Source organism: Delphinus delphis, chromosome 15 (genome assembly GCF_949987515.2).
Source record: "Delphinus delphis chromosome 15, mDelDel1.2, whole genome shotgun sequence".
NCBI lineage: Eukaryota > Metazoa > Chordata > Mammalia > Artiodactyla > Delphinidae > Delphinus > Delphinus delphis.
This window is the reverse complement of record NC_082697.1, coordinates 31628330-31916687: the sequence shown is the minus strand read 5'-3', so window position 1 is coordinate 31916687 and position 288358 is coordinate 31628330. Positions and strand designations below refer to the sequence as shown.

The 288358-nt window shown below is 41.9% G+C and overlaps 2 protein-coding genes and 1 pseudogene across 3 annotated transcripts; 2 read left to right on the top strand and 1 right to left on the bottom strand.

The window, feature by feature from the left end:
- Positions 1-51817: 51817 nt before the first annotated feature.
- SLC23A2 (solute carrier family 23 member 2) lies at positions 51818-199731 on the top strand. Its single transcript, XM_060031194.1, has 17 exons — positions 51818-51907; positions 70094-70548; positions 103082-103335; positions 140338-140436; positions 155542-155658; positions 157717-157874; positions 169510-169598; positions 170620-170690; positions 171639-171820; positions 180586-180706; positions 181233-181389; positions 184937-185084; positions 186208-186313; positions 191692-191821; positions 192510-192647; positions 193502-193597; positions 195171-199731. The coding sequence occupies exons 3-17, from the start codon at positions 103228-103230 to the stop codon at positions 195401-195403; spliced, it is 1953 nt and encodes a 650-aa protein (XP_059887177.1). The 5' UTR covers positions 51818-51907; positions 70094-70548; positions 103082-103227; the 3' UTR covers positions 195404-199731.
- A 17270-nt stretch (positions 199732-217001) lies between these two features.
- On the bottom strand, positions 217002-242959 carry LOC132437629 (protein S100-A11 pseudogene; annotated as a pseudogene).
- RASSF2 (Ras association domain family member 2) lies at positions 242267-287808 on the top strand. Of its 2 annotated transcripts, XM_060031191.1 has the most exons (12): positions 242267-242304; positions 243167-243241; positions 263048-263137; positions 265578-265653; positions 268275-268426; positions 271513-271601; positions 281071-281231; positions 282483-282584; positions 284045-284096; positions 284583-284704; positions 285914-286011; positions 287171-287808. In XM_060031191.1, the coding sequence occupies exons 3-12, from the start codon at positions 263079-263081 to the stop codon at positions 287238-287240; spliced, it is 981 nt and encodes a 326-aa protein (XP_059887174.1). In that variant the 5' UTR covers positions 242267-242304; positions 243167-243241; positions 263048-263078; the 3' UTR covers positions 287241-287808. The 2 variants fall into 2 exon arrangements, with proteins under 2 accessions (XP_059887174.1, XP_059887176.1); XM_060031193.1 differs by lacking the exons at positions 242267-242304; positions 243167-243241 and having other exon boundaries at positions 263040-263137.
- Positions 287809-288358: the final 550 nt, after the last annotated feature.

Below are 288358 nucleotides of genomic sequence, written 5' to 3'. Positions count from 1 at the left end.
AAACACATGAAAGAATGCTCAACATCACTAATTATTAGAGAAATGCAAATGAAAACTACAATGAGGTATCACCTCACACCAGTCAGAATGGTCATCATCAAAAAATCTACAAACAATAAATGTTGGAGAGGGTGTGGAGCAAAGGGAACCCTCTTGCACTGTTAGTGGGAATGTAAATTTATACAGCCACTATGGAGAACAGTATGGAGGTTTCTTAAAAATCTAAAAATAGAACTACCATACAACCCAGCAATCCCACTACTGGCCATATACCCTGAGAAAACCATAATTCAAAAAAAGTCATGCACCACAATGTTCATTGCAGCTGTATTTACAATAGCCAGGACATGGAAATAACCTAAGTGTCCATTAACAGATGAAAGGATAAAGAAGTCGTGGCACATATATACAATGGAATATTACTCAACCATAAAAAGAAACGAAATTGAGTTATTTGTAGTGAAGTGGATGGACATAAAGTCTGTCACACAGAGTGAAGTAAGTCAGAAAGAGAAAAACAAATACCATATGCTAACATATATGGAATCTAAAAAACAAACAAACAAAAAACGGTTATGAAGAACCTAGGGGCAGGACAGGAATAAAGACACAGACGTAGAGAATGGACTTGAGGACACAGGGAGGGTGAAGAGTAAGCTGGACAAAGTGTGAGAGTGGTATGGACTCTCTCCATGACAGTATATATGTACAGACTTATATATACTACTAAATGTAAAATACATAGCTAGTGGGAAGCAGCCGCATAGCACAGAGAGATCAGCTCTGTTCTTTGTGACCACCTAGAGGGGTGGAAAGGGAGGGTGGGAGGGAGACGCAAGAGGGAGGAGATATGGGGATATATGTATATGTGTAGCTGATTCACTTTGTTATAAAGCAGAAACTAACACACCATTGTAAAGCAATTATACTCCAATAAAGATGTTAAAAAAAAAAAAAAGAATCCACCTGCCAATGCAGGGGACACGGTTGGAGCCCTGGTCCAGGAAGATCCCACATGCTGCAGAACAACTAAGCCCATGCACCAGAACTACTGAGCCTGCACTCTAGAGCCTGCGAGCCACAGCTACTGAGCTCGTGTACCACAACTACTGAAGACTGTGCAGTTAGAGCCCGTGCTCCCCAACCAGAAAAGCCACCACAATGAGAAGCCCGTGCACCACAACAAAGAGAAGCTCCCACTCGCTGCAACTAGAGAAAGCCCACACACAGCAACAAAAACCCAGTGCAGCCAAAATAAATAAATTTTAAAAATTAAATTATACAAATTAAAAATACATACATTTGGCCTTCCCTGGTGGTGCAGTGGTTGAGAGTCCACCTGCCAATGCAGGGGACTCGGGTTCATGCCCCTGTCCAGGAAGATCCCACATAATGCGGAGCGGCTGGGCCCGTGAGCCATGGCCGCTGAGCCTGCGTGTCCGGAGCCTGTGCTCCGCAACGGGAGAGGCCACAACAGTGAAAGGCCCAAGTATCACAAACAAACAAAGAAACAAAACAAACAAACAAAAAACAAGCATACATTTTATTAAAACTGAAAGTAATAAATACTTGAAAGCCATCAATTCCTAATTATGTATTTTACTACATTTTCTATTGTCTATGCTCTGGAGGCTATTTGTATCTATTTTATCTGTATGTTGGAAATATGATATAATGGTATAGCATTGTGCATCTATTTCCAAGTCTGCATTTGGTTTATCTTCATGTCTGTAGCTTGAAATTGGCCATGATAGGAATATTTACACCACAGAAACTGGCAAAAATTATCATCAAGACTTGATTCATTGTTTTGTTGATTGTCAAAACTTAAGAAAGTAATAGTAAAATGTTAATAATGCAGAGTAGACCACGTGAAAGTATTACCCATTCAAAAATTAAACTTAATGGGACTTCCGTGGTGATCCAGTGGTCCAACTGTCTCGCAATGCAAGGTACATAGGTTTGATCCCTGGTCGGGGAACTAAGATTCCACATGCTGCTGGGCAACTAAGCCCACACACCACAACTACAGAGCCCACGTGCTCTGGAACCTGCGTGCCACAACTAGAGTGAAGCCCACACACCACAACAAAGAGCGTGTGTGCTGCAACAAAAGATCCCGCATGCTGCAACTAAGACCTGATGCAGCCAAAAAATAAATAAATAATATTAAAAAAATTAAACTTAAAATAGTGTATTTTGAATTCCAAAATAGTATACAATTTACATTTTTTATATATGTAGGCTTTGCATTGGGAATAGCACAAAAATTTGAGGAAATATTCTTACCATCATATTTTTCAGCAAAGAAGTCCTCATGTCACTGATAAATATATAAAGATTTTTTTGTAAAGTTTTTTTTTTTTTTTTGTGGTACGTGGACCTCTCACTGTTGTGGCCTCTCCCGTTGCAGAGCACAGGCTCCGGACGCGCAGGCTTAGCGGCCATGGCTCACGGGCCTAGCTGCTCCATGGCACGTGGGATATTCCCGGACCAGGGCAAGAACCCATGTCCCCTGCATTGGCAGGCGGACTCTCAACTACTGTGCCACCAGAGAAGCCCCCTTTTGTAAAGTTTTGAAATATGTTTTTGTTGTTTTACTTTTACCTTCCTTGGTAACATAAATGAAAATTCATGTTCATAAACATTCATGTTGAAGCTATACTCACTCATCAATTGCAACTATAATTTTGCTACAGATACAAGGGTTCAGCAAAAATCAATGAAAGTTTTCTGTTAGAATCAATTGGCTAAGTGGAATTTGCAATAAACAGTATTGTATATTTTATTATCTATAAATTTTAAGCCATACATCCTTTATTTTATTTTACTTTTTTTTTTTTTTTTGGTTGCATTGGCTCTTCTTTGCTATGTACAGGCTTTCTCTAGTTGTGGCGAGCGGGGCTACTCTTTGTTGTGGTGCAAGGGCTTCTCCTTGTGGTGGCTTCCCTTGTTGCAGAGCACGGCTCTAGGCATGCGGGCTTCAGTAGTTGTGGCTCGTGGGCTCTAGAGTGCAGGCGCAGTAGTTGTGGCACAGGGGCTTTGTTCCTCCTCAGCATGTGCAATCTCCCCAGACCAGGGCTCAAACCCGTGTCTCCTGCATTGGCAGGCAGATTCTTAACCACTACGCCACCAGGGGAGTCCCAAGTTATATTATTAAAAACAATGCTTTGCAGATTGGGACACAAAATCATAACCATATGCTGGTTTACAAGCCACATCTATAATGAAGTACCAAAAAAGTATAAAATGGAAGACAAGTAAAAATTCTATCAGGGAGGAGGGAAGATGGCAGTGTAAAAGGACATGCATTCACTCCCTCTTGTGAGAGCACTGGAATCACACCTAACTGCTGAACAATCATCGACAGGAAGACACAGGAACTCACCAAAAAAGATACCCCACATCCAAAGACAAAGGAGAAGCCATGATGAGATGGCACGAGGGGCGCAATCACAAAAAACTCAAATCCCATAACTGCTGGGTGGGTAACTCACACAATGGAGAACACTTATACCACAGAAGTCCACCCACTGGAATGAAGGTTCTGAGCCCCATGTCAGGTTTCCCAACCTGGGGGTCCAGCAATGGGGGGAGGAATTCCTAGAGAATCAGACTTTGAAGCCTAGAGGGATTTGATTGTAGGACTTTGACAGGACTGGAGGAAACAGAGACTTCACTCTTGGACGGCACACACAAATTAGTGTGTGCATCAGGACCCAGGGGAAGGAGCAGTGACCCCATAGGAGACTGAACCAGAACTACCTGCTAGTATTGGAGGGTCTCCTGCAGAGGCGGGGGGTGGATGTGGCTCACCGTGGGGACAAGGACAGTGGAAGCAGAAGTTCTGTGAAGTACTCCTTGGCATGAGCCCTCCCAGAGCCCACCATTAGCCCCACCAAAGAGCGGGGTAGGCTCCAGTGTTGGGTCACTTCAGGCCAAACAACCATCAGCAGACAAGTGGATTAAAGTTTTACTGAGCTCTGCCCACCAGAGCAACACACAGCCCTACCAACCACCAGTCCCTCCCATCAGGAAACTTGAACAAACCTCTTAGATATCTTCATCTACCAGAGGGCAGACAGCAGAGGCAAGAAGAACTACAATTCTGCAGCTGTGGAAGGAAAACCACATTCACAGAAAGATACACAAAATGAAAAGGCAGAGGACTTTGTACCAGATAAAGGAACAAGATAAAACCCCAGAAAAAAAACTAAATGTGGAGATAGGCAACCTTCCAGAAAAAGAATTCAGAATAATGATAGTGAAGATGATCCAGGACCTTGGAAAAAGAATGGAGGCAAAGATTGAGAGGATGCAAGAAATTTTTAACAAGAACCTAGAAGAGTTAAAGAACAAACATCTAGAAAAATTAAAGAATAAACAAAGAGAGATAAACAATACAATAACTGAAATGAAAACTACACTAGAAGGAATCAATAGCAGAATAACTGAGGCAGAAGAACGGATAAGTGACCTGGAAGACAGAATGGTGGAATTCACTGCTGCAGAACAGAATAAAGAAAAAAGAATGAAAAGAAATGAAGACAGCCTAAGAGACCTCTGGGACAACAGTAAATGCAACAACATTTGCATTATAGGGGTCCCAGAAGGGGAAGAGAGAGAGAAAGGACCCAAGGAAATATTTGAAGAGATTATAGTCGAAAAAATCTCTAACATGGGAAAGGAAATAACCATCCAAGTCCAGGAAGCACAGAGAGTCCCAGGCAAGATAAACCCAAGGAGAAACAGCCGAGACACATAGTAATCAAATTGACAAAAATTAAAGACAAAGAAAAACTATTGAGAGCAACAAGGGAAAAACAAAAAATAACATACAAGGGAACTCCCATAAGGTTAACAGCTGATTTCTCAGCAGAAACTCTACAAGCCAGAAGGGAGTGACACCATATATTTAAAGTGATGAAAGGGAAGAACCTACAAACAAGATTACTCTACCCAGCAAGGATTTCATTCAGATTCGAAGGAGAAATCAAAAGTTTACAGACAAGCGAAAGCTAAGAGAATTCAGCACCACCAAACCAACTCTACAACAAATACTAAAGGAACTCCTCTAAGTGGGAAATGCAAGAGAAGAAAAGGACCTACAAAAAACAAAACCATAACAATTAAGAAAATGGTAATAGGAACATACATATCGATAATTACCTTAAACATGAATGGATTAAATGCTCCAACCAAAAGAACAAGCTTGCTGAATTAATACAAAAACAGAATCCATCTATATGCTGTCTACAAGAGACCCACTTCAGATCTGGGGACACATAGAGACTGAAAGTGAGGGGATGGAAAAAGATATTCCATGCAAATGGAAATCAAAAGAAAGCTGGAGTAGGAATACTCATATCACATAAAATAGACTCTAAAATAAAGAATGTTACAAGAGACAAGGAAGGACAGAACATAATGATCAAGGGATCAATCCAAAAAGAGGATATAACAATTATAAATATATATGCACCCAACATAGGAGCACCTCAATACATAAGGCAACAGCTAACAGCTATAAAAGGGGAAATCATCAGTAACACAGTAATAGTGTGGGACTTTAACACCTCACTTAAACCAATGGAAAGATCATGAAAACAGAAAATTAGTAAGGAAACACAAGCTTTAAATGACAAAATAGACCAGAAAGATTTAATTGATATTTATAGGACATTCCATCCAAAAACAGCAGATTGCACTTTCTTCTCAAGTGCACATAGAACATTCTACAGGTTAGATCACATCTTGGGTCACAAATCAAGCCTCAGTAAATTTATGAAAAATGAAGTCATATCAGGCATCTTTTCTGACCACAAGGCTATGAGATTAGAAATCAATTACAGGGGAAAAAAATGTAAAAAACACAAACACATGGAGGCTAAATGATACATTACTAAATAGCCAAGAGGTCACTGAAGAAATCAAAGAGGAAATCAAAAAATACCTAGAAAGAAATTACAACAAAAGCACAACAATCCAAAACCTATGGGATGCACCAAAGCAGTTCTAAGAGGGAAGTTTATAGCAATACAAGCCTACCTCAGGAAACAAGAAAAATCTCAAATAAGCAATGTAACATTACACTTAAAGAAACTAGAGAAAGAAGAACAAACACAACTGAAAGTTAGTAGAAGGAAAGAAAGCATAAAGATCAGAGCAGAAATAAATGAAACAGAAACAAAGAAAACAATAGCAAAGATCAATAAAACTAAAACCGGGTTCTTTGAGAAGATAAACGAAAGACTCATCAAGAAAAAGAGAGGACTGAAATTAATAAAATTAGTAATGAAAAAGGAGAAGTTACAACAGACACCACAGAAATACAAAGTATCCTAAGAGACTACTACAAGCAAGTCTATGCCAATAAAATGGACAACCTGGAAGAAATGGACAAATTCTTAGAAAGGTATAACCTTCCAAGACTGAACCAGGAAGACATAGAAAATATGAACAGACCAATCACAAGTAATGAAATTGAAACTGTGATTAAAAATCTTCCAACAAATAAAAGTCCAGGACCAGATGGCTTCATAGGTGAATTCTATCAAACATTTATAGAAGAGCTAACACCCATTCTTCTAAAACTCTTCCAAAAACTTGCAGAGGAAGGAATACTTCCAAATTCATTCTACAAGGCCACCACCACCCTGATAAAGCAGACAGAGATACTACAAAAAAAGAAAATTACAAGCCAATATCACTGAACATAGATGCAAAAATCCTCAACAGAATACTAGCAAACAGAATCCAACAACACATTAAAAGGATCATAACCATGATCAAGTGGGATTTACCACAGGGATGCAAGGATTCTTCAATATACACAAATCAATCAATGTGATACACCATATTAACAAACTGAAGAAGAAAAACCATACAATCATCACAATAGATGCAGACAAGGTTTTGACAAAATTCAACACCCATTTATGATAAAAACTCTCCAGAAAGTGGGCATAGAGGGAACTTACCTCAATATAATAAAGGCCATATATGACAAACCCACAGCAAACATCATTCTCAAAGGTGAAAAACTGAAAGCATTTCCTCTAAGATCAGGAAAAAGACAAGTACGTCCACTCTCACCACTATTCTTCAACATAGTTTGGGAAGTCCTAGCCACAGCAATCAGAGAAGAAAAGGAAATAAAGGGAATACAAATTGGAAAAGAAGAAGTAAAACTGTCACAGTTTGCAGATGACATGATATTATACATAGAGAATCCTAAAGATGCCACCAGAAAACTACTAGAGCTAATCAATGAATTTGGTAAGGTTGCAGGATACAAAATTAATGCACAGAAATTTCTTGCATTCCTATACACGAGTGATGAAAAATGTGAAAAAGAAATGAAGGAAACACTCCCATTTACTACTGCAATGAAAAGAATAAATACCTAGGAATAGAGCTTCCCTGGTGGTGCAGTGGTTGAGAGTCCGCCTGCTGATGCAGGGGACACGGGTTCATGCCCTGGTCCAGGAAGATCCCACATGCCATGGAGCGGCTGTGCCCTGAGCCATGACCGCTGAGCCTGCACGTCCAGAGCCTGTGCTCCACAACGGGAGAGGCCACAACAGTGAGAGGCCCACGTACCACAAAAAACAAAACAAACAAAAAAATCCCCAAAAAATCTAGGAATAAACCTACCTAGGGAGACAAAAGACCTGTATGCAGAAAACTGTAAGACTGATGAAAGAAATTAAAGATGATACCAAGAGATGTAAAGATATACCATGTTCTTGGATTGGATGAATCAATATTGTGAAAATGACTATACTACCCAAAGAAATCTACGGATTGCGTTCCCTATGAAATTACCAATGGCATTTTTTACAGAACTAGAACAAAAAATCTTAAAACTTGTATGGAGTCAGAAAAGACCCCGAATAGCCAAAGCAGTCTTGAGGGAAAAAAACGGAGCTGAAGGAATCAGGCTCCCTGACTTCAGACTATACTACAAAGCTACAGTAATCAAGACAGTATGGTACTGGCACAAAAACAGAAATAGGGATCAACGGAACAGGATAGAAAGCCCAGAGACAGTCCCTCACACCTATGGTCAACTAATCTATGTCAAAGGAGGCAAGGATATACAGTGGAGAAAAGACAGCCTCTTCAATAAGTGATTCTGGGAAAACTAGACAGCTACATGTAAAAGAATGAAATTAGCACACTCTCTAACACCATACACAAAAACAAAATGGATTAGAGACCTAAATGTAAGACTGGACACTATAAAACTCTTAGAGGAAAACATAGGAAGAACACTCTTTGACATAAATCACAGAAAGATCTTTTTTGATCCACCTCCTAGAATAATGGGAATAAAAACAAAAATAAACAAGTGTGACCTAATGAAACTTAACAGCTTTTGCAAAGCAAAGGAAACTACACACAGGACAAAAAGACAACCTTCAGAATGGGAGAATATATTTGCAAACGAATCAACAGACAAAGGATTAAACTCCAAAATATACAAACAGCTCATGCAGCTCAATATTAAAAAAACAAACAAGCCAATGAAAAAATGGGCAGAAGATCTAAATAGACATTTCTCCAAAGAAGACATACAGATGGCCAAGAAGCACATGAAAAGCTGCTCAACATCACTAACTTTTAGAGAAATGCAAATAAAAACTACAATGAGGTATCACCTCACACCAGTCAGAATGGCCATCATCTACAAAATCTACAAACAACAAATGTTGGAGAGAGTGTGGAGACAAGGGAACACTCTTTTACTGTTGGTGGGAATGTAAATTGATACAGCCACTATGGAGAACAGTATGGAGGTTCCTTAAAGAACTAAAAATAGAATTACCATAAAACCCAGCAATCCCACTACTGGGCATATAGCAAGAGAAAACCATAATTCAAAAAGACACATGCACCCCAATGTTCATTGCAGCACTATTTAAAATAGTTAGGTCATGGATGCAACCTAAATACCCATCGATAGATGAATAGATAAAGAAGATGTGGTACATATATTCAATGGAATATTACTCAGCCTTAAAAAGGACTGTAATTGGGTCATTTGTAGAGACGTGGATGAATCTAGAGACTGTTATACAGAGTGAACTATGTCAGAAAGAGAAAAATATCGTATATTAATGCACATATGTGGAGCCTAGAAAAATGGTACAGATGAACCAGTTTGCAGGGCAGAAATTGAGACACAGATGTAGCGAACAAACATATGGACACCAAGGGGGAAAGCGGCAGGGGCAAGGGGATGGTGTGATGAATTGGGAGATTGGGATTAACATATATACACTAATAAGTATAAAATGGATAACTAATAAGAACCTACTGTATAAAAAAATAAATTAAATAAAATTCAAAAATTCAAAAACAAATTCTATCAGGGAAATACCAAAAAAGAAAACAAGGTAGTAAATTGACATCAACAGGTAAGATTCAATGTGGTCTTGTTACATTGATAAAATTCACAATTTTACTATTATGCATTAAAATGTTTGAAATAAAAATTGTTTGCAATCTTAAGAGGAAGTAAATAAAAGGTAATAATTATAGAGATTTACCTCACTCTCAGTATTAACCTATCAAGGAAGATTAGCAATAAATAACACTCTAGAGGATCTGAACACCATACTTAATAAAAATGATTTATGAATTAAAAATCAACACCTATCCTTTAGAAGCATAGAATATGTGATTATAATCAGCATCCAAGGGAAACTGGAAACATGCACTATTTACTAGACTAAAAAACAAAATCAAAACCCAAAAAAACCACAGTATGGGGCTTCCCTGGTGGCTCAGTGGTTAAGAATCCATCTGCCAATGCAGGGAACATGGGTTCGAGCCCTGGTCCAGGAAGATCCCACATGCCGCGGAGCAATAAGCCCGTGCACCACAACTACTGAGCCCACATGCCACAACTACTGAAGCCTGTGCATCTAGAGCCTGTGCTCTACAACAAGAGAAGTCACCACAATGAGAAGCCCATGCACCACAATGAAGAGCAGCTCCCTGCTTACCACAACTAGAGAAAACCCACGTGCATCAACGAAAACCCAACGCAGCCAAAAAATAAATAAATAAAATAAAGTAACATAAATAAATTAAAAAAAAACCCCACAGTATGTTTGCAGAAGCAGAAAACATCCAGGCCACTTTCTCTGAGCATATTGCAGTAAAAGCTATAGGCGAAAATAAAAGTTTAAATTAAAAAAATAAAAATTAGCTACTTGGAAAAAAATTTTAAATCACCCTCCTAAATAACATTTAAGGGAAAGAAGAAAGAAAAATCAAACCACAACTGTTTAGAAAATAAAAGTATACATCAAAATTTGTGCAATAGTACCAAAACTGTATTCAGAGGAAACTTCATGTCTTTTAAAGTTTTCAAAGTTAGTAAGACATAATGAAAATACATTAACTAATATAACTCAAGAAGTTGAGAAAATAGCAATGAGGTAAAACTAGGGAACATAAATAAAAGAAATCAATCAGTTAAAGGTATCAACTAATAAATTAGGATACTAAATATACTTTTAATTTTTATTTATATTAATTTTTAAAGAAAGATCAAACTTTGCCACTATTGAATAATATTTATCAAGACAGTATCATAACTTCTCAGGGATTCTGTCAGGAATGATACAACACAAACTCACCTAGATTATCTGATTGTCATACTTGTGACTTTGTTGAAGCCATAGAAACTTTTTATTAAAAAAATTAATAAATCATGAACATTTATTAAGCAAACTTTTAAAAAAATTATTTATTTGTTTATTTATTTATTTAGGGCTGTATGGGTCTTCATTGCTGCACGCAGGCTTTCTCTAGCTGCAGCGAGTGAGGGCTACTCTTTAATGTGGTGCTCTGGCTTCTCATTGCTGTGGCTTCTCTTGCGGAGCATGGACTCTAGGCACGTGGGCTTCAGTAGTTGTGGCACGTGGGCTCAGTAGTTGTGGCGTACAGGCTTAGTTGCTCCGCGGCATGTGGGATCTTCCTGGACCAGGGATCGAACCCATGTCCCCTGCATTGGCAGGCAGATTCTTAACCACTGTGCCACTAGGGAAGTCCAACAAACTTAAAAAACAAATTATTTGGAAAGATTGATACAATGGACAAGTGTCTAGCAAGTGTATCATTAGGAGTGATCATATCCAAGATTTTAGAGATTAAAGGGTTTAAAGAACTTTGGAGAATTAGAAAAGAATTCACAGATTGAGAGAAGAATTAAGAAAAGTTTGATGGGAATAGCATGTTCAACAAATCACACAAAAGAACAGGGAGGGATCATTCAATAAATCATATTAGGATAACTGATTAGTAATTGGGAAGGAAGATACTCAATGTCTTCTTTCACATAATTTACCAAAAATCAATTTACAGTATATTATATGCTTTCTCTAAGGCTGATTTTTTCAGCTTTTTTAACGAAAATTTTTAATTGTGGAAAAATACACATAATATAAAATTAACCATCTTTACCATTTTAAAGTGTATAGTTTATTAGTACTAAATACATTCACATTTTTGTGTATCTAATCTCCAAGACTCTTTCATTTTGGAAAACCTATACTCATTTAACAACATGTCCCCATTCCCTCCTCCCCTCCACCCCTGGCAACCAGCATTCTACTTTTTCTCTTGATGAATTTGATGACTGTAAGTACCTCAAATAAGTGTAAGTATATGGTATCTGCCTTTTTGCGATTGGATTACTTCACTTAGCATAATATCCTCAAGATTTATGTATGGTGTAGCATGGGCCAGAATTATCTTGCTTTTTAAGGCTGAATAATATTCCATTGTATGTATATAACATATTTTCCTTATTCATTCATCCATCCATGGATATTCAAGTTGCTTCTATATTTTGGCGATTACAAACAATGCTGCCATGGGAATTCCCTGGCAGTCCAGTGGTTAGGACTCCATGCTTTCACTGCTGTGGGCCTCGGTTCTATCCCTGGTTGGCGAACTAAGATCCTACAAGCCACTCAGTGCAGCAAAAAAAAAAAAACCCCAAAAAACAAAAAAAAACAAACCAAACAAATAATGCTGCCTTGAACATGGGTGTAATATCTCTTCAAGATCCTGCTTTCAATTCTTTTGGTTATATACCCAGAAGTGGAATTGCTGGATCCCATGGTAATTCTATTTTTAATTTTTGAGGGGAACTGCCATAATATTTTTCATTGTGGCTGCACCATTTTACATTTCCACCAGCAATACACAAGGGTTCAAATTTCTCCACATCCTCACCAACACTTGTTATTATCTGTTTTTTTGTTTAAATTATAGCCATCCTAACAGATGTGAAGTAGTACCTTATCATGTTTTGATTTTCATTTCTGTAATGACTAGTGATGTTAAGCATCTTTTCATGTGCTTTAATAGCTGTTTGGAGAAATGTCTATTCAAGTCCTTTGCGCATTTTCAAACAGGATTTTTTGTTGTTGAGTTGTATGAGTTCCCTATATATTCTGGATATTAATCCTTATCAGATATGTGATTTGCAAACATTTTTCCCATTCTGTGGGTTGCCTTTTCCTTCTGTTGATTGTGTCCTTTGATGCACAAAAATGTTTAACTTTGATGGAGTCCAAATTTTCTATTTTTTCTTGTGTTGCCTGTGCCTTTGGTGTCATATCCAAGAAATCATTGTTGAATCCAATGTCATGAAGCTTTTGCCCTATGTTTTCTATAGGTCTTTCATCCATTTTGAGCTGATTTTTGTATATAGTGTGTGGATTTAAAAAATTATTCACACTAAAAGTTGAGAGTTTTGCTTAAATCAGTGGGAATTTTTAGGACTTCAAGCCTGGGAGGCAGCATCTCAAGTAACCCTGAGAAAAATACTCCGAGGAGGCTGGGAGGGAGCCAGGTTATATAGATGTTTTGCAACAAAGGGCAAGTAGTCAGGAACATCAAAAGATTATTGTTAATTAAAGAAAACCAGATATCCCAAGTTAAGGAATTTAGCTCTTTTCTATGTATGGGAATACACTCTACGACATAAATCACAGCAAGATCCTTTTTGACCCACCTCCTAGAGAAATGGAAATAAAAACAAAAATAAACAAATGGGACCTAATGAAACTTAAAAGCTTTTGCACAGCAAAGGAAACCATAAACAAGACCAAAAGACAACCCTCAGAATGGAGAAAATATTTGCAAATGAAGCAACTGACAAAGGATTAATCTCCAAGATTTACAAGCAGCTCATGACACTCAATAACAAAAAAACAAACAACCCAATCCAAAAATGGGCAGAAGACCTAATAGACATTTCTCCAAAGAAGATATACAGACTGCCAACAAACACATGAAAGAATGCTCAACATCATTAATCATTAGAGAAATGCAAATCAAAACTACAATGAGATATCATCTCACACCAGTCAGAATGGCCATCACCAAAAAATCTAGAAACAATAACTGCTGGAGAGAGTGTGGAGAAAAGGGAACACTCTTCCACTGTTGGTGGGAATGTAAATTGATACAGCCACTATGGAGAACAGTATGGAGGTTCCTTAAAAACCTACAAATAGAACTACCATACGACCCAGCAATCCCACTACTGGGCATATACCCTGAGAAAACCATAATTCAAAAAGAGTCATGTACCAAAATGTTCATTGCAGCTCTATTTACAATAGCCAAGACATGGAAGCAACCTAAGTGTCCATCATCGGATGAATGGATAAAGAAGATGTGGCACACATATACAATGGAATATTACTCAGCCATAAAAAGAAACGAAATTGAGATATTTGTAGTGAGGTGGATGGACTTAGAGTCTGTCATACACAGTGAAGTAAGTCAGAAAGAGAAAAACAAATACCATATGCTAATATATATATATGGAATCTAAGAAAAAAAAATGTCATGAAGAACCTAGGGGTAAGACAGGAATAAAGACACAGCCCTACTAGAGAATGGACTTGAGGATATGGGGAGGGGGAAGGGTAAGCTGTGACAAAGTGAAAGAGAGGCATGGATATATATACACTACCAAATGTAAGGTAGATAGCTAGTGGGAAGCAGCTGCTTAGCACAGGGAGATCAACCTGGTGCTTTGTGACCGCCTGGAGGGGTGGGATAGGGAGGGTGGGAGGGAGGGAGACGCAAGAGGGAAGAGATATGGGAACATATGTATATGTATAACTGATTCACTTTGTTATAAAGCAGAAACTAGCAGACCATTGTAAAGCAATTATGCTCCAATAAAGATGTTAAAATAAATAAATAAATAAAAATAAAATTTAATTGTCTTTTTAAAAAAAACAAGAGTCTTGGCTCACTGAACTCATTCTTTTGATATGCACCTCAGCTATCTGGGACCAGTATCCTGAGTTTTCACATCCTGAGTTTCCTCAGGGCTCACATTGGAGGGTTGCAACTACTGATGACCGTGACATCCTTTGTTTACTGATACATCAGTAAATATTCCACTTCTCAGGGGTTAGGTAAGGGTCCAACTTCATTGTTTTTTTTTTTTTTGCATTTGGATATCCAGGTTTCCCAACAACCACTTACTGAAAAGACTGTCATTTCCCCCATTGAACAGTCTTGGCACCCTTGTCAAAAATCACTTGACCATATATGGGTGGCTATTGGCACAAGACCTCAGTTTCCTCAGACATTGCAGCTGACTTCCTCCAGGGTGAATGATCCAAGGTGACACAGCCAAGCTGAAGAAGCCATCCGCCATCATTTCTGCAATGTCTTCTTCATTACACAGGTCACCACTGCAGCCCCACAACCCCGTTCAAGGTGGGAGGGGATTGCACAGGGGCTGGAGGTGGGGATCACTGGGGACCACCTTGGAGACTGAATACCATACCACATAGATAAAAATATGAGCTAACATGACTGTAGTGCTTATTTTGAGCAAGGCACTGTCCTAACACATTAATACATTTAATTCTCCCTATAGCCCTATTAGGTAAATATTGTTATTTTACATATGAGAAAACTGAGGCACAGAGAAGTTCAGTTAATGGCCCAAGATTCCACAGCTAGCAGGGATGGAGGCAGAACTTGAACTCAGATGACCTGGTGCCAGAGTACTCCTGTCACACAGGATACACCACTGCCTCAGTGGGCACTGAATTGGTGAGCAGTAAAACAATGAAGATTAAATCAAAAGGGTGAGAAAGAAGGTAAGGGAAACAAAAATAGAGCAGGGGGGAAAAAAGCAGGGGCTCGGGGACAGAAAACCAGTGAAAAGAAAGGGAGAAAGTAGATCAGTAAAATGGTGATGGTTCAAAATGGAAGCTATAGAAGGCAAGAAGAAAAAGCAAAATAAGACTATAGCTTAAAATTCTGCAAAGAAAGATTAAGAGTTTTGGAAAGAACAATCAAGGGAGAAGCACAAAGCTGAAACATATGGAAAGAAGGTTTACAAAACTATCAAACAAACTGAAACAAAACACATGCATAAAAGGATAATCAGTGAGAAGGTTAAAAAGGATATAGTAGAGGGTAGGAACATCTTGCTTGAGGCAGCTAAGAGGCTGGAATAGGGTTTTTAGGACACTTGAAGCTCCTCCCCTGTCTGAAAACAGACAGGAAAGCCTCAGGCACCCTCCGCATCTGCAGCCTCCCTCTCTGTGGCTCGCAGTCCACTAGGCTGGGCCCCTCACTGCCACCTCAGGAGGCCTAGGGCAGAGTTTTCTAGAACACTACTTCTCAAAGTGGGGTCTTTGAACCAGCAATATCTCATCACCAGAGCTTGATTGGAATGCAGAGTCTTATGCCCTCTGACTCAGCAATTTACAACTGAGATACAGCAAAAGTTAACATTTTAACATATTTCCTTCAGATCTACCTTTTTTCCTTAATAAAATATTAGAGATATCCATTCCTCTGTTGATGGACATTTAGGCTACTTCTATGTCCTGGCTATTGTAAATAGTGCTGCAATGGACATTGGGGTGCATGTATCTTTTGGAATTATGGTTTTCTCCGGGTATATGCCCAGGATTGGGATTGCTGGGTCATATGGTAGTTCTATTTTTAGTGTTTTTTTATTTTTGTGGTTCGCAGTCCTCTCACTGTTGTGGCCTCTCCCGTTGCAGAGCACAGGCTCCGGACACGCAGGCTCGGTGGCCATGGCTCACGGGCCCAGCCGTTCCGCGGCATGTGGGATCTTCCCAGACCGGGGCACGAACCTGTGTCCCCTGCATTGGCAGGCAAACTCTCAACCACTGAGCCACCAGGGAAGCCCTATTTTTAGTTTTTTAAGGAACCTCCATACTGTTCTCCATAGTGGCTGTATCAATTTACATTCCCACCAACAGTGTAAGAAGGTTCCCTTTTCTCTACACCCTCTCCAGTATTTATTGTTTGTAGATTTTCTGATGATGGCCATTTTGACCAGTGTGGGGTGGTACCTCACTATAGTTTTGATCTGCATTTCTCTAATAATTAGTGATGTTGAGCATCTTTTTGTGTGCCTCTTGGCCATCTGTATGTCTTCTTTGGAGAAAAGTCTATTTCAGTCTTCTGCCCATTTTTGGATTGGGTTGTTTGTTTTTTTGATATTGAGCTGTGTGAGCTGTTTGTATATTTTGGAGATTAATCCCTTGTCAGTTGCTTCATTTTCAAATATTTTCTCCCACTCAGAGGATTGGCAAAGCAGAAAGAGAGACACAGACGTAGAGAACAAATGTATGGACACCAAGGGGGGTATGGGGTGGATTGGGAGATTGGGATTGACATATGTATACTACTATGTATGAAGTAGATGGCTGGTGAGTGCCAACTGTATAGCACAGGGAACAAAAAAAAGAGGGTACAGTCTGTTTGCAAGACTTAAGTTAACCTTAAAAATGCATTCCAATATATCAATACATTAGGTGCAGACAAATACTGTTCGATTCCACTTATAGGAGGTACCTAGAATAGTCAAATTCATAGAGTCAGAAAGTACATTGGTAGATGCCACGGGCCAAAAGGGGGCAGTGGGGGGAGTGGGGAGGTGGAACAGGGAGTTAGTGCTTAAAGGGGACAGAGTTTCAACTTAGGAAGGTGAAAAATTTGGGAGATGGATGATGGTTAGAGTTGCACAACAATGTGAATGTACTTAGTGCCACTGAACAGTACAGTTAAATATAGTTAAAATAGTATGTTTTATATTATGTGACCTTTACCACAATAAAAAATATTTTTTAAAAATTAGAGGTATAGTGTCTTCCCACATCCACTCCCTCTCTCCCCTCAGTTCTCTTTCCTTCCCTTGAGATAGCTGCTAATATGAAGTTGGTATGTTTCCTTTCCTGAAGTTTATTTACACCTTTATTGTAAATGATAGAATAAACACAAAATTTTGTGTGCATTTCATTTTACATAAATATTATCATACCCTATGTACCTTTCTGCAACTTGCCTCTTTAACTCAGCGCTGAGTCTTTTTGTTTTTTACCCATACCCCCTACTGCGGAAGCACAGACTCTTAACCATTGGACCACAAGGGAAGTCCAGCATTGAGTCTTAAATGTTTGTTTATGTTAACATATAGAGGCTGAGTTCACTCATTTTAATAGCTGTATAGTATTCCTTTGGTTTAATATTGTGAAATGTATTTATTAGTTCTCTTGAGTAACAGTTGGGCTGTTTCCAATTTTTTGCTATTACAAAAAAAAACAGAAAAGAAATGCTGAAATGAACATTTGCATATCTATGTGCACACGTGAGAGTTTCACAAATGCAAACACCTAGAAGAGGGTTTTCTGGGTTGCCCCGTATTTATATCTTTATATTTACTGGATATTGCCAAATTGCTTTCCAAAGTGATTGAGCCAACTTACTCCTGCCAACCAAGTGCAATTTTTTCTACGTTCAAACCTTCACCCTCACTTTATTGTCTTGGTGTTTTAGACACTGTGGGCTGGCTAACCAAATACACTGGTCTAATCCTTTTTGCCTGGCATACCTCTGTTACAGATATTGGAAAACTAAATATATTCCTTTCTCCCTTTCCTCTGGGGAGGCCATGAAACATAGTTCTGGACACTGTATCCCTCATGTTTTATTAAAGAAAAAAATAAGAAGTAAAATTTGCAAAATATCAACATTTGTTAAGAATTTATTGTAGGCACGTAAGTCTTACGTTATATCATTCTCTGTTTTTTTCTGATGTGTGAAGAATTTAAAAGTTTTTCCTTTTCTGACAAAGAGGATGGGTTCATTAGCTTTGCTCTCTCTTCCCTGATTCTGTCTTTAAAACTGGGTGAAATCCCTGAAGGCACACCAGCTACCTTGAAATCAGGTAGCTGAGCTACTGAACTGATGTCCACAGTTGCTTACCTCCAGACTTCTTGTTATGTGAGAAAAAGAATCTCCCATTTGTCAGTCACTGCTACAGTCTCCTTCCATATCTGCAGGAGGAATTGGTTCCAAGATCTCCCTGGATAACAAAATCTGCGGATTTCAAGTCCCTTGTCTATAGTGGTGTGGTGCTCACGGCCCTCTGCATCAGCTGGTTCTGCATTCTCAGATTCAACCAACCATTCCATCTGCAGCCTAGTGTCCTTAGGTCTTCTTTTATTTGCAGCCTAATGCATTCCTGATAAATATAGCCAGGCTTGCTAATTTTTGCCAGTCTGAAGGATGTAAATAGCATCTCATCATGTTTTAAGATGCATTTCCCTGCTTATGGAAGAAGTTGAGCTTCTTTCTATATGTTTCATGTGTTTATTGGTCATAGAAATCATCATTTGTCCATTTTCCTTTTGGGTTGTTTGTCCTTTCCTCATTAATTGTAGGTTAAAAAAATATTTTGGATACCAATCCTTTCTCAATTATATGCATTACATATATCATCTTCCAATCTGTAGCTTTTCTTTTATTTCCCCCAGTTTTATTGAGAAATAATTGACATTCATCACTGTATAAGTTTAAAGGGTACAGCATGATGGCTTGATTTACATATATTGTGAAATGATTATCACAATAAGCTCAGCTAGCATCCATCATTGTAGCTTTTCTTTTTCACTTTGTTCATGGCTTTCCATGACATGTGTCTGTAAAAAAGTCTTAAATTTCAATGTAGTGTAATTTGACAGTATTGAATCTTATTAAGAATTCTTGGGACTTCCCTGGTGGTCCAGTGGCTAAGACTCCATGCTCCCAATGTAGGGGGCCCGGGTTCAATCCCTGCTCAGGGAAATAGATCCCACTTGCCGCAACTAAAGGATCTCACATGCTGCACTAAAGATCCTGTATGCCACAACCTCACAGGCCGCAATGAAGATTCTGCATGCTACAGCTCAGACCTGGCTCAGACAAATAAATAAATAGATTAAAAAAAAAAAAAGGACTTCCCCAGTGACACAGTGGTTAAGAATCCACCTGCTAGTGCAGGTGACACAGGTTCGAACTCTGGTCTGGGAAGATCCCACATGCTGCAGAGCAACTAAGCCCCGGCACCACAACTACTGAACCCGTGTGCCACAACTATTGAAGCCCGCACACCTAGAGCCTGTGCTCCTCAACAAGAGAAGCCACTGCAATGAGAAGCCCTCGCACCGCAACAAAGAGTAGCCCTCACTCGCCACAAGTAGAGAAAGCCTGCACACAGCAATGAAGACTCAACGCAGCCAAAAATAAAAATAAATTAAAAAAAAAATTCTTCCCTATCCAGAAGGCATAAACATACTCTTCCAATATATTCTTCTGAATGTTTTACTTTTAATATTTAATTTTAATTAATTAAATAATTAAATTTAATATTTAAGCCTTTAACCCACTTGGAATTTATTTTGAGTGTGGAATAAGCTAGGGATCAGGTTGGTGCTTTTTTCTATCTGCATAACCAATTGTCCCAGTCACATTTATTGCAAAGTCCACTCCTTTTCCTGCACATTTGTAACTACACCACTCTTATGTATTATGGTGGGTAAACCCTAATATGATCCCCAATGATCCTGCCTCTCAGTACTCAGGTTCTTATGTAGTCCTCTCCCCTTGAGTGTGAGCTGGACATAGTGATTCACTTTGAAAAAATGGAATACACATCAGTGAGGGTATGTCACTTATGAGATTAGATTATTATAAGGTGTGGCTTCCATCTTGAGTTTTCTTTCTCCACTCATTCTGGGGGAAGTCAACTGCCATGTTGTGTGAGAAGCCCTCTCTATGGATTGACCCGTATAGTGAAGAAGAGGAGCCTCTTGTGTTAATGAGCTTGGAAGTGGATTTTCTTCCCTTCATAAAACTGCAACTCTGGCCAAAAACTTGCCTACAACCACATGAGAGACCCTGAGCCAGAACTACTGTGCCACTCTTGGACGCCTAATCCTCAGAAAGTGTGTGGTAATAAATGTTTGTTGTTTTAAGCTGCTAAAATATGGGATAACTTGTTATACCGCATTACTTAACTGACACAAATACCAATTCCATATATGTGAAATTCTTCAGGATTTTCCCTAAAGACAATTATATTATCTGCAGATAATGACAGGTTTTTTTTTTGTTTGTTATTTGTTTTCTTTCCAATACTTTCACTTTTCATCTTTTTCTTTTTCAATCTTTCTTTATTGTGAACAAATGTACTGACAGAGGCCATCCTTGTTTCTATCTTTAAAGGTAATACTTCTAACATTTCACCACTGAGAATGAGGTGTTTTGTTTTAGTTTTTTTGTTTGTTTTGTTTCTGTTTTTGTTTTTTTCAGTAAAATTCTTAACAACAAAAGACAGGTTAAAGTAATTAAGTAATTCTCTTCTGTTTCTAGTGTGCTGAGTGTGGCCCCTTCCATATCTTAGAGCTTCAGGGTGCCTAGGCCCACATTCAAATACCAGAATCAGCCTCTCTCAGCCTGAGGCCTCCGCTGATCCCCCCCAAAACTTAGGAAGGCTGCTCTGCCTCAGTGAAGAGAAGCCTAGACTTGCTGTGGAATCACAGCTCCAGGAGCAGTACTCAAGCAATGACTTTCTCTTAGGAATTGAACTTCAAATCCCCTAGCTCCCTCACCCCTCTGGTGGGATCATTGTAAGGGTCTGCTTCTGGGGAATCCAAAAGAAGACTGTTTTCATAAAATGGTTGTTGAATTTATCATTTGGGTTTTTTTTTTTCTGAATCTATTGAGATGACTTTTGTTTCTTGATCTGTAGCTGGGAAATTATATTGCTATTCTCTACTGGCTAAATGACATCCTTTTCTTCCTGGGATATTTCCTACATTGCTGCATTTGGATAGCTAGTGGTTTATTTATAATTGTTATATGTGTAAAGTGAAACTGAACTGTCAATTTCACTGTCCTTTCTGATTTGGTGTCAGGGTTACACTAGCAGTGGTCAGTGACTAGCCTCATACAAATTGTTCAATCTTGCTTCTGAGTTTGGGTAAGATGGAGGTTTTCTGTTCCTTGAAGGTGACAAAAGTGCCTATGAGGACATCTAGGCTTAGTGAAGTATTTTTGTGCCTAGAATTTTTATTTGGATTCAATTTCTTTAATGTATAAATCTATTCAAGTTTTCTATTTCTTGAATAATTTTTGGTAAGTGATATTTTTCCAGGTAATTGTCCACTATATCTCATTTTTCAAATGCATAGTTTAACATACAGAGCTCAGAGTTTTAGGAGAGCTGCTCATCTCTCCTCCCTTGCAGGGCTGGGCAGACACAGAAAGGTGGCAAAGAAAAAAGATATTTTTGTTCATCTCTGAGATAAGCCTCAAAAAGACATGGAGGAGGAGCTGTTAATTTCTCAGACACTCCTAGTTATATTCGTTAAAGACTTTTCATTGTAATTTTTAAAAAACTCACTAACACATTCTGAGTGTGTAGGGGATAGGGTGAACCAGGGCCCATAGGCTAGGCAGAGGCACCAAAGGTGACTTTAGGTGAAGGTGAGCACCAACTGGGCAGAGAGGAGGTTTTCTTGGCAGGATGATAAGGCAAGATGCTTACTTGGCACAGAGGCCACAGCCACATGATGGAGACCTAGAGGCCAAATCAGGAGGTAGAACTTTATCCCATAGTTACCTGGTTCCCCACATTTTGCCAAATACACCATTTTGGAGAGAACTGCAGGGTAAGAGAGGGGTGAAAGACACAGACTTTTTCTTAGTACTTTTTTTTTGGCTGCATTGGGTCTTCGTTGCTGCACATGGGCTTTCTCTAGTTGTGGCAAGCAGGGGTTACTCTTCATTGCAGTGCACGGGCCTCTCATTGCGGTGGCCTCTCCTGTTGCGGTGCACAGGCTCCAGGCATGCGGGCTTCAGCAGTTGCAGCACGTGGGCTCCAGAGCTCAGGCTCAGTAGTTGTGGTGCATGGGCCCAGTTGCTCCGTGGCATGTGGGATCTTCCCCGACGAGGGATCGAACCCGTGTCCCCTGCATTAGCAGGTGGATTCTTTTTTTTTGTGGTACGCGGGCCTCTCACCGCTGCAGCCCCTCCCGCCGCGGAGCACAGGCTCTGGATGCGCAGGCCCAGCGGCCGCGGCCCACGGGCCCAGCCACTCCATGGCATGCGGGATCCTCCCGGACCAGGGCACGAACCCATGTCCCCTGCGTTGGCAGGCGGACTCCCAACCACTGCACCACCAGGGAAGCCCAGCAGGTGGATTCTTAACCACTGCGCCACCAGGGAAGCCCTACATATGTGTTTCTGTAGAGTTGCAGTCAAGAGGTCCTTCTTAGTACTTTTAAGCCCTATTTTAACATAACTTGGTGGGGAAAGGGAGATAAGGTTAAAGAGATAAGGGAGAGGCTGGATCAGTAGAGGTAGTGCCCCTAGAGCAGCTAAGTCTTAGGTGTGACCAGGGTGGGAAAAGCCTATAATCAAGTGGGAGAATTTGACCTGGGTGTTGGGAGGAAAGGGTGTGAATGTAGCCTTGGGACAAGAATGCACAAGGGGTTTGGGAAATCCAGTGCTTTGCAGCTGTGTGACCTCGGGCAAGTTACTTAACTCCCAAAGCCTTGGAATACCAGAATAAGGTCTCTGACTTTCAACTGAGTTCCATGCAATTTTAAATTCATGTGGCTTTGCCACAGGGATCTGAGGATCAGTGGGGTGGGTGGAAACTTTGGGACATATTTCCCAAGGCCCCGTCTTCAACCTTAGTAGCACCCGTATTCTATCTCATTTGTGCACTGGGGCTCAGAGCAATAGTGTTGTTCGGGAAAACAAAAGATTCTGTGGTTTAAAAATTAAAATACTAAAGAGAAACTGCCATGGATATTCAACAACCACTGGGATTTTTAAAATGATGAAGCATAGCGTTCTAGAAAAGTAAATGCACAATGATATGCAAAATGGATTAGAGAAGGGAGAAATTAGAATCTTGGTTCTCAAGGAGTGGTCTGTGGACCAGGAACATCAGCATCACCTGAAAGCTTGTAAGAAAGGCAGGATCTTGCGCCCTGACTCAGAACAACTGAATCAGAATTTACATTGACTTTAGATGATTTAGAAATACTTCAAGCCTCTGTTAATGCGGGCCCAAACCAGGGGCTTCATTTTTAGTGACCTGCTAGGACTGAAACCGTGTAACTCAGATTGGGACTTGAACCCACATGCCAGGACTCGAACCCAGCCAAAACCCACATTGGGACTTGAACCCATGGCCTTTTAACTGAGATCACACACCTGCTTTCAGGACTTAATGAAGCTCAGATTCTTGATGTCACAGAAAGGATTCAGTGAGAGATAAAGTGATAGGTAAGAAGTGGATTTATTTAGAGAGAAACATATTCCACAGAGTGTGGGCCATCTCAGAAGGTGAAAGGTCTTGGGAGAAACACACTCCACAGAAAGAGTGTGGGCCATCTGAGAAGGCAAGGCAGCCTTGCCTGATAACTGGGGTTATCAGTTTTTATAGGGGTGGGTAATTTCATAGGCTAATGAGAGGGAGGGGTATTCCAGCTATTTCGGGAAGGGGCGAGGATTTCCAGGAATTGAGGCACCACCCACTTTTTGACCTTTATGGTTGGCCTTGGAACTGTCATGGTACCTGTGGGTATATCATTTAGCTTGGTGATGTGTTACAATGAACATATACTGAGCCTCCAGGTGTAGTGGAAGTCAACTTGTCTGCCATCTTGGACTTATTTGGTTCTACTCAGTTTATGTCATGTCCTTGGGCTATGCCATTCTTTTAAAGCTTGTGCCCTGACCCCTTCCCTCTGTTTCAGGACCAGGGAGGTCCAATAAGTGAAGGAGGAGCCCACTGTGCGAGACTCATGAATGGCAAAGAGACCCCACTCCTCACCCCCAGGGGGGAAGGACCCTCAGATCCAGACTTGAAGACGGTGGTCATACCAGAACAGAGGTATTGCTAGGAATTTTGATTTTTCAAGAGAAGCATGAAATCCAGATTCCAATGTTTAATCTCCTGACTTTTTAATCTTGACAGCCAATTTTTTAAATTGTTCCTAATTTTGAGAAAAAAAAACTGAAAAGAGAACAATAAAACAAACTTGTTTTCTTTTAACCCAGGGTTGGGGGGTGGCAAACCAAGGAGGGTATGAAACAGTGTATATGGTATACTATGTGTCTTGGTTTGGGTTTCTCCCAAGGTAAACTCTGAGACCAAAATTTGAGTGCAAGTAGTTCATTTGGGAAGTGAGCTTGTGGGAAGTGAAGAAGTGAAACAAGGAAGGGAAAGCAGCCTATAATGAGTGGCTTATTCAACAAATTACTGCTATGGGAAACTGGAGCCCAATGCTGCTGAGAAGCTCTTGGAACCAGCATAGAACTTGCACTCCCAGTTATCCCACCAGAAGGATAGGTGGCGAGTTGGCATGTTAAGATACCACTTCCTGAGCTTCTTGGATGGAGCTGTTCCTGGGTAGGAGTAATTCCCCCCTACACACGGCCTGCTGTTAGTGCTTAAAATAGTCTTCCCAGCTTCCGTCAAGTCTTCAGGCACAAAACTACACTCTTGGTAAGTGAGTCTGTAGGAGCACACTGACAAGAGAAGGTCCAAAGGATACAGCAGAGTACTGACAGCAACTGCTATGCAGCTGTTTGCGTGAGGAAGTTCTTTTTACTTACCTGTGGCCCAAATGTGTATGGATATGAAAATACCAGAAAACAATAAGAATGGTTGCTGCTGGGGAGGATAATTGGAGAGAAGGGACAGGGATGTCAGGGAGGCTTTCATCATGGATCATTTTACCTTTTGAATTTTGAAACTGGTGAATGTATTACTTATTTTTAATCAGTACAATTAAAGCATAGAGTTTTAAAAGTGTCCTGCAAGAAGAGAAAAGAATAAAAATAGATTACAAAATGACTTGCATGTGACATCTGAATTCAGGAAAAAGGAGGTAGGTGGTGGGTGAGGAGAAGTAGAGCACACTTAAAGGAAAGACAGGTGTTCAGATGGGCTGAAGTGATGAGTGTGTACAGTGACTAGGCAGCTCAGATATCTGATTCCATGCTACTTTATATATTTTAGTATATTAAATTTTGTGTAACACTTAACTAAATGGGATTTAATACTTTTATCTTTACCAGGCTATGCATTCTACTTCTTGGTACAAACATTAGGGTCACCAAACCATGAGATGGGTTTTGAAGGCAGCCAAACACAGTCACCAACATTCTTCCTAAAGTGTGTAAACGTTGACTGTTATGGATCATCTCTTCCTTTTTTTTTTTTGGCCACACAGCCTGGCTTGTGGGATCTTAGTTCCCTGACTAGGGATTGAACCTGGGCCCAGCAGTGAAAGAGCTGAGTCCTTACCACTGGACTGCCAGGAAAATCCCAATCATCTCTTCCTTAATATCAAATGGAGTCTCCAGGAGTCCTGTTTAAAAAGTAACTGCCCTCCATGAATAGCCAACACAATGTTGAAAAAGAACAAAGTTGAAGGACTTATACTTCCTGATTTCAAAAATTACTACAAAGCTACAGTAATCAAAACAGTGTGATACTGGCATAAAGATAGATATATAGATCAACAGAATAGAATAGAAACCCCAGAAATAAATCCTTAAGTCTATGGTCAATTGATTTTTGTCACAGATCTCAAGACAATTTAATGGAGAAAGGACAGTGTTTTCAACAAATGGTGTTGAGAAAACTGGATTTCCACATGCAAAAGAATAAAAGTTGGACCCCTACCTTACAACCATATACAAAAAAATTACTCAGGGTGGCTCAAAGACCTAAACATGAGAGCTAGAACTATAAAACACTTAGAAGAAAACACAAGGAAAATCTTTATGAAATTGGTGTTTATAGCTGCGTTATTCACAATAGTCAAAAAATGGAAGTAACCCAAGGTGTCTGTTGATGGACATCATGGACAAAATGATGTTTTATCAAAAAAAAAGAAAAGAAAAGATTTCCCTACATCATCAATAATGGGACAAAACAACAATGCTTCCAGATGTCATGCACTGAGAAGGATACATCACATTTGTGATTCTTGCCAAAAATGTTTAACTCAAATCTAATCACGAGGGAACATCAGCAAATCCAAATTAAGGAACATTCTGCAAGATAAGTGACCCAAACTCTTCAAACACATCTACATCATGAAAGACAAAAAAAAAAAAAAAAAGCAAAGAGGAACTTCCCTGGTGCTCCAGTGATTAAGACTCTGCCTACCAATGCAAAGGACATGGGTTTGATCCCTGGTCTGGAAGATCCCACATGCTGCAGAGCAACTAAGCCCGCATGACGCAAATACTAAGCCAACGTGCCACAACTACTGAAGCCCATGTGCTGCAACTACTGAAGCCCATGCACCTACAGCGTGTGCTCTGCAAGAGACACCACTGCAATGAGAAGCCCACGCACCGCAATGAAGAGTAGCCCCTGCTCGCCGCAACTAGAGAAAGCCCACACACAGCAACGAAGACCCAGCACAGCCAAAAAAATAAAAAAACAAACAAATAAATAAATAAAAGCAAAGAAACTCCTGCAGATTAAAAGATTAAAGAGGCATGACAGCTAAATGCAACATGGGATCCTTAATTGGATTTAGGATCAAAAAGAAAAATATATACAAAGGACATTATTGGGACAATTAGGGAAATTTTAATATAGACTGAATATTAGAGATTGGTACAATAACAATGTTAAATTTCCAGAGAGTGATATTATGGTTGTGTAGAATGTTTTTGTTTGTAGGAAATTTATGGTGAAGTGTTTAGAGGTGAAATGCCATGATGTCTGCAGTAACTCCCAAATGTTTCAGCCAGGGGAAAAAATGAGAGAGAGTAGGTACAATTGGAGAATCTAGGTGAACGATTATGAGTGTTTATTATATCTTTCTTGGGACTTTTCCTGAGGGTTTGAAATTTTCAAAATACAAATTCGTGGATTAAAAACAAAATAAAAACAAAATTTGGGGTTAAAAAGGAACTGTGCCAATAGGTGCAAACTACTGTGGATTTACAAATGTGCCCAGATGTGGGCTCAAGGAGGGCAGATACCTCACCTCTGGGTTTTCTAGTAGAGGTGAACAGAAAAGCCAGATTTATCTGCTGCTGTGGTGGAGTCAACAGGTAGTGAGTCAGAAGCCAAAGATGGGGCGCTGAGATGGGCTGTGCCCTTGGAGCGATGGGCAAGGATGTAGAGTCAAGGAAAGAGGTACAAATGTATGATTTCCAGTCCTGATGCTTGGCTGGGCTTCCCTGCTCAAAAACATCTCTGCCACCCCTATTGCAGTGCCTAACAAGAGAGACATTACCTTACTCTCCCAATAAACTCATATTAATTCATTAAACAAGTAGGTGCTGAGCATCTACTACTGGGGTATAAAAACGGACAAGACTGATGTGGTCCCTCTACCTCACAGAGCCCAGAGTCCAGTCTTGAGGACAGATGGGGAAATGGTGTGACAAGTGATTTGGAAAGGCCCCATAACCTGAGCTGGTGAACTGGGCAGCGGAAAAGGCTCCCCAGGGGAAAGTAACCAGCAAGTTGGGGAGTAAGACAAGCTAGCTGAGGGTTACAGGAGATGAGGGTGTTAAAAATGAAGAGAGGGGGCTTCCCTGGTGGTGCAGTGGTTGAGAGTCCGCCTGCCGTTGCGGGGGACGCGGGTTCGTGCCCCGGTCCGGGAGGATCCCACATGCCGCGGAGCGGCTGGGCCCATGGGCCATGGCCACTGGGGCTGCACGTCCAGAGCCTGTGCTCTGCAATGGGAGAGGCCGCGGCAGTGAGAGGCCCGGGTACCGCAAAAAAAAAAAAAAAAAAATGAAGAGAGGGCTTCTCTGGTGGCGCAGCGGTTAAGAATCCTCCTGTCAGTGCAGGAGACACAGGTTTGAGCCCTGGTCCAGGAAGATCCCACATGTCGAGGCGCAACTAAGCCTGTGCGCCACAACTACAGAGCCTGTGTTCTAGAGCCCGTGAGCCACAACCACTGAAGCTCGCGTGCCTAGAGCCCGTGCTCCGCAACAGGAGAAGGCACGCAATGAGAAGCCTGCGCACCGCAACAAAGAGTAGCCCTCACTCACCGCAACTAGAGAAAGCCTGCGCACAGTAACAAAGACACAACACAGCCAAAAATAAATAAATAAATAAATTATTTTAAAAAATGAAGAGAGGGCTTCCCTGGTGGTGCAGTGGTTGGGAGTCCGCCTGCCGTTGCGGGGGACGCGGGTTCGTGCCCCGGTCCGGGAAGATCCCACATGCCGCGGAGCGGCTGGGCGCGTGAGCCATGGCCGCTGAGCCTGTGCGTCCGGAGCCTGTGCTCTGCAACGGGAGAGGCCACAACAGTGAGAGGCCCGCGTACTGCAAAAAAAAAAAAAAAAAAAAAAAAAAAAAAAAAAAAGAAGAGAAAGAGAAGTGGGAGGCATCAGTTTAAGTGTGCTTTCTTCAAGGGACAGAATTCACACAGATTTCTTTGAATCCTAGCTCTTCACCTTAAACACTGTGCAGCATTGAGCAAGTTGCTGAACATTTCTGGGCTCTGGTATCTCAGAATGAAAATAGAGAAAATAATGCCTCCCTGCAGTGTGAGGGTGAGAAAAATATGGTGCAAGGAGCACCTGGTACCTGGTAGATACACATAAATATTAATGTGGCACTCTCTTCTCTTCTCCACCATCTTATGTGCGGTTGAACTTGCTCCTCACCATGTCTTGTAACGAGACTTGCAGGATCAAGTGATTCCTGGCCAAGAAACAAAAGCAGTATTGTCCCATTCCCCAACGTATTAGAATGAAAACTGATAATACAACAGGTAAAATTCGGAGAGAAGACATTGGAGCAGAACCAAGCGGGGTCTATAAGCAGCCCCACACATGAGGAGGCAAACATATTTATGCTGTGTCAAAGTCACTTACATCTTACCATATCACCCTGAGAACATCACTATCTGAACAGCTGGATGTATTTTATTGGGAAAATGATTTTTCTCTTTGTGTCAGTGTTTCTGCACTAGTGCTTTGGCTTGGTAATAAATATGTAAGACCTTTTGTTGGAAGGAAAAAAATGTCAATGTGAACTTCAGTTTCACAATTTTGCCTGAGGCCAGCTCTTGCAATACATGTACATGTATGTGAAAAACTCAGATAACCAGTGTCCAGAATGTATGAAGAACTTTTTTTTAAACCATGATGAAATGCTATTTATTACCACTTAAAACCTCTTACTAATTGTCTATAGGCACAAAGCACAAATTTCCATATCTTAAGTTACCAGTTGGTCATTTTATTTATTTATTTAACATCTTTATTGGTGTATAATTGCTTTACAATATTGTGTTAGTTTCTGCTGTGTAACAAAGTGAATCAGCTATATTAATACATATATCCCCATATCCCCTCCCTCTTGTGTCTCCCTTCTACCCTCCCTCTTGTGTCTCCCTCCCACCCTCCCTATCCTACCCTCTAGGTGGTCACAAAGCACCTAGCTGACCTCCCTGTGCTATGCGGCTGCTTCCTACTAGCTCTGTATTTTACACTTGGTAGTATATATATGACAGTGCTACTCTCTCACTTCGTCCCAGCTCACCCCTGCCTGCCATGACCTCAAGTCCATTCTCTATATCTACATCTTTATTCCTGCCCTGCCACTAGGTTCATCAGTACCATTTTTTTTTTATTTTTCAGATTCCATGTATATGTGTTAGCACACAGTATTTGTTTTTTTCTTTTTGATTTACTTCACTCTGTATGACAGACTCTAGGTCCATCCACCTCACTACAAATAACTCAATTTCATTTCTTTTTATGCCTGAGTAATATTCCATTGTATATATGTACCACATCTTCTTTGTCCATTCATCTGTCAATGGACATTTAGGCAGCTTCCATGTCCTGGCTATGGTAAATAGAGCTGCAATGAACATTGTGGTGCATGACTCTTTTTGAATTATGGTTTTCTCAGGGTATATGCCCAGTAGTGGGATTGCTGGTCATATGGTAGTTCTAATTTAGTTTTTTAAGGAACTTCCGTACTGTTCTCCATAATGGCTGTATCAATTTACATTCCCACCAACAGTGCAAGAGGGTTCCCATTTTCTCCACACCCTCTCCAGCATTTATTGTTTGTAGATTTTTGATGATGGCCATTCTGACTGGTGTGAGGTGATACCTCATTGTAGTTTTGATTTGCATTTCTCTAATGATTTGTGATGTTGAGCATTCTTTCATGTATTTGTTGGCAATCTGTACATCTTCTTTGGAGAAATGTCTATTTAGATCTTCTGCCTATTTATGGATTGGGTTGTTTATTTTTTAATTTTATTTAAATAAATAAATTTATTTATTTATTTTTGGCTGCTTTGGGTCTTTGTTGCTGCACGCAGGCTTTCTCTAGTTATGGCGAGCAGGAGCTACTCTTTGTTGAGGTCGCGGTTTTCTCACTGTGGTGGCTTCTCTTGTTGTGGAACATGGGCTCTAGGTGCATGGGCTTCAGTAGTTGCGGCACGTGGACTCAGTGGTTGTGGCCCATGGTCTTAGTTGCTTAGTTGCTCTATGGCATGTGGGATCTTCCTGGAACATGGCTAGAACCCGTGTCCCCTACATTGGCAGGTGGATTCTTAACCATTGGGCCATCAGGGCAGTCCCTGTTTGTTTATTTAATATTGAGCTGTATGAGTTGTTTATAATATTTTGGAGATTAATCTTTGTCTGTTGATTCGTTTGCAAATATTTTTTCCCATTCTGAGTTGTATTTTCATCTTGTTTGTAGTTTCCTTTGCTTTGCAAAAGCTTTTAAGTTTCATTAGGTCCCATTTGTTTATTTTTATTTCCATTTCTCTAGGAGGTGGGTCAAAAAGAATCTTGCTGTGATTTATGTCATAGAGTGTTCTTCCTGTGTTTTCCTCTAAGAGTTTTATAGTGTCTGGCCTTACATTTAGGCCTTTAATTAATTTTGAGTTCATTTTTGTGTATGGTGTCAGGAAGTGTTCTAATTTCATTCTTTTACATGTAGCTGTTCAGTTTTCCCAGCACCACTTATTGAAGAGGCTGTCTTTTCTCCATTGTATATTCTTGCCTCCTTTATCTAAGGTAAGGTGACCATATGTGTGTGCATTTATCTCTGGGCTTTCTATCCTGTTCCATTGATCTATATTTCTGTTTTTGTGCCAGTATCATACTGTCTTGATTACTGTAGCTTTGTAGTCTGAAGTCAGGGTGTCTGATTCTTCCACCTCCGTTTTTTGTTCTCAAGATTGCTTTGGCTATTAGGGTATTTTGTGTTTCCACACAAATTGTGCAATTTTTCATTCCAGTTCTGTGAAAAATGCCATTGGTAGTTTGACAGGGATTGCATTGAATCTGTAGATTGCTTTGGGTAGTAGAGTCATTTTCACAATGTTGATTCTTCCAGTCCAAGAACATGGTATATCTCTCCATCTGTTTGTATCATCTTTAATTTCTTTCATCATTGTCTTATAGTTGTCTGCATACAGGTCATTTGTCTGCTTAGGCAGGTTTATTGCTAGGTATTTTATTCTTTTTGTTGCAGTGGTAAATGTGAGTGTTCCTTCAATTTCTCTTTCAGATTTTTCATCATTAGTGTATAGGAATGCAAAAGATTTCTGTGCATTAATTTTGTATCCTGCTACTTTACCAAATTCATTGATTAGCTCTAATAGTTTTCTGGCAGCATCCTTAGGATTCTCTATGTATATTATCATGTCATCTGCATACAGTGACCGCTTTACCTCTTCTTTTCTGATTTGGATTCCTTTTATTTCTTTTTCTTCTCTGATTGCTGTGGCTAAAACTTCCAAAACTATGTTGAATAACAGTAGTGAGAGTGGGCATTCTTGTCTTGTTCCTGATTTTAGAGGAAATGGTTTCAGTTTTTCACCATTGAGAACAATGTTGACTGTGGGTTTTTCATATATGGCCTTTATTATGTTGAGGTAAGTTCCCTCTATGCCTGCTTTCTGGAGAGTTTTTATCATAAATGGTGTTGAATTTTGTTGAAAGCTTTTTCTTCATCTATTGAGATGATCATATGTTTTTTATCCTTCAGTTTGTTAATATGGTGTATCACATTGATTGATTTGCGTATATTGAAGAGTCCTTGCATTCATGTAATAAACCCCACTTGATCATGGTGTATGATCCTTTTAATGTGCTGTTGGATTCTGTTTGCTAGTATTTTGTTGAGGATTTTTGCATCTATGTTCATCAGTGATATTGGTCTGTAATTTTCTTTTTTTGTGACATCTTTGTCTTGTTTTGGTATCAGGGTGATGGTGGCTTCATAGAACGAGTTTGGGAGTGTTCCTCCCCCTGCTATATTCTGGGCAAGTTTGAGAAGGATATGTGTTAACTCTTCTCTAAATGTTTGATAGAATTCGCCTGTGAAGCCATCTGGTCCTGGGCTTTTGTTTGTTGGAAATTTTTTGTTTCTTTTTTTTGGCTGTATTGTGCCGTCTTGCTGTTCGTGGGCTTTCTCTAGTTGCGGCGAGCGGGGGCTACTCTTCATTGCAGTGCTTGGGCTTCTCATTGCGGTGGCTTCACTTGTTGCATAGCACAGGCTGTAGGTACACAGCCTTCAGCAGTTGTGGCTCATGGGCTCAATAGTTGTGGCTCGCAATACAGGCTCAGTAGTTGTGACACATGGGCTTAGTTGCTTCATGGCATATGGCATCCTCCCAGACCAGGGATGAAACCCGTATCCCCTGCATTAGCAGGCAGGTTCTTAACCACTGCACTACCAGGGAAGTCCCTGTTGGAAGAATTTTTAATCACAGTTTCAATTTCAGTGCTTGTGATTGGTCTGTTTATATTTTCTGTTTCTTCCTGGTTCAGTCTTGGAAGGTTGTGCTTTAGTAAGAATTTGTCCATTTCTTCCAGATTGTCCACTTTATTGGCATATAGTTGCTTGCAGTAATCCCTCGTGAGTCTTTGCATTTCTGCAGGGTCAGTTGTTACTTCTCCTTTTTTTTTTTTTTGTGGTACACAGGCCTCTCACTGTTGTGGCCTCTCCCATTGTGGAGCACAGGCTCCGGACGCACAAGCTCAGCAGCCATAGCTCACGGGCCCAGCTGCTCTGTGGCATGTGGGATCTTCCCGGACTGGGGCACGGACCCGTGTCCCCTGCATTGGCAGGCGGACTCTCAACCACTGCGCCACCAGGGAAGCCCTACCTCTCCTTTTTCTTTTCTAATTCTGTTGAGTTGAGTCTTCTCTCTTTCTTTCTTGATGAGTCTGGCTAGTGGTTTATTGATTTTGTTTATCTTCTCAAAGAACCACCTTCTAGTTTTATTGATCTTTGCTATTCTTTCTTTCATTTCTTTTTCATTTATTTCTCATCTGATCTTTATGATTTCTTTCCTTCTGCTAACTTTGGGGCTTTTTTTTGTTCTTCTTTCTCTAATTGCTTTAGGTGTAAAGTTAGGGGTTTTTTTTTGAGATTTTTTTGGTTTTTTGAGGTAGGATTTTATTGCTGTAAACTTCCCTCTTAGAAGTGCTTTTTCTGCATCCCATAGGTTTTGGGTCCTCGTGTTTTCATTGTTATTTGTTTCTAGGTATTTTTAAATTTCCTCTTTGATTTCCTCAGTGATCTCTTGGTTATTTAGTAGTGTATTGTTGACCCTCCATGTGTTTGTATTTTTTACAGTTTTTTTCCTGTAATTGATATCTAGTCTCATAGTGTTGTGGTTGGAAAAGATACTGATATGATTTCAATTTTCTTAAATTTACCAAGGCTTGATTTGTGACCCAAGGTATGATCTATCCTGGAGAATGTTCCATGAGCACTTGAGACAAATTGTATTTTGTTGTTTTGGATGGAATGTTGTATAAATATCAATTAAATCTATGTGGTCTATTGTGCCATTTAAAGGTTGTGTTTCCTTATTTATTTTCATTTTGGATGATCTGTCCATTCATGAAAGTGGGGTGTTAAAGTCCCCTACTATTATTTTTTTTAATTAAAAAAATTATTAGTTTATTTATTTATTTTTGTCTGCATCGGGTCTCCGTTGCTGCATGCGGGCTTTCTCTAGTTGCCGCAAGCGGGGACTACTCTTTGTTGAGGTGTACGGGTTTCTCATTGTGGCTTTTCTTTGTTGTGGAGCATGGGTTCTAGGCATGTGGGTTTCAGTAGTGTGGCACGTGGGCTCAGTAGTTGTGGCTCGTGGGCTCTAGAGCGCAGGCTCAGTAGTTGTGGCACATGGGCTTAGTTGCTCCATGGTATGTGGGATCTTCCCAGACCAGGGCTCGAACCCGTGTCCCCTGAATTGGCAAGCTGATTCTTAACCACTGTGCCACCAGGGAAGTCTCCTCCTACTATTACTGTGTTACTGTTGATTTCCCCTTTTACGGCTGCTAGCATTTGCCTTATGTATTGAGGTTCTCCTATGTTGGGTGCATAAATATTTACAATTGTTATGTCTTCTTCAAGATCAAAGGATCATTATGTAGCATCCTTCTTTGTCTCTTGTAATGATCTTTATTTTAAAGTCTATTTTGTCTGATTTGAGAATTGCTACTCCAGCTTTCTTTTGATTTCCATTTGCATGGAATAGCTTTTTCCATCCCCTCACTTTCAGTCTGTAGTGGGTCTCTTGTAAACAGCATATATACAGGTCTTGTTTTTGTATCCATTCAGCCAGTCTATGTCTTTTGGTGGGAGCATTTATTCCATTTACATTTAAGGTAATTATCGATATGTATGTTCCTACTACCATTTTCTTAATTGTTTTGGGTTTGTTTTTGTAGGTCCTTTCCTTCTTTTGTGTTTCTTGCTTTGAGAAGTTCCTTTAGCATTTGTTGTAAAGGTGGTTTTGTGGTGCTGAATTCTCTTAGCTTTTGCTTGTCTGTAAAGGTTTTAATTTCTCCATCGAATCTGAATGAGATCCTTGCTGGGTAGAGTAATTTTGGTTGTAGGTTTTTCCTTTTCATCACTTTAAATATGTCCTGCCACTCCCTTCTGGCTTGCAGAGTTTCTACTGAAAGATCACTATTAACGTTATGGGGATTCCCTTGTATGTTATTTGTTGCTTTTCCCTTGCTGCTTTTAATATTTTTTCTTTGTATTTAATTTTTGATAGTTTGATTAATATGTGTCTTGGTGTTTCTCCTTGGATTTATCCTCTATAGGACTCTGCACTTCCTGGACTTGATTGACTATTTCCTTTCCCATGTTAGGGAAGTTTTCAAGTATAATCTCTTCAAATATTTTCTCAATCCCTTTCTTCTTCTCTTCTTCTTCGGGGACCCCTATAATTTGAATGTTAGTGTGTTTAATGTTGTCCCAGAGGTCTCTGAGACTGTCCTTAATTCTTTTCATTCTTTCTTCTTTATTCTGCTCTATGGTAGTTATTTCCACTATTTTATCTTCCAGGTCAGTTATTCGTTCTTCTGCCTCAGTTATTCTGCTATGGATTCCTTCTAGAGAATTTTTCATTTCATTTATTGTGTTGTTCATCATTGTTTGCTCTTTAGTTCTTCTAGGTCCTTTTTAAACATTTCTTGTATTTTCTCCATTCTATTTCTGAGCTTTTGGATCATCTTCACTATCATTACTCTGAATTCTTTTTCAGGTAGACTGCCTATTTCCTCTGTATTTGTTTGGTCTGGTGGGTTTTTACCTGGCTCCTTCATCAGCTGCATATTTCTGTGTCTTCTCAATTTGCTTAACTTACTGTGTTTGGGGTCTACTTTTCATAGGCTGCAGGCTCATAGTTCCTGTTGTTTTTAGTGTTTGCCCCCAGTGGGTAAGGTTGGCTCAGTGGGTTGTGTAGGCTTCCTGGTGGAGGGGACTGGTGCCTGTGTTCTGGTGGGTGAGGCTGGATCTTGTCTTTCTGGTGGGCAGGGTTGATTCATTGTCTATTCAGGTATTCCAGAGATGCAGCGTACCTCAAGTTGATTGTGAGGCTGCTGGGAGAAATTTCCCTTTCTCTTCTTTGTTCGCACACTTCCTGAGGTTCAGCTTTGGTTTTGGCCCCACCTCTGCGTGTAGATTGCCCTCAGGCTTCTGTTCTAGCCCAGACAGGAGAGGGTTAAAGCAGCAGCTGATTAGGGGGCTTTGGCTCACTCAGGCCAGGGGGAAGGAGGGGTACAGAATGCAGGGCTCGCCTGTGGTGGCAGAGGCTAGCATGATGTTGCAACAGCCTGAGGCACACCGTGTGTTCTCCTGGGGAAGTTGTTCCTGCATCATGGGACCCTGGCAGTGACGGGCTGCACAGGTGTCCAGGAGGGGAGGTGTGGATAGTGACCTGTGCTTGCACACAGGCTTCTTGGTGGCTGAAGCAGTAGCCTTAGCATTAAGCCTCAGCTCCCAGTCCCCACCCACCCTGGCGGGTGAGCAGACAAACCTCTCAGGCTGGTGAGTGCTGGTCAGCACCGATCCTCTGTGCAGGAATCTCTCCACTGTGCCCTCTGCAGCCCTGTTGCTGCTCTCTCTTCTGTGGCTCCAAACCTTCCTCGCCCCCACCCCCACACCCCCGCCCAGTCCCCATCTCCACCAGTGAGGGGGCTTCCTAGTGCGTGGAAACTTTTCCTTCTTCACAGCTCCCTCCCAGAGGTGCATGTCCTGTCCCTATTCTTTTGTCTCTGTTTTTTCTTTTTTCTTTTGCCCTACCCAAGTATGTGAGGGTTTTCTTGCCTTTTGGGAAGTCTGAGGCCTTCTGCCAGCGTTCAGTAGGTGTTCTGTAGGAGTTGTTCCACAAGTAGATGTATTTTTGATGTATTTGTGGAGAGGAAGGTGATCTCTTCTCCACATCTCACGCCTCGCCATCTTGAAGGTCCCCCCTCCTGTTGGTCATTTTATATTAAAAAAATACTTTATTGAGTGTGCAATTTAAAATTGAGTGTATTTTACAGAGTGTGTGCATTCATGAGCACAATCAAGTTTTGATCATTTTCATCACTCCCATTAGCAACCATTCTCCATTTCGCTCCAATTCCCCCAGCCCTAGGCCACCACTAATCTACTTCTGTCTTTATGGATTTGCCTATTTTGGACATTTTGTATAAATGGAATCATACAATGTGTGGTCTTTTGTGACTTGCTTCTTTCACTTAGCATGTTTACAACGTTCCTCAATATTGTGGAAGAACTCAGGAATTAGTAATAAGAGACAAATAATTTTTAAAAATGGGCAAAAGTCTTGAACATTTCCCAAAAGAATATATTACAATGGCCAATAAGCACATGACAATATGCTGTTTATCACTGTCATCAAGAAAACATAAGTTAAAATTACCTCAAGATACCTCTTTACACATACCAGAATAGTTAAAATTTTTAAAATTGACAATACCTAGTATTAGAGGGTACGTGCAGCAACTGAAACCCTCATACACTGCTGGCAGGAGTGTAAAATGGTGCAATCATTTTAGAAATCTGACTGGCAGTTTCTAGTATAGTAAAACATACATCTACCCCATAACCAGCAATTCCACTCTTGGTATTTATCCACATGAATGGAAGATATATTTATCTGTAAAACGGCTTGTACACGAGTATTCATAGTAGTCTTAGTCATAAGAGCCAAAAATTAGAAAAATAATTCCAAATATCCATTAACAGTATCTTCATACTGAAACAGGAGGGAAGAAGGCAGGGCACAACCTTTGAAAGAATGACATAGCCCAAGGACATGACATAGACTGAGTAGAGCAAAATAGGTCCAGGAAGGCAGACAAGTCAACTTCCACTAGACCTAGAGCCTCAATATACGCTTATCGTAACACATCAGCAAGCTAAATGACACACTCACAGGTGCCATGACAGTTTCAAGGCCAAACATAAGGATCAAAAAGATAGCGGTGGCCCAATTCCCAGAAATCCCCACCCCTTCTCGAAATAGTTGGAATACTCCTCCCACTCATTAGCCTATGAAATTACCCACCCCTATAAAAACTGACAACCCCATACCCTGGGGCCGCTCTTGCCTTCTGAGATGGTCCACGCTCTGTCTATGGAGTGTGTTTCTCTCTAAATAAATCCACTTGTTACCTATCACTTTGTTTCTCACTGAATTCTTTCTGCAATGAGATATCAAGAACCTGAGCTTCATTAAGTCCTGAAACCAGGTGTGTGACCTCAGTTGGAAGACTGTGGGTTTTGGCTGGGTTCAAGTCCTGGCTGCGTGGGTTTGAGTCCCAATCAGGATTTTGGCTGGGTTTGAATCCTGGCTGCATGGGTTTGAGTCCCAGTCTGATTTTTGGCCAGGTTGGAGTTCCATCCACGTGGGTTCAAGTCCCAAACTGGGGTGCATGGTTTCAGTACAATGGAATGAAACACCTCTCAGCAATAAGAAGGAATGAATGATTGCTATATGCAACAGTAAGGATAAACCTCAAAAACATCATGCTGAGTGAAAGAAACCAGACACAAAAAAAGTATATATACTGTGTGATTTCATTTATGTGGCAAAACTAATCGATGGTGAGAAAAGTCAGAAAATGGTTACCTCTTGGGAGGTTACTAACTGGGAAAAGGCATGGGGGAAATTCCTAGAGTGATGGAGACATTCTGAATCTTGAAGTGGATGGTGGTTACATGGACGTATACAAGGGTAGATAGTCATCCAGATGTCCACTTAAGAAGATCTGCACATGTTACTCCATATAAATTATACCTCAGGTAAAAATGTTAAAATTGTTCCTTGGCTTTGACCAGCAGGCAACTTATTCTTGTTTGGTTCAGCACTCCAGCAACACCCCCCACACCCCCTCCACTCGTGCTGTACCTTTAGTCATAGCAACACTAAAAGAAGATGGGTATTCTGCTTTTTGAGCAGGGCTAGGGCTGACCCTGGCTTGTGGGTGGGGCTGGCAGTGGTGGTGGGTGGCTCAGGGCAGCTACTCAGCAGTGCCCTACCAGGGGGAAAAAGAGAGTCAAGATTTATAGGGAGTTTTGACTCAGAAAGGAAGGAATTTGCTAGAATGAAAAGTTGTGTGTGAAGCACCTGGCACTGGGCTAGGAACCTTGTACTTTTGATCTCATGCTTCCTTCTGCTCCTTTTTGAGGTCTTTGCACACCTGCCTCCTCTTTTTGGCCCCAGGGCCAACATGCCTCTTCAGAGAGGCTGTCCTGGTTGCTGTATCAACATGGCACCTACCTCTTACTCACTCTCATCTTGCTCCATTTGAATAATAAGTCGTGATCTGGAATGATCCCCTGGTATCTGTTGATTTGTCCTTGACTCCATTTTAATTGTAAACTCCAAAAGAGCAAAGACCATGTCTGCCCTGTGTGCTGCAATAACTGCAGGCTTAGTGCAGTGCCCCACTCAGAGTAAGTCCTCTACAGATATTTATGGCATCAGTGAATAGTAGCTGTTATGAAGCTGGAGCTATTACTGATTTCACTGTTGTTGAATCAAAGAGGAAAAAGGTGGTTTTGAGAAAGAGCTTAGAGGAGGCTGAGGGGTGGCAAATAGTGGGGAAGTCCAAGGTTGGTGAGAATGACAAAAAAGTCAGTGAAATTGGAGATTGGCTGGTGATGATGGAGATGGGGGTTGATGGAAGATATAAAAACTCAGGGAAAATAGTTTCGTTCCAACAGAAACAAGAATCAGAAAGTTTTGAGGCCCATAAGCCCAGGCCAGGCCTTGGCTGACTCTCCCCTGTTCTGTCTCTCCAGAATGAGGTATCCCTGCTGCTCTGTGGCCCCCCAGTTTCCACTGGGTAGATTCGTGAAGATGAGGGCCAAGTCTTTATCTCCAGCCCTAAGCTGTCTCCCAAGCTCCTGACTCATGTTTCTAAATATCATCAGACATCCCTAGTTTGGTGTCCCACAAACATGCAAACCTTAACAAGCTCCAAACACAAAGTCCTTTTCCCCCTCTGGTTTCCAGCCTCTCGACTCTCTACTCACAATCCTGTGTTCCCAATAACACAGTGTCATCTGTGAAGTTGACCTCTAACCATCCACAAAATTGGGCTCTTAGATGATTTTCATCTTTGGTCTTTCTCTCCAAATCCTCTGTCTTTCAAATCCTGTCGTTCCTAATAACAACAATAAAAATAATGATAATTATTATTTTTATGGCTGCCATTTAACTGTTTCAACAATATTTTGAGAAAGGTACTAGCCATGGGACCTTAGGCAAGTTAACCTCTCTGAGCCTCGGTGTCTTTGTCTGTTGTGTGGAGACAAGAATTTTGTTACCTCATAGGGTGGCTGTGAGGGTTACACTAAGGATAACAATGGTAAAGTTTTTGGAACAATCAGTATCTTGATTGTAGCAAAGTGCTCGGTAAACATTATTGCCACTAATATTGTTTTTTCACTATTATTATAATTGACCCATTTTGCAGGTGATGCCCAGTTAGGTTAAGTAACTCTTCCAAGCTCACATAGATGGGTTTTACCAGTCTGGTTCTTCATGTCTATCCCTACTGCCATAGCATTAATTATCACTTCTCATCTAGACTTTTTCATCACCTTTTAAGTAGTCTTCTCTCCAGCCATCTCTTTGCCTACTCTCCATTTTCCACACTTAGTGCAGAGAGTTTAAGAAACATCTCAAATGCCTACATGCTTTCAGTGCTCCGCCCAGATGCTCAACCCACCCAGGGTTCCATTGACAATTTCCTTATGTCACTCACCTGGTTTCTCTGTGCTTTTGTTTCCAGTGGCCTACATCTATATTCTCTTTAGAGGACTGTCTTATATCTGTACTGGGCTACTGGAACTGCTCTGCCTAAAAGCACAGAGAGGACAGGAGCTTATGACTGAAAAGTGCTGACTGAAAAGTGCTGGGGTATGAGCAGCCAGCTCCCTTGCCTTGAGATATAATTTATGCTCCAGAACTACCCTATGAGATCAGGATGAGGCTGAGAACTTACCTAAAATTGCCTGTCTTAGCTTCTGATCTTTTCCTGTTCTGTTTTCCCCACTGTCTTAGCAATTTCTCCTGGCAGTCTTTCCTTCATAAATCACTTGCAAACAAACTCTTATCTGAAGTCTGCTTCTGGAAAATCTGATCAAAGACATTGGGTCTTAGGGTGATATACAAGGCTCTCAGAAATTTGGCCTGGCCTCTGTCTTTAGTTTTGTAGTGCTTGACCTCTGTGAATGAACTATGTAGTATTTGTCTTGTGGATCACCTGGAGAAGAGAGAATTTGACTCTTAGGTGAGGCATCACAGTGTAGGCCAGCCAAGAAACTCATGACATGGTGTAGGAGACTAACCTGAGTACTGTGGAAAAGCAGGTGGGAAGAATCATTGACTAGAGAGAGAAAGGTAATATGCAGATTCTAGTACACGTTTATTGCAGAAACTTCAGAACTTCAAATACAACAAAGAAACTGATAGTCACTTGTTTTTGTTTTGTTCTTTAAAATATTTAATTTATTTATTTGGTTGCTTTGGGTCTTAGTTGCAGCAGGCAGGCTCCTTAGTTGCGGCTCGCTGGCTCCTTAGTTGAGGCTCGCTGGCTCCTTAGTTGAGGCTTGCCAACTCCTTAGCTGTGCATATGAACTCTTAGTTGCGAGATGCATGTGGGATCTAGTTCCCTGACCAGAGATCGAACCTGGGCCCCCTGCATTGGGAGTGTGGAGTCTTAATCACTGTACTACCAGGGAAGTCCCCTGAGAGTCACTTGTAATCCTACCACCCATGGATAATTACTATTGATATTTTATTGTATCCCTGTTAGTTACCTGTTGCTGTACAATAAATTATCCTCAAATGTAGAGGCCTAAAACAAAAGTAAACATTTATTATCTCACTTTTGTGGTCAGGAATTCAGGACCAGCTTAGCTGGGGCTCAGGCTTAAGGTCTTGGGAGGTTTTAGTTTAAGATATCAGCTGGGCCTGCAGTCAGCTGAAGGTCTGACTGAGACTGGAGAATCCTCTTCCAAGATGACATGCTCACAAGGCCTTTGGCAGGGGGCCTCAGTTTCTTGTCATATGAACCTCTCCCAAGGGCTGCTTGAGCATCCTCATGACATGGCTGCTAGCTTCCCCTAAAGCAAGTGATCCAAGAGAGAGCAAGATGAAAGACACAAGGTTTTTTATAACCTAGCCTCAGAAGTCACACACTGTTCTTTCTGCTATATTCTTTGATTACACAGGTCAGCCCTATTCATTGTTGGAGGGATGTTTACCCTGTTTACCCATGTTTACCCTGTAAACCATTCACCTACCCATAAAACATTCACAAGTGTGTGAATAATAGGGGGCAAGGGTCACTGGGGGGTCATTTTGGAGGCTGGCTATCACAATCCCCCTCCACTCTTCTCTCTCATCTTCTATTTATCTCTTTTTTACTGTACACACTATCTTTTGTAGGAAATAATACAGGTTGCTCACCCAACTGCCATTCCCTTTTTCTTTCTTGTTAATGGAGCACCAACTCATTAAGGTTTTATTTTTAAGGATTCTTAGTAGCAGACAACATAATCTTCTCTAGCAGAAAGTGATATGTGTTGCTCAAAGAATCATTGGCAGGGCTGAAGAAACATGGTCTATGTTAGAGGTAGGTACATTATGGCCAGCAGGCTTGCTGCCAATTTTTATAAATAAAGTTTTACTAGAACACAGTCACACTCATTTGTTTACATATTGTCTCTAGTTGCTTTCACACTACAATGCAGAGTTGAGTAGTGAAGTTCTAATGATGGCCACTGGAAAAGAGTTCCTTGCTCTTAAAAAGCTGCATAGGCAAAATAGTCCCTCTTCTTCAGTTGGGCATTACTGTGAATGCATGCTACACCTGGAACCACGTTGCAACCATGAGGAGAGTTAAGTTGATATGTTAAAGAGATGGGATGGAAAGATGAAAAGAATTTGGGTCTGCGAAGATGTCATTAAGCTACTAATTAAACCTAAACCCATCCTTACCTCTGGGCTTCTTGTTAGCAGAGAGAATACATTTTCCTTACGCACTTATATTCTTTATTCCTTACACATAAATAGGACTCCGCATTCTTTGCTATTTTCAGGCAAAGGTAATCTAATTTATATGCATTTCAAACTGCTTTTGGCTTAGATTTCATGAACACTTTTTCCTGTCATTTGATATTTTTCTACATCATCAAACAAAATGGTTGCAAAATGGTTGCATAACTCTTGTGTTGAAATGTATTTAACAATCCCTCTTGAGAATTCCCTGGTGGTCCAGTGGTTAGGACTCCACTTTTCCACTGCAGGCACGGGTTTGATCCCTGGTAGGGGAACTAAGATCCGTCATGCTGTGTGGCTCAGCAAAAAAATAAATAAATAAATCCCTCTTATTAAATATTTACATTTCCCATTTTTATTATTACAAATCATGCTATGATAGACATCCATGTCTGTAAGTCTTTGCACACATTCATAATTATTTTCATAGGATAAACTTCTATGGGTAGACTTGTAAGATTAAAAGGTAAGCACTTTTTAAAGTCTTACAATATATATTACTAAGGTTTCCAGAAAGGTTGTACCAATTTAACTCCCACCAGGAGTGTGGGAAAGTTTTCATTTCCTCATATCTTCACCAACACTGGGTATTATACAGTCTCCTGTGCTGGAGGAGCCCCCTCAGGCTCATCTCTGGGGCTTCACTCCTCTCCAACTGCACGCTCTCCTCCTAGATGATCCTATTGGATCCATTGGCTTTATTTATTTTTTAAAATATTTATTTTATTTATTTATTTTATTTGGTTGCACCAGGTCTTAGTTGTGGCTGGCATGCTCTTAGTTATGGCAGGCGGGCTCCTTAGTTGAGGCTTGCCGGCTCCTTAGCTGTGGCATGTGATCTCTTACTTGCAGCATGCAGGTGGGATCTAGTTCCCTGACCAGGGATTGAACCCAGGCCCCCTGCATTGGGAGCGCAGAGTCTTAACCACTGCACCACCAGTGAAGTCCCTCCATTGGCTTTAAATATTACATAGCACTGATGACTCCCAAGTGTGTAACTCCAGCCCAGTCCTCCTCCCTGAGCCCATGTACATGAATCTGGATGAAGCTATCCAATTGTTCCCTCTTGAGATGTCACAGATAGAAGTCTCCCAGACTGTCCTCCATCCCAACCCTCCTCCATTCTTCCCATCTATGGAGTGGCCCCTCACCTACCTGGCTTCCCAAGCTCCAAACCCAAAAGCCTTCCTTGATTTCTCCCTTTCCTTTATGCTCCATATACAGCCTGTTAGCAATCCCTGTCATTTTATCTTCCAAGGATATTTTGAATTGGCCTCCTTATCTCCATTTCTACTGCTCTCACCCCAGGCCAAGCCACCATCTTCCATCTGAACTACTGTAACTCCTCTCTGTTCTGTTTGCTTTACCCTTGACTCCTCCAATACATTAACCACATGGCAACAGAGTGATCATCTTAAAACAGAAATGAGATCATGTTATTCCCCTGCTTGTACCCTCTAATGACTTCCTATTATACTTAGAAACCCTGTTCCATCTGAGCCCCTTATGACCTCTTCCTCAATCTCATTTCATCACATTCTCCCTCCTACCTTCCATGTCCCACTCACACCAACTGCTTTTCAATTTCTCAAACATGACATACTCTTTCCTGTCTCAGGACATTTATCCTTGCTATTCCTCTTTCTAGAATGGTCTTTTCACAGCTCTGCATAACTGGCTTCCTTGAGTCTTGGCAATAATGTCCCCTCTTTAGTCCTTCTTTACCACTTTACCTAAGATGGCCCCCCAACCTGGATTACAGTCAGCCCCTTTTATTGTTCCTTTTTAGCACTTACCACAGACACAAATATTATTTACTTGCTGGCTGCCATTTCATGTCTTAGAACACAAGTCTACTGGGTACCAGAAGCCCAGCCAGACGTTGGGTATACAATTATTTCTCTTCTGACCTCCCATACTTACCAGTATGTAGGCTCACTGGGGCAGGTGAGGTGAGTTTTGTCAATGATGTCTAGCCCAGTGCCTTCCAGGTAACATGTGACCAGTGAAGATTGGCTATACTAACTTATATCAGATGTAAGTGGTGCAGTCAACAATCTGGGCACAAAGGACCTGAATTCCAAGTGACCTTATATAACTGGAGACGTTATCGAAAAAAAAGAGAAGGAAATTTAATATGGATGGAGTGTAAACATAGCCCATGGAAAGAATGAGTGTGTGATATTACGACTCAAAACAAATTGTGGGCTCAGTTCTACAGCTAGATTAGGCCTCTTATACTAATAGGTATTTTGTATTTTTAAAGGGCTATGAAAAACATTTGCAGAAAACATGTTCACAGTAATTATATCATTTAATCCTTATACCCACCTAGGTGGTAGATAGAGTAGACAGAATTGTCTTGAGTTTGCATAATAGGACACCTACGTGTAGCTTGGTTAAATGGTTGCCCCAAGGTCACTCAGCAAGGCAGAGATGGGGCAGGGACCCTGTGCCTTTTCTCTAAGGCTGCAGGAATAGTATGTCACATTTATCCTAGCACTAAAGAATATTCCAAATTAAACCTTCACATCCTACAGTATATATACACACATCCCTGTTTCCTAAAGTGCACATTCCTGGAGACAATAACTTGTATCAGTTCACCTTCTTGGGCCTGACCTTTTGCCCCAGAACCTACTCGAGACTGGGGCTTCATTGCCACTTTCTTTTGGAGATGGACCATGTTATTTAAAATGGGGAATACCCAATTTATTGGATATAAATCTGTTAACTGGATTTTTTTCTAAGTCTAGTTATTGCATTTACTTAATAAAGACTTTTTGTAGTATACATACAGAAAAATGCACATATCACAAGTGTGTGGCTTAATGAAATCTCACAAAGTGAATATGCTCGTGTGCCTATGGCACCCAGATCAAAGCAAAGAACGTGGCCAGCTCCTCGGAAGAACCTATGGTCTTCTCTTTAATCATTATCCCCCGACAGGGCAACAGCATCCTGAATTCCAACAGCCTGGATTAGTTCTGCTTCTTTTCTACTTTATATAATTACTGATGGATTTTTATTCTTTTTCCATTTTTTCCCCAAAGACTAAGTGTCTCCATGAGGGTCTAGGTTCAAATGAATCCCTTATTGAATAAAGTTTTATTTTATTTTTACCCTGCATTTGAGGCCTTTTGTGTTTTACCTCTAATTTGTGTTTCTCTCTTAGCTTCCAGTTCTCCAGGAACCTGGAAGTTAATCCTGAGTCTTTCTCTCCCTTCACATCTCACCTTCCATCAGTGGCCAGACCCCATTGGTTCAGTCCAACCTCTGAGATCATTAAGTACTTACTGAGAATCTACTGTGTGGCAGGCACTATTTTAGCTGCATGCAGAGTTATATAGATCAAGATCTCTGTCCTGGAGGAACTGACAGTTAGTGAGGGAGGGAAGTGAGACAGAAAAACAAATCATTTCAATATAAGTCCATTCTAAATACTAGGAAGTACCCCAGGCTACACTTACACCAGCTGAGGGGCTCAAGAGAGGTTTCTAGGAGAGGCCAAGGTGAGACTTAAAGGATGAGCAAGAATGATCCAGAAGAAAGAGTAAGATGTCCAAGCAGAAGAAACAGCTAAGCCCCTGAAGGGCTTTTGAGGGGAAAACAGAAACAGACACAACCACACTCCCCCCACCCCCACCCCTAGTGTTTGAAGCAAGCAGGAGGAAAAGGAATCTGAGAAGGAGACAGAAAAAAAAATGGTCAGAGATGTAGAAGAACCAGAAGGAAATGCAGCCACAAAGCCAAGGAAAGAGAACTTTTCCTGAGGGAACATAGCACTAGCTATGCCAAATGCCTCCAGAAAGTTCTAGTAACATGCGTACAGAAAAGATCCCTTGGATTGTGCAGTTTGGAGGAAATGGCTAATCTACCTGGGCAGTTTCAGAGGAAAATAGGGACAGAACCAGATTGCCAGACGGTGAAGAGAGGAGGGATGTCAGGATGAGGAGACAGGGACTGGAGGCAGCTCTTTCCAGAAGCTGAGCTGAGAAGGGGAGAGAGGTACATGAACTGGGAAGGAGGCAGGTTTTAGAAAGGAGTGGTCAGTGCCGGAATGCAGGGCAGGAGGACAGCTGAGGGAGGGAGGCCTCAGAGGGCTCTTTAGTCCAGAGGCTGGGAAGAGGGAACACACCGCTCATGAATGGTCTCCTGGGAGCAGGAAGCAAGTAGGGAGTATGGACAGATAGGGAATTTGAGGTTGATGGGGATGGGTAACAAAGTTCACCTGTGAGGGACTTATAAAGGGTGGTCTTTGTCCTTTTGTATCTGACTTCTTTCACTTAGCCTAATGTCTTCAAGAATCATCCTGGTTGTAGCACATATCAGAATTTCATTCCTTTTTAAGGTCAAAAAATATTCTATGTATAGATGTACCATAAGATGACATCTTCATCACCAGGCTGACCACCAAGAGAGACAGCTGTGGGTACCAGCAGTCAGGTAACAGTGTCCTCAAGGTACAAGGAGAGGCTGGGAGTGCAGGTGAGAAATCTGCAAGGAGTCAGCAGATAAGAGGCTAAGGCTGCCTCGGCAGGAGGGCTGGGCTTGGTGGAGAGAATACCAGCGTCTTTGTGGCTGACAGGGCTGGGCTTCAGCTGCGCTGGGTGTGGGGGTGAGAGGGGCTGAGGAGGGAGGGATCTGAGGTCAGGAGGGGCTGCTGAGCAAATGGGGACATGGAGGAGGCTGAAGGGGCAGGGGACATGTCTCCTTGAGCATCCTCAGTCATAAATCCCTGTGCTCTCCAGTGTGTGTTTGTGTCAGGTAAATTCCCTGAACTTGTATTCTGGGTTAAGGGTGCATGCATTTAAACAGATATTTTAACAGATATATGTGCATTTAAACAGACAGATATCTCTAAATCCTATTCCAGAAAGGGCAGACCAATTTAGACTTCCTCCCACAGATTTTGAGAGGATTCATTTCCCTTTGCCATAACCAACCTTGGATGTTATTAATCTTTGCCAATCTGATGGGTGGAAAATGATGTAATGATGACTAAATTTTTGTTCCTTTTTGGGGAATAGAGGCCCCAGTCCTCAGAGAGGGACTGGGTTGTGTTCTGTAGTGATCAACCACTAAGCACATGTCCCTCCAGGCCTCAGGCTAGCTCTTTCCTGCCTGCTCACCACCTGGATGCTGGTATTCTCGCTTTGCCGACCTCAGTTCCAGACTCCAGAGAGATATTGGAAATAAATATTGTAAAGATAGCCCCGAGCTACAATTACCTCTCAAAAATAAAACAGCCTGGAAATGACAGAAATTTCAATCAAATTATCCAGGACACAAGATGTTCTTGATAAATTCTGTTGATTTAGTTTAGAGAATGGAGTGGGGGAGGAAAAAACCCTGCTTGTACCAACTCTAATAGGAAAGGAAAATGAATAGGAAATAAAAGGAAATTAATAGGAAAATATTCATGTATTTTTTGAATTAATAATTGATGATAAAAATAATTATATATAAATACGGATGTATTCAAGCACTAAATAAGCATTTTAATCCTCACAAAAACCCTGGCAATGTTGAAGTCAGGGTCAGCCTCTGACATCAACTCCAGTCTGCCAGCAGTAAAAAGTAGTACTTTGTACAGAAAAAAAAGAAAAGCAGCTGGAGACGACAGAGATGGGTCTTGAATGCTGTCCTGTCTATACTGTTTCTTTTTACCCAGTTTTTCTGTAGACCAGGAGGCCCTGAAGAATTTCTAGGAGGGGTGTGAGGTGGTCAGTTCTGTGCTTTGAGATGATTACAATGATGGCTTTGGGAGATAACTCTTGAGGCCAAGAGGCGAGAGAGAAGTTTTTTCAACAGTCTGAGGAAGAACAAGTGAGGGTTTGGGATGGTGGACACAGAGAAGAGAATTCCAGACACACTTTCCCACTCCAGCTGACCATAGGTGACAGTCAAAGTCAAAGTTGATTTCAAAGTTTCTGGTGGCAAAATGAGAAACCTCAGATAGAAGCAAGTTTGTGAGAGGAGGATAAAGAGTTCAGCAGTGGAGGTGCCATATTTAAAATTCCTGGGGACTTCCCTGGTGAGAAAACTCCGCGGGCCTGGGTTAGATCCCTGGTCGGGGAACTAGATCCTGCATGCCACAACTAAGAGTTTGCATGCTGCTACTAAGAAGTCCGCATGTTACAATGAAGATCCCGCGTGCCTCAACGAAGACCCGGCGCAGCCAAAATAAATAAATAAATAAACAAATATTAAAAAGAAAAATTCTAAAAAAAAAAAATTCCTGGATAATATCAAGGAGAGGTTATCTGGAGGACAATTGGAAATGTGTGCCTAGAAGTTCAGAAAGATGTCTGTCTGGTCTGGAGAGAGATTTGGGAGTCATGAGGAGATGGCTGATCTTTGGAGGACAGGGCAGGGGAAAAGATGGAGAGAAAGGAGATATTAAGGAAAACAAACATTTTTAGAGGTGAGCATAGGTAACTCTTACATCTCTGAGAGGGAAGTGGGGGGGGGTGTAGGAAAAATTGTAAGACCCAGTGGTATTATTGCTAGAGAAGAGTTTTGAGAAAGAGGGAGAAGTCAATGGAATGTTACAGAGCCATCAAGGAAGAAAAGGACTGCAAACAGGCAACTGGATTTGGCAACTAGAAGGTCACTGGTGACATCGAAGAAAGCAGAGAGTGACATCACCTGAGGAGTGATGGGGAGGATAGGAAGGAAGACAGGCAGGAAGGTGGGAGAGGCCAGGCCAGAGGAAGTTTTTTAGGATAGAGAAAATCTGTAAGTGAGGGAGAGGGAGACCCTGAGGATGCAATAGTTAGCTCTCCCGTTTCTGCACTCGGGCTTTCTCTAGTTGCGGAGAGCAGGGTCTACTCTTCCTTGCGGTGCTCAGGTTTCTCACTGCGGTGGCTTCTCTTGTTGCAGAGCACGGGCTCTAGGCGCGCGGGCTTCTGTAGTTGCGGCTCGCGGGCTCTAGAGCGCACTCAGTAGTTGTGGCTCACCGGCTTGGCTGCTCCCTGGCATGTGGGATCTTCCCGGATCAGGGCTCCAACCCGTGTCCCCTGCATTGGCAGGTGGATTCTTAACCACTGCACCACCAGGGAAGTCCTGTTAACTCCCCTTCTTTTATCTGAGATATCTCATCCCTGGCTGAATAAAACACTTAGTACCTCCTTCGTGGCTCCACACTGATACCCCCACCCCCCCCGCCACCCCCTCCTCGCCAAAAAAAAAGGTTGGCTGGAAAAGGCTCTCTCTGGTATAGGAGGATGGTAGAGATGTTAGATGGACAGGGCAGTGTGAATTTTCTCACTGGTCACAGAATTTTTGTCCTTTATTTTCTCCATCTTCAATGTGGATCAAAACACCTGGTCTTCCAGGGTGTACTGAATTTTACAAGCCAACTCTTGTATTTTAAAAATACATGTTATTAGAGAAGTAAATAGGATGACATTATTGATTCTCAAAGACTTGGACCACATCTCTCTATTTTATAAAATTCCCACAGTTGATGGTCACTCCCCCGCCCCCCCCATCGATATCTGTGATATCTATAACATCCAGTCCCTCAAACTGTGTAAAACAGGCAGAAAACTCTGATGATAAAATCTGCTCCTCCCCATGTAAGGTCAGACACCGTTCACGGTTCTTTAGCTCTCTCGAGTTGCTTGGGGCACTAGTCGGTTATTACTCGGTTGTAATAGCAACTAGACTGCAGCCTCAAGATGGAAGGTGCTATGAGAGTGCTAATTATTAGGTTTTTGTTTGTTCGTTTGTTTAGCCATGTGTTCAGATAGTCTTCAGTAGTGGCTCGCAAAGGGTAAACCCCAGAGAACAGCATTATCATCACCTGGGAATTTGCCAGAAATGCAAAATCTGGAGCCTCACTCCACACCTCTGGCCTCAGAAGCCCTGGGGGTGGGGCCCAGCCACGTGCATCTTGAGGCAGTTAAGGTGAAGTCGCGCTAAAGATTGAGGGCCACGGATTTACCTGAGGCCTTTCCGCTCAGCCGCCCTTACCCAGCGGCATCTCGGGCTGCACCCTGACCCACGGAATCAAAACCTGCACTTAAACACGACCCTCAGGGGAGTCTGAGAAGCCTCGGTCTATATTACCGTGTTTGTATAAGGTAATGAGGACCTCTTCCCCAGTAAGTTAAAAAACCTGACAGCCTAACTGGAGAAACGGTGAAAGCGCCTTGACATCCAAACCATTGAGCCCAAGGCGCCGCAGATTGCTTATCTTCACTGAGAAATGACGGCTCGGTGTCAGGCTGAGTAAAAAGGGGGTACGAGGAGGGGGAGACTCCGGGCGAGCACTCCGTATTCCAGGTGGGTCCCCAGAAGCAGGTGTGACTGGAAGGCAGGAGAAGGGGGGCGCTTTCCACGCAGGGGGGCGGGAAATAAAATGAACTTGGAGGGCGGAGAGGACGACGAGGGGGGGGCGCCTGGGAGGCCAAGCGGCTCGCTTAGCTTGGCAGGCGCTGAGGGGGAGCCCCTCCCTCGGGGGAGGCCAGAGGGCGGGGGTCGGGCGCGGAGAGGGAGGTGGGTCCGGGCCGGCGCGGGGGCGGGCGGCTCTGCGGCTCCCCGCCCCTGGCCCGCCCCTCCGCGGCGCCATTTTGCAGGCGGCTGTTGCGGGGACCGTAGGCTGCGGCGGTTACTGCGGAGCCGAGGCGCGGCGGCAGGACGGGAGCCCGGCGATCTGCAGCCAGGTGAGAGCCGGGCCGCCGCGCCCCCCGCCCGGCCCAGGGGCCGCACCTGCCGGGCCTGGCAGCGAGGGGCCCGCCGCGCCCACGAGGCCGGCCAGGCACGGCCCCCGCGCGCTGTCAGCGGCGCGGCCTGCGCCCCCACACCCTGGCCTGTTTCCGGGGTCCCCCGGCCACCCTGACCGCGGGGCCCCGGGATGCCCGGCGACCCGCAGCCCCGCCGGGTCCCCGGGCGCTCAACCCTGTCTGCGGCCGGGGCCGCCGTGCGCTCGGGCCCTCAGGCCGCGCCGCGGGGAGGCGAGTGGGGTCCCCCCCAGGACCCGGTCGCCGCCGCCTCTTCCCCGGCCCTCGGCCCGCGCGGCCTGGGGTCGCTCTCCGGTCGGCCGTCCGCCCGCAGGCGGTGCGCGCGGGCATCTCCGTGCCCCCAGGAATGCAGGGCCATCAAGAGGGGCAGCGGAGGGGGGTGCCTTTTACATTTTTGCCTTTTTTCTCCCCTACAGTGGCTGCGCCGAGTAATTTTAGGAGCTCTCGCTCCGACCCCAGGGCCTTTCTGTCTGGCTAGTTCCCCGGGGGTCGCCGTCCCCCTTGTTGCCACCTTGCTGGAAAGAGAAATTGTCATTTTCGAGTGTGACTAGTTTATGGGCGCAGAAATTTCTCCTTCCTATGACTCTAGATGTCCCTTTGATGGGCAGCTGATAGGGATTCGGCCTACAGGCTGGGGGTTTTAAGCATGACTGATGGGAAATTCTTGATTGTCAATCCAAAGGGTAAGTGAGGGCAACTGCGGGTGGAAGAAAGTCACTTATAAGGGATTTCTGGGTCTGAGGCATTAGCAGTTGCTGACTACTTTTAGTCGTGCAGTGATGGGAGAGAGGAGGGGGAAGATGCTGTCCCTGCTGATATTTGGACGTCTGTGTGCAGAGAAGGCTGGGCAGTGTGAGGACGTGCACAGTCTGATTTGAGCTGTCGTTAATTGGCATGTGATCTCCCTCACCCAGTTTCTTCCTCTCTGAAGCCAGAGGTTAGAATCACGGATGGTTGGAACATTTTAATTTTTATATTTTTGCATTTGAATGCTGTTGGACTGGGGCCTCGCCCTTCCAAGTTGTCTAGACCTGCCTTTTCACCTTTGCATATGACTTGGCCCACTTGACCCCTGAAGGTGAGTCTGGTGAGATTTATAAAAAGGGCCTTTTGGCTCAGAAATTCTGAATTCTGTACAGGGTCATGGTTGACTCTATCAGGGTCACTTGTGAACCTATCACTACTGGTCTCTTTTCACTCATCCAAAATTTAATAGCTTTGGGTCTCCTGCCTTCTAGAGGCCCAGCAGTGGGTGTGCACAGTGTAAGCCCTCATGACACACCTGTTAGTTAAAAGGGGGTGAGTAGGTGTGTCCAGCTGACAACCTGTTTCACCTGACAGCCTGAACATGCGCTGTCTGCTTTCTAGACTATATTGTTGCCAAAATGGTGACCAGCTTCTTTCTTTGAATACCAGGGCATTTCTCTTTTGGTTTCTTTGCTTGGAGTGAGGAGTGATTTTTTTTTTTTTAAAGAAACTAGGTATTTCAATAACTTTTCGTAGTAGTTCCCTCCCGCTCCCAAAGATGGTTGTGTGGCAGTTGTGTTTTCTGACTGTGGCACAGCCAAGCCGAGTTTTAATGTCTGTTAGGATGTTTGAAAACTGCTTATGAAAGTACCTGTGTAGAATATTGGATAGGGTTTTGCTAGGTTTCATGCAACACTGCCTATCTGGTTTGTGTAGCAAAGGCTAGTGGATTTATAATAGCATTGCAGAAATGAGTTAGATGTACATCAGCTAATTTGGTGACAAGTGCTGTTAATCCAAATATTATTGACTAAAACCCAATCTTTTGCCTTCAAGTAGCCTAAGGTCTAGTGTGTTGGATACTGGAAATCCTGAGTTGGTTATTGCCACCATCTTCAGTGTCTCCAGAGACAAACTGGGGATCCATTTGGGTACTCATTTCTGGCATCACTGGTGACTTAAGGGTTTTTCCCATTATGGTTAAGGGAATTAAAAGTCAGCAGTCATAATTTGCAATTACATAGTGCTTTGTACTTGTAAATGAAAGCTTTTTAAAAACTTTATTTAATCCTCTTATGCTGTATTATTTATTTATTTTTGGTTGTGTTGGGTCTTAGTTGCTGCGTGTGGGCGGCGAGCGGGGGCTACTCTTTGTCGCCGTGCTCGTGCTTCTCTTTGGGGTGGCTTCTTTTGTGGAGCACAGGCTCTAGGTGCACGGGCTTCAGTAGTTGTGGCATGTGGGCTCAGTAGTTGTGGCTCACAGGCTCTCGAGTGCAGGCTCAGTAGTTGTGGCCCACGGGCTTAGTTGCTCCGCGGCATGTAGGATCTTCCTGGACCAGGGCTTGAACCCATGTCCCCTGCATTAGCAGGCGGATTCTTAACCACTGCGCCACCAGGGAAGTCCCTCATGGTATTCTAACTTAAACATTTTGCAGTCCTTCCCTGACCTGTTTCCAGGCCTTGCCTAAAAACCTCCCAACATGCTAGTCTGTTCCCAGTGCCAGGTAACCTCATTAATTCATTTTCATTCCCTGCTGTTTTTCCAGTTATTCTCTCCTCAGAGGGCCTGAGTCTGGGCTTTCTTTCTTTCTTTTGCTGGGGAGCATTCCTGCTTCAGGTTAAGCTGTGAGCTACTACTAAGCGGTTTAAACTGGTCCTTTGTGCTCCTTGTGGCACTCTCTTCATTTTCTCCCTGGCTTTGCTATTTCTGGCCTGTTGTTTTGTCACCGGTTCTAGATTGTTGTCTCTCTAAGAATTGAGGTCTGCTTGCAACTTATGCTTTTCACAGGCCTCCCCACATTTAATACATGTATTGACTGCCGACTGTGTGCCAGGTAACGATCTTGGTGCTCCAGTTGCTGCATAGAGATTTCTTCCCCACACAGAGCTCACACTCTAGTGTGGAGGCAGACAATGAGACTTTGTGCTCTGAAGAAGAATCTGGCAGAATTGGGGGTATTAAGTGTTGCCGTGGGAGCTGAAATTGTAGGAAATGTAGAACGGGAAGCTCTGAGTCATCTTTGAGTGAAGATGTGAAGGAAGTGAGTCATATGGATATCTGGGGGAAGAACATTCCCGGGGAGGAAACTGCAGATGCAAAGGCCCTGAGGCAGGAGAAAGAGAATAACAATGGGAGTTGAATCATTTAAGGCTGTGTGGCACCTAGGAAGGCCTGTAGATTTTACTTTGAGGTGGGGTAGGAGCCATTGGAGAGTTTTGAATAGAGGAGGGATAGAGACATGCTGGTTGTTGATGTGTGAGAATAGAATGAAGTCAGGGTGAGCAGGGTAGGGCTGCAGGGCAGGCAGTGAGTACAGGGCTGAAGATGGTGATTGAGTGGAAGTGGGTGCCAGTAAGGTGGTGGTGAGAAGTGTCGGATTGTCAGGTGGGGCTGAGGAGATTGCTGATGGACCATCTGTGGGGGGTGAGAGAGGGAGTTCAGGGCAACGGCAGGGTTTCTGGCCTAAGCACCTAGAAAGAAAGTGGCTGCCCCAGGAGCCACATGCCGCATGATGCCAGCCTGATGCAACTAAATGCAGTGGTAAGGAGAGGGTGGATGTTTTGGGGGAGGTCTTCTTCCATGGAAATGTAGCTCTTCTTGGGAGCTTCTCATTGTCCTTTGTCTTAATTCTCTCCTCTGAGCTCAGGCGGGTAAGTCCCTCACCTCAGGTCTAGGTGGCCTCTAAGATCCTCCTTACCCCATGAAGGAAAGTTCCATCTACTCGTTTTTTCATAACCATGTCTTGCATTACTTCATATTTTTGTTGTTGTTGTTGTTATGCAGGCCTAAAATCTAAAGGTAGCACAAAAAGCAAAAATTCGGATTCATGAAAAATGGCCTCTGACAAGTCCCTACATCTTAGAAAGTGTGGTAGACATGATTTGCATATACACTATATACAGAAATATCTAAGTATTCAAGTGTAATGGGTACAGTAGTGGATACTGCATAGGCTCATGGAGAATCATACTTAGGACTTCAATCAAGTAGTCTCACTGCCTGTGAACTTTTCAGCAACTTAAGGGTGCAGCTCTCAGCCTCTTCCTGTTGGCCATGGTCTTGACCCCAGTTCTTCCTTCATCATTGTTTCTCTGTAGCCTTGATGAGTTCTTCAGTTTCCTCCTTCAGTGAGGGGGTCAGGGTTGCACTGGGCCTCATGTTGCCTGGTTGCCACAAACCATGGCTTTTTATGGTCTGTGGTCCAGAAAGCCTTCTTTATTCACGGGTTCTTTCCACAGTTTTTCCCAAAGCAGCTGATCTTTAAGTCGCCTTGTGTCAGTTGCCCTGGGGCATCTCAATGAGTGCCTGGTGGCCACCTCTCTCTCATTTATGTGCATGTGACTCTTACTGAGTTGAATCTTCCTATCTTCTAAGTTGAACTGAAGAGCAGTTTAAAACTCTTCTCTCCAGGAGCCTCTCTAAGCAGTAGAGGGGACCCAAGAAAGACTAGACAGTGAGCCCCATGTGATAGGGCCAGTGCAATAATGATGGTGCCAGTGGTTATTGGCTATGTGCTGAACACTTGAGTTCACTATTGTTGGTTTCAACAGCTGGCAGCCAACATGGTTCTGGTCTGCATCTTATCAGTGAAGGAACTGGAGCTTGATAAACTTTTCTAACTTAACTCTTGGGTCTTGAATTCTGCTCTTAATGCGCCAGTAAACCTTGGGACCCTCAATGATAGAATGCTATTCCCAAGTCTTGCCTGAAGGTCTGTGTTTCTTAGCTCCTGTTGGCATAGAAGAGGGCAGGGAAACTAGTGTCAGTTGGTCAACGGGTGCCTAGCACTTCCTGTGTTTACTAATGGCATTTAATCACAACAGCCCTATGGTAATAGGTATTACTATTCCCATGTTACATCTGAGGATGCTGAAGTTGGTGGTGGGCAGCTCCTTGCCCAAGGTCATAGTAGCTGAGTCAGAATTTGACCGAGGGCTGGTCTGATTGCCATGCTCCATTGGGTGGGTGTGGGGGAGGGGGAGGTGGGAATGGCGTGAGTAAAAGTGGAGAGGCTTGTGAGAGGCTCTGAATGTGTCAGGATGGTTGGAGGGAGGCTGAGACTCAGGTAGGTGGAAAGGGTGTACAGAGCTTAAAGGTCCTTTTCATACTATATTATGGGGCTTGAATTTTGTCTGGGAGACCACTAAGAAATTCCCAGAAGGGGAGTGACTTGTAAAGATGTGCATTGTAGGAAACTCTGGGGCAGTGTGGAGGGTACATGCTGAGGCTGAAGGAGAACAGATCGTCCTCGCTTTCTCCTGCCTCCTCTTATCCATCCTGTTGTTCATAACAGGCTCAGTGTTTTCTTCTCTGCACCCCAGCTTGGGTCCTTTGTTCCTTCCTTTCCCTCATTTATTCCTGCAGGCTCCTCCCACAACCCCCTACCCCAACACATGCACATTTCCTTTATACAGGCTTCCTTTGAGGTGGCTTCGCTTTGTTCAAGTGAAGACATACATGACCCAGCGTTAATTAAACCTGCATTAACTTTTCTATTCTGGACCAAGGCTTCATTACAGAGGTCTTGGTATAATGACTCTGTGGATGGTCTTCTCCCCTGCTTCTGATGAGAAGCACTGCTTGAAACGCTGTTTCTCACAATTCAGCTGTATTGGGATTTCAGTCTCCAATTCGGTATGGCTTTCTTGTCCCCTCTGCAGTGCTGGCTTAAATTCTTTGCTGTCTCCGAAGACATATCACCTGGTTGGGGGTACAACCTCTTCCTTGTCTAACATGATAGATGTTAAACTTGAGAGTTTCTCATTCAGAAGGTCTGGGATGGGGCCTGGTCTGCATTTCTAACCAGTTCCCAGATGATGAGGATGCTGCTGATTGGGGAACCACCAGCACCTGTTTTTGTAAATCAGGTTTCACTGGGACATAGTCATGCCCATTCAAGAGACCATATAACCTGCAAGCCTAAAATATTTGCTATCTGGCTCTTGTAGAAAGTTTGCTTATCCCTGCTTCATAGTAATACTTATGTGGTCAGTGCTGAAAAGTTTGAGTTCAGGACTTCCCTGCCAGTGTAGTGGTTAAGAATTTACACTGCCAATACAGGGGGCGTGGGTTCCATTCCTGGTCGGGGAACTAAGATCCCACATGCCGTGTGGTGCAGCCAAAAGACACAAAAAGTTTGAGTTCATATTTTATTATCAAGAGCTCTTCCTTTTTCTTTCTTTTTTAAAAAAATATTTATTTATTTATTTAGGCTGCATGAGCTCTTGAGGCACGTGGACTCTTAGTTGCGGCATGCAGATTCCTTAGTTGTGGCACACGAACTCTTAGTTGCTGTATGCATGCAGGATCTAGTTCCCTGACCAGGGATCGAACCCCAGCCCCTCTTGCATTGGGAGTGTGGAGTCTTACCCACTGGACCACCAGGGAAGTCCCTCAGGAGCTCTTTCTATATTAAGACATTGCTTCACAAATTATTCCACAGAAGTATGGTATGGGGGAATATATGCATATTTTGAAGTGTTAGAGAGTATAAAAAGCATGACACTTTTAAGTCTTTTTATCTAAAATTAATGTAAAGTTTATATTCTATTCCAGAAACATCAGTGCTTGGTTTAACATGAAACACTTTTCCTCCCTAATCTTTGAGTAAAGTTGATGCTGCTAGACGTGTTACATTTGATCCTGCTTTCACTTTGTTTGAGAAATATGCTATTAAGATTTGCATTTTAAAAAAGTGCTAGAGAGGGTGTGGAGAAAAGGGAACCCTCCTACACTGTTGGTGGGAATGTAAGTTGGTGCAGCCACTATGGAATACAGTATGGAGGTTCCTCAGAAAACTAAAACTAGAATTACTATACGATCCAGCAATCCCACTCCTGGGCATATATCTTGACAAAACTATAATTCAAAAAGATACAGGGACTTCCCTGGTTAAGAATCTGCCTTCCAATGCAGGGGACACGGGTTCGATCCCTGGTCAGGGAACTAAGATCCATCTGCTGCGGGACAGCTATGCCCGCACTCCACAGCTATGCCTGTGCTCCGCACCTACTGAGCCCACGTGCTCTGGAGCCCATGTGCCACAACTAGAGAGCCCACATGCCACAACTAGAGAGCCTGTGCGCCACAACTAGAGAGCCCGTGTGCCGCAACTACTGAGCCTGCATGTTCTGGAGCCCCGGCGCCACAACTAGAAAGAAGCCCGTGCACTGCAACAAAAGACCCCACATGCTGCAGTGAAGATCCTGTGTGCTGCAACTAAGACCCAACATGGATAAACAAATAAGTAAATAATTTTAAAAATTAAAAAGAAAGATACATGTACTCCTATGTTCATAGCAGCACTGTTCACAGTAGCAAAGACATGGAAGCAACCTAAATGTCCATCGACAGATGAATGGATAAAGAAGATGTGGTACATATATATATAATGGAATACTACTTAGCCATAAAAAAGAGCAAAATAATGCCATTTGCATCAACATGGATGCACCTAGAGATTATCATGCTAAGTGAAGTAAGTCAGAAAGAGAAAGACAAATATCATATGATATCACTTATATGTGGAATCTAAAATATGGCACAAATGAACTTATCTATGAGACAGAAACAGTCTCATAGACATAGAGAACAGACTTATGGTTGCCAACGGGGGAGGAGGGGGTAGAGCAGGAATGGAGTGGGAGTTTGGGGTTAGTAAATGCAAACTATTACATGTAGAATGGATAAAGAACAAGGTTCTACTGTATAGCACAGGGAACTATATTCAATATCCTGGGATAAACCATAATGGAAAAGAATATAAAGAATGTGTATATGTGTATAACTGAGTCACTTTGCTGTACAGCAGAAATTAACACAACATTGTAAATCAACTATACTTCAATAAAAAATAAATTTAAAAATATTTGCATTTTTTGGTCATAAGTTGCGAATATATGCTCTATGCTTTGAATTCAAATCTGTCAGTTTATCTTTCCCATGCCTTCTCTAGCCCAAGATTTTATAAATATGCATGTATATTTTCTCTTAGTTCTTTTTTTAATATTCAGCTATAATTAGTATTTGTGTTAGAGTATGGCATGAAGTAAGGATGTTTTTCTCTACGTTAATTCCAACACCATTTATTCATTAATTCATTCTTATTAACTTATTAACCATAATAATATGCTGAATCCTTATATCTGTCATGGGACTTAATGTGTTATTCCATTTATCTGTGTATTCCTTAGCCATGACCTTGCTATTTTCATCATAATAATCACTTTATAGTAGGCTTTACTATGTAATAGTGCCTATGCTCAATTTTTTTCCCAGTATGTTTCAGTTTAGGGTTTCAAAATAACTTTTAATGGGCAGTTTCATTGAATGTATGTTAATTTGGGGAGACTTCTCATCTTTATAATGAATTGTTCTGTCCATAAACAAATCTTTTGATTCATACAGATCTTTAATAGGTCTCATTTTTTAGATTCTTCCTAATGTATGGTCTACAGATCACTTACTGATTGCTCTTTATTTTAAAATGCTTGCTATTTAGAATAAGGTGATTTTCCTCCTTCTCCCTTACATATATACTGTTTCCTAATTGGTATAAAGCAAGTATACTGCATGCAGTCTATATCTCTTCTAACTGACCTCTAATGTTGTTCAGCTTAGTTAATGCTAGCCGAAATCTGTACACTTAACAAAATAAAAAGTTATTTCTTGCTCACAGGTTCTCCCCTAACTGGTGAGTTGGGGATTTAGACTCCTTCCATCTTATAACACAATTGACTTCAAACTCTGGCCTCTAAGTTTGCCAGACTTTGGCAAATTTTGTGTATGGACGATTTTTTTTATGGGTCAAGCTTGGAGTTAGTAGTATTTTCTTCCACAGTCTCTTAGCCCTATCCTAGGTGCAAGGGAGCTGGGAAACAGTCATTTTGTGTGTCAACAAGGAAAATGAAATAGCTGGTGCTGGTGTACTACCTAACCAAACTCTGTTATTCTTACTTTTCAGTTGATTCTCTTTAGTTTCTTAGATAGGCAGTCATAATAGCTGCAAACCATCATTTGTTGTTTTTTTTTCTTCTTAAATACCTCTTTTTCTTAATATAAACTGCAGAGTACTTACAGAACAGGTTTAAATGTGGTAGTGGTCCTTCTTATTTTCAATATTTATTGGAATGCATTATTGTATATAATCTTTAATGATAGTAAAGTGTCCTATTTTCAATGTCTTTTTCACTAAATTACAATATACATAGTGTTTTGAATGAACAAAGTTTGTCACCTTGACATTGACCCTGGAATTTTATGTACCATAAAAAAAATTCTTTGTAGAGTCTGTTCCTGTTTTTGTGGTAATTCTCCAAATTCAGTTTCCATGCTGATTTAAGGATGACCTCAAATTTCTTGCTGGAAGGAATTATACAAGTTATATCTTTCCTTCAGGTTCAGATATTCTGTGCTGTTTGCATCTTTTGTGTCAGGGATTCTGACCCTCAGTCTTTGAAAATGTTCTCTCCCTCAGAGAAGTTTTGTGGGTTCTTGTTTCTCATTATTTTTTCATCCCTGTGAAGATAAACAATATACTAGCAATATCGATTTTTCCCTTTTCTGTTCTCCTTTTTGTACCTGCTTTTTGACACCTAGTGTAAGTTGGGGCCCTGCATTTCCGGCAGGGATCCTGAACATCCTAGGAGCAGGAGGCTCCTCTGAACCCACGCAGAAGTCCTGGGAGGTAAATGGGGTAGGGAATCTTTTATTACTTCACTAGATCAATAAAAACAGACATGGGGTCCAATTCACTTTTTCTTTTTTAAATTAATTTATATTTTGGCTGCGTTAGGTCTTTGCTGCTGCGCGCAGGCTTTCTCTAGTTGTGGAGAGCGGGGGCTACTGTTTGTTGTGGGGCGTGGGCTTCTCATTGTGGTGGCTTCTCTTGTTGCGGAGCCTGGGCTCTAAGTGCATGGGCTTCAGTAGTTATGGCACGTGGGCTTGGTAGTTGTGGCTCTTGGGCTCTAGAGTGCAGGCTCAGTAGTTGTGGCGCACGGGCTTAGTTGCTTCGCAGCATGTGGGATCTTCCCGGACAAGGCCTTGAACCCGTGTCCCCTGCATTGGCAGGTGGATTCTTAACCATTGTGCCACCAGGGAAGTCCCCAGTTCACTTTTTCTAATGTTTAGTTCATTGCCTAGGGTGATGCTCCAAAGTGGTTTCAATTTTCTTTCAATTTGTTTTTGACTCTGAGATCTTGTACTTATTGTTTTGTTTCTTTTTTTGGGGGGGGGGGGTCGGCACACTAAGCGGCTTGTGGGATCCTTGTTCGCCGACCAGGCATCGAACCTGAGCCCGCCTGCATTTGAAGCGCAGTCTTAACCGCTGGACCGCTAAGGAAGTCCTTTGTTTTGTTTCTTGAATAGGTGTCAGTCAACTTCTACAATATATTTTCTAGACTTTGTTTTGACTGACTCATTTTTCATCAACATATATATGTCTGTGTGTCTGTGTGTGTGTATCTCAAAAACAAGTGTCACAAAAACATTATATGCTGTGTATTCTGATATTTTCTATTTCTATTTCACTAACTAAAAAAATTAGTGTGTCACCCAAAGCGATTTTGTGATCTGGTCATGAAATATAAGGCTCAGAAGTAAGGCCTTTGAGTTACTACGAATAAATAACCTTTTTATTGTATGGTAAAGGAACCATATGAGGTTCTGTGGGAATGACAGGGAAGGGGCACTTGACCGGCTAGCCTTAAAAAAAAGCATTATTGAGATATAATTCACACACCATAAAGTCTACCCTTTGAAAGGTACGCTTCAGTTGTTTTTAGATTTGTGTAACCATCACCACTATCTAATTTCAGAACATTTTTTTTCACCCCAAAGAGAAACCATACCTATTAGCAGTCATTCCCCTTTCTTCCCTCCCCCTACCAGGCCTTGGCAACCACTAATCTGTACTCTATTTCTGTGAATTTGCCTTATCTGGACATTTCATATAAATGGAATCATGCAATATGTGGTCTTTTGTGATTGGCTTTTTACTTAGCATAATGCTTTTATGGTTCATCCACCTTGTTGCAAGAATCAGTGCCACATTTTGTTTATCCATTAATGAGTTGATGGACATTTGGAATGTTTCTAAATTTCAGCTATTATGAATAATGCTGCTGTGTACATGCATATACATTCATGTACATGTTTTTGTGTGATCATGTTTTTAATTTTCTTTGGTAAATATCAAGGAGTGGAATTACTGGATTATATAGTAATTCTGTGTTTAAAATTTTGAGGAACTGCCAAACTTTTGCAGAGTGGGTGCATCAGCAATTTATGATGGTTCCAGTTTCTCCACATGCATTATTGTCTGTCTTTGAGTATAGCCATCTCAGTGGGTGTGAAGTGTGTCTTGTGGTTTTTATTTGCATTTTCCTAATGGTGTGGAGCATCTTTTCATGTGCTTGTTGGCCCATTGTATGTCTTCTTTAGAGAAATGTCTATCAAATCCTTTGCCCATTTTTAAATTGGATTGTCTTTTTATTGTTGAGTTGTAAGGTTTCTTAATATATTTGACATATGAGTCCCTTATCTGATATATACTTTACAAATAACTTTTACCATTTTATGTGTTGTGTTTACTTTCTTGCTGGTGTCCTTTGAAACTTCGAGTTTTAAATTAAACTTTCTGAAATTTTAATTAAAAACTTATGGTTTTTAATTTTGTTAAAGTCCCATTTCTCTTTTTTTGTTGCTTGTACTTTTGTTGTCATATCTAAGAAGATTTACCCCTGTGTTTTCTTTGAAGAGTTTTATAGTTTATCTCATAGATTTGGGTCTTTGATCCTGTTTGTATATGGCGTGAGGTAGGGGTCCAACTTCATTCCTTTATGTGTGGATTTCCAGTCATCTCAGCAACATTTTTTGAAAAGGCTATTCTTTCCCCCATTGAATTGTCCTGGCACCCTTGTCAAAAATCACCTGACAAATGTTAAGATTTATTTCTGAATTCTCAATTTTATTCTGTTGATTTATATGTTTATCTGTATACTGGTACTATACTGTCTTAATTACCACAGCTTTGTATTAAGTTTTGAAATTGGAAAGCGTGAGTCCTCCATTTTGTTTTTTTCCAAGATTGTTTTGACTATTCTATGTCCTTTGCATTTCCATTTGAATTTTAGGATCAGTTTGCCAAATTTTTGCCAAAAAAGCAGATGGAATTTTTGATAGTGATTACACTGAATCTGTAGATCAATCTGGGTAGTATTGTCAAGAATTATATATATATTTTTTAACATCTTTATTGGAGTATAATTGCTTTACAATGGTGTGTTAGTTTCTGCTTTATAACAAAGTGAATCAGTTATACGTATACATATATCCCCATATCTCTTCCCTCTTGCATCTCCCTCCCTCCCAGCCTCCCTATCCCACCCCTCTAGGTGGTCACAAAGCACTGAGCTGATCTCCCTGTGCTATGCGGCTGGTTCCCACTAGCTGTGTATTTTACATTTGGTAGTGTATGTATGTCTGTGCCACTCTCTCACTTTGTCCCAGCTTACACTTCCCCCTCCCCATATCCTCAGGTCCATTCTCTAGTAGGTCTGCATCTTCATTCCCCTCTTGCCCCTAGGTTTTTCATGAACATTTTTTTTTTTTTAGATTCCATGTATATGTGTTAGCAAGAATTATATATTTTTAATTGAAAAATTTCTTGAGAATATATGTATCTGCACTAGGAGCAATACATTCTGATATTTTCTTCTAGTCTGTTCCATTCTTTTATTTATTTTTTAATTAAAAGTTGCTGGCCCCAGCCCGCTGCATTGATTTCTCTACTCTGGTGAGTCATTATCTGATGTTTGAAAAACATGCTTCAAGTCAGTGGTCCTTAACCTTGACAGCAAATTGGAATCAACTAGGGTGCAGTTGATCAGAATACAGCATAAGCATAGAGGTTTTAAAAAATCTCGCAGGTGATTCTGGTGTGCAGCCGGGTTTTGAGAACCCTTGCTATAAATGAACTAAAATGCAGATATTTACCGCTTTTAAAGACTTTGAATAGTTGACTATACATACTGTGAGATCCTCGTGTGGAGCATTAGATCACTTTGGTGAAGAATGTATTAGAGAGGTCTATGCACTTTCTCTTAATTTAATATAATCACTGATGTTATTCTCCCAAGAAATGATTTTGCTTTTGACTTCCTCCCGGGTATGTGTAGTTGTCCCTAATCTGTACAGAGAGCAAGGATAGAGTGGAGTCCCTGGAGAGTGTCTGTTATTTCTCAGGAATTTTAGTGTTCTTTTTCTTTTCGCTCTAGGAAATGGGGTGATCTGCGAAGAATATGCAGGAAATTCACAGTGATTTTAGGGATTATGATATGGAGAACACAGAAGCTGTTGGTTAGAATCACTCTTAAAGTATATGTAGCAATTGGTCAGAATTAAGATAAGAATTACTGGAAAAAGATCTGGAAGTGGGACTGGTATCCTGTCTTAGAGATATTAAGGAATATTAGGATTGTGGTGAAAACTCATACACAAAATAGTTTCGTTTACTCATTGATGATCCTTTTTTTTCTGATTTATTTGAAAGTAAAATGTGTGTATATATGCATGCATACATGTATGTTTATTTGTGTGTGTTTCAAAATAGAGATCATACAGGGCCTTTTTTTTTTCTTTTTTTTTTTGCTGTGGTGAACATAATACAGTGGTGAACAGCCTTGTACAGAAATCTATATGCATCTTTCTGATTTTTTTTTCTTCAGACTACATTTTTGGAGGGGATATCATTTGCATTTTTAAGGCTTTGATACATATGTAACATATATGCCAGATACTTCTGCATCCAGGTTAGGGAATTACTGTTATTATTTAAACTTAAAAAAATTTTTTTAAACAATTTGGGTGAAGGATAGAACCATGTTTCTTTTGCTTTTCTTTGATAACTAGTGAGTTTGAACACTTTTTAATGAGGTTTTTTTGCCATTTGTATTTTGTTTGGCTTACTCATTTCTTTCACCAATTTTTCTAGTCTTGTGTTCATCTTTTTCCTGGTGATTTATAGCAGTTCTCTTTTTTTAAAAAATTTATTTACTTTATTTTTGGCTGTGTTGGGTCTTCGTTGCTGCGTGCGGGCGTTCTCTAGTTGCAGCGAGTGGGGGCTACTCTTTGTTGCGGTGTGCAGGCTTCTCATTGCGGTGGCTTCTCTTGTTGCGGAGCACGGGCTCTAGGCACATGGACTTCAGTAGTTGTGGCTCGTGGGCTTAGTCGTTGTGGCTCATGAGCTCTAGAGTGCAGGCTCAGTAGCTGTGGCACACGAGCTTAGTTGCTCCGCGGCATGTGGGATCTTCCTGGACCAGGGCTCCAACCCGTGTCCCCTGCATTGGCAGGCGGATTCTTAACCACTGCACCACCAGGGAAGCCCAGCAGTTCTTTTTATATCCAGGATATTAGCACTTTAAAAAATGTTACAGATATTTTGCCCATTTTGCCTTATAATTTTATTTTATGATGTATTCAAGACATACATTTTTTATTTGTAGTTCATTTTTCTTGGGGTTTAGTTTTCAAAATAAAAATCTAATCTTTTTTCAAAGGAAATATTTTTCTTAAAGATGAATAATCAGAACATGATTTTGTTTAAAATATTTTTTAGATTTCAAGTTTGCTTGTCTGTTAAAATATGCTTGGGATAATCAGCTGAATTAAAAAATAAAATTTGAACTTGAAGAGTTTTCAACATCTTGGTCCCAGTAAATGGGAACTTTAAGTGGTATGGTCTGAAAGTTGGGTGCTCTTATTCTAAGCAGCCAGAAAGTGAGGCTAGGTGTCATTTATAAACTTTCCACTCAAGTTTTAAATTTTGGTACTTTTGGTGTTTAGTGCTTGACCCTTTGGGCACATATGTCTATTTTGAGTTGATGGAGCTCTTGTGCCTTAATTCCTTACTTTTGCTCCAGTACTATTAAAAAATAGAATTTGAGACTTCTGCATCATACTTTGATAATAGCCTTATGTGACTCTGATGATATCCTTTAGGCTTTTTTCAAAAAATGGGCTTCCCCTTGTATTCCAGGTCTCTAGAAACACTCATCCTAACTACATTTTAGGGCTAACTCCTCGAGGTTGTGGGCCGGGAACTTAGTGTAGCAGAGGCATGGAGTAGGCACTAAGAGCCCTCTGCCATCCTGGCACTGTTTTCCTCTCCATAGCTTCTCAGGAGAAATGAGTCTGGTCTGGGTTCTGGTTATCCTGCTGCCTCTACTGGGTGTGAGTCTCTGCTGCAGGATTTCTAAACTCTTTGTGTTCCTTCTCCCACCCTCCTTTGTTGAGCACCGTCTTTGGGCAGAGTGCTGGGTCAGGCACTGGGGCACAGTTTGGGAGAAGCAGCCTGTCTGGGACTCTGGCATGACCATCTCCAGGTCTTCACTAGTTTTGAGTTCAAAATTTTGACTCCCGGTATTTTAATCTGGTCAGTATCTAATTGTGATCACTCCTAGACATTTTGGAAAGGTTTTAGAGTTTTTTTTTTAATTGAGGTATAGTTGATTTACAGTGTTGTGCCAATCTCCGCTGTATAGCAAAGTAACTCAGTTTTACACATATAGACATTCTTTTTTTATATATTATTTTCCACTATGGTTTATCCCAGGAGATTGGATATAGTTCTCTGTGCCATACAGGGAACCTTGTTGATTATCCGTTCTAAATGTAATAGTTTGCATCTACCAACCCCAAATTCCCAATCTTTCCCTCTCCCCCTCCCCGTTGACAACCGCAAGTCTGATCTCTATGTCTGTGAGTCTGTTTCTGTTTTGTAGGTAGGTTCATTTGTGCCATATTTTAGATTCCACATGTAAGTGATATCATATGGTATTTGTCTTTCTCTTTCTGACTTACTTCACTTAGTATGATAATCTCTAGTTGCATCCAAGGAGGTTTTGGGTTAGTGTACATAAAACAGGCTTTTCAGCTTGATTGAGCTGGGCAGTGCTCATTCATACACTGAGGCACAGTCTACTAGGGAAAATGGAACCATTTGTGTTAGCTGAGTTTGAGTTACTATCACCACTGATCTTTGCCATTGGCTTGTGATATTAACTTGGTCATTTTGCCAAGAATATAAATCAGGCATTACTGCCTGATTTAGGTAATTAGGTAGATTGGCAAGACCCCCATTTTTCTTGAACTAAGTTTTTATTATCCCATTTGTAATATGGGATTAAATAAGTGAAGGAAAGGCATCTTATTTTTTTTGAAAGACAATTGCAACTTAAGCATGTGGACAAAAATTTTTAGTGACTCTTTTTGCATATGTATTTATGAATTTTAAACTTTTTTTCTAATCACAAATATAATACAAATTCATAAGTAATGTATAAAACAAAAAAACATAAAGAAATGACACCACTTGGAATCTGACACCCAGGGAGGATCACTGTTAATGTTTAGGTAAGTGTCTATACTGCCTGGCTTTTCAAATAAGTGTAGTTTTTATATAAAAATGGTATTCTGCCTTTTTTCCCCCCACTTAGTAGCAGTTCATGACTATTTCCCCATGTCATCAGATAGTGTACTATAGAATGGCTTTGTAGTATTTTATCATAAAGTACTTTACTGTCATAATTTACTTAGACTTGTTCTACAACTAAAGTTAATATAATTATACTCATCTAGTTATTTTCTTGAACAGTGATTTTATTAAATATGCATTTTTTAGAGATGGATGTTACATATATTAAAATGATTTTGAGCAAAAACATCTGGCTGAAAATAATGGTGACTGTTTCTCTGATCTTGGAATGGAGAGGGACTTTCTAAGCATGAAAGTGATAGAAGAAATTGCAAAAAGATACTAGATTTGACTTAAGAGAAATTAATTAAAAAAATCCTTCATTTCAGGTGGTACAAACAAAATGGAAAAAGCAGTCTTTTGCTCTTTCTGGGGATAATTTTGCAACCCAACAAAGAGTTAATGTGCTTAATTTATAAGGAGCTCTTACAGATGAACAAGAAAAAAAACAAACCTATTGAAAAAAATGGGCAAAAGTCACTTACAGTTCATAAGAGAACTGTAGACATATGGATCAAAGAAATCAGGATTAAAACCAGATGTCATTCTTTGCATGTCATATTTGCAAAAGTTAAAAAAAAAATCTAGGAATGGCAAGTGAGGTTAACATACAGTTTTCTTCTCTTGTGCTTTCTTTGTTAGCTTGTCAGTTTTTCCAGAAGAAATTGGGAAGGTTACCAATTTCCCATTTCTTACCAGGAAGATTAGGAAATAACTGGCCTGTGAATTTGTCTGAGTCTGGCACCTTTCTTTATTCTTTTTTAAAATAAATTTATTTATTTATTTATCGGCTGCATTGGGTCTTCATTGCTGTGTGCGGGCTTTCTCTAGTTGCGGCAAGCGGGGGCTACTCTTTGTAGTGGTGTGTGGGCTTCTCATTGCGGTGGCTTCTCTTTGTTGCCGAGCACAGGCTTTAGGCACGCGGGCTGCAGTAGTTGTGGCATGCGGGCTCAGTAGTTGTGGCACACGGGCTCTAGAGTGCAGGCCCAGTAGTTGTGGCACACGGTCTTAGTTGCTCCGGATCTTCCTGGACCAGGGCTTGAACCCGTGTCCCCTAAATTGACAGGTGGATTCCCAACCACTGCGCCACCAGGGAAGTCCCTGGCACCTTTCTTGTGAATAATTCTTTGCTTTCGTACTTTTCTCTATTTGTTTATTGTTACTTATTCAGGATTTCAAAAAACAGTTTTCCTAAAAAAATTGCTCATTTCATCTAGATTTTCAGGTACATACACATGTGCTTCTTTTATAAGTCCTTTAAAATATACAAACTAAATGAAGAGTATATAGTATTTTTGTGTTTGCCCTTGTTTTCAGAAGATATTTTTTGTTATATTCAGCAAGTATCGTTATAATTTTAATTGAAGAGCTTTTGTTTTTGTTTGTTAAATCAGGAGTAGGTGTTTTGTCAGCCTGTTTGGCATCTACTGAATTGATATAATGATTTGGCTGCTCATAGTTTCTGACTTGTGAATGGTATTGGCCCTGGGGTTCTCTCTTTCCTGCTTCTGAAGTGTTAACATCCCTTTTTAAGGAAATGGTAAAATGCAAAAATGACAATTCTGTATTATTCCTACCACATTTTTTTGGTGACTTTTTTTTCCTCTAGGAAATCAAAGTCTGGCAACCCCAGCATGTAGCACTTTTGCACACCCCAATTAAGAAACAAGAGAGGACTTCCCTGGTGGCTCAGTGGTTAAGAATCTGCCTGCCAATGCAGGGGACACGGGTTCGAGCCCTGGTCTGGGAAGATCCCACATGCCATGGAGCAGCTAAGCCTGTGCGCCACAACTACTGAGCCTGCGCTCTAGAGCCTGTGAGCCACAACTACTGAGCCCACGTTCCACAGCTACTGAAGCCCATGTGCCTAGAGCCCGTGCTCTGCAACAAAAGAAGCCACCGCAATGAGAAGCCCGCGCACCGCAACGAAGAGTAGCCCCCGCTCACCGCAACTAGAGAAAGGCCACTTGCAGCAACGAAGACCCAATGCAGCCAAAAAATAAATTAATTAATTAACTTATTTAAAAAAAAAAAGAAGAAGAGAAGCACTGTGAACAGTTTCCTGTGAGTGGGGAGTGGCCTTTGTTGGGGGAAAGTCGGGTGGCACGTCATTGTTCTCCCTCCACGTGACGTCTCCTCTGAAATGCTCTCAAGGGCCTGGGCTATGATGTCAGCTGGGTAGCCTTGTGTGCAAAGGGCAGGTTTTCATGTTTCCAGAGTACAGTGGAGCCTACGAAGGGGAGGGGTGTTACAGGGCCACTTGACAGAAGTTCAAGGATGCTCACTTGATAACTCAGTCTTGTTTTTGTTGAGTGGCTCCTCCTGCTTAATTCCTTTCTCAAGATTCCTTTCTTAAAAATATGTTTGCATTTCCCCAATATTACTGATAGAACCTCTGACCCAATTCTGTGTTTTGGTCTCTGATAGTTGTTCAGTAGCGTAGAAAGTGAGTTCTTCCAAACACTCATCTTACCAATCAGCTTAAAAAAATACTTTCCAAAAATAAGTATTCATAGAGTCATAGTACTTTCACTTTCAGAATTTTTCTGTGATTTGTCTAAATGATATTTTGTTAATTGCAACTTTGCCGTCATGGAACCTTTTTTTAAAACAATATTTTTTAGCTTTTTAAATGATTTATAAAAGAAGCATATGCATGTTGGAAAATAATTCTAACTTGTCAGAATTGGATAAAGCAAATTTTGAAAGTCATACAGACTCTTATGCCCCCTACACTCAAGGCAGCTTGATGTTTAGCCATCCCAACCCATTCCTGTGTCCACAAGTATGTTCTATGTAATTATACTTTTAATAAAAGTCAGATTATACTATACATGTTGTGCAACTTGCATTTTTCAAAGTACAAAGTATATAATTTGTTTCACTAAAAAAAGATATTCTTTTAACGCTTTTCTTGTTACTTTTTTCCATGTTCTTCCCACTATTCCTCTTCTTGACTAATCTTCACTGATGGATACCTCCCTTTTGACTCTGTAAATTTTTAATAAACATAACTTAAAATTGATTTATGGTTATGAAGATTTTATTTTGGGAAGTAAATTACCCCCCCGTTTTTTTTTTGGCAGGAAAAAACCATAATTTCTCTATTCATATTCTAATCATTTAAAATGACTAGTATTTTTTGTCCCAAACAGCAAAAGACCAATGTTTAGTTTCTGAAATTAAAAAAAAAATACAGGATCACTGGACACTCGTTGAAGCCTGGAACGGGTATAACTCTGATGGCATTTGTGTGCTTATTTACCTAGAGTCATCTGTGAGTGGCAATGCTAAGTTGCCCTAGAACAAACAGTGAAGTTGAAAGATTCACAGCCTAAATATTTTCCAGTGAAGAACTTGTTGGTGTCTGGCTAAACTATAGTCATCTCATACGTTTTTCTTTATAATGGAGGGTCAGGCTCATAACCGGTGTTGCATTGACTATTCCAGAGACGCTGCCTGAGTCAGGCTCTGGGTTTTTATTGTGAAATGCATGCATAGGTACAAGCATGTATAAAACACGTTCATTTAATAAACAGTAAGATGAATATCTGTCTACCAAGCTTAAAAAAACAGAACGTGACCCAGCTTTTTTGGAAGCACACCCCGCCCCCCAACGTATTGATACATTTTTAAGAGGCTTTAAAAGAAAGTGATTTTTGAGTAATTAAGTCTTCTGTTTTCCCACAAATACAGTACCTGCAGTTTATTCTAGTGGTAGCATTGAAGGCAATGTAGAGTCATAATGAAAAGTGAGGGTTCTGCTGTCACAGTCCTGATGGGCTCTGTCCCCTGTCTTGTCACGTCTCCTATAAGCTCCAGGACCTTGACCAGGAGGCCTCACCCCTTCTGGGTTTTCTTACTTATAAAGTGTGGGCCCAGTTTTTCCCAAGGGTTGTTGTGAAGATGGAATTTCACACATAGGATATATAGTACAATGCCTGGCACATAGTGAGAACTAAAATCTTTTAAAAGTTTTTAAAATTTGAGGCCCTGTGCTAGGGAATATGGAGTTAAAACAATTATCAAGAAAGCCCACTGGGTAACAAAATTTACTTCTTCTGGTGCTCTAAAATACTGTCTTTCAAAATATTTTGTGCAAATGGAGAGTTAATTTTTAAGGGACTGAAAAATTTGTAATCCTACCTAGGGATGCATTAGGGCCTTGGAGATATTCCTTTAGAGGGAAGAAGTAATAGAGCGAGTTCTAGGATTGAGCATGGCCCATTGAAAAGTAGACTGCATAAACCTCCTGCCAGGTTTATTATTACTTTTTATTTTGATTTACCATTTGTTTTTCTCTGGCTAGGTCTTAACTCCACTAACCAGGACTCCACATGCTGTTTTGAGCTTGGGCTTTGGCAGCACAAGGAAATGTAGCTCAGCAGCTTGTAATGGAAAGCATAAGGACAGGTCTGCATCTGAAACACGATCTTTCTTGTTCTGCATTTTGTGAGAGTTGTACTGACGGTCCTTTTGTGCTTGACTTTGCCCTTTGCACATGTCAGCAAAGGTCTAAATGCAATCCTGGGAATAATTATTAGGTTAATGCTAATGATAAGGTAATACTTCTTTAATAAAGGCCAAATTCCACATAAGTAGCTTAAACTAGAAAACAAACAGGCACGGTCTTGCCACTTACACTAATTACAAGGTAGGAGGTAAATATTTTCATTTTCATTTACATGCTTTTGACTTTTTTTTAATCCACTAACATTTGAGTGCCTGTTGCTGTTGGGGTTCTTGGTCAGGGTCACAGGTGTGAAGCCTGGGGGTAAAGAAATTGAAGACCTGTTCCCTCGCTCTTATTCAGGTATTCAGCAATTTAAGTAGTGAGACTAAGCACAAGTACATTACTAAGGAACATTACTTTTTTTCTCTCCTTTCCTTCTACCATCTCCCTCATCCTAAAGCTTGATGGGCGTTTTGGTTATTTAAAAATTTTTGCTATTATAAATAATAATGTAGTGAAATTTCTTGTACATACTTTGGAGAGACTACCCATAAGTAAATTTCTAGCCATAAAATTGTTGGGCACAGTGATAAGATTTTCCAGTTTTTAAAATTTTGATAGATACTGGCAAATTGAAGATTGAGAAGCTGCAAGAATTTATATTCCTACTGATAAACATTCTCTCATTTTGTCTTGTCAAGACGAAATTTATTCAGTATGGTGAATGTCAAACACTACATCAATGGTATTTTTGTCTATTTAATTTTAATTTACATACAGTGAAATAAATTCACTAGGTGTACAGTTATAAGAACTTTCAAAAATGCTTAGAGGGAATCATGCCTTTTTAAAACATATTTTTTATTTTCTAATAGAAGCTATGCTTGCTATTTTAAAAAATAAATAAAACTTGGGAAATTACAAAAATTAGGAAGAAGAAAATATCCTTGAATCCTCTACTTAATGACATCACTGTGAATATTTTTGTGTATTTCTTTCATTCCTTTTGTTTTCTGTGTGTAGTTTTTTTTCCTTAAGCCATCATCATTAAATTATATGTTTTGCATTCTTAAAAGAAATAATTGCTAAAGATAAGGGAGGTGAGGGGAAGGCAGCTGTGTTTGGGGATATCTGCAAAATAAATGGTCTCCCAATCCCAGAGTTTCAGTTACCATTTTTCTATTTCAATTCACAAATCTCTTTCTCTGCTCTGTTCTTTCATAGAGCTTCTCTCAATTTCTGGTGGTCTTTGTTGGACACTTGTCAGATGTACATGCCACCACCAGCTCAAATTCAACACGTCCAAACTTCATTCATTACTTGCCTGTCAAATCCATTTACTTATTTCTGAAGGGGGAACATTCTTGTTCTCCCAGAGGTCATCTTTGACACCAAGTCTTAGATTTTTCTTTTTTTTAGAAATCACTCCCACTATCCATCCCTTGTTGTTTCCATCGTCCCACTTGCCAAGATCCGTATAGTTGGATTAACGCAGTAGCTTCTTGATCTCTTATCTTGAGTATCCAGCGGTGGACTCTTGCTAACTCTTATCATCTGTCCAGAAGCTCATGTGTCATAAAGCTGTGTTGCATTCACATTGGACTTTGGAGACTCCGAAGATCCTGTGAGGCGATTTCTTCCTCCATCTAGTGTGCCCTGGTTAGCCTGTTTTCATGCCTACCTCTGGACTGACCCCATGGTGGCCTCCTGCTCAGGACTCTCCATCTTTCAAGGCTGGTGCCAAGTCCCAGTTCCCAAAAGTCATTTCTGACAGTTTCAAGCCCTGTTGAATTCCTGCTTTTCTGAGCTCTCATGCACTGTTTGATAATTAGGCAGTGTTTCTTTAGTTCACTAGTTGTTCCAGTCTGTCTAGGTATATTGCTTCACATGTACTCCCATTTCCATTTCAGTGCTTAGACAGTTGTGGCAGTTCAGGAAGCTAGCCAAACAGTTGGTTTATTCCATTTTCTTTGAGACTGTCAGTACAGATGCCAAAATATTGACCTCTTACTAAACTGGGAAAAAGAGAAGCCTTGATAGTACCTTTCATCATTGTTAACAGGAGCATATAGGCACTTCCCTGGTGGTCCAGTGGATAAGACTCCGCGCTCCCAGTGCAGGGGGCCTGAGTTTGATCCGTGGTCAGGGAACTAGATCCCTTATGCTGCAACAAGAACCCGTATGCCGCAACTAAAAGAGCCCACACGCGACAACGAAGAGGCCACACATGACAACAAAGATCCTGTGTGCTGCTACTAAGACCCTGCTCAGCCAAATAAATAAGTAAATAAATATTAAACAAAAAAAAAGAGCATACAGGTGAGAGTTCACTGCCTGGGCGTTCATAGCTGAGAGCAACAGCTCTGCCCAATACATGGAGCCTACAGACTGGGTGCTGATTCAGGCTCATTTTAGAAGTTGATTGAACTGCAACAGATATGGAGGGACTTAGATATAAACTGGATCAAAAACTGAGCAGGGAAGGGAAATTTCTATTTTATTGGAGGCTGATTTCTGAGAGGCCTCACTGTGTCTGGTAGTTCTGGTGTTTTTGGTTTACAGATTCTTCATGCCGTTGACGTCAGTGTCCTACTTTCTCGTTACTAAACATGTTATATGAAAATGCTGTGTTGTTTATAGTTTGATCAGTAGCAACAAGAGAAATATTTACCAGAGAAATTGAGTAGTTTTGCAAAACTATATAAACACTGATGATGATTACAGAGCTTGCATAAGAAGGTAAGGAAGGAAGATTGTAATGGTTATATAAAGAGATTCGAAGCATATTAGAACAACTCTGGCCTTTTCAGTTGGATATATTTTAAAATCAACATGTTAGTGTTGGCTTAAGACCAACTGTCTATAAATTGTCTAAGTTGTTTGCTGACTTTCTGTTTGGTATGGAAAAACCTCATCAATAAATTTGTCCCATTCCCTCTGATGATAATTTGTTTTAAATACAGGTATTTTGTTTTAGGTTTGCCATGTAAAACCAGAACCTGCAATTTAGTAATTATAAGGCCCTTTTGGATTTGAGTAGTGTTTACCCTTGGATGGACCCTGTGTTTCATTTAAATTTCTTATGCTGGTTCTGAGCTTCTCAAAAAGAGCCTCTGACTCCCCTTTTGGCCTTTCAGCTTGTGCTTGTTACCACGTGGATTTCTGCTTTGGCCTTTTTCACATCTGACTCCCTCCCTCCTCCCAGTGCTGTGAGTGAGAAATTAGGTTATGGCACTTGTTCACCTCCATCATAGTGCAGGCTGCAAAGTTGATTACGTAGGATATGATATAGGGTTTGCTTTGATATTTGGACTAAGATACATGGCCATGCCTCTGTTGTGTATATGTGTATTTGTAAAAAGGTGTCAGAACACACTCTTTGAATGGAGTCTGATTACCATGGTTATCTACTATGAAATAACATTTACTTTTTTTTCCTGATATCCATTTTCTTAGACTGGTGCTGTCCAATACAATTACAGTGGGAGTCACATATGTAATTTTCTAGTAGCTATGGTGAATAAAGTTAAAAACAGGTAAAATTTATTTTAGTAATACCTTTTATAACCTAATGTATAAAGAACATTATTCATGTAATCAATATAAAAATTAATGAGATTTTACTTTTTTTTTCATGGTAACTCTTTGAAGTCTGGTGTGTATTTTACATATCTCAGTTGGACTGACCACATTTCAAGTGCTCAGTAGTCATATGGGGCTGGTGACATTGGGTGGCACAGCTCAAGACCACATTGCTTTATCTACTGAGTTGTCAAGTTGTAAGCTTTTGGATTCTGGGGTATTTCATAATGTAAGACACTTCAATTTAAGGACTGCCTAATAAAATATACTCATAGTTGAGTGATGTTTCTATCACCCCTTTCTCATTTTTTTCCTGTTAAATGGAGAGGTTTCCCATTGCCTGAAAATTGTTTCTGAACCAATTTCACAATTAGATCGATTGATAGGCAGTATTTCTAGATGTTAATCCATTTATTCCCTCGCTTGAGAAGTAGAAAAAAAATTCTTAACATAGCATTTAAAATTTATATATATATGTAATTTTTCTTAAGTAAGAAGTACAGTACTATTGTTAGATAAAAATGGGCTTTGGAAGAGTTGAAATCAGAGAATAAAAGGATATGAGGAAATACAGGAAAATCAGGAACCCCTGAACCCGGTAGGTTTGCAGCACATTAAGAACGCCTACCTTCTTAACCACACCTTTGGTTCCCTTAGTTACTCAGGTGCTCTCAGCAAATCACAGAAATGAGGAACTTAGGCATTTCGTTACAGGGAGACCCATCTGTCAGCTGCTGTTTGGGGAGCGAGCACATTGACTACATCAGTTGGGTGTGTTTCTTCGGCACTGGTTTTGAGTGCCTTAGCTTCTTTTTTTCTAGTTTGTGTTGCCTTCATATTTATTTCAGTATTGACCTTATGCAGTGATTTAAGGTTTAAAAAATTTGAAAGTGATACATATACATTCTAGAAAAATAAGAGGAAAAAAATCAGTTTTAATCCTGTCATCTGGAGAATCTGTTTTTCTGTGTGTGTGTGTGCACGCGCGTGCGTGCGTGTGCGTGCTTAAGTGTGTGTGGCTACAACTTTAATAGGATTGTCATGTATGTTTTGTAACCTGCCTTTTCCTCTACTCAGTGACACAGTCAACACATTTCCATGTCAGTGAAATGTTATTACCAATTTTTTAATCCCCATAATATATTATTATAAGAATTAACCCACGATTTAACCAACCAGTTTTCTATTTTTAGACATTAATAATTTACCTTCCAGTTTTGGATTATTCTAAGCACTATTTAGTGAACATTCTCACTTTGAAAAATTTGAGCCTATTTTAATTATTTTGTTATGATAAATTCTTTAAGAATAGGATTGTTGGGTCAAAGGTTAGGTGTATTTTTAGAGCTTTTGATTAATGTTGTTAAACGGCCATCTAGAAATGTTAAAGCCAGTAATTACTCCCACTAGCAGTATATCCAAAGTGCTTTCCTGCTTAAGGGACGTTAAAAATTATTTAGTAATTTTATGATTTGCTGAGTGAATTATAAGTAATACATTTTATTTATGATCTTTTGGATTTCTCACATTTTTCAGAAGAAAGCTTACACATGATTATATTCCCATCAGCAATATAGTGAGAATCACATTAAAATTAAAAAGGAATCTTGATGTGTTAGGAATTCTTACAGCCAAGTGGACTACTTTTAAGTGTGTGTGGCTAAGGTGTCCTAAATCCAATTCATCAGAGAACCTGCCTTCCTGACCTGGTGGCTCTGGATAAATTTTGGGGTATACCCTTCTGAAATCTTTTATTTTGCTAGTCCAAACTTAGGAACCAGATAGATTCAGGAAAATGTGGATTCCTCACTGCATGAACTCAAAAAAGCATAAATTTGGATAAAGAAGGATACTTGGCATGAATTGCGTCATTGCTTTGGAGGGAACAGTGAAGGAAGGTGAACAGTTTGACTTGGATTTTGAGGGGTCTGGAAGGAATTTGCTGAGGAATTGATCATTTAAACAGAGATCTGAAGTATGAATAGGAATTCTCCAGATGTTATAGCATTCCAGGTAGTGAGAATAGCAGGCTGTGTTCTCCAGCCTTGATGCCTATCAGTTTTGAAGTTCACATCAGTCTGTGATACCATCCTCTCTTTACTTTGTGCCATCATCTACCAACTTCTTGGCCATTTATGTGCCTTGGATGTTGGCTCCTGGCTTGCTATGTTTCTTTCCACTGTGTCTTCTAACATCGTCTCTAAGTTGTTGGCTTATCCAGCCTTCAAACCTCACTCTCCCTTTACATTATCTTTTCCAGGGAGTTTTACATCCAGTTCACTTCAGCTTTCTTGGGCCTTGTTATCTCCCAGATGATACTTTGGGAACCTTGAGCTTGGAGAATCTCCCCTCTGCACACATCCTGTCCTTCCTAGCTCTCATTTATTCTCCTCCAGCAGTCCTTGTTCCTTGGGCACTTCGGTGTTCTCTGGCTTCCTCTTGCCTTCCCAACCCTTCTTACCTGCTGTGGACTTCAGGGAGTCTCGTTACTGTCATCTCACCAACACCTTGGTTTTCTCATTCTCTGAATTGGCCCCATAACTTGCCAACTTTCGTCAGTGGCACAGTCCTACTTGTTTAATTTTTCTATCTTTTTTTGTTAGTTGCACTCTGCTGGAGAGAAATTGGATAACAAGGTGACTTTCTCCTTTACGTATTTATAAGTTTTGGGCTCAGCTAGATCCTTGACTTTTTTTTTTTTCCTTTGTCAGTAATTTTACTCATTCCTTTCCCATATCTCATCCTTGGCCTCCTTCTTCTCCACCATGACCTCCACTTTTTAGTTCATTAAGAAAATAAGTCATCAGATAAGTGCTCCCTCAACTTCCTGTCTCATTGAGTGTTGAGTAATAGTGACTATCTCTATACATCTCTACCCACTTTATTCCACAGAGGACATGAGGCAATCACTACAGACAGTCTGTGTGGACCTGTTGTTACAGATTCTGAAAGTTTTCCACCCAGCATTACAGGAGAACTGCTTATTGCTCCTTATTGGTATACTTAGAATTTCAGATCTTCAATTTATGGAGAGATGTTTGTGTTTTCGCAGAAAATAGGATTTTAGAAGTGACACAGCCCTTGGAGAGGGGTGGATTAAATCACCTCCCAAGGTGACAGAGCTCATTTGTGGCACAGTCTGGGCTGGAATCTCCATTAGTAGCCTTTCTTTATCCAAAATAAAAATATTTTAGTTTTTTTCCCCCCTTGGAGAGGGGTCAGATTTGAGGTGAAGAGTACATCAGATTTATTTGTAATTTAAAATAAAAAAGGTAGTGGATATACATGGAAAAAAATTCAGAAAGTACATGAAGACAGATATGGAAAGTAAGTCTCCCTTCTGTCTGCTCCCAGTTTCCCTCTCTGGAGGCAACTACTTTTACCAGTTTTTGCATGTGTTTTGCATGTGTTTTGTGTGAAACTTCTGGAGTTTCTTTGTTAGAATTTTGTTTTTAATTGGGAAATTTCAAATATAAAGAAATTGAAAGAATGAACCCTCATATGTCAGATACCCAGATCTAATAAGTCTAACCACATTGTCTTTGCTTTAGGGTTTTTTTTTTTAAATAAGAAAATAAAACATTTTAAATATCCTTTTTGTATCCTTTGCTAATATCATCTTCTCTCTCTCTCCTAGAGGTAACTTTGCAGTCCACAGTTTTACTTTTGTATTATATGTTTCCATATCCATAAGTCAACATACAATATTGACTGATTTAAAACCCATAATAAAAGATCTCATGTGGTATGAGTTCTGCAGCCTACTTGCTCATTCAGGTATGTTTTCAAGCCATGTTGATCCAAGTGGCTAAAGTTCACTTGTTTTAACTGCTCTGTTTTATTCCACTGTTTAAACATACCAGAACTTATTTTTATATTCTCCTGTTGATGTGTTGGTTGTATACTGTTAAAATGGGGTGGAGTATGCTGAGAAGTGGCATTGCTGAATCATAGGGCACACACATCTTCAACCTGCTGGATGTTACCAAATTGTTCTCCCAAGTATTTGAACCAATTTACGTTTCTGGCAACAGTGGGAAAATTCCTGTTTATCCACAGCCTTTCCCACACTTGGTATTATTAAACTCTTTTATTCCTGCATTATCTGGTAGGTGTGAAATGATACCACATTTTAATAGGCATATTCCATGGTTTGTTTATCCATTCACTAGTTAAAGGTGAATGTTGTTTCCAGGTTTGGGCTATTGTAAACCACTGTAAACATTTATGTACAGATTTTTGTTTGAGCAAAAGTTGTCATTTCTCTGGGTAGATACCCAGGAGTATATTGCTGGATCTTAGAGTAAGTGTGTGTTTTAACTTTATAAGAAATGGCCAAACTGTTTTCTAAAGTGGTTTGCCATTTTAACAAACGCATCACGAGTGTATGAGAGTTCCATTTGCTCTGTGTCCTTATTAGCATTTGGTATTAGCAGTTTCTTTTTGTTTTAGCCATTCTAATAGGAATGTCTTTTTTTTAACCCAAAAAATTAAATTTTAAAATGGATTATATTTTTAAATGATTTAAAATAATTGATATTTGCCTTTCTTGGTCTTGCATGTTCTTTTTTCCCCCTTTAATTCAAAATCAGCATTGTGTTAGGGTAACCAAATAATGATAAAGATATGGTATAGTGCAGCCTAACATTGCAGGCTGCTGCTAGAAAGCTTGGTAAATGTATTTTTTTTGCTGCTCTCAGCAAAGTTCATATGGTTATGGAATCTTTGATTTACTGGTTGGGGATTTTTAAAATTTGGTTTTATTTCTGGAAAATGTGTATTAAAACTTTATAGTGAAGAGTATTGAGTCCCCATTTTAATGACATCATCCACCTACTTATGTAGACTGCCCCCCTCCCAGCTTTGAATAAGATTCAATTTGAGGGTGCTTGTTTCATTACTGAAAGCAAACATGCAAAAACCACAGATATGGGCCAACACCCTTATTTTACAGAGCAAGACACCTGAGGCCCACTGGATAATGTCTTTCCTGCACTTACACCATCGTGCATGGTCCGCACAACCATGGGCTTCTGGATTCTCAGTGAGTTCTGTTTTCCCACTACCCCTTGTATTCGACTTCAAGGTACTGACCAGAACACACTGTAATGTGAATCGTTAGTTTGAAGGATGTAGTCTTAACAGTGGATTTACTTTCAGAATTGAATACACTTACTTTTACTTTTATTGCTGAATTCTGGATGTGCTGTCAGCACATATTCCGAGTTGTGCTTTGAGATTATGAATGAAAGGCCAGCCTCTAAGTGTCTGCTGGAGAAGCCAACTTAATAAGTCTTTGATAGTCAAGGGGAACAGTGAATTTATTCACCTCACACAAATGTGTATCGTTTATTGTGATCCTTCCATTTGGTTCCTCTGAAGGAAAATAGAATTTAGCCAGGTTTGAAATATGTACTGATTTATTTTCTGTTGAAAATTTAGTGACTGGGTTTATTCCAAATGTGTTGTCTTGCCAGATTTTCTTTCTACGTGTGTGGGTTTTTTGTTTTTTTGGAGGGGGGTAATAGTTTTGGCTGTTCTATTATACCCAAATATGAAATAGCTTCTTTTTCACATAATCTGGGTCCTTTTTATTCTTATAGTTTCACCATTCCTAGAGTATTGATTCATTTACATGGCTCAAGATGTTTCCTTCAGCCAGTGGGAAGAGGGAAAGGAGAGAGCATGTTTACTCCAACTCACATCCCATTGGCCAAAACATAGTCACACGGCCACATCTAGCTGCAAGGGAGGCTGGGAAATGTTGCCTGAATTTAATTGGTTGTGTGCTGAACTTAAAATCAAGGCTTTTTATTAGTCTAGTTATTAATTGAATGACAGAGGACTCACACCTGGTGGTCTCTGACAATTAAGTAGAGAATTTGCCACGTGAATGAAAACAATACATAGAAATAAGTTGGATATGAAGTTAAAATGTATTTCAGTTCTGTCTACTTTTCTGTGTGAAATTTTACAAAATATTAAAAAAATTTTATATTTTATAATTTATCTTAATGAAGTGCCATTTAAATATTGTAACACTAGAGGGTGCTGTTAATATATTTGCTTTTAGTGTTTACAGAATTCCTTCCCCCCCTCCCCCCAGGTTATCTTATTACAGGATCAGAGTAGTTTTGTCCAGTTGCTAACTCTAAATCTCCTTTGTTGTTTTACTCAGTTTTACAACAGTAGGGACACTGAAATGTCAGTATGTAACATTTATTTGGAAAGGCAGAAATAGATAATCACCAAATGTGTAAGGTTTTAAAAAAATAGTTTAAATTTGTCCTTAAAGGGAAAAGATAAATCAGAGATTACATTAGTCAAATTAGATATTTTCAAATACATAATTATTTCTGAAGAATTAAACATTTTTTTCAGTATTTGGCCAAGTTTAGCCTTTTGGTTGTTTTGCCTAATTTTTGGTCCTAAATGTACTGACCTTATATGGGTGCCAAGAATTGAACTACTGCTAATTTTGCCTCCTAATACATTGGGAGGGACAAAATTAAGACTTAAAACTTTTCCACAAAGTAAAAACAATTATAATCCCACTTTACAGAGGTAACTGGTATAAGCAGCTTGGTGCATCACCTTTTGGTTTCTTAGCACACTTGCACGTGCATGTATACAGTACTTTAAGAGGGTCATCATATGAGTTAATGCTAGTGCATAGGATGGTTTTTTTTCTATGTTCATTTGTAAATGGCTACCGTTCTGAAGTATCTTATTCTAGTGCCCCCCCCCCCACCAATTCATTTTCTTTGTAGACAGATCCATTACCTGTGAATAATTCTTTTGTCTTCCCTTTTCTACTATTTGAACTTTAAAAATCTTTTTCTTACTGTATTATTTAGAACTTCCAGAACAGTTTTCTGTAACGGAGGCCATCACATTCCCTTCTGTTTTTGGCTTTAATATAACCTTTCTGGGTTTTTCAGAGTAAGTATCTCATTGGCTTTTGGCATGAGATAGGGATTCTTTTTGAGGACATTTTTCTTCTGTATTGGAATGCATGAAGAATTTCATTCAAAAATTGATTTTGAGTTTTATCAAATGCCTTTTTGGTTTCTGGTTTTCTTTTTGGATCTTAATGGTTTTTCTTCCTTCTGCCTGTTGATATGAGTTGTGATACTAGCTTTTTTCCTTTTTTTGTGCTTTGTCAAGTTTGGAATCAGGGTTATGCTTAGGTTTCTAAAATGATTGACAAGCTTTTCATCCTTTTCCGGTGCTTTGGAGCTAAGTGTAAGGAGTAACTTCCTTAATGCTTGGAGACGTTTGCCTAGGAAACCACCTGGGTCCAGTGTGTTTTTGAATGGAAAGTCTCTATCTGCCTTGGCCTTAAGAGCCCTCTTGGATGTATTTATCAAATTTATCAGTTCTGTTGCTTATTTCCTAGCTAATTTTTTCCTCTTCCTCTCTTTAATTTTTTTTTTAAGTTTCTTTAGAGTATTTTGTTGCTTATTCTTTTTTTGTAAGGGTATTTTTAACAGTCTCAGTTTCACCTTTGACCTAATGGTTACTTGGGAGAAAGGCTAAAAATTTTGAAGTTGTTAAACTTTCTTTGTTGATAATTATTTTTTATGTGTTTTGACATTATGATCGGGCACTGAGAAGTGTTCCTTTTTTGTGGGGGCTGAAATTTTCATTTGGCATGATGGTCAGTTTCCACTAATGCTCTTTAGCTGTTGAAAATAAAGCTCTACTTTCTATGTCATGGAAAGTTTGATACTTATTATGTTAGCCTGATTCATTATATTGGTCAGATTCTCTAATTGATGCAAAATAAAATTAACATAGAGATCAAGCCTGTGCTCATTACCCCTCCACCCTGTTGCCCCCTATCTTCTTGGAGGCAGATAGGTATGTTTATAGTGTTGGTCATTCTTCTGTATTGCTAACCATTATGGATCTTATTTCAATGAAATAATGTTCAGAACATAAAATTAACATATGAATTTTATAATATAGCATATAATTTTATATTTTATAATATAAAATTATATATATTATATATATAATATATATATAATATATATATTTTATATATTATATATAATATATATTTTATATTTTATAATATAATATAATATATATATAATTTTATAACATAAAATTAACATATGAATTTTATAATATTATAATATAATAATGTAAAATGACCCTCTTTTTCCCCTTTTAATACTTTCTGGCATGAATTCCATTGTGTCTGACATTTAAAAATAATGATAAAGCAGCATTAATGTTGCTTTATTTTTGTTTCATTTTTAAGGTTTATCTTAGGCATTTATTTATTTATTAATAAACTTATTTATTTTTGTCTGTGTTGGGTCTTTGTTACTATGCGTGGGCTTTCTCTAGTTGCGGCGAGTGGGGGGCTACTCTTCGTTGCGGTGCGCGGGCTTCTCATTGCAGTGGCTTCTCTTGTTGCAGAGCACGGGCTCTAGGTGTACAGGCTTCCATAGTTGTGGCACACGGGCTCAGTAGTTGTGCCTCACAGGCTCTAGAGTGCAGGCTCCGTAGTTGTGGCACACGGGTTTAGTGGATCCGCGGCATGTGAGATATTCCTGGACGAGGGCTTGAACCTGTGTCCCCTGCATTGGCAGGTGGATTCTTAACCACTGTGCTACCAAGGAAATCCAGGCATTTAGTTTTTGACAAACCTGGGAATATTTTTAATGGAATGAATTTAACTAATTTACAGGTTTAGTTTTAGTCTATAGTCTGTTTCAAATTCTAATAGTAGTTTCTCTAAAAAAAAAAAAAGACTTTCTTCAGTTGTCATAGCTAAAATCTAATGGTATTTTCCTATTCCCGTCTGTTTGGGAGAAGGGCTTTCAGCATCTTTTCATTTCCTGCATTCAGTCTTTAATGTACTCTTGTTCAATTTGCTTTGTTTTTAATTACGTTTTTAACATTGCATAGCACATTTTTAAAGAATAATTTGATATATGCAGTCAATTTTTTTTTTTTTTTTGTGGTACGCGGGCCTCTCACTGTTGTGGCCTCTCCCGTTGCGGAGCAGAGGCTCCGGATGTGCAGGCTCAGCAGCCATGGCTCACCGGCACAGCTGCTCCGCGGCATGTGGGATCTTCCTGGACGGGGGCATGAACCTGTGTCCCATGCATTGGCAGGTGGACTCTCAACCACTGCGCCACCAGGGAAGCCCATATGCAGTCAATTTTATAACTGGGTTTATGTCCTGATCTTGATGGGTTTGGCTGGTATACATTGTTAGCAACCCTGTTTATTAGTGACCACTCCAAATTTTACCTCTTATGTGGCTGGAATATAGCCTCAGGCTTTGCTTTTTTTCTTTCTCAGCCCATGCATATCTGAAATTGCAGTTTTGGGCTTTAACACATGAAGGGCAACTTGTTTGATTATAAAATTCTTTGGGAAACCCTTTTCTCCAGTTTTCTATAGATCTATATTTTCTATTGACTTCTGGTGTTTAATACTGCCTTGGAAAATCCTGGGGCTAATCTTAATTATTGCTACTGCTCAAGTAAACCAAACATTTTCTCCATCTCCCTGGGTGTTTCTATGACTTTTTCATCCTGTAGTTAAAATATTTTGCCAGGATATGTTCAAGTTAAGTTTCTTCTCTAATTTTGAATGACTCTGGTGTGCCCATTTCTATACTCAGATTTTTCTTAATCTCAGAATTAGTTGTGGTTTTTTCTATATCTGTTTTATCTTTAAGTCTCTTTCATTGTTCTTTTTTAAAAAAGTTTTATTGAGATGTAAATCACATACCTTAAAGTTCTCCCATTTAAAATGTACAGTTCAGTGGCTTCTAGTAAATCATACTTGTGCCACCATCACCACAATCAAATTTTAGAAATTTTCTTCATCCCATAAAGAAATCCCAAACCTATTAACGGTCACTCTCCATTCCCGTCCCCCCATTTCTACCCCAGCCCCAGGCAACCACTAATCTTTCTGTCTCTATAGATTTGCCTATTCTGGACATTTCATATAAAATGGAATCCTACAGCATGACTGGCTTCTTTGTTTTTTAAGTCCATTTAATAAGCACTGGATTATTCATGTCTTGGCTTTGCTCTTTGCTTTTTTCCCTCCATGGTACTCATCTGTGAACTGTTGTTGCCTTTCTGGACTTTTCCTTGTCTAGGGGTTTCTCAAGCTTGTCCTCCACCTTTCAGTTTTCTGCTGTTTTCTGCAGTTTCACTTCTCTTTAATGCTTCTAAGCTAATTTTGTGCTTTTTGTTTCCTCTCAGTTCTTCCCCACCCCAGTTGTTGTCTCTTGTTCTTAGTCCATTTTCTTCATATAATCATCCGATCCTGTTTCCTTTGTTGATACACAACTGTCTTTGTTTTTTATTCTTTTTTCCTTTTTTCCAAATTGAAATTTTCTTTTGGTTCCTACAGTAGAACCTTTTTGAAGTTTGAGTCTTCACAGAACATCCTGATTATAGTTCTTGTATTCAGGATACAGAAACTGGAGTATTTTTCCCATAGGCCACACACTGGGTTAGCTCACCTTGGAGCAAGGGACTACCTGGGTATGTTGACCTGATGGGTTGGGTGTGTCACGTGTGACCTGTGTTCTGGGCACTTGTGGTTGTGAATCTCTTGCCCCTGAACAGTTAAAGTGCTTGCCTTTCACCCATCTCCCCAGCTTCTGCTATAGCTTCTCCCCTAGTCAAGTGGCATCTTCCTCTTATGCTCACTGCTGATTTCCTTAAGATTATTCATGAATAAGTAACACTTAGAGCTACTTTTCTCTCCAGGAGTTGTCCTTGTTCTTCTGCCTTTATCTCAGGGATCCCACCTTCCAAGATGCATCTTCTGCCTAGCTGTTTCTCATCTGAGTTTCATGGTTTTCTGTCTGGATTTGGGAAGTGCAGTGGTGTTGGGGAGATGGGGGCAAGTATTTGCCCTCTCACAGCAGAGGCAAGGTGACCATTGCCTAGGTTTTGGTAGGCCCTTGCCTGGAGTCAGGACTGGAAGGGACAAAGTCTGACTGCAGCTGCGGCTTCTTCCTTCTCACTGGTACCAGATTGTCAGTGTATGTCTGCCTTTTTCTATGTCTTCATGGCACTTTCACTGTCCAGTGGGGCCTCTGCAGCTGGGAGTGTACACGAGGTGCCACATACAGCGGGGCTCCAGCAGTTAGAGCTCTCAATGTTATGGTTATTGTTGGCTCTGCCTGTAATCTAATGAAGAAATCATACCTTCAGATCTATTTTTTTTTTTTTTTTTTTTTTTTTTTTTGCGGTACACGGGCGTCTCACCGCTGCGGCCTCTACCGCTGCGGAGCACAGGCTCCGGAAGCGCAGGTTCAGCGGCCATGGCTCACGGGCCCAGCCGCTCCGCAGCATATGGGATCCTCCCGGACTGGGGCACGAACCTGTGTCCCCTGCATCGGCAGGCGGACTCTCAACCACTGCGCCACCAGGGAAGCCCCCAGATCTATTTTTAATCTCTGAAAGTCTTTGAGCTTTGAAAATAGTTGTCTTTGGGCCCCTGATTGGGGAAATGAAAAATTACCAGGGAGTAAAATTAATCTCCCTTTTCACTGAGCTGAAAGCAGTGTGGGTGGACTTGTTCATCTGAACGGAAGGGTTTGGAAAGATAGGTTTTTATTTGCCTTATTTGTGTGGGTTTGAGAAATGTAATCGCAGCAGCTGCTTGGTTTCCACAATAGAATATCCAGCCTGCCACATAGAAACCTGCTACAGATTGATGGTAAACAAACCATACTAGAGGTATGCAGTAACCGTTTGTAACCAGAGGGTGGCTATTGTGTAATACAAAGTAGATAGCATTTCTGACTAGGTGGTGATGTTATACAATTTTGGTGAGCCTGTGTGGGTTATAAAAGCCAAAATTCCTTCAGCACCTGAAGAGTCTTATGCTGAGCATCAGAAGGATCCCAGCCTCACACAGATCCCAGCACAGAATTGGTGGGTAGGGCACTGAATACAAAATATTGTGGGGGGATACAGTAAGATTTCACTCTTCAGGTAAGACCATTTCTTGGTACAGAAGCTTTGCTTTGGGGAATTAGTGTCTGCATCTGCCTATGTCTGTGCATCTGGGTTTATGGGTGTCTGTTTCCATGCACATGCATCTGTGACTATGTGTGCTCCTGTCTATGAGACTGTGTGTCTTGTTGTTGTTGTTTTTTTTTTCCTGCGAATATATGGCTATGTGTGTGTATGTCTGTGTAGGTGGGTGAGGAGCCTATGGCTCAAGTTTCCTAAGCTGGGTTACCAGAAAATCTCCACAGTCTTTCTTGGTGCTGTCAGACATTATTTGAATATTAATAACATTAAGATTTATGCAACCCTTAGAAGGCGATGCCCTTCATTAAATATGTGAGAGTGACAATAAAAACCTGATCTGCAGCAATTAAAATGTTAGATTCAGTGTTTTTCAGGTGCTCATTTACCTTATTTTCTGAGTGAGGTCCAGTCCTGGGACTTCCAAGGCCCTCTGTGCTCTTTTACGTTTTATTTTATACAAAATTTTAGGGATTTGAGGAAAAGTAAGTACACAGGCAACAAGGAACATAGATTAAACAAACCTCAGAGAGAGCTGGAGCCTCTTTTATAGCTGAATACATCTATTTATACTCCTTTTAAGGTTTTGGGGTTGTAAAAACGTCAGGTTTTGACACCAAAAAAACCAATACATCTGTGCCATAGGATTCTAAGTAATTGTAGTCTCTATATTGAATGGATGTGGGTTGTTTTTTTTTTTAATGGATTAGGAGGAACATGCTCCTCTGCAGAAAAAAAAATATATATATATAACAAACAGGCATGGGATGTTTATTAAAGGTCAGGAAAAAGGCTCCCATTTAATGAAGGTCAGGGAAAATTTATTTCAATCACTGTGTACTTGGTTTTAGTCTAGAGAAGAATTACAGTGTCCCAGCCCCAGGTAATTGCAGTGCAGTGTAGTCAAACCCACTGTTCAGCCATCAGTTAATCCATCAGGGTAGGTGAGATTTCAGAGTGCCCCTTTCCTTATCTTGGGAGAGTCTGTGGGGAGGAGGAGACAGAACTCTTAGTAAACTGGAATAGGGAGCAGGAGGGCTTGGAGGGGAGAAAAAAAATATTGCAGAAGAGATTTGCAAATAGGATTTCTTCCAGACTATAGGAAGAGAGCAGGTGGTTGAGAGAACTAAGTAACTGTGCCAAAGTCCAGCAAAACAGAGCAGGTGTAATGGGTAGTCAGGAAATTAAGGAAAGGTGGGGCTTGACCTCTCTCTGCAGGTGAGAGAAAGAAATTTGGTTTTGGCAGTTGGGGCACAGGAAAGGTGAGAACATTCCAAAGAGGAATGGTGTGGTCTGAAGGGTAATTCAGGGAGAGAGCTGATTAGTCCATTTGAGCTTGAGGCATGGAAATGCTTCTCCCAGCACATGAGCAGTGCCTTCTCTTCTCCAGCGGAGCTAGCAGTGGCAACAGTAGCTAGAGGTGAGAGATGAGTTACCTGTGTGCTAGAATGGAGGATGAAGCAGGAGCTGGGGTGGTACTGAGGGGGCACAGGGTTAGCAGGGCAGAGCCATGCCCTGGAGGTTACTTAAGCACCCAAGTCTGTTGTTGTACTGGAAAGGTGGGGGGAGACATCAAATGACAAAGGTTACTTGGAGGTGTGGAAGAGGAGAAAGTGTCTTTCTTTTTATTCCCTGACAGTAACTGGGGGCTTTCCTCAGCTTCCTCCAAAATGACCTTCAGACATAACATCTCAGGTCTTTTCTGGCTGTTCATCTTTAGAGCCTTGTTCTGTTAGTCTGTAAGGGAATAGGAGCAGTTTTCATGCTCTCAGTGATTGCTTTGTCTGTCACTTGCCCTTGGCATTTGTCCAAGGGTATATCACCCTCTCTGTGCCTCAGTTTTAAACTGTGGGGATAATAACAACTCCTCCTAGAATTTTTATACAGTTAAGTGATATCATGTTTGTATCTTGGATATAATAGTTTTGCATATGTTTTATCTTGTCATTAAAATTCCATATAAAATTAGCTTTTCAGTGGCCCCTGTACATTAAAAATAATATTAATACACTAAAAATAGTGTTTCCATAAAAATACATTATTTGTACAAAAAGTGGTATGTTAAATCACACAGTGGAAATAAATGCAATAAAATCCATCTTGATTCTGCTTGAGTTTTCTCAAATATCTGTTTATATTTTAATTCTGGCCCACAGACTATACCTTTTGCTCCACTACCTCTCCCTTACCCTCTCTCTTATCCCAGCCACACGGTTTCCTTGAGTGAAACTGGAGGGCAGGGATTAGGTTTTGTTTTGGTTGTATGGCTAACTGACCCATGGAAAAATTCTCTTTTCCTCATATATTTGAATGCTTTTTTATGTGATGAACACTGTGTCTCTGCCCCATCCCTGCCTGGTTGGGAAGCTGGACCAAGAAGCAGTGTGCTATTGAAACATGGAAGTAGAGGAACAACTAACCCAAGAATGCTTCCTATAGGAGGAGACTTTTTGGCGGTACGCGGGCCTCTCACTGCCGCGACCTCTCCCTCTGCGGAGCACAGGCTCCGGACGCGCAGGGCCAGCAGCCATGGCTCACGGGCCCAGCCGCTCCAAAGCACGTGGGATCCTCCGGGACCGGGGCACAAACCCGTGTTCCCTGCATCGGCAGATGGACTCTCAACCACTGCGCCACCAGGGAAGCACAGGAGGAGACTTTTTGAGCTAAGACCTGGGAGCTCTGCAGGTCAACATGGTTCATATGGATAGTACCTGGGGCAGGAGAGGCACAGTGAGGATGATGAGTGTTAAGGTCTTGTCATAATTTTGAATAAAGTTTGGGGAAGAGATTTCTGTTGTATGGTACTAGCCACAGCATCTGATACCTACGACCTATAACATTAGGTCAGAAAAACAGAGATCACTGATGACTTTGTATTTTAAAGCCACCAAACTAACAAAACATCAGCTGCTTTGACCTTTTACTGTAAACTTGACTCCATCTTTCCCCTAATTGAGCAGTCAATGAGTCATTGTTTTCTCCTCTAGACAGCACGACCACCGATTTTCATGGCTCAGGCTGTGTGTAAACTGACATCAGCAAAACAACCTGTCTTGGGCTGGATGTAAGCTTCTTTAGGATTTAGAGTCCATTTGGGACTAGAGCTTATTCTGTACCAAGGGCTTCCCAGGCCACGTCTCTGGAAGAGACTGAAGGTGTCTTCTGAAGGCAGAGCATATTCTTTAACATCTTCCATCATTTTATCAGTTAGGCATGTCATCTTATGCTCCAAAAATATTTGCTTTCAATTAGGAATGATCTTCCCTGCTCACCTCATCCTACAGATGTTCCAGGAATATTTGCCATGTCTATCCAGTGGCTTTGCATCCTCTCTGGCCCACTGTTGAGGACCCTGACTATATTTTTAGGTGATTCCTAAGTATTTGAGCAGCGTTCATCCGGGGGCCCTTTCCCTTCCACTTTGCCTGTAGGATTGTGCCATGGGCGCCTCATAGGCCCAGAGGCTCCTGAGGTTCTCAGCATGTGGTTTCTGAGATGAAACCTGACAACCAATCCTGATTCCCCTTCAGAAATCCGGTTTTATCTAACTTTTTAAAAGTCTCTTCTTTTTAAGGGAACAAATTGACAAACCAACACAGTGACAGAAGCTTACACAGCTCATTGGGGTGCAATAGAGCCTGTCTTGATTGCAGTCACTGAGGTGGTTTGGTTTAGGGCTCTGATAGATTTTAAAGAAAGGCCACTCTGAGGCCATGATTCTGGGTGCTCTCTCCATCCTTGTGGCAAGGGGATGTTATGATATTTTGTTAATCAGTGTCATCATCTTGTACCACTTCGGCAAATTATTTCTGTGAGTATGTTAAAGTTCAGCAAATAACCTGATTTAAATTGGGCACTTGAGATATGCCTTTTGTGTCACTGGACAGAACTTTAGTTTATATCAGTGACTTTTAGGCTCTTTTTGACTGACCCACAGTTTTTACCTTGAAACTCTGGGTTACCCTTATCTTGTGAGATGTGCTCTGAATTTTCTTTATTCTGTTAAATTTCATTGTTCTGCAAATTCTGGTTGAGATCCAGTTGGTTTCATGGCCCACTAGTGGGTGGTGACTTGCAGTTTGAAGAATAAGAGCAAGGGTTCTTAGAGTGTTTTGGAAAAGGCTGTAGGATGATTCCCCTCCCCCCCCCCAGTTACACCATAACTGTAATCACAAGGGCAAATGATAACCACTTCTTACAGGTTCATTTCATTACTGTTTAAATGGAATAATGATAGCTAGCCAGGGTCAATGTCAGAATTCTAAACCCCCTAAAGCAAGACTGTATGTTAGGCAACGATTTAAGTCATTATATTTAAAGGAAGTTTGATCACGTACAAGTTGAGGATATTTGTTCCAGTAATCTTTCTTTTGGCTTGAATTAAAAGCATTTAGGTCAAATGTTAGCATTTAACAGAATTTAATGGAGCAGCCACAGTTCAACTATAATCCCCTAATGATCGGATTTAAGCAGAGAGCTACAAATTGACTTTTTAAATGTGCTTTATCATTGAACCTGGCCAGCTCTGAAAGTTCTTGTTTGTATCTTGGGAAGGACCAGATTACCACTTGGCAAGTTGAGGTTTTGAGTTTCCTTATCCCAGAGTTTTCTTTCGTGATCATATAGTCTCACCTGTCTAGATAGATTTCTGCAAGTGGGGAAAATAGCTTTATCCCACCCCAGGTTGCCCATCCAGAGGTGTTGATCTGAGGACCACTAGCATCAGAACATTTGTGCATTTGTTAAAAATGTAAGTCCCAGGTTTTGATGCAGGTCTGTGGAATCAGAATTTGGGGGAGGGGACATTTTTTTAAAGTTGGTGGGATTATGGGAGTTAAAATTTTTTTTTCTTCTAAAATCAACTTTACTGAGCCATAGTTTACATACAGTAAATGGATATACATACAAATGGAGCCACCAGAATCATAGTTAAGTTATGGAACATTTCTGTCACTCCGTAGGTTCCTTCCTCTGCCTCTGGAGTCCCTCCTTCCCATCTTAGCTGTTGTAGATCACCACTAACTGTTTCCTGCCACCGAAGATTAGTTTTGTCTATAGGGATTCAGGCAGCACGTCTTGTGTCTGGCTTCTTTCACTCAACATTGTGTCTGTGCGATTTCTCCATGTTATTAGGTACATCAGTAGTTGCTTCCTTTTAATTGCTTAGTATCCCTTTGTGTGGACCCACCATGTTTTGTTTATCCATTTGCCTGTTGATGGACATTTCTGTGTCTTGAGTTTGGGACTGTTATAATAAAAACAGCTTTGAATATTTTTCTGCCACTATATGTGTGGAAGAAATCTGCATGTTGAATAAGATTCCCAATTAAGTCTTAGGTACATGAACCATTGATTCTTATTCTCTCTATTCCTTTTTAAATTTTTTAATTTACTCGGTTGTGCTGGGTCTTAGTTGTGGCTCATGGGCTCCTTGTTGTGGCATGCATGTGGGATCTAGTTCCCTGACCAGGGATTGAACCCAGGCCCCCTGCATTGGGAGTGTGGAGTCTTTAACCACTGTGCCACCAGGGAAGTCCTTCTCTATTCTTTTTTTTCTTATTCTTTATCATTTTGGAGAACTGTAGGTTTTTGTATCCAGATCAAGTGATGGATTTGCTTTGCAGTTATGTGTTCAATGTAGTATTCGTTCAGTGCCATCTATTTGGGGTAAATGTGGCTCTCATCAACATTTGTTGAGTACTATTTTATGAACTGGAATATAAAGATGAAGTGTACACAGGGGGATTCTATCCTTCAGAGGACTCTTAGTGATTAATTCATTCAGCCATAGAGTGTTTTGTATGTTGTGTACTAGGGACTACTAGGAGCTGGTGCTGGGAATACACATTTTCTTAGCATTTGATTGTGCTTCCAAGAAACACAAAAGATGTTGGTATTATGTTCCAGGAGCAGTTCGGCCCTTAAATCCGCTGTTTGGGTAGTACCATCATACTTTCAAGTCAGGTGGCCATGGTAAGCCACAGTTGAAAAAGTTGACACTGACAGGGGAAAAATGGTCAGATAAAAAAATTCAGTGCAAAAGAAATGATCACTGGGGCTTCCCTGGTGGTGCAGTGGTTAAGAATCTGCCTGCTAATGCACGGTACACGGATTCGATCCCTGGTCCGGGAAGATCCCACATGCCGCAGAGCAACTAAGCCCGTGTGCCACAACTACGGAGCCTGCAGCGCTCTGGAGCCTGCGAGCCACAACTACTGAAGCCTGTGTGCCACAACTGCTGAGGCCCGTGTGCCTGGAGCCCGTGCTCTGCAATGGGAGAAGCCACCACAATGGGAGGCCTGTGCACCACAACAAAGAGTAGCCCCTGCTCTTAGCAGCTAGAGAAAACCTGCATGCAGCAGCGAAGACCCAATGCAGACAAAAATTAAATAAATGAATAAATAAATACATTTATTTTTTAAAAAAAGAAAGAAATGATCTCTGGCTGAATAGCTGATGAAATAAACACTGATTAAGAATTGTTATTCTGCATTTGTGCATGATTATCGGTGGCTAGAGAGCTGGTGGCTCAATCTTTAGGGAATTGAAAGATTTGTTGAAGATCTAAATATTTTCCTTTTCTATTTGCTCATAGCAGAATTTCCCAAATTGCTATTTTCCCACCCGATGAGGCTTACATTTATTGAGGTTGATTTATTATTTTTTGAATCTTCAGTGATTTCTTGCTTGCTCTAAGGTAGGGATTTTTAACTCTGGCTGCAGGAGAGTTTTATAAAATCTAAATGCTCAGGCTATACAATCCTATTCAGTAGACTTTCTGGGTGGGTAGAGAGTATTTTTAAAGTTTTTAGGTGGTTCCAACATAGAGTCAAAGTTGAGGATCACTTCTTGGGGCAGCCTTGGCTATTGATACGCCTCTTTCATTGTTAGTTCCCTCCTTGCTAAGTATAATTTACAAAGCCTTGTCTTTTCTCCATTCTCTGATGACAAAAATTACAACTTTAAACATTAGAACTTTACTCCACACCACTTTGCAATTATAGAGTTGTGTTCTGATCTCTCAACAGAAAGGACTGAATGGCTTTGTATCCCCTTGTTAAGGGAAACTGATCACTTCTCTGGATTTGATATGGGTGCTGATGTGGCTCTTGGGGGAGAAAGAGAGCATAGCATTCATTGTTGAGTAAATAACTTCAGGAAAAATAGAGGAATAAAAGGAAAAAGATAAGTCCTTTGCTGTCCCACCAGTCAACATTTTGGTTAACATTTTGGTGTGTATATGCGTGTGGCACACTTATCCATACACAGTGGGTTATTTCTGTACATACTGCTTTTTTCATTGTATAAATTTCCTTTAATTCTTTTCACTGCATTATTTTAGAAAATTGATATCTTTTATTATTAATTATTACTGAGATCTACCCTCTTAACAAACTTTTTTTTTTTTTTTCTTTGTGGTAAGCGGGCCTCTCACTGTTGTGGCCTCTCCCGTTGCGGAGTATAGGCTCCGGACGCACAGGCTCAGTGGCCATGGCTCACGGGCCCAGCCGCTCCGCGGCATTTGGGATCTTCCCGGACCTGGGCACGAACCCGTGTCCCCTGCATCGGCAGGCAGACTCTCAACCACCGCGCCACCAGGGAAGCCCTTAACAAACTTTTAAGTGAACAATACAGTATTGTTAACTATAGGCATGATGTTGTACAGCAGATCTCTAGAACTTATTCATCTTGCTTAATAAACTTTATACCTGCTGAAAAGCAACTCCCCACTTCCCCCTCCCTGCCAGCCCCTGGCAACCACCATTCTACTCCGTGCTTCTATGAGTGACTGTTCCAGATACCTCACATAAGTGGAATCATGTCATGTTTGTCCTTCTGTGACTGGCTTTAGTATAATATTATACTTTAGAAAAAAAAACCCTGTTTCCTTATATAACATAAGGCAGACATTTTCCCACGTCAATAAATATTTCTGTGCCATCTTTTTTAAAAATTATTTATTTATTTGTTTGTTTATTTTGGGCTGCGCCGGGTCTTTGTTGCTGTGTGTGGGCTTTCTCTTGTTGCTGCGAGTGGGGGCTACTCTTTGTTACGGTGCACGGGCTTCTCCTTCTGGTGGCTTCTCTCGTTGTGGAGCACAGGCTCTAGGGTGCGCCGGCTCAGTAGTTGTGGCTCACGGGCTTAGTTGCTCCATGGCATGTGGGACCTTCCCGGACCAGGGCTCAAACCTGTGTCCCCTGCGTTGGCAGGCGGATTCTTAAACACTGCACCACCAGGGAAGTCCGTGTGCCATCTTTTTAATGGCTGCAGTGGCATTCGTTTGTATGAACATACCGTAGTTTTACCATTCAATTCCCTAGTGTTGGATATTAGATTTTTCTTGATTTTTGGTCTTATTAACAATGTTAACACGCACAATTTTGTAGCTAAATTTTTATATGTCCTAATTATTACCTTAAAATACATTCCTAGAAGTAGCATTTCCTCAGGACATATTAGAAGTGAATATGAATATTTATAATTCTTGATACATATAACCAAATTACCTTCTTATTAGCAAATTTGTATTTCATTAGGAGTGTTCGTCTATTTCTCTAACACTGTCCAATAAGGGTATTATAAATAACTGAGGTAGGTTAAAAAAAAAAGTATACCTCATTTCAATGTACTTTTGATTTCAAACAAGGATCGAACATTTATTTTTCTATTTGTTTTTGTGGGAGACTAAGGATTAGAAGCTCATATGTCTTGCCCATTTTTATAGTAAGGATTTTTGTTTTCTGTTTATTGGTTTGCAAGAGCTCTTCAGATAGTAAAGATATCAACACATTATCTTACCTATATTATATTTTGTTTTTTGATTTTGTTGGATTTTTGTCCATACAGAAATCTAAAAAAAATTTATATTGTAAAAATCTATCAGCCTCCATCTCTTTTTCATCTTTAATGATATACTAAAAATGGAGTCCCCTACCCTAACATTATATAGTCATTTAGTGGCTTTATTACTTTTCTGGATTTTATTAATAGTGAACCAGTTGTCTTGGCATGTTGTATTGAAAAATCCATACTTTGTTTTAAGATTTAAATGCTTCCCACATCATATATTTGTCACTTGGTGGGTTTTCTGTTGTGTGACCTATTTGTCTCTTTTTATACCTAAGTTGAACTCCTCTGTTTACTACAACTTTAGGGTCCCTTTCTGATAGAACATGTTCTTCCTATTCTTTTTTCAAATATTTATGGCTACTTTTGCTTATTCTTCCACAGGAATTTTAGCAAGCCCCCTTTTCTCCCCCTTTAAGGTATTAATTGATTTTTATTAAATTTATATACTTTATGTTTGTAGGAGAATGTATACTCTTATAGTAGCTCTCTTATCCAAGAATATTGTCTGTTTTTCTGGTTATTTTATGGCCCTTAATAATAGGTTATAGCTTTATTTGTAAAGATCATGCTCATTTTTGTTAAATTTATTAAGTATTTAATGTTGTTATTACCATTCTAAACAGGATTCCTTCATCCTCTTACCTTTGGAGTCAGCAGACTTTTCTGTAAATATCTTAGGTTTCATGGACCAGATGGCCTGTGTCATATGTTCTTCTTCCTTGGTGTTGTTTACAACCTTTTAAAAATGTAAAAATCATTCATAGCTGGGGACCACACCAAACCAGGCCACGCAGTGGTTTGCTAGCTTCTGATCTAGATGCTTATTGCTGGCAACTGGGAAATGTTAGAATCAGTCAGCACTGAAAGAGCCTTGCTCATGTGTTTGTATCTAGCCATCTATGCAAAGATTCTCTACAATTTTCATATCTCTTAATATGGCTATAATTCACTCTTTTCCTTTCAAATATTTCCCTCATCTTTCTCTGTCAGTTGAATGATAGCAGTGATGTCGACAACCTGGCTTGTCCTTGACATTAATGTATCTGTTGTATCACAGATAAGTTTGATATTGGCTGTTACTTTTCTTTTCCAAGATTAAGAAAGAGTATTAAGCAAGAATGTTACATTATATGAAGTACCTTTATTATTATATTTTTAAGCATCATTTATTCGTTCTACATATTTTGGGGAGCCTTTAATACAGGTGCCAAGTTAGGCACTGGGGATAATGCCTCTTGTTCTGCACCTGTCTGGCTGAGCAGGTAGACATTATCTTGTTGTATCGTAACCATCTTTATGGTTCCCAGACGCCATGATGAGGTGTGGTGATCAGAGGCAGCACTGATGGGAGTTACCCCAAGGGAAAGGGGCGAGATGAAGGGTGCCTATTTTGGAGGGACAGCATGTGCAAGGGCCTGAGGGCTAGAGGAGAACCCAACACCTTCAAGGAACTGAAAGATGGAAACTATAGCATAGCGAGGGCAAATTTCACCATAGGCTTCACAGTGGACCTGCAGCCTTGTTAAGGAATTTAGGTGTCATTCTCTGGCTAATTAGGACGCCATCAAAGGGTATGGTAGTTTCTGTAGCATGGCCGTGCCCGCTGCAGTAGAGCTATCAAGATGGAACAAGAAAATGAGACGAGGCTGTTGTGCTGTTGAGATGATGGCTCATGCCACACAGTGGCCAGAAGTGTGCAGATTTGGGGGTTCCTGGTCTAAGGGGAGCAGGCTTTAGCCCTGGAGAAGGAGCTTGGCCGTTTCTGCCCCTTGGACCTCCCTCAAAAATCACAAGGAGGACAGAAAGTACCTTGAAGACAATGTTTAAGGCCAGCTGGCCTGGACCTTATTCGCTCAGGGAGGTTGGCTGTAAACTGAGGATAGTTTTATGTCTTGTTTGTACAAACATTGTTAGGACAGGAATACTGATTTAAGTTTGAATCCTGCTGCTGCACTGCTTATAGCTGTGTGTCCTTTGGCAAGTTACTTAACTTCTGTGAAGCTCAGTTTCCACTTTTGTGGAGTTAGTGTGCCTATCAAGTAATACTATGCTTACTAGGGAGAAATAATTGCCATTTATATAATGAGATGTAAGACATGTGTCTGGCACACATCGGCGCTTAGCTGGAAAACTGCTGTCATTATTACTGTTTTCGTTATTTGTGAATCTGATCTTTTATCCCCCAGCATCTCCTTTCCCCTTGTCATGTGGTCAGGGGCAAGATAGCAGTGGCTTTGCTTATTCTCTTTCTTTTGCAAAGAGTAGGAAGTGGCGTCACTGGGCACTGTGGGAGGACAAACTTTCCCTGGTGTCAGGTTCCCTGGGAGATTTTGCCTTTTGTTTTACCACAAATTCTAACACAGGCCCTAAACTCCACATTTTTAAATCTTTTGCTGCGTTTGCCTTTGGGCCTTGGCATTTCCCCACACAAAAGTTCAGGTCTGTGCATAAAACACTCTGATCTCAGGTTGATGCGTGGTTTCTGGCCTTCAGGCTGTCTTCATCAGTCTTGAGTACTTGGCTGTTGAATACTCTGTCATTTTGGAACTTAAAAAGATGCGTTTTTGCTTTCAGTGTTCATTATCTTCTCCCTTTCTTCCTCTTCTTCTTCCCTCCATTTGTCCACCCTTCCCAGGCTTTGCAGCCCTCTGCCCCAAAGCCTTTCTCGAAGCTTCCTGCCCTGTGCTTTCTTTGGCCCCAAAACCTTTCATGCTCATTTGGGTCTATATCTTCAGGACTCTCTGAAGGCTGCTGTTGGGTAAGAGACAGGCAAAGGGAGTGGATGGGCCCCCTCAGTATAGCTTGTGAGGGTCGGTTAAACATTTGGTAGGGAAATGGAGTACAGAGTACTTGACGAAAAGTGGTCTTGTCAGGATGGAATTGGTCCCCCTCTGTTCCTGGTGATGGGGAGCAGTGGGGAGGGTTGGCTACTGCAGTGGATGTGCACATCTGAAACAAACATGAAGATAAAATTAACTTAGTAGAATAAATGTATTCTACATTAAAGTCCTGTCATTTTTCCCTAAAGTTAACATGGGTCTGCTGGCATCCTAATGGCAGTGGGGCTGGATGTAGAGCAAAGAACTTATTGGTCCCTCTGAATGTGACTGTAAGGCAGGTGGTCTTGTAAAATTCTAACAATTTCACCATCCTCTTTGCTTGTCCTGTCTTCTGGCAAACATAAGCTCTTGATCAAGGTAAAAATGTCAGGGCTACTTCAGGCAGATTTTATATTTAGGTATGTTTGCTGTCACACTGTATCTTTTTTTTTTTTTTCAGATCTTGGGAAACTGATGGATGGCAGTGGCTAAATCACAATGTAGAAGATTGATGGATTTGATTACATAAAAATAAAAACAGTTCTAAAAGATCATTCACAAAATTCATGAGCAAACAAAAAGCTGGGATAAGATATTTGCATCAAATATAACAAAAAATTACTGTCTGTCCTGTGCATGTTTAGCAGCACTCCTGGCCTCCACTTATTAGATACTAGTAGCTCTCCCCTAGTTGTGACGACCAAAAATGCCTCCAGACATTGCCAAATGTCCCCTGGAGGAAAAAAATCACTCATCGTTGAGAGCTGCTGCTTTAAAGAGACATGTATATAATGTGAACAAGAATGCAAAATGTGCATGAACATTTAAACCAAAAGAGCCACCTCAAAAAATTTTGGTGTGTGCACCTAGCTCGATTCTATAGAGGCAACTTGATATTCTGGCAACTATTTCTTTTATTTTTTCCTTTTTGCCCTCTAACTATTGAATTTTCAAATTTTGTTAATTCTTTCTCTTTTTTTATTTGTTTCTATTTCAGTTTTTCCCCTGGCTCATCTAAAGTATTTGTTGAATGAAGTGTGCGTAAGAGAATTCTTTGAACAGAAGTTTTCCTACTTGTCTTTCCAAACTTCTTGTAGGTTTGCCTTCACATTTGCAGGACAGCTTGTCTGGGTTATTCATTCCTTGTGGGAAATTAATTGGTGCTAAGGTCTATACGCATTGTTCTAATCTGAGTGCCAGTGAATGTTTTCTGTCCCTTCTCACCCCTACATGCTTGTGGTATTTTTTTCTTTATCTTAGGGAATTCCCTGGCAGTCCCATGGCTAAGACTCTGTGCTTTCACAGCCAAGGGTGCAGGTTAAATTCCTGGTCAGGGAACTAAGATCCCGCAAACTGTGCTGTGTGCCCCCCACCAAAAAAAAGTAGAAACACCTAGGCATGTTTGATTGTACGTGTGCCAATCCTGGAAGGGATCCCTTGTGCCCTCTCTCTTTTTTTTAAATAAATAAATTTATTTATTTATTTTTGGCTGTGTTGGGTCTTTGTTGCTGCGTGCAGGCTCTCTCCAGCTACGGCGATCAGGGGCTACTCCTCGCTGCAGTGCACGGGCTTCTCATTGTGGTGGCTTCTCCCATTGGAAGCACGGGCTCTAGGTGCATGGGCCTCAGCAGCTGTGGCACGCAGGCTTCAGTAGTTGTGGCTTATGGGCTCCAGAGTGCAGGCTGGGTAGCTGTGGCTCATGGGTTTAGTTGCTCCGTGGCATGTGGGATCTTCCCGGACCAGGGCTTGAACCTGTGTCCCCGGCATTGGCAGGTGGACTCCCAACCACTGCATCACCAGGGAAGTCCCTGTGCCCTCTCATTTTTTAAGCCAAATTCTCCAAATGCTTTTTAATCTTTTGGTGGATCTCTTTTATTATTCAAGTAATACTTCTGTTGTTTGAAATTGAGTTTTTAATATTTTCTGCTGCATGGGATTGTTTTAGTAGCTTCCTGCCTTTGACTTTTACTTGGATTTTCTCTTAGTTTGGAGCGTTGTCCAGATTCTCTAAGATTCTCCGAGCATGTCAGATCCACCTTGGGTCTTGATTCTCCTCGGACCCTTTCTTATCTCTTGCCACTTTACTTCCCCAACCCCCTTTTTTGGGGTTGGATTACTTTTTTAGGTTTATGTTGTCATTTGATTTGATATTGAATGTTTCGGTTCTGTTTTTTGTATGGCATTCTAGCCCATTTAAGCTCACCTTGCCACCTTCCTGGAATTCTGTATGGCCATTTAATCCTAGGTTGGTTTTGTCTCCTCTTTTTTGTGCTTTTCAGTGTCTTCCCAGCCTTTAATTGGGCACCTGTAGGAAATTCAGAATTATTTTAATATCCATACAATTGTAGTAAATTGGCTATAACTGAACTGTCTAGTATGATTGCCACCAGCCACAAGTGGCTATTTAAACTTAAATTTGATACAGTTTAAAGGTTCAGTTTCTCTATTGCACTAGTCACATTTCAGGTGCTCAGTAGCCAGTGACTAGTGATGACTGTATTGGACAAGGCAGATGTAGAACATTTCCATCATTGCAGAAAGTTCTATTGGATAGTGCTGGGCTCTAAGATAGATACCATAATGCATGTCAAAAAAAATCCCTCTGCTATTTTTTCTCCCTAGTATTCTAATATTTTTGGTGGTTCACTTTGGTGGTTCCCCACCCACCTCCCGCTCCAAAAGGTGATTCAGAATCTGAGTGACTATAAATGAAGGTGGATGGGGACTTGAAAAGTGTAATAAGTTTTTTTGGTGTTTGGATATAATTTGTACTTCGACTTTCCCATGCAGGAAACACAGTGTCTGTGTGTCCTGTACTGTTTGAGTGCTTGATGTAATTTGCTTGCTTTCTCTTTTTCTAGGTGTGCTGAGAGATGGCACTTGTGGGGCTCATCTCTGCCTGAGAATTGGCACTGGAAGAGCTGACTCTGATCCTGGGCTCCTTGAGTGAACAAGCCTTAACTTCCAGCCACTTCAGTCCAAAGGTCAAATTACTCGTTTTCTCTTAATGATGGGTATTGGTAAGAACACTACATCCAAATCCATGGAGGCTGGAAGTTCAACTGAAGGCAAATATGAAGATGAAGCGAAGCACCCGGCTTTCTTTACTCTTCCGGTAACAGCATTTCCTGTCTTTTTTCTTCTTAAGTCACTCTAAAGTAGTTTCTGCATTGACTAGGATTAGCTTTTTTTTTTTTTTTTAACCCAAAGAAAGTTTAGTATTAGTTTTCTTTTTTATTTTGTTTTGTTTTGTTTTATATAGCAGGTTCTTATTAGTCATCAGTTTTATACACATCAGTGTATACATGTCAATCCCAATCGCCCAATTCAGCACACCACCATCCCCACCCCACCGCGGTTTTCCCCCCTTGGTGTACATACGTTTGTTCTCTACATCTGTGTCTCAACTTCTGCCCTGCAAACTGGCTCATCTGTACCATTTTACTAGGTTCCACATACATGTGTTAATACACGATATTTGTTTTTCTCTTTCTGACTTACTTCACTCTGTATGACAGTCTCTAGATCCATCCACGTCTCAACAAATGACTCAATATCGTTCCTTTTTATGGCTGAGCAATATTCCATTGTATATATGTACCACAACTTCTTTATCCGTTCGATTGTTGATGGGCATTTAGTTGCTTCCATGACCTGGCTGTTGTAAATAGTGCTGCAATGAACATTGGGGTGCATGTGTCTTTTTGAATTATGGTTTTCTCTGGGTATATGCCCAGCAGTGGGATTGCTGGATCATATGCTAATTCTATTTTTAGTTTTTTAAGGACCCTCCATACTGTTCTCCATAGTGGCTGTATCAATTTACATTCCCACCAACAGTGCAAGAGGGTTCCCTTTGCTCCACACCCTCTCCAGCGTTTGTTGTTTGCAGATTTTCTGATGATGCCCATTCTAACTGGTGTGAGGTGATACCTCATTGTAGTTTTGATTTGCATTTCTCTAATAATTAGTGATGTTGAGCAGCTCTTCATGTGCTTCTTGGCCATCAGTGTGTCTTCTTGGGAGAAATGTCTATTTATGTCTTCTGCCCATTTTTGGATTAGGTTGTTTGTTTCTTTAATATTGAGCTGCATGAGCTGTTTATATATTTTGGAGATTAATCCTTTGTCCATTGATTCGTTTGCAAATATTTTCTCCCATTCTGAGGGTTGTCTTTTCGTCTTGTTTATGGTTTCCTTTGCTGTGCAAAAGCTTTGAAGTTTCATTAGGTGCCATTTGTTTATTTTTATTTCCATTTCTCTAGGAGGTGGATCAAAAAAGATCTTGCTGTGATTTATGTCAAAGAGTGTTCTTCCTATGTTTTCCTCTAAGAGTTTTATAGTGTCTGGTCTTACATTTAGGTCTTCAATCCATTTTGAGTTTATTTTTGTGTATGGTGTTAGGGAGTGTTCTAATTTCATTCTTTAACATGTAGCTGTCCAGTTTTCCCAGCACCAATTATTGAAGAGACTGTCTTTTCTCCATTGTTTATCTTTGCCTCCTTTGACATAGATTAGTTGACCGTAGGTGTGTGGGTTTATCTCTGGGCTTTCTATCTTGTTCCATTGATCTCTATTTCTGTTTTTGTGCCAGTACCATATTGTCTTGATTACTGTAGCTTTGTAGTATAGTCTGAAGTCAGGGAGTCTGATTCCTCCAGCTCCGTTTTATTCCCTCAGGACTGCTTTGGCTCTTCAGGGTCTTTTTTGTCTCCAAATTTTAAGATTATTTGTTCTAGTTCCGTAAAAAATGCCATTGGTAATTTGATAGGGATTGCTTTGAATCTGTAGATTGCTTTGGGTAGTATAGTCATTTTCACAATATTGATACTTCCAATCCAAGAACATGGTATATCTCTCCATCTGTTGGTATCATCTTTAATTTCTTTCATCAGTGTCTTATAGTTTTCTGCATACAGGTCTTTTGTCTCCCTTGGTAGGTTTATTCCTAGGTATTTTATTCTTTTTGTTGCAATGGTAAATGGGAGTGTTTCCTTAATTTCTCTTTCAGATTTTTCATTATTAGTGTATAGGAATCCAAGGGATTTCTGTGCATTAATTTTGTATCCTGCAACTTTACCAAATTCATTGGTTAGCTCTAGTAGTTTTCTGGTGGCTTTTTTAGGATTCCCTATATATAGTATCATGTCATCTGCAAACAGTGACAGTTTTACTTCTTCTTTTCCGATTTGTATTCCTTTTATTTCTTTTACTTTTCTGATTGCCATGGCTGGGACTTCCAAAACTATGTTGAATAATAGTGGTGAGAGTAGACATCCTTGTCTCGTTCCTGATCTTAGAGGAAATGCTTTCAGTTTTTCACCATTGAGAATGATGTTTGCTGTGGGTTTGTCATATATGGCCTTTATTATGTTGAGGTAGGTTCCCTCTATGCCCACTTTCTGGAGAGTTTTTATCATAAATGCAAGTTGAATTTTGTCAAAAGATTTTTCTGCCTCTATTGAGATGATCATATGGTTTTTGTTTTTTTTTTTTGCTGTATGTGGGCTTCTCACTGTTGTGGCTTCTCCCGTTGTGGAGCACAGGCTCCAGACGTGCAGGCTCAGCAGCCATGGCTCACGGGCCCAGCCGCTCCACGGCATGTGAGATCTTCCCGGACTGGAGCACGAACCCGTGTCCTCTGCATCGGCAGGCAGACTCTCAGCTACTGTGCCACCAGGGAAGCCCGATCATATGGTTTTTATTCTTCAATTTGTTAATATGGTGTATCACATTGATAGATTTACGTATATTGAAGAATCCTTGCATTCCTGGGATAAATCCCACTTGATCATGGTGTATGATCCTTTTAATGTGTTGTTGAATTCTGTTTGCTAGTATTTTGTTGAGGATTTTTGCTCTATATTCATCAGTGATATTGGTCTGTAATTTTTTTTTCTTGTAGTATCTTTGTCTGGTTTTGGTATCAGGGTGATGGTGGCCTCATAGAATGAGTCTGGGAGTGTTCCTTCCTCTGCACTTTTTTGGAAGAGTTTGAGAAGGATGTATGTTAGCTCTTCTCTAAATGTTTGATATAATTCACCTGTGAAGCCATCTGGTCCTGGACTTTTGTTTTTTGGAAGATTTTTAATCACAGTTTCAATTTCATTACTTGTGATTGGTCTGTTCGTATTTTCTGTTTCTTCCTGGTTCAGTCTTGGAAGGTTATACCTTTCTAAGAATTTGTCCATTTTTCCAGGGTGTCCATTTTATTGTCATAGAGTTGCTTGTAGTCGTCTCTTAGGATGCTTTGTATTTCTGCGGTGTCTGTTGTAACTTCTCCTTTTTCATTTCTAATTTTATTGATTTGAGTCCTCTCCCTCTTTTTCTTGATAAGCCTGGCTAATGGTTTATCAATTTTGTTGATCTTCTCAAAGAACCAGCTTTTAGTTTTATTGATCTTTGCTATTGTTTTCTTTGTTTCTATTTCATTATTTCTACTCTGATCTTTATAATTTCTTTCCTTCTGCTAACTTTGGATTTTGTTTGTTCTTCTTTCTCTAGTTCATTTAGGTATAAGGTAAGATTGTTTATTTGAGGTTTTTCTTGTTTCTTGAGGTAGGCTTGTATAGCTATAAACTTCCCTCTTAGAACTGCTTTTGGTGCATCCCATAGGTTTTGGATCGTCATGTTTTTATTGTCATTTGTTTCTAGGTATTTTTTGATTTCCTCTCTGATTCCTTCAGTGATCTCTTGGTTATTTAATAATGTATTGTTTAGCCTCCATGTGTTTGTGTTTTTTACGTTTTTTTCCCTGTAATTGATTTCTAATCTCATAGCCTTGTGGTCAGAAAAGATACTTGATATTATTTCAATTTTCTTAAATTTACTGAGGCTTGATTTGCGACCCAAGGCGTGATGTATCCTGGAGAATGTTCCATGCGCACTTGAGAAGAAAGTGTAATCTGCTGTTTTTGGATGGAATGTCCTATAAATATTAATTAATCTATCTGGTCTATTGTGTCATTTAAAGCTTGTGTTTCCTTATTAATTTTCTGTTTGGATGATCTGTCCATTGGTGGAAGTGAGGTGTTAAAGTTCCCCACTATTACTGTGTTACTGTTGATTTCTTCTTTTATAGCTGTTAGCAGTTGCCTTATGTATTGAGGTGCTCCTATGTTGGGTGCATATAAATTTATAATTGTTGTACCTTCTTCTTGGATTGATCCCTTGATCATTATATAGTGTCATTCCTTGTCTCTTGTAACATTCTTTATTTTAAAGTCTGCTTTATCTGATATAAGTATTGCTACTCCAGCTACCTTTGATTTCCATTTGCATGGAATATCTTTTTCCATCCCCTCACTTTCAGTCTCTATGTGTCCCTAGGTCTGAAGTGGGTCTCTTGTAGAGAGCATATAGATGGGTCTTGTTTTTGTATCCATTCAGCAAGCCTGTTTCTTTTGGTTGCAGCATTTAATCCATTCACGTTTAAGGTAATTATCAATATGTATGTTCCTATGACCATTTTCTTAATTGTTTTGGGTTTGGTTTTATAGGTCCTTTTCTCCTCTTGTGTTTCCCACTTAGAGAAGTTCCTTTAACATTTGTTGTAGAGCTGGTTTGGTGGTGCTGAGTTCTCTTAGCTTTTGCTTGTCTGTAAAGCTTTTGATTTCTCCATTGAATCTGAATGAGATCCTTGCAGGGTAGAGTAATCTTGGTTGTAGGTTCTTCCCTTTCATCACTTTAAGTATATCATGCCACTCCGTTCTGTCTTGCAGAGTTTCTGCTGAGAAATCAGCTGTTAACCTTATGGGAGTTCCCTTGTATGTTATTTGTCGTCTTCCCTTGCTGCTTTTAATAATTTTTCTTTGTCTTTAATTTTTGCCAATTTGATTACTATGTGTCTTGGTGTGTTTCTCCTTGGGTTTATCTTGTATGGGACTCGCTGCACTTCCTGGACTCTGGTGGCTATTTCCTTTCCCATGTTAGGGAAGTTTTCCTCTATAATCTCTTCAGATATTTTCTCTGGTTCTTTCCCTCTCTCTTCTCCTTCTGGGACCCCTACAATGCAAATGTTGTTGCATTTAATGTTGTCCCAGAGGTCTCTTAGGCTGTCTTCATTTCTTTTCATTCTTTTTTCTTTATTCTGTTCTGCAGCAGTGAATTCCACCATTCTGTCTTCCAGGTCACTTATCTGTTCTTCTGCCTCAGTTATTCTGCTATTGATTCCTTCTAGTGTAGTTTTCATTTCAGTTATTGTATTGTTCATCTCTGTGTGTTTGTTCTTTAATTCTTCTAGATCTCTGTTAAACATTTCTTGCATCTTCTCGATCTTTGCCTCCATTCTTTCCAAGGTCCTGGATCATCTTCACTATCATTATTCTGAATTCTTTTTCTGGAAGGTTGCCTATCTCCACTTCATTTAGTTTTTTTTCTGGGGTTTTATCTTGTTCCTTCATCTGGTACATAGCCCTCTGCCTTTTCATCTTGTCTATCTTTCTGTGAATGTGGTTTTTGTTCCACAGGCTGCAGGATTGTAGTTCTTCTTGCTTCTGCTCTCTGCCCTCTGGTGGATGAGGCTATCTAAGAGGCTTGTGTAAGTTTCCTGATGGGAGGGACTTAGTGGTGGGTAGAGCTGACTGTTGCTCTGGCAGGCAGAGCTCAGTGTAGGATTAGCTTTAATACTCCTGTTTTCAGCGAAGGTTAAGGCATTTGAAAACCAAATGCTTTTCACGAGAGAGAGGCTTTGGGAACCCTGTTGGCTGACAGTGGTTTTGGCTCTGCCTAGAGTCACCTGATGGGATTAACTCCAAGAAGGAAGCATGCCTTGCTGTGAATATTGTGAAACTGGCCCAGTGCTTACTGTGTACTGGAGGATGTTGAAGGCTTAATTTTATCTCCAAAAATGTGTTTTTGTGAAATAACCTGTCACCCAACTTCATACTTGTATTTCAAGGTGGAAGAATGAATGAATGACATTCATTGTTTGGAACCCAAGTGTCCATGACTTGTATTATGGCAGTAGCATCAAAGATAGAGGTATTTTGCCTGGACAAATTATATCAGTCAGAGAAGGTTGATTACACACCTTCATTATATTCAATGCTAATATTTTTTCAGATGTAGGATTATGACTTGATGTGTATAAAGTTACCTAAAGTGTTGGTTTAAGAAAGAAAAAAGCTCTTTAGTGGGAACTTGCTTCAGCTGTTTTTCCCTTAATATAGGAAATGAGGTTAATGTCAAGAATACCATTCTAGGATTCCTTAAAACATGGTCCTAGAATTTGCCTCACTGAAACATTACCCAGTAAGAAAGACGTGAACACGGCATCTTTAAGTATGTTGGTTGCCCTGATTTACTGTATTTTGAATTTTACTCTGTGAATTCAGAGAGATGTTCCACTGATTTTACAACTGGTGTTACTTGTTTTCCTTCTTTCTGTAAAGTGAAATTTTGAAACTAGATTTTCTGTTATACTGAAGACTTAAGGTCAACACAGATTATCTAGAGGAAGAGATGTCAGGTTTCCAAGTTTAAATTAGAGCATCTCTGAAAAGTGAAGAGGAAAGTTCATGCCTGAGTATTGACTTGTCTCTCCTGTGGCATTTGCCCAGCAGACCATTCACCCTCACTCTTCTCCACTTGAGAGACAAAAACTTGAGTACACCTTAGCCACCCACTTGCCTTGTCATTTTGGCTTAGAGTTTTAGGCTTATTTTAGCATTCAGATTGTGATATTGCACCGTTAGCAGTTAAATTCACCAGCATGTTATCAGTTTTCATGTTCACTGTTGTTTCTTGTAGCACTCTCCTTCCCTCTTTGTTCACTTTTCTTTTAAACTACACCAAGGGACTGTGAATGGTCACTGACTTTGTCTTTGCACATCTGAAAATAACTGTATTTTGCTCTCAATTCTTGAATGAACTTCTATTAATTATACACTCCCGTTCTGTCTCCATTTCTCTTTAACTGCTTTCTCATGGTTTGTATATCTTTTTCTAGTGCTTCCTTTTGGCTGGATTCCCTAGTGTTATTTTACAATTTATTAATTCTTTGTGTACAGTCATGTGTTTATGTTGAAGTTTTATTGCAGTGATTCTTTTCTTATTTCTAAAATTACTATTTGGTTTATATCTGCCTTTTTTTTTTTTTCTTTTTTTTTTGTGGTACACGGGCCTCTCACTGCCGTGGCCTCTCCCGTCGCGGAGCACAGGCTCCGGACGCGCAGGTCCAGCGGCCACAGCTCACGGGCCCAGCCGCTCCGCGGCATGCGGGATCCTCCCGGACCGGGGCACGAACCTGTGTCCCCTGCATCGGCAGGCAGACTCTCAACCACTGCGCCACCAGGGAAGCCCTATATCTGCCTATTTTTGTTCTTAATTTCTTGTATGTATGTATTTGTTTTAAAATGTTTGTACTTTTAAATTATTGAGGACCCTAATGTACTAAAGTATTTTTCCAATTGTTCTACTTTCTTCTGGTGTGAAATCCTTGTTTCTTTTGATATTTTCTTCTCTCTCTCTGCCACTCCCCAATTTTTTCCTATAGTTTTGCCTTTTCCTTTCCTGGATCCAGTCCAGAACCTGTTCTTACAGTGGAGGTCTTCCTGTCTTCCCCCAGTGGGTACAGACCATAACATGAAGGAGTGAGGAGACCCGCTGGCCCCTGAGCACTGAACCTGGTTCTGGTCCTCCCCTTGTGTGGGGACCCTTAAGTCCCTGTTTTTCCATGGGAGCTGCCTGACTGAGGTCTTCCAGGCTCAGAGTCTCGTGGGTCCCAGTGTCCACCCATTCATTGCTTTATGTTTCTTGTATTCTAAAAGGCTTGTCTGTTTTTAGCCTTGCCTATTTTGGGGCTTTCCCAACTCCATTGTTATTTAGGGGTGGGGTTGGGACGGAGTATTCCTCAAAGCATTAATTTCCAGATCCATCTTCAGCAGGATTACAAGTACATGGGAGCTGGGAATGTGGATATAATATGTAGTTAGACATAAATATAATGTGAATATAAAGTAATTTAACACTAGAGCAGTTTCATATAGGGATGTTATGGAATTTTTACTCTAGTCTTGGGCTATAAAAGTAGGCATTATAAAGGGAGAAGAAAAAGAGGAGTAATAGAGTTGGAATCATGGGATTGAGCTAGTGGGAGGAGAGCGAAATATCAAGGGGATAAGCTGTTAAGGTCAGCACATGAATCATCAGGATGACTTAGAACAGGGATGCCAAGAAGTGTGTTAACATGTGCTACCTCGAGCTTATGAGAAAATGGAAGGTGAAATAATAGAAGGAAAACAGATGAAAACAAAAGCCTATCCAAAAATTTTTATAAAGAAATAGTTCATTTGTTGGAATTTGGGGTTGTAGAAAGTTTTGTTAGAAAATATTTTGTAATACAATGAAAAGAGGAACAGTAGTGCCTATATTTAATCACTAGTGAAATTGCTACCCTAAGAAAACTTAGACAGTAAGATAGAAGACCATTTTGAATGATTTGCTTGTTGATAGGACAGAGGTAGGAGGCTAGGTTAGAGCTGGTCCCTTTTCGCTGCCCAACTGGTAGGATTATTTTGGTCCCTGCCTCTCTGCTCTTAGGAGGTGTGTCTGTCTCTCCCTGTTCCTCATTCAGGGACCACAGGTCTACACACTAATTTCATAGACTCTGATAGCCTTAGAGGTGAAAGTGGCTTTAGAACTTTCCAAGTGGTTCTTTGGGAAGGTGAAATGTAGGGATTTGCCCAAAGCATCTAGCTCACATGGTGTGTTAATTAAGTAAAGTTTATATCAGTTGGATCACATAGGCTCTTGTCCCCAAGGAGTTCACAGCCAGTGAGCAAGGCAGGAGCTGCACATTAGCAACACTAACAACAGGTACAGGGCATTTATCTTCTGAGTTTCACAGATGTTCTTGGGAACGGTCTTCGAAATACAGAGTTGGGAGTGGTGGTGATTAAACTGCTATTGCTGATGCTCCAGTGGGAACAGTGGTGAAAAATGAGGCTCAGTTTTGTTTCCTCCAGCTACTTGTCTGTGTGAGCATCTGACTGACTTCATGGTTCTGGTTGTGTTTTTCTTTTCTTTTCCCTATAATGTGGCCACTCAGTGCATTTGAGAATTGGTATTTCGGATTATAGGGTTAGTCCTCCTAAGAGAATCTCTAGGGTAGTTTCAAATATAGGTGATATTTTGGCTGACTTTAGAACACATCTCCCATGGAAAATATGATTGCATTAGACAAAGAGAGGTGTGGGTAAGAGGCAGGAGGTGTTGAGGTGGGGAGAGGACCCTGGCTGTGTTGGGCCCTGGACGCAGGGGCAGCTGAAATGGACCTTGAAGTGAAAGGAGGCAATGTTGGAACATGTTGGGATAGTGCAGAGGAAGGGATCAGCCTGAGCCAAGTCAGGGGTAGAAGAGGAAAGGTGTGGAGGAATGGTGTTAGAACCATTAGGCTGGAAGCCTAGATTCTGGGTGGTTCCTGAATGATTTGCTAAGGGATTTGGAAGTTTCTACTCTATCAATAAAAAGCTCTGCAAGAGTGTTGACCAGGGGAATAACCCAAAAGGTTGTGCTTTAGAACAAACTGGAGTAGGGCACGATTAGACGAAGAAAGAAAAGTGTTGTTTTAGTCACCTCTGGCTGCTATAACAATTTACAATAGACAGGGTGACTTAAGCCACAAACATTTATTTCTCACAGTTTTGGAGTCGGGGAAGAACAAGATCAAGGTACTAGCAGATTTGATTGTTGGTGAGGGCTCTCTTCTTGGCTTTTGATAGCTGCCTTCTCACTGGATCCTGACAAGGCTGACAGAAGCAGCTCTGGTGTCCCTTTTCCCTCTTATAAGAATACTGAGTCTATTATGAGGGTTCTACCCTTATGATCTTATTACCTTCCAAAGCCCCTTCTTTTTTTTTTTTTTTTTTACATCTTTATTGGAGTATAATTGCTTTACAATGGTATGTTAGTTTCTACTTTATAACAAAGTGAATCAGTTATACATATACATATGTTCCCAAATCTCTTCCGTCTTGCGTCTCCCTCCCTCCCACCCTCCCTATCCCACCGCTCCAGGTGGTCACAAAGCATGAAGCTGATCTCCCTGTGCTATGCAGCTGCTTCCCACTAGCTATCTACCCTGCATTTGGTAGTGTATATATATCCATGCCTCTCTTTCGCTTTCTCACAGCTTACCCTTCCCCCTCCCCATATCCTCAAGTCCATTCTCTAGTAGGTCTGTGTCTTTATTCCTGTCTTACCCCTAGGTTCTTCATGACATTTTTTTCCTTAAATTCCATATATATGTGTTAGCATATGGTATTTGTCTTTCTCTTTCTGACTTACTTCACCCTGTATGACAGACACTAGGTCTATCCATCTCATTACAAATAGCTCAGTTTTGTTTCTTTCTATGGCTGAGTAATATTCCATTGTATATATGTGCCACATCTTCTTTATCCATTCATCCGATGATTGACACATAGGTTGTTTCCATCTCTGGGCTATTGTAAATAGAGCTGCAATGAATATTTTGGTACATGACTCTTTTTGAATTATGGTTTTCTCACGGTATATGCCCAGTAGTAGGATTGCTGGGTCATATGGTAGTTCTATTTGTAGTTTTTTAAGGAACCTCCATACTATTTTCCATAGTGGCTGTATCAATTTACATTCCCACCAAGAGTGCAAGAGGGTTCCCTTTTCTCCACACCCTCTCCAGCATTTACTGTTTCTAGATTTTTTGATGATGGCCATTCTGACTGCTGTGAGATGATATCTCATTGTAGTTTTGATTTGCATTTCTCTAATGATTAATGATGTTGAGCATTCTTTCATGTGTTTGTTGGCAGTCTGTATATCTTCTTTGGAGAAATGTCTATTTAGGTCTTCTGCCCATTTTTGGATTGGGTTGTTTGTTTTTTTGTTATTGAGTTGCATGAGCTGCTTATAAATTTTGGAGATTAATCCTTTGTCAGTTGCTTCATTTGCAAATATTTTCTCCCATTCTGAATGTTGTCTTATCATCTTGTTTATGGTTTCCTTTGCTGTGCAAAAGCTTTTAAGTTTCATTAGGTCCCGTTTGTTTATTTTTGTTTTTATTTCCATTTCTCTAGGAGGTGGGTCAAAAACCTTTTTGCTGTGATTGCTGTGATTTATGTGATAGAGTGTTCTGCCTATGTTTTCCTCTAAGAGTTTGATAGTTTCTGGCCTTCATTTAGGTCTTTAATCCATTTTGAGCTTATTTTTGTGTATGGTGTTAGGGAGTGATCTAATCTCATACTTTTACATGTACCTGTCCAGTTTCCCCAGCACCACTTATTGAAGAGACTGTCCTTTCTCCACTGTACATTCCTGCCACCTTTATCAAAGATAAGGTGACCATATGTGCGTGGGTTTATCTCTGGGCTTTCTATCCTGTTCCATTGATCTAGCTTTCTGTTTTTGTGCCAGTACCATACTGTCTTGATTACTGTAGCTTTGTAATATAGTCTGAAGTCAGGGAGCCTGATTCCTCCAGCTCCACTTTTCATTTTCAAGATTGCTTTGGCTATTCTGGGTTTTTTGTGTTTCCATACAAATTGTGAAATTTTTTGTTCTACTTCTGTGAAAAATTCCAGTGGTAGTTTGATAGGGATTGCATTGAATCTGTAGATTGCTTTGGGTAGTATAATCATCTTCACAATGTTGATTCTTCCAATCCAAGAACATGGTATATCTCTCCATCTATTTGTATCATCTTTGATTTCTTTCACCAGTGTCTTATAATTTTCTGCATACAGGTCTTTTGTCTCCTTAGGTAGGTTTATTCCTAGATATTTTATTCTTTTTGTTGCAGTGGTAAATGGGAGTGTTTTCTTAATTTCACTTTAAGATTTTTCGTCAATAGTGTATAGGAATGCCAGAGATTTCTGTGCATTAATTTTGTATCCTGCTACTTTACCAAATTCATTGATTAGCTCTAGTAGTTTTCTGGTAGCATCTTTAGGACTCTCTATGTATAGTATCATGTCATCTGCAAAGAGTGACAGCTTTACTTCTTCTTTTCCGATTTGGATTCCTTTTATTTCCTTTTCTTCTGTGATTGCTGTGGCTAAAACTTCCAAAACTACGTTGAATAAGAGTGGTGAGAGAGGGCAACCTTGTCTTGTTCCTGATCTTAGTGGAAATGCTTTTAATTTTTCACCATTGAGGATGATGTTGGCTGTGGGTTTGTCATATATGGCCTTTACTATGCCTACTTTCTGCAGGGATTTTAGCATAAATGGATGTTGACTTTTGTCAAAAGCTTTCTCTGCATCTATTGAGATGATCATATGGTTTTTCTCCTTCAATTTGTTAATATGGTTTATCACATTGATTGATTTGCTTATATTAAAGAATCCTTGCATTCCTGGAATAAACCCCAGTTGATCATGATGTATGATCCTTTTTTTTTTTTTTTTTTTTTTTGCGATACATGGGCCTCTCACTGTTGTGGCCTCTCCTGTTGCAGAGCACAGGCTCTGGACGTGCAGGCTCAGCAGCCATGGCTCACGGGCCCAGCCGCTCCGCGGCATGTGGGATTTTCCCAGACTGGGGCATGAACCCGTGTCCCCTGCATCAGCAGGCGGACTCTCAACCGCTGCGCCACCAGGGAAGCCCTGTATCATCCTTTTAACATGCTGTTGGATTCTGTTTGCTAGTATTTTGTTGAGGATTTTTGCATCTATGTTCATCAGTAATATTGGCCTGTAGTTTTCTTTCTTTGTGACATCCTTGTCTGGTTTTGGTATCAAGGTGATGGTGGCCTCGTAGAATGAGTTTGGGAGTGTTCCTCCCTCTGCTATATTTTGGAAGAGTGTGAGAAGGATAGGTGTTAGCTCTTCTCTAAATGTTTGATAGAATTCGCCTGTGAAGCCATCTGGTCTTGGGCTTTTGTTTGTTGGAAGATTTTTAATCACAGTTTCAATTTCAGTGCTTGTGATTGGTCTGTTCGTATTTTCTGTTTCTTCCTGATTCAGTCTTGGCAGGTTGTACATTTCTAAGAATTTGTCCATTTCTTCCAGTTTGTCCATTTTGTTGGCATAGAGTTGCTTGCTAGTAGTAATCTCTCATGATCTTTTGTATTACTGCAGTGTCAGTTGTTACTTCTTTTTCATTTCTAATTCTATTGATTTGAGTCCTCTCCCTTTTTTTCTTGATGAGTGTGGCTAATGATTTATCAATTTTGTTTATCTTCTCAAAGAACCAGCTTTTAGTTTTATTTATCTTTGCTATCGTTTCCTTCATTTGTTTTTCATTTATTTCTGATCTGATTTTTATGATTTCTTTCCTTCTGCTAACTTTAGGGGTTTTTTGTTCTTCTTTCTCTAATTGCTTTAGGTGCAAGGTTAGGTTGTTCATTCGAGATGTTTCCTGTTTCTTAAGGTAGGATTGTATTGCTATAAACTTCCCTCTTAAACTGCTTTTGCTGCATCCCATAGATTTTGAGTCATCGTGTCTCCATTGTCATTTGTTTCTAGGTATTTTTTGATTTCCTCTTTGATTTCTTCAGTAATCACTTCGTTATTAAGTAGTGTATTGTTTAGCCTCCATGCATTTGTATGTTTTACAGATCTTTTCCTGTAATTGATATCTAGTCTCATAGCATTGTGGTCGGAAAGGATACTTGATACAATTTCAATTTTCTCAAATTTACCAAGGCTTGATTTATGACCCAAGATACGATCTATCCTGGAGAATGTTCCGTGACCACTTGAGAAAAATGTGTATTCTGTTGTTTTTGGATGGAATGTCCTATAAATATCAATTAAGTCCATCTTGTTTAATATATTATTTAAAGCTTGTGTTTCCTTATTTATTTTCATTTTGGATGATCTGTCCATTGGTGAAAGTTGGGTGTTAAAGTCCCCTACTATGAATATGTTACTGTCGATTTCCCCTTTTATGGCTGTTAGTATTTGCCTTATGTATTGAGGTGCTCCTATATTGGGTGCATAAATATTTACAATTGTTATATCTTCTTCTTGGATCGATCCCTTGATCATTATGTAGTGTCCTTCTTTGTCTCTTCTGATATTCTTATTTTAAAGTCTATTTTGTCTGATATGAGAATTGCTACTCCAGATTTCTTTTGGTTTCCATTTGCATGAAATACCTTTTTCCATCCCCTTACTTTCAGTCTGTATGTGTGTCTAGGTCTGAAGTGGGTCTCTTGTAGACAGCAGATATATGGGTCTTGTTTTTGTGTCCATTCAGCTAATCTGTGTCTTTTGGTGGGAGCATTTAGTCCATTTACATTTAAGGTAATTATCAATATGTATCTTCCTATTCCCATTTTCTTAATTGTTTTGGGTTCGTTATTGTAAGTCTTTTCCTTCTCTTGTGTTTCTTGCCTAGAGAATTTCCTTTATCAGTTGTTGTAAAGATGGTTTGGTGGTGCTGAACTCTCTCAGCTTTTGCTTGTCTGTAAAGATTTTAATTTCTCCATCAAATCTGAATGACATCCTTGCTGGGTACAGTAATCTTGGTTGTAGCTTTTTCTCCTTCATCACTTTAAATATGTCCTGCCAGTCCCCTCTGGCTTACAGAGTTTCTGCTGAAAGATCAGCTGTTAACCTTATGGGGATTCCCTTGTGTGTTATTTGTTGTTTTTCCCTTGCTGCTTTTAATATGTTTTCTTTGTATTTAATTTTTGACAGTTTGATTAATATGTGTCTTGACGTATTTCTCCTTGGATTTATCCTGTATTGGACTGTCTGTGCTTCCTGGACTTGATTAACTATTTCCTTTCCCATATTAGGGAAGTTTTCAACTATAATCTCTTTAAATATTTTCTCAGTCCCTTTCTTTTCTCTTCTTCTTCTGGAACCCCTATAATTCGAATGTTGGTGCATTTAATGTTGTCCCAGAGGTCTCTGAGACTGTCCTCAGTTCTTTTCATTCCTTTTTCTTTATTCTGCTCTGCAGTAGTTATTTCCACTATTTTATCTTCCAGGTCACTTATCCGTTCTTCTGCCTCAGTTATTCTGCTATTGATCCCATCTAGAGTATTTTTAATTTCATTTATTGTGTTGTTCATTGTTGTTTGTTTCATCTTTAGTTCTTCTAGGTCCTTGTTAAATGTTTCTTGCATTTTCTCTTTTCTGTTTCCAATATTTTGGATCATCTTTACTTTCATTATTTGAATTCTTTTTCAGGTAGACTGCCTATTTCCTCTTCATTTGTTAGGTCTGGTGGGTTTTTATCTTGCTCCTTCATCTGCTGTGTGTTTTTCTGTCTTCTCATTTTGCTTATCTTACTGTGTTTGGGGTCTCCTTTTTGCGGGCTGCAGGTTCGTAGTTTCCATTGTTTTTGGTGTCTGTCCCCAGTGGCTAAGGTTGGTTCAGTGGGTTGTGTAGGCTTCCTGGTGGAGGGGACTAGTGCCTGTGTTCTGGTGGATGAGGCTGGATCTTGTCTTTCTGGTGGGCAGGTCCACGTTTGGTGGTGTGTTTTGGGATGTCTGTGGAGTTATTATGATTTTTGGCAGCTTCTGTGCTAATGGGTGGGGTTATGTTTCTGTCTTGCTAGTTGTTTGGCATAGGGTGTCCAGCACTGTAGCTTGCTGGTCATTGAGTGAAGCTGGGTGTTGGTGTTGAGACAGAGAGCTCTGGGAGATTTTCGCCGTTTGATATTATGTGGAGCTGGGAGGTCTCTTGTGGACCAGTGTCCTGAAGTTGGCTCTCCCACGTCAGAGGCACAGCAGTGACTCCTGGCTGCAGCACCAAGAGCCTTTCGTCCACACGGCTCAGAATAAAAGGGAGAAGGGGTAGAAAGAAAGAATTAGTAGAAGGAAAGATTTAGTAGAAAAAAAGGAGGGAGGAAGGAGGGAAGGAAGGAAAAAAAGAAAGAAAGAAGATAAAGTAAAATAAAATAAAGTAAGGTAAAATATAATAAAGTTATTAAAACAAAAAAAATTAAGAAAATAATTTAAAAAAAAAACCAGAATGGACAGATAGAACCCTAGGACAAATGGCGGAAGCAAAGCTTCCACACAGAAGCATACACATACACTCTCACAAAAAGAGGAAAAGGGGAAAAAATCATAAATCTTGCTCTCAAAGTCCACCTCCTCAATTTGGGATGATTCGTTGTCTAAAGGAGTGAGGGAGGGAGGGAAGGAAGGAAGGAAAGAAGATAAAGTAAAATAAAATAAAGTTATTAAAATAAAAAATAATTATTAAGAAAAAAAATTAAAATAAAAAACGGACGGATAGAACCCTAGGACAAATGGTGGAAGCAAAGCTATACAGACAAAATCTCACACAGAAGCATACACATGCACACTCACATAAAGAGGAAAAGGGGAAAAAATAATAAATCTTGCTCTCAAAGTCCACTTGCTCAATTTGGGATGATTCGTTGTCTGTTCAGGTATTCCACAGATGCAGAGTACATCAAATTGATTGTGGAGCTTTAATCCGCTGCTTCTGAGGCTGCTGGGAGAGATTTCCCTTTCTCTTCTTTCTTCTCACAGCTCCCAATGGCTCAGCTTTGGATTTGGCCCCGCCTCTGCGTGTAGGTCGCCGGGAGGGCGTCTGTTCTTCGATCAGACAGGACGGGGTTAAAGGATCCGCTGATTCGGAGGCTCTGACTCACTCAGGCCGGGGGGCACGGAGGGGCACGGAGTGAGGGGCAGAGGCCGGCGGGATGTTGTACCAGCCTGAGGCGGGCCGTGTGTTCTCCTGGGGGAGTTGTCCCTGGATCCCGGGACCCTGGCAGTGGCTGGCTGCACAGGCTCCCCGGAACGGGGGTGGGGATAGTGACCTGTGCTCGCACACAGGCTTCTTGGTGGCGGCAGCAGCAGCCTTAGCGTCTCATGCCCGTCTCTGGGGTCCGCCTTTTAACTGCGGCTCGTGCCCGTCTCTGGAGCTCCTTTAAGCAGCGCTCTTAATCCCCTCTCCTCACGCACCAGGAAACAAAGAGGGAAGAAAAAGTCTCTTGCGTCTTTGGCAGGTCCAGACTTTTCCCCGCACTCCCTCCCGGCTAGCCGTGGCGCACTAACCCCCTGCAGGCTGTGTTCATGTTGCCAACCCCATTCCTCTCCCTGCACTCCGACCGAAGCCCGAGCCTCAGCTCCTTGCCCCGCCCGCCCCGGCGGGTGAGCAGACAAGCCTCTCTGGCTGGTGAGTGCTGATCGGCACCGATCCTCTGTGAGGGAATCTCTCCCCGCTTTGCCCTCCGCACCCCTGTTGCTGTGCTCTCTTCCGCGGCTCCGAAGCTTCCCCCTCCGCCACCCGCAGTCTCCACCCGTGAAGGGGCTTCCTAGTGTGTGGAAACTTTTCCTCCTTCACAGCTCCCTCCCACTGGTGCCGGTCCCGTCCCTATCCTTTTGTCTCTGTTTATTCTTTTTTCTTTTGCCCTGCCCAGGTACATGGGGAGTTTCTTGCCTTTTGGGAGGTCTGAGGTCTTCTGCCAGCGTTCTGTAGGGGTTCTGTAGGAGTTGTTCCACGGGTAGATGTATTTCTGGTGTATCTGTGGGGAGGAAGGTGATACCCGCGTCTTACTCTTCCGCCATCTTCCCGGAAGCTGGCCCTTCCTTCTAATCACGTTGGGAGTTAAGACTTCAACATATGAATCTGGGGAGGGGGGGCCAAAATGTTCAATCCATAACAGGTATCTGTTGCAATAATCATTTAGCAAATATTTATTGAACACATTGTGTATAAGAGGTGGCCCTTATCTATGCATAAAACCTTACAACTTACTCTTTTCCCTCAAGTAGTTTATGAGCCAGAGCAGTGAGTAGACAATTCCAGCACAGTAGAGTGAGCACTGCAGTAGGGATTCCTATAGCGTGCAACAGGAGCCCACTGGAAGGCCTCCAGACTCTTTTTGGGATGACTCGTTGGGGTGAAGACAGGTTAGGACAGGGAGAGTCAGGGAGACCTGAGAGATACCAAAGTCTTAAGCATGGGTAAGTGCAGTAGGAGTGGAGGTGAGGCTGACAGAAGAGATGCCAAGGAGATTTTGAGGGCTGAGAGAGAGGACTGAGAGTTAAGGGTGATATTAAGATTTATATAAAGGAAACTGGTTGTGTGATGGTACCTTTGCAGAAAATAAGGAGTCCAGGGAAAATCATAGGTTTGAAGGGTGGGGAAGATGGAAGGTAATGGGTTTCATTTGAACAATTGTGGATTTGAAATGCTGATGAAACTCCTAGATCCTCTAGGAATTGGGGGTGTGGAACCTGGAGCAGAGAGAGAGCAGGAGTGCAATAATAATAATAATAATAAATTTTTAAAAAGACTTGGGGCTAAGGTGGCTGGTGACTGAATCTGAAGAGGTGGATATTGCTGCCAGGGAGAGAGCTGAAATAGGAAGAAAGGAGAGTTGAGGACCTCACTGCTGGAGATGCCCACATGTGGGTGTCTCAGAGCATTGGCACCAGGGCATCACTGCCTGCTAGGGCCTTACTTCATCCTGGCTTTCCAAAACATAAACATTGAAGAGTGACCAATAGGGCAGCTCTGTATTCGTTTTTTTCTCTAGATCTGTGCCACCCCTAGGTTCTCTAGCTCTTGTGCTACCAGCTACTAGCCACATCTGGCTGTTTAAATGTAAGTTAATTAAAATTAAATAAAATCTAAAATCTAGTTCCTCAGTTGCACTAGTCAGCTTTTTTAAAAACTTGCTGGTAAGGGCCTTCCTAGACTCTAAAATGCAGGGTCTTATTTCCTTGTTTGCTTTGGAGTCTGAAGCTGGGCCTCAGGCTGGCTGTTAAGATATTTAGAGACTGGTGTGCTGGAGTGTAGGGAGGTGGGGCAGTGGGAATCAAAGCTGTCTGTTCCTCAGAACCAGGTTTGGGGAAGGTATCTCGAGTGGGTTGCTGGTGGGGTGTGTGTTCAGGGTCTCAGTTGGGCATCCTGTGTTAGATAACTGCTTCCTCAAATGTCACAAGTGCTGATTTTTAAAAAACTCCTATGGGAGGAAATCACAATGTCTTTAAACAAAATAAAAGAAAGACCCATGAAAATAAAGAGAAAAAGAATAAGTCCATAAATAGAGGAAGAATAATGAATGGATCACATTAAGAACAAGAGACATGCAAAGCCCCAAGGTTGATAGAAATTAGATCATATGATCAGTGTTGATATTAAATAGAAGGATAGCAAAAGGTCTTCTCCTTATCCCATGGGAATCTTGTTAGGCAAGTTTGTGTGCTTTTAAAGGCAGCTAGGAAATGTGTAAGGGGTGAATGCAGCCTGGCAAGAAATTGGAACCAGAAAAACAAAAAGAGTCTCGAAGAACTGCCATACCCTAAGGACACCGGCCGGGGAAGCACAGCCAGGACAAAGTCATGTGTTGCCTCTACAGTCCTCCTATGTTGGTAGCTCCTGTATCTTCTGAACCTGGAAGGGCATCCAGGGAAAACCAGGTAAATAGCTTAAACTTACTGTTGGCAAAGCCCCACCTATAATACAGTCTGATGTTTCCACCACCCAGTTCTGGGCTGGGTGAAGTGCTTAGGGTGCCTTAAGTTTTTATTTTCTCTCCTTCTATAGGCTCTGTGAGAATATTTGAGTCTCCTCTCTTGGGTACCAAGAGTGGATCATTCAGTCTGGAGATATTATGGACAGAGGAGTAGTAGTTGGTTCAGTTTTAACAAGGAATGGGAGAAATACTCATCAGTGTTCATACAAATCCGCTATTTGTTTCAGATTTCCCTAGTGTATTTTCTTCAGAGCCATATAATGTTAGGAACCCATAATGCCCCCAACATGGTGGGTACCACACAAACCTGGTAATAAGCTACTTATAGCCCACTTGAGGTGTGAAGTAATAGAAAATATATAAGTTGGTCTTTGCCCCTGGTCCCTGGCACAGAACCCCTGTGTAATTTCTGAACTCCTGAACTCCTTGTAATTTCCTAAGTGAAAAGAACACTAGGAGCATCATGTTCTAACAAGATGACTCTGCGTGGGCTTCTGGATGGTGACTGGTCACCAAAAAGACCAAGCCGTGATTTGAAGCTTGGCATTTTCAGCCTCATATCTCATCCTCTAGAGAGGGAGAGGGGCTATAAATGGAGTTAATGATTGATCATGCCTACTTGAGGAAGCCTCCATACAAGCCAATAGTAGAGAGTTTGGAGAACTCCTAGGTTGGTGAAAACATTCACACCAGGAGGGTGATGCACCACAGCTCCACAGGGACAGAAGCTCCTGTGCTCGGGCCCCTCCTAGACCTCACTCTCTGTATCTCTTCATCTGGCTGTTCATCTGTATCCTTTATCATATCCTTTAATAAACTGGTAAACATAAGTGTTTCCCTGAGTTCTGTGAGCTCTAGCAAATTAATCAAACCTGGGGAGGGGGTCGTGGGGACCTCCAATTTGTAGACAAATTGGACAGAAGTTGTGGGTAAAGCTGGGGTTACTACTTGAGATTGGTATCAGAAGTAGCAGGGGCAGTAGTCCTGTGGGACTGAGCCCTTAACCTGTGGGCTCTGACACTCTTATCTAGGTAGACAGTATCAGAGTTGAGTTAAATTGTATTGGGTTGGCCAAAAGGTTCGTTCGTTTTTTTCCATAAGATGGCTCTAGTAGCACTTAGTTGTCTTTAACTTCATTCCAAACAATTTTGTTAGATTGTATTGTGACAGCTGTCATATCAGCGTGCATTTAAAAAAGACATCAAAATTGGTGAATTTTTGTGTAGCCATTTTAATGTTGAAGATGGAAGAAAAACAACATTTTTGTCATATTATGCTTTATTATTTCAAGGAAGGTAAAAATGCAACAGAAATGCAAAAAAAAAGGATTTTTGCAGTATATGGAGAAGGTGCTGTGACTGATCGAATGTGTCAAAAGTGATTTGTGCAGTTTCATGCTGGAGATTTCTTGCTAGATGATACTCCATGGTTGGGTAGATTAGTTGAAGTTGATAGTGATCAAATCGAGACATTAATTGAGAAGAGTCAATGTTATATACCACACGGGAGATAGCCGACATACTCAAAATATCCAAATCAAGTGCTGAAAATCATTTGCACCAGCTTGGTTATGTGAATCGCTTTGATGTGTGGCTTCCACGTAAGTTAAGTGGAAAAAACCTTCTTGACCATATTTCCGCATGCAATTCTCTACTGAAATGTAATGAAAACGTTCCGTTTTAAAAACAAATTGTGATGGGCGATGAAAAGTGGATATTGTACAATAATGTGGAATGGAAGAGATCGTGGGGCAAGTGAAATGAACCACCACCAACCACACCAGAGGCCAGTCTTCATCCAAAGAAGGTGATGTGTATATGGTGGGATTGGAAGGGAGTCTTCTATTATGAGCTCCTTCTGGAAAACCAAACAATTAATTCCAACAAGTGCTGTTCCCAATTAGACCAACTGAAAGCAGCACTCGATGAAAAGCGTCCAGAATTAGTCAACAGAAAATGCATAATCTTCCATCAGGGTAACGCAAGACTGCATGTTTCTTTCACAACCAGGCAAAAACTATTACAGCTTGGCTGGAAAGTTCTGATTCATCCACCATATTCACCAGACATTGCACCTTTGGATTTCCATTTATTTAGATCTTTACAAAATTCTCTTAATGGAGAAAATTTCAATTCCCTGGAAGACTGTAAAAGGCACCTGGAAGAGTTCTTTGCTCAAAAAGATAAAAAGTTTTGGGAGAATGGAATTATGAAGTTGCCTGAAAAGTGGCAGAAGGTAGTGGAACAAAAGTTTGAATACATTGTTTAATAAAGTTCTTAGTGAAAATGAAAAATGTGTCTTTCATTTTTACTTAAAAACCAAAGGAACTTTTTGGCCAACCCAATAGAACACCTAGCTGGTGTCACCGAGAATTACTTGCTGTGGAGAAAAATCCCTACACATTTGGTAGCAGGAGTGTCAGAAGTTAAGTATTCTGTGTGAGTAGTAAAGGAGATACACAGGAAAGAAAGATGCAGGAGGTAGACCAAACTGGGTTTTTCTAATATAGCAGGAGGTATGGCAAGTTGACAAACAAACCATAGTGTTAGGGTTTGAATTCAGTAAGGGTGCTGTGAGAGTGCCCACAAGGGACCCCTGCCCAGCCACAGAGGAGATCACATCAGAGTCCTGAAAATGTCTGGGTGTAGCAGGTCCAGGGGAGGGAGAACGAGGGCCTTTCAGCTGGGGGAACAGTGGAACCATGTTCACTCTGGGCACAAGTTCAGTGTAAACAGTACACCAGAGTTGGGTTGGGCAATGGAGGTGCTCATGAACGGTTGTAGCAAAATCAATTGCATTCAAATTTTAGGGTAGAGAATTCCTGCTGTGGGCACTGGGAGTGGAAGGATCTGGGGATTGGAAGGAGAGTTAGGGTATTAGAGCAGTTCAGGTGGGAACTGATCGTGACCTGATCTGGAGTAGGAAGGAAAGGAATTCTTTCCTTCCCAGACGCTCCATGTGAGGCGCTGGGAACACAGGTTCCTACTGCCGTGAAATTGATCTCCTGGTGGTGGTGAGAGGAGACAAAAAATAAACAACTAAGCAGAAGCATCATGTAGTGGCTGGTGACAAATTCTGTGAAGAAAATAAATCAAGGAAGGGGGATAGTGAGGAATAGAATATAAAGTCAGATAGGGGTGATTCAGGACTTGCAGACTATTGATTAATTTATCCCTTAAAAAAATGCACTCGGTATTTCCCTCAGGTTCAGGGGTCTAGGAAACAGCAGTGAATTAAACAGCAAAAAACCCTGACCTCACAGAGCTTTCCTTCTGGCAGGGGAGACAGGTAATGTACACTAAAAATAAGTCAGTTGTGTAGGTGTTAGATATTGATAAGTACCAAGGAAAAAATAAAACCAGGAAGAGGGATAGAAACTGCTAGGGGTGGTGTGTTGACCTTTCAGGTGGCCAGGAAAGGCTGCACTAGAAGATGGCATTTGAGTAAAGGCCTGAAGGAGTTGAGGGAAGCCCGTCATGGTAGTGTGAGCAGCAAGTGCAAAGGCACTGAGGCAAGAGGCACTTGGTATATCTGAGGAACGCTGAGTAGGTGGTGCTGCTGGACAGAGGGTAGGGCAGGGTCAACAGACTGTGTAGGCCTCATTGGCTCTGGTAAAGATTTTGGCTTTTCTTGAGTTAGATGAAAAGCTGTTGGTGGCCTTTGAGCAGAGGTGTGACGTGCTCTGCCTAGTTTTAAAGGATCATTCTGGCTGCTGAGTGGGAAGCCAATTGAAGGAGGGGAGCAGAAGAGCATTCAGGAGGTGACTGCCATAGAGCAGGTGAGCTGACAGGGCTCCAGCCAGGGTGCCAGTGGTGTGGGGGTGGTGACCAGTGGTCAGGCACTGGAGGAGAGCTGACCTGGATGCTGATGGACTAGACGAGAATAGGGGCAAGAGAGAGAAGACAAGGATGGTTTCAGGTTTCCCCCAAGCATCTTGGAGAGGAACTGGCCAAGTACTGACATGGAGCAAGGCGGAGGGAGTCGTCATGAGTTTGGTGTTGGCCGTGGAGACACTGGATAGAAAGTTGGTAAGGGAAGCAGTGTGGGCTGGAGCTATTCACTGGAGGTTAGCAGTGTGGAGATGGTATTTAAAGCCAAGGAATTAGATGGCATTTCCTGGGGGTAGATGCCCCTAAGAGAGAAAGGGGGTCTGAGGGCCCTGCACTGAGGAGATGCAGTGTTTGGAGGTATGGAGGCTGAGGAGGGCCAGCAAGAGGGACAGGTAAGGAGTGGTGGCTGAGGTGGGAGAGAGACCTCAAGAGAGGTCATTGTTTGAGCAGGAGAATGGCATCCTTCTTGCGTGCGTTTGCAGTCAGTGAGGAAAGCACTGTGAAAGCCAGGTGGATGAGGAGTAAGGATGGATTGCTTGATTTAGCCAGGTGAGCACCAGAGAGGACAGTGAGGGCTTGTAGTGATGTGCCATGGTCCCTAGGTAGGGTGAAGAGGGAATTAAGGTTGATGCAGGGGCTCTGGGGCTCAAGATGTTGAAAAGGCATTTGGGTAAAGGGTTTGGCAGTCCTGCTGAGGTCAAGAAACTGGGAATTGGGGTCCTTGGGGGCATCTAAGAGGAAAGATAGGTGGATGAGGAAAAGGCAGCTTTGAGAGGTGCTGAAGAGGTAGATGTGACCAGATTTGGTGCTGGGTTGGATGTGGGTACAACAGGAAGTCAGGAATGACCTGAAGGGGTTGGGGTAGGGCACCTGGGTGTATGGTGACACCCGTCCATGAAAAAAGAGACACACAAACAGAACACAGGGTACTTTTTTTGTTTGTTTTTTAGTTGGTTTGGGGAAGTAATGAACTGATAGAGCAGAATCTTTAATTCTGTATCCTTCCATCATGCTTTGTATTCATTTACAGTCAGGAAAGTCATGATTCCTTTGCATCTGAGGTCTTTTCCCTTTTGTCTTCTAGCAGCCAGGAAGCAAGTCTTCCTTCTTTTGCTGAGAATGACCATCTGAAATCAGATCTGAACATGATTTATATTGTCATCATCTAGCACAGAAAACAGCTTTCTGATTCACAGTTAGGAAGAGGATTGTAAAGAGATTCTCTCTCTCTCTCTCTCTCTCTCTCTCTCTCTCTCTCTCTCTCTCTCACACACACACACACACACACACACACACACACACACACACACACACACAGAGGCATTATAACATTTGGGTTTGCTGGGCAGTCCTGGTTTATGCCTGTTGTCCATACTTCTTGTTACAGTTCCCCTTTATGCTCATAAGAGTCCTGGTTTGGCTGATATATGGTCAGCTTAATTACAAACAAATGTAAGCATATAAATAGCTGAAAACATTTTTGGCTCTTGAGAAACTTTTCAAAAAGTCATATGTTTTATTAGACTTACATAAAAAAGCCCTTCTCTGATTATAAAAGTAATCCATGCTCACATTAGGAAATTTAGAAAATACAGTAAAGTATTTAGAAGATAAAGGTTATTTTTGCATTGGATGGTTATGGAATTGATCAGAAAACAATTGGTTCCCCTCCCTCCCCCATTTTGTATTACTACAGGTGGGTTTTCTTCTTCCTGTAAATTTACACTTGTGCCAAATTGGAAGGAAGTCAGAGAAAGAGGCCTGGTCCAGGCATAAGAAAGTATATGAAGAACAAATAACCCAGGAGGGAGAGGTTTGGGTGGCACCAAGGTGGGGGAGGGGTGGCCAACAGCTTTATAAAGAAGAGGTGAGACGTCCTCCTGGAAGAGATCTAAGACCCCAGGGCAGTGGCTGGATGGGTGTGCTATAGGAGGTGGTGAGCATCTCAGAGCTGTGCCCACGTAAGGATGAAGCCAGGGAGACAGATGGTCCTCTCCTTCCTTTACTTTTTCCTGTCATGTCCCTCTACTTCCTCTCCTTTCCTTCCCTCTCCTTTCTTCCCTTTCTTTCCCTTCACTTCTCTTGTCTTTTCTTCTTGTAAGAGAAGTGACTTTGGCAGACATGGGGAGGGGTGGGTGAAGAAACCATATAATGGTGTTAGTTCAGAAACATGCAGGACAGGGAGAGACCAAAGAAAGAGGCAGACACTCCAGATTGGTAGGTGGCAGGTTTAACAAGCAAGGGAACTTACATGGAAGGCTTTTTTCTTGGGTGGCCTCAAGAGGAGTGGATCTCCACACCTCCCCTCCAGAATCTTAAAGTTTATACAGAGGCCTCAACAGGGTTCAGTCATGTATCCCATCCAGATGGCCCCTGTTGGATGTGCTCTCTCAAAGCTGTGTCCTTGGAACAGCTCGCACTCTGGGAAGTGGGCAGAATGTACATTCCAAGGATGGGGGTGGGGAGCCTCCAATTGCCCAGGTCCAGCTCTAGGGTCAGCTGGTGGTCACATCCTCTTGATGACCTCATCTTTGATTCCCCTGGGCCCCTGACTCTGTAATGGCAGATTTGAACATGCTCATTCTCAGCAGTGAAAAAAAGGCACAAGATTTTTTTTTTGGTGTAAATAGTCCTTTTAAAAAGAGTGAATAAGGAAGCCTGGAACATGTCCTTGTTCATATGACTTTAATACCAGGTGCTGTGGAGTTCCTTCTTGTACATTTCCTAAATAGAGAGTTCAGAGTTGTTAGATCTTAAAATTGAAAGTTTTAGTTGGATGATAATAATAGTTGTTTTAGAAAATGTTCTTTTTTTGTAATAATAATTAGAAATTGGGATTGAGATTGTGTCGTTCTAAGAAGAGGATGAAGAGAGAATATATTTCCTGGAGCCTGCCCAGAGAATTGGTTTAATTCCCCTCTTTCTGTAAGATAAGAGTTTGAATCTACTGCATAATGGCCATGATTTAGGGGAGGGAATGTTGATAGGTCAAAATTTAACAGCCAAAATGAGCAGGCTTTTCTATTTAAAAATGTATGTGTGGGAAAAATTTTTTATTTTAGAAAGGGGATATGCCAATATATGCTTTAAAATAAAAATACTGAAAAGATAGGATGCAAATGAAGGTTTTATGTATGTTAAGAGATTCTTTTCCTTACCTCTTCCTTCCTTCTAGAGTTTTTGATATTTTAAAAATTAATTTTTCTGCACTGGTTTTGAGTTTCAGATAGTTTCTTATATTGCAGCTTTTCATTTGAATGGAGTTTTGGTAGTTTTAAATGAAATCAGAGATGTTAGTAATACAAAATGCCCATCTATTAATTGGGACACATACAGTTTGGCATGAACTATCTTAAAATAAGAGTTGCTCTAGTCACCTCCTAGAGCAGGTTTACAAAGTTGATTGGCATTTTGGCTGATTATCTCTTACTTGTGTTGTGTGAGGCCAGATCCATAGAATTTGGGCCTTGAAGGACATCTTGTCCCATCTGCTCTTATTCAATGCTTGCTTTGTGCTCCAAGCTATACCAGACGTGAGGAGAATGCAACAGACATAAGTAGCCTAAGCTTCCTATCTTCCCTACCCTATAAGGCCACCATCAGCACCATCCCTGCTGCCACTGCTTTCTTTGGGTCCTCATTATTTCTTGCCAGGATCACCAGGACAGCCTCCCTGCCTCCTAGTCTGTTTCCTTTCCCACCCCTCATTGTCATTCCTGCCTGTCTTTTGCATTTCCTAGACTAGTTAAGAGTTCTTTTTCTTCTAGGTGTTTACACCTGCTGAACACCCCCAGCTTTGAATTCTCCATTCTTTCATTACCTGTATTCACCCAAGGTAGGTAGGCAGTCTCCTGAGCTTTAATGATTAGAGGTAAGATAGTTCAGATTGATTTCTTTACCACAATCTAAGCCCAAAATTCTGTTGGAGAAAAAGCTTATTTCCTGTTAGGATTTAATAAAGTAGTTGAGGAGGAAAATAGGTTGTGGGAAGTTGCATGGTAGTAATTACCTGGTCATTCCCCCTCCCCCTTTTACATTTTACATGTTTTAAAGTATCTGTATTTCTCACCAGGCTTGTTGTCAGAATGAAATGGAAGTAGTAAAAAAACCAACGTGTTCTTTCACTGTACCTTTTTTCTAGCTTGTATATGTTTATTTTCTGTCAGTTTTGTTATTTGTATAAATTAACTCATTTAGAAAAGAAATATGTTCACTGCAGAAAATTTTGAAAACATAAAACAGTGTAATGAGGAAGAAACCAAATCAGTTCAAGTCCCATCAGCCAGAAAAACAACATGCTAATATTTTGGTGTACTTCTTTCCAGAAACTTGAAACAAATATTTGGGTATTCTGTAAAATTCTCTCTCTCTCTCTCTCTCTCTCTCTCTCTCTCTCTCTCTCTCACACACACACACACACACACACACAAACACATAGATACAATCTGCTTTATAAAGCCCTTTAACTTCATATTATATCCTGGCTTATCAGTGTCATTGAAATACATAATTTGTAGTGGTGACATGATAGCAAATCGTGGACCTTACTTATAACTTCGTTGGGACCTTGGGTTGTTTCTAATTCTTTGCTATTATAAATGACAGACTAGTGTATGTTAACCTTATTGTAGCAGTTTATACTCTTAGCAGCTATGTGAGAGAACCCCACCCACCCCCCTACCCCACCACTGTGCACACAGGCCAATGCTAGATGTTAGATTTAAAAATCAACAAGTCGATAAGTGAAATCTAATTGTTTTAGTTTTGAATTTTAATAGGTGGAAAACTTTTCCCCCATGTTCCTGGCCATTTATATTTTTTGTGAATGTCTCTCTTCTTCACCCCTCCCCTTTTATCTCTGTTGAGCTATAGTGATGATCCGAAATAGCTCAGCTGTCAGAGTGGCACACAGGGCTATTAGAAGTTACAGTTGCAGAGAAAATGCCTGGATCACATAGCAGTTGGAGGGAGAAACTGTAGCACTGCTGGCCAGAGCTATGCCTGCCGTCAACCAATAGCCCCAGGGTAGGAGGGGGAGATCACATTTGGTTCCATCTATGGAGGAGCAGCTTGGTGTGTGGAAAGATGTGGCTTTGGGGCCTTAACTGTAAGTCTCAGTTTACCCCTTGATACCTGTGAGAAACCGTGCGTTCACTCATCCTTGAAGCCACAGCCACCTGGGATGTTTGAAAAGTAAATGAGATTACACATAGCAGCATCAGATCATATACACAGTATGCAGTGAATACATGTTTGTTCCACTCCTCTTCTCCACTTCTGCTGTGCCTCTTAAACCACAGAACCCAGGCAGATGGGAGGATCAGAAGGGGGACTCAAGCCATTGACTCTTTTACAAATGTTAACTGGCTTTGGGAAACAATCCTTCTCTGATAGGCTTCTTCAAAGGCCTGCACAAGTATGTGGACCAAGGGAGGGTGGGCACCTGTAGAGTGATTATCTAGATTTTATTTAAAGCCTCAGCCAGAATCCTGAAGGAAATAGCTTGAGGTCTGGAGTAAGGTCTGCATTGCAAATGTGACTCAGACCCCGAGGGAATTACTTAACTTCTCTAGGTATCTAGTTTTCTAAAATGGGAATGCAAATAGCATCTCAGAGTTGTCTCAGAGTTGTCACAGGGATAAAATGAGAAAATATATGTAAACTTATTAACATGGTACCTGGCATTTGTGAAATGTGCAATAAATAAGAGAATAAGGAGAAACTAGTGGTTAGTTTAGCTAAAATGTCAAAATACTTTGACAGAGTTTTTCGACCAAAACATTGGAAGTCGCACTAAGATGGGGGAGAATCTTCTTTGCTCCATTCCATCTCCTTTTGAAGGCTCATCCTTGTGGCCATATTCATAGAAACCAGGAAAGAAAGAAGTCCAGATGGAAGGAGTCCTGCTCTCATGTTGGAACCGGTGGTGAGGGTCAGGAAAAGTTTCCATATTAATACATGGTTGGGAAGCAGGGTGTGTAATTCTGTCATCGAGTGTGTATGCGCAAATGTGCTGGTACTTTCGCAGACTGTCTGTAACCAGCTTTACTGAGTTTATTAACAAGGTGCCCTGGACCTCTTTCCCAAAAAGTTCAAATGGATTTGCCTCGTCCTCATTAGCAACAACATGGTATTTATCTTAGAAGATGTACCATAATTTTAATTGGTCCTGAAAGGAAGTTCTAGTTTTAAATTAGTATTTATTTTTTAAACATTAGGTAATATATTTATATAATTCAAAATTTAAGAGTTCAAAGGGTATTGAGTGAAAAGCCCCTTGCTTGGTCTTGCATGCACCAATTCTCCCTACACACTACCTTTCAAGAAATAGTTTGTGAATATGTAAGCAGATCCCCTTTTACACACGTGTGTGCATCTAAATATCTATGTCTATAGCTCTGCTCTTGCTTTAGCCACTTATATATCATGGATGATGTTCTGTATGTACCTACATCAGAATATAAAGCGCACTCATTCTTTTGGTAACTCCAGAGCATTCTGTGGTATGGATGTATGGTAATTTATTTAACTTTCTAGATAGGCATCTAGATTGTTTCTAATATTTTGTTATTACAATTTGCACTTCAGTGAATAACCATGCACATGACAGTTCACTCAGATGTAATAGAAGGATAAATTTCTAAGAGTGGGATTGTTGAGGCAGAGGGTGTGTGCCTTGGTAATTTGAGGGGTACAGCTAAGTGACCTCTGTTGAGGTCATTTCATCTCCATTTGCAGGGTGAGTGCCTGTTTTCCTGTAGGCTTGCCAGTGGAATGTGGGTCAGACTGGGCCTTTGGCCAGTTTAATAGATGAAAAGTTTAGTTTTAATTTGCATCTCATGAGTGAAATTGAACATCTTTTCAAATATTCAGGAGCCATTTATATTTCCTTATTTTCCTGTTGGAATGTTCACCTTTTTCTTGCTGGTTTGTAGCCCTTACATATTTGCATGTCAGAGAATTTAGCTTTGTTATCTATAAAGTGTTAGTGCCTGGAAAGAATGGAAGACAATGTCCCTCTTTTGGGTGGTGTGCCGTAACCTGCTGGGTGCCCTTGGGATTTTTACTGGAGTCAGTCTGAGGATGGGGTGGGGGTGGGGGTGGTCCAAGGGACATACCTACTTAAGCTCTTGCAAACATTGCCTTGAAGGGAAGATATCTGGTGAAGTGCCCAGCCCAGTGCTCGGCATGAATCTATGCCCAGCAACATTAGCTTTCACCGTCACTGCGGCTGTGAGATGTGTGTGGGAGCAGGAGGAGCACAGACAATGTTCGCAGTACGAGCCAGTGATGGCACATCAACCCATCCAGCCCTTTGGGGTAGGGGCTGGCTTTAGAGAGAGGTGATGTACCTTCTGCTCCTCTTGAAGGACAAGTCATGCTGGGGGGGCAGGTGGGACACACCTGGAACCCTGAGGGATTCTCTGGCTGCTGTGGCCCCAGGAGCTTTCTGGAGAAGGCTGAAGAAATTCAGAGCTACCCTAAGACCTGGGCTGGGCTGGGGCAGTGCAAGGGAAGGAGGCTGTGCTTTGTAGGGTTAGCTGGGCTTTTGGCTGCAGTATTGGTTGCTTCTGATGGTTTTGCTTGCACGTAGCCACTGGGTGTGTCACAGGGAGCTGCTGTATTTGAAGAAGCAGTGGAAATAAGATTAGGGGCTTTGCTGCCTCTGCCAACTTTAGGGTCAGTAGCATTAAATTAGATCTACCAGCTAGATCTTTTGGGGTGTCATAACCTAAGATTGACAAGCTCTGGAGGTTTAGCATATGTTGTATTATACTCACTTTGATTTATTTTTCATGGCAGTTAATCTTGAAGTTTCAAATAATTTGAAGGTAGGTGGGAGATTTTTATGTTCATTCAAAGGAGGCTTGGGTTAAAGGCTGTGAAACAGTAGTCTTGATATCATCTTTATTTAAAACACATTTTAATTGTAGTATAGATACACATATCAGAGGAAATAATGGTGTGTGTAGGGGGGTAAGAATAAGGTGTGTTACCTCCATACCACATTGCTTGTGGGATCTTAGTTTCCCAACCAGGGATCGAACCCAAGGCCCAGGCAGTGAGACCGTCAAGTCTTAACCACTGCACTGCTAGGGAATTCCCACCTTTTTATTAAAAGAATAGAAAGCACTTACTTTGGGGACCTTTATTACTACTCTGAAAATGATTGTTTTAGTAGAAAATGGCTCACTTGACTACCAGACACATGACAGTCAGTGGTGGGTAAATTTTGCCAGATCTGCAATAGGTGATAAATTGAGCTCTGAACGTTCTGATCAGAGGTGCTGGGTTTCCCTGGTACCTACATCCTTTACCTTCTATATGAGTAACACAGGCTCATCCAGCTGTCAGCTTAAATTGGCATTGCTGTCATAATGATGCTCAGTGTGGGACTCCTGGGCTATCACTCCTGTCACTCCTGCTTCCTATACAATTTGACCGTCTCAGGATTACTGTTCAGAAACAAATACTTTAACGTTATTGTCTTAGTGGAAATAAAACACATAAGCAAGAAAGACATACTTACTGAGCAGTAGACACATACCCCCACCAAAGGCAGCATAGCCTTTTTTTGTTGGAGACAAAACCAACTGGAAAAATTTAGGCAGAGAGAACCTGCTTTCCTAAACTGATTGAGTGATTGTATAATATTAGTTTAGGCAAAAAAAATTTAAAGCCACAAGTTTGATTTCAAATAGTTCTGGGGGGAGAAAGGACATGGTTCCCGAAAAATGTTAAAATAATCTGCTGATATATATATATATATTTTAAAGAAAAACATGATCAGTTCCCTGAGATGAAAGATTTCCCTCTGTTATCTGTGATGCTATTAATAACACAAAAGAAAATCTATTTTTATTAAGTTTAGAAAGCTTTCTAAGACATGTTTTATTTCCCAGTTGAAATAATATTTAGAGGTTCAAAAATATGGAGCTTTCATAGTATCAGCAACATTTTAATCTTTTTCTCTTAAAGAAAACAAAACAAAACTCTATGCCTTTCCTGAAGAACTGATCTGATTTTTTAAATTAAATTTCATGTTTTTAAGAAAATGGACCATTAGAGTGGCTAATTTAATATGCCAAAGGGAAAATATCAGTGAAACAACTAGTGTTTTACTTTCAGTGATGTTTAGTCACTCCCTGCACATAGACACAGGAGACATAGCAGGTCAGTGGTCCCTTTCTTCTATAGCCTTGGCTTCCCCCTGGTGCTGAATTCCCCTTTCCCTTGAGTGAAAACCTGTTTCAACTCCCATTTGCTCCAGAATCTCCTACCTTCTAGGTTTGTTCCCATTCTCAGTTGGAGCGCTGATGGAGCAGGGGCCTGGGAAGAAGGGGCGCATTTTCCTCTCTTAGGGGTGAGGATGGCTTGGAGAGAGGCAGTGGCTCAGCTCTGGAGCATGAGACTTCCAGGGAAGGTGGGCTCTGAGGTCCCCAGGGATCGCTTTACCTATGGAAATATGTTAGAAATCGTAGGTCAATAATATTTACAGTTGAATAAACTTCGCACACTGGCCTGGGAACGTAAGCTTCTTTACGGGGTGATTTCTGTGGATCAAACATATTTTGAATTGACTTACAAACTTCTGTTGTACCAGTTTGTCACTCTGTCTCTCCCTACACAAATCTCTTTGGGACCAGCACCTCCATCCACCGGCCACCTGGGTGAGTGAACTGGACAGCAGCCCAGATGCTTTACCCCTCTGCCCACAAAATCCAGTCCAGGCCTGGGATGTTGCCTATCGTACTGTGGTGGTGTCTCCCCCTGCACTCGCCCTGCAAAGCTGCAGTGCTGTGGTGCTACGGCTCCTGTCTGGGCAGTCCCCAGGCAGTATTAAGGCCATGTCCTAGCTCTCTCTTGAACCAGACTACCTTTCCCAGAGCACTGTTAAAACCTTGGCTCAGGCCACTGTCCCTTCTTGTCTGGCAGTTGCCTCATAAAGGGTCTGCCCGCCTCTGTTCCCGTCATCATCCCCTTTACTTCACCCCACCCTTCCACTCTCCCGCTGCAGTCAGCATGTCATCCAAAGCCAGATGTGGCACACTGGATCATGGCACACCTGTCCTGGGCACCACGTCATGACTCCCTGCTGCATCCTTTGTTCAGTCACAATTCTGTAACCTGACACCCGTTCCTGGGGCGTGTCAGGACTGCATCCTCATTGCCTGGGCAGAGTAGATTCTCAAACAGTGTTTGTTGAATGAATATGTGAGCCTTTTCCTAGTCTGGGGACCATCTCATTTTATAGTACCTATTTATTTAATTGTGTGTGTGCGAGATTGCAGTAAGTCAGGGGAGGAGTGAGAGTTGCCTACTCCTGCCAGAATCTACTCTTTGGTGACACATATACAGATTAAAAAAAATATATTGAGGTGAAATTCACACAACAAAGTTAATAATTTAAAAGGGAACAATTCAGTGACGTTTAACACAATCACAGTATTGTGCAACCATCACCTCTGCCTAGTTCCAAAACATTTTCATCACCCCAAAAGAAAACCCCATACCCATGAAGCAATTTTGCTCTCTGCGGCAACCATTGATGAATGTAGATGGTTAGTTTTAGCTGGGATAGGACTTTAAATCAGGCCTGGGTTTTTCGGATGACTAAGTAATTAAATGTTGTTTGAAGACGGTTCATCCTGAGTGTGTGTACCTCTTGGCTTCTAAGTGGGTTGAGTGCTGCTGTGATATGACTTGGAGCATGGTTGTAATAGTGAGTTAGAGTTTTATGTTGTGGACTTGAACTTGGTTTGGAGCATGTATCCTGCTGGCAGCTAGTTTTATAGGCAAACAAATGCCACAAATTCAGTCGGCTGTGTAAAAAGCTATAGCATGACTTAGAGTTTTAAAAGCAACTCTTTATTTGAAATAAAAATATTTTATCCTGTAAGAATTATGTACTACTTAATTGAGATTTTTGGAATACTTTAAAACTAGCCTTAGACTTGGGTTATATAATCTATATGACCTTGAATAAGAAATTAAAATGTTCTCTGACCTGATTTCCTCAAGTGCAAAAATAGGTGGATTGAAATCTCTCTGGACTGCCTTAGTTAGTCCAAGCCATGCTGCTTGAATCTTTAGTCTTTTTAATTTCTTCCCTGTTATAAAAATAAATTGTCCTCATTAGAGAAAATTATCAAAATATATAAAGGGAATAAGAGGGTGAAAATGGCCCCACTGCTTAAAGGCAATCACTGTTACTGTTTTGGTATACTGGTGTACGTCTTTTTTTTTTTTTTTTTTTTTAATATCACTCTATCTATCTAATCTGTGCCAAGTCTTAGTTGTAGCACTCGGGATCTTAGTTGTGGCATGTGAACTCTTAGTTGTGACATGCATGCAGAATCTAGTTCCCTGACCAGGGATCGAACACGGGCCCACTGCATTGGGAGCATGGAGTCTTACCCATTGGACCGCCATGGAAGTCCCTGGTGTACATCTTTTTATTAGCCATTTTAAAAAGCAGTATCAAATAACACACGAATATACTGATTATAAAAGATCCAAATGCTAAAGAAGGGTTGGTAATGAAAAATGAAAGCTACCCATCATTACTCCTTGCACCTAGGGCAACCTACATAGTAGTTTGTGACTTTTCTGGATCCTTAACGAAACATTTGGACAGATAGAGAGGATATTAAAATTTTATTTTATTTAGCATAATTGGGATAATTCTAGGCTTACTGTTTTGTGGCTTTTTAAAAAAAAACAGTATTTCTTGGACTTGTTTCCTTGTCAGTACATCAGTTTTATTCCTTTATTTTTTTGCGGTACGTGGGCCTCTCACTGTTGTGGCCTCTCCCGTTGTGGAGCACAGGCTCCGGATGCGCAGGCTCAGCGGCCATGGCTCACGGGCCCAGCCGCTCCGCGGCATGTGGGATCTTCCTGGACCGGGGCACAAACCTGTGTCCCCTGCATCGGCAGGCCCAACCACTGCGCCACCAGGGAAGTCCAGTTTTATTCTTTTAAAAAAACTTTTTTCATTAAATGAGTCAATCTACGTAAAGTGCCCTTTTTTTAAAAAATTTATTTTTTTTTTGGCTGTGTTGGGTCTTCGTTGCTGCGCGCAGGCTTTCTCTAGTTGAGGAGAGTGGGGGCTACTCTTCATTGTGGTGCCCGGGCTTCTCATTGCGGTGCCTTCTCTCGTTGCAGAGCACGGGCTGTAGGCGCACGGGCTTCAGTAGTTGTGGCTCACGGGCTTAGTTGCTCTGCAACATGTGAGGGATTGAACCCGTGTCCCCTGCATTGGCAGGAGGATTCTTAACCACTGCGCCAACAGGGAAGCCCAGTTTTATTCTTTTAAATGGCTGAATATTGGGAATTCCCTGGTGGTCCAGTGGTTAGGAGTCGGCACTTTCACTGCCGTGGGTCCAGATTTGATCCCTGGTCAGGGAACCTGCAAGCCATGTGGCAGGGCCAAAAAATTAAAAACTTAAAAAAAAAATGACTGAATATTATTCTTGAAATGGATATATGATAATTTAACAACGTCTGTCTTTTTGATAAACATTTAAAGTTTTCTAAGTGTTCAGCATTGTAAATAATGCTGCAGTCATCAACCTTGAACATAGATATTGCATAGACATTTCTGGAGGATAAGTTTCCGTGAGTGTAATTGCTGGCTCCAAGAAAATGCCTGTTTCGAATCCCAGTGCTAAGTTCCCCACCACAAAGGTCATTCCACCAAGAACATAATCTCCCTACACCCTGGTCAACACCAGATTCGTCTTTTAAAATTTCCCCCTAATTTATGTTAAAAAATGAAATTATATTTTGTCACTTCTATAATTTTACGTAAGGTTGAACAGCTTTTTTTTGTGTCTCATTGGATATTTTATTTTTTTTTCCCCTGTGGATCATAGACTCCTATCCTTTGGGTTATTTGTATTACGGATTTGCAGGTGTTCTTTTTGAATTACTAATACCAATCATTGTTACGTGTTGCACCGTGTTTTCTCTTACACCATCACTCATCTTTTACTTCTCCTTAGTGTATTTTATAACACCAGAATTTAAACTTTTTGTGTGGTTTTTCTTTTTTCCTCTGTATTTAAAAAATGTGTTGTTATTCATACATATAATTATATTCAGTATTATTTTTTTCAAGATAGATTCTTAAAAATGGAATCATTAGGCTAAAGACTAAAAATATTTTAAGGTTCTTGCAGTCAGCCAGGACCTAAGGAGACTATGCGTTATCTCACCAAGGGTAGGCATGAAGACGGGTCGTGACCTGCTGGGTGCCCAGATTCTTAGGATAATTTCTAGTCCATACCTTTAGGGCCCAGAAACTCAATTTTGTTGGCGTAGACAGCCCCTGCCCATCCACATCCCTCCAATGCCACAAAGAAAGGCACACACCAGTGGGCTAGTTTATTTAACTGCAGTGAGAAATATAAGTTAGTAAGTTAGGGTAACAGCAGTGCGTGAATTGCTCTAACTGGCACATTTCTTCCCTGTAGGGACATAGAAGTAAGTTGTTATCAGGCGTTACCTGGGAAGGGATCTCAACCAAGGCAGCTCAGAATGCCTTTTACCTGCTCAGAAACTGCAGCTTTGTCCTCTCAGCCAAGCCTCCCTTGTCCCTGGAGGCTGTTGAGGGTCCTACTCCTTGTAGTTCCTTTGGGTGTTGCATTTCTGGTCTCCTTCAGCTGACCCCCATTCATGCAGCCTCACTCTGTAGAAAACATGGTACGTTTCTCCATCAAAAACACGTGTGATCACTGGTGCAGCGCACTTGTCAGGAGTTTCATTTAAGAAAACTTAAAACTTGGCTAACCTGATAAGTGAAAATGCAGTTTTTTTCTTTGGGGCAAAATGTTTTCATACAACAGAGCGTATAGGGTGAAAAAAGCCTCTAAATGAAGTGTTTCCCTTCAGGTGGTGATCAATGGAGGTGCCACATCCAGCGGTGAACAGGACAATGAAGACACCGAGCTCATGGCAATATACACGACAGAAAATGGCATCGCAGAAAAGGTACTCCTTGCATCAGCCCCAGCCACTCACCCACCACTGCTGTCCCAGATCCCCTACAAGGAGGCAGATATCCATCTGGAGTTTTGTCTCTACCCTTCTGAGTGTGTGTGTGTGGGTTCTCTTTACAATGGAAATAGAAGGAGTGATGAGGAATAGAAGTTACTAATTTTTAATTGTTTTAATGGCAACATTAAAGTGAGAACCATGTAGAGGTCTTTATCTAGATATTTTTAAAACCTCAGCCAGGATGCCAGAGGGAAGCGTTAGGTCTGGGTGCTAATATGACTCAGACCCTGAGGGGGTCTAAAGCTTTTCGGGCCTTAGTTGCCTCATCTCTAAAATGGGTATAAAAATATTAGCATCTGTCTTAAAATTGTTGTGAGTATTAAATGAAATAATATGTATAAAGTTATTAGCATTGTGCCTGGTACATACCATGTGTACAGTAAATAGGAGACACCAGTAGATAGGTTATGTAGACTGTGAAAGTGCCTTGGACAAAGATCTTTGAAAATCATGCTGAAGTGGGAGAATCTTTTTTTCCACCTCATCCCCTCTGCTTGACAGGTCAGTCTGTGTGACCGTAGAATGTGTGACCATGTTCATAGAGGCCAGGAGAGAGCTGCCTGGAGAGGGTCCACATGGCTTGATTTCTTTTTCTCTTTGTATCTGCCACTGTGCCTAACACATATGAAAAGTATGATAACATGGCATTTCCAGACTGCATTGCAGCCCTAAGACTTCTCAATTTCATTTGAGTTTCACTTGACAGACTTTTAAAACAGATTTTATTTTTACTATCATCAACTTATATAATGATGATTCTAGAACCACTGTACTGCACTGTAAACAGTATATACTGTGTATTCTAGTAACAGACCACTAGGAAGTTGATATATACAATTATAATACCCAGCTTGGGTATTAGTGCAGTAAGTTTACAGTGTAATCATGAAAATGATAAAGAACAAAAGAAATTATATTGAAATTCTTAAATAATCAAATTTTTTGTGTCTGTGATTTCTTTCTTTTTCTCTTTCTCCCTCTTTCTTTTTCTTTCTTTTCCAGTTTGGGAGATGGAAATTTCATTTTTGGCTGTCTTGACCAATATGGCTGTTATTTGGTCAAGCTATTCTAAGTTTTGTGGAAGCTAGATTCATGCTGAGATGTTGAAATTCCTGCAGTGTTGGTTTCCAAGTTGCTCCTCAGAGCACAGATTGGAGCAGCCATGGTTGTGGCTGTGGTCTGCAGCAGAGACTCATTCCACAGGGCAGGATCTGGGAGGGGCCCACTGCCTGTCTGGCTTGGGTCTCAACATCCAAGAGGTACATCTTATAGCAAAGTGCTTCTGTTTTTACAGACTTGTTGGGCTGCATCCAATCCTCAGTTATTTGGGCCTTAATCAGAGAGTCACCAGAATTTCCAGGCTGTAGGCTGTCATGAGTTTTGATGTTCATTATCCGGGAGTTGATGGCTGTCTTTTAATATATGATATTTGTTTTTCTCTTTCTGACTTGCTTCACTCTGTATGACAGTCTCTAGGTCCATCCATGTCTCTACAAATGACCCAATTTCATTCCTTTTTATGGCTGAGTAATATTCCTTTGTATATATGTAGTTTATACTGTGATGGCTGTCTTTTTTTTTTTTTAACATCTTTATTGGGGTATAATTGCTTTACAATGGTGTGTTAGTTTCTGCTTTATAACAAAGTGAATCAGTTATACATATATATATGTTCCCATATCTCTTCCCTCTTGCGTCTTCCTCCCTCCCACCCTCCCTATCCCACCCCTCCAGGCTGTCACAAAGCACTGAGCCAATATCCCTGTGCCATGCGGCTGCTTCCCACTAGCTATCTACCTTACTATGTTTGTTAGTGTGTATATGTCCCTGACTCTCTCTCGCCCTGTCACAGCTGACCCTTCCCCCTCCCCATATCTTCAAGTCCGTTCTCCAGTAGGTCTGCGTCTTTATTCCTGTCTTACCCCGAGGTTCTTCATGACATTTTTTTTTTCTTAAATTCCATGTATATGTGTTAGCATACGGTATTTGTCTTTGTCTTTCTGACTTACTTCACTCTCTATGACAGACTCTAGGTCTATCCACCTCATTACAAATAGCTCAGTTTCGTTTCTTTTTATGGCTGAGTAGTATTCCATTGTATATATGTGCCACATCTTCTTTATCCATTCATCCGATGATGGGCACTTAGGTTGTTTCCATCTCCGGGCTATTGTAAACAGAGCTGCAATGAACATTTTGGTACATGACTCTTTTTGAATTTTGGTTTTCTCAGGGTATGTGCCCAGTAGTGGGATTGCTGGGTCATATGGTAGTTCTATTTGTAGTTTTTTAAGGAACCTCCATACTGTTCTCCATAGTGGCTGAACCAATTCACATTCCCACCAGCAGTGCAAGAGTGTTCCTTTTTCTCCACACCCTCTCCAGCATTTATTGTTTCTAGATTTTTTGATGATGGCCATTCTGACTGGTGTGAGATGATATCTCATTGTAGTTTTGATTTGCATTTCTCTAGTGATTAATGATGTTGAGCATTCTTTCATGTGTTTGTTGGCAGTCTGTATATCTTCTTTGGAGAAATGTCTATTTAGGTCTTCTGCCCATTTTTGGACTGGGTTGTTTGTTTTTTTGTTATTGAGCTGCATGAGCTGCTTGTAAATTTTGGAGATTAATCCTTTGTCAGTTGCTTCATTTGCAAATATTTTCTCCCATTCTGAGGGTTGTCTTTTGGTCTTGTTTATGGTTTCCTTTGCTGTGCAAAAGCTTTGAAGTTTCATTAGGTCCCATTTGTTTATTTTTGTTTTTATTTTCATTACTCTAGGAGGTGGGTCAGAAAGGATCTTGCTGTGATTTATGTCATAGAGTGTTCTGCCTATGTTTTTCTCTAAGAGTTTGATAGTTTCTGGCCTTACATTTAGGTCTTTAATCCATTTTGAGCTTATTTTTGTGTATGGTGTTAGGGAGTGATCTAATCTCATACTTTTACATGTACCTGTCCAGTTTTCCCAGCACCACTTATTGAAGAGGCTGTCCTTTCTCCACTGTACATTCCTGCCACCTTTATCAAAGACAAGGTGTCCATATGTGTGTGGGTTTATCTCTGGGCTTTCTATCCTGTTCCATTGATCTATCTTTCTGCTTTTGTGCCAGTACCATACTGTCTTGATTACTGTAGCCTTGTAGTATAGTCTGAAGTCAGGAAGCCTGATTCCTCCAGCTCCTTTTTTCGTTCTCAAGATTGCTTTGGCTATTCAGGGTCTTTGGTGTTTCCAAACAAATTGTGAAATTTTTTGTTCTAGTTCTGTGAAAAATGCCAGTGGTAGTTTGATAGGGATTGCATTGAATCTATAGATTGCTTTGGGTAGTAGAGTCATTTTCACAATGTTGATTCTTCCAATCCAAGAACATGGTATATCTCTCCATCTATTTGTATCATGTTTAATTTCTTTCATCAGTGTCTTATAATTTTCTGCATACAGGTCTTTTGTCTCCTTAGGTAGGTTTATTCCTAGATATTTTATTCTTTTTGTTGCAATGGTAAATGGGAGTGTTTTCTTGATTTCACTTTCAGATTTTTCATCATTAGTATATAGGAATGCCAGAGATTTCTGTGCATTAATTTTGTATCCTGCTACTTTGCCAAATTCATTAATTAGCTCTAGTAGTTTTCTGGTAGCATCTTTAGCATTCTCTATGTATAGCATCATGTCATCTGCAAACAGTGACGGCTTTACTTCTTCTTTTCCGATTTGGATTCCTTTTATTTCCTTTTCTTCTGTGATTGCTGTGGCTAAAACTTCCAAAACTATATTGAATAAGAGTGGTGAGAGTGGGAAATCTTGTCTTGTTCCTGATCTTAGTGGAAATGCTTTCAGTTTTTCACCATTGAGGATGATGTTGGCTGTGGGCTTGTCATATATGGCCTTTATTATGTTGAGGAAAGTTCCCTCTATGCCTACTTTCTGCAGGGTTTTTATCATAAATGGGTGTTGAATTTTGTCAAAAGCTTTCTCTGCATCTATTGAGATGATCATATGGTTTTTCTCCTTCAATTTGTTAATATGGTTTGTCACATTGATAGATTTGCGTATATTGAAGAATCCTTGCATTCCTGGAATAAACCCCACTTGATCATGGTGTATAATCCTTTTAATGTGCTGTTGGATTCTGTTTGCTAGTATTTTGTTGAGGATTTTTGCATCTATGTTCATCAGTGATATTGGCCTGTAGTTTTCTTTCTTTGTGACATCCTTGTCTGGTTTTGGTATCAAGGTGATGGTGGCCTCATAGAAGGAATTTGGGAGTGTTCCTCCCTCTGCTATATTTTGGAAGAGTTTGAGAAGGATAGGTGTTAGCTCTTCTCTAAATGTTTGATAGAATTCGCCTGTGAAGCCATCTGGTCCTGGGCTTTTGTTTGTTGGAAGATTTTTAATCACAGTTTCAATTTCAGTGCTTGTGATTGGTCTGTTCATATTTTCTATTTCTTCCTGATTCAGTCTTGGCAGGTTGTGCATTTCTAAGAGTTTGTCCATTTCTTCCAGGTTGTCCATTTTATTGGCATAGAGTTGCTTGTAGTAATCTCTCATGATCTTTTTTATTTCTGCAGTGTCAGTTGTAACTTCTCCTTTTTCATTTCTAATTCTATTGATTTGAGTCTTCTCCCTTTTTTTTCTTGATGAGTCTGGCTAGTGGTTTATCTATTTTGTTTATCTTCTCAAAGAACCAGCTTTTAGTTTTATTGATCTTTGTTATTGTTTCCTTCATTTCTTTTTCATTTATTTCTGATCTGATTTTTATGATTTCTTTCCGTCTGGTAGCTTTGGGGTTTTTTTGTTCTTCTTTCTCTAATTGCTTGAGGTGCAAGGTTAGGTTGTTTATTCGAGATGTTTCCTGCTTCTTAAGGTGGACTTGTATTGCTATAAACTTCCCCCTTAGAACTGCTTTTGCTGCATCCCATAGGTTTTGGGTCGTTGTGTCTCCCTTGTCATTTGTTTGAAATGAATAGTAGAGAACATTAATTCTTCAGGTATTTAAACATCTGTAGCTGTACCTTTTACTGATCTGTTGGCAGGAAAAATATCTAGTACACTAAAGTTAGCACATTTCTGCTAGACATTTATTGTTTGTGTGAACATTTTTTTCATCATCTAAACTTTGATAGGTGTGTATTTCCTTGAATACTAGTGAAATAGAGTATCTTCCTATTTTCCTGGTCTTTTTTTCCCTTGTATTATGAAATGACAAGGATAGTGAGAGTTATCATGTGTTGAATAGTGCTAAGCATCCAGACCCTTGGCTGAATGCTTTAAGCAACCTGTCACATTTAGTCCTCATAGCAACCCTGTTAGAAAGGTGCTATCACTATCCCTGTTTTAAAGGTGAAGAAAATGAAACGTTTAGGTCCTTTGCTGTCTTAAATTTGTGTAAAGAAAACTTCATACCAGAAGATGCTGCCCTCTGGGATCTTGCTTTTCAGATGGCATTGAAAGGCTATCTGAACACCTGACTGTGAAATAAGAATGGACCATTCAAGAAGAGACAAGAGAACTGAGAGCAAGAGAGCCTGTCCTTTGCGTTCCCCATATTCACAGGTTTCTTAATTCATTGTAATGTATTCACTTATTTTATTAAAAACTTGACTTTTCTGATGTCCATTAAAACTCTTGAAGTTCTTATGATAAATGCTGGCTAATATGATACTAGCTATAAGATACTCATCTTGGAATTTGCTTAAAGGGATTTTTTTTTCCTGAAAGGATGAGAAGGATAATGCCTCAAATCATCAATCATGAGTCCATAGGATGGACCTCAGTATCATTGGGACTCTTAGATTAGGGATGTTGAAGGACTTGAACTTCATAATGAGGGTTTTTTTTTTAAGTGTTTTTTAGTTTTTACCTTTTTTGACTTACGATTCCTACAGATTCTCTTTAAGTTACCTTTTATCCCGGTACTAGCTGGTCTTGAAAAACAAAGTTCTCTTGAGCATACTTGTTTAACATAAACAGTTCAAAATTGTATTAAACAGTTTAAAATGTGCTGCCTCCATTCTTGGTCTACCCCACATAATTGGCAGCGGGCAGTCTGGTGTGTATATTCCACATTCTTTTCCACTCATGCCCGCACACATATCCGAGAGTGTTGTACCATGGACGGTGAGCCACTGCTAGTCCCCACCCCACCTACATAATGTATACCTCACCAGGTTAGTAAATGTATGTGGAATTTTTTTATTTTTAAAATTAATTTTAATATCTTTAATAATCTCATGGTTTTAAAAATCATTCTCTCTATATACACCTATTATTTCTACACTGTTTGAAAGTAAGTTACAGACATAATGCTCCTTTATTCCTAAATAACTTAAGTGTGTATTTCCTAAAAACAAAAACATTATGATATTCACATTGATACAATTATTATTGATAATTGGTTGATTTCATTAATTTCAATTTTAAAATAAACCTTAATAATTTTCATCTCCTCAGTTCCAGTAATGTCCCTTACAGCTAAATAATAAGGAGTTAAATAGATAAAGCTTAGTTACAGGATCCAAATCAATATCACTTAATGCATCTAATTGTTAATGTGTATCTTTTTTTATTAATTTATTTATTTTTGGCTGCGTTGGGTCTTCATTGCTGCATGTGGTCTTTCTCTAGTTGCGGCGAGCAGGGGCTACTCTTTGTTGTGGTGCGCGGGCTTCTCATTGCAGTGGTTTCTCTTTGCAGAGCACGGACTCTAGGTGCACGGGCTTCAGTAGTTGTGGCATGTGGGCTCAGTAGTTGTGGCACGCAGTTGTGTCTGTGTATGAAACATAAATATTACATGTAATATGTTGAGTGTGTGTGTATTTAAAAGTTTGTTAGCGTTCCCTATAAAATCATCTGAGTCTAGTATTTTTTTTTGACATACCTTTGAGAATTTCTATTTCTTCTTTGGGAATCAGTCAGTTTGGGACTTATTTTATTCTGGAGTCAGTTTTGGTAAAGTATTTTTTTCTAAAAATTTGACTCATTCTAATTTTCAAGTTATATACATAGAACTGAGCAAAATGGATTTTTATGTTTTTTAATTCCTTTATTCTGTGATTATTTCCACTTTTTTTCTGATTTTTTATGCTTGTCCTTTCTCCTTCCACATTGCTCCATTTTTATTTCCCTGGATTAGCTAGTTGGGTTTTTTTTAATTTAAAAGAACTAAATTTTAGATTTACTTAGTGCAAATGCTTTTCTATTTTCTAATGTATCCGTTTTTTATTCCTTTATTGGTTTTCCTGTTATTTTCTATTATTTTTTGAGGCATATGCTTAGTTTGTCTTTTTGTTTTAAGTGCAAAGACTATGAATTTTCCACTAAGCACTGCTTTAGCTATATCCAGTGGATTTTCATAGTTAATTCTAATAAATTTTCTATTTTCTAAATAGTTTTCTATTTTGGATCATATTTCTTCCCCTTTGCCCTTTAAGGGGACATTTAAAAATTTCCAGATAGAGGAGGGTTTTTCTTTTTCTTTTGGCTGAGTCAGGTCTTAGTTGTGGCACATGGGATCTTTTGTTGTGGCATGCAGGCTCCTCATGGTGGTGCGCAGGCTTCTCTCTAGTTGTGACGTACAGGCTCCAGAGCGCATGGGCTCAGTAGTTGCGGCATGTGGGCTTAGTTGCACTGTGCCATGTGGGATCTTAGTTCCTGCACCAGGGTCGAACTGGCATCCCCTGCATTGCAAGGCTGATTCTTAACCACTGGACCACCAGGGAAGTCCCTGGAGGAGGGTTTTTTTGTTTTGTTTTTGTTTTTGTTTCTTGCTGTACGCGGGCCTCTCACCGCTGTGGCCTCTCCCGTTGCGGAGCACAGGCTCCGGACGCACAGGCTCAGCAGCCATGGCTCACGGGCCCAGCCGCTCCGCGGCATGTGGGATCCCCCTGGACCGGGGCACGATCCCGTGTCCCCTGCATCGGCAGGCGGACTCTCAACCACTGTGCCACCAGGGAAGCCCCAGGAGGAGGGTTTTTGATTGTCTGTTTTTTTAATTTCCAGTTTTATTGTATTGTGATCAGAAAATGTTACTTGTATTATTTTTTGGAATGTATTGATGTGTTCCTTATGGTTAAATTTTTGCAAATATTTTTTTGTGAATTTTTGTGTTCTAGATAATTGAAAACAGTTAAATATTTAGGTTATATTTTATTAGTTATTACATCTTTTCTTTTGCCTGCCATTTGGTCTGCCATAAATTGAGAGATTAATTTCCCATTATTGGTATTTTTTAGATTTCTCATATTTCTGAGATATTTTGCTTTATAATTATCGACTCTCTCTTATTTGTACATAGACATTTATAACATGTTTATGGTGAATTGTACCTTTTATCATTTAAAACATACTCATATTTGTCTTGGTTATTGCTCTTTAGCTAGAATACTACCTTGTTTGAAGATAATTAAGACTTTATTTGCATTTTTCTTTAGCTTTGCTCATTCTTAGGTGTATCTCTTATATACAGCATAGAATTGAGTTTTGCTTTGAGAAGGTCTTAAAATCTTGTTCTTTCAATAGTTGAGTTTAGCCTGTTTACATTTAGTGATAATGACAAGTATCTATTTTATTTATTTGTGTGTGTAGTTGTGATATTTAAAAACTTCTGTACTTTATTCTAGTGGACACCTATATAATCATAACTATAGAACAATATACTTAACCCTTTATTTCATTGTCTTCTAGTTTCCTACCATGAACAGTAACAAAATTACTGTTTTTCCTTCCTTCCTTTTGCTCTTTCTCTCCTCTACTATCTGATTTTGGTCAGAAATATTACTTTTGCCCATCATTATAATTGATTTGTTAGCTTCAAGTATCATCCTTTGACTTCCAGCTATATTAGATGACAATTAATTTACTCTACCGCTTGCCTTTTTCCTTTTCACTCTCACATTTTGTTAATTGTAATGACTATCTTTTTGGTGCATTTATATATTCTGGCAATCTAATCCCTATTTTTAGTTTTTTTTTTTTTTTGGTATTTTGGAATTTTTGAATTTTATTTTTAATTTATTTTTTGTACAGCATGTTCTTATTAGTTGTCCATTTTATACATCTAATCCCTATTTTTAGTTTTATTTCTACAGTTAATTTGAGACAAGCCTTCTGCTGGTTTCCCTAATAATTTCTGGGTTGACCGAAGTTCACCCTCTAGGCCCTTGATATTCAAAGTGTAGTCCATGCACTAGCATCATTGACATCATTACCTACATGTTAGAAACGTAGAATCTCTGCCCCAACCAAGACCTGCTGAATCAGAATTTGCATTTTCATACAATTCCTATGTGATTTGATATGTTCACTGAAGTTAGAGAAGTAACACTATAGTAGTAGTTTCCAAGAGAAGAGCTGGATCATGGGAATAGTTTTGGATGAGAATTTATCTATAGCATTTAGCCTTGAAGGAGAGTTCAACTGGGTGTAAAATCCTTGGGACATCGTTTGGATCCTGACTCAAATAAATCAGCTGTAACAAAGTTTTGATACAATATGAAAAAAGTTTTAAAAGCATTGGGTATTAGGTGATATGAAGAAATTGTTAATTTTATTAGCATGTAATGGTATTTTGCTTCTTTTTAAAAGTCTTTATCTGCTGAAGAGACATACATATGTGTTTATGGACAAATTTATGTATTTTGAGGATTCAGTTTAAAATAATCCATCCCCTTACCCCAGTAAAGTTGGAATGGTATGGGGAATAGATTAAAGAAGAACATAGGGCTAATAAATTTTGAAGCTGGAGTTGGGGATAGATATAGGGCAGGCATTTCATCTTCCTTCTACCTTTGTATATGTTTGAAAAATTCTATAACACAAAGTTAAGAAAATAATTGAATCATAATAGTTTGCTGTTTTCCCATTTTCTGGTGTTGAATGTGGCTATGAAGAACTCAGGCTGGTTTTTTCTTTAAGTCAGTATCTTGATCTTTTTGCCTGTCCTATTCTTTATTTATCTTTGATAATCAGTAACTTTAATGACTATCATATGATAATAATCATATCATAAGTTTTGATGCTGACCGGGGTCAGTTTTTCCTGGCACTTTCAATATTTAGCTTCAAGGCTAATGAATGTTGTCTTGAATTATATCTTTATTTTTTGTTCCATTCTCTTCTTTTGGTTTTCTTATTTGGGGGCTCCAATTATGCATATTTTGGATCTCCTTTGTCTGCCTTCTTTATCACTTCTCTCTAATCTTTTTTTCTCTTACATTTTTTTCATATTGTCTCTTCCCTCTTGTGCTCCTACCACTTTCATCTTTCTGTTTTTCCCCCTTCTGTCCAGATTCTTTCAACTCACATTTTATTTCCCTTTGTTCTTAAATTTTTTAATACAGTTGATTGAGTTTTCAAAATATCTGAATCCTTTTTCATTAATTTATTGAGTACTTAGTGCATCTTTCTAATTTGTAGGCATATCCTTTAGTTCTTGGAAATTTCTTATTTCTTTGATTCCTATATTCTGTTTTCTTCCATAAAAATTGTTATTATTTCTTGTCTTTTGTTTTAAGCAACATTTTTATTATGCTCAAAGATTTGGGATGGCGCATCACGGGCTGGTTGCTTCTGTCATGCTGGCATGACTTTTTTTCCTCCCCCTCCCCTAAATATTTATTTTTATTTATTTATTTTACTTTTGGCCGCATCAGGTCTTAGTTGCAGCATGTAGGATCTTTCCTACATTCCATTGTGGCACACGGGCTCTTTATTGCAGTGTGCGGGCTTCTCTCCAGTTGTGGTGTGTGGGTTTTCTCTCTCTAGTTGTGGTGCACAGGCTCCAGAGTGCATGGGCTCTGTAGTTGTGGCATGCAGGCTCCAGAGTGCGTGGACTCTGTAGTTGTGGTGCGTGGACTCTGTAGTTGTGGTACGCAGGCTTGGTTGCCCCGCTGCATGTGGGATCTTAGTTCCCCGACCAGGGATTGAACCCACATTCCCTACATTGGAAGGCAGATTCTTTACCACTGGACCACCGGGGAAGTCCCAGTATTTGTCTTTTTGTTATTTTGAGCATATATATTTGACTTTCAACCCTTTTGTTGAATTTTTTTTTCCTATTTTGTTTTTAGTTTCTAAGATCTCTTTTCCTGTTTTTTTTTGTTTGTTTGTTTTTATTTGCTGATTAAAGCTTTTAAAACGGCAGTGCTCTCTTCCCAGGTGCAAAATATTTTTATTTTTGTGAAGACACAGGTTTCTCCCCCCCCCACCCCCAATATGTTTTCTTTCTACTACATGGACCCTATTTCCTCTGTTTATTTGGCTCTTAGTTTTGGAGGAATGTGAGGCAATAAAAAATATGACTGTAGGGTCATTGTGTGTGGATGAAGTTTGTCTACTGATGGGCCTTTCCACTGAGTAGGGAAAGCTGTCTTATCACTGTAGGGTCTAGAGATGGCAGTGTCTTGTCTCTGAGGCTGATCAATTCCTCTAGAAATAAATCCTCTAGTCTCCTCCTGTGGGTATATAACCTGGCTTCCGGCATTTGGAAGCAGATGAGGATCCCGCTGTTCACGCTTGCATTTAACCCCACATAGCATTCTTCAGTCTGAGGTGTTTCTGATTTGTATTCTTCAAACAATACATTTTTGTGTCTTGTAGGATGAAGACAGCAGTAGGCAACAGGGTGTCTGATTGGTTCGCAGAGTTAAATCCCATCTTCTTTCCATCCCTACTCTGTCTTGTGCCTCCAAGCATAGAACCTTTCTGGACTTCTGTTGGTCAACCAACTTGCTTCTTTATACCTTCCCTCTCCAGGCACCTATGTTTTAGGTTCCTTCCCTCTGCTAAATGGGTCACAGCTCATACAAATGCTTTGCATATTCCAAAATATGTTATTCTCATTTCTCTTTCTACTGTTTTCTTTGTCCTTGTAGATTTGTGTCATATTTATTCTTAGTGTTTTTAGGAGTTAGAGGAAATGACAGATGTGGTCAATGAACCATGTTTTACTAGAACTCAAAAACTGGTTATTGAAAAGACCAGTGACATTGATCTTTGGTGGACCTGATTAAGGTGAAAGATGAGAAAGCACTAATGCATATTAGCAATGTGAAAGGAAATATAAGAAACATGTATAAGAGAATATTAACTACAACTTTATGATAATCAATTTGAAACCCTATAGCAGGGTTAGCAAGCTGCATCCTGCAAACTAAATCTGGCCCAACACTTGTTTCTGTAAATAAAGTTTTATTGGAACACAGCTATAACTCATTTGTTTACATATTGTCTTAATGTTCTTTTGCACTATAATAGCAGAGTTGAGTATTTGTGACAGAACCATATGGCTCACAAGGCCTAAAATACTTACTGCATAACCCTTTATAGAAAGAGTTTGCTGACTCCTGCTGTAGAGGAAATTATTTCCTAGAGAAAAAGACTACAAGTGACTTAAAAGTGCTGTACTAGATAAATAACCATAGGAGAGATTGGAAAGGTTATTAACGATCTTTTAAGAAGTCTCCAACAAGAGAACTGAATTCTGAGTTCACTAATCTTTGAAGAACAGGTAATTTCCTTTTCCTTTAGATTATCTTAGAATATTAGAATAATATGGAAAAGCCTATTCAAGATGATATCATCAAATTATTAATGTAGTCATCTTTTAAAGAAACCTCGCTGTTGGAGCTTTTTGTTTTGCAGTTTTAAGAGAGTTCATATTGTTCATGCAGTGGTAACAGAATGTGGTACCAGGGTCCACAGTGACCAAACACACTCCTTCTGTCTCTGGGAAGGGTGGTGCAGCATTTTTCTGACAGAGTTCACTGATCCCCTTGACCACACAATTCCCTACTTTTTCCTAATACCATTTGTGGACTTTTTACATTAGTTCCATTTCTGAGTTGTAGAACCACCCTCATTACTAAGAAAAATTGTGTGTGTACAGTATATGTATATGTTTGTGTACACATCTTAATCTTAGCCTTCCAGGCCTGAAAGAGGACAGATGCAGTCTTTTCATTTCTGTTCATCTGTTTTATAGTTAAAACTAGTCATTTTGGAATCATTAGAATAATAATGCGTATAATATTATTGTAACAGATTGTACTAATGTAGTAATTGTAGTGTTACTATACTCTGTTTTCAGATATTTCTTTTTGTTACTTCGTGAGCAGTAACATTCCCCATCTGTAGGTCATATGATAGTGTTGAATTGTCCTTTTTATAGTGAGTCCAGTATCCATAGTTGCATCATGTCAGCAAATGGTCAACTTAGTTCAGGGATTTCCAAGACTGATTTGGGAGTCCCAAATCAGGTTCAGTGGTTTGCTAGGAGGACTCAGAATTCAGAAGAGCTATTACACTCCTGGTTACAGCCTATTTGAGAGAAAGGGTCAGATTAAGATCAATGGAAAAAAACATGTAGGGCAAGGTCTAGGAGACACAGAACAAGCTTTCGGTTGTCCTCTTCCTAGTGGAATCATGTGAGCAGTGCTTAATTTCCCCCGAAACAAAGTGTGACAACACTGAAGGAGTGTTGCCAGACCCTCTGGAGTCAAACTGATACCATGTGGCCCAAGGCCCCATCATCAGTTGCATTGTTAGCATAATCTATGAAGGGCAGCTCAAGGCTTCATTCAGGTAAACAGATACACTCTTAAGAGGCAGGATATTCCAAGAGCACAGAGGTTATCTTCCAGGTGGCAGGCAAGGGCCAAACTTCTCTTTGAAATGTGCAGGGTTTGGACAACCCAGACCTGCTGAGTTAATCCTTTACTGTACATCACCACATATCAAGTTCCTCATCATATGTACTTTCTCTACCACCACTACAAACAAATTTTAAATGACACTTATAATAGGTTTAAACCCATTTAATAATGCAGATCTGCCAGCATCCATTTTTGAATGGAAGAAAAAGTTCTTTCCGAAAGGTCATATTCAATTCACATTTGGATTAGATAAAATGTCAATTTACATCAGATATTTACCTTTAGGCTTTAGAAGGTAAGGCTGAATTGTGTCACTTCTTTCGTTCAAGAGTATTTGGCCCCCAAATCCCTGTGCATGAAAAATGGAGTGATAAACATAAGGAGTCAGCATCTTTCAAATGTGGATCAAATCCATTGGAAAGGGGGTACAAATTGGGCTAGGTGTGGCCAAGGATCAGAATGTTATCATCTTTATCTTTTTTGTGGCACATCTTTTAATTTTATTTCCTCTTAAGCACTTTATGTTATTAAAAAACTAAAAAAAAAAAAAAAAATGCACATCTTGGATTCCAAGAAATTGTTTGTAGGGTTTTAGAAACTACAGCAGTATTGAGGGTATATGGGGGAACCCCCGAGTTTTCAGTTTGGCTCAGATACTGGATGAGTTCAAAAGTGATGCTGAAGCTGAAGCTGACTGGAAATGTCTAGACTATAACCTAAAGTGTCTGGTCTTTGTAAAGATTCTGGCTTATAAAGGATGCAAGGCTTAACATTTAAAAAAATCTTTAGTAATGGTGAGAGGAAAAGAAAAAAAAAAGTTCCCTGAAGTATAAATACATTTTTAGTCTGTTTTTTAAAACAAAATTTGAATCATCATATCTGTATACCTTTGCTCTCTTCACTCACCATTATGTCTGAGCAGCAGTGTTTTAAAAGAAGGGTGTTTAGGTACAGAAGTCTTTTTCCTTGCAGGGATGGAATGGGATAGGAGGGACAGATTAGTGCTCTCTGTTGGAAAGTGGTTAGCATTTTGTAACATTGCTTCATTAGGGTTACTACCCAAGGGCAGCTCATGCCAAGGTATTACTTTGTGGTCTCAACCTTGGGAGCATCCCTCTCCATGCAGTGGGTGCCCAGTCTTGGGGAGAAGCTCTGAGCAAGTTGGGTGCTCTTGGGTGTGAGTTGATGGAAGGAATGCTGAAGCCCCAAATCCTGAGAGCAGACTGTCCCACCAAGTGAGTGCGCTTGACACTGTGTCAGAGGTGACCAAGGCTTAATTTTACAGGAGAGCAACAGACACTTTATAAAGTTGTTTTTCAGTAACAGTAGCCTGTGCTGAGTTAACTTTAGTCCTTGCTTCCATTAAACAACTTGTTTTCTCCCTCTCGTTCACAGAGCTCTCTTGCTGAGACCTTGGATAGCACGGGCAGTCTTGACCCCCAGAGATCGGACATGATTTACACCATAGAAGATGTTCCTCCCTGGTACCTGTGCATATTTCTGGGGTTGCAGGTAAGATGATTCCTTTGGAATATAACCACCAGCAGATGCTTGAATTGTCTGTCTGGATTATTTAAAATTCAATTTTTATTTTTTATTTATTGACAACTTTAATATAAATTACTCTTTTAAGAATGTTGAATGGGAATTGTTAACATGAACTTCATAACAGTGAAAGGAGGAAAACAGGAGGAGTAGGTTAATCATGGAATGAAAGAAGGAAAATGTTCAGGGAATAAGCAAGAGAAATGACATGGAAGTAAGGGAAAAAGATCATAGATGTGTGGAAAGGGGAGAATAGAGGGAAGATAAAGGTAGAAGAATAGAGAAAAAAGGGTTAATGTTCATCTCTCATGCCTAGTTAATCAACCACAGTCACCGTCAGTTCTGCCATGAAATATGGGTGACACTGAGAAGTGCTGTGTTGGTCAGGGCATAAATGTGGAGGCTTCAATCTTATTTTTAAAGGAAGGCAAACTTCGCCTCGGTGGTGTCTGCTTTGTCTGCTGCAATTTCCAGTGGGAGCAGAGCAGGGAAGCTGCCAGGGGAGGGGTGGGGGGATGGGGCGAGAGGTGACCCAAGCTAATGCAGGACTCCTGAATCTTTGGTACCCACTCCCCCCCCCACCACCACCACTCCCTTTTCCCACTTACGATTGAAGTGGGGCTTTAGGAGAAAGGGGATGACATGGAAGCCTCTTTGTCCAGACACATACCCCTGGCCTGTGTTTGCCTTGGTTTTGCGGTTTCACTTTCCATTCTTTACGTTTGAATGATCAGTTCATGCTGAGAAAATCAGTCCCGTTATCCAGAGAGGTTTATTCACTTGGAGGTGAACTGTACCTGATGAGAGCTGATGCTTTGGTCCCGTTTCCAGGCCCCTCCCCTTAGGTATCAAAGCACTTGGTAACCTGGACAGAAAGGCATCTAATAAAGAAGACATAACCAAAGGAGCTGACTGGTCTTGGCAAATAATTTCCCTAGGGCTGAGTATCTGGAATCAGATTCAAGAAACTCGTTTTTTGAAATGTTTATATTATAGATGTTTCTAGAAGTAGTCTTCCCTGTTCAGATAGGATTGGGAAACCCTGTGTGCATCATGCCCTTCTTGACAGTGCACAGCACTCTTAAACTTGTGAGCAGCTCTGGGAAGTCCTGGATGAGAATGTTCTCTTCCCCTCACCAAACACCTATTAGTGTTACACAGTTAGGCTTTATGGGCTGCAAGCAGCACATTTTGGCAAACATGACCAGAGATGGGGAACTATTAGGAAGAAACGTAGGAAGTTTGCAGAACAGAAGTAGGAACTGAACAGGTAGGCCTCTGGGAGGAAGGGAAGTGAGCAGTGAGGGCTGGAATGTCCTGCCAGGGCCACAAGGAATGGGGGAGGGGCCCTAAAGGAAGAGTGGGATGGGCTCTTTCTGGAGGATTCCCACAGCTACTGTGTGACCCTAGCCCTTCCCTGATTGCTGTTAAACAATGCCAGACCATAGAAAAAGATGGAAAACGCCTTGTGCAATGAAGCTTGTAACTTTAATCCCCAGACCTAAAAGAATTAAAAAAAAAAAAAGGACGAATTATCTCAAGAACATAGATGTAAAATTCTACATAAAATATTGGCATATCAAATCCCAGAAGAAAAATCTAGCATGACTAACTAGAATGGTTCAGTGCCACACGGTTCATGTTAACAGATTAGAGGAGAAAGACCTATGGTTTTAGCAACTGATGCTGAAAAGCATTTTAAAAAAGCAAATATTCCCAGTAAGAATTATATAAATAAAACACTACCAGTGTTTGTGTTGAGTACTTCCTTTGTGCTGGTCTGGATTCATGCAAGTAATAATTAATAATACAAGTTAGTGATAAGACAAGAAAATGTAATGGAAAGGAGAAATGCAAAAAACAGAGATGATTTGGCATATGATAAGAGTGTGTATCTAAAAAACCAAATTCTTCATGTGTGTAACTTTTTAAAAACAACAGGGGGGTGGGCAAAGTTAGGGTAAAATCAGAAAAAATACAAAGAAGGGTTTATTCTTTTCCCCTCTGTCTCCCTGTCACCCGTAGCATTACCTGACGTGCTTCAGCGGCACCATCGCGGTGCCCTTTCTGCTGGCCGATGCCATGTGTGTGGGATTTGACCAGTGGGCCACCAGCCAGCTCATCGGGACCATTTTCTTCTGCGTGGGAATCACAACTTTGCTGCAGACAACTTTTGGATGCAGGTGAGATTGGGGCACTAAATTGGGGATGCTGAAGCACCCATGAAGCATTAAGTACTGCCATTCACCTAGGGCTGCTTAGAGGGACTGACTGGAGTATAGGGAGGTGTGTCCTTGTGGCATTTGCCCTGCCTTCCCCCAACGCTACTGTGTTTCTTCTCTAGGTGGGTGGCACCGCTTCCCACCTAGTTGTGCAGGCTGGAAACATACTCACTCTCAGCTCCTTCCATCCCACCAGTTGGCAGGGCAAGTTTTCTCTCCAGTACCCCCTCCCTGCCCCCATTCCTGAAGTTCAGGCCTAGACTGTTCTACTAGGTTCCTAGTTGGTTTCCCTGCCTCCAGGGCTACTCTCCTCTGCCCTGCTCTGTGTGCCTCTCTAGTGCTGTCTTTCAGTGTTTGCATCTTCCTGGGTGTTACCAGGCTACAGCCCTACTCCCTGTTTAAAAAAACAGATGTGCCCACCCTGTAGACTTCTCCCTTGTTTTCTGTCCCACCACCCTTCCAGCCATGTCCCTGCGCCCTGCAGTCCCCTTCCCTGCACTCACCCAGGGGTGAGTTCCTCCCCGAGCCCACCCTGCTGTCTTGCCATCCTGTGCTTGTGCTTCGCTGCAGCCTTCCAGTCCTGGCTTGCCCCTCTCCTCTCTGTGAAGCATCCCTGACTTCCCAAAGCCTCCTTTCTCTCTGAATTCCCACACATGCACCTTGTGTATGTTCTTCTAATGTGGCTCTTATTCCACTTTGTCCTTTTTTGTTTGTGTCTTTTCTTGCTGATTCGTGTTTCCTTCCTTGATGCCAGAACTGCGCTTTGCATCCCCAGTCCCCAGCTTAAATGGGTATGGAGCTGGCATAGGTAGGAAAAGAACTGTCCTGCCTTACCTCCTCCTGCAGGCTTGCTTTGTCCCCTCCTGTCCCCTTCTTCCACCCTCTTCACATGCAGCCTTTTCCTCTACCCTAGGGTGCTGCTCAAGGGGTGGAGCCTGTGGGGACAGGACCGTCCTCAGGGGGAGGACAGCAGAGTAAACATGCGAGTTCTGTCTCTCACTCCATTACAGACAGTCTGCCTTCCCTGCTAGGAAAATGGGAGCAAAGGCAGAGGGAAAAGAAGGCAGCTTGGGAATCATGGAGTGTATTCCAGTGAGTCAGAATCCTCAGGGTGACCTTTACTTGAGGGGGGGCGGGGCAGGAGAATATGGGAAGAACAGTGTTAGGGCATCCTGGTTGGCGGCATAAGCAATGTCCTCAGGAGGGATACGGCAGCTCCCTAGCAGTTCTGCTGATGGAAGGAAGGCTGTGAGGGCTGGCTAGCTCTTGGGGTTCTCAAAACCCCAGCCCCTGCAGGACTGCCTGCAGCCACCATGCTGAGCAGATCCCTTACCTCAGAAGGGAGGGTCTTCTTAGGGGACCCCTGAGGGAAAGTCAGGGTGTTATTGACCTGTTAGGGGAAGGAGATGTGTTCAGGCATTCCAGAGAGGACTTGATTCATTTTCTTAGAGCCCAGGTAGTTAAATTTGGCTGGCAGCATCTTTCATTCTTTTGACACAGCATTCAAGGTTCTGTATTTCAAAGCCAGAAAGGATTAGAAAGCTTTTATTGACCGACTCAAGTGTACACAGGACACTGGTTCTCTGGGGAAATATTCTTTTTCTAAACAGCTAGCTCATCAGGGAACTTGTAGCACAAACCATCTGTAAATTTGGGCAGTGCCTCTAGTTGAGAATTGTTGGTTGACTTGAAGAGGGAATGAAAGACGTGTTTACTGATGTACAGGAGGTACCAGGTGCAGCTCTGCCTTGGTCTCATATCAGGGAGGCTAACCCTGACTGACAGTTGAGCCTGGCTGTGCTGGGCACAGTTGCCTAATGGTGACATAGTAGGGAGAGTTTGGGGTAACTTTTGGTGTGTGCTTTCAGTTATGGGAGGGCACCCGTTCAGGACCCTCTTGCCCATCGTTGGGGCACAAGAGACCTAAACAGAGCAGCCTGGGTCAGTGCAGTTTACCCCCTCCCCTCCCCCTGAAGGAGCACAGTGGAAGGAGGGAAAGATGGGAAAAGAGGAGTCAGTTAACTTTTGCTCTACTCCCTTCTTTGTGCTACAGCACCTTTTTCTTGCCTGGAATCCTTGCCTCCAGCTCCCATCTAGTAGGGAAACAGTGAGAAGGCACTCAGCGCCATGGTTTCCAGCTCCACAAAGCCTCAAGCTGTTGTTGATACATTCTTTTTAGTTTTATCCAGCATATATTTGAGGGCCTGCTGTGTGAAGGTGAACCCAGATGATGAGGTGGGTGAGAGGCATTTCCTTCCCTGCCTGGTTGGTCACCACCTCTGGGGTTTGTTTGCTGTATCTGTTTATTCATGTGTCCCATCTCCTCCATCCTCTGCATCTCCCTGTCCTTCACTCTTTTCTGTTAAAACTCTTAACTCCTCTTTACCCATCTTCCCTTCCTTCCATGGTGCCCAAAGAGGCAGGGCTACCCCTACTAGCTGAATCACCTCTCACACCCTTGCCCCTGGTTTTCCTGTGGGTTTCGTAAAAGAAGAGCAGAGATCTCAGGAGTGGCCAAATATCCCACTCCTCTAGTATTTCCAGCAGACCAAAATTGGCACTCAGACCTCAGTAGAGTGGGGACCCACCTCTGGCACCCAGTACTTACTCAGAACGGGGGCAGGGTTGAGCATCCCTTGGCCTATTCCAGGGGACCCACCAAAGCCAGAGCAGCAACATTGCCAGTGTTAGTTAAAATCAAGTTGTTGAATATTGTAATGATCAACTTTAATCCCATGGGCAGTCAGAATCTACAGTTTCCAGTAAAGCATTAGCTTATGCCACATGGCAAATGATGGTTTCTTCCCCATTCGCACACGGGGGAGTGAAATGAGTGAGTATGAGAAGTTAGAGGGACCTATGCAGCGTTATGACTCTGGACAGAAGACCTCTCCAGCTCCCAGTTTCCTTTTGTGAAAATGACAGGAGGCTCTTCCTAAGGTGTCCTGTGGATGACATTTGCCATCACTGTGTTTTTGTAGATTATTATAAGCTCTTCCTAAAATACATTTGGGAAGTTACAGAGTATGAATAATGTGAAAAGCCTTTTAATTCTGCTGCTTGCTAACATAGACCCTCATCGTAGACTGTGAATTATCATCTTAACAGACTTGTGCATTTACTTCCTGATCACAACAGGATCAAACAGATAAAGCAGTTGGGGCAGAGGGAATATCAAGGTGGGACAGTGGGAAAGAAAGGCTGATGTGCCAAGAGTGGGGTTTATTCCCAGTATCACAGACATAGGATTGCAGATGGCCTGTACGTGTTTGTTGGTGTTTGTTTGCAGTTCACACTCATTTCCTTAGGCAGAGAGCTGCAGAAGGAAAATCATGTTCAGCTTTCATGATTTCTGGGACAGATTTTCAGACTTTTCCAACTCTGAGTGGTTTGCCATGTGTGTCTGAGTTCTGTCCGTTTCTTCGTGTGTTTACCTGTTGAGTACCCAGTACTCCCTTGCACTGGATGTAGTGTGTACATGGGACCTAGAGACCAGCCATAGTCCATGCCTCTGAGGGGTGGGGCCTGTATTGTGAGGAAGCTAAGACCATGATCACAGGTCTAGAACCGAGGTAGGAAGTATAAGCATTCCCATCCTCTGGGCTGTGGCCAGGTCATCCCTGCTCCGTGTTTCACACGGGCACTCTGGTGAAGAGTGGCATGCTGTTCCTGGAAAGTTGTTTCATTCCATAAAAATAACCAAAATTGATATGGAAAAAGTGAGGGTGAAACAGATGTGTGCCTTTGCAAACCTGAACACAAGCTCAGAATGCCGACTTTAAGATGCTGTGTTGTAAAATACTCCTTTGGGGGCATGTTTTCCATGGGCTGGGCTGGCCAAGGACACAGAAAATGTGTCTGATGCAGCGTGTGCTGCAGACCCTCCTTCCTTCACTACACATCTCCCCTGGCATGAACATGCTTTCCTTTCCTCCAGAGATCATGACTTGTTTTGAAATGGAGGTCATATGTCTCTGCCCCAGTTGTGTGACTTCTGTGGCTTTAGTGCTTCCCAGGGCTTCCACCTGTTGGAGATGGGTAGTTTCTGTGACAGCTGCTTCTTCCATCCCCCTCCTCCCATCCAGCCTTTTCCTTCTTCCTTCTTTTCTTTGACTTTTATCCCCTGCAGTTTGCTTTCAACGAGGTCTTTACTGTCGAGTGCCCTTGGGTGAGGTTTCAGATTGCTGAAATCAAACCTTATTCTGATTGATTTCAATCCAAACTACCCCTTGGGCTCTTTCCAGGAATTAGTAAAAAACCTTTAAAATCCCAAGAGCAGGGGCAGGGTTCAGAGTCCCCTAACTCAGATGTTAGCCAGCCAGCAGCAGCTATGCCTCCCTGGCTTTGGGGAGGACTCAGTTCATGCATAACCTAGGCTGCCGTTGTCTTTTCCATCAGAGACCAAGCTTTGATAGCAGCTCTGAGCTTCCCAGAGCCCTTGTCCTCGGGTGTTATGCATAGCTGGGGGTGAAGGAGGGCCCTCTGGGATGGACCCTGCCCCCTTGCACACCATGCTGACCTCCAGCTTTCCCTGAGGTGTGCAGGTGCTGTGTTTGGGGACCACATCCAGCTTTTTGTTCCAGGTGCCTCTTGGAGGCCTTTCTCTCAGCTCTCCAGCAAAAGAAAAAATTGCAGGTGGAGTGGCCCGTTTCTTGAGAGCCTCTCTTGGCCATAACAGGCCTGCTGTAGACACACAGAATATTCCTTTGCTGAGAAAAGGTAGGGTTTTGGCTGAGAGAGTCATTGTAGCTGGTGCAGCAGCCTGGTCTCTAACAGAGTTGTCTGCCTTGAGGAGAGAGCTACCCTGTCTTCCATCTCCTTTGGTTCTGGGACCTGTACGGTATAGGAGGCAGCTCCAGGATACTTTAAAGTCTCAAGTATAAGGCTTTGAACTCTTAACTGTTGATAAAATTTAGAAGAATGGAGAGATGCAGTGCTTGGATAGGGGTAGGGGAGACTGGGATTTTCCCCCACATTCTTTTCCTGTATATGTGTTTGTGTGGGGGTGTATGTGCAATTTTTTAAATTACTTGAGAATTTCAGGCAGCATGATGATGGCTCACCCCCAGATACTCTCCTAAGAATGAGGGTCACCTGTGTAACCGTTTACCACACCTGAGAAAGCTGAGTTATATCATCTAATATGCAGTCTATATTTAATTCCCCTAGTTGTCCCTAAAATATCTTTTATGGCTATTCCCTCCACCTCTCTGAACTAGGATCCAATCAAGTTCGTGTGGTGCATTTGTTTGTTGTGTTTCTTTGGTCTAGTAATAAACAGTCCCTACATTTTTCTTCCACATCATCCTCTTCTTAAAGAGTCCAGGCCAGTTGTCTCGTTGAGCATCCCGTGGTCTGAATATGTCCGATTGTGTCCTTGTGGTGGTATTTGATTTGTTCCACAATCCCCCTATTTGTTGTAAACTGGGAGATGGGGCCAAAGGCATAGTTGATTCAGGGTGAACATTAAAATTACTGTGTAGATGATAGTGAGCCTGTGATGTTAAGCAGGCTCTTAATAGCAAGTCGTAGGTTTTTCCTGCCCCCATGTAAAAAAAAAAATTACTGTTTATTTAACTCAAAGAATTATAGGTAGTACATTAAAAACATGGGGGCCAGTGAGAACCTGGAGGTAGTGACCTTGGAGGAAGGTTTGCCCTCACCAGCTGTGTCGAGGGGCTCTGGCTTCAGAGGTGGCGTCACTCCCATTCTACTGTTTACCAGCTCTGTGGCTTTGGGCAAGTTACCTGGTCTCAAAGTCCCCTTTGCTCCTCCATAAAATGATAATAATAATAATAAATTTGTTAGTGAGCATCAAATAAGATAATGCCTGGCACTCGCCCACACTTGCCTGTTGGTGCTCATTATTTTAGTGGACCCTCTGGAAGGGTGGGTGTAGGTGAGGCAGATGGGGGTGCAGTGGGCAAGGCTGGTATGCCAAATGGAGCAGCTTGTCCTTGATGACATGGCAGGGGTTGGGTGTGCTCCTTGGCCACATGGCCACAGGTGGACTTCTTCAACTCTAGCTTTTCTGGGTGGTCTCCCCATTCAGTGAACATGCTGTTTCTCTGTTTGCTAATATTTCTGATGCTCCAGGAGACTAGGAGACTAAGTCCTCTTAGTATATGTGGGGTTAATGAATTTAGTTCCCCACAGTCTTTTTTCTTTGAACGTCACATCTCACTTGCCCCGTATGTTCCCACTTGTTCTAAAATGCTCATCTTCTTCCTCATGGCCCACTAATTCTCCCTTTTATCATTCCTTTTCAGGCAGGTGACTGCCTGGCGAAAGCTGTACAGGGATAGAGCAGCACTACACAGGAGCAGAGGATAGAGCTTCTTGTCAAATACCCAGAGGGAAACTCTTTTTTCTTTTTTTTTAAATTTTGTGTTTTTTGTAACTATTTGACTTCATTCTAGTATTCTAAGGACCATGTTACCATCCTCCCCCATTTCTCCTCCCAGAAAGACACTTTATAGACATAATTTTTTTAAGTCATATCTATTGAGGGGTAATTGACATACAGTAAAATTTTCCCTTTTTCACTTGCATAGTTAGATGAGTTTTTACCCATGTGTACAGTCACTTAATCACCACCACAACCAGCAGATAGAGCATTGCCACACCCCAAAGAGTTCCCTTATGCTTCTCTGTGACTGGCTAGATCTTTAAGTAATAAAACAAACTTTTGACCTGAAATAGTTGATACTATCATGCTTGAAAAGGTTATCAAAATTGTACCCAGCCAACCCTCCTAAATTGCTGTGCTCTGTCTGGACGAAGCCTTCTGCTGGGAGCTGGGAGAGGAGCCAGTCGGCTGCTTCCTACTGAGGTTCCCTAGGAGTGTGTCTAATTGGAAGTGTTGACTGAGATAGTTTATATAATTTTGATATTTACATATAAGACCAGAATATCATGGACTTGAAGATAAAGGTTAGATTTGCCTTTAGTTAAAAGTTTTCTTTGAATCAACTGAAAATGGATTAGAGATCCAAATGTAAGAAACATGATACTATATAACCATTAGAATAAAACGAGGGCAAATTCCTTTATAACTAGAAGTTGGGAAAGACTTTTAAACTAGGATTCAAACTCCAGAAACAATAAAAGGATAATAAATTTGATGCCATTAAATGTTTAAAAATTTTTAAGCTTTGCATTGTAAAAATATACCATAAACAAACAAAAATGACAAACTGGAGAAAATATTCATAATATAGATAAGTTCTAATATCTCCAATATAGAAAGAACTCTGAAAAATCAAAGTTAAAAATTACCAAAAATGGTATAGAAAAAAAGGACAGAAGACATGAATAGCTACATAAAAAGCTATATAATGGCCCTTCACCATAAGAAAGGATCAAATTGACTTTATAATAAGAAATACAAACTAAAGCTACCCTGAGATACCATTTGTCTCCTTTGTCAGATTAACAAAAAATGATTTTTTTTTTTTTTTTTTTGCGGTACGTGGGCCTCTCACTGTTGTGTCCTCTCCCTTTGCGGAGCACAGGCTCCGGACGCGCAGGCCCAGCGGCCATGGCTCATCGGCCCAGCCGCTCCGCGGCATGTGGGATCTTCCCGGACCGGGGCACGAACCTGTGTCCCCTGCATCGGCAGGCAGACCCTCAACCACTGCGCCACCAGGGAAGCCCCAAAAAATGATTTTGACAAGCCACTCTGATGGCAAAGCTGTGGGAGAACAGGCATTGTTACACATTGCTGTCAGGAGTGAAAATAATTCAGTCCCTGTGAAGAGGAATGTTACGATATCTAGAGTACATATGCATTTATCATTTGATCCAGCAACCTACTTCTAGAAATTTACCCTGGAGATATACTCCCACAAATGCAAAATAAATACAAAAAGTTTTTTTTTATTGCTGTGTAATTTGTAATGGGAAAATAGTTAACACAACTTAAATGCCTATCTGTAGGAAACTACCATACATCACACAATGAATTACTATGCAACCCTGAGAAAGAATAAGAAAGATTTCCATGAACTGGTATACAGTAAGTTCCGGAATATATTGAAAAAACAAGTTGCAAAAGAGTGTGTATATGTTTGAAGAAACAAGAATAAGTTAGAAATTAATAAAAATGGTTAATGATCAATAAGTCAGATTTGGGGGTTGGAGGGGATAGGAGTGACATTTTCCTGGTATATCTCTATATGGTTTGATTTTTTTTTAACCGTAAAATGTTCAGCATATCCAAAACATAAAATCTAAAAGGATGAAGAAACACAAACCCTAAAATTGAATACAAACAGAAACAAGTGAACCTAACTTTATGTCAAATTGCTGACCACATGGAGAAAAGAATTAATTCACAGACTTTAGAACATAGTACTTTGCACACTCTGAATGGGATATATTCTAAGAAAAAGAAAACACAGAGAAGTCTTAAACTTAGTAGTCTTGTTAGTAGTGACATTGGTATAATTCTGGAACTGTGCTGCTGTGGGCAAGTTTGAGACAATTTAATTATTAAAAGGAATAGTCATGGAAGTATATTATTAAATTGAATAAAAAATGAATCCATGTGTCTATGGTGATATTCAAAAAAAGGGGGGGAGATAAAAATTGGACAAAAAGGGAGCCGAGAACAATTCCTAGAGGAAGTGGTATTTTCTCTGTGCCTTCAATGTTGAATAGAAATGGAGCATTAGCAATGAATTGATGACATAAGAGATGAGCAAAGGCTCAGAGGCAAGAAAGTAGACCGCTTGCCTGGAGTGCAGGCATGTAAAGTGGCCGGTGAGAGACTAGACTGGGGAATGGATTCAGGTCACCTGGACACCGAGGAGGAAATGAGGCACCTCCAGCAGGGTTTTGAACATAGTAAGAACTTGTTTGGGGCTGGTTAGGTTCTTTTGCTGTCCTGGGGCTAGAGCCTGACATGGGAATGTGTCACTACAAAGGTGACTGTCTGCTCAGGGATTTTTTCTTAATGGCATCCAGCAACACTATTAACTTTAAAAACTTCCATCTGCAAAAATCCATTTTTGGGGTATCTTCACATATTTAAGATACACTTCACATATTTAAGATATACTTAAGGTCGGCAAAATTTTTTCCATAGAGTGATAAGCAGTGAATATTTTAGGCTCTGTGTTCTCTGTTTTGACTATTCAGCTCTACCATTGAAGCATAAAAGCAGGCACAGACAACTCGTGAATGAGTGAGGGTGGCTATGTCCCAGTGAAACTCTACTCAATGAAAACAGTAGTTTGCCAGATTTGTTTCACTGTCCAGTTTGCTAACCTCTTATGTAAAGAAAAGCACAGTTTAATTTGTTTCCTTTCCAGTCATCAGTAGAGAATAAAATAGCAGACAGTCCTGTCTGCTTGCAGAGCCCAGGGATCTGAGGTTTAGGTGATTGTGTGAGTGAAGAGCCCCAGGAATTGACCAGCTTCATGCTGGGGAAGTGCCTGAAAAGCCACTTTATCAGCTGAGAATATCAAGTGCTTTATCATCTTCAAATCTCTTTTTTGGAAAATTGGCTTTGTTGATTTTGATTTAGGGGAGCTCTTGTTTAATGAAGTAGTGTGCTCTCGCTGCAACTTTCCCTAAGAATATTTCAGTCAAGCCACTGATTTATGCTGCCAGTTATGGAGACCACACTTCACTGCTGGGATACTTACTGTAAGCCTGCTGCTTGTCTTTCAGCCAGAACTGCTTGTGGCAGGCAGTGTGCGTAGCTGCAGAGTGAACACATAAGCCGGCATGTGCATCTTTTACCAGGTCATCTTGGGAGACTTTGTCTGGGGCAGCACATGTGAGAATTTTCTGTTAGCACCCACTTTCAAAGGAACCCAGGGGCCTGGTTGTGTGAAAGTGAGTGAGCTCCTTTGCAGCAGTGCTCTCAAGGCCTTTGGTCATGGTGAAAGCCATAAAATGCACTCCCTGAAAGGTGCCCAGGCAACAGGCAGGTTCAAACTGAGACTCATGTCACCGGAAGTGGAGCCCAGAGCCAGTCTTCACTTTCCCACATCCAGTGAATCACCAATGCAGGGTTGATTGCAGTGGTCCTAAGGATGAGATTTCTAAATGCAATCCATATTAATCCATATTACATTGCTTGAAACATGAAATGATAGTAAAACAGATGCTGTTTGGACCATTTGAAGTAGCATCCATTCCTGATTAGATGCTGACCTCCCTTTACCCTTTCAGTACATTTCTGAAAAATCGTGCTTAAGGAATTTTTGTAAATCAAGCAGCGTTTTCCTTTTGCTATACATTCCCACTTCAGGGGACCTTCACTCCACTTTTGATGGTACTATGCGCCAGGCCCCTCCAACAGGTAATTTATTAATGGATGGTTGTGGAGGGCATGCCCATGGGAGTGGCCGCTAGCATTGCATCTGGTTTGTACTGTGCAGCCTGCCTCTGTGTCTTAAAGCCAGCATCTCTCAATTGATTTCATTGCAGGATTAAAATGGCCAGGAGAACAAAAGAATCTTAACCCTCATATAGCTCAGAATAGTGTGTACCAGCTCTGGACTTGTAAAGCGGCTACATGTCCTTCAGCCAGAGCCACTGTTTCTCAGTCCAGTTACCGTATCACTCAGGGCAGAATATGCTGCCAGCTCAGAGGAGAGCATGCTGGCTTCCTATCCTGCTGGCCAGGACACTGATTCAAGGCTGCTTAGGAGTATTTAAGAATGATCTGGACATCTAGGAGTTCCTAACCTTGCTAACCAAAGGCTAGTTTCATATTTTACCCGCAAAGTAATGTTAAAGATAGTGATTGAGTTCCCATGTTAGCCCATTATACATCTCTAATAATAAATGACAAAATCTTTTGAATTTGAGTAGTACCAGTGTTCATAAAGTCAATATGAAGTATCTAAAATGTGATTGAATGATGGCATCTGAGGATCTCTGCATTTAGTTTGACATTGGAGGCAGGAAATTTAACAGAGTCTGCAAGCTTTCTGGGTCCTTTAAAAATAAGATTTCGAGCACTTTTGAGTATTTTTTATGATTAAGAAGAATATTGTATCTACTGTTGATTTGTAACTTACAGTTTTCCTTTTCCTCAATAGATAGATAGCTCACGTGATTTTAATGCTTACCCTCAGTGATTTAGGGCAGTTTTTGACTTACAAAATGGAACGACAGGGGGAGATAGATTTTTTTCCATGATAACCAATAAGAATTTGAAAAGGAGGAGAAAGAAGAGGAGGAGGATGGTAAAATAGAAGATGTACACTGATGTTTATTAATAAGGAGCTCACAAGCTCAGCAGGACAGAAACATCCAAATGCCCGCATCCCCCACCCCCAAGGGGAAAGGTGGTGATGGCAGGGGCTGGTGTTGGGGTGCTGGCACTGACCACAGAGCTCCCCCAGGGCCCACCCTGGGGCTGTCTGTGGGGAGAACAGCAGGAGGGGAGGACGGAGAAGCCAGCATCTCTGGCTGTGTGGCCGAGGACATCTTTGCAGACTGGGGCTCTTTCTTCCAGGTGTGCCTGCATTTACTCATGTGCTGTTTGTCTATGGAAAAGACTGTTAAGCTGTCAAATAGTGAACTACCTCGGTAGTTCCTGATGCCGTGATCATGGTTTTGGTCTCGTTTCTTTTAGGTTACCCCTGTTTCAGGCCAGTGCTTTTGCATTTCTGGCCCCTGCTCGAGCCATCCTGTCTTTAGATAAATGGAAATGTAACACCACAGGTAATTGCAGTTATTTCCACATATGTCATTGGGGTCCTTTAATGCAGGTGATAGAAGGGAGGCCTGGGCGTGCTGCCCCCAGCAGTGTTAAATCCTTTCTGGAATCAGGCACAGAACACACAACCAACAAACAGCTTAGAACGCTCCAATCTGTGGATCATGTTTCTGTCTCTCTCTATCCACTTGTTCATCCCTAACCCCAAAGCAAGTAAGGACCAGAAAAGGACCTCATTTCTCTGTGCTAATGAAATTGATAAATATGGGGAAAGAATAGAAAAATATTTGTGCTATTTTTCTGCCTCTTTCTTTCAGTGGATTTTTTTGAACCACCAGTTAAACAACTCTCTTTGCTGCAATAGCATCCCTTCTCTGAAACATCTCTGCTTTTTAAGGATCTGGCTGCTTTGGTTTTCTGCAAATGACTTTCATTCCCCCTCCCATTCTCCTCATAGTGATTGCAAAGATCCTTAAATAACCCAGTAAGGTCAAGAAGAGATCAGATAGGGGATTTGAGGAAATCACATAGACCTGTTGTACTCTCAAAATATTGTTAAATTTTTAGGTTATAGGAGCAAAGTTTTCTAGCCCTCGTTTCCTTCCTTGCTCCTAGGAGTTGCTTTGTGACCACTGATTTGATTTAGGAACAGGAAAAGGGCCTCTGTTTTATCTAGGTTTTTAAAATCTCAATCAGGCAACCTTGCTATTGGGCATGTCAAAGAGCTGCTTGCAAAGGTTGGTCTTTGTATTAGGCTGGGACTAGCAATGTATATCACTAGTTCAGTCAGCTTTTGAGAAGCCGGGAGCGCTTGTTGATGAATAAATTTGGTTAAATTAGCAGTGGGGGAATCCACCTCTCAGTATGATATGCCATAGTGTTGTAACTTGAATTTTAGGGATGAGTATTTATACAAATACACTTAGAACAGGGAGGAAATTCTTCTTAAAAAGAGTGAAATGAATATGTCCTGTGAAACATCAGTGTCACTCCAAGAAAAATTTTGTCTTTGTTTTTGTTTTTAAGATGTTTTGGTTGCCAATGGAACAACGGAGCTGTTACATACAGAACACATCTGGTATCCTCGGATACGCGAGGTAAAAGATAAACATTGTCTGCTTATGGCTTCTTTGTGTTTCTACTTATTTTCAGTGTTGGTCGTGACCAGTAAATTGCAGTTGCTCTTTTTCTGTTTCAGGTACTGACATGTTCATTTCTGTTGTTAAAGTAAATGTAAATGGCATCACTGTAAAATAAAGCATGCAGAAATGCTTTGTGTGACCAGACAGTATTGTTTCTTACCCTCTTTTCCATCCTCCTTTCTCCTCCTCTCCTCATGTGTACCCACAGACCTGTCTGCTTACACCCTCCGGCATAACAGCTCCCTTTGGAAGGAGCCACAGAGTCGATAGGTTGCAAAACTATTTATTCTGGCCTCAGTGTTTGCCTGTATTGGTGGAAGGAATTAAAAACACTTGTCTTCTTCAGTGTACTTGAATAGAACAGGGCGTAGGAGTCCTTAGGTATGAAGAACAGCTGACAGTTTATCCGGTTTTTCCAAAACCTATAAGATCATTCACCATTAGTTCAGAATTAACACAGATATGGCCATTCTGCACAGTAGAAACATTCCTTTAGAATTTTTGTCAATAACACTATCTTCTGAATGTCCTGCAGCGACTTACTTTTTAAAGTCAAGAATCTTTGTACTGCATTGTTCCTCTGAGGCTGGTTATGAATGTTGTGTCTTAAATGAGAATTATAAATTATGTCTGTCTCAATCAGTGAGAATAGGCAAGCTGACTTCGTGTCCAGTGCCCATTTCTGTAATACTCTTACATTAGTCAGGTTATACTTAAGTTTGCTAGATCCCAGTAACCCCCACTGGTTTCTTTTGGGGTTTGCCAGGAATTTTCCAGCTGTGTTATGCCTGTTATATAATAACTTGGTGTCTTACAGAATTCTCAGTTGTCGTTGCAGGTGACATTTAGAGTGTGTGATGTATAAGCAACTTGCTCTTACGTCTGTGTCCTCTCTTGCTTCAGATCCAGGGAGCCATCATCATGTCTTCATTGATAGAAGTGGTTATAGGCCTCCTAGGCCTGCCTGGGGCTCTGCTGAAATACATCGGACCCCTGACCATCACACCCACGGTGGCCCTCATTGGCCTCTCTGGTTTCCAGGCGGCAGGAGAGAGAGCAGGGAAGCACTGGGGCATCGCCATGCTGTAAGTGTTCCAAGACCACTCAAAAGTGAACAGTAAAAATCTCCCCTCTTCCCAACACTGAGGGACAGCCTCTTTGAATGTTTTTAACATTTATATGAACTTCAGGAGACACTTAAATTAAGATTAGTCTGGTAGTTTAAACTTTATTTGCTTCATGCCAGGGAATTATTGAAGTAACATGCAGCCAAGGTATTCCAAAGACAGATTTGGCAGTGATGTGTAGAGGGAGGGTTGTAAGGTTTTAAACTTTGGGATGGGAGTAAGATGGTGACACCATTAACTCTTGACTTTTGTGGTCATGCCAAGTCTCATACACATGAGCTGGAATACCAAGAAGCTGAATCCTTTAGATGAGACTCAAAAATACTTCCAGACTGGCAGGAGACAGAGATGCTGCAGGAGGTGTGTTGACATCAAAGGTGATTTGGCTCCTTGGCCAGATAGCTCTGCACATCTGTCAGGAAGCTGTTACTCCTTCCAGAGTCCTGCTAGTCAGTGCCAGTCCTTTTGCACAGTACTTGAAGTTGATTAAAGATGTCACTTACCCCTTTTTAAGTAATGTCAGTAAAGACATCCAGGACTTTATAAGATTATTAGAGCCACAGAATTCTATATACCACAGATAGAACCCACATCTGTGTGTATCTGTAGAGCATATGTAAGAGTTGACCATATCATAGGGAAATGGTTCCAAGACAAGAATTTTACCGATCAGTAAAATTGCTTAAAAAATTTAATAACAATACAAGAGGATTTCTAATTGTTTTTGTTTTGCTTTGTAAAATGTTCTGTAATTATTAAATAACAAGCAGTACTTGTTGAGCCTGTGCATCAGTGTTATATACCACTGGTTGTATATATTATAAATTAAGATAGGTACCAGTGTTATCCCTGTTTAACAGCTAAAGAAATCGAGGGACAAAGATGCGGAGTTAGTTGCCTAGAGTCACACAGCTAGTAAGTGACCATGATGGTTTTCAAAACCCAAATAGTCTGACTAGAACTTAACCCATAACACTTAATTCTGCCTCTCTGTGTTAGAACATGGTTTACAAATAAAGTGGATCCTTGCATAATTGTAATCCATGTATCATTATAAATTAAGGTATAGGAAAATATCCAGTGTTGCTCTTAATTTTCTCATTTCACCAAAGGTTGTCAATATTTCCATACCAGGATGGGTGAGTATAAGGCACATAAGAATGTTCACTCAGTGAAATGCAGTAAGTTCCAAAAAGGAGAAATTGTATTTACCATCACGCAGTAAACTTTAGGAACCAATAATAAAAGAGTGAACAAAACCCCCAAACGACTTAGAAGCAAAAGAACACCATTGTAAATAACTCAGAGAGGAACTCAAAATTTCACAATTGCTGACAATTTAGCAAATGATGACGATAACAGCACTGGTCACACAGAGCAGTCAGTTGTTCTCAAGAAAAGTCAAATAAAAATGAAGTACATGAAGAGCTTATCTCCAGAAACTAGAAAAACATGATAAAAAATGAACACAGTGAAAGTGGGGGAAAGAATTAGTAAAGATACAAAAAACATGAAACAAATAGAAGTGATACATCCCAAAGGTGGTTCTTTGGAGAATGGCAAACATATACTATAGATAGGCTTCTGGCAGGGCTAATTAAGGTGAGAAAGGAATGCACGCACAAAGGGAGGGATAAAACTGCAGCTCCAGGGAAGATGTGTTGAATCTGCGTTCCTGCCCCGAAACTTAAAAAAAAGAATAATAGAATAGGTGGTTTCCCAGCTGTTTCATTTGATAAATAATCAAAATTGACTCCTTCTCCCCCTGACATCTGGATATTAGGGCTCCTCAGAACTTGGTCCTGGGCCTCCTCCTGTCCACATGCTCTTCCCCTGGGACATCTCATCCAGTTCGTGGCATCAACAGACATGCATTATGCTGGTGGCTTCCACAGGAACCTGAAGCCCAGGTCTCTGAACTCAGACTTACAGATCGAACCCCTGACTTGCCCTCTCCATTTGCTGTTACACAAGACATTTCAAACTTCAAAGGAAGAAAGCTCCAAACTTTTCATTCCCTCCTTGCCCCCAAACCAGTTCCTTCTGTCGTCCTCTCAGTGGCACAGCCACACACCCAGGTGCTTAAGCCAGAAGCCCTGCAGTCATCCTTCTTTCTTCACTTTTCCTCATTCCCCACGTACAGCCCATCATTCTGTCCTACCTCCAGAACAAACAAATCCCCAGTCTATCCTCTGGACTGTCGTTGCCACCACTCCCAGCCATCACTTCCAAACTGGTCTCCAGCTCCTTTTTTGTTCCCTTCCTGTCCATTCTCAGTCCTGTAAAATGCTTGGCCATTATGTCTTCAAGGCCACCTCTTCTGTCTCCTCCTTTTGCTGGAATTCTAGAAGCTTTTAGGTCTTGTCATCACGATGTCGGAAACCTCACATGCTGCCCCTTGGTGGTCTGTTTACATCTCGGGCTTGGCACTCCTGGCCTCTTCTCTTTGGAATCTCAGGTGTTCATGGGAAATGATCTTGAATTACTTCAAAGATGCCCTCCTCCCCTCCATCCCTGCTTGTCCCTCTCTTTCTGGAACTTCTAGAATGTTGGTCCTCCCAAAGTCGTCCTCTTAACTTTCCTCTCCTGTCTTCCATCTCTTCATCTTTTTTCTGTATTCATAGGAATTTTCCTCAGCTTTATGACTCCTTCCATTGAGGTTTTTATTTCTGCTCTCCTGTTTTTTAGTTTCCAGAGCTCTTCTTTTGTGCTTGGGATATCAGCTGTATGAGGGCAGTCACCATGGCACCGACAGCACCTGGTTCACCATCTGTCCCAGGGCAGGCGTTCAGTGAGAACATTGTGAATAAGTGAAGGGGGAGGGTCGGGAGGTGTGAGCACACCCTTGACCATGGGAAGAAAAGTCAAGATGTTGTGGAAGGACTTTAATTCCTAAAGGATGTGCTCCATTGATTAGACAGTGAGTGTATTACATCTTCAAGGAACAGAGAATTCCTGCACTGTTTAAACTGTTCCTGGAGCTTTGAAAAAGAAGGGAAACTTCACAGTTCTATCCTAATGGCAAATCCTGACAGAGCTAATGCAAAAGGGAGATCCTGGACCAACTTTTTCCTTCCTGGGGTTGTGTAAAACCCTGAGCAAATATATTCAGGTAGTAGCATCTAAAGCTCAGCATTTTTGTCTACTGTAAGGCTCCGTGCAATCTCTAAGATGTAAGTGTATAGAAAACTTTCAGAAAAGAGCCTTAGTAGACAGCTCTGCACATACTTAATTTTTGAAGTGCTACATCTATAAACATAATCTGAAAAGAATGTTCCTTGGAACATGGTTTGGGAAAACGCCGCTATAGATAATATAATAAAAGGGCAATGTATTTATCATTTCAGGAACTCAAGGATGATTAAATATTAGAAAATTTATTAATAAAATTCATTATAGGTCTCTGGTGGGTTTTATTAATAAAAATCATGATGACAAATTTTTAAAAATTGATCAAGTTCAACCTGTATCCCTACTGCAAACTGTTAGCAGTGATAAATAAGATTCTTAAATGCCCCATACATTAATGGTGAAAGACTTAAATTAGGCCTGCCTATTGAAATCAGAAACTGAGATAAGCATGTTTATTATCAGTATCATTTAGAGTTGTTCTGGATGTGTAGCCAATGCGTAAGACAAGAAAATAAAATAATATGGATCAATACAGAGAAAGTCAGGGAGAAGGAAATGATGACTTGCCCTTAACAATAATTAAAACACATTCCAGAATTTAATAACAACACTGTGACCTGAGACAGGGTGGACATTGGTAGAGCAGAATAGGAAGGCTAGAAACATAACCAATAAAAAAACTAATATTTAGTATATGATGGCAGGTCATATTCAAAATCAGTGAGGAATGGGAGAACTGTGTAGGAAGATAATTATTTGGAAAAAAGCTAGATTTCTGGTTTATATCAGAAATACATTTCAATTACTTACATACAGAAAATAAAACCATGAAAATGCTACAAGGAAACCTACATAAGTGTTTAATCATAAAAAAACAGGTTAGATAAAGCAGATATGGAAAGAGGAAGATTGATTTTACTACTGATGAATTTAAAACTCATATCAAAAACCAATGAAACTAAATTTTAAATGAATCTGGGAATATATAACAAACTCCACAAGAAAGGCTAATGTTCCCAATTCATAGAGTTTCACCAACTAATTTAAAGGAGAGAGAGTCCTGGTGGAGTAGTGAATGAAGGGTATTGTACGAACAACCACTTAACAGAAAAAAAGAAATACAAATAAACCAATTAGTGTTTAAAAAGGGTTGCCCTCCCTGGTTATCAAATTGCATATTCATATGGAACGTTTTAGCAGTAGGGGTATTGGTGCTGGGTCAACATGGGCTCCTGAGTCAGCCGATAGATGTGGCATTTAGAGACAGACTCTCAGGGAAGAGGAAATGTGGTGAACCAGTACCTGCCGTTTCTAACATGATGCATAAGTCCCATGTTTTTCCTGAGAATATTTATTTTCTGTTTAGAAATAGGCAGGCCTAATTTAAGTCTTTCACCATTAATGTGAGTCTGTGAGTCTGTTCTATTTTATAGATAAATTCATTTGTGTCATATTTTAGATTCCACATATAAGTGATATCATATGGTATTTGTCTTTCTCCTTCTGACTTACTTCACTTAGTATGGTAATCTCTAGGTCCATCCATGTTGCTGCGAATGGCATTATTTCATTCTTTTTTATGGCTAAGTAGTATTCCATTGCATATATGTACCACATCTTTTTTTTTTTAAGTGTATGTGTTTTTTTTTAATTGAAGTATAGTTCATTTACAATATCGTGTTAGTTTCTGTACCACATCTTCTTTATCTATTCATCTATCTATGGACACTTAAGTTATTTCCATGTCTTGGCTATTGTAAATAGTGCTGCAGTGAACATTGGGGTGCATGTATCTTTTTGAATTAGAGTTTTCTCCAGATATATCCCCAAGAGTGGGATTGCAGGGTCATATGGCAACTCTGTTTTTAGTTTTCTGAGGAACCTCCATAGTGGCTGCGCCAATTTGCATTCCCACCAGCAGTGCAGGAGGGCTCCCTTTTCTCCACACCCTCTCCAGCATTCGTTTTTTATAGACTTTTTAATGATGGTCATTCTTTTTTTAAAAGATTAATTAATTAATTATTTTTGTCTGCATTAGGTCTTCGTTGCTACGCATGGGCTTTCTCTAGTTGTGGTGAGCAGGGGCTTCTCTTGTTGCGGAGCATGGGGTCTAGGCGCTCAGGCTTCAGTAGTTGCAGCACACGGGCTCAGTAGTTGTGGCACACAGGCTTAGTTGTTCCATGGCATGTGGGATCTTCCCAGACCAGGGCTCAAACCCATGTCCCCTGCATTGGCAGGCAGATTCTTAACCACTGCAAATGATGGCCATTCTGACCAGTGTGAGGTGATACCTCATTGTAGTTTTGATTTGCATTTCTTTAATAATTAGTGATGTTGAGCATCTTTTCATGTGCCTGTTGGCCATCTGTGTGTCTTCTTTGGAGAAATGTCTATTTAGGTCTTCTGCCCATTTTTCAATTGGGTTGTTTGGTTTTTTGTTATTGAGTTGTATGAGCTGTTTGTATATTTTGGAAATTAAGCCCTTGTTGGTCACATTAGCAGATGGACATTGGTCTCTGTGTGGGATTGTAAATTCACCCAACCTTTCTGTATATATTTAGCAGTTTGTATCAAACACTTTTTAATAAGGTGTTCACTGTTTGACAGATCTGTTCTAGTCCTAGGAACTTGTCATAAGGAGACATTCAGACTGGTACCAGAGAAGGATGATTCATTGCAGTTGTTTCTGTTGCTCCCAATGTCGTACCTTAGGGGACATGTTTAAATAAGATGTGGTACATCCAGTAGATGGAATGCTAAGCAGCCACTAAGGTGCTGATGCAGGTTGCCATCTCTTGAGGTGAGGGTGTTAACTGAGGCTGCAAGCTAGTTGGGAAGCAGCATGTAAAGTATGATTCGAGTTTGGTCCAAATGATGACCTGTTTGTGCTCTAGGGGCAAGGATGACATCAGATAGTCCTGTCTCCCTCTCTAATCCTGGTGCCTGGGACCCGATGACATGCTCTAAAACAGGCGTCCTCAACTCCCAGGCCGCGGACCAGTACTGGTCCGCAGTCTGTTAGGTACCGGGCCGCACAGCAGGAGGTGAGTGGCGGGCGAGTGAGCGAAGCTTCACCTGCCGCTCCCCATTGCTCACATGACCACCTGAACCATCTACCCCCCATCCCACCCCCGTCTGTGGAAAAATTGTCTTCCACAAAACCGGTCCCCGGTGCCAAAAAGGTTGGGAACCGCTGCTCTAAAAAGCCCTGGGAATTGATAGACCAGAATGCTGCATGCTTATCGCCCAATGTGAGATGATGAGTAGTCTTCAAGATTTTTTCTCTTTTTGCTTATCAGCCTTTTATAATTTTTCTACATCTTAGTATGCATTGCTTGCATAATATAGGTAAGGTTAAAACAAAGGCAGACATCTATAACACACGCCTACACACACACACGCATATATACACACATCCCTACACACACACACACACACACACACTCCTAACCACAACACACACACCCATATACACACACCCCTACACAAACACACACCCCCTACACACACACACACTCCTAACCGCAGAACACACACCCATATACACACACCCCTACATACACATATACACTCCTAACCACAACACACACCCCCATATACACACACCCCTACACACACACACACACACACACACACACACCCTACACACACACACACACACACACACACACTCCTAAAAAAAACAAAAAAAAACAAAGGTAGACAAACAAACAAAATGTAACGAGATGGAAAACACCTGATGTGGTGGACAAGAACCCTGGCCTGAGGATCCGGGCTCGGATCCTGTCCCTTATGTGCTAGGCCAAGTCTTATGAACTCAGACACATCACCCACTGCTGAGCCTCTGCTTCTGCCTCTCTGCAGTGGGGCTGCCTGCCCTACCTGCCCCACAAGTGTATTTGAGGATAAAAATAGAAGAGTAGTGTTCACCTGCCCAGTTCACTTACTCAATTTCAGTTGCCATATTTGAGCCTGAGATCTGGGTGACCTTCCTTGTATTCTGTTATGTGTTTCCTTTCCATTTTTAAACGTGCTTTGAAAAGTGAACACCATAATGCAGGTGTAACTGTCAGGTGGGATGTTGTCTGCAATAATTATAACAGTAATAATAGATACCAGGCTTTTTTGGATTTTAGTATATACTTTGGAAGGAAACCAATAACTTTTTTAAGACATGAAAATTTTACGTTGGTCTAAGTTTAAAATACACCTGTTTTAGTATCCCTCATTATCATATTGGTTTTTGTTAAACTTCACCTTCCTGGGGGAGTTGGAATAACTTGGGCACCATTTATGTTTTCATCCTTGAACTGGTACTGGTCTGATGACTTTGTGGTGGTACCAGGTCAGCAAAGTGCCTGCATAGGTGGGGAGATGGTAGAGTGGTGGCTGGCTGCAGTCAACACCTCAGGTGGAATGTGACCATGAAGCTGCAGTTGACCAGCTCTTAATGAAACTGATAATTCCATCTCACCAATTAGAATTGCGCCCAGGAACACTTAAGCTTAACTTTGACTGAGAATCAACTCTTCCTGCCAACTCCACCTCAGGTTGTAAGGGAAAGAATGAGTCCCCATGGGTGATGAGACATATTGTTGTACTCCTTCATCATTTCAGCGGTGGGAAGCCATCCCACACCTGCCACACATGGGGCACCAGACAGATGAGGTTGTGTTGGGTCCTGCTGCAGGGGGGTGACCAGCCGACCTGCCTCCTGCAGCATTCAGTGTACCTGGGTCAAGAGTGTGGAACTCGGTAGAGAGAAACTGTTGAGTCAACCCAGGCATTCCTGCCTTCACAAACAGTGCGGCAAGGTAGTTCAGAACCCAGGCTGTAGAGCTAGACCTCTGGCCCACGTAGCTGTATGATCTTGGACTGCTGGCTTTGTTTCTCTGTAAAGTGGATGGTTATAGAAGCCGCCGTAGAAGGCTGGGATGATGGGCAGGAAGACCTATGTGTAATGTCTGACACAGAAACCTCTCAGGAATATTATTATTAATATTGAATTCTACTGTATATAGCTTTCTTAAATATTGAAGTTTTACTTTTTGCTTTTTAAAAGTAATTTATGTTCCTTACAAGTAAATCAGAAAATACAGAAAAGTGGGGGGAAAAAGGTCACAAATCACATTGCCACCTGAAGCCAATCCTTGTGAGCATTTTGGATCCTGTCCTTCTTACCTGTTTGTATGCATGCATGTGTGTGTGTACATGCACTCTTGTGTGGTAGCTGCTTTTTAGTTAATTTATAGTTGTAATTATACTGTGCAGTATGTTGTATCTGGCATCTTGTTTTTTTCCTTACATAGTGTGAGATTTTCCTATCAGTGTGTACATTCTTTGGGTTTTCTTATTCTATTAAGGAATATTTAGCAAAAGCATTTACATGACAATTTCATTTCCATATCTAGAAATGTTAAGATCTAAAAATCATTTCCAAAAAATATGATTTCCCAAATGATAGAGGACGAGCAGCTTTGTAGAGAAATGAGTTGAACACGTGTGGTCAATTTTGCCATTGAAGATTTGAGTATTATTTTTAACACAGATATAACAGCCTTTAACCTAGATCATTTTCTTTCTCTCCTCAGGACAATTTTCCTAGTATTACTGTTTTCTCAATATGCCAGAAATGTTAAATTTCCTCTCCCAATTTACAAATCCAAGAAAGGATGGACTGCATACAAGTTACAGCTTTTCAAAATGTTCCCTGTGAGTAGTCACCTTTTTTTTTTTTTTTTTTTTTGGCAATATTGCCTTTGGTTCATATGTAAAATGTTTATATGAGAAGAGGGGTTTTAAGCAGGTCATCCTGGGGGGACCATGTCTGTGTGATGATATCAGGGTACTAATGACCATCCAAATCACCATGGACCTAAAATTTAAAAGCAGTGGAAGTTTCCAATGCTGGAGTCCTTTTAGCAGTATGTGAGAGGACATTGATTGTCCTTGGAATTGAGGGAGGTCTGACTCCATGTGGCCTTTTCAGGCCCATTATCCATTATTCTTATTTTACTAGCCAGATTCGGACTAAATCACTTCACTACATAAAATTGCTCTCTCTAAATGTGATTCCATTCAAGGAATAGTTTCTAAGCAGATCCCTTATGTATTTTTTCTGCAAAGTACTGATGATGATGGGCTCTGGGGTATGATATTCCGACTGCAGGAAGGCGTCTTTTGCCAACAACCACCACTTCTGTTGGCCTGACAGAGCTTTTTCCTTTGACCACTTCAGATCATCCTGGCCATCCTTGTGTCCTGGCTGCTCTGCTTCATCTTCACAGTAACAGATGTCTTCCCTCCTGATAGCGCGAAGTACGGCTTCTACGCTCGAACTGATGCCAGGCAGGGTGTGCTTCTGGTAGCCCCGTGGTTTAAGGTCCCATACCCATGTAAGTATTCTGGTGGCCAAGAGGGGTCAGGAGCCCACAAGGGCCCAACCTAGAGGAGTTGGAAGTTGGCAGGAGGCTCTTCAACACGAAAGGCCTTCTTTGTCCCAGAGCATGCCCTGGAAGTCTTACCATTCTGGCCCTTAGAGGATTAGACCGCAGAAAAGGGAGGCAGGAGGCTTTGTCCCCAGAGGGCCATAATTAACACACAGAGACTAACCAGCTCCCTTCTCAGGTATACTGGTTGTTTCTTTTGGTTCCACTAAGGGAAAATCCCAGACATAAAGGTGTCTCTTGCCAGATTTGATCTCTGGTGGCCAGGATTTGAGGGCAGCTGCTTAGAAAGGCAAGTACAGAGCTGCACAGTACCCAAGCCACTGAAATGAACAGACTTGAGTGGGAGGGGCCTGAAGATTAGCAGATGGCTCAAGCATGATGGAGTTTGTATAATCTTTTAATGGGTAGCTATAATTATTTTTTAATTTGGTCACAGCTGTCAGGTAAACTAATATTCATTCACAAATGGATGGACGATGGATCTTACGTTATAATTTCAGTGTTGAGTAACTCTTGGCCAGGTGGCAGGGATGTACAATCCCCATCTGTGAGGTATCACTTGGATTCATGTGTAGCGTTTTCTAGACCCCAGCCCCGAAAGTGATTGGTGTGAACCCAGTGATGATTGCATGCTTGTTGTTGTATTGTAAAGAGTCTGTTCCTGGCATTTAAGGTTTTTATTAGAATGGAAACCTGAACTTAGTTGGGTTGTGCCAATTTATGCCCCTGTCCAGCAGTTACATTTTCATATTTTATGACAAGGAGGAAAAGCCAAGGATATTAAGACTGGGTTAGAGATAACTGTTCTAAGGACTTCCCTGGAGGTCCAGTGGCTGGGGCTCTTGTGCTTCCATTGCAGGGGGCACGGGTTCAATTCCTGGTCAGGGAACTAAGATCCCACATGCCATGACATGGCCGAAAAAAAAGAAAAGATAACTGTTCTAAGCATGTTAAATGATAAGGATGCTGGCAGTTGTTCCTTCTGGTCTTGACACATTTACAAACACTGTAAAAAGCTTAGTCTTTCTAAAAAACATTCTCATCAGATTATATGGTATAAGTATGTATTTATGTATACACAAATTCATCCCCCCATTCCCCCCCAGTACATGGTTCATAAACATACATGTAATCTGAGATAAAGTGAGTTTAAAAGTCGATTGGTGAGGGAGTCAGGGGAGGCATGGGAGGGCAGGTAGGAGGAAGCCCCCACGGCACATGCGGGGTGGTCCTCGCTGCCTGTGCATGTGGCTCCCAAGATGAGCACAAATAGAAACACAGAGTGGGGTGTCCAGGAGAACCAGCTGTGCGTGTGTTGAAAGACCAGAGAGATTTTGCTCAGGTACCATGGGGCCCATGCACAAGGAGGCATAACTGAGTTGGACAGGACCTTAATGTCATGACAGCAGAGAGTGCTGTCTGGCTCCTCTTGACAACAGCCCTTGACTGCCACCAGCTTCTCTATTGCCAGAGCTCCCCTAGATAAAGAGCTACTTCCAGAGCCAGAGGATGTAGTCTTATGTACTCTCTAATGATTTGGCTTAATCCAGAGACAAGTTTTCATATATCTAGAGCAGTGGTTCTTAGTCTTTAATATGCTAAGAATTACCTGGATTAGTTGTTAAAATACAGATTTCTGGTCCAAAACGTCAACAGTGCCGAGTTGAGAAACCTGCTATAAAGTAACAAAATAAATTAAAGCTTCTAGATAAGAGGAAAGATGAAATAACAGAATTAAATAGAAGGCTGGAAGCCAGCAGGTTTAAAATTTAAATAAATAATCTGAAGGAAAAGGGAACAAAAATTAAGATTACAAATTTTAAATGTTGAAGAAAATGGAATAAATATTTTTAAAATAAGGACTTCAGGCAAAGGGGAAAAAAATAAGAAAGCAGTAAAAAAGTAAAAAGACAAAAAATAAAAGGCAATTTCTGAAAAATAATAAATGGCAAAATGAAACAAAAATCCAACCCCCAAAATCAAGATACTAAAATGAAACCACAGTGCTACATCAGCAAAGGTAACCATATAAAAGGTTATCTAGAAAACACAAAATGTTGCTTGATAAAGAAATCATCTTCATGAGAAGAATCCATTCCAAACCAATCCAGAGACAAGATGTTGACCAAGCCAGTTGCTGGTGGGTCTGCACCTTGAACCCCTGACCACAGGCTGCCTCTGCACCCCCTGGTCAGCTCCCACAGGGTAAAGTGAGCTCCAGGGAGGAAAAGTTCTGTCTACACATATACTCCAGGCATATTCTGCACATCTTACTTTACATGTCATCTTTTTCTTCCCAAACTTGTGGTTGCTCCCATTACCTATGAGACAGAGACCAAACCCCTCCAGGGGACTGGTCAAGGCCTTCCAAACCTACCTGCCCCATGCTGCACACCCTCCTCTGCTGAGCACTAGCCTATTCCTGCCCAGCTGCATCCATCCACTGATGCTCAGGCTGCTGCCTACCCAGAACACCCTCTCCACCTGTCTCCTGCTCTCCAGGCCCTTCTTGGATAGGGACTGTGCTACTTCCTGACTTCGTAACTGGTACTCATTGTGACCTGGTTTGGATTGCCTTCATTTGAAGTCTAATCATTGCACTGGTTCCAAGATCTTTTAGTGTTCTGATCCCTCAGTACACTGTTGGCCCCTGCACAAGATAACATTTTATACATTTCTTTTTTCACTGTCCTTTCTATTTAGTAGCTCTATTATAACTAATGGTTCAGGGAAAGAAGGTCTAGGTACTTTACAAAGAAGTCTATTCGTTCTAACAGTGAAGGTTCCTCATGCTATTTTTATTAAATAAGATCAATGGTTTTTGGTATCCAAATAGATATACTTTTAAAGAAAAAAAAAACCCTACTAAAAATTAAATCTGGATAGGATACTCAAAATGAAGCTACCTGGGGACTTTGCTTTGCTTTCTTAAAGGAAACTCTTTAATTTTCCATAACATGGTTTACTTAAAAAAAAAAAAAAGTGCTGGAATTATACTAGAGAAGGGTTATCTATACTTTGTGCCATGCTTTACTGTTGGGATTTAAATTTAGCTGGTGATCTTTCATTTGACGCCACCCCCTGGGCAGGAGCACTATTTTGTATCATGCTTGCACAGCAGGGCTAAAAATCCTCTTCATACAAATTCCTATGCCAACAAAGCAGGCTGTGTTGAACTGTAATTTAACAGACACTGAGTGTGGCTTGGAAGCAAGAAGAGAAGCACCCACCTCTTCCAGCCAAACAATTTCTTCTTTTAAATAAAGCAGATCAATCCTGGTTATGGTTGTCTTCATCCAACTCAGAAACTGTTCCCAGGCATATAGTGCACTAGATGACCTAGGTGTAAAAATAAATAGTTTCCATGAGCTTCAAAAATCTGAGTGGATCTTGTAGAGTCCTCTAACATACTGAAGGACTCAACGTCCTGAAAACTTTTGCCTGCCTCTCTAAGAAAGTTCATGAGGCTTTCATGCTTGTTTTCCTTCCTTAGTTCAATGGGGACTGCCCACCATCTCTGCGGCTGGTGTCATCGGCATGCTCAGTGCGGTCGTTGCCAGTATTATCGAGTCTATCGGGGACTACTACGCCTGTGCAAGGCTGTCCTGTGCCCCACCGCCCCCCATCCATGCAATAAACAGGTGCGTTCCTGAGAAAAAACGAGCTCTTCATCGGGCCCAGCGCCTCATAGTTTGCTCTTTGGTTTGGATAACCAAGAGTTTCAACCTGAAGTAGCCAAGCACCAGGGCTCTTTATTGGCTGTTTGTTTTGGACAAGTCACTGCCCCCATTTTGCCCTGATTTTCCTCATCCATAATATGGAGCAGAATTCCCACCCTTCTTCCTCATGGTAACAGTTGTATAAGACATTCTCTGTGAGATCACTCCAGACCTTAAACTCACCAAAACAAGTACCAGATACTGCCATTGTTCTGTGCTTGGTTTGGGTCATGGATGTATTGTCCCCTTTGATTTCTTGTTTTCCCAGCTGTTCTATTCACAGTTACAATTCATATATAGAGAGATAGCAGCAGGAATAAATGAAGTCTGTAGAATCTAGAGGTTTATGAGCTGTGGGGTTTATATTCTCGGCACATCTGGTCTTTAGTTTCTGGATGCTGGGGGCAAATTGGGCCCTATGGAAGCTGCAGAGAAGAGAAAATAGCCCAGATCATTCCGCCTTTCCCAGCCAGCTGCCGCCCTTCCAGAAGGGATTGTGTGTGATGAGATCCAAAGGGCTGGTGTCTTAGCACCTCTTGCATTGGTTCTGTTGGGGTTTAGAGTCCTGGTTTTTCTGTTTTTCTCTAATGGAGTTATTGCATATGAGTAAATTACTTATATACTGATTCTTTTAAAAGTTCTAATGTTTACAAAATTACAAAGCATTTCCTTTCTGATAAAACTATATAGTAATAGGAAAGGAATCAAATCAATGGATGACCCATGTTTGTCTTAGATTCCAACAAATGACTTTATATTTCTGGCTAAAATCTTTTAATTTGGAATAATTTTTAAACATTTGTGTCTGATGTGTGGTTCAGAGATGTACTTCTCAACGTTGAATGAGCATGGAGAATACTGTTAAAATGCAGGTCTTCAGATCTGGGATGGGGCCTGAGAGTCTGCATTGCTAACCCCTCCTGGAGAGTGTGGAGGCTTCAGTTCTGTGGACCCTGCCTTTGGGTCACAACCATTTAGAGTGTATTTCAGAGTATTTCTCCCATGGAATGAATGTTTTTCTTTCCCCCATTCCTTTACGTTTTAGGGGGATTTTCGTGGAGGGTCTCTCCTGTGTTCTCGATGGCATATTTGGTACTGGGAATGGCTCTACTTCATCCAGTCCCAACATTGGAGTTTTGGGAATTACTAAGGTACAAATATTTTTCTAATTAAATGGTTGGGCCTCTAAATGTTGATCCATTTCATTGATTGGTCTGGCCACTGTGAGTTCCAAAAGGATGGCCTCCAATTCCGAGATCATCTTCTTCCCCATCTCTTATTTTTTCATTGATGGGTTTATGGAACGCTGATAGAGGTCTCTTTCGCCTTGACTGACCTGGGTAGGCAGGCACTCTGGTGCTATTCCTTCATACATTCCACAAATTTTTATTAAGCACTGACCCTTTGCTAGGCTACTGTTCTAGGCACTTGGGATACATCAGTGAATAAAAAAGAGAAATATCTCCATCGTCTGTGGAGTTTAGATTCTAGCAGAGGAAGACAAGCAATAAATAGTAAGCATAATAAGTATGACAGAAATATGGGGCAGGGTGGGGGATCAGGAGGGTAAGTGTTAAATCGGGTAGTCAGGCTAAGCCTCGTTGAGAAGATGACTTTGAGCAAAGACCTGATGGAGCTGAAGGAGGGAATTGTGCAGGTACCTGGGGAGGGGCATTCATTCCGGCAGGGCAACCGCCAGTGCAAAGCCTATCATAGGAGCAGGCTGGCACTCTGCAGATCAGCAAGGAGGCTAGTGGGGCAGGAAGCAGAGAGGGAAGTGGGAGTGGGCCTGGTAAGAGCAGATAAGGTTCTTGGGGTAGCTGAGGGCCAGGTCCTGCAGCCCTACAGGCTGCCAGGGGCCGCGTGGAAGAGGGGGCCGCAGGGTGTGACTTGATGTGATTTTTTTTTTTTTTTTAAGAATCACTATGACTGCTATGATGAAAGAAGAACATGGTGGGCGGGAGAGAGGGTAGAAACAGGAGACCAGTTAGGAGATGGCACTAGTTCTAGATGACAAATTATATTACTCATTACAAATAAATCAATCTTACAGTAACACAGTTTTCAAACTGCAGCAGCATCATTCTCTTTCAGATGAAATCGGTTGTGGAGTTAAGTGGCAGCACAAGCCACAGCGAGTCACTCAGATTGAAGCAGTGCCTGGGTCTGAAGTCCTCCCCACTCGTCTCTCCTCCCCACCCCACTCCAAGCACAGACACCACAATCCAGCCTCAGTAAAAAGGAGGCTACTTCTTGGCCTTTCAAATTTACTAGCAAATAAATTTTATATCCCAGTTGCTGTGGGCCAGAGCTTGCTGTTTGCCCAGGGTGTTGAGGAATGCAGCTCGGCCCTGGCCATTGTATGTTGCACAGCTAGACACCGTTAGAACTGGTTCACCACCTAGGGTGGCCTGCATGAGTCAGAGGTCTTCCTCCTGAACTTGAGAACTTGGGGGTGGGCTGGAGCCTTCTAGAACTGTTTGACCTCTTTAAAATTAGAAATCCTCCTCCAGCCCTCTGCAAGATTATATAACCAGATAAAAAGAAACCAGATACTTAGTTTGGTTAATTGTAACTGCAAATCCAAGTGAAAGGGAGCAGGGCATGCACTGTGCAAGCCTGACATGCTGGTTGATTTCCTGTAAGTTGGCCAGGCCATCACAGAGCTCAGCCTCAGGTGTGCTGGTGGTGGCCCCACCTGCTGCCTGTTGCTCCTGGCACATGACGTGTGAGGGCTGCCTGATGGGCACTTCCTCCAGGATGCCTGGGTCCTATTGCTGCCCATGGTGAGAGCAGATGCTGAGCATACAGAGCTAAGGGAAGGGTCAAATGGGCACCAAATGGGGCATAAGCCACTCACTTTTTAGCCAGTTTGCTGCCATGAGCCTGTAGACATATAACTAATCCAAAATAACAGAGTAGTAAAATTATTATAGATGGAGGGACTCTTGGGGAAACAGTTTAACAAGCCAGCTCCCTTTCTGCACCTTTTTAAAACACATCATCACATAATTTAACCAAGGTCACTGTAGGGAGTAAGTAGTGCTGTCATTAAGGTTCCTTCTAAAACTTGACTGAGATGGTTTGGAGAATAATTATCTTTATTATAATTTTGATAGTGCTAGCTTATTCTGAAAAGGCACCCTGCCTGCATTTTTTAATTGAGCCAATTGATCTTACCTCAGAATCCCTTTGGACCCATTTACCCTAGGCAAAGGCCTTATCCATTTGAGAGCAATATCAGCCCTGGAATTGGTTTCCATTGCCCTGACTCACAAGGGGGTATAATTGAGCCATCTACACAGATGTCTTGGGGTGGGGAAGTAGGACTTGCACCAGAAACTTCTCTGTGGCCTGAGCCATGTGGCTGATGGAAGATTCCTGCCCAGGAAAAAGGAAGCACAAGGTTATAGGCAGTATTCTGCCTCTTGTCCAGCTGAAGGACTTGGGACAGTCATTTTCTGATTAGAACTCAGATCTGAAATCTGACAGTTCTAGATCTAGATCTGTGTTATCTAATATGGTAGTCAGTAGTCACATGTGGCTGGTGGCCACAGGAAAGCACAGATACAGAACGTTTCCATCACTGTATGAAATTCTTCCAGACACCACTGTCTGGACCATTGTATCAGACTTCCAGAACAAATAGAAAGAGGGTGATATGTGGCTCTTCCAGAGAATCTACCTCCATTTCCTGGCAACTCCACTGTTTGCTATCCTTTATCCAGTTATGGCGTTCCATGTACAGACATGGACATTCTAACTATTTGATCAGAGTTGAGGCTGCCTACCCCATTGTGTGTTCTGAAGTTCTGAGGGTTGAATGGGTTGGATTCCATGTGCAGGACTTCTCTGCTGAGTGTGTTCCAGTGTCTGTCCCACAGAGAAGGGCAGCATGACATGGTAGGGAGGTGGCTGCTTTGGATCCAGCCTTGGTTCCATCACATTCTCCTAAAGTGACCACGGGCAAGAAACGTCACCTCTCTGAGTTTCTATACCCTTGTCTATAAAGACAACTCGCAAGGTTTTGGAATTAATAACTTGATGTAAAACACTTAGCATGTGCTTAAATAAGCAAAATAGAGATACTGTTATATGATGTTTAGCCCTAAGTTTATTTCTAGGAAGAGTAAACACCATCTTCCCTGGCTGGACTATCTCTTTGATGGTATCCAGAGGGAGATCATTTCTCCTCTGCAGCATACCACCCTGTTGAACACTTTGGAAAGTCAGAAATGCAGTGTCGATTTTTCAGTGGCCCTAGGCAAAGCCACAGTTCAGGAAGGAGATCAGAAGGGAGTCTGGGAGGTGATTCCAGGGAGTGGAGAAAGAGATGTGAAGGCTCCATGTAAGCACCAGCAGGGCAGGGATTTTTAGGGCTGTGTCTCTGGTGTTTGGAACAGAAATGTGTAATAGGCACTCACTTAATGTTTGTCGAACAGAAGAATGGCTAACTTGCTGCTTTTTTTGGACAGCATCTAAGGCAGATCAGCCTTCCTTGCATGGTTTCATAAAAGATTTATTGTTTCAGGCATCCCTAGGGCCAGCTCAGCCCTCCCCCCTGCACACCTAACTGGCCTGACCCTGCTGGGAGGTGGATCCCTCTGTCTGGTTGCTCTTTCTCTTAACTCATGCCTCAAGACCATCTCCAGGGAACCCTCCCCAACTTTTCAGAGTTTTCTCTTCCCACTGGACTCCCACGCAACATAACAATTGCAACAGTACAATTATTTTATCATAAGCTTGTGACTTACTCATCTTTGTATCCACCACCGCCCCCCATCCCAGTTTCCCAAGTGCTGCTCACGTAGTAGGTCCTTGAAAATGCTGAAAAACAAGCTATTTGTAAATGAAAGCCTTCCTAATCATGTATTACAGCCAAGTGTAAGTCACTTTTGCTCTGTTTGCCAGTTTGCATGACCTTTTCACCGCTCCCCTGAACATAGTGGTGGTATAATGGGAGGAACTGTAAATTGGAGTAATGGACGCTAGGCTCCAGTGTCAGCTGTGACTGATTCTAGCTGGACAGCTCAGTAAAAGATTCAATTCTTATTCTGAAATTGACCTTTGGGCACATTGAGAAGCTGTCGGAAGGTCCAGCCCAGCATCATCCAGTAGAACAGTGCAATAGTGGAAATGTTCTGTACCTGCACTATCCCCTGTGGGAGCCCCCAGCCACACATGCCTACTGAGCACTTGAAATGTGACTAGTACAACTGACGGACTGACTTATACATTTCATTTCATTTTAGTTACTTAAAATTTAAGTAGCCATCTTCTATTCACTGTAAGTCATACATAAAGCCCTGTGGACACTATTCCGTTTCTGGAACCTCTTTTATCCAGTTTACGTCCTCAGGATGTTTTCCTGGGAGAGGCAGCACAGAGTAGGGGCCAACAGTGTAGGATTCTTGAGCCCAGTGCTAGCTCCATCTCTCGCTACCTGGGTGACAGTGGACTAGATGAACGCTTCTAGAAGGCAGAGATCAAGCTTAACCAATAAAGTTGGGACCACATGGGAAATGCTTTACATGGTGCTGCAGAAGTCCAGAGTTGGGGAAGCCAAGCCTTGGAATCAAAGAAGGCTTTGCAGAAGAGGTAGCATTGGGGTTGTATTTTGAAGGATGTGTCTGAGAACTGGCCAGAAGGGGGATGAGAACCCGAAGACTTAGGCAGGGGACTGACCTCCCAAGTCACGATGTTAAAGAGGTCACTCCATCATAGTGGAGAGGACATGTGGGCAGAGGAAAGGCCAGAGGCAGCAATTTCAGGTGGGAGGCTGTCAAATAACCTAATGCTTCCCAGGTGCTGTTCAGACTATTTTATATTGCATCTCATTTAATCCTCAAAGCAGAAGCACACCGTTCATTGTTACAGAGATGAGGATCCTGCCACCCAGAGAGGCTAATGCCTGTCTCATAGTTAGAGGTGGAGCAGAGACAGGAGCCAGGCAGCTCCTGCACTCTTTGGTCTCCAGGCTGTGCCACCTCTAATGAGTAATACACCAGGAGGAAAAGTAGTTCCAGAAATGTTTGGGGGTTTTGTCTGATTTGCCAGAACCTAGAAGAGAAGCAGGGGCCAAGTGTAGTTTTTGCATTTGAGACACTAGAAGATCATCCTGGCCAGTGACTGTGGGCATTAGAAACCCAGGACCAGAGCGCAGGAGCAGGTGCACACTGAGGTGACATTGCCCAGGGCTCGGAGACGCAAAGGCTGAGCCCCAGGATCCCCGTAGTCAAGGAGAGCAGAACGGTCAGCTTCTGGCAAGAACCGGATGGGATGGGAACAAGGAAAGGTGGTGGTAATCTTTTTACTCTAGTTGTGTTTATAGTAATATTTATGTGTTTAGAGTATTGAGATCAATCCTCATTGTGAAATGAGACTGAACCCTCTTAACTAAAAGTTTTAAGAGTAATCCAGATTTTGTCTGTGGGTTTTGTCACATTTTCCTGCGGGGCCTGAGTACTTGTGTGTGCTGCTGGAGGGCCTCAAGGTTAACGCCTGTCTCTGCCCTCTGTGTGTCCCACAGGTTGGCAGTCGTCGGGTGATACAGTACGGTGCAGCACTCATGCTGGCGTTAGGCATGATTGGAAAGTTCAGTGCCCTCTTCGCCTCGCTCCCGGATCCTGTGCTTGGCGCCCTCTTCTGTACTCTCTTTGGTAAAATTCCATTTCCTTGATAGCCGGCTTCCTTCTCAGGCTCCTTTTCTTTCTTCACATTTGCTAAGGAATCCCTTCAGTGAGATTGAAGGTAACGATAAATTTCTTTTTTAAAATACAAAAGGATATACCTTAAAAACATATAAACAATATATCACTTTCTGAGTTGAGTTGATGTTAAAGGTAGAATAATTGAGCTAGGAAAAATCAAATTAAATTTTATTCCCTCTAGTTGCCATTTCTAATTGATTTAAACTCAGATATCTTCCCTTCTGGGCCATTTAAAACTGACCATTTTTACGATGGGACTCGATTTGATCTCTGTGCCATTCAGCTATAGTAATCAGGGACTTGATATTTGGGTGCATTTCCCAATGTAATTGAAATTGTTTGAATCAAGTTTTTGAGGGAGAGCCAATGTCCTTAGTTTTTTGCCTGGTCTAAAAAAAGCATAGTGTGATGTTTATGCCCCTTATTTAGGCCCAAATAATGCCTAGGCCGAGGGTCATTTGGATCAGAGACCCAGGTGGTCACATTTTGGTCCCTGTCCTGTCACTACACAGTCTCCCAACCTGTTTCTGATGGGACCAAGAAAGGACATTGTAGGGAGTCTGTCTTCAACAGTGTATCTGTCATCCATGCCATAGGTGAGATAATGGAACTTGTGGTCTAATGTTTTTCTCTCCAGGAATGATCACAGCTGTTGGACTTTCTAACCTGCAGTTCATCGATTTAAATTCTTCCCGGAACCTCTTTGTGCTTGGATTTTCAATCTTCTTTGGGCTTGTCCTTCCAAGTTACCTCAGACAGAACCCTCTCGTCACAGGTAGGGAAAACAGGCCTTGAATCTTGTGGGGAAGTTAGAACCACAGCCAGCACTTCACAAACAGCTCATCACCAGTTGGAGGGTACTTTAGAACTTCAGGAATCATTTTGTTGAATGTTCATCTATGTTTTTCATTTAAATCCCACTTGGCTGAAGCTTATCTGGAAGCCCTTTGCACTCCTAACCACCTGTTTTCCATAGCAGGTGAACCATTTTACATTCCCACCAGGTATGTGGGACACAGTGATTTCTATTTCTCCATATTCTCACCAAACATGTTATTTTTCTGTTGAGGATCATTATATTTTTAAATATAGAAAGTGTGTGAACTTCTGTCTTAATTTATCTCATTCATGTGATAACATCTTTAGAAATAAAGTTGCTCCTAATTAAAAGAAGCTAAGCACTAATTAGTAACCCAGAATTCTGAAGCCCTTCGTTTGATTGCTGACCCCACAAATATTTTTGTTGTCTTGTTATTCACTTCGTAAAATTTTCAACCTTACAACAGCCATCTTTTATATTGATTTTTTTTTAATCTGCAAACAACACCACCCTCCTCCCCCAAAGTCTTCATAGTTCATTACAGGTTGAACGTCACTGTATTAGATTTATCATCTGTGAACCATTGTTAGGAATTTTCCTTATGGAGATAACTTTTGATTATTGTTGAAAGCATTCATAGTAGTTTAACATGTTACTGGCAAAAATTTATCTACACATGCATAGCAGAAATTTACACTTTTATGCACTGTATTGACGGACTGGCAATTAGTGTCCACCCCAGTGTTCCTTTCTAAGTCAAGAGCAGGCCTATTCTGGCTGGCAGTGACCAGTTGCTATGTCATTTTCAGGGATAACAGGAATCGATCAAGTGTTGAATGTTCTTCTCACAACTGCTATGTTTGTAGGAGGCTGTGTGGCTTTTATTTTGGATAACACCATCCCAGGTATGTGGTATATATCAAACATGCTTATTACATATGTGACTTACTTTTTTTGACAAATAAATATGGGAAGCAGGAAGAGTGAATCAGTTCAAAGCAATCACTGGTTAAAACTGTCTTTTCTAAAGTGGTTAAGATGACACTTTCAGCCACCTTTCATGAATCACTTTTTTGCTAATAAACTTAGTTTTTTTTTTTTTCCTTCTTGCTGAATTACATTTAAGAAAAAGCAGGTGAATTCCTTGCATATGGTGAAGTGGCAGCGGGATGCCTTAAGCATGCTCCAGCTGCCTGCCCTTCTGCTCAACCTTGCCTGGAGCTCTGCAGTTTGGCTTTCATTGACTTGTTCACACACTCCTGAGCCAGCTGCTACCAGTGGGCAGCACTTCTTGTGGAGCCTGTCCTTTAAATGAGTCATTGCAGAGGCAGGCCACTGCCAGGACCAGTGCCTGAGAGATGTATGGAGGCAGCTCTCTCTCCAACACCCATAGCCCTTGTTTCACAGCTGGTGCATTCTATGCCAAGTGCTGGGTGATGGACTAGGATGTGATGTCGGCCCTGCCTTGTGGCCTTCCCAGCTTCCTAGAGGAGGCTGCTTTGTATCGTTGTAAAGTGCTGCCATGGACGCACTGGTAGATTCATCCACTGTCAAGGAAGGATGATGTTTATTCTGGAGCTTGAAGGTTTTATTGAGATTTTGCCCGTAACCTACCTCCAAAAAGCCTCAATCAAGAAGAGGTTACTAGGGGCACGAGAGGTGAACACATCTGGCAGAAGGAATCACACACATGAATAGGTGGAAGGTGTTCGATTTGTGGGAGGCCAGCAACATCCTCTTTCCCTCCTAAGTCAGCACTAAGTGAGAGAGAGACAAAGGAGTCAGGCAGATGGAAATTAAAGTCAATTTTATTACTGAAATGCCCATGGGAGAGCATAGCTTATATGTGAGAGGTTCCTAAGCCCTGCACCATAGAGTCAAGCTCAACACCCAGGCTCAGGCAGAGAAGTACATTGTTAGGGCTCCCATGTAGCTAAAAGCAGGTGCCAGTGCTCCTCTCTGCACTGGAAAGATTTTTGAAAAGGAGTCCAGGAGTTGCTGAACCCTGTAGGTCCAGATCTTTCTCCCTGACTCATCTGTCAGGGTACAGAATTGCCAGGAGTGTTATGCCAGTGGCAATTCATCCTCACAGGAGCACAACAAGTGGGGAATATGTGACAAATGCACCCCCCACCCACTGAAATGGAGCAAAACAGTATAAAAAGTGATATGTCTGGATGAGTGGTGGGTGGGTGTGCAATGACCAAGTGGTGAAGGCATTGTGAGATGTAATAATGACTCTGGGCCCCATTTTGCAAGATCAGATCGGCGTTTTAGAGAGAAGTGGTTCTTTTGAGGGATTAGTGATTCTTAGATTTCTGGATTGGGCATCAACTACTCCTCAAGTGTTCTTTGTGTCATCCCATTCCTTTCAATCTATGAGACAGCAGCAGTGGAGAATCTCAATTCTTGGTAGAACTATTTAACTAAACATTCCATTGTTCTGTTTTTGTTTTGTTGTGTGTGTGTGTTCCACAGGTACTCCAGAGGAAAGGGGAATCAGGAAATGGAAGAAGGGCGTGGGCAAAGGGAGCAAGTCTCTTGATGGCATGGAATCCTACGACTTGCCATTTGGCATGAACATTATTAAAAAATACAGATGTTTCAGCTACTTACCCATCAGCCCAACCTTTGCAGGTTACACATGGAAAGGCCTCAGGAAGAGCACTAACAGCCGGAGTTCAGATGAAGACTCGCAGGCCACAGTATAGCCGTAGCTCGCCCTGTGGCCCAGCCGCAGTGAGGCATGAACCTGTAGTTCCTTGCTGAGTAACAAGCAGTAACATATATGTTTGTAGATCTGCATTTACATTGTCCACCCCAGAGCTAAGACAGATTACAAGTAGCTTTTTTGTTGTGGGTTGTGATCCTGTCTAATATGGTGTCTCACCTATCTTTTTATTTAAGCCCTTGACCCTTTGCCCTTGAGAGCATCCATTGCTGGCCGTGGTCACTGAATTTGAAGTTCCTGTCCTCCCGTGGGAGTGGATGCTTAAAGCCCACAGCGATTCCTTGTTTTCAGTCCCCTTCTAATACCCTGTGCTAGCTTTCTTACAGGCCACCTCCAGGGTCCAGGGGCTTTCTGTGCTTGGAAGCACCAGGACCTTCACCTGCAAAGACCTCCTCTGGTCAAGGGACACCAGTATCCTTGCATTGTCAAATGAGATTCTGTGTTCCCTGATACTCCTGTAGGAGGTGGCTGCTGGCCAGTTGAAAACAGTGACATGCTTACCCTATCCCCAAATCTGTGCATGGGTAAAGTCTGTACAGATATAATTAGAATGGAAATTGGGGGATTGGACGGGAAGGGAAGGTACCTTGAAATCAGTATCTGATTCTCAACTACACTTTCTTGGTGCCACCCTGGCCCAAGCTGGGCCAGCACATCTCATATTGGCCTCTTTTTGTTTACTAGTAGCTGAGACACTCTAGCTGGCATTTCTCACTCCTGGCTGGTGTGACGGGTATAGAGTGCCCATGAGGGCACCAAGCAGGTGTTTATGGGAGTCTTGGTTTGCTGACATGTGGATGTCAGTTATTATTGTGTGTATCTATTATTACAAGATTTTATTCCTATTTAATGTTATTGACTATAGATTTTTGAAATCAGTGTTTTTCCATGTGACCCTCTTACCTTACATCCCTATTACTTGTTCCTCACCTCCTATCCCCCATTAAGAAAGGAACCAGCATTTGTAAAGCTGTAGACACCGTCAGGGAAGCTTGTTGTCCTGGCTCTTAAAGGCCAGTAACCATTATTGCGGTTGTGTTTTGTATTGCTTGATACCATGAAAGTGTAAATACATAATGCTTAATCTATTTATCAAAACTGACTACTGGACCAGAGCCCAGAAACCATGGGTTAAGTTATAGTGAATTTGTTTTGTGAAGAAGGGAAGCTGGGGCAGGTGACAAACAGCCGCCATATTGAATGGTGCGGCCTCCTGGTAAATTAATCACTGCAGTTGTGTTGCCATTCATATCTGGCAGTTAAGGCTTAAGGAGACTTTCTGTGAGTTGCCATGTTGAATGTCCACTGGATTTTGATTTTGCAGAGGGGAAGATGAGATCCCCTGGCCAAATGCTGCCTTTCCTGTTTAAGTTATTGCTGAAGGTAGTAAGAAGAGCAGCTGGCAGGCCCCCTCTGTTGAATTCTAATTAATAATATTAAATTGTTTCTGATAAAAATGACTTTTATTGAATTTGGCTTTAAATTTGCAATCAAAGAAAAATCCTGAGTGACCTCGTTTCTTGAGGTAGTGCTTCTTAAGTATTTACCTGGTTGTTTACCAGGCAGTGAGCACATGGCGAACTTCCTGCGCCCGCAACTGGTTCAGCTTACCACACTGGGATGTCTTTGGCAGCAGACAGAATCAGCCTCCTTGATTCCTGTAAAGTTTGGGGCTTTAAGGCCTATTCTGGCAAGAACACTTCAGAGCCACTGCATTGTTTTGCCAAGACCTTCTCGCAGATTAAGTAAAGAACTTAGATTCTAAATTTAAATTTGTATGGTATGTTTTTTTGAAGTGTATTTGGTGCATATTTACTTTAGAAGCACACTGGTTAAATGATTTTCATCCGTTTGACTTGGTAAGCCCTCGAGGCTGACAGCCCTAGTTGTCCCCTTAGTTGCTTAGTTCCTTCTATTTGTATTTTGCTCAGCATCTCCAATTTCTCTCCTCTGAACAATGGGGAAAATTGTAAAACATCCCAGAGATTGCAGTATTCTAGCTCTCTAGATGAGCAGAAGGACCAAATATCCAAATGAAAGCCTCTGAACCATTGGTAATTCAGGAACAAGTTCCTTTCAGCTTAACTTGACCCAGGAATCTTCCCTCCCAGTGGGTAACACTCAGGGCATGTGCTTCAGATGTCTAGGAATCCTCTCCCTTCTGAAAACTCTCCTGGGCTGGGCTTATTGAGAGGTTTCAGATCTGCTGGTCTGGGGCGATATTTTCCATAAGCCTTCAAATGTGCAAAGAAGCCCTGTGCCCACACCTCCTATTGGAAAAAGAGGGTTTTTGCCTTTCTTGTTCCATTGGGGCCAACTTAGGTTCTCTGTCCAAGGTGGGGGAAGGGGACAGGAGATTAGGAAGTCTGTCCTCTGGCTAGCAGATATGCTACAGAATGAGTCTGTAGTTGAAAGAAAAATATATTCATCTGCTTCTTGTGTTTAAGCACACACCTGAAGGGGAGGTTTGGGGGGACACAGTGGCCATGCACGGTCTGTGCCTGTGCACCTCCCACTTGCATTGCTGGGGCCACATACCCACTATGCTTTGGCCAATAGAATGTTTTAGGATATTTTGGATGTGAATGTCCTTGGGCAGGGCATTCACCCTCCAATTCCCACATGAACACCTACCCACCGTTTTCACATTTACATTGGTGATCCTGATGTGGAAAGTAGAAACTTATAAATGGGACAGTAGATGCTGCAATATCACTGTGGTGGCAAGGGCGAACCCACCACTGGTTTTGATAAAATATCTAAATGGTTCACAATGGGAAGTGGCTCCAGTCTTTGTAGGCGATTTCCATTCTCATTCTCACTAGGGAATTAAACATAGATTCATTGATACAGAATCTTTCTTAAGATGATTTCAAATGTTAGATTGTAGTAAGTTTCTTGTGATTGATCAAGGCAAGGGAAGTGGCTTAACCATGGGTCCTGATGGTTTCCCGTTTTCATGGTAACAGATTCACACACAGGATTTGCTTCATACTGTAGAATACTGACTTTCATGATGACAACCTGGTTTATGCATGAATATTACAGTATTTCCATATAGTAAAATAACATTTCTACCCAGGATAATAGTCACAGTTTTCCAGGGAGGGAATGATAATTTTCATGACAATGTCATGTGATGATAGAATTTCTCCATTGATGAATCTTTCGTATGTGTGTATACTTTATTTACCCATGCATATATTTTATGACCATGAGCTAAGTTGTTATTTCTTTAATTCATGTCTCTGCTGAAATATTGGTACTAGCAACTTAGACTTGAAGTTGGCAACTGTAATCTTCCATAATATCGATGCCACAAAAGTGGTCAGGCCAGATAGGAGACGAACAAGGAGCTGTGGCGGAAGCCTCATCAGAACCTGTCTGGCGCAAAGAAAGGCAGCATCCTGCACACTCACCCCCACGGCTTGGGGTGGATGCTCAGCTGCAGGCAGCAGGCCTGGCATGACTGTTGCTGCCCCCTGGTGTGCTCACCCAGCTGTGCCCCCTGGACACGGTGGCAGCCTGAGCTCTCACAGGGCCCAGGGAGCCACTGTTGGCTTTAGGGAAACACCTGGGGCCTCACATGCCATGCGTGTTGTGGTCTGTCCCCTTATGATTTTGACACAGAGAATAGGATCTCCCCCACCCTCCACCCCTCCCGCAGTCACAACTGGAGTAGTGCAAGAAGATTGCCCGTTTTTGCCCGCGTTCAGCATCTGCCCATGGACCTGTGAAGCACATTAGCGCAGAGGATCCCTTTTCAGCAGCCTCCACACATTCCTGTCCTTTTAGTCTGTTCTTGACTGTGCCTCGTCTTCACTCTACACTAGTAACATCCAGCCTCCTTAGAATTGCTCGGTGTGTTTCCCAACACTTAGGACACCCTTCCCAATGGTGCCGTCTTACTGACAGTCAAGTTAATACCCTTTTTGTTCGTTCGTAACAACCTTTGTTTGACATGTTAATAAATTTCTGACTGTTCTTAAAACAGTGGGGATGCCTATATTTTCCTTAAGTTTTTGTGACTGACTTTGGCTATATACCTTTCTGGGATTTCTGTTTGTTTTTTATTTTGCATACTGAGGGTATTTGGGGTGGGGTTGTTTTTTGAGATGTCTAATTATTTTATGGAGTTTTTAAAAAGAATTTTCATATTGTTTTTCTAACATGGCTTCATTAAACGTTTAAGTATTTTAAAAATATGTAATATTTGGACCAGATGTTGTGAATAATAGTAGAGATAAAGCTATTTTATTCTGTATTTTTAAAACTGTTCCGTAAAAATAAAAGCTCTCCTGGACACAGTTCTGCTGTTCACATACCTTCTTTGGCTGGTCTTTAAAGAAACCTGTCATTATTTAAAAGTCATCACTTAGGGGAGGAAACTTGACTAGTAAAAAGTTTAGTTCAACAAGTTCACCTTTGTTAGATACATTGAAGACTCAAAGGAGGAAAGCAGTTGTTGAAGTATCATTGGCCCCCACAGCTAGAGAACCACGGTGGGCTCCTTGGGAGGATGCCCAAGGGGGAAGGGAGACCTTGGTTAGAGGATGCACTCATGCTGGACTTCGGCGTGAAATTATGAGTCTCTTAGTAAGTTAGTGACATCTGGAGGCTGGAGACCTTTTAGGGACCAGAAAGGCTGTCGTGTCCACACAGTGGAATCAAAGCCTCCAGAGCAGTCTTGGGCCCTTCAGGCCGACTATTTAGGCTGGGACAGGAAATGCTGAAGTGTTGGTGCCAGAAAAAGCTCAGAGCCAAGCCTGAGGGCAGTGAGTGACAGCTCATTCAGTCAGAGGCATGGCTCCTGGTGGGGTATGAAGACAAGTCCAGAAGTGTTTAATTGGTGTGTTTCTTAATTTAGAACAAACTTAGAACTCCTCCATCCCCATCTCTATCCCTGGTTTGTCTCTAGCAGTTTCAGCCATAGTGACCACCACAGCCACTCCCATAGGGTGTTCAACCTACTGCTTCCTGTTCCCAGTATCCTGACCTGTGAGCCACTGCTAGGCATCCAGTTACAAGGTGATAATGTCTTACCTTACACTATATACATGCGGAAAATATATGTGAGGTATTTAAAAAAGAATACCCATGTTCTCACCCCCAGTTGGGACAACAGCACATTTCAGTACTAAAGGCCCTGCCACCCCCAACCCCATGGGCCTCTCTCCTGGTACATCCCCATTTGGGTTTATCCTTTTCTTTTCTTCACAATTTTGCCATATATATGCATCCCTAAAAATTTACTGTTTAGTTTTGCGTGTTTTGGGACATTATGTAAAAGGTGTATGTATTGTCACATATTACTCATTGTGAGATTCTTTCATGTTGGTACATAACTGATGTAGTTCATTCATCTTCACTGCTGGATAGTAAAACTTAAGAGTGACAAAGACAAAAATAATTCTGAAAGCTTCCAGAGAGAATGAGCAAAAACGAAGCCCTTTAAAGCTGGGAACCCATGGACACCAGATTTTCCAACAGCAGCCCTGTTTGTGGAGTTACATTTTTAAGGACTGAAGAAAAAGAACTTTGAACTTAGAATTTTATGTCTAGCCACTCAAAGGCCCCCATTTAAATACTTTGGATGAAGTACTTAAATATGAGGAAAAACAAACCTAGGAAGTACTGTACGAGATAACTGAGGGAAAGGTGAGCAGTAAAGATCTGGGTAAACTTGCATCTTGGTCCTTTATGGCAGCTCTCAGGGAACCATAGACTGGGTGGCTTAGAAACAAAAAATTTCTCACAGTTTTGGAGGCTAGAAATATTGGCATGGCAGATTCGGTATCTGGTGAGGACCTGATTTGGAGATAGCCATCTTCTCTCTGTGTCTTTACGTGGTGGAATGGGCAAAAGATCAAGCTCTTTGAGGCTCTTTTATGAGGGCACTACTCCCATTCGAGAGGGCTTCAACCTCATGACCTAATCACCTCCCAAAGGCCCCACCTCCTAATACCAACACACTGGGGATTAGGTTTCAACAGATGAATTTGGGTGGACACAAACAGTCTATATAACACCTGGTCATTAAAATGTAGTGAAGGCCAAAGGAAAGAAAAAATACCCATAATGTGCTCAAATTATAATTCCAGGCCATATCAACTTGGTGATGGGAGAAGAGAGGAGACTTACAGAGATGAGAGAAACAAGCCCAAATGTACCAACTATAACAAGCCTAACTGTAAATGGACTAAACTTGCCAATTAAAAGATAGTTTGTTAGGCCAGATAACAGAACAAAATCCTGATAATATGCTGTTTACAACACTGAGCTCAAAAGTGTGGCTGTGATTGTTGAAGGCTGGAGCAACTTATGTTCAGAAGTTGATAGTGGCTTAGAAACTATAAAAGTTTTATAGTTTTATGTGTGTTGAATCTAATACTAAAATATCTGGCTTGTAGTTTGCATGTCTAATTCTAGAAATTAATTTTTTGGTATATTTTACAAAAGTCTTAACCTATAATGGATTGGGAAAAACAAAAACCAATTGCTCCTTCACCACAGATATGTTTAGAAGCACTGTTTACACGAGACTGGTTTACATAAGGATGTGCAAAATTGCAAGTAAAAGAATGGGGGAAAAATCACATGGGGCAAATACTAACCATCTATTATATTATTTTCAGACAAATCCTAAGACAAAAAAAAAAATTGTTAAGGATAGGGAGGTTCTGGGAGTTCCCTGGTGGTTAGGACTCAGTGCTTTCACTGCCGTGTGCCTGGGTTCAAGCCCTGGTCGGGGAAGTAAGATCCTGCAAGCTGCACAGCATAAACAAAAGCGGGGAGAAAAAAAGGATAGGAAGGTTCAATTTACAAAGAGGAGTCAATATTAAGCACATGCACCTAATCAGATAGCCTCAAAACTTATGCAGTGTAAATGGACAGAACTACAGGAAGAAATTGGTAAGTCCACGTGCCAGTGGGAGGTTCCAATACTTCCCTTTGATAGGTCAGGCAGACAAAAGCTAAACAAGGTTAAGTGACCAAAGGGCATGTTTAGAATTCTGCATCCAACAATTAGAGAGTACACATTCCTCACAAGCACTCAAGGATGTTTCTAAAAGCTGTTCGTGTTCTAGGCACTAAAGCAAGCCTCAAAATTTTTTCAAAAATGGAAATCATATGGAATATGTTCCATAACTATACACAATGTTAGAAGTTAATAAATTTTAAAATCTCTATGTATTTGGATGTATAAAATATTGCTAAATAACTTGTTAGTTAGAGAAGAAACCAATAATGGACATGTTCTTTAATGAAGTTTATTGCTTGTCCCCTGTTGGTTCTGTTCGTGCATTCTTCTGGAATTCTGATTTTATGTTCACACTGCATCTCCCACGTCTCTAAGTTTCATGTAGTTTCACTCGTTCTATCTTTTTCCATTTCCTCTAAGTTCTGGGAGAATTTCCTGTGCAATGATCTAAGTCACTGACTTGATTTTCTGGAATACCCAACCTCTTGCTCATGTTTCTAGCGCAATTTTTGAGCAATTTGTTTTAGTAACTTTCAAACATGCACAAAAGTAGAGAGAATAGCATAATAGCCCCCCATGTGCCCATCATCCAGCTTAATGGGTATCAACAGCTGGCCACTCTTGTTTCATCTCCATACCTCAACTTTCCCTTCCCCATTGTTTTGATCAAATCGTAGACATTTCACTTCATTTATAAACATTTCAGTAGTTACCCCTAAAAGATAGGTTTTTAAAAAATTTCCTTCCTATTTATTTATTGGTTTATTTTGGCTGCATCGGATCTTAGTTGCAGCATGCAGGTTCTTCGTTGTGGTGTGCAGGCTCTTCATTTCGGTGCTCAGGCTTCTCTCTAGTTGTGGCGCGTGGGCTCCAGAGCACATGGGCTCTGTAGTTGCAGCACGCGGGCCCTCTCATTGTGGCATGCAGGCTTAGTTGCCCCACGGTATGTGGGATCTTAATTCCCCAGCCAGGGATCGAACCTGCGTCCTCTGCATTAGAAGGTAGATTCTTAACCCCTGGACCACCAGGGAAGTCCCTAAAAGATAGTTTTTAAAAAACCAAACAATTATCTTAAAAAATTAGCAGTGTTTATTTAATATTATAAATTTTTAGTCAGTGTTCAAATTTTCAGTTGTCTCATAAATGCTAGAGACAAGATCCACATAATGTCCACACGTTGCCATTGATATTGATTGATACATCTCTCTTGCTCTCTCACTCTTTCTTTCTCTCTTCCTTCCTTGAAGTTTATTTTGTTGAGCAATTTATTTGTCCTGTAGTTTCCTACAGGAGGTGCTGAGTGCATTCCCCCCAAACATATTCCTTCGCCTGGGGTGGGGGAAGCACTACTTTATAAGTGATTGTGTGTCCTTCCATCAGGCAGCATGTGGTCTCTCCTTTTGTGATGTTTACAGCCATGAAATCTCAATTCCCAGATCCAGTAGTTTATTAGGGAGCATTCCCTTTTTAAATTTGGGCTTTGTAATTGTAACTCAAATTAAAACACAATCTTCCATGATGTGATCTTTTCATAGATGCAATAACCTCTCAAGTCCACTGAAAATGTATCTTAGGAACTTTGCTTAAAAGTTTTCTCCCATGTCATATGTTTGTTTCATTGGGAAATGTTTCTTTCAGAATAGACACTTTTTTTGACTATTGAATCTTTTCATGTGCTTGGTGATTTTCTTTTTTCCCGACTGTTTATACTAAAGAAGATTTCTGTTTGTTCGGCAATAGGACTTATGGTGGATTTGATTAGTTACTTTTTCCCCCAAAGCCCATGACTTGAAATTAAAATCCTTTAGGCCTTTTGAGTTGGCCTCTCCTTGGACTTTTCTTCAATTTGGTTCCATCTGCATCCATTTACCAGACTCTTGTTTATTCAGCAATAAAGATATCTCATATTTCAATTTTATTACAAATACCTTTATATTTATGTGAATGTGTGCTTAAAAGAAATGAAAATATACTCCAAAACTTTTGATCATTATCTTTGGGAAGTGGGGTTACAGGTTACATTTATTCCTTTTTTTCTATCTTTTTATTTTTCTGTATTTTCTAACTATTTTAAATACAAATTACTTATATAAATGCTTTTTTCAAAGGGATGAAAACTGTATTACAAGTTTTAATTGAAGTGTAGTTGATGTACAATATTGTATGTTAAAGGTGTACAGTATAGTGATTCACAATTTTTAAAGGTTATACTCCATTTACAGTTATTATAAGTATTGCCTATATTTTCTGTATTATACAATTAATCCCTGTAGCTTAGTTTATACCTAATAGTTTGTACCTCTTAACCCCCTAACCCTATTTTGCCCTTCCCCCCTTCCCTCTCCCCACTGGTTAACCACTAGTTTGTTCTCTATATCTGTGAGTCTGCTTTTTTGTTATATTCACTAGTTTGTTGTATTTTTTAGATTCCACATATCATATAGTATTTGTCTATCTCTACTTGACTTATTTCACTTAGCATAAGACCATCCAAGTCCATCCATTCCCTTTTATGGCTGAGTAGTGAAAATTGTATTATAATTGTATTCAGCAATATTGGAGTTTAAGAAATGGGAAAGTCCCTGTACTCCTCTAATACTAATATAAAACATTGCACTTCCTCAAATTGTACTTAACATTAAAATAACAGTTGTAGCCAAATATATCTCAGTAAAAATATGAAAGTGCTGAAGCTAATACACCTTTTGTCCTGTATAGGAAGGTTTTGCCTAATAAATGACATGGCTTGTTGGATGAAATCTTCCAGAACATTCCATCCTTGGGAGGAAAAATAACCATGGTGAGGAATGACTCTCAGATGGTGAGATTTAGGCATCTGCCACTGAGTAGTGCCCAGAAGTCTATAGTGACCACCCTCTCGTCACTCCCTTCCCCCTAACACACACACCAAGGCAGCCCTTGCCTGAATTGGGCCAGTGCTATCTCCAGACACATGCCTGGCATAAGGGGCAAGAAAACTTCTCTTCCCTTGCTGTCCCAACCTTCCAACCTATGAAGACGCTGACCCTCAAACTTCCAATTTGTATCACCTATGAAGCAACTGTCTTTGGAGATTCACAGGTAGCAGAGAGCCTCTTATAAATGTACCTGTATGTGTGTGCATGTGTAATATATATATATGAACACATACATATCTTTTATTTGTTATGTTTTACCTCTTAGGCAGCAGGTGATCCATTGTGGCCTTGGGAAAATTGTTGGAATGAGTTTGAAGCAGGATGAGTGACCCTCAGAGAGGTCCTCCTAGGAATGAGCTTCTTGCCCAATAGAAAACTGTGAGAAAAATAAAAATATTTCACCTCAAGTAGCATCCTAACCATTTTTAATGTGGTTCAGGATAAGATGATGAGCTTTGCCGGTAGACGGATCCACACTCAAATTTTGGAAAGCCCTCTTCCCACTGTAGCAGGGACCACTAAGTTTCCCCCAGGATCTATTCCCCCACTTTTCCATGGTCATGGAATTTCAGAAGGGCACAAGACTATACTTCTTAGCCTTGCTTGTAAGGCTGAGTGTGATCATGTGACCAGACTCTGGCCAGTGAGCTGTAAACAAGGCTGAAATGTGCAACCTCAGGGTTATGTTCTTAAAGGGTAGATGTTTACCCTCATCTCCTCTCCTTCCCATTACTAAAAAGCAGAAGTGGTGGCCAACTGACTTGGTCCATTTACACAAGGACAACACCTGAGAGGGCAGGAGAATATGAAAGAAGGAGCCTAAACTGATGAGAGAGAGCAGCCCAAATATTGACATGAGTGAGAAATACACTTGTTTAAACCATTATTATTTGGGCCTCTGTTGTAGCAGCCAAAAACTACATCCTAACTGTTAGAGATTTTGTAGATCAAAAACAATCTAAAATTATAGGACACCTATCATATCATTCCATTTGCATGAAATGTCCAGAATAGACAAATCTAAAGAGACAGAAAGTAGATTAGGGGCCGGGGGAATTGGGGAGTGACCGCTAATGGGTACAGGGGTTTTTTTGAGAGTGACGGAAATGTTTTAAAATTTATTGTGATCATAGTTGTACAACTCTACGAATATGCTAAAAAAATGTTGGATTACATACCTTAAATGGGTGAATTGTATGTCAATTATATCTCAAGACTGTTATATTTAAAAAATAGTGATAATGGAGGTGGTGTTTCAGTTCGGGAAGATGAAAAGGTTCTGGAGGTGGATGGAACAATACGAATGTACTTAATGCCACTGAAGTGTACACTTAAAAATGGTTACAACGGTAAAGATTATGTTTATTTTACCACAATAAAAAAAAGAGAGCAGGAGAAAACAATCTAGAATTAGACTAGCAATTCACAAGCTTCAACCTAACAACTGACCAGCTATATAGGCTTTAGCATGTTCCTTAAACTCTGGTCCTCTGTTTTCTTCTCTTTAAAATGGAAGTAATACTCATCCAGAGTATTAGAAAGGACTATAGGAGTTAAGATATAGAGCCTCAACAAGCTAGGTTTCATTCCTCCTCAATTTCTCTCCTGGCCTTGCAGGCACACACAGATATTTTTATAGAGCTATAATCATATTGTAGGTGCTTTAACTGGAAGGATTGGCCAGGCCAGAACTGAGACTTGGGTGTGTCAATCAGTAGAGTTGTGGGCTCCATCCTTAGTTCCTCTGTTCTCTAGAACAGCCAAATTCTTAAGTGGCCCAGAATTTTCCAAGAACTTCACAGATATCCAGACACATTCCCTGCATTTGACTACCTCCGGGGACTTTTGTGGGAGGTAACCTCAACTCCCTCTACCTATGGGACTCAGATGTCCGCTTGCATGTGAAGTGGATAGGATGGGGCAGCTTGTGGGGCACTGGGCTATGTTCCAAGCCAGATGTTCAGGGAGGAACAAAGAAGGAGAGAAAAAGAAACCCATTATTACTTCAGGGTTTTTTTTTCTTTATTGATGTTTTAAAGCTATCAAAGTAATACATGCTTATTGTGACAAGTGGAACAGTGCAATCAATACAAAGAAGTGAAAAGTGAAAACTATCCCCCTCCACACTGTGCAGTAACCATTGTTACCCCCTGTGTATCCTTTCACAGTATTCTCCTTGTTAAACAAACTCATACAATCATAAATACATGTATACTGTACAAGGGTTGTACTTGCCTATTTGATTTTTTAAAAAATTTTATATTGGAGTATAGTTGATTTACAATGTTGTGTTAGTTTCAATACCTATTTGTTTTTATTGAAATAGGATAGTGGCATACTATACTCTACAACTGGCTTTTTTTTTTTTTTTTTTTTGCAGTACGCGGGCCTCTCACTGTTGTGGCTTCTCCCGTTGCGGAGCACAGGCTCCGGACGCGCAGGCTCGGCGGCCATGGCTCACGGGCCCAGCCGCTCCGCGACATGTGGGATCTTCCCAGACCGGGGCACGAACTCGTGTCCCCTGCATCAGCAGGCAGACTCTCAACCACTGTGCCACCAGGGAAGCCCTTACAACTGGCTTTTTTCACTTTAAAATATAGTATCAGAATTCCTACAGATGGGACCGTACAGATCTATCTTTTCTTTTTTCCTGATATTTTATGCATTGAGATACAATTTAGCATAAACAAGATCTTCTACACACCAATTTCTTTTTAGTGCAGACTTCTTTCCATCTTTTCTGTTTGCTGCTTCTCTTCCATTCTCCTTCCTCTGCCTGTCCTTCAGCACTGCTCTACTCACGCATGTTAGCGAGCATTCATACATTTCTCTGTATTCATATACCCATGTAAATATCTATCTCTATCTACATATTCACACACACATGCATCAACCCCACATACTCATTCATGTTTTGTCATTCTTTTCTCTACAAAAAAAATGGATCATCTTATACAAGATTTTCTGCGTCTTGCATTGTTCTCTCAACAATATCTTGCGGAAATCCCTAAGTCAGCTGACATGACTCCAATTCATTTTTTCCTAATGGTTTCATAATATTCCTAGCTGGGGATTCACTGTAGTTTATTCAAAGTTGAGGGATATTGGGATTTTCAAGTTTTAGCAATCACACATAGCTACAATAATCATTTTAGTACCTAGGTTTTAACAAATGATAAAGTATATTCCCAGGAGTGAGATTGCTGGGCTAAAGAGTGTGTTTTAAATTTTAAGGGATGTAAACAGATTGCTTTCCAAAAACTACAATAATTCTATTTCCAATAGCATAGTATGTGCATACCTTACCCTCATCCATCCATCTCTGCCAGCAATGATATTATTTTTCTTTTAATTTTTCTCAGTCTAATAAATATAACGATATCTCATTGTACTTTAACTTGCATTTCCTTGACCAGTAATGTGTTTGAGAAGCTTTTTTATATTTCTCAGCCATATCAATATGCTCTTCTATGAACTATCTGTTCATATTATCTGCTCATTTTTCTTTTAGGTTATCTTTTATATTGTGAAAGTTCTTTGTATACTATGGATAGTTAACTCTTTATCTGTATTGCAATTATTTTTTCAAATTTATTTGTCTTACTGTTTCTTGGCAAGAAATATTAGAAATAAAGTCAATAGACAAATAAATTTGGGAAAAAGAATTTTGATATTTATATAGTTAACTATATCTATCTGCGTCTCCAGAGCAAAGTGTGTTTCCTGTTTTGGTTATGATAATCTCCCCACCCCTAGGTTGCAAGTGTAGTCTAAGATTGCACTCTTGATTTTTTTTTTTATATTTCTATACCAGTTTTTATTTGCTTTGTTAAAATTGTTGTGTCACCAATAAAGCCACGTAAGTAACTAGACTCTTAGTACACCTACCAAAAAAGTTGAAATTATTCAAAACATATTAAAGAGACACGTTCTTTGTCAGAGTTCTTTATGGGCCACTTCCAAGATATAAGCAGAAGTTTCCCCATCAACTTTATAAGGAATCTGGTGGCAGTTGGGTTTCATAGAATCAACACCTCATACCTCTGGCAGAAGAGAGGAAAGTAACCATTTTGAAATATGCTGAAAGTGTTCTCCATAACAGGCCTACTTTCCAGCAAAATAGACTTCTCAAGACCCTTAGTTCCCTGGTGGAAGGGCATCTCCCAGATTCCACCTTCTTCTAGCCTTCCTTTTTCACCACCACACCATCAGGGCTCAACAATGGAAGAAAGCTGTCACTCTTCATTTTTATTATTTAATTTTTTATATTTAAATGTTTAATGCTTCTGGAATTTTTTTAAACATCTTTATTGGAGTATGATTGCTTTACAATGTTGTGTTAGTTTCTGCTGTATAACAAAGTGAATCAGCTATACGTATACATATATGCCCATATCCCCTCCCTCTTGAGCCTCCCTCCCACCCTTCCTATCCCACCGCACTAGCTATCTATTTTACATTTGGTAGTGTATATATGTCAATGCTACTCTCTCACTTTGTCACAGCTTCCCTTCCCCACCTGCCCCCCATGTCCTCAGGTCCATTCTCTATATCTGCCTCTTTATTCCTGTCCTGCCCCTACGTTCTTCAGAGCCACATTTTTTTAGATTCCATATATAGGTGTTGGCATACGGTATTTGTTTTTCTCTTTCTGACTTACTTCACTCTGTATGACAGACTCTAGGTCCATCCACCTCACTACAAATAACTCAGTTTCATTTCATTTTATCGCTGAGTAATATCCCATTGTATATCTGTGCCTCATCTTCTTTATCCATTCATCTGTCAATGGACACTTAGGTTGCTTTCATGTCCAGGCTATTGTAAATAGAGCTGCAATGAACATTGTGGTACATGACTCTTTTTGAATTATGGTTTTCTCAGTGTATATGCCCAGTAGTGGAATTGCTGGGTCATATGGTAGTTCTATTTGTAGTTTTTTAAGGAACCTCCGTATCAATTTACATTCCCACCAGCAGTGCAAGAGGGTTCCCTTTTCTCCACACCCTCTCCAGCATTTATTGTTTCTAGATTTTTTGATGATGGCCATTCTGACTGGTGTGAGATGATATCTCATTGTAGTTTTGATTTGCATTTCTCTAGTGATTAATGATGTTGAGCATTCTTTCATGTGTTTGCTGGAAATCTGAGTATCTTCTTTGGAGAAATGTCTATTTAGGTCTTCTACCCATTTTTGGATTGGGTTTTTGTTTTTTTGATATTGAGCTGCATGAGCTTCTTGTAAATTTTGGAGATTAATCATTTGTCAGCTGCTTCATTTGCAAATATTTTCTCCCATTCTGAGGGTTGTCTTATCGTCTTGTTTATGGTTTCCTTTGCTGTGCAAAAGCTTTGAGTTTCATTAGGTCCCATTTGTTTATTTTTGTTTTTATTTCCATTTCTCTAGGAGGTGGATCAAAAATGATCTTGCTGTGATTTATGTCATAGAGTGTTCTGCCTATGTTTTCCTCTAAGAGTTTGATAGTGTCTGGCCTTACATTTAGGTCTTTAATCCATTTTGAGCTTATTTTTGTGTATGGTGTTAGAGAGTGTTCTAATCTCATACTTTTACATGTACTTGTCCAGTTTTCCCAGCACCACTTATTGAAGAGGCTGTCTTTTCTCCACTGTATATTCTTGTCTCCTTTATCAAAGATAAGGTAACCATATGAGTGTGGGTTTATCTCTGGGCTTTCTATCCTGTTCCATTGATCTATATTTCCGTTTTTGTGCCAGTACCATACTGTCTTGATTACTGTAGCTTTGTAGTATAAGCTGAAGTCAGGGAGCCTAATTCCTCCAGCTCCATTTTTCGTTCTCAAGATTGCTTTGGCCATTCTGGGTTTTTTGTGTTTCCATACAAATTGTGAAAATTTTTTTCTAGTTCTGAGAAAAATGCCATTGGTAGTTTGATAGGGATTGCATTGAATCTGTAGGTTGCTTTGGGTAGTATACCAACTTTCACAATGTTGATGCTTCCAGTCCAAGAACATGGTATATCTCTCCATCTGTTTGTATCATCTTTAATTTCTTTCATCAGTGTCTTATAGTTTCCTGCATACAGGTCTTTTGTCTCCTTAAGTAGGGTTATTCCTAGGTATTTTATTCTTTTTGTTGCAATAGTAAATGGGAGTGTTTCCTTAATTTCTCTTTCAGGTTTTTCATCATTAGTGTGTAGGAATGCAACATATTTCTGGGCATTAATTTTATATCCTGCTACTTTACCAAATTCATTGATTAGCTCTAGTAGTTTTCTGGTAGTATCTTTAGGATTCTCTATGTATAGTATCATGTCATCTGCAAACAGTGACAATATTACTTCTTCTTTTCCGATTTGGATTCCTTTTATTTCTTTTTCTTCTCTGATTTCTGTGGCTAAAACTTCCAAAACTATGTTGAATAAGAGTGGTGAGAGTGGGAAACCTTGTCTTGTTCCTGATCTTAGAGGAAATGGTTTCAGTTTTTCACCATTGAGAACGATGTTGGCTGTGGGCTTGTCATATATGGCCTGTATTGTGTTGAGGTAAGTTCCCTGTATGCCCATTTTCTGGAGGGTTTTTATCATAAATTGGTGGTGAATTTTGTTGAAAGCTTTTTCTGCATCTATTGCAATGATCATATGGTTTTTCTCTTTCAGTTTGTTAAGATGGTGTATCACATTGATTGATTTGCATATATTGAAGAATCCTTAAATTCCTGGGATGAACCCCACTTGATCATGGTGTATGATCCTTTTAACGTGCTGTTGGATTCTGTTTGCTAGTATTTTGTTGAGGATTTTTGCATCTATGTTCATCAATGGTATTGGCCTGTAGTTTTCTTTTTTTGTGACATCTTTGTCTGGTTTCAGTATCAGGGTGATGGTGGCCTTGTAGAATGAATTTGGGAGTGTTCCTCCCTCTGCTCTATTTTGGAAGAGTCTGAGGAGGATCGGTTTTAGCTCTTCTCTAAATGTTTGATAGAATTTGCCTGTGAAGCCATCTGGTCCTGAGCTTTTGTTTGTTGGAAGATTTTTAATCACAGTTTCAATTTCAGTGCTTGTGACTGGTCTGTTTGTATTTTCTATTTCTTCCTGGTTCAGACTCAGAAGGTAGGGCTTTTCTATGAATTTATCCATTTCTTCCAGGTTGTCCATTTTACTGGCATATAGTTACCTGTGGTAATCTCTTATGATCCTTTGTATTTCTGCAATGTCAGTTGTTACTTCTCCTTTTTCATTTCTAATTCTATTGATTTGAGTCTTCTCCCTTTCTTTCTTGATGAGTCTGGCTAATGGTTTGTCAATTTTTTGTATCTTCTCAAAGATCAGTCTTTTAGTTTTATTGATCTTTACCATCATTTCCTTCATTTCTTTTTCGTTTATTTCTGATCTGCTCTTTGATTTCTTCCCATCTGCTAACTGTGGGGGCTTTTTTGTTCTTCTTTCTCTAATTGCTTTAGGTGTAAGGTTAGGTTCTTTATTTGAGATGTTTGTTGTTTCTTGAGGTAGGATTGTATTGCTATAAACTTCCGTCTTAGAACTGCTTTTGCTTCATCCAAGAGATTTTGGGTTGTCGTGTTTTCATTGTCATTTGTTTCTAGGTATTTTTTGATTTCCTCTTTGATTTCTTCAGTGATCTCTTGGTTATTTAGTAGTGTATTGTTTAGCCTCCATGTGTTTGTATTTTTACAGATTATTTTCTGGAATTGGTATCTATTCTCATAGCGTTGTGATCAGAAAACATAATACAATTTCAATTTTCTTGAATTTACCAAGGCTTGATTTGTGACCCAAGATATGATCTATCCAGGAGAATGTTCCATGTGCACTTGAGAAGAAAGTTTATACTGTTGTTTTTGGATGGAATGTCCTATAAATATCAATTATATCTATCTGGTCTATTGTGTCGTTTAAAGCTTGTGTTTCCTTATTTGTTTTAATTTTGGATGATCTGTCCATTCGTGAAAGTGGGGTGTTAGAGGTCCCCTACTATAATTGTGTTACTGTCTATTTCCCATTTTATAGCTGTTAACATTTGCCTTATGTATTGAGGTGCTCCTATGTTGGGTGCATAAATATTTACAATTGTTATATCTTCTTCATCCCTGATCATTATGTAGTGTCCTTCTTCATCTCTTGTAATAGTCTTTATTTTAAAGTCTATTTTGTCTGATATGAGTATATGAGAAAGCTGCTACTCCAGCTTTCTTTTGATTTCCATTTGCATGTAATATATTTTTCCATCCCCACACTTTCGGTCTGTATGTGTCCCTAGGTCTGAAGTGGGTCTCTTGTCGACAGTGTATATATGGGTCTTGTTTTTGTATCCATTCAGCTAGTCTATGTCTTTTGGTTGGAGCATTTAATCCATTTACATTTAAGGTAATTACCAATATGTATGTTCCTATTATCATTTTCTTAATTGTTTTGATTTTGATTTTGTAGGTGTTTTCCTTCTTTTGTGTTTCCTGCCTAGAGGATTTCCTTTAGCATTTGCTGTAAAGTAGGTTTGATGGTGCTGAATTCTCTTAGCATTTGCTTGTCTGTAAATGTTTTAATTCCTCTGTCAAATCTGAATGAGATCCTTGCTGGGTAGAGTAATCTTGGTTATAGGTTTTTCCCTTTCATCACTTTAAATATGTCCTGCCACTTCTTCTGGCTTGCAGAGTTTTTACTGATAGATCAGCTGTTAACCTTCTGGGGATTCCCTTGTATGTTATTTGTTGTTTTTCCCTTGCTGCTTTTAATATTTTTTGTTTGTATTTAATTTTCAATAGTTTGATTAATATGTGTCTTGGCATGTTTCCCCTTGGGTATATCCTGTATGGGACTTTCTGCACTTCCTGGACTTGATTCACTATTTCCTTTCCCATGTTAGGGAAGTTTTCAACTATAATCTCTTCAAATAGTTTCTCAGACAGTTTATTTTTCTCTTCTTCTCTGGGACCCCTATAATTTGAATGTTGGTGTGTTTAATGTTGTCTCAGAGAGCTATGAGACTCTCCTCAATGATTTTGATTCTTTTTTCTTTATTCTGCTCTGTGGTAGTTATTTCCACTATTTTATCTTCCAGGTTATTTATCTGTTCTTCTGCCTCAGTTATTCTGCTATTGATTCCTTCTAGAGAATTTTTCATTTCATTTATTGTGTTGGTCATCATTGTTTTTTTGCTCTTTAGTTCTTCTAGGTCCTTGTTAAACGTTTCTTTTATTTTCTCCATTCTATTTCTGAGATTTTGGATCATCTTTACTATCATTATTCTGAATTCTTTTTCAGGTAGACTATTTCCTCTTTATTTGTTTGGTCTGGTGGGTTTTTACCTTGCTCCTTCAACTGCTGTGTATTTCTCTGTCTTCTCATTTTGCTTAACTTACTGTGTTTGGGGTCTCCTTTTAGCAGGCTGCAGGTTTGTAGTTCCTGTTGTTTTGATGTCTGCCCCCAGTGGGTGAGTTTTGTTCAGTGGGTTGTGTAGGCTTCCTGGTGGAGGGGACTGGTGCCTGTGTTCTGGTGGATGAGGCTGGATATTGTCTTTCTCGTGGGCAGGACTGCGACCGGTGGTGTGTTTTGGGGTGTTTGTGAACTTATTATGATTTTAGGCACCCTCTCTTCTAATGGGTGGGGTTGTGTGCCTGTCTTGCTAGTTGTTTGGCATAGGGTGTCCAGCACTATAGCTTGTTGGTCGTTGAGTGGAGCTGGGTCTTAGCGTTGAGATGGAGATCTCTGGGAGAGCTTTCACTGTTTGATATTACGTGGGGCCAGAAGGTCTCTGGTGGACGAATGTCTTGAACTCAGCTCTCCCACCTAAGAGTCTCAGGCCTGACACTTGGCCGGAGCATCAAGACCCTGTCAGCCACACGGCTCAGAAGAAAAGGGAGAAAAAGAAAGAAAGAAATATAAATAAATAAATAAAAGTTATTAAAATAAAAAATTAAAAAATATTATTAAAAATAAAAGATTAAAAAGTAATAAAAAAGAGAAAGAAAAAAAGAAGAGCGCAACCAAACCAATCAACAAATCCACCAATGATTACAAGCACTAAAAAGCATACTAAAAAAACAAACAAACAAAAAAAACCAGACAGTCAGAACCTAGGACAAATGGTAAAAGCAAAGCTATACAGACAAAATCACACAAAGAAGAAGCATACACATACACCCTCCCAAAAAGAGAAAAAGGAAATATATATATATATATAAAGGAAGAAAGAAAACCCCAAGTCTACAGTTGCTCCTAAAGTCCACCACCTAAATTTTGGGATGATTCATTGTCTATTCAGGTATTCCACAGATGCAAGGTACATCAGGTTGATGGTGGAGATTTAATCCGCTGCTCCTGAGGCTGCTGGGAGAAGTTTCCCTTTCTCTTCTGTGTTTGCACAGCTCCTGGGTTTCAGCTTTGGATTGGCCCCGCCTCTGCATGTAGGTCACCTGAGGGCGTCTGTTCCTGCCCAGATAGGACGAGGTTAAAGGAGCAGCTGATTAGGGGGCTCTGGCTCACTCAGGCCAGAGGGAGGGAGGGGTACGGAATGTGGGGTGAGCCCGTGGCAGCAGAGGCTATTGTGACGTTGCAACAGCCTGAGGTGCCCCGTGGGTTCTCCCAGGGAAGTTGTCTCTGGATCGCGGGACCCTGGCAGTGGCGAGATGCACAAGCTCCTGGGAGGGGAGCTGTGGATAGTGACCTGTGCTTGCACACGGGCTTCTTGGTGGCTGAAGCAGCAGCGTTAGCTTTTCATGCCCGTCTCTGGTGTTCGCACTGATATCTGCAGCTCATGCCCATCTCTGGAGCTTGTTTAGGTGGTGCACTGCATCCCCTCTGCTCACGCACCACGAAACAATGGTCTCTTGCCTCTTAGGCAGGTCCAGACCTTTTCCCGGACTCCCTCCCGGCTAGCTGTGGCGCACTAGCCCCCTTCAGGCTATGTTCACGCAGCAAACCCCAGTCCTCTCCCTGGGATCTGACTTCTGAAGCCCGAGTCGCAGCTCCCAGCCCCCACCCACCCCGGCGTGTGAGCAGACAAGCCTCTCAGGCTGGTGAGTACTGGTCGGCACCCATCCTCTGTGCGGGAATCTCTCCACTGTGCCCTCTGCACACCTGTTGCTGTGCTCTCCTCTGTGGCTCTGAAGGTTCCCCACCCACCGCCCAGCCCCCGTCTCCGCCAGTGAAGGGGCTTCCTAGTGTGTGGAAACTTTTCCTCTTTCACAGCTCCCTCCCAGAGGTTCAGGTCCCGTCCCTATTCTTTTGTCTCTGTTTTTCCTTTTGCCCTACCCAGGTATATGGGAAGTTTCTTGACTTTTGGCAAGTCTGAGGTCTTCTCCCAGCGTTCAATAGGTGTTCTGTAGGAGCTGTGCCACATGTAGATGTATCTTTGATGTATTTGTGGGGAGCAAGGTGATCTCCACGTCTTACTCCTCTGCCTTCCTGGAATTTATTTTTATGATTGTTTATTACACTAATTTATCTATCTGTTCTATTACATTAATAAGGTAAATCCATGCCTATTGTTCTTTTCCTTATATTTACTGGGTTTTATTTTCTAAAAAAAAAAACAAAACTATATTGTTTCATCACTACCAGCAGGAGTGGCCTGCATGGGATGGTGGGTATGCTGGGCTCAGGTTATGTGTGGGGCTATGAGGAGATGATGATTGGGAAGCTGGAAATAAAGAGGGTGGGTTTGGAGGCCAGGCCCAAGGGCTCCTCAGATTTGCTTCTGGGAATGGGTAGCCATAATAAAGGAGTCATGGCAAGCCATGGCCATGCTACCAAGAAGGTTAAGAAATTCTTGGAAATCTAACTGCCTACCACAGTTGAGGTCCCATTTCTGCATCATGTGGTCAAGGACACAGGTCCTTTTGGCTCTTTGTGAAGGCAGCCATTTCTATATTTATGAAGCTTAGGAAATTGCTCTTGAACAATCTGCAGTTGTTCCCATCCTTCCCAGCATACTTTTGGGAAACAGTAATGAGGATTCAATGCTCCACTGTCTCTATAGGGCTGGAGATTTTTGTCTTGTCGGAGTTGAACTGGAGGCTGTGGCACAGAGAGTGCTAGGTAGACTTCAGGCATTTATTTATTCTGTGCTAACATTGTGTTAATCACAGTTTATCCAATTCCTAAGAAGCCCTGTTAAGATTCTAACTAGAATTACATTATATTTATTTATTACTTCCCAATAAAGTATGTGCTATGTCCTTTTGCTTGTTTGGAATATTGTTTTTAAGACTTCTAAAAAGATTTTAAAGTTTTCTTCACATAGATCTTATGTTTCTCATTAGATTTGTTCATAAGAACTTAATAGTTTTTTGCTATTATACATGGAATATTTTATTCAATATCTATTTCTCTGTGTGTATTGTATAGATCAGTTATTTATTTTTATATATTTATCTTATATCTAGCTCACTAAATTCTTTTCTTAATCATTTTAGTTTTATTAGTCAGATTTTATTTTTTTAAATTTATTTAATTTATTTATTTTTGGTTGCGTTGGGTCTTCGTTGCTGCATGTGGGCTTTCTCCAGTTGCGGTGAGCGGGGGCTATTCTTCATTGCGGTGCACGGGCTTCTCATTGCAGTGGCTTCTTCTTTATTTATTTATTTTTTTGCGGTACGCGGGCCTCTCACTGCTGTGGCCTCTCCCGTTGCGGAGCACAGGCTCCGGACGCGCAGGCTCAGCGGCCATGGCTCACGGGCCCAGCCGCTCCGTGGCATGTGGGATCTTCCCGGACCGGGGCACGAACCCGCCTCACCCGCAATGGCAGGCGGACTCTCAACCACTGTGCCACCAGGGAAGCCCTGCTTCTCCTTTTGTGGAGCACAGGCTCCAGGCGCACGGGCTTCAGCGGTTGTGGCTTGTGGGCTCTAGAGTGCAGGCTCAGTAGTTGTGGCGCACAGGCTTAGCTCTTCCGCGGCATGTGGGATCTTCCCAGACCAGAGCTCGAACCTGTTTCCCTCGCATTAGCAGGCAGATTCTCAACCACTGTGCCACCAGGGAAGCCCTTCTTTTCTTTTTTTCTGGTCATACTGCAATTACTAGAGTTCCAAGATGGTATTGAATAATAATGATGATGTTGGGCATCCTCTGTAGTTGCTGATTTAGGTTGTTTGTCCATTTAGAATATTTGTCACTTAATCTTGGTAAATAGTCTTTATTATATATTTAAACAGTTTCCAGTTTTATTTAGCATTTTAATTAAGAGTGGCTGCTGATTTTTATCAAATAGCTTTTCACCATTTAATTATTTATTACATGGTCTTGTCTTTTAATTTATTGTAAGGAATTACATTGCCGGGGTTCCTGATTTTGAACCAGATTTGCATTCCTGAAATGCAGCACACACTGTCACAGTGTCACACTCCAGGTACATGGCTGGATTCTACTTGCTAACAATCATTAAGATTTTTACAGCCATATTCACAAGGGCAATTGATTACAGTTTTTTAATATTTGTACTGTCATATCAGAATTGAGTGTTCAGGTTATTGTGGCTTCATAAAAGAAATTAGGAAGCTTTCAATCACTTGTCCATGACCTAAAATAATTTAAATAACACTGAAGATTTTCCTTCTTTAGAGGTAAATAAACATGGCTGTGAATCCATCTAGTTCTGGTGCCTTTTTGTTTCAGTGGTAGAGCTTTAATCACTACTCTCTTTTATTATAATTAATTTGTCTAATCAAATTTCTACTTTGGGGGTCAATTTTTCTAGAAAATTGTTTTCTCTAAGTTTCAAATGTATTTATACAGTGTATAAATGTATTTATACAGTCAAATGTATTTATACAGTGTTGGATAAATATTCTTTGATAATTTTTATTTTACACTTTTCTGTATCTTTCTTCATTATCAAATTTTCTTTATTAATTTCCTCTTCCTATTTTCTTTTGCTTTAATTTTTTGCCTTTTTCTAATTTTTAAAAACTGATCACTATATTCCTTTATCTTTCTAACTTAATAATGAAATTTTAAGGCTATACAGTGTATATTTATTTTCCTTTGAATACAGTTTTTTGCTGCTAATAGGTTTTTATATGAATCGTTCTCCTCTTCATTGATTTCTAGATAGTTTCTAATTCCTATATTAATTTCCTTGGATATCTAGAAATCTATTTCTTTTTTCCTTCTTTTTTTTTTTTTTTTTTTTTTTTTTGCAGTACGCGGGCCTCTCACTGTTGTGGCCTCTCCCGTTGCGGAGCACAGGCTCCAGACGCGCAGGCTCAGCGGCCATGGCTCACGGGCCCAGCCGCTCCGCGGCATGTGGGATCTTCCCGGACTGGGGCACGAACCCGCGTCCCCTGCATCGGCAGGCGGACTCTCAACCACTGCGCCACCAGGGAAGCCCTAGAAATCTATTTCTTAATTACCAAGTAGTAAAGTTTTTGGTTACTTAATTATTTCTAATTTTATTGAATTATAATTAGAAAATGTAGTCAAACACATGATCAGTCTTTACAAATGAGTCATGGATATATAAAAATTATCTATTCTTCACTCAAAAGATTTAAGTATGTTGATTGTATTATACAATTACTCTATTGCCTTCAGTTTACATTTATTAGACATGTCAAAATAAAAAAGAATTGTTTAAATCTCTACAATAATTTTTAAATGGAATTCTCCTCACATTTCTAGTAATTTTTGTTCTATATCTTTAGTTTCCACGTTGTTTGGTGTTTACCTGTTTATACCTGATATTTATAGTTTTATCTTCTTTAGAAAGTGTGACTTTTATCATGATGATCTTCCTTATTCTATTTTGTGCTTTTAATTTTAAATTTCATGTTGTTCAGTATCAAAATTACCAGACTCTGGGGACTTCCCTGGTGATGCAGTGGTTAAGAATCCCCCTGCCAATGCAGGGGACATGAGTTCCATCCCTGGTCTGGAAAGATCCCACATGCCACGGAGCAACTAAGCCCATGCACCACAACTACTGTGCCTATGCTCTAGAGCCTGCGAGCCACAACTACCGAGCCTGTGTGCTGTAACTACTGAAGCACGTGTCTAGAGCCCATGCTCCACAACAAGAGAGCCACTGCAATGAGAAGCCTGCACACTGCAAGGAAGAGTAGCCCCAGCTCACCACAACTAGAGACAGCCCACATGCAGTAGTGAAGACCCAACGCAGACAAAAAAAATTACCACACTTTTATTAGTCACTAATAAATACAAGGAAGAGAGGTATTTGTATCTACTTGGTATCTCTTTCCCATCCCTTTATTGTTAGTCATTCTTTATCATTATATTTCAACTGTGTTTTTATACAGCATATAGCCACATTTTTTACATTTTAACTCTTTTTGACATTTCTGTCCTTCTTGGGATAATTCATTCTATTTGAACTTATTGTATTAGCTGATATTCTTAATTTTATTCCTTCTTCATTTTGTTTATTATGTACTTTGTTGTATCTATTTTACCTTTAAAAATTTTGTTAATTGAATAAAATTGTGTTAATCTCAACATTCCTCCCCCATCTCTTCCCAGTTAGGTAGGGGATATCATTAAACTTTTCTCAGATTTTATAATTAAACAAATATAATCCTGTTATGAAAACAAGAGACCAATCATTCCTTTCACTACTCCCATCCTCTCTCTTCAATAAGTTGAGACAAACATAATACTCTCATTTCCCCATCTTCCAAGATTAGACATTTAGAAAGCTTTTACTTTTGAAATCCTGTCACTTTGTAACTCCTAAAACTCTTCATTCCAGCTGATTACTTGTATTCTTGCAGTTTGTCTCTGCTATTTGTAATTCCTTCCTGAGTATTTGTACTACACAATTTCACACAGTATATTATTTTGTTAGATTTAGCAGTGTGCATTTTGAAAGGTCCATTGCTCAGCACTGTTTCCTCTTTTTTGAACCATCTCTCAACTTGAAATCTCAGTTCTGACTCATTTGTTTTTGGACAGAGTCCTTTCTTGAAAGTTTTCCTAAGGTGCAGTACATTCTGATGCCTCTCATATCCACAGGTATCTTTCTTTTACCCTCACATGTCAGTGATATTTATGTTGAATAGCTGTTTCTTGGGTTGCTGGATTTATTGGGGTTTTTCTTATCATTATGTTATTCCACTGTTTATTAGCTACCTGTGTTTCAGATCAAAAGTGTGATGCCATTTTGATTATTTTTCCCGTGTAAATTCTTTCTTTCAAATCTTGACATTGGCCATCCTTCAATTCATTTACTGAATATTTTAATTTAAAAATCACATATTTATAACTGTGATTAGATGGTAAGATGCCCATATTTTTTAAAGAATTAACTTTAAAATACTTTCATGAAGTAAAAATTTGGATAGATAAAGCAAATGTTAAATTGTGGTTAGACAAGAGCAAGTGCATATTAGAGATGCATACTAAAGTATGTAGGGGTGACAGAACATGGGTATGGAACTGGCTTTAAAACAATAGAGAAGAAAAGAAGATAAATGAAGCATATGTGGCAAAATCTTTATGTGCTGAATCTGTACGATGAGCATGTGGGGATTCATGGTGCTTTCTACTTTGTGTATGTAAATATTCATAATAAAGCTCAATAATATTTTACTTCCAGAGAATCTTTTTGTGCTGCGCTTAAATCTTTCTAGGTGCTGTAAATAATTGTTTGCTCACATTGGGGTCTGACAGCTGACCGAGCAAAGTCAAGGAAGTGTGAAATAGGGGAGCAGATGTAGGGAGTGACAAGCACTTCACTGTTGTTGGAGCATAAAGTATGAGCCAGAGAGAAGTAAGTCATGAAAATGGAGGCTTAGGCAAGGACTAATAAATGGGCAGCTTTGTAGGCTGTAGGAGATATGTTGCTGCCCCAACATCATCTCTATCACTGAGCCCACTTGAGTTCACCTACAGCTGCAGAGGAAGAAGGTATTTTCCAGCACAATGACAGCTTCCTACCACCTTAAGCAACTGTACATCTTGTTTTTTCTCCACTTAAAACTTGGAAATCATGAGAGTTTGCTCAATTGAAAGCAGGTGTACACAGAAGTGGTGGATTCGGGGATTTAGCCTCAACCAATGCAGGACTGGTATAGGTGGGAAATGCCCTAAACTTCCACCATCCAATGGGATAAGTCTAAGGCATAGTCCACACAGTTTCTCAGACAAATTGTATAATTGAGCTCCTATTACCCACAGGGGTAGCCTGCTTATTATTGCAACTTTAATTGGCCTTTCTCTCCCCCTTGATCCACTTAGCTACTCCCTCACTGATGCTTCCTAGGATTACCTCCCAAAGAAACCACCTGCATCAAAATTCTTTTCTCAGGGTGTGGTGATTTCAGAATTCTTTGACACTCCTTCCTTAAAAGGTAGAGCTAGGAAGGACATGGCCTTATATTAACATGGGCTATAGTTCATTTTTCTCACACACAGTGACTGCTAGCAGCATCCAAAGTGATGACATGATGACTTAGAGATGTGATAATGAGAAACACGATGGCATTTTCTTCAGGTTTTCTAGTTAACACATCAAAAGTGTATCTGTATACACAAAAAAAGAAGAAAACCATTCAAAGAGGTAATCAGGAGACCTTCAAGATGGCAGAGGAGTAAGACGTGGAGATCACCTTCCTCCCCACGAATACATCAAAAATACATGTACATGTGGAACAACTCCTACAGAACGCTTAATAAATGCTGGCAGAAGACCACAGACTTACAAAAAGGTAAGAAAATCCCCACATACCTGGGTAGGGCAAAAGAAAAAAGAGACAAAAGAATAAGGACAAGACCTGCCTCTCTGGGAGGGAGCTGTGAAGGAAGAAAAGTTTCCACACACTAGGAAGCCCCTTCACTGGTGGAGATGGGGGGTGGGTGGGTGGGGAGCTTTGGAGCCACAGAGGAGAGAGCAGCAACAGTGGTGCAGAGGGCAAAGTAGAGAGATTCCCGCACAGGGGATCAGTGCCGACCAGCACTCACCAGCCTGAGATGCTTGTCTGCTCACCCCTTGGCGGGGGCGGGGGGGGGGCGGGCTGGGAGCTGAGGTTCAGGCTTCGGAGGTCAGATCCCAGGGAGAGGACTGGGGTTTGCTGCGTGAACACAGACTGAAGGGGGCTAGTGCGCCACAGCTAGCCGGGATGGAGTCCGACAAAAGTCTGGACCTGCCTAAGAGGCAAGAGACCATTGTTTTGGGATGCAAAGAGAGGGGATTCCTTCCGTCTGCCCACAGAAGGTAGAGCACCACCTAAACGAGCTTCAGAGACGGGTGCAAGCCGCGGCTATCATCTCAGATCCAAGAGGCGAGCATGGACCGCTACCACTGCCACGTCTGCCACCAAAGATCCTGTGTGCAAGCACAGGTCACTACCCACACCCTCCCGGGAGCCTGTGCAGCCCACCACTGCCAGGGTCCTGAGACCCGGGACAACTTTCCTGGGAGAACACATGGCGTGCCTCAGGCTGTTGCAATGTCATGCCGGCCTCTGCTGCCCCAGGTATGCCCCACATTCCAATTGTGACTACGGTACCTCTCCCTCTCCCTGGCCTGAGAGAGAGCCCTAATCAGCTGCTGCTTTAAGCCCCTCCTGTCTGGGTGGGAAACTGACTCCTGAGGGCTGCCTACACATAAAGGCTGGGACAAAACCAAACCTGAACCCCAGGAGCAGTGCAAACAAAGAAGAGAAATGGAAATCTCTACATGCAGCTTCAGGAGCAGCAGATTAAATCCCCACAACCACCTTGGTAAACCCTGCCTGTGTGGAATACCTGAATAGACAACAAGTGTTCCCAAAATTGAGGCAGTGGACTTTGGGGGCAACTGTGGACTTGGGGTTTGCTTTCTGAGTTTGATTTGTTTTTGGTTTTATGTTTATATTAAATAGTTTCTAGTGATTGTTTTTATGTGTGGGTTTGTTTATTGATTTGGTTTCTCTCTTCCTTTTTTTTTCTCTCTTTTAGTGAAGGTGTGTGTATATGTTTCTTTCTGTGATTTTGTCTTAGTTTTGCTTTTACCATTTATCTTGGGGTTCTGTCTGTTTATTTTTCTTTTTGTGAGTGTGTGTGTGTATGTTTCTTTGTGTGATTTTGTCTGTTTAGTTTTGCATTTTCCATTTGTTTTGGGGTTCTGTCTTTTTTTTTTTTTTCCTTCCTCTCCTTCTGAGCCATGAGACTGACAGGGTCTTTGTGCTCAAGCCAGGTGGTGGGCCTGAGCCTCCAAGGTGGGAGAGCTGAGTCCAGGACTTTGGACGACCAGAGACCTCCCAGCCCCATGTAATATTAATCAGCGAGAGCTCTCCCAGAGATCTCCATCTCAAGCCTAAGACCCAGCTCCACCCAATGGTCAGCAAACTCCAGTTCTGGATACCCCATGTGGAACAATTAGCAAAACAGGAACACAAACCCACTCATTAGCAGAGAGGCTGCCTAAAGTCATACTAAGTTCACAGATATCACAAAACACACCACCAAACGTGGCCCTGCCCACCAGAACACAAGTAACAGTCCCCACCACCAGGAAGCCTACACAACCCACTGAACCAAACTCACCCACTGGGGGCAGACACCAGAAACAATGGGAATTACAAAGCTGCAGCCTGTGAAAAGCAGACTCCAAACACAATAAGTTAAACAAAATGAGAAGAGAGAGAAATATGCAAGCAGATGAAGGAGCAAGGTAAAAACCCACCAGACCAAACAAGTAAAGAGGAAATAGGCAGTCTACCTAAAAAAGAATCCAGAGTAATGATAGTAAAGATGTTTCAAAAATCTCTGAAATAGAATGGAGAAAATAAAAGAAACGTTTAACAAGGACCTAGAAGAACTAGAGAGCAAACAAACAACGATGACCAACACAATAAATGAAATGAAAAATTCTCTAGAAGGAATCAATAGCAGAATAACTGAGGCAGAAAAACGGATAAGTGATCTAAAAGATAGAATAGTGGAAATAACTGCTGCAGAGCAGAATAAAGAAAAAAGAATCAAAATCATTGAGGACAGTCTCATAGTCCTCTGGGACAACATTAAACACACCAACATTCAAATTATAGGGGTCCCAGAGAAGAAGAGAAAAATAAACTGTCTGAGAAACTATTTGAAGAGATTATAGTTGAAAACTTCCCTAACATGGGAAAGGAAATAGTGAATCAAGTCCAGGAAGTGCAGAAAGTCCCATACAGGATATACCCAAGGGGAAACACGCCAAGACACATATTAATCAAACTATCAAAAATTAAATACAAACAAAAAATATTAAAAGCAGCAAGGGAAAAACAACAAATAACATACAAGGGAATCCCCAGAAGGTTAACAGCTGATCTTTCAGCAGAAACTCTGCAAGCCAGAAGGGAGTGGCAGGACATATTTAAAGTGATGAAAGGGAAAAACCTATAACCAAGATTACTCTACCCAACAAGGAGCTCATTCGGATTCAATGGAGAAATTAAAACATTTACAGACAAGCAAATGCTAAGAGAATTCAGCACCACCAAACCTGCTTTACAACAAATGCTAAAGGAACTTCTTTAGGCGGGAAACAAAAGAGAAGGAAAAGACTTACAAAAACAAGATCAAAGCAATTAAGAGAATGGTAATAGGAACATACATATTGGTAATTACCTTAAATGTAAATGGGTTAAATGCTCCAACCAAAAGACACAGACTTGCTGAATGGATACAAAAACAAGACCTGTATATAGGCTGTCTACAAGAGACCCAGTTCAGACCTAGGGACACGTACAGACTGAAAGTGCAGGGATGGAAAAAGATGTTCCATGCAAATGGAAATCAAAAGTAAGCTGGAGTAACAAAACTCATATCAGACAAAATAGACTTTAAAATAAAGACTATTACAAGAGACAAAGAAAGATACTACATAATGATCAAGGGATCAATCCAAGAAGAAGATATAACAATAGTAAATATTTATGCACCCAGCATAGGAGCACCTCAATACATAAGGCAAATAAATGTTAAGAGCCATGAAAGGGGAAATCGACAGTAATGCAGTAATAGTGGGGGAATTTAACACCCCACTTTCACGAATGGACAGATCACCCAAAATTAAAATAAATAAGCAAACACAAGCTTTAATGACACATTAGACCAGATCAACTAAATTGATATTCATAGGACATTCCATCCAAAAACAACAGAACACACTTTCTTCTCAAGTGCACATGGAATATTCTCCAGGATACATCATACTTGGTTCACAAATCAAGCCTTGGTAAATTCAAGAAAATTGAAATTGTATTAAGTATGCTTTCTGACCACAATGCTATGAGACTAGATATCAATTACAGTAAAAAAAAAAAACTGTAAAAAATACAAACACATGGAGTCTAAACAATATGCTAATAAATAACCAAAAGATCACTGAAGAAATCAAAGAGGAAATCAAAAAATACCTGGAAACAATTGACAATGAAAACACGATGACCCAAAACTTATGGGATGCAGCAAAGGCCATTCTAAGAGGGAAGTTTATAGCAATACAATCCTACTTCAAAAATAAGAAATATCTCAAATAAATGACCTAAATTTACACCTAAAGCAATCATAGAAAGAACAGAAAAACCACCAAAGTTAGCAGAAGGAAAGAAATCCTAAAGATCAGATCAGAAAAAAATGAAGGAAACAATAGCAAAGATCAATAAAACTAAAAGCTGCTTCTTTGAGAAGATAAACAAAATTGATAAACCATTAGCCAGACTCATCAAAAAAAAAAAAAAAGGGAGAAGACTCAAATCAATAGAATTAGAAATGAAAAAGGAGAGATAACAACTGACACTGCAGAAATGCAAAGAATCATGAGAGACTGTTGAAAGCAACTATGTGGTAATAAAATGGACAACCTGGAAGAAATGGACAAATTCTTAGAAAAGTACAACCTTCCAAGAGTGAACCAGGAAGAAATAGAAAGTATGAACAGACAAATCACAAGCACTGAAATTGAAACTGTGATTAAAAATCTTCCAACAAACAAAATCCCAGGACCAGATGGCTTCACAGGCGAATTCTATCAAACATTTAGAGAAGAGCTAACACATATCCTTCTCAAACTCTCCCAAAATACAGCAGAGGGAGGAACACTCTCAAACTCATTCTATGAGGCTGCCATCACCCTGATACCAAAACCAGACAAAGATGTCACAAAAAAAGGCTACATATCTACATAACTACATAACTACAGGCTAATATCTCTGTTGAACATAGATGCAAAAATCCTCAACAAAATACTAGCAAAAAGAATCCAACAGCACATTAAAAGGATCAAGCAACATGATCAAGTAGGATTCAACCCAGGAATGCAAGGATTCTTCAATATATGCAAATCAATCAATGTGATACACCATTTTAAGAAATTGAAGAATAAAAACCATATGATCATCTCAATAGATTCAGAAAAAGCTTTTGACAAAATTCAACAACCATTTATGATAAAACCTCTCTAGAAAGTGGGCATAGAGGGAACAAACCTCAACATAATACAGGCCATATATGACAAACCTACAGCCAACATCATTCTCAAGGGTGAAAAAATGAAACCATTTCCTCTAAGATCAGGAACAAGACAAGGTTTCTCACTCTCACCACTATTATTCAACATAGTTTTGGAAGTTTTAGCCACAGAAATCAGAGAAGAAAAAGAAATAAAATAAATCAGAAAAGATGTAAAATTGTCACTGTTTGCAGAAGATGCTACCAGAAAGCTACTAGAGCTAATCAATGAATTAGTTAAAGTAGCAGGATACAAAGTTAATGCACAGAAATATCTTGCATTCCTATACACTAACAACAAAAAATATGAAAGAGAAATTAAGGAGACCCTCCCATTTACCACTGCAACAAAAAGAATAAAATACCTAGGAATAAACCTACCTAAGGAGACAAAAGACCTGTATACAGAAAACTATAAGACACTGATGAAAGAAATCAAAGATGATACAAACAGATGGAGCGATACACCATGTTCTTGGATTGGAAGAACGAACATTGTGAAAATGATTATACTACCCAAAGCAATCTACAGATTCAATGCAATCCCTATCAAACTACCAATGGTATTTTTCACAAAACTAGAACAAAAAATTTCACAATTTGTATGGAAACACAAAAGACCCCGAATAGACAAAGCAATCTTGAGAAAGAAAAACAGAGCTGGAGGAGTCAGGCTCCCGGACTTCAGACTATACTACAGTAATCAAGATGGTATGGTACTGGCACAAAAACAGAAATATAGATCAATGGAACAGGATAGAAAGCCCAGAGGTAAACCCGCACATGTATAGTCACCTTATCTTTGATAAAGGAGGCAAGAATATTCAATAGAGAAAAGACAGCCTCTTCAATTAGTGGCGTTGGGAAAACTGGAAAGCTACATGTAAAAGAAAGAAATTAGAACACTCCCTAACACCATACACAAAAATAAGCTCAAAATGGATTAAAGACCTAAATGTAAGGCCAGACACTATCAAACTCTTAGAGGAAAACATAGGCAGAACACTCTATGACATAAATCACAGCAAGATCCTTTTTAACCCACCTCCTAGGGAAATGGAAATAAAAACAAAAATAAACAAATGGGACCTAATGAAACTTAAAAGCTTTTGCACAGCCAAGGAAACCATAAACAAGATAAAAAGGCAACCCTCAAAATGGGAGAAAATATTTGCAAACAAAGCAAGTGACAAAGGATTAATCTCCAAAATATACAAGCAGCTCATGGAGCTCAATATCAAAAAAACAAACAACCCAATCCAAAAATGAGCAGAAGACCTAAATAGACATTTCTCCAAAGAAGGTATACAGATTGCCAACAAACACATGAAAGGATGCTCAATATCACTAATCATTAGAGAAATGCAAATTAAAACCACAATGAGGTAGCACCTCACACGGGGCAGAATGGCCATCATCAAGAAATCTACAAACAATAAATGTTGGAGAGGGTGTGGAGAAAAGGGAACCCTCTGGCACTGTTGGTGGGAATGTAAATTGATACAGCCACTATGGAGAACAGTATGGAGGTTTCTTAAAAAACTAAAAGTAGAACTACCATATGACCCAGCAATCCCACTACTGGGCATATACACTGAGAAAACCATAATTCAAAAAGAGGCATGTACCACAATATTCATTGCAGCTCTATTTACAATTGCCAGGGCATGGAAGCAACCTAAGTGTCCATCGACAGGTGAATGGATAAAGAAGATGTGGCACAAAAAACAATGGAATATTACTCAGCGATAAAATGAAACGAAACTGATTTATTTGGAGTTAGGTGGATGGACCTAGAGTCTGTCATACAGAGTGAAATAAGTCAGAAAGAGAAAAACAAATACTGTAGGCTAACACCTATATATGGAATCTAAAAAAAAAAAAAGTGGTTCTGAAGAACGTAGGGGCAGGACAGGAATAAAGAGGCAGATGTAGAGAATGGACCTGAGGACATGGGGGGCAGGTGGGGAAGGGAAGCTGTGACAAAGTGAGAGAGTAGCATTGACATATATACACTACCAAATGTAAAATAGATAGCTAGTGGGAAGCAGCTGCATAGCACAAGGAGATCAACTCAGTGCTCTGTGACCACCTAGAGGAGTGGGATAGGGAGGGTGGGAGGGAGGCTCAAGAGGGAGGGGATATGGGGATATATGTATACATATAGCTGATTCACTTTGTTATACAGCAGAAACTAACACAACAGTGTAAAGCAATTATACTCCTATAAAGATGTAAGAAAAATAATAGGTAATCAGGAAAAAAGTAGAGCTAATTTCCCTCCTCTTGAGTGTGGGTGGATTTCATTACTTATTCCTAAACAATGCAATAGTAATGACAGTGTGTGTTTTTGAGGCTAGGTCATTAAAAACATTACAACTTCCACCTTTTTCTCTTGGACCATTCACCCTGGGGGAAGCTAGCCACCATTTTGTGAGGACACTCAAGCAGCCTTATCAAGAGGTCCATGTTATGAGGCAGAACTCAGGTCTCCTGCCAACAGTCATGCCTGTGAGCCTTCTTAGAAATGGATTCTCCAGCCCCAGTCCAGCCTTCATTTGTTATGTAGCAGTAGTTAATTAATACACAGAATCGGCTCTTTGGTGAAGCCAAACAAAGACATAGGAGGCTTCAGGATGTAATTTTATAGGTGTGGGAAGTTACAAAAGGATTTTAAGGGAGAAGCTCGTACCTCCAACTAACAGACCCCATCTTGGGACTATTCTCTCTTCAGAATGCACATTCTCACCATGGCCATGGCTTGTATCAACATCTTAGGTGGCACATGCAAATTGAATATATGCAAAAATGAAACATTTTGTCTATGAGTGACTGTTCTTTTCTTTTCTTAAATATTATTTATTTATTTTGGGCTGCATTGGGTCTTTGTTTCTGTGTGCAGGCTTTCTCTAGTTGAGGCGAGTAGGGGCTACTCTTTGTTGCAGTGCACGGGCTTCTTATTGTGGTGGCTTCTCTTGTTGCAGACCATGGGCTCTAGTCACGTGGGCTTCAGCACTTGTGGTGCATGGGCTCTGGAGTGCAGGCTCAGTAGTTGTGGCACACAGGCCTAGTTTCTGCACGGCATATGGGATCTTCCTGGACCAGTGCTGGAACCCATGTCACCTGCATTGGCAGGTGGATTCTTAACCACTGCTCCACCAGGCAAGCCCAACTGTTCTTTTCTTGACTCTGAGAAACTATTAAAATTTTTCATCAGTCCTCTCCAGTACAAGCAGTCCTGTAGGTGACTTTTCCGTCCTGCTTAGGACCTGTTCAGCACAGCTCCTCTGCAGGCTCCCACACTCTGAGTTGCCCCCAGCTTCCACAGGGTGAAGGGCCACAGCACAGTGCCTGGGGGGTCCATGTCCTAGTCTGAGCATGTGCTCAGACTTCTGGCTACTCTTCCTGCAGAGCTGATGATATCCAGGTTGTCTTTTGTCTCTGAAAAGGGCCTCTGAACCTGCTACAGGTACAACCATTTCCATATACCTTAGTCTGGGCTCCTTCACTTCCCCACTCCCCACTCTTGTCTAAGCAACTTGCACTTGAATCTATGTCTTGGGGTCTGCATTTGAGGGAAGGCAAAGTCTCACAGCTATCACTGAACTTCACAGGTGCCTCTGCCTAGAGGTGGGAAAAGGGAGAGGTTGTATAGTACTCTGAAGTTTTTACAAATGATTTTCTCAAAACAAACAAACAAACTAGAACAAATTTCCTCTTTCCTGCCAAATGCAGAGTTTATATCCTCCTTTCAGCTTCTTTGAACCTGAGAGAGAATTGTCATCTCACATGGCAGTATGGTGCCCCTTGAACTTAGTCACATGAAATCTGAAGGAGTCAGGTTGGGGAAATGAGGACAGATCTTGCATGGTGTCTCAGGTTTTGGCCACAAGCAAATACTTCACAAAGCCCTCTGGTAGGTTTGATAAGCTGATGACTGGCCATTCTAAACCTTTACCCAGACCTTGTCTCCAAGTTCCAGCCCCTAAAGCCAACTGCTTACTTGACACAACCATAGGTACCTCTCAAACTGGTATGTCCATGAAATACACATCTCCTCCAGCCCCACTGCACTCACTTATGATTCCTCCTATTCTGTCATCTCCCATATCCAATCTTTCACCAAATCCCACTGGTCCTGGCTTGCAACCATCCCCTGAATCTATTCTCTTCTCTGCATATCTACTGTTACCTCTGGTCACACTGATTAGTGTTACCTAGTATTGCCACTGGTAGAATTGAAAACTTGTTATATCACTTTTCTCAATTATTCACCCACCCTGAGTTCGCATCATTTGATATGTGACTCTAGTTCCTCCCACTAGAGGTGGAGTGTACTTCTCATGCCTTGGATTTGGGCTTGGCCATGTGACTTACTTTGGCCAGTGGAACGTGACAAAGACAAAGACTTCCTTCCAGCAGGAAGGCCTGGGTATCCTTGCTGGATCAGGAAGTCTCCTAGCAAAGCAATTAGGTAGAGTGTGGAAGAGGATGTGCTGCATGCTGCTCTCTGTGCATCCCTGTGCATTGAGGAAGGTGGGGTGGTCCAGGGCTGGGAAAGAGCGGCAATCAATGCCTCAAAGTGGTGAAAGCCCTGACAGTTGGCTTTCTACTGCAGAGATTTGTCCAGCTCTGGGCAGAGGGTCAGCCTCTCACACAGGCCAATGGCCGGGCTGTCCTGCCCTCCCCTCCTTGGCTTTCCAGAGGTATCTTGAAAGGCCAAGAGAGCATGTCTGTTCTCCAAGAAACTTCCCCCAGCAAGCTCCTCCTAGTCACTGTACATCTCCATGAGAGAGGTGGCATTGGCTCACCCTCCGGCCCTGCAGTTTGGAGAACTTTCACACGTAGGGAAAAGGGAACTGTGCTACTGAAACACCACAGGAACCAGGGTCGTCTTGAATTTTGTTTCTTGGCTGAATAAGCAGAACTTAAAGTACTTCTCACCTCCCACCTTCTGTTCCAGCCACACTGGACCACACACTGTTCTCTGACCCGCCCAGTCTGTTCATGGCTCTGCCTGGAATGTCCTTCTCCATGCTGGAATGTCTACTTTTACACATGTAGTCCTGCCTTCCTAGGCACTTCCGTATAACACCCGAGACTATTAAAGCAAGGGGTCTCCACCATTAGCATGCACACAGAGCACCTGGCCTTATTGTTTTTGTTTTGTTTTTAAATTTATTTATTTTATTTATCTTATTTTTGGCTGTGTTGGGTCTTCGTTGCTGCATGCGGGCTTTCTCTAGTTGCGGCAAGCGGGGGCTACTCTTTGTTGCAGTGTGCGGGCTTCTCATTGTGGTGGCTTCTCTTGTTGCGGAGCATGGGCTCTAGGTGTGCAGGCTTCAGTAGTTGTGGCACGTGGGCTCAGTAGTTATGGCTCACGGGCTCTAGAGCGCAGGCTCAGTAGTTGTGGTGCACAGGCTTAGTTGCTCCACGGCATGCAGGATCTTCCTGGACCAGGGCTCGAACGAGTGTCCCCTGCATTGGCAGGTGGATTCTTAACCACTGTGCCGCTAGGGTAGCCCTCCACCTGGCCTTATTGTTAAACTTGAACATGGCCTGAGGCCTGGTTCTATATTTTTAACCCAAATCCTAGATGATGTTAGTGCTGCTGGTCCACGAACCATACTTGGAGAGGTGAAGATTGAAAACATTTATCTCATTCTCTCACCTGGATTTTTTGGTCAAACACATGAAACATTTTAAAAAGTATAACTTAATCTCTACTTTGAACTCCTAGTTGACTAATAGCAGAAAACATGTTGGTTAATTTCTGATAAACTTGGTCATTACAGGTTAAATTCAGCTAATTCTGAAAATTTCCTTCCTGCCTGCTCCATGCCTCTCTTTCTCCGTAGGCTTTCATCTCAGTTTTGCTTGTGGTGGTGGGCTTATGGAACATCTTGGCAACTGGGGGTGGGAGGCGACATCTGTGCCTAAGTGAGTATACTGCTGGTTTTGGGTGCAGCATCTTTCCATCCTGGCTCCCACAAGATGTCTGAGTTCCCTTGGGGTCCCTGGCATGGACCAGACCACTGTCTTTCTGTGGGTCCTCTTGTCCCAAATGTGAGATACTCTCCTGTCCCTCAGTTTTCTCCCATCTGGCTTGCACAGCCGTCTCTGGGGTGTGGAAAATGTTGGCTGTCTCCCACACTCCCTGTAATCCCCAGGTGCTTTCTGGATCTGACTAGGTCCCTCTACTCCTGAAGATGGCTTAAGCAGCCACCGTGCCATGGGTACCAGGATACTCCATGTGCCTGATAAAAAGTGGCACAGTTCCTCTCCACTTTCAGATCCCAAACTGGTCTGACATCTGAGGGTCTTACTGTCTACCTCCATCTTTCTGGATATAAACCTAGAGAGGAGGCAGCATCTCAGACACCTCAGCAATCTCTACCAGCAACTAAATGACTTGCATAACCAGCAGGTCACCCCACTCCCTCTCTCCCCTCCCCGCTCCCTGCATCCCATAAAACTGCTTTTCCTTTTAATTTTTTGACTAGTTAATATACGCATATGGAACAAATAATTCAAATAGTACAAAAGAGTACTCAAATTTTTATATAATTTATTTAATCTTCCTGCCTTAGGACAATATCAACTGAATCTCCACAAGTGATGATGAAATCAGCGTGCTTCTACTTTACTCCACCTCTTTTCTCTCCTTTCCTCAGTTTTGATAGGTCATTACTAGTATTACTTCTAATGCATAATTTCTCCATGAGGATGAATGAATGTGTTTATATGAAACAAATCTTCTTTGTGCAAGACAGTTGAGCCCTTGGCAGGTTGCTCATTATGTTTGATCCCAGCACACTAACTGATATCAGTGCTGCTCAAGCTCAGAGTACCACCAAAGACGCAGACCCTACTCTGGCTGCAAACTGCTATCTAGTGAGTACCAGACAATTTTAATTCATTTACATCTCTATTATTTGGACTATCTACTTTAAACATCTTTTCATTTCCTTTTTATATAAAATGAACAAATCAGGATACTTAAATTCTTACTTTCACTAGTTTTATAGTTTTTACGTCATAATGGTTTATAACATTTATGTTTTGTTTTGTAAACATAATCCTAATAGTTGAAATAGAGTACTCTCACTCCAGGGACTACAAGGTGATGCTCCCAAGGCTATCAGTGCCCATCACTGTAGAGATTGCAAAGAAACAATAACCTTCTCTCTACCCCCACCCCACGACATATGCCAGCCTCAGGTTCCCCATCTGGTTTCAGGTTTTAATTGGCATTCAAACATAAAAATTAAGAAAAATTTCCTAAATTAAAAAATCAAATTTGTAGATTAAAAGGCCATACTATATTCTGAAGAAATGGATATAGGGTTTTTTGGGTTTTTTATTTTTATTTTTTTTGCCTTTTAAGTATTTCACTAAAATGTAAATTCCATGAGGTATAAGGACAGGGATTTTTGTCCTTTTTATTTACTGCTATGTCCCCAGTGTTTAAAATAATGTCTGGCACCTGGGAGCCCCCTGTAAACATTCAATGAGTTAATTGCTAAAGGAATAGACCAACTAATACAAACATATCCTATTAATGTTATTATATTTCAAAGATAAAGTTTCCTTTGGTTACCCAGCAAAAAGGTCATTCTATCCTCCCAGCCCCCAAAATCAGGCTGGCTACAAACTTCAGCACAGTAACATTCAAAGTGAGAAGACAATCTTGTACCACCTATGACACCATCAAGGCTAGCAATCTGGGGGAGGATCAGCGGGTGTCACCTCCATGCCTGGACTGGCTTGGCTGAGGAGGTAGAAAACACAAGGATTCAGAGAGGGACTTGAGATACATTTCCCAGGTTCATATTCCAGCTCTGGCACCTGCTGACTGTAATCTTAGGAAAGTTACCTAGTTACCTCAGTTTCCTCATCTATAAAATGAAGATAAAAATTGTACCTCCTCCTAGAGTTAGATGAGAATTAAATGAGTTAATGCTTGTAACTTGGCAAACAAGGAGATGGGATTCATTTTTTTCATTCATCAGATATGTATTGAGTACTCATTTTTTTCATTCATCAGATATGTATTGTGGCAGATGGAGAAGGAGATGAACTGATAAATAAGACAACTTTGTTCTTGGGCTGGTTGACCCAAGAAAGTGGTCCTTGTAGATGCATTTTGAAACAGTACAGTGAGAGCACTGAGTAAGTGATGGGGTGAGTGGGGCCTTCATGGAGATGGGCCCTCAAGCCTTGCCACGAACCTGGGCTGCCAGACATGTAAGCGTCAACAGGTGGGAGATGAACAGAAGATGTGACTACTCAGTAGAGACTTCAAATATTTTCCCCTCTGCCCACCCCTCCCCATTTTGAGAACACTGACCCATCTCACATCCTGGCCCTACCCTGCTGCTGGCCACAGAGAGAGTATGTTGATGGTGGTTGCTGGATCTAAGTGCATGTAGACTTTGGGATAAAGGCAGCCATTTGGGCAGAAGTTAGAGCACATATGTGGAGAGATAGCAATACAAGAAACAAGGAGGAAGAGAGGGAGGAAGCAGGGAGAGAGAGAGAGACAGACAGACAGACAGACAGACACACACACACACACACACACACACACACACACACAGATTGAACCCTGTAGGTCATATTCTAGTTCATCTTGGACCTGGTTCACTTCTTTCCCATGAGTTCTGCAAGAAACTCTTGGTTCTTTAAAAACAGTCTTACTCTACCTAGGCTGGCTCAAATGGCTTCTGTTTCTTGCAACCAGATGATGTAGTGAGTTGATTTATCTAAGTCTCAATTTCTGAGCCTGCCAAGTGATGTTATTAAACTAAATGCTGCCTAATATTTTTCTTAGCTTCATTATTCTTATTTTTCTTATTTTTTATCATGCTTAGCATAGCACCTTGCATACCATTGATGTCTAGTAAATATCTATCAATACAGTTTTGAAAGCGTATTGCTTTCCCAAAATATTGCTTTGGGAAGGTGGGGTGTATGTGGGAGGAGAGTTCCCCAGATGCATCTCTCTCACAAGCTCATAAACAATCCAGAGGTCTCCAGACTGGTGTCGACCAATAGCCCAGTCATGTCAGCCATGGACACTTCATCCTGTTCTTTTTTTTTTTCTTTGCATTAAAGGTTTTCATTTTTTGTGTTTCTTTTTTTCCAGCTTTATTGAGATATAATTTACACATAACATTTTGTAGGTTTAAGGGTGATGATTTGATGTACATATATATTATAAAAGAATTACGCCAATAAGGTTAGTTAACAAATCTATCACCTCATATAGTTACTATTTTTAAAATCCTGTTAAGTTCTTTAACAGTTAGCTACTGCTATATAACAAACTATCCCAAATTTAGTGGCTTAAAATAACAACCATCTATTTATCTTATGCTTTTATTGGTTGGCTATTTGGGCTAGACTCAGCTGCGCTCCCTCATGCATCAGTGGTCAACTCTAGGTTGGGTAGGGGACTTTACTGATCTTGTTTGGACTCTCCCACATGTCTGGGGCCTTGGATGGAACATCTGGACTGCCTTGGCTCTGGGCCATCCTCCAGCCGGCTAGCGCAGGCTTATTCACATGGCAGAGAAATGTTCCAATAGAAAGAGTAGAAGAATGCAAGGCTTCTTGAGGCCCAGGTTCTGAAAAAGCATGGTATGACTTCTGCCGCATTCTACTGTACTGGCCAAAGCAAGCAGCAATGTCAACCCAGATTCAAGGTGGGGAAGTAGACTCCACCTCTTTGTGAGAGGAACTGCAAAGTGTATGCAGGGAAGGGGATAATTGTAACCATTCTGGCAATCCATCTACCACTTTCTGGGTAATGTTGTCAACATACCAGGCCCTTGAAGTAGAGAAGCTGAGTGTTGGAGTGTTGGTCCCTTAAATGTTACTTAGCAGCAGGGTCACCAAGCATGGCTGCTTAGGCCCCAGAATATCCCTGAATATCATGAAACAGTCTTTTCCTCTAAGTTATAACTTAGAGTTTCTTCTATCTTCTCAACCCCTCCCCTCACTATGTGTCCAGGGACTCAGGTTGGAGGCAGAGCTGAGAGACAATCTCTCATCTCCCTTCTTTCAACTAAAGCTTTGTTACTGGGCCGAACTTGGTTTCTTCTTTCTCTAGAATGAAAATTTTCTCCAAGGGGGGCCTTTTTCACCTCTCCAACAAATATATTTCCAGCTAGACCACTATGCTAGTGTGCCAGACATGTCCAGGTGTATTCAGGTCCCAGGGACAGACCTCACCTAGGCTTCCTTATTTCTCTATTAACTCATTGGATCTTCCTTTGCAGGTTCTCACCTCCTACATAGCAGAGGGACAAAGTGGAGTATGACGCAATAATTTAAAAGTCCTGCTGGTCTCGTTAGGTTAAAAACTCTCTCAAGTTCTTCCTCCCTTCCCAGTTCTCTCCAAGATAGATCTTTGGGGGAGATTCTGTCTTACCTTCTCTTGCAGTGGCATTTGAGACTGGTGCCTCAGTTCTCTTGGCTCCCCTGAATAGGGCTTGCTTTGTACCATACCTTTGAAAGCAGCATGCTGAGGGGTGGTGGCCCCATTCATGAGTGTTTGGCTGGCATACTCTGCTGATGCCTGCAGCCTGTGTACCTCATGGTTTGGGTGATCCATGCTCCTTCGGAGCTCTGTAGTGTTCCCTGTCCTCCCTAACCATAACTCAGCCCTCACCAATTGCTCCCTCTGAGTCCCCATCATGTTGTCCTGCCAGCCTCCAGGGTCAACTTGCCCTCTTCATGCTGGGTCTTAGAGCAGATGATTTGTGTGTCCTGTGTCGCCTCCCCTCAGCCCAATTCTCACCCTGGCTTAGCTGTGGTGGGCAGCTCCATGCACAGTAACTCGTCCCACCTCAAGTACCAATGGCAGTGGCTCCAGCTTTTCTGCCTCAGATGTTTCCTCAAAGCCAAAGATATCCACACAACCAGGAAGTAAGAAGAGGTAAACTCTCCTGGGAATAATCCTCAACTAGTGGGGAATGAGAGTCAGCTGATAAATCCCCAGCTCCCTGACATTCAGAGCGAACAATTCTGAGGGGCATTTTACACAGGTGCTTAGAGGGTCCCCAGAGGAATGGAGTGCCAGTTGTATATCCTTTATTAGCTTCTCCTCCTTCCCTGTCTTCTCTTGCTTCCTGGGATCAACTCCTAAGTAAACGACCTGCACCCAAGTTCTTGTCTCATGTTCTGCTTTTGAGGGAGCTCAAACTAAGGCCCTATAGAAGGGCTTTGGCTCACAATTTAGCTTTCTTCTGAGGCCTCTGGTCCTTGGGAGCAGGGGGGAACTCTGCATCGGGTCTAGGCCATGCAGGAACTGTGGGTGACCCCAGAAAAAAACCCAGGCCCTCCCTTTATGTAACATAAGCGATCCACTAAGTTGACCTTAATGAGGCTGCCCTCCAACCCCAGGTGAGTGTCTGAGAACTGGGGAGAAAGAGGTAGGCAGCCAGTGTGGCAATCTCCTCTATTTTATCCCCAGAACTCCCTTCAGTCCATCAACATATCTTCTCACTCTGGTCGAAGTCACAAATGAAGAAGGTGCATTTCCTACTATGTCCCCCACTTCTTCCTCCCTTCTCCCAGAATCCCCTGGGTACTTAAGGGTAGGCTTTTGGCCTCCCCACTTCTCTGCATCTCCTGCTTCTTCCCAGGCATAAAGTAGAACTCTGATCTAGGTAGGCAAAGTCTGCCTCTTGAGATGTTATAGGGGGACATAAAAGAATGTGGAAAATCATTTTCTCTGACCATGCTTGATATTTCTGTCACTGTTTTGCTAAAGAGAAAAGGGAAGTTGGCTTTTTTTTTTCTTTGGCTGCACCACCTGGCATGTGGGATCTTTGTTCCCCGACTGGCACCCCCTGGACTAGAAGCACAGACTCTTAACCACTGGACCACCAGGGAACTTTGGGAAGTTGGCTTTGAGACTCAAGTTCATCAGTGACCTCTTTGCTCTTAAACTTGTGCTGTCCCAATATGGTGGCTATTAGCCACATGTCGCTCTTATGCACTTGAAATGTGATTAGTGGAACTGAGTATTAAGTTTATGTAAACTTAATTAATTAAAACTTAAATTTAAAAACTGATAATTCAGTTATTGGGAAACTTTTAAGCATGTTGGAACAACTTGGGTATGTGAATATACTTTTTCAAGTGAAGATTTTATAAAACCTAAATACAGATCAAGTATTTTTAAATTTTTGAAATTTTATTTCAAAATTTAACATCCATATTGAGATGTTTTGAAGTGTAAATACACACCTGATTTTAGCCTTGGTACAAAAATAGAATATAAAATACTTCATGAATATTTTTTTATATTGTCTACACATTGAAATGGTAATATTTTGGTTATGTTGGGTTAAATAAAATATATTATTAAAATTAATTTCACTTTTTAAAATTATTTTTAATGTGGCTAGAAAGTTTTAAATTGCAACTGTGGCATGCATTGTATTTCTACTAGAGGATGGCTCTAGAAATACTTTTCTGCTGCTTCTTTGGGGCCATGTGCCTCCTGGTTTAGTCCATGGGGGTGGAAGTCTACAAGAAAACATGGTTTAAGGAGGCTTTAATATAGCAGTTTAATATTTGCAATATATTACCTCTGTTACAGAAGTATTGGCCCTACACTGCCTTGAAGGATAAAGGCATATTCCTTTCTCTCTTGTGCTTTCTGTATGGGGAAATTGTTGAAAAGAAAGATGTTTTCTGGTGTCTTGAACTAATCAATCAATTTATTCACCAAGATGGAGACTCTAAGTGGAGAGGAATGGATTTTGTTTTAAACAGGTCAGGACTCCTGGCAGCCTCATTTGGACGATGGATGGTCACCTGACCTAAACTGGGCCAATGAGTTGCTGTCCTGGGAAACTGGAGTAGATACTAAGGGATTCTAGTTCCACCTGGCTGCCTTCTTCAACAGGGAGCTCTAAGCCCCAGTGATGGAAGTGATGGCCACCCTTTGCCATGTGTCTGGGGTGCAGCGAACGCCAGTCTATGGTGAAAGAGAAAAGTTGGCTTCTCAGAGAAGACTTTCTGGGTTACTGGAAGCCCTTCAAGTTCTAGGTTTGCTTCTTACCAAGCTCTCCCTGCAGTTCTGACCCTGAGGTTGTAGGGAAATCCCCATGTCCTCATAATACGTTCCCCTGAGTGTGTTCTTATTACCTGCAAAGCAAAGAAGCTTACTAATACAGAGTAGTAACTCCAAAATTTGGGGTGGGGGAGGGGGAATTAATAATTGACCTTTCTGTTTATAGCTCCAGAAAGCACCAGAAGATAATTTTTTTTTTTCTATAGTTGATCAGTGGTCTCCTTGTTCTGGGGTAGCTGACACAGTTTTCACCACCAAACTTCAGCTGCATTTTGGGTTCAAAAAACTTCTGTGGCCAGTCTGGGAAGCAGGTCACCATTTACAACATTGTTTCTAAGGGAAACACATTCCACGATCCAAACAATGAATTTGTAAAGAATGTTTCGCTTCCAGGAGGGATGAGCTGACCCAGCTGTACCCTGAGGGTTGTCTACCCATTAATCCTTAGTCCCCCTTCCACGCTGAAAGGCATGGGGACCGACCCTGCAGGGTTGGAGTATGTATGTTGGGGGACAGTTGTGATAAGAGCGAGGGAACAAATAGGGCGCCCCAAATCTGGGGTGCTCTAGGGCTCCGTGTATACTGAGAGGCCCTGGAGGTCCAGGGATGGCTAAGAGGGGGAGGTGAGAGGAGGACAAAGAAACTTGGCCTCCTTCACATTTCTGTCACGTCTGCCAGCCCGCGAAGTCCAAGGGGCCTTGCTCAGCTCAAACCCTTTTTGGAATAAGCAGGTGTTAGAAAAAAATCCCATATCAAAAAATCCCGTATCCTCTGCCTGGGGAATCCAGGGCGCTCGACGTGGGCTCCGCGGGGCAGCGTGACTGTTCTCTGGGAGTGGCTGTCACCGCCCGGAGCAAACCAAGGGGCTCGGGCCAAGACTATATCCCTTTTGGAGAAGGCCGCGGAGAATGGGGTGAGTGAGCCAGCTCATCCTCCCCACCCCCTCACTTCTACCCCTCCACCCCAGGCCGGAAGAGGCGCTGGCAGCCTGAGCCCGGACTCGCAGGGGATGAGCAGCTACAGCTTTGTCTGGGAGGGAGGGGAGAAGCCCCGCCCCCCCGGGGGGGAGGGAGGGCGGGAGAGGAGGGGGAAGAAGAAAGGCCAGGGAAGAGGGGTGGAGGGAGAGATGGTGAGCTAAAGAAAGAGGGGGAGGGAGGGCGGTCAGATCCGATTGGGGTAGATAAAGGCAGAGGGGCGGGAGAGAGGGCGAGGAGGGGCGGAGGGGGACTGGGCGCCCGACCCCCAATCGCGCGGCTGCCTCAAGCTCAGCAGGGCTGTAAGGGAGCCGGGCCCGCCGACCGCTGACCGAGACGCTGGCTGGAGCCGTCCCCGGCCGCAACACCCCCACTTTCCAACTCCAAGGTCCCCGCAGCGCGCGAGAGGTGCAGCCGGCTCCGGACGCAGGCAAGGCGCGGGCCGCGGGCCGCGGGGAGCGAGGCTCCGGGCCCGATTTGCGGGGCGCAAGGTGTGGTGCACTGGGCGGTCCTCTCTCCCCTTGCCGAAAGTTTTCCTGCAGTGTCCCTTGCCCCGTCCAAGTCAGCCCCTCAGTCCTCGTCTGCTCCTGTTCTCCTCCCTTCTTCCCCAGACACTGGGGGTTCCCGGGCGTGTGGACTCCGCAGGGGCCGCGTAGGTGAGGAACCCCAGCCTGCCCGCCTTCCGCGGGAGAAAGTTGTGGCTCTAGGCTCGTCCTCCCCCTCCGATTCCTGGGGCGTCCTTCCTTCTCTCCACGCCGAGGGCGGCTGCAGGAAGGCGCCCCCACCCTATCCCCGGGGTCCCCGGGATGCCCTGGCTAGAAGGTGCCGGGCGGGCAGGTGCAGGGATGGCAGGCCCCGACCCTTATCGGGGGGTGTCCTGGGGGGTGTCCGATCCTAATCTGGTCCTGTTCTTCCCGGCTCAACCGACGATTCCCTGGAGGCGGGTTCCAACCTCCGGCGCCCGAGCCTCCCTTGGCCTTCAGAAGGGCGCCGGATGCGCGGGGGCCCTGGGTCCTCGTTGTACTTCCCCTTTGCCGGCTCGCGGCCCGTCTCCGGAGCTGATACCGGAGGTCGCTGGTTCTCGGCTTTGCATCCTCTCTCGCCAGAGAGGCAAGTGCCTTGGGCCGACCTCGGCCACTTCTGCATTTCGAGTGCCTGCACTGCACTCAGTTCCTAAGCTGGGAGATCCCTGGGGACAGCAGAGAGGCACGGTGGCCTGACAGGGAGATATAGGGTTCCATCTTACCCTGGGGCGCTCCGTGGGTCCTGGGTTGTCCACCGCACCTCTGCGCCTCAGTGACAGGAGGAGCTGAGCGCCAGGCTTCTGAACGCTGCGATGCACTTTATTTCTAGGTGTGTGGAATCTGGATCCCTAAAACTTGTTCTCCCAGAGAACAGAGGCCATGTCTAGAACTGGCCAAATTTATAGTAAGTACTTTACATGTGATGAATGAATGTATGAACCAATGAGCCGACAAATAACAATTCCTGCCACAGTTGATCTTGGTACAATGGGAGGAAAGAATTAGAAACAATGATTCTTTTAAACAGCTGTGAGACAGAGCCAGGGGCCTTCTTTCCCAAGCATCTGGTTGAGGAATCTGGGGTTGGATTTATTCTATTCACCAATCCACATTTCCTTACTGGGAAATTTTTCTGCAGGTGGTCTGAAGAATTAAAGAAACTTCTCAGTGGCTATATTGGGTAGTTTGAGGAGTTTTGTTTTGCTTTTTTGTTTTCAAACTTGTGTCCAAATGCAGTGTCTCAGAGAATGTGGAGTCTGCCTGTGAGGTGCCCATTTGGGATCAGAGACCCTGGAGTATGGCCATGAGTGTGGGCCCCAGCTGTGCTTTCTCCTCTGAACAGGTCAGCCTGATGCCTGGGAGCTGCTGCAGTCGGGTGGGCCTCAGGGGGACAGAAGAGGACCTCAAATGATGCCTATGCTCGGAAAGGGACAGTAGCTTTGGAAAGAGGGTAGTTCTTGCCTTGGGACAAGGAGGTGGAGATAGAGCATGCAACCTGCCCAGGCACCTGGGAGTCTGGGCTGGTTCGATTCAGGATTCCCTGTGCTGAGAAGGCTGGAAGGTGAATCCTGCTCCTCCTTCAGGAGAAGGGAGAGCAGAGGTGGAGTGCAGGGGGGATAGGATAATCTTTGGAGTGCAACCTAGGCATATCCTATGTTCCTCTGTCCTAGTTTTTTATGCTGGTGAAATCTGGTTAGAATGATGAGGGATACTTTTGGGGAGCTTGGCTGAGAGAAGACCAGGGGATCTGGGGCCCCTAGTCATACCCTCTTCCAGGGGAAGGTAGAAGATGTGCCCTTTGCACCTGGCTGAGTGGGCCAGGGCCTGTGCAGTATTCTGTCCCTGCTGTACCTCTGGCTGGCAGCACCCCCGCCTTCCTGAGGGTGGTCTCACTCTGCCCCAGAGTCCACTTCTCTGCATCTCTGCATGGCTTCTGTTCTGGGTTCAGGCCCTCTCTCCAGTTTGTGTTATCCTAGGAGTCGGTCCAGGATGGTTGACAACCCTACACCTCGTTTTCAGCCCCTCAGTTCTCCTCGTCACTCTTGGATGCACTGGCCTACCTGGGACCACTCAGTTACCGAGTTTTGCTTTGATTTCTTGGTCTGTTTCCTGGAGCCAAGCTTTTTGTCTGCCTTCTGTGCATGAGCGCCTTAGGAGTGGCCAACAGCGTTTGGCTGGAGAGGTGTCCAGGACCAAGTATTCTGGCACCTATGCTAGAGCTGGACTGCGGGCCTTGCCAGAAGGGGGTCCTGTCACCAAAGTACAAAAGGACCTTGGCCTAATTATGTCCTTCAGTCTTCTCTAGGATACTTTTGGCAGGAAGTGTCCTCACTGGGAGGTGAGGTGTGGAGGGGGGACCAGATTGTCAGAGAATCCCTTGGAGAACTTGAGAGACTGGATGATCCCAAGAGCAGTCTCAGGATTTGTCCACATTCATTTTCCTCTGCCCAGAGTGAGAAACTGGGCAGGTCTCAGTAGTGTTCTTAGAATGGAAGAAGACGTACAGTCTCTGTCTTCAAGCTCTAGTTGCGGAGAGCTGCTACAGCTGGGTTTGTAAAACTAGGGCAGTGGTCTCCTTCTACACTTCCCCGCCCCTCCCACCACTCTTCACAATTTGGTCGTTATTTATCCCAATGACACACTGTGCTATTTAAACACCTCCCTGCCTCTCCAGAAGAATTGTAAATAAATCTTTGAGGCTGCATAAGCTACCACAGGCCCATGACTGAAGGCTTCATTTATTTGGCTATTTGTGGATTCCCATGGAGGATGTGGTGGGAGAGGGGATGGGGCAGGAGGCAGTGGGGGAGCAGGGCACAGTAAACAGGAACATCTTCCAGACTCCATTGGCTAGGTGGCCAGAGGGTAATTTTTTAATCATCCCTTGGATGGTAGACTCTGGAGCCTGTAATCAGAGGTTGATGCAGCTGCTCGGGGATGACAGCTTGAGGCTGTAGAATTGCCCAAGGCAGCTGTGACTGAACTAAAGAAGGCAACCTCTCACTGAAGAAGCGGGCAGGGAAGGGCATTTGGTTAATTCCCGTGAGATGAGCAAAGTGACTTAGAATGGCTTTTTCTATTCCTTATATTGATAAAAATTAGCAAAAAGATACCTTATATTTCCTTGGACATGTTAATCCGAAGTGATTTGGCAGATAGGTTTACTTTTACCAGCATAACACTTTATCCATAGTGTTAGTTTGATTAACTGCTCCTTTCTATAGAGAATTGAAAGAACTGTTGGATTTGGAGTTTGAATGGCATTCAGAATTTCTAGCAGCATGATATTGGGCAATGTAATAGATGCTGTCAACATCCTTCCTGTGTTCCCTTGACCTCAACCAGTGAGTGATGGGAGAAAGTGTATAAATACTCCAACTCCCTCACCTCTCTGTTGGGGTAACTTTGAGGCATATTCCATGCTGTCTTTCAGAGTTGCCTTGTAGAACCATATCCCAGTTGCTAACAGTAATAACTGTCTCCCTTCATTGGCTGCCTTCCCTTCCCTCTTTCACTTTCCCACTCCCTTTCAGCTTGCACTCTAATCCTTGTCTTTTTTTTTTAAATACTTTTCTCTTATGTTTTTTAAATAAATTTATTTATTATTTTATATTTATTTTTGGCTGCATTGGGTCTTCATTGCTGCATGCATGCTTTCTCTAGTTGTGGTGAGCGGGGATGACTCTTCGTTGTGGTGTGTGGGCTTCTCATTGCAGTGGCTTCTCTGGTTGCAGAGCACGGGCTCTAGGCACACGGGCTTCAGTAGTTGTGGCACACAGGCTTAGTTGCTCTGCGGCATGTGGGATCTTCCCAGACCAGGGATTGAACCTGTGTCCCCTGCATTGGCAGGCAGATTCTTAACCACTGTGCCACCAGGGAAGTCCTCAAATCCTTGTCTTATGGTCAACTTCTGGGGGAAACCAACCTAAGGCTTTAGTCTGTAGTTAAAAAGTCATTTTAAGTCTTTGAGTCTCCAAAGAGAATAGACCTTGTCAAGGGGGAGGATTGGACTGGGAGTTTGGGACTAGCAGATGCAAACTATTGTACATAGAATGGATAAACAACAAGGTCCTATTGTACAGCACAGGGAACTATATTCCATATTCTGTAATATACCATAATGGAAAAAAAAAGATAAACCCTGGTTCTGATAAAGTAGAACACTCCTACCACCCAGCAGGACCTACTCAGGGCTGAAAAGCTTGGGGCCACATTTCCAGCTACTTCCAATGTCACTGCGTCCAGGAATTGTTCCCTGACTATGCCCCATGGGAGTACAGCCCCATCTTTTGCCTTCTCATCCCACATTTTGCCCATCCCTTTCCTTCTTGTTTCATTGTTCTCTATCTCTCACCTTGTGAAATTTGAGAGCAGAGTCCTTGACTGACTCACCTTGGTAGCATCCTGCAAAGTGCCTTTTATATCTTGGATTCCTCTTAAATATTGTTGACTGAATAAAAAATGAGAAGAAAAAAAAATAAAGTCTCTGAGTCTCAGTTTCCTCAGCTGTATGATGGAAATGATAACTATCTCACTGTGATACGTGCTCAGACAGGGGCCTGGCACACAGCAAGCATTCAGGCAAACATTTGCTGGCTCTTTGAGTAGTACCGACGGGGCTATGATGGATTTGGGAATGGGTGTTTTGGTGGACCATAGAGAATTATAATACTTTGGAGAGAGAGGCTTGAGAGCCAGTAGGAGCCAGCTCTAGCACACACCTGGCCTTGACTGGGCTGGGATGTGATCAGTGATCTTAATTTCCGAGTTTGTACACAGGGTGAGGAGGATACGAATTGTACTAGGTGGGGGGCTTCCCTGGCGGTCCAGTGGTTAAGACTACAGGCTTCCAGTGCTTCCACTGCAGGGGGCGCGGGTTCGATTCCTGGTCAGGGAACTAAGATCCCACAAGCCGCGCTGTGCAGCCAATTGTACTAGGTGTCAATATTTACGGTATGTTCAACTGTGCCCTGAACTGGCTGAATCACTGTGTATGAGACACTTCTGAGGTTCAGTTAAAGATTATTGAAGTGAGTGCTCTGAGTCTTTGGGGGCCTTGGTTTCCCCATCTCCAAAGCCAGGGCTTAGATGATTCCACAGGTCCCTTCTGGCCCTTGGTCTCCTCAGGAAGAGTCTATTGCATTCTCCTTCTGTCAATACAAAACAACATTTAACAAAAGAAAACCTTTCATATGTCTACAATTAGGTTGCCCACCATGGGGCACCCAGCACTGGGCCATCCTAAAGTTTTAGTCTTTTCTGCTGGCACAAGGGATTTTAGTAGAATTATCCCAGTAAAATGTTTGCCTTCCTTGTGTACCAGTTTCACTTAATGACGTAGGCATGATGTGTCCCCAGAGGAGGCCTGAGGAGTGGGTAAGGAGGATATGGAAAGGATATGCCCTACTTTCCTGAACCACTATGCAATGCTGTAGACACCCAAGTGGAAACCAAGAAAAGTCCATGTGGAAGAAGAGACTTCTATATGACAGAATTCAGCATTCCTAGTTGGGTTTTACTCACAGTGCTCCATTGATAATCCTCCTGAGGGAGTCCCTGACTCAGCAATTCCACCCATAGGAATTCTTATCCTAAGGATATAATTGGACACATGAAGAAAAATATGTGCATAAGGGATGTCCCATGCAGCGTTTTTTATAATAATAATAATAATAATAACAACAACAATAACGGAGACTAAATGCCCCCAAATAGTAAAATTGTTAATCATGGTGTATTTATACATTAAAATACCATGTGACTACAAAAAATTTAGGATACAGATGTGTATCTGTTAACATGGGAAAAGAGGATACATTTCTAAAAAGTAGGTTACCAAACAATGTGCTATTTTTGTAAGATATATCATATCATCCACTTATTTGCCTCTGGAATGATATATAGAAAAATGTTAATAGTGGTTGTCTCTGAGTGGTGGAATTTTGATCTTAACTTTTTAAAATATTTTCGATTTTTTATTATGGTAAAATATACACAATATAAAATTTACCTTTTTAACCATTTTTAAGTAAACAGTTCAGTGTCTGTCTTAGTCTGTTTGAGCTATACTATATAACAAATCCCACAGATTGAATGACTTACAAACAACAGAAATTTATTTCTCACAGTTCTGGAGTCTGGGAGTCGTCAGGGTGTGAGCGTGGTCAGGTGAGGTTCCTCTTCCAGAATGCAGACTTCTCATTATATCCTCACATGGCAGAAGGGGCTTGGAAGGGTCTCCTTTAATCCCATTCGTGGCTCCACCCTTATGACCTAATTACCTCCCAAAGGCCCCACCTCCTAATACCATCATAGGATTTCAACATATGAATTCGGGGAGGATACAAATATTCAGACCATAGCAGTGGCATTAAGTGCATTCACAGTGTTGTATGACCATCGCCGTTATTCATTTCCAGAACTTTTCCATCATCCCAAACAGAGACTGTACCCATTGAACATTAACTCCCCATTCCCTCACCGCACCCCAGCCCCTGGTAACCTCTATTATACTTACTGTCTTCATGAATTTCCCTATTCTAGGTTTCTTATAAAAGTGCAATTGCACAGTAGTTGTCCTTTTGTGGATCCTAATCTTTTTGCCTATCTATATTTTTAAAATTAAAAAAGTCTGTTTTACTTATGTAATAAAAAGGAAAGGAACAAGAAAGACCTGGGAGAGAATTGTGGTGCTTGGTCTCTGGTACTGTCATTTCAGGCTGGGCCACAAGGTCCTGGCCATCCTTGCTGCCTCCGCCGCCATTACCTGGGGTGGGGGTCAGCGTCTGACCTCCATCTCAGCCTGGCAGGACAAAGGTGGATGACCAGTGGGCCTCAGAACTAATCACGTTTGGGGCTTGCTGGTTGCTGGCAAATCATCTTATCCCAGGGTTTTCTGTGTGTGGTGGTGGGATTGAAAGGGTGTGCTTGGGGTTCACTGTGCCTCAAACCTAACAGCTGTCATGCAGTGAGGTCCAAACCAGGTGGAAGTCATGTTGCTGAGACCATCTTTCTTAAAGATTGAGAAGGAGAGCCTCAGCCTTTCTATTTTAAGCATCCTTTGTGTATTTCTGACCCTGTGGCTCAACTCAACCTACTAAATACCCACCAATGGCAGCTGTGGGTATGGCTGCTGAATCCTTTGTCCACAGGCAGGGTCAGCCTGCCAGGATGCAGGGAGGACTTTAACTGGTGGAATCCATGAGATCCTAAGAACTCTGGGGAGATGGGTAGTGGCCTCAGATAGTCAGTGCCCTCTTCCTAAGGCTCCACATAGGCTCTTACGGTTGATTATACAGATATCTGGGGCAAGGATTGATCTCTTGTGCATGTGGTGGGTTGTGTATATGACAGGATAATTGGGAACATGGTGCAGAGGGGTGGGGGCAGGGGAGGTGGTATGTATGTGTGTTTCAGTCTGGCCTGAGGTGAGAGGAGGTCAGGAAGCTTTGGTACCCAGAAACTGGATAGTAGGTTGTGTGGCTCTATTCAGGGGTCATGGGAGTGGGTCAAGCGGCTTTACTCTGGGATGTCTTGTTCTGTGGAAAATGTTGTTAAGTTTCTCATTAAGCAATCTCCCAGAAGAGCCTGCCCCAATCCTCCAGCGAGCTGGTGAAAGAATGTAGGTCTGGGAGGACAGATGTGCCTACTGTGTTCTCTGGAAATTTCTTCACCTGGCTCTGCCTGTTTTCTTCCTGCCCAGCAGAAGGCTGCTCTTTTAATCCCAGACAGTGGGGGAAGTATAAAGATTTTACGGAAACAGTCTTTGAAGTCCATTTTGAAAAGTTTGGTTTTTCGTGGTGCTGATTTTTCTTTAGGGTTAGTCAGCTGGTTGCAGGACAGGCAGAGGAGGGTGTGAGTGTGGTTTTGTGGAAAACTTCCCCTCAGCCTCCTGGAAATATTCTGGAAACCCCTGGATGAGCTGTTTCTCCTGGGTCTGAGATCTGCTATGTGAAGCTTTCCCCACACCTGTTGTAGGGCATTAATGAGGTTAAAAAAGGGTGGATGTGAGATGCCCCACAGTGGCTACCCCAGGGGAGGGCTCAGCACACACTGACCCTTCCTCCGCTCGCCTTCCTTACAGCTTTCAAGGGCGAGGAACCTGCCTGTCTCTGGCGGTGGAGGAGGCCAGCGCTTTGGGCTTTTGGGTTTCCAATCCTGGCCCTGGGTAGCAAGGAGAGGAAACCCTAAGATCTCTGCACACAAAGCTCATAGTCTCAGCCTATAACACCAAAAAAGGGAAGCTGCTGGGGTTCCCTTAGGAAGGGGATGTGAGGTCAGAGATGAGTTTCAGAGAAGCACTTAGTAAACAGGAAGCATGGCCAGAAAGAAACCTGTGCTTGTAGGAAGTGGGGAACTGGAGACGGCCTCCTCACCTGCCAGGATAAGCCAGCAGTGCCTGGAGCTGACGGCGAGTGGGGGCTCAGAGCATGAAGAGTGACACAGAACTTGGGCCCTCCCTGTGGGACAGGGCTCCACTTAAACCTTGCAGTTATTGGGCTGGAGGAAAGCTTAATTTGCCCTTCTGAAGGCAGGACTTTAAATACCCCATAAAATAGCCCTCGGTTTTGAGAAATGCAGGTGAAGGAATGCTTAGTCTTATGTGTCTTGTATGCCTCCACTAACTTCCCACTCTTTCCTCATGCCAAGTCAGTTACATGGAGTTTTGCACTTTGTTGAGTTTTATCCTGTGAGGGGCCATCTGGGCAGGGTCCCTCTGGCTGAAGATGACAGAGGCGCTGCTTCCCTTCCATCAGGGAGGCAGAGGTGGCCAGGACATTCCCTGGGGCCTATAGATACTGGAGGGTTCGCTTTCTGGGTCTTTGTGTTCTCTGAGCTGGAGTCTAAGTTCTTTGCACACACACACACTCCCTCACACACCCATACCACACATTCATATGTGCACTTGCACGCTCTCTCACACCCATACGGACACATTTACACACACACTCTCCCTTACATATCTACATCTATACATTTACTCACATCCACACCTACACATCCACACACATACCGCTTCTTCTGTCTGGAGTTTTTGCTTCCTTTATGCCTTTTTTGGCCCCATTCCAACACCCTGCTCATCCCCTGTGAGGCTAAGGTTTCCTTCTAAATATCCGTCCTGAAGTCAAAAGCTTGTGGATGTTGACGGGACTTCCCTATAAACAAGTAGTTGCTCATCTGGGCCCGCGAAATGATCGTTTGGCGGGGGGTGACTGTTGTGACTCTCGGGGTCACTCGCCTGGCCACCTGCCCGCTGGCGTGAGAGTAGGAGGCAGGCCTTCCCGGCAGGCATCCCAAGACCATTCCCTCAGATCTTCCCCAGCCACACTGAGGGACTCACACCTGTGTGAGGAAGGCCTAAGCAAGAAGGGTCAAGGACCCAGCTGTCAGTGGAAGGAGCTGGGGCTTTGCAGACCTTGCTGCTGGCAGGAGGGCGCCCAGCTTGGCCACCTGTCCTGCTGAATCTCAGGTCCTCATCTGGCAGGTGGACCAGACAGAGACTGCCTCCTGAGATAGAAGTGAGGTTGCCTGTCAGCAGGGGTCTCGTACCTGTTGTCAGTCAGGCACCCAGGTTTTTTCCAGAAGGAGGGGGGCAGGCTGTTTTTGGGGCCCATGAGTGTAGGGGGTAGCTTGTTCTTTAGACAGAGGGTGAGATGTGTCTGGGGATTCGTGGCTCTGTAACATTGCAAATACCTGGGTCCATGGATGGGATCTCCATCCCAGGCTCCTGCAAGGTCTGCTTTCCCTTCAGCTTGTCTGCCAGGCCAGTCACTGACTCACCTGCCTTCCCCAGGGCTGTGGCCAGCAGCTGAAGCCAGCCTCCAGCTGCCTGTCCTACTCGGAGACCCTCATGTCCAGCCAGGGCACCACAGAAGGAGCACTGGCCTCATCATGTCAGCTCTGTGACCTGGGACAATTCACCTGACCTCCGGGACCTTCTGTTTCCTCATCTTTAAAGTGATAAAAATAAAGCCTTCCCTGTGGGTTCTTGTAAGGAACAGGAGAAGGCTTCTAGAGTCTTGTCACCAGCAGCACCAGCATCCCTTGGGAGCTTGCTAGGAATGCACATTCTCAGGCCCCACTCTAGAGGTACTGAATCAGAAATTGGGAGGAGGCGGACAGGAATCTGTATTCAATGAGCCCTCTGGGGGATTCTGATATACACTTCTCTAGAATATGGCCAGGTCAGGTGACTTTTAGCTGAAAACTCTTTCTTCCCATTCACCTCAAGAGAAGCTGTACTAAATAAGGCTTCTGCTTTGCATCAGACAGTCCTGGGTTTGAACTCTAGCTCTGCCTCTTCCTGGCTGTGTGTCTTTGGACAAGTTACTTCACTTCTTTGTGCCTCAGTTGCTTCATCTACAAAATGGGAATATTATTGTTTCTTTCTTCATGGGGTTGTTACGGGGATTAAATGAGTCGAAGCAGGTATTATCTAGCTTGTAGTAAGCTTGCATTTCTGGTAGTTGTCTATTATTCACACTTGTTGTTTTATTATTAACATAGTAATACTGTTGTGATTGTTCTGTTCCCTATTTGTGAGGGAAACAGGAGACCAGGGCCTCCTTTGACTAGTCTCCTGTTAGTTCTCTTTGCTACCTGCCTCCACGTTAAGTGCCCTCCCTCCTCAGGCAGGACAAGCCAACCTCTTCCCAAATACCTTCGCCTCCCTTTTCCCTAACCTCTAACGTCCTTTTGGGGTGTGGAGGGGCAAAGCTTTGTATTCACATTCACAATAAAGCTGAGGAAGTAGAGTACATATACCCAGTACACTTGACCTTATCTCTCCCTTTGGTGCTGTTTGATGTTCTTTTCCTGAGCAGAGTGACTGAGAACCATGTGGGTGGTTCCCTGGGGGCCTGGACACGGGGTGGGAAAGGGATGGAGGAGGCACATGAGTTTGACCAGTAAGTGGGCCTTTTATTGAAGAAACCATGTAGATGGAAGGCAAAGTATGCTGTTTCCTTCCTAGGCAGCACGAATTTTGCCCATGTTTAGGGCAGGCTCAGGTGGAATCTCTTGTAATCTCTAGATCTTGGCAGCGCCCCAGGTCGCAGCTCAAGTCTCCTTCCTTGTGTGGCGCAGTAGGGCTGGGGTTTCCTGTTTGCCATCAACACTTCTTCCTGCCCCCACACGAGGAGGCTGAAGTGCGAGGAGGCTGAAGTGCGGAGGGGCCAGCACTATCTCCTCTCCCACTGCTTGGTTACAAAGCAGGCCCTCAGGAGACCTGATGAGGCGGTCTTCGATGCTGCCTCGGATAGCATGAAGCCATGGATAGTGTGAAGCACCGTGTCAGATAACTTTCTTCTCCAGCCCTAGAGCTCCAGATCGTCCCCAGAGGGCAGGGCCGACCAGGGTTCAGAGAAGAGGTGGGGAGAGGCCCCAAAAGGGGAAGCTGCAGGCCCCCAGCTAGTGTTTCCTTTGCATCTGGGGCCTGCAGCTGGCTCCCTGGCTTCTGGGGTGTGGTGCCCTGGTTTGGTGATGGGGCCCCTTGCATCAGCTCTGTGCCTGTACACACTGATCCTCGGGGATGCTCTGTACTGTCCCCTCTCCCCTTTGAAATATTAGTAATGGGAAGGGGGGCACTAAAGACTCAACTCAGTTTGCTTTCAGAAAATTCTGTTCCTTCCATTCTTGAAAGGTTTCGTTGAGATGCATTTGGGGGTGTCCTCAGTTTACACAGCTCTATCCCCATCAGATTTCATAGTGGTTCTCAGCCCTGGTTGTACATTGTCATGACCTGGGGAGGTTTTAAAAATGCTTGTGGCTGGACCTCCTCCCGGAGGGTCTGATGAAATTGGTCTGAGTTGCAGCCCTGACATCAGGAATTTCAAATTAACCCCCTACCCCATTCCCCCTCCAAGAGAGTCTAATGAGCACCCAGAATTAGAACCTCTGAGATGTGTGTCCTGAGTTCAGCTGTTACTCCTTCCCACTTTGGTTTCAGCTGAGGCTTGCCAAGTGCATGTCCCTCTCGCTGGTCAGGGGGTGGCTCTGTGGGGTTTGCCCCACTGGGAATGCTTCATGGAATAAGCCCTCCCCTTTCCCATCCTGTCTCTCTCTCTCCTAGTTATATTTTCTTAGAGACTGGGACTGCCTGGGTCCTATAAATTCATTGTTGCTCTGGCACCCCCCATCCTACCCTGGAGCTGAGGTGGGAGTGGGGTGGGGCCTGGCTCCTGTTATGCAATCAGAAAGACCCTTTAGGAAACAGAAAACAAACAAAACACCACAGGGGTTCTTCATCTCACTCTGGACTTTCCAGCCAGGGGTGGCCCCTCTTTCTGTTCTGTATTTGCCTGCTGGGGACTTTCCAGTTGATCAATAAGATGAGAGACACTTGGTCTCTAGGCTGGAACAGAAACTGTGTAGGGATTAGCTAGCCTCCTGGGGATGCTCTGCGACCAGATAACTTCAGTGTGTTCTCTGGGCTCCCTGACAGAAAGTGAGTGAGGGCACAGGAGTCTGGAGGAACCAAGAGCTAAGAACAGAGGAGCTTCTGCTCTCTTTGAACAGAGCTTTGATGCCTTTCCCACCTCCTCAAGCTTCCTGAGGACTTAATGCTTGCCCTCATCACAGGAAACTGAGCTGGTTAATTTCAAGAGCCTGGCTGGCCTCTCATTTATTCTTGGGGAGGCTGGAAACACCTGTGAGTGGGGGGGGGGGCGGGGGGAGTGGTTCTGTGAAAAGAAAGAGGAAAGGATCCTTTGTGCAACAGCTACAGGGTAGCTACAGGATTTTGACTGGTCTAGAACTTGGGCAAGTCTGTCCCCATTCCTGCAGCTCAGTCTTGTACCGACTGCACCTGGAGATCCTGTGCAGGCAGCTGTTTTGTCCCAGCTTGAGAGTGGGTAGAGGAAGGTGATAGAGCCAGAAGCTTCAAGCCCTAACGTGGAGCAGGTGTCGTGGCCGCTACTGGTACCCACCCAGATCCCCTTTACCTATTTTTTTAAAAATAAATTTATTTGCTTTTGGCTGCATTGGGTTTTCGTTGCTGCATGCGGGCTTTCTCTAGTTGTGGCAAGTGGGGGCTACGCTTCGTTACGTGCGCAGGCTTCTCTTGTTGTGGAGCACGGGCTCTAGGCATGCGGGTTTCAGTTGTTGTGGTTAGCGGGCTCTAGAGCGCAGGCTCAGTAGTTGTGGCTCACGGGCCTAGCTGCTCTGTGGCATGTGGGATCTTCCCGGACCAGGGCTCGAACCCATGTCCCTTGCATTAGCAGGCGGATTCTTTTTTTTTTTTTAATAAACTTATTTATTTATTTGTTTCTATTTTTGGCTGCGTTGGGTCTTTGTTGCTGTGTGCAGGCTTTCTCTAGTTGCAGCAGGTGGGGGCTACTCTTTGTTGCAGTGCGTGGGCTTCTCTTGTTGTGGCTACTCTTGTTGCAGAGCACAGGCTCTAGGCACACGGGCTTCAGTAGCTGTGGCTTGTGGGCTCTAGACCGCAGGCTCAGTAGTTGTGGCACACGGGCTTCCGCGGCATGTGGGATCTTCCCAGGCTAGAGATTGAACCTGTGTCCCCTGCATTGGCAGGCGGATTCTTAACCATTGCGCCACCAGGGAAGCCCCCCCTTTATCTACTGCCTGTTTTGGGTGTGGACTGCCGACAGGTCTCAGTTGCTCCCTAGTCTTGAGAATTTCTCTTGCAGGATAATGCCTGGGTGCTCACCCCCTCCTCCCAGAGGTGGCTCTCAACCAGCGACTGACTAGCGTGGGGTACAAAGGCCTGGCCTGCCTGTCTTAGGGTGGGACAATTCGGTGGAGTTGTTCACGCCCTAGAGCTCCCATGGGATCAGGCTGTGGCTGGGCTCCAGTTCCTTCCCCAGCCCAGTCCTTCTTCCCTCACTCCCTTACAGGTTTCTCCTGAAATCAATTCCTTAATAACTCATGTGCACAAGAATCCTCATTTTGACCTCTGCCTCTAGGAATTCCCTAACCTAAGACAGCAGGTTAGCTTTCTTTGGGCTGACTGTTGAATCCACTGTCTCCGCTGAAGAATTAATAATGAGAATGGGAATATTTGCAGGAGAGAGGCACAGTGTAAGAGCTGAGGGTCCAAAGAGAGAAAGCTGTAGGCCTAGGAGAGGAAAGAAACACCAAATGAATGGTTTCTGTGTGGTGGTATAAGTGCTGTGATGAAGGACAGGCTGAGGTGTGGGTGCCTATCCCCCCAACACTGCCCAGGGACAGCGAGAACAGTTTGTAGGAGGAGGTAAGTTTTGGATCCGGGTCTAGGGAACATGTGCGTTTGTTTGGGTCTGAAAAGCATGGGCACACTCACAGAGCATGAAAAACAGGCGTAGAAAGTTCTTTGTAGCTGGGATGTCATCATCTTCAATAGCTTAGGAACCTTCCCTTTGTCAAGACATTCTCTTGGATCTTAGGGATGGTTGTGCCCTCAAGTTGTCCTGGGAACAGGCAGGAAGTAGTGGATGGGTCTTCACATGGGAAGTGCTAGGTTCTGCTGACAGGCTGCATGGCATTGCCCAGGCATTTAATGGAGCTGAGGAGAACCCAGAACATGCCAGGGCATGAAGTGGTGCCAGAAGAGAGGACTGACTGGTTAGTGGCCTCAACAGGTCTCCACTGTAACTAGTTGACTAGGAGGCTCATGTCCTGACTTGGCAAGCCCAATGGTATTCACATCTCCAGACATGTTAGCAGACATGCTTTGTAGTTAGTAGACATTCAATATACATTTTATCTTTTAAAGTTTTTCTAAAGAGAAGTTGTACTGATCTAGAAGTCTTGAGGGCTAAATGGCCACGTTCACGGGGGTTCAGTAGGTTTAAATATGTTTTAGACTTCTAAAGAGTGACTCCACATCAAAGATTATTTGTGTCAAATCTGCCCTTTCATTCCTGTCCCATTCTGTCTCTCTCCTCCTTTCTCTGTATGGGAAGCAGTGAGCTGTCTCCGTTCTGTGCCTGAGATGCTGGCTGATGTGGGAAGCACCCTCCTTCCTCTCTGTCTTGCTTTCCCCTCTTCAAAGAGATGGTGAAGATTGGTTCTATATTCTCAAGGCAATGTGGAAGTGATGCTTGGAAATGATCCTTACAAGGCATTGTGGAGTCCAGGAGGGCTTCATAAATTCTTGATAATAACAGAGAAGGCAGAAGAATTGCAGCCAGCTAGCTGAGCAAATCCCTCTCTTCGAGACTGTAGATATTGGCAGGCACCCTTGGTAGAAGTGTCCAATTGAATGTGGATCCCAGCCCCATCAACCTTCTTCCTCTGACTCTTCCTTGTGTGAGAACAATACTCTGCTTAAGCAATATTGGACTGAACTCTAAATTTCCGGCCTTTTGTTTGCTCTGCTACTGTGTTTGCCTTAAAGTGTATGTAAATGTAGCTGGCTTTTTTTTCCTCTCCAGCTGGCTGGAGGTAGCCAGTGATTTGTGGTGATGGTTGGAAAGTTTATGAAGACAGATGCAGTTGTTGTCCTTGAGATAGACAAAGGAGGGGTTGGGTCCTAGAATCAGCTACCTGTAATTTCAGTTCAACAATGTGGTCGGCTGTGTAAGTATTTTCCTAACATTCCTAACCCAAGAAACGTAAAAGTAAGAAAAAAGGTGGGGAGAAGTCAGGCTGAAGACAAAGATTGGGCCAAGTGAGTCTATAGGTCAGATTTATAACAATGGGCTTGGTGAAGTCACTCAATATGTAGACAGAGCTTTAGAGAATTCCCACATTTGGGCCATCAGACTACTTGATGATTTATATCAACCTGGTAAGTAAAAAATAGTGATAAGGGAGATTGAACATCTTTATTAACTATTTGTATTTATTTTTCTGTGAACTATCTGTTCATGTGCTTTGACAAATTTTCTATTGAGTGTAGTCTTTTTCTTATTGAATTATTAAAGACTTTTACATATTGAGATTAACATTTCATAATATGTATTGTAAATATTTTCCCCCAATTTGTCATTTGCCTTTTGACTCAGGATAGGGTAAACTTTTTTTCTAAACAGAAGCTTAAAATTTTTACAAATTGGTATCTAGTTTTCTTTTTTCATCATGCCTTCTGGGTTTTGGGTCAAGAAAGTTTTCCCCAGTTCAAATTTCCCTACATTTCCTTCTAGCATTTTATGTTTTTAATGTTTAAGTTTTTAATTCATTTATGATTCCTTTTGGTGGAAGAGTAAGGTAGGGATTTAGATTCCGCATCTCCCCCTTTCCAAAGGCCAGTCAATTCTCTGGCAACATTTTGTTTTATTAATCTATCTTTTCCCTGATATTTAGAAAGGTAGCACACATTCTATGTTCCCAAATATGTTTGGGTCTATTTCTGTATGTGATATTGTTTCATTAATCTGCCTGTTTTCCTCAAGTACCAAATAGTTTTAGTAACTGCAGAGAAGACTTAATTTCTCTAATTGGTACTTTCAGTAGATTTAAGAGGATGTAGTGTCAAAAGGGATTTGTCTTGGGAGCAGGACAGATTGCTTTCAGATCCAAAACAAAATTACCAAATTATAGGTTATTATGGAGGCAGTGAATGAGAGTCCTGCAGAAAATCCAATCAGTGATTTAGAAAATTATCTGTAGAATTCTGGGGAAAATAAGGAGGTGGAGACTGTGAGTAAAAATTATACGAGACTTGGAGGATAACTGCAGGGATGTATGTAAGTATGTATGTATGTATGTATAGTGCTGGAGAGAGGGGATAGAGACATTGCAGAAGAAAAAACAAGAATGGAAGGAAGAGAAGCAGGAATCAAAGCAAGTATAGGATATTTCCCTGGCTGGAGAAAGACCTGAATGTTCAGGATGAGGTCTGTCAATGGCCAGGCACTACTAATCTGATTTCTACTCCATCCAAGCTTTGGCATTGGCTCTGACCGAGGTCCCCCATGATTCTGTGTGGTAAATCAGAGACCCCTCTGGGTTTCCCTTGGGCTCCCACCACCAGCTCCTGGCTCTGCTGATCTTGGCCTTCTTCTCAGGGCCCCCTGTTCTCTTGGCTTCCAGGATACTGCATCTCCTGTTTTCCCTCCCCTTATAGGGACTCATCTTTTCTCTGCCCATCCCTGACCTACTGGGTCCTTTGAATCCCTGCCCTTGGCCCTGCCCCTTCAGCCCTCCCTGCTCTCTCCCTGGTAATCTTGCCACTCTCCTGACCTCCCTTCCTTCAGCCAAGCCAGGATTCCCTCCCTGGGAGCTCCACACTGTCACTCTCCTGGGCCGCAGGGCTGGCTGTGCTTCTTGTCATCTGCATCACGGGGTTCCATGGCCCTGCCTCAGACTCAGCCCGTGTTCCTCACACCAGTGCTTGTGACTGTGCATGGCCACCTTCATCGCTATCCTCACCAGTAGCCAGGCATCGTGCTGGACTCTGCCTTTACCCTCATGTCGAATCTGGCCCTTTCCAAATCTTTTTATTGATGGATCATGACTTTTTCTCTACCTCTTTAAACTCTTTAGACTCTGTTACTCCATCCCCACTGCCTGCTTCCCTGGGACAGGCCTCTCAATTGGTCCCCCTACCTCTGTTTTCTTCCCCAATCCTTTCTCAAAGTAGACAGCAGAGTGTGATAATCATTCCAAAATTCAACTCAGATCACACCCTTCCCTTATAACTCCCCTTGTTTTCCTATTGCCACTATAAAAAAATCATCACAGACTTGGTGGTTTGAAACAACAAAAATATACTCACTTACATTCTGGAGGCCAGAAGTCTGACATTGGTTTCAGTGGACCAAAACTAAGGTGTCAGCAGGGCTGCGCTCCCTCTAGAGGCTGTGGGGGTAATTTCATTTGCTTGCCTTTTCTGGCTGTGTTCCTTGGCTCATGGTCCCTTTCTCCACCTTTCATCCACAGCGTAGCATCTTCAAATATCTTTCTCTGCTGAGGTTGTCTGTAGAATCTCCCTCTGCCTTTCTTATTAGGGCACTTGTGTTTACATTTAGGGCCCACCCAGGTAATCTAGGTTAGTCTTCCCATTTCAAGATCCTTAATTTAATCACATCTGCAAAGTCCCTGTCACCATATAAGGTGACAGTGACAGGTTCCAGGGATTAGGACCTGGATATCTTTGGAGTCCATTATTCAGCCTACCACACCCCCCATTGTACTGCAAAGTCCAAACTCCTCCATATGGTCAAGGTCCAGCACACACACCACCCCATCTTGGTGCATGCTCCTGCCTGGACCACTCTGCCCCTCACCTTTGCCAGCTCTGTCTCATCACTGAGGTCTCAGTTTAGAGTTCACTTCCTCCAGAAAGCTCCTGGGACCCCACCCAAGTCCAGATCAGGTGCCTTTCCCGTGTGCTGCTGTGGCACCTGCCCTCCTCGATAGAATTGTCTTTCCCCTCATATCCCCTCCTGCTGGACTATGTACACTTGAAGGCAGGTCTGTGCCAGTTTACTTGCTGTTGAACTGCCATCAGTAAACGCAAAGCTTTGACACATCTTAGGCACACAATAAATGAACGTATACATTTACATATGCATAGAAGTGGTGCTTTAAAAAAAATGGGTATTCACTAGTTACGGTAATTGTCACTTAAGAAAAAAAGAAAAACTTTCTCAGTAGTCTGACTTTCTTTCCTTTTCCTTTTTTTGCAGTACATATATACTCCAAATTTTATGATTTTTTTTTCCTTTTTTGAAGAATTGAAAAATTAAAATTTAGAGAGAACAGTTGTGTTCTTGGGGTACCACTTTTGGGTATACAGGTGGGGTATGAATTTTCTGAATGGAACTCTGCCCTCCACTCCCCTCCTCCCACTTATACCCCTTCCTTAGGGAGCCTTTGTATTAGTTTCCTGTTGTTCTTGTAACAAATTACCAAAACTTAGTGGCTTAAAACAATACAAATTTATTATCTTCTGGTTCTGTAGGCCAGACGTCTGACATGGGTCTTCCTGGACTAGAATCAAGGTTTTGGCAGGGCCTGTGTTCTTTTCTAGAGGATCTAGGGGAGAATCCATTTCCTTGTCCTTTCCAGCTTCCAGAGGCCACCCACATTCCTTGGCTAGCACCCGATTCCCCCAACTTCAAAGCCAGCAACAGTGGGTTGAATCCTTTTCGCATTGTGTCACTATAACACTGATTTTCTGCCTGCTTTTTCCATTTAAAAAATTTGTGGCAAAACACACATAAAATTTGCCATCATAACCATTTTAAGTGTACAGTTCAATGGCATTAAGTACATTCACATTGTTGTGCAGCCGTCACTGTCATCCAGCCACAGAACTGTTTTCATCTTGCAAAACTGAAACTCTATACCCATTAAATAGTAACTTGCCATTCCACCTTCCCTAGCCCCTGGCAACCACCATTCTACTTTCTTGTCTCTATGGATTTGACCTAGGTACCTCATGTAAGTAAAATCATACAGTACTTGTCCTTTGGTGACTAGATTACTTCACTTGGCATAATGTCCTCATGGTTCATTCATGTTGTAATGTGTGACAGGGTTTCCTTCCTTTTTAAGGCTGAATAATATTACATTTTATATATATTTATATATATATATATATATATATATATATATATATATATATACACACACACACATATGCCCCCCACATATATATGTGTGTGTGTGTGTGTGTATATATATATATATACATATATATATATATACCCCCCACATTGTTAATCCATTCATCCACTGATGGATATTTGAGTGGCTTTCACCTTTTGGCTGTTGTGATTAATTCTGTGAAGAACATGGGTGTACAGATATCTCTTCAAGGTCCTACTTTCAGTTCCTTTAGGTATGTACCCAGAAGTAGAATTGCTGGATCATATGGCAGTTCTATTTTTAAGTTTTTGAGAAACTGCCATACTGATTTCCACAGCGCTGCACCATTTTACGAATTCCCACCAATAGTGCACAAGTGTTTCAGTTTCTCTGCATCCTCACCAACACTTGTTGTCTCATGTCTTTTTGATGATAGCCATTCATCAAAATGTGAGGTGATATCTCATTGTGGTTTTTTCAAAAAATTTTATTGAAGTATAGTTGATTTATAATGTATTTAATTTCCACTGTACAGCAAAGTGACTCCGTTATACACATATGTATTCTTTTTCATATTTTTTCCATTATGGTTTATCACACGATGTTGAATATAGTTCCCAGTGCTATACAGTAGGACGTTGTTGTTTATCCATCCTTTATATAATAGTTTGCAAGACTTACGTTTCCCTGATGATTAGTGATATTGAACATCTGCAATCTAAAGCCTCCCAACAAAGAAAAGCCCCAAGACCGGATGGTTTCATTAGTGAATTCTACCAAACATCTAAAGAAGAGTTAATACTGATCCTTCTCAAACTCTTAGCAAAAAATTGAAGAAGATGGAACACTCCCAAACTCATTTTACAATGCCAGATCCCAAAGCCAGATAAGGACATTACAATTAAAAAAAAAACGAAAAAAAAACACTGCAGGCTGAAATACTAGATGAAAGAAAATATAAAAATTCTCAACAAAATACTGGCAAACTGAATTTCAACAGTGCATTAAAAGGATCATACACCATGATCAAGTGGGATTTTTCTCAGAGGCTGTGGCAAGCAGTGGCAGCAGCCAGCAGTGTGGCATTTCCCTGGCCCTGGGTCAGTGTTGGGCTGCTCGAGCTGTGGATCTGGGGCAGGGACAGAGAGCCATGTGCTCCCCACCTCTGGTACATGGTCTGCTGAGTTCCTAAGGACACAACCTGACTTTAACCTCTGTCTTCACCTTTCAAATATAGGCCTCTCGTCTGATGAAAAGAGAAAGGAAGAATGGACTACAGTCACCAAACTTCCCTAGTCCCATGTGGACAAGATAAATACATTTCCAAGTAAGATTTTTTGCTATGGTATTGTGTTTGCAGTGGCCAGTCCCATGTCAATGGAAGCCACTGGCAGAGGAGCCTCCTCTGTGCATGAGAGGAGCTCATGTGTGTGAGAAGGAGAAAGCAACTGAGTGTGGACTAGTGAGAGCATCAGCAAGGTTGCTGCTATAGATAAAAAACATGCCCCCATGGGGCTTCCCTGGTGGCGCAGTGGTTGAGAGTCCGCCTGCCGATGCAGGGGACACGGGTTTGTGCCCCGGTCCGGGAGGATCCCACATGCCGCGGAGCGGCTGGGCCCGTGAGCCATGGCCGCTGAGCCTGCGCGTCTGGAGCCTGTGCTCCGCAACGGGAGAGACCACAGCAGTGAGAGGCCTGCGTACCGCAAAAAAAACACAAAAAACAAAAAAAAACATGCCCCCAGAGCCTGGCCATAGAGAGTGAAGTTAAGGAGGTCTTTAGGACATGGTACCCTTAGGGGTTCAAAAGAGATGATGTCCTGGAGGGCTTCCAGGAGGAGGAGTTGGCGCTGGCTGCTCACTGTCTTGTCTGTGGTATACCCCAGGGAAGTCCTGGCTGGGTTGTGTCCCTGTGCTGCTGGGGTTCTGGCTAAAATGGGCACAGGTGCCCCCTGAATAGCAGGAGACAGTTTCATTGCTTTATATACACTAAAGTCTTTTGAACTCAGATTTTTGCTGATATGGCAGGGCCTAAGCCAAAATAGACTTTTTTAAATTATAAGTTTGCAGATATATTTTTACATTAAGCACAGGGATTTGTACATATTTTTCTCTATCTTAATGAAATGTTTAATTTATTTGAGACCAAATTGTTTGAATTCCTTTAGACACACTTGGCCATACACAGGCACACCGTTGTGTGAGCTGTAGATCATACTTATCTCTTCACTGATGGATTTCCCCTGGGGCTTCTACTGACCAGTACTTTTAAATCCTAGTTTCAGATCCTTGTGTTCAAAAGTATCAAACAGCTTTTGTTTTAGGTTATTTGGAGTCACATATTTTGCTAATTCACTCCAGCTTATCTAGGTTTAACTTGTCTGGAACTTCTTGGAGTTTCCAGCCAGTTTTGACCTCCTGTGTGGCCCCAAATCTCTCCATTGAATGGCTGGACTTAGAGGGACTGAACTCCCTTGCCTCTTGCCTGAGTATAGGCAAAAGAACACACCTCAGCCTCCTCAAGCCCTTCCCAGGCCTCCCCTCATTCACTTTCAGATAAAACTTGATCACAGCATTTTCAGGTTTGACAGCTCTCACTCTGATCACAAAGGGTGTGACATGCTCTCTCACATTTAGTAGAGCTGTGCTCCCAGGGGGGCCACTTGGAAACCAGTATTTAGAGGCCTTGTAAGGTTTTTAAAAAATATTTTTATAAACTAAAAGCACCTAGAATAGATTAAAAAGTAAAAGCACCTAGAAGGGTACATTGCTAGGATTCAGAAGCCCCCTCATGCCCACTTCTAGTCACCACTCCCAAAGGTGAACCACTGTCTGAATTCTGAATTCATATAAATGGAATCATACAATATGTGCTCTTTTGTGTCTGGCTTCTTTCACTCAGCGTAATATCTTTGAGATTCATCCGTGTTATGTGTAGTTCATTCATATTCTCATTGCTGCTCCATTGTGTGGCCATAGCTGCCTTTATTCATCTGTTCCACTCTTGATGGGAGTCAGTAAATTTTTTTTTTTTTTTTTTTTTTTTTTTTTGCTTTACGCGGGCATCTCACTGTTGTGGTCTCTCCTGTTGCGGAGCGCAGGCTCAGCAGCCATGGCTCACGGGCCCAGCTGCTCCGCGGCATGTGGGATCTTCCCAGACCGGGGCACGAACCCATGTCCCCTGCATCGGCAGGCGGACTCTCAACCACTGCGCCACCAGGGAAGCCCGGGAGTCAGTAAATTTTTAAACACATGATAAGGTCATGTCAATGAAGCATAAGTCAGTGGGACCCAGGCCTGTCCCTTTAACTTTCTGAAATTCTAGGAGTTTCTGAGTCTTGTGAAGGTTTGTAGTGATTGTCCCCTCCTCACTCACAGCATGTGTGAGGGAGGAAATGCTGTGGAGAGGCTGGAGAAATCCTGTCTATGGGCTTTTGAAGTGTGTTTGCCTCTATGAATCTGTGATTTATTAAGGCCTGCATATTTAGCTTGGGTTTGGGGAGTGTTGTGAGAGATGCCAACCTTTGTCAGCAGACCAGACCTGCGTTGGTTTTCTGGAGTTGCTCTTTACATCCAGTCTGTTCTAGGTAGTATTTACTCTTGACCTTGACCTTGAACTCTGGGTGTGTGTATGTGTATATGTACACATGTAGACAAACACCCAGACTGGAATGACTGAAGGCCAGCTTAGAGGTGAGAAAAAGAGGGAATAACTGCATTATAAGTGGCTTCACCTGAGATTGTGACACCTCTTTTATTTTTCCCTTAAGGAACGAACTTCTTCTGCATCTGAAGACCTACAACTTGTACTATGAAGGCCAGAATTTGCAGCTCCGACATCGTGAGGTAAGGAGTCCCAAGGAAGATCTGTGAGGCTCCTTCCCTGGTGGCCAGCCCAGTCTTTGTCTCCATGTCTCCTGGTCTGAGAGTCCCTGCCTCTCCTGCCACAGTGAGGAGCCTCTCGATGCTAGTGATGTTATTGGGAGTCCCTAGAGTTCTTCAGAAGGAGACCCCAGGCCCAAATTTGTTCTAAAAAGGATGAGCTTTTCTGTTCTGGAGACATTGCTGCGGCTGTGTGGCTGGGCTAGCGCCAGCCTCAAAAAAAGAACCCTCCCTTTCATGAAATGACTCTTTCAGCTAACTCTCAAGCAGCCTTCCTCCTTTGGGGCAATTCAGGAACTTCACACAGTCCTCTACGTTGACACATCTGGGCCCATGTCCTATTGCTGAAGCAACCTGGACAAGTTACATAAGCTCTGGGTGGTAACTCTTGGCCCTTCCCCACAACTGCAGCAGCCTTCCTCTAGTGCCTTCTTGGAGTGTTCTTTGTTATCCATCTGTCTTTCCCCAGCCCCCATCCTGAATCTAAGCTTATTCATACTGTATCCATTTCTGTAAAGCCTGTTTCAGATAGATGGTGGAGTAATATATACTCAAATGTCCTTGACCGATAAGAAATTGTGTGTAATACCCTTCTAAACACATTTTCAGGTTGTCAAGCCATGGGGATTTAATTCATAGAAACAAACGGATATCCAGATGGCAGAATTTCAGCTACTAAGGCAGGCTGGTTGGGAATACTATGTAGTGGCTTTTTGTATGTGCCTCAAACCACACCACATAGGCAAAGTCCTACTTTGGGTTAAATTCTGCCCTACAATCATGTGATATAAACTAATGATGCCAACCTTGACCAGCTAGAAGGCCATATATGACCTGTGCTTCAATAAAGCTTTTCTCCCTAAGATCCCCAAATGCCCTAAAGTTGCTGCACTCTTCTCCTGCCTTCTTTATTACCCCCTCCCTCTCTAAGGATGATCCTGGGGCCCGGGTTAGTTGTTCAGTGAACAAGTATCATCTTCGTTTATGTGGCTTGTCCTGAAGATGTGGCCATAGCCCAGATATCAGGTCTTGGTCCTGCTTATAAAATATGGGTTCATGCAGGGGACACGGGTTCGAGCCCTGGTCTGGGAAGATCCCACATGCCATGGAGCAACTGGGCCCGTGAGCCACAATTACTGAGCCTGTGCGTCTGGAGCCTGTGCTCCATAACAAGAGAGGCCGCGACAGTGAGAGGCCCGCGCACCACGATGAAGAGTGGCCCCCGCTTGCTGCAACTAGAGAAAGCCCTCACACAGAAACAAAGACCCAACACAGCCATAAATAAATAAAATAAATAAATAAATAAATAAATAAATAAACAAAAACAAAAAAACATGGGTTCAGAAAGGTTTTTCTGAAACTCTAGAAAGAAAACCTGACCCTTTAGGCATTGTCCTCAAACCCTCTACTAATTAGTGGCTGGACCATTAGCAAGATTTTGGTCGTTAAACAGCTTTTCTGAGATGTGTCCTATAGGTGATTAAAAGGTTTTATGGTGATTAGTGAGATCCACTTCTTTGGGATAAAACATGCAAATGTTTTTAGAAGGGTTTCACATTTAAATTCTTATCAGTCAACAACCCTTGAGTATAAAGTTGGAATTCTTACAGGATTTATTCACCTCTTGGAGAGTTGTTATGTAGCACATTAGCTAATTATTGGCCTGGGAAGTTCTGCTGTTAAGAAATCTGATTAACACATCATCTCCCAACTCATGATCACACGATACTCTTTTTAAGGTAACAATTGATCTGGTAGAGGAGCTAGTATTCTGTTAAACAAACTTGAGGAAATATTACTTTAAATCTCCTTCAACCAGTGGGTCAGATTAACATATAACATGTTATAGCTAAAGACACATCACTTTCCATAGTAGGGGAGGGGAAAGTAGCTAGTTTAAGGTTTTAGCTCTTGCTTCTGTTAGCAGGGTTAGTCTCACATACTTTAAGAAATGTAATTGGACTTCCCTGGTGGCACAGTGGTTCAGAATCTGCCTGCCAATGCAGGGGACACGGGTTCAAGCCCTGGTCTAGGAAGATCCCACATGCTGCAGAGCAACTAAGTCCATGCGCCACAACTACTGAGCCTGCGCTCTAGAGCCCGCGAGCCACAACTACTGAGCCTGTGTGCCACATCTACTAAAGCCTAGAGCCCATGCTCCACAACAAGAGAAGCCACCGCAATGAAAAGCCCATGCATCATAATGAAGAGTAGCCCCCACTCGCCGCAACTAGAGAAAGCCCGCACACAGGAACGAAGACCCAACACAGCTAAAAATAAATTAAAAAAGAAAAAAAAATGTAGTTAATTTCTTTAAAGTCATTAGTATAAAAACAACAAAAAAACATTGTTATAATTTGCACATGTCTATGAATTTTGAGGCAACTTTGCCCTGACCTCTGAGGTCAGCTTCAGAGCCTCAGGGGTAGTTTACAAGTGGAGAGAGTGTCTTGGAGCTGGGGTGTGACTGTAACTTGGGTGCACCCAGCTGGACACATCATGGATGCTGTCAGTTACCCCCAACAACATGGTGCTGGCTTCCTTGAGGCTTTTCTGGGCTCACCCTGCCAATTGTTTTGTGGCAGGAAGAAGATGAGTTCATCGTGGAGGGGCTGCTGAACATCTCCTGGGGGCTGCGCCGGCCCATTCGTCTACAAATGCAGGATGACAATGAACGCATTCGCCCTCCTCCATCCTCTTCCTCTTGGCACTCCGGCTGTAACTTAGGAGCTCAGGGGTGAGTGAAGAGAGATGGGACTGGGGGGTGACCAGGGGTATCTGGGGGTTCCATCTATTCTCAAGCAGGTAAATTCCACCTTCTTCCAGCAAGCCTTGATCCCAGCTCCTATTCCCACTGCCCCCTGCCTTCGACTTGGGATGAGGAGAAAGGGGTGTATGTTGGTGTTATTGGGCTTCCATGCCTGTCACCACAATCACTGAGTGAGAGTCAGAGTGATGAGGGGAGATGCTGAGTCAGAGAGGAGAAACACTAAGGCCTGGGTGAGCAGCATGCCTTCCCCAGCGTGGAGACCCCTAGTCTCTGAGGGGTATCGTAGTGGCCAGCCAGGCCCAGTCTGCAGATTTCTGAAAGGACACCTGATGCCCCAGCATCCTCCCCACTGGGACCACTCCTTATAGAACAACCCCACCCCAGAGACATTTAGGGCTCAAAACTTCTGTGCAAAGCTCTCTGTGTCTGAGGGGAACCTGGAAGAGGAAAAAGAATGTCAGGCCCTGTCCAAGCCAGCCAAGCAAGGTCTGCTTCAGGCCACACCTGGAGTTGGGTGGTGGCGTGATGGTCTTGAGAGGTCCCCTCTCCTTGGCTCCCACTGGAAGGTCTGTGAAGACTAAGCCTGTTCCTCCCTGTAGCCAAATGAGTAGTTCAATGCATCTAGTAAGGCACACCCTCTTTACTGTCTTTCTGGGGCTTCAGTTTTTAGGACCAAGTGACTATCCCTTGTTCCATCCTAAAATTTGCTGATACTGAATGCCTTGGGGCCAGAGCGTGGGTGGAGTGCGCCAACCGTTCAGCCAAACCACAGTGATGTTTTTTCTGTTTTAAATAAGAACCAAGCCCTTTCTGTTGACCCCATTGAACATTTTGTTAAACTCCACAGCCAAATCTATTCTTTGCTAAAGTTGAGAGAAACCTACAATGTGGCCAAAGCCTGTTACTGATCTGGTTTCTTTCCAAGGGAATTTAAGGAGGAAAATCTTTGCCTGTCCCATCAGCGCCAGGGCGTCCAGTCAAGGTTCTCTGGTTTCATCTAACTTTGACGGTTTTATACTCTGCTTTGTTTTCAGCACTTTCACTGTATTTGGTTTCGAGTGGGCCAAACCCTTTCCACAGCGCCAGCCCAGGCCCTGGGGTGTTACATTCTGTTTCCTAAGTGAAATGATTTTTAAAATTCCACTTGACCATGTGGCCTTTGGCTGGCCTACTAAGGGGTCTTTCATGCTATACACTTATTTCTTTTCCATTCCGTGTGGCATCAAGCTGGTCTTGGTTGGTTCTTGAAACCTGCAAATACTTTGAGAGAGTTTTCAGGAATGGTAAATAATGTTGTCCCAGTGCCTGCTATAATAAAGTGAATGCCTGAACCACTGTGTTAAGAAGCATGCTGAGACCAGTTTCTGCTTTGGCAATAAAGAGTGCTTTGGACAAGGGAGTGGGAAGGGGCTGCTATGGGTGCCAAAAGTTCACCATTCCTGAGAGGCTCTGCTCAGTTTCATTCTGGGGCTCAGAAGCCCACTGGTTATAATACAATAGGCAGTTCTTTCAGATTTTCAATTTTAAATTGTCTTCACTTAAAATTAGCATCCCTTGGGATTTCCCTGGTGTCCAGTGATTAGGACTCTGCATTCTCATTGCAGAGGGCCCAGGTTCAATCCCTGGTCTCAGAACTAAGATCCCACAAGCCACATGATGTGACCAAAAAAAAAAAAAAATTATCCTATCTCTGCTGAGTCCCAGTGTTACCAAACCACACTTGGGTCTGCTCATCTACGTGCAGTAAAGCCAATTTAGTGACACCAGGTTGTGGTGAAGGAAAGTGCTGCGTTTATTGCAGGTCCAAGCAAGGAGTCCATGCAGTTAATGCTCAAAATCCCGAACTCTCCGATGGCTTTCATCGGAGAGTTTTTAAAGGCAAGGTGAGGGGAGAGGGTCGCAGGGTGGTAGATGCTCTTCTGATTAATTGCTGGTGAGGTGATTGGGTGGTATTTCAGGAGTCAACATCATCTGGTTCCAAGGGGTTTGGGGTTTACCTGCTTGTGGTCAGAATGCAGTTAACTTCTTACACCTGGTATAAGAAGATACTTTTAATATTTGCAAAGCAACTCATGGACATGGCTCAGGATACTATCTATAGCCCTTGAGGAGGAACTAAAGGTCCTTGACTTTGTTTTTTGGCTAAACTGTTATTATCAATATTTTGTCTTGCTTGACTGTTTTCCTTAGTTTCTGCATTTTCTCACTTCTCTGATTAAATTTGTTCTTTGGAACTCAGGGAAGGCCAAGGAGGCTAAAGCTTTTTTACAAACAAGAGGAGCGGGATACAGGGGTCTGTTCCTGGGAAGCCCCCACAGGGTCCTGCTTTGTTTCACCAGGGCACCTGCATTCTTCTCAACATGGGATGGTCCTAATTGGTTAAATATTATTCTCCTTTCTGGCCAAATCCTCTGTTGATTTTCGATGTGTTTCTCTGAACTGCCACTGTACTTTTAGGCTTTGAGGAGTATTTTCCAGCTATCATAGCAATACCAGGTCTCAACTCAGATTGCCTGCTTGTGACCCTTTCTCCAGCAACCCTGAGAACACTGCCATCAGGGCCACTTCCAAAGCTGCCCTGACTCTTGTAGCAGCCAACCTATTACTTTCCGTTTCTGCTAGATGGTAGAAGCAATTTCTGAGTTATTCCTCCAACAGAAGTTGGTCTGAACTAGAATCTTGTCCCTAGAAGTAAATGACCATTATTAGGGTTTTCTAAATAAGCTATAGAATTTGTACGTGCTTAGAAACTCAGCACAGGCACCACACAAGTGTTCTTTGTTGTTCTCTGTCCTGGACTTCATGTTGCTGCAAATACTGGGAACAAGCATTTTCTCCCTCCAGAACTCCCCTTCCCTGCCCAGTGCTTAGCCCAGGAACTGGACCAGCCTCATGAGACACTCAGCACAGCCTACCATGTCCTTTGTCACCTGCTGTGTGCTGGTACCCAGCCTTGCACAGGCCAAGTGCTCCCTTTGTACGAGTGGGGTGGGGTGGGACTGGGGGCGTTCTTCTGCAGGGGCTGAACCTTTTGTTTGTTTTCTGCTCACCAGCACTATCCTGAAGCCCCTCACCATGCCCAACATTCCAATCTCAGAGGTGGATGCCCTGCCTGAGAATGATCAGACATCAAGTCCCACAGGTACATGCATGGTGGGAGGATCCTCTAGTTTGGGGCCGACTGTGTGAAGACTGATGTGATGAATGTTGTACACTGTTACTTATGTTTTGAAAACAAAATTCACATGGTTCAATATTCAAAACTTATTTAAAAAAAGAATTGAAAGTTTCCCATCTCATCCACCCACTGAGTTTCCCTCCCTAGAAGCAAACTGAAGGCATTCTTCCCAAGATACTCTTTGCAAGCACAAGGAAATACACACCAACAAAGCTTAATGGTTGGATGTCATTTCTTTTCTTCCCATTTTAATGTAAGTGGCTGCATTTTGCACATCCCTTTTCTATTAGTTTGTCTTGAGGATTGTTCCATACAAACCCATGGAGAACTTCTGCATTCTTTACAGCTCTGCTGTATTACATTGTATGAAAAAAATGATAATTTAATTGCTCCCTATTGATAAACATTTAAGTCATCTTTAGTCTCTTAGACAAACAAAAGTGTAGAGTGTCCTTATACATGTCTCATTTCACACATTTGTCAGTGTCTGTAGGATTCTTTGAAATCGAATTTCTGGATCTGAGGCTATGTGCATTTGCAATTTTGTTAGATATTGTCAGGTCGACATTATCTTGCAAGTCCTTATATCGTGCTTATCCTGTGCAGACATTGTTCTAAGCACTTTAAATGAATTAACTTATTTAAACCCTCACAACAATCTCATGAGGTGGGTGCTATTGTTATCCTCATTGTATGGATGAGGAAACTGAGGCACAGAGAGTTAGTGATATATGGTGTTGGGAAGGAAGACAGTTTTCTCTACCTTCTAGGTTCTTCTGGCTGGTCTAAGAATTAAATTGACATGAGACAGATTAACAGGAGAAAATCAAACAAAAGTTTAATAACATGTAAACTTGGGAGAGTTACTCAGAAAAACTGAGTAACTCACCAAAATGGCTGATGCCCTCACCTATTTTTGTGTCTGTGTTTGAAATTTATTTTATTTTTTTACATCTTTATTGGAGTATAATTGCTTTACAATGGTGTGTTAGTTTCTGCTTTATAACAAAGTGAATCAGTTATACATATACATATGTTGCCATATCTCCTCCCTCTTGCATCTCCCTCCCTCCCACCCTCCCTATCCCACCCATCCAGGTGGTCACAAAGCACCGAGCTGATCTCCCTGTGCTATGCGGCTGCTTCCCACTAGCTATCTATTTTACGTTTGGTAGTGTATATATGTCTATGCCACTCTCTCACTTTGTCACAGCTTACTCTTCCCCCTCCCCATATCCTCAAGTCCATTCTCTAGTAGGTCTGTGTCTTTATTCCCGTCTTACCCCTAGGTTCTTCATGACATTTTTTTTTTCTTAAATTCCATGTATATGTGTTAGCATACAGTATTTGTCTTTCTCCTTCTGACTTACTTCACTCTGTATGACAGACTCTAGGTCCATCCACCTCACTACAAATAACTCAGTTTCGTTTCTTTTTATGGTTGAGTAATATTCCATTGTATATATGTGCCACATCTTCTTTATCCATTCATCCGATGATGGACACTTAGGTTGTTTCCATCTTCTGGCTATTGTAAATAGAGCTGCAATGAACATTTTGGTACATGACTCTTTTTGAATTATGGTTTTCTCAGGGTATATGCCCAGTAGTGGGATTGCTGGGTCACATGGTAGTTCTATTTGTAGTTTTTTAAGGAACCTCCATACTGTTCTCCATAGTGGCTGAACCAATTCACATTCCCACCAGCAGTGCAAGAGTGTTCCCTTTTCTCCACACCCTCTCCAGCAGTTATTGTTTCTAGATTTTTTGATGATTGCCATTCTGACTGGTGTGAGATGATATCTCATTGTAGTTTTGATTTGCATTTCTCTAATGATTAATGACGTTGAGCATTCTTTCATGTGTTTATTGGCAGTCTGTATATCTTCTTTGGAGAAATGTCTATTTAGGTCTTCTGCCCATTTTTGGATTGGGTTGTTTGTTTTTTTGTTACTGAGCTGCATGAGCTGCTTGTAAATTTTGGAGATGAATCCTTTGTCAGTTGCTTCATTTGCAAATATTTTCTCCCATTCTGAGGGTTGTCTTTTGGTCTTGTTTATGGTTTCCTTGGCTGTGCAAAAGCCTTGAAGTTTCATTAGGTCCCATTTGTTTATTTTTGTTTTTACTTCCATTTCTCTGGGAGGTGGGTCAAAAAGGATCTTGCTGTGATTTATGTCATAGAGTGTTCTGCCTATGTTTTCCTCTAAGAGTTTGATAGTATCTAGCCTTACATTTAGGTCTTTAATCCATTTTGAGCTTATTTTTGTGTATGGTGTTAGGGAGTGTTCTAATCTCATACTTTTACATGTACCTGTCCAGTTTTCCCAGCACCACTTATTGAAGAGGCTGCCCTTTCTCAACTGCATATTACTCCCTCCTTTATCAAAGACAAGGTGACCATATGTGCGTGGGTTTATCTCTGGGCTTTCTATCCTGTTCCATTGATCTATATTTCTATTTTTGTGCCAGTACTATACTGTCTTGATTACTGTAGCTTTGTAGTATAGTCTGAAGTCAGGGAGCCTGATTCCTCCAGCTCCATTTTTCATTCTCAAGATTGCTTTGACTATTCGGGGTCTTTTGTGTTTCCATAAAGATTGTGAAATTTTTTTGTTCTGGGTCTGTGAAACATTCCAGTGGTAGTTTGATAGGGATTGCATTGAATCTGTAGATTGCTTTGAGTAGTAGAGTCATTTTCACAGTGTTGATTCTTCCAATCCATGAAAATGGTATATCTCTCCATCTATTTGTATCATCTTTAATTTCTTTCATCAGTGTCTTATAATTTTCTGCATACAGGTCTTTTGTCTCCTTAGGTAGGTTTATTTCCAGATATTTTATTCTTTTTGTTGCAATGGTAAATGAGAGTGCTTTCTTGATTTCACTTTCAGATTTTTCATCATTAGTGTATAGGAACGCAAGAGATTTCTGTGCATTAATTTTATATCCTGCTACTTTACCAAATTCATTGATTAGCTCTAGGAGTTTTCTGGTAGCATCTTTAGGATTCTCTATGTACAGTATCATGTCATCTACAAAACAGTGACAGCTTTACTTCTCTTTTCCGATTTGGATTCTTTTATTTCTTTTTCTTCTCTGATTGCTGTGGCTAAAACTTCCAAAACTATGTTGAATAAGAGTGGTGAGAGTGGGCAACCTTGTCTTATTCCTGATCTTAGTGGAAATGCTTTCAGTTTTTCACCATTGAGGATGATATTGGCTCTGGGTTTGTCATATATGGCCTTTATGATGTTGAGGAAAGTTCCCTCTATGCCTACTTTCTGCAGGGTTTTTATCATAAATGGGTGTTGAATTTTGTCGAAAGCTTTCTCTGCATCTATTGAGATGATCATATGGTTTTTCTCCTTCAACTTGTTAATATGGTGTATCACATTGATTGCTTTGCCTATATTGAAGAATCCTTGCATTCCTGGAATAAACCCCACTTGATCATGGTGTATGATCCTTTTATTGTGCTGTTGGATTCTGTTTGCTACTATTTTGTTGAGGATTTTTGCATCTATGTTCATCAGTGATATTGGCCTATAGTTTTCTTTGTGACATATTTGTCTGGTTTTGGTATCAGGGTGATGGTGGCCTTGTAGAATGAGTTTGGGAGTGTTCCTCTCTCTGCTATATTTTGGAAGAGTTTGAGAAGGATAGGTGTTAGCTCTTCTCTAAATGTTTGATAGAATTTGCCTGTGAAGCCATCTGGTCCTGAGCTTTTGTTTGTTGGAAGATTTTTAATCACAGTTTCAATTTCAGTGCTTGTGACTGGTCTGTTCATATTTTCTATTTCTTCCTGATTCAGTCTAGGCAGGTTGTGCATTTCTAAGAATTTGTCCATTTCTTCCAGGTTGTCCATTTTATTGGCAGAGTTGCTTGTAGTAATCTCTCATGATCTTTTGTATTTCTGCAGTGTCATTTGTTACTTCTTTTTCATTTCTAATTCTATTGATATGAGTCTTCTCCCGTTTTTTTTTGATGAGTCTGGCTAATGGTTTATCAATTTTGTTTATCTTCTCAAAGAACCAGCTTTTAGTTTTATTGATCTTTGCTATCGTTTCCTTCATTTCTTTTCCATTTATTTCTGATCTGATCTTTATGATTTCTTTCCTTCTGCTAACTTTGGCGTTTTTTTGTTCTTCTTTCTCTAATTGCTTTAGGTGCAAGGTTAGGTTGTTCATTCGAGATGTTTCCTGTTTCTTAAGGTAGGATTGTATTGCTGTAAACTTCCCTCTTAAACTGCTTTTGCTGCATCCCATAGGTTTTGGGTCATCGTGTGTCCATTGTCATTTGTTTCTAGGTATTTTTTTATTTTCTCTTTGATTTCTTCAGTGATCACTTCGTTACTAAGTAGTGTATTGTTTAGCCTCCATAGTTTGTATTTTTTACAGATCTTTTCCTGTATTTGATATCTACTCTCATAGCGTTGTGGTCGGAAAAGATACTTGATACAATTTCAATTTTCTTAAATTTACCAAGGCTTGATTTATGACCCAAGATATGATCTATCCTGGAGAATATTCCATGAGCACTTGAGAAAATAGTGTATTCTGTTGTTTTTGGATGGAATGTCCTATAAATATCAATTAAATCCGTCTATTTAATGTATCATTTAAAGCTTGTGTTTCCTTATTTATTTTCATTGTGGATGATCTGTCCATTGGTGAAAGTGGGGTGTTAAAGTCCCCTACTATGAATGTGTTCTGTCGATTCCCCCTTTTATGGCTGTTAGTATTTGCCTTATGTATTGAGGTGCTCCTTTGTTGGGTGCATAAATATTTACAATCGTTATTTTTCCTTCTTGGATCGATCCCTTGATCATTATGTAGTGTCCTTCTTTGTCTCTTCTAATAATCTTTATTTTAAAGTCTATTTTGTCTGATATGAGAATTGCTACTCCAGCTTTCTTTTGGTTTCCATTTCCATGGAATATCTTTTTCCATCCCCTCACTTTCAGTCTGTATGTGTCTCTAGGTCTGAATTGGGTCTCTTGTAGACAGCATATATATGAGTCTTGTTTTTGTATCCATTCAGCCAATCTGTGTCTTTTGGTGGGAGCATTTAATTCATTTATATTTAAGGTAATTATCGATATGTATGTTCCTATTCCCATTTTGTAAATTGTTTTGGGTTATTGTAGGTCTTTTCCTTCTCTTGTGTTTCTTGCCTAGAGAAGTTCCTGTAGCACTTGTTGTAAAGCTGGTTTGGTGGTGCTGAACTCTCTCAGCTTTTGCTTGTCTGTAAAGGTTTTAATTTCTCCATCAAATCTGAATGAGATCCTTGCTGGGTAGAGTAATCTTGGTTGTAGCTTTTTCTCCTTCATCACTTTAAATATGTCCTGCCAGTCCCTTCTGGCTTGCAGACTTGCTGCTGAAAGATCAGCTGTTAACCTTATGGGGATTCCCTTGTGTGTTATTTGTTGTTTTTCCCTTGCTGCTTTTAATATGTTTTCTTTGTTTTAATTTTTTTTTTTTTTTTTTTTTTTTTTTTTTTTTTTTGTGCTATGCGGGCCTCTCACTGCTGCAGCCTCTCCCACCGGGGAGCACAGGCTCCGGACGCACAGGCCCAGCAGCCATGGCCCACAGGCCCGGCCGCTCTGCGGCATTTGGGATCCTCCCGGACCAGGGCACAAACCCGTGTCCCCTGCATCGGCAGGCGGACCCTCAACCACTGCCCCCACCAGGGAAGCCCTGTATTTAATTTTTGACAGTTTGATTAATATGTGTCTTGGCATGTTTCTCCTTGTATTTACCCTGTATGGGACTCTCTATGCTTCCTGGACTTGATTAACTATTTCCTTTTCCATATTAGGGAAGTTTTCAACTATAATCTCTTCAAATATTTTCTCAGTTCCTTTCTTTTTCTCTTCTTCTTCTGGAACCCCTATAACTTGAATGTTGGTGCATTTAATGTTGTCCCAGAGGTCTCTGAGACTGTCCTCAGTTCTTTTCATTCTTTTTTCTTTAGTCTGCTCTGCAGTAGTTATTTCCACTATTTTATCTTCCAGGTTACTTATCCGTTCTTCTGCCTTGGTTATTCTGCTATTGATCCCATCTAGAGTATTTTTAATTTCATTTATTGTGTTGTTCATCGTTGCTTGTTTCATCTTTAGTTCTTCTAGGTCCTTGTTAAATGTTTCTTGCATTTTCTCTATTCTATTTCCAAGATTTTGGATCATCTTTACTATCATTACTCTGAATTCTTTTTCAGGTAGACTGCCTATTTCCTCTTCATTTGTTAGGTCTGGTGGGTTTTTATCTTGCTCCTTCATCTGTTGTTTGTTTTTCTGTCTTCTCATTTTGGTTATCTTACTGTGTTTGGGGTCTCCTTTTTGCAGACTGCAGGTTTGTAGTTCCCGTTGTTTTTGGTGTCTGTCCCCAGTGGGTAAGGTTGGTTCAGTGGGTTGTGTAGGCTTCCTGGTGGAGGGGACTAGTGCCTGTGTTCTGGTGGATGAGGCTGGATCTTGTCTTTCTGGTGGGCAGGTCCACGTCTGGTGGTGTATTTTGGGGTGTCTGTGGACTTATTATGATTTTAGGCAACCTTTGTGCTAATGGGTGGGGTTGTGTTTCTGTCTTGCTAGTTGTTTGGCATAGGGTGTCCAGCACTGTAGCTTGCTGGTCGTTGAGTGAAGCTGGGTGCTGGTGTTGAGATGGAGATCTCTGGGAGATTTTCGCCATTTGATATTATGTGGAGCTGGGAGGTCTCTTGTGGACCAGTGTCCTGAAGTTGGCTCTCCCACTCAGAGGCCCAGCACTGACTCCTGGCTGCAGCACCAAGAGACTTTCATCCACACGGCTCAGAATAAAAGGGAGAAAAAGTAGAAAGAAAGAAGGAAGGAAGGAAGGAAGGAAGAAAAGCAAGAAAGAGGATAAAATAAAATAAAGTAAGATAAAACAAAATAAAGTTATTAAAATAAATAATTATTAAGAAAAAATGTTTTTAAAGAAAAAACAAACAAAAAGGACGGATAGAACCCTAGGACAAATGGTGACAGCAAAGCTATACAGACAAAATCTCACACAGAAGCATACACATACACACTCACAAAAAGAGTAAAAGGAGAAAAAATAATAAATCTTGCTCTCAATGTCCACCTCCTCAATTTGGGATGATTCGTTGTCTATTCAGGTATTCCACAGATGCAGGGTACATCAAGTTGACTGTGGAGCTTTAATCTGATGCTTCTGAGGTTGCTGGGAGAGATTTCCCTTTCTCTTCTTTCTTCGCACAGCTCCTGGGGCTCAGCTTTGGATTTGGCCCCGCCTCTGCATGTAGGCCCCTGAGGGCGTCTGTTCTTCGCTCAGACAGGATGCGGTTAAAGGAGCAGCTGCTTCGGGGGCTCTGTCTCACTCAGGCCGGGGGAGGGAGGGGTGCGGATGCGGGGCGAGCCTGCGGCGGCAGAGGCTGCCGGGACGTTGCACCAGCCTGAGGTGCGCAGTGCGTTCTCCCGGGGAAGTTGTCCCTGGATCCTGGGACCCAGGCAGTGGCGGGCTGCACAGGCTTCCCGGAAGGGAGGTGTGGAGAGTGACCTGTGCTCGCACACAGGCTTCTTGGTGGCGGCAGCAGCAGCCTTAGCGTCTCATGCCCGTTTCTGGGGTCCGCGCTGTTAGCCGCGGCTCGCGCCTGTCTCTGGAGCTCCTTCAAGCAGCGCTCTTAATCCCCTCTCCTCACGCACCAGGAAAACAAAGAGGTAAGAAAAAGTCTCTTGCCTCTTCGGCAGGTCCAGACTTTCCCCCAGACTCCCTCCCGGCTATCCATGGTGCACTAACCCCCTGCAGGCTGTGTTCACACCTCCAACCCCAGTCCTCTCCCTGCGCTCCTCCGAAGTCTGAGCCTCAGCTCCCAGCCCCGCCCGCCCCGCGGGGTGAGCAGACAAGCCTCTTGGGCTGGTGAGTGCCGGTCGGCACCGATCCTCTGTACGGGAATCTCTCCGCTTTGCCCTCCGCACCCCTGTTGCTGTGCTCTCCTCCGTGGCTCCGAAGCTTTCCCCCTCCGCCACCCGCAGTCTCCGCCCGCGAAGGGGCTTCCTAGCGTGTGTGGTAACCTTTCCTCCTTCACAGCTCCCTCCAGCTGGTGCAGGACCCGTCCCTATTCTTTTGTCTCTGTTTATTCTTTTTTCTTTTGCCCTACCCAGGTACGTGGGGAATTTCTTGCCTTTTGAGAGGTCTGAGGTCTTCTGCCAGCGTTCAGGTGTTCTGTAGGAGTTTTTCCACGTGTAGATGTATTTCTGGTGTATCTGTGGGGAGGAAGGTGATCTCCGCGTCTTACTCTTCCGCCATCTTCCCGATTGATGATGCCCTCACCTTAACTGCCATCTTCAGCTAAAGACAAAAGAGGATGTTGGGGGTAGTGATTTGGGACTTCAGGGGAGGAAGGCAATTCACATGGAGATGGAAAACAAACGTTTGGTAAACAAATGTTTGCTGGGCCTGCAAAGACAGTGTGACACAGGGTGGACTCTGATCTCTAAGAGTTTCCCTCGCCACATTTAGCCCATATTCTTTGCAGATGTCTCTGGTGATAACTCTAGTCCAGTAATAAGCCCGCTATCTAAATTCTTTAGGCAGTTAGGGGAAAAGGCAGAGTTTCTTCCTGAGTTTTTTGACTGAAAAATTGTTCACAACCTAAAAGTTTAGAGTTATGTTTTATTCAGCGAATATTCTTAGGACTCCAAGCCTGGAAGGTAGGATCTCAAGTAACCCTGAGAGAACTGCTCTGAGGAGGCAAAGGGGGAGCTAGGATACATAGGAGTTTTGCAACAAAGGGCAGGTAGTTTGAATGTCAAAAGATTATTGTTAATTAAAGAAAACCAGTATCCCAAGTTAAGGAATTTAGCTCTTTTCTGTGTATGGGAAGATGCAAGAGTCTGGGCTCATTGAAATCATTACTTTGATAGGAACCTCAGCTATCTGGGGCCAGTATCCTGTGTTTTCACCTCCTGAGTTTCCTCAGGGGTCACTGTGGGGAGTGGCTGCAGTGTAATGGCTGCTAGATGGCAGGTGTTCTTTTCCGTCCTGAGTCCCCTTAGAGCTAACCAGCTCACCATCGCCTGTGGCTGCAATCTCTGATGACCGTGATATCCTTTGTTTAATGATATAGCAGGCTATGTTTCAGTTATCAGTCTTTTGGGGCTTGATTGTTTTCAGCATACCAGAGACATTCGGGGGTAGCAAGTTTTGCTCGCCTACAATGACAGTGGTGGAGCTGGGGTTTGAACCTAGGAGTCTGTGCTCTGAACTTTGTCACTGTACTGCTTCTTGGTAAATTATGCATCATGTTTTTCCCCCAGCAGGAAATACTGTTTTTATACAATATATTTTTGAGGAAGCTCTAGGTGCTGTAGCATAGGTCCGGAAGAGGGTACTCTGTGCACACTGCCACATCCCAGGTCCAAGCAGACAGAACTCATCTTCCCCTTCCTTCCCAGACTCCAGGGCCCTGAAGTCCCTGCAGGAAGACACCCCACAACTGATGCGCACACGCAGTGATGTTGGGGTACGTCGTCGTGGCAATGTGAGGACACCCAGCGACCAGCGGCGAATCAGACGCCACCGCTTCTCCATCAACGGCCATTTCTACAACCACAAGGTAGAGGCGATAGGGTGGCAGGGGGCAAGCGCCAGCTCCAGTGGGGGCAAAACCCCTTCCTGGGCAGCTGCCACCTCAGGGCTGCAGACTCCTGGGAAGCCACTCAGTCTTTGGGTCGTGAGTGGGCTGCAGGCTCTGCTGGCTCTGAGAGCGATAAGGGCCTCCTGATCAGGAGCCCTCCTAAATGATGGTGTTGTAGGAAAAAATGGGGTGCAAGAGGATGGTCATGTCCTAGGTCTCAGGTGAGTCCGGTGGCCCCAAGGCAATGGGTCGTTCGGGAATATGAGAGCAGCCCTGGGCTGTGGGGGTGATTAGTTTTTATGGGCTGGGTAATTTCATAGGCTAGTAAGTGGGAGGAGTATTCTGTCTTGGAGAAGGGGTGGGGATTTCCATGAATTGGGCCACCACCCACTTTTTGGCCTTCTATAGTCGACCTCGGAACTGTCATGGCACCAGTGGGTGTGTCATTTAGATGCTAATGTATTACAATGAGTGTATAATGAGGTGAAGGTCTACTGGAAGTCAAATCTTCTGCCATCTTGGGCCTAGTAGGTTCTAACCAGTTTTTGTGGTATCCTGTTCTTAATGGCTGTGTCATTCTTTTAATGGTTGTGCCCTGCCCCCTTTCTTCCTGGCTCAGTGGGTGAGATGCGAGATGACCCCACAAACAGCCCTCATCAGAAACCCCCCCATCCACGTGTTACTCTCTTTCTGCACCATGTGCCTCCAGCTGCTATGTGGCCTGACTTCTCTGTGAGTTAAGGGCTGCCCTGAAACAGAGCTGCAGAACTCAGATCACCCACCCCACCCCAAGCTAGTTGACTCTTCTTCCTTCCTGCTGCTTGGTTTGAATCTGGCCCCAGAAACAAGTGCATCATGGAAGAGTGGTCACAGACCTCCTCATGTTGAAGTCGTAGTAGAAGGGCCTTTGTGCATGTTTTATTTGGAGGGAGTGCCTCCCTTATCTGGTCCTCTTTCCCTCCTCAGTGCTGCCGTTTGGCAAGCTCAGATCCCTCAAGCCTCCTGCAGTGGGGTGGGCGCGAGCTCCTGAGCTAGGCAAAGCCCAGGGCTCTTTATTGACATCAAAGCCCAGTGCTTCTATGTTGTAAGGGACAGAGGACTCTCAGGGAGCACAGGTTGAGTGCCATTGTCCCTGTCCCTTTACCCCAGGTAACAGGGCCAGGACACCTGGGTTTTAGTGCCCCATCCTTGTCTGTACACCCACTCTGAGCTGGACCCCTCTATTGACAGACGTCGGTGTTCACGCCGGCCTATGGCTCCATCACCAATGTCCGCATCAACAGCACCATGACCACTCCACAGGTCCTGAAGTTGCTGCTCAACAAATTTAAGGCAAGTTCCCTCTGCTGGCTGGCCTCAGACAGTGGCATGTGTGCCTTGGGGCCCCCAGAAGTGTAGAGGTGGGGGCTATGGAGAGTGTGTGGTAAGGGGGGCACAGGGCAGAGAGGGTTTAGGTTCTTTAGACCCCACGACATCAGCATCACCTGGGAGCTTGTTAGAAAAGTAGGTTCTCAGGCCTCCCTCTGCCCCAGATCAGACCCACTGAAGTGGAAACTCGGAGATGAGACCAGGGAACCTGTTCCACAAGGCTTACTGGGATTCTGGTGCCACTGAAGCCCTCAGGTGCTTTATGGGCCTCCAGAGAAGGACCCTGGACCTGATGACTGGTTCAGGGCTCCGTGCACATATCGACTTCTGTGCATTTGGGGAACCTACTTTGATGAGCCTTCAATAGATGTGAAAATTATAGTGCATGAGTGTTTTTGAAGTCCTGTTGCTCTGTATGTTTTCCACAATACCCTTCTAAGTCTTTTGGAAACCAGGTATTCTTATTTCTAACAGAAGCCAGTGTGTCCTAGTGGTTTAAAGCATAGGCTCTGGGTTTGAATCTCTATCTATCACCTGCTGGTTGGAGGAGTTGGACAAGTGACTTAAGCTCCCTGTGCTTCTGCCTCACCATCTGTAAAATAAGGTTAACAGGACCCCATTACTGGTGTCAACTGAAAAAAAATTGCACACCCTAAAAGTTGAGAGTTATGTTTTATTCAGCGAATATTCTTAGGACTTCAAACCCAGAAGGCAGCATCTCAAGTAACCCTGAGAGGACTGCTCCAAGGAGGTGAAGGGGAAGCTAGGATACATAGGAGTTTTGTCACAAAGGGCAGGTAGTCTGAATGTCAAAAGATTATTGTTAATTAAAGAAAATCAGGTATCTCAAGTTAAGGAATTTAGCGTTTTCCTACATATAGAAAGATGCAAGAGTCTGGGCTCACTGAAATCATTCCTTTGATACACACCTTAGCTACTGGGGGCCAGTATCCTGTTTTCTCACCCTGAGTTTCCTCAGGGCTCACCGTTGGGAGTGGCTGCAGTCTGATGGCTGCAAGATGGCAGGTATTCTTTGTTTCTTTCCTGAGTCGTCTCAGGGCTCACCAGCTCACCATCGGAGGTGGCTGCAATTGCTGATGACTGTGACATCCTTTGCTTACTGATATGGCAAGCAATATTTTATTTCTCACTGGGTTGTCATGTTAGATGAGTTAAAACATGTAGAGTTTGTTAGAACTGTGCCTGGCATGGTGCAATAAATGTTAGCTCTTATTACCTATTATTATTGATAATGTTACCACCCCATTTCCTCACCACATTTAAATGCTGTAGATAAATAGCCCTCCCCTCAAAAGAGCCTATCATTTATTTAGCTTTGCAGTGTTCAAGAAGAAGAAATGGCCACAGTTAGGATATGTAAATATATGCTTTCAGCAAGTATCTTTTGCTCCTTCCTGATTCAGATCGAGAACTCAGCGGAAGAGTTTGCTTTGTATGTGGTCCATACCAGTGGTGGTAAGTATAAAGAACACAGTATACTTAAAACTTTTAATTAACTCAAAATAGCAAGTTAAAAAAAAAATCTCTGCCTCATTTGCTTGTTGCTTGGGTTTTGGAAACTTCCAAATGTTGTTTGCCTCCAAGGCTGGTGAGCTTGCTGGATGAGTCCACCGGGGAATGCCATATACGGTCAGTAAACTAACCCTGAAACATAACTGCCTATTAAAAAAAGAACTGGATTTTCTCAAAGCACAGAGAAAACCAGATTCTCTAATGCAGCATGTTCCAAAGGGCTTGAGGCATGGAAGTATTGTTGAGGGGTAGGGGAGCGGTAACAGTTGCTTTGAACTGTTGAATTGTTCGTTTACAAATCAGTCTCCTGACTTGTATGGCTACATCTCCTGAGGTGCCTGGTCCATTTGGGCCCTTGAGTTGACAACCACTTAAGGTGAGAAAGACCTCAGGCAACTCAGGGCTGCTCCTGGCTGTGTGTGGTTCCAGAGAAACAGAAGCTGAAGAACACTGATTACCCCCTGATTGCCCGGATCCTCCAGGGCCCATGTGAGCAAGTCTCCAAAGTGTTCCTTATGGAGAAGGACCAGGTGGAGGAAGTCACCTATGATGTGAGTCCCTTTTCAGTCAGATGTCTGTCCCCGGAGGGTGGGGGATTTGGTTGGATAAACTACAACTGGGGTATAGCTTGGCTTTTTGACCAATGATCAGGCCCTGTTTTGTTGCTATTTCTCAACACCAGGTTTTCTTGAAACAATAATGAATGCAGAAGCTAGGTTGAGGGTGTGCCCTGTGGGGGTTAACTGGAAGAAAGCTCAGGCACAAAATGATTTCCATAGAAGGAATAAATTTCTTGAGGCTTTCTGGGGTACTTAAGAGGGCTGAAAAGTTTCTGCAAACCTTTTCCAAGCAACTTCAAAGAGTTAGCAGTGATTTTATAGCTTTTGCTATAGCAACAAACTTCCCCAAGTCTTAGTCACTTACAACAGTAAACATTTACTTTCTTGCTCCAGATTCTGTAGGCTGGTAGCAGCGGTTCTGCTTTAGATTATGGGTTCAGTTCAGGTAGACATTGCATGTCTTATTCAGAGACCGAGGGTAAGAGGCAGTGGCTACCTAGGTATGCTTCTCATGGCAGATGGCTGGAATGCAAGAAACCATGTAAGCTCCTTTGAAGCCCCCACCTGGATTTTATGTATATCACATCCACACACCCATTCCATTGGCCAGAGCAAGTCACATAGCTGAGCCCACCATTAACAGCGTGAAGAAACATACTTCTCCCACAGAGAAGAGTTGGTAGAACAGGGTGAGGGTTCTGGTGAGGGAGGAAGAGTGGCTGCTTAACTTCAGCTCACCTGGGAGCCACCCCCAGGCTTATAGCCTCTCAGGAGGCAGTTCACATTTGGATGCCTGTTTGAGCCTTGAGGCACAAATCATCATTCTGAGCCGTGGTTCCTTAATTTCTCTTAGGGGAGAGCAGAGAGGTTTATTGAATATTATGTGTTCTAGTCTTCTCCGCATGCCTGACAAGAGAAAGTGCTTTTCTATGTTTGACATCACCTCTCATGGATTGGATACATGAGATGAAAAATGAGAAGTTATGAGATGAAGTTATCATGTAAATGAAGTGATCTTCATCATAGACTCTATACCAGCCTTGAGAAGAATGAGGCTTGGCTCCTGCCTTTAAGGAAATCCCGGATTAGTGCAGAAATAGATTTCCCAAGGCTTTGTGCCTTATATGAGAGAGATGCCAAAAAAAATTAGAATAGTGCTGGGAGGGGTCTTGCACCCCAGACTTACTTTTTTCTCCCCAGGTGGCTCAGTATATAAAGTTTGAGATGCCTGTCCTTAAAAGCTTCATTCAGAAGCTCCAAGAGGAAGAAGATCGGGAAGTAAAGAAGCTGATGCGCAAGTAAGCATAGCCCCTGGGGTGGCTGGTTGGGTTTCTCCTGAGGCCTCAGTGAGAAGAGTCTCTGTTCAGGAACCTTGCAGGGGCTGTGAGGAGCTGCCGTCTGGGCCTGGGACTGTGTTCAGGGGGCTTCCCATTGACAATGCCAGATCTCAGATCTCAGGTGGGGACTTGAAACATCGGTGTGTTGGTCGTTCTGCTTCTCGTTCAACTTCTCATTTTGATGTGGGACATAAAATTGTTCCAAGGATTTCAGGAAGGTTGTCTCGGCAGTGGAAATTTAAGCAGAGTAACCCTAAAATCCCTTCCTCACATCCTTTCTCCCTTTTTAACATTTCTCTTCTGGAAATTGCATTTGGGTTGAAAAGTCCAGTACTAAAACTTCGTTCTGGGGAGGATTTTGTTATTTTTTGGTCATGTTTAGTCATAAAGTAGAGCTGCGTTTCATAGATATGGCAGAAAAATTGATTTTTTTGCCTCTAAAGTCAATGCTACATTTTCTGTGTTGATGATAATAATATGATAGCAGTTAACATTTATTGAACACTTACTATGTGCCAAACTTTAAAAATAGTTTTGCTGTGCAGTGCAAAGCCACGTTAGCCCTGCATTAACAGTGCCCACTCCAGTATCTGAATTACCATAATTCAGGGAAGGGATGAAAAAACCATACTCACCACTAAGCCATGGACCTCCATGCCTGGTAGTTGCTATAGTGTCTTTGGCAAAATGCAGATACTGATATTAGATTGAACCTTATGAAGTTGTCATTTTTGTAGGCTCCCCCAAAGTGGTAAAAGTAATGGCAATTTCATATGGTCCAGCCTAGGTGAGGATTATATGATACTCTATGCATAGTGCCTTGAGCAGAGTAAACACTCAGCAAAGGGAATCCCTATTACTGTTCTTGTTATTTCACCTTCTCATTCTTCTTCCCCAGACTTTTTAATCATAGTAAAATAATTAGCTTGGTGTGAGCCTCTTCAGTCCCTTTCATCCTGTTGTGGAAATGAACACAAGTAACGAAGTGGTTCAAGAGTGGGCCAGTGAGAGAAGCAAAGGGTTGGGACACTTGGCCCACACTGTGACCCAAGTGATGGGGGAGGGTCATGAGAAGGAGTGTGTTGCTTTCTGCTCTCCACCGAAGCTGTTCTGTCCCCAGGTACACCGTGCTCCGGCTAATGATTCGGCAGAGGCTGGAGGAGATAGCCGAGACCCCAGCAACAATCTGAGCCACAGGGAGGGGATCCAGACGCCGTGGAGGGCATTGTTGACCTGAGAAGACTCACAGGAAGCTGGGCGCCTTCCATGGAAACGTTTAAATGCAAACCTTTCCAGCTCCCAAACCACCATGGAGAAGCCAGCAGACAACTAACTCCCTGACCTTTTTTTCCCTGCTCCTTTCCTTTACTCACGAGGACTTTCCATTTTTATTATAAGAAGAACCCAAAATGTGTGTGTGCACGTGTGTGTGCACATGGTACATATCCACATGCCCACATGATATATTCACATGCAATTCAATTCCAAGCAGCCAGCACAGGTGCTATGAGGCTGGCAGATATTCTGCTTGTGGGCAGGAAAATCAGAGGAGTCACCGATCTGAGGGGTTTTAGGTTGAAGAAAAGATTTCTCCCCTCAAGTGCCAGGGAGCAGCCATACATGTCTGCTTGTGTTTAGAAGGGGAAGTGGGCCCAGCAAACTCACCATTTGGGGTATTTTTATGTTAATAGATACTCTCCCTGTATCCCTAGGAAGGATCTGCAAGTGTGAGATCCTTGGCAGTTAACAAATTAATTAACAAACCATGCCCTTGGGGCAGTTCTGATGGAAAGAAAAAGATAAACCATCAGTGGGGTAGATGCAATAAGCCCACAGGTTTTTACACTGGAAACTTCAATTGTTTTAAATAACAAGGACATATGTGATGCCAGTAAAGAATGGATTCTGCCTCCGCCCCCACCTCCCTGGCTACCTCTAGGAGACAGGGGAGCCTGATGTTTGTCTCAGCATGCCAAGCTGATGACCCCAACTCTTTGGGGCCTCCCTGAGTTGAAAGAAGTATCTTATGAAACAGGCCTCACTGGTTTGTACATGGCGCCTGGTCTTGTATGGCTGGGAAGTTTCCCTCCTTAGAGAAATGTGGAGGCTCCTCGCAGAATGACAGGTGCCTGTAAACCCAGCCCATTTTCATATCCAGTGGTCTTCTTGCACTTGGAGCTGAGGCCCTGCGTTTGCAAAGTCAAGGCTTAATACTTTACAACCACTGGATTTTTGCAAGTTGCCCTCACGTCGTGTGTGGAGATGGACTCTAAGAATGAAGACTTGTCCTGCTACTGACCAAGTGTGG

Bases quoted from the DNA above. Each gene is read 5' to 3' on its own strand.
- SLC23A2 (XM_060031194.1), top strand. From the start codon at position 103,228: ATGATGGGTATTGGTAAGAACACTACATCCAAATCCATGGAGGCTGGA. The intron at 140,437-155,541 runs GTACTCCTTGCA...TCTCGTTCACAG, and splicing joins AAAATGGCATCGCAGAAAAG to AGCTCTCTTGCTGAGACCTT. The intron at 185,085-186,207 runs GTGCGTTCCTGA...TTTACGTTTTAG, and splicing joins CCCATCCATGCAATAAACAG to GGGGATTTTCGTGGAGGGTC.
- RASSF2 (XM_060031191.1), top strand. From the start codon at position 263,079: ATGGACTACAGTCACCAAACTTCCCTAGTCCCATGTGGACAAGATAAA. The intron at 271,602-281,070 runs GTACATGCATGG...CTTCCTTCCCAG, and splicing joins TCAGACATCAAGTCCCACAG to ACTCCAGGGCCCTGAAGTCC. The intron at 284,705-285,913 runs GTGAGTCCCTTT...TTTTCTCCCCAG, and splicing joins TGGAGGAAGTCACCTATGAT to GTGGCTCAGTATATAAAGTT.